This window comes from Odocoileus virginianus, chromosome 19 (genome assembly GCF_023699985.2).
Source record: "Odocoileus virginianus isolate 20LAN1187 ecotype Illinois chromosome 19, Ovbor_1.2, whole genome shotgun sequence".
Taxonomy (NCBI): Eukaryota; Metazoa; Chordata; class Mammalia; order Artiodactyla; family Cervidae; genus Odocoileus; species Odocoileus virginianus.
Window position 1 is genome coordinate 40774574 of NC_069692.1, and position 288358 is coordinate 41062931.

Consider the following 288358-nt stretch of genomic DNA (forward strand, 5'->3'; position numbering starts at 1 on the left):
TTGTAGAGAAGCAAATTGACTTCATAGATTTAACTTTATTTAATATAGTGCTTTAACATGGTTTAACAGTGCTTTAAATATAATTATTTAACTCACTATATAATTTTAATGGTAATTATAGACCTACAACATGTAACTAGAACCTTCATATTTATTTCTCTGATCTCCCATGAGACTAGGAGTCTATTGCTTTTTTAGGGGTTGCAGGTTCTGATGCCACTTGTCCCCAGTCAACCACAAAGAAAGCCTTATTATCTGCCTGTTGGGGAAACTTGTGCATCAGACCCCTGACTCTGATGACATTTTCTTCTCTTCATACTGTGTGAAAAGCTGGGATATAGCTACTGTTGGCCGGTTTGCTTCCCTCCCATTCATACAAGATTTACCCTCAGGAGTGGCTGCCTTCATTTCTGGTTTCTTCTCATCTCCCAGATTCAGTGGCTTTAAGCCACCTTTTGGACTAACCTTCTGACCAGGGCACTTGGTGATATTCCAGTCTGTAATCTCCTCTCCATTGGGAGGTCTCTTTTCTGAGAAGCCGGGGAGAAGGAAAGTTTGGCTGTCTTTGGAGCTAAAGTATAATACCAGATTGGATATGTGAGGTATTAAATGCATAGAAATAATAAGCTACAAGTGTTCAAAGGCTACAATTTTAAAAACAGAAGTTAATGGAAGGTAACCAAAATGAATCTTGCCAAGAATGGTGTAAAAGTCACAGAGCTTAAATTAGATATAGATTTTCCATGAAGAAGATGGAATTGTAATAGAAAAGATAGTGAAGTGAAGTGAAGTCGCTCAGTCCTGTCCGACTCTTTGCAACCCCGTGGACTGTAGCCTACCAGGCTCCTCCGTCCATGGGATTCTCTAGGCAAGAATACTGGAGTGGGTTACCATTTCCTTCTCCAGGGGATCTTCCCAACCCAGGGATCAAACCCGGGTCTCCCACATTGCAAGCAGACACTTTAACCTCTGAGCCACCAGGGAAGTCCTAATAGAAAGGAGATGAAGAAATATACATCAACTGGTATTTTTAGCCTTTTATTAGGCCTTTGGAATGGAATTCTTGAGGCAATAATACTGGACTGGGTTTCCATTCCTTCTACAGGGAATCTTCCCAACCCAGGGATTGAACCTGAGTCTCCTGCATTGTGAGCAGATTCTTTACTGTCTGAGCTATCAGGGAAGCCCATAATATATGCAAGTACTATTAACTATTAGTAATTTTATTATTATTATTATTACTGTTATAATCACTGTTAACTTTGCTTCTCAAATATGCATCTAAAATGATTAGAAACTTATTGCTGTTTGAAAAATAATAGAGAATTTTGAAAACATCTCACAGATGATGATGTTCTTTTAAGAATCTGAAAAGTCGTGATGGCTCAATGAGTTTTAGAACTCATTTGGGGCAGGCCCAATATGTCTTACCTTGTATTTTCATATATAGTATTCTCCTAATTACATATATTGTTATGGAAAAAAAAGCAACCCATGTTTCTTTAGTGTCATTTAATAAAATTAAACCAATCAATCAATAAATCTCATCTTCAGTTGGATATTGCTATGCCAGTCTGTAGACTGCCATTGTGAAGTGCATCCTGGGACTGGAATGAGTACATGGTTCCCTTAGCTTACATCATCCCACATCTTAAGCTGTTTAATCCATAAAGCCCAGAACATGGTGAAATACTTTTATTAACCATACTTTTGGTAGGGGAAAGAGAATTACAGCTTGTCCTTTGTGGGTATGATGAGCTTTTTTTGAATTAGTATCTTATGAACACTGATAATGCAGTGGCTCATAAGCTTATGTTATTTGGTCCCTTGTTTAGGTTGCAACTCTGAGCTCTTTAGTTGCTATGGTGACGGTAATGATAAAGGCTGATTGGAAGAAGACAACATCTTATCTGGGATTTTTGTTGTTGTTGAGAGGGGAGACCACACTCCATGTTGCCCTATTAGACAAGATACTGGGTTACATCTATGTTGATTAGCAAGGTTCACTTTTTTTAGTACAGATTGTTTTGGTGTGGTACTTTATGACTAAACCCTCTAAGAACTGATCTGGGATTTAGCAAGTTTAACATAACCTAATATCCCTCCAATGAGCTTTCTCTCAGAGTAGTTGATCAGTATATGAATTATTATAAGAGAAGAAATACTACATTTAATACCAAAAAGCCAATTTCAGAAGATCAACCAATGTACAAAATAGTTTTTGCATTGATACAATTATTCAATAAGACTCCATTAAAGAGTCAGGAAACTATAGGAACTCCAGCAATAAGTAAATTATGAGGGCTTATTTCCTTTTAATTCTCTGATCCCAGCTGGAACAAGGTGTGATTGGAGAATGGTTTAATTGTTCATGGACATCTGTCTTTGGAGTCAATTGAAAAATAATACCTTGGGCATAATATGGCCTCCAGAATTTTTGACATTTTTATATCATTCACAATCAAGCCTTTGTCAAAAAGTCAGGTAGTGAAACTCCTAAGAACTTATGGATACATTTAGGGTAGAGGGGAATAAAAACCTGGTAATATATCAATATGCACAGCTGGAAAGCAGATGTTCAATTGAATGATCTCAGTACTTAGAGAAAGCCATTAAACCTGTTACTTACTTAAATGAGAAATCCTCATAATTTATTGTCCTCATATTTGACTGACTTCTTTTGACTCCTTTAAATTAACTCTGGAATGATTATTTCTATTATTATTGTTGTTGTGGAAACCAATTACCATGGAAGTTTGACTCTATGCAATACTGTAACATGAGTGCTAAGAAATGCCCAAGGCTGCTGTCAATCAAAGTAACCAGTGAGTTAGGAGTTGTTTACTGCACTGGGAAATGAAGTGATAAATGTGTGCCAACCAGTAACATGTGGCACTGAGTATTAGAAACACCACGTTTAAGTAGATTTTATTCATCTCTCATGCCAAAATGTAGTTTTAACTGAGTCTTCATTATCAAAAGAGACATGTAACGTTCAGCTTTGTGAAATACTGATTGTGTGGTTCGAATTTTTTAAGGGCTGTGCATCAGGAGGGTGCTGACATATTTCAATCTAGGTTCAATTTCATCCTTTTTCTGTATTACTGGCCAATCACATAAGCTTCCATCAGCTCTTTTGATTCAACCAAATTTTGGCGATGAATCAGTGTGGGCTCACAATATGACTAGTTTTCCAAGGATAGCATCAGAGCAAGTCTACAGGCTTACTACCTACAAGTTTTCCAATTGCTGTCTTCACTGACTGTCCAAAGTGAAATGATGATTCACCCACCTTTGGACTGAGGAGGGGCTTTTTGGTTGTCTTTTTTCTTTTTTTTGAGTCGCTAAGTTGTGCCCAACTCTTTTGCGACCCCGTGGGCTGTCTATGGGGTTTTGCAGGCAAGAATACTGGAGTGGGTTGCCATTTCTTTCTCCAGGGGAACTTCCTGACCCAGAAATTGAACCCGTGCCTCCTGCCTTGTCTCATACATTGCAGGAGTGTTCTTTACTGCTGAGTTACCAGGAAAGCTATGACTAGTTTAGTGAACCTTAAAAAGAGACTTCACAGGGATTTGTATCATCCTTAAAAAAATTAAAGACCACATCTTGCTAGCATTATTTGATGTTCCATAGTTACTTTAAGTTCACATTGCATGGCCTCTTCTCCTGAGATGTACTAACAGGATCCCTTTAGGGGTTCTATCAGAGGCCAAAACTGCCCTGCAGCACTAGATACACTTAATGAGATGCCCAGAGGAGCGGGCAAGAAAGATTCCAACTCTGAGAGCACCACTTAACCATGAATACTGCGTGCCCACTCCAGAGGGAGAAAGATCCCTTTTCTCATAGTCTCTTATTAAAAACAAAATTAAATGCTTGTGAATTGGTGCTCTATGAGTCTAACTCTGCCATCTCCCTGAACACATAATTAGATAATTACATTTTAGACAAAAGAGTACTATAGTAATTCACAGCACAAATTCCAGCTAGGGAATAGAAATTGATACATGAAATATGTATCAATACAAATATAAATACATGCATATGTGTTCTTTGCAGGCTTCAGCTATTAAGGGCCATTAAAAACACTGGAGCAAATAGCTCCTGGGGATTAAGCTCTAAGAGCCCTCTTTATAATCAGAAGGCAGCTAATCCCTGCTTACCTATTTGAATGCTTAGCTTCCCCAATACAACATTAAACTATTATTTTTTATTCGTGATGTCGCATGAGCAAGCAAATACTGCCCAAAAATATCATCCCCAAAAGATTTTGGGATGCTTCCAGGTTGAATAAACCTAGATGTAAAAAAAAAAAAAAAATACAGCTTGGATCACAGAATTTTTAAAAAGGTTAAGTCCAGGTAAAATTCATTAACTCATTCATTTCAGCAATCTTGACATTTCCCATGACTATCTCCCACTTAACTCCTTCCTCAAGCTTCTTTTCCCCTGTCAAGTTGCATTTCTAGGTTCAGAGAGTAGGTCTTCAATTTTTCCTGACACCTATCTATAAATTTCCCGTAAGTTCTTAGGCAGATTTTGCATCTGCTTTATCTGCTAAAATGTTATGACCTTGTAACCATGAGGACATCACCTTCTGTTTTGACTGGTACCATTGATGGTAGTCAGAGATTGTCATAGTTCTGTTCAGAAGGGAGCTGAGACATTCTTGAGGCTTCCTTCTTCAAGTATTTCCTGTATATGTACATATACTGTTGGTTTAAAAGCATATGGGATAAATACCATAAGCACTAAATACCAAAACTTCTGTGTTCCTATTACTTCAACAGAAGATTTCAACAGAAATGCTTCTGGGCATCTTCCTTATGTTTCCGATCATAGTTATCTCTTGTGTAACAAAAACTGAGAGCAAAATACTTACGTGTGATCATTCCCTTCAGTTATGTCTGGCTTTTGTGACCCTATGTGACTCTAGCCCACCAGGCTCCTCTGTCCATGGGATTCTCCAGGCAAGAATACTGTAGTGGGTTGCCATTCACTTCTTCAGGGGATCATCCCGACCCAGGGATCTAACCCAGGTCACTTGCATTGCAGGCAGAATCTTTGCCCACTGAGCCACCTGGGGAGTGCTGCAAAATACTTTTATACAAGTCTGCTTAAGAAGAAGGTAAATGATAAATAAAATGAATAAACAAGAACCTACTGCATAGTACAGTGAACTGTATGTTCAATATTCTGTGATAAACCAAAATGGAAAAGAATATAGCAAGTAATGTATATATATATATCGGAAAAGGTAATGGCGCCCCACTCCAGTACTCTTGCCTGGAAAATCCCATGGACAGAGGAGCCTGGTAGGCTGCAGTCCATGGGGTCGCTAAGAGTTGGACACGACTGAGCAACTTCACTTTCACTTTTCATTTTCACTTACTGGAGGAGACAATGGCAACCCACTCCAGTGTTCTAGCCTGGAGAATCCCAGGGACGGGATTGCAGAGTCGGACACGACTGAAGTGACTCAGCAGCAGTAGCAGTGCATATATAAAAATATATATATATATGTATATATATATGTATAAACGATTGCCTTGCAATACTGCAGAAATTAATACATTATAAATCAACATATTTCAATAAAATAATTTTAAAAATTAAAAGAAGATAAATAATATTAATTTAGTGGAATTGCTTGTATTGCCTTTAAACTTACAGTTTAAATGCTCACAGTTTAAATACTATATCTTTTATATTAATATGCAAATGCAATGAGAAATATTTTCTGCCCTTACTCCCATATCCTTATTTTTATCAATTCTTCGTAAGGAAGATGGTCAATGACTTCTGATCTTCCAGGTAGTATTCCCTCTCTGTCTTAAAACAGTATTTATTTAAAAAGAAACACATTTTGATAGTAAGTATAACTAGACTTCATATATATACATATATATGTTCATATGTGTGCATGTGTGTGTGTGCATACACTCGCGTGCTTCCTCACTCAGTTGTGCCCAAATCTTTTTGACCTCATGGACTATATGCTACCAGGCTCCTCTGTCCACGGGATTCTCCAGGCAAGAAGATTGGAGTGGGTTGCCATTTGCTTCTCCAGGGATCTTCCTGAACCAGGGATCGAAGCCTGTTCTCCTACATTGCAGGCAGACTCTTAACCATCTGAGCCACCAGGGACGCCCATATTCATGTATCGGTTCCATTCAGTTCAGTCGCTCAGTCGTGTCGGACTCTGCAACCCCATGAATCGCAGCACGCCAGGCCTCCCCGTCCATCACCAACGCCCGGAGTTTACTCAAACCTATGTCCATCGAGTCGGTGATGCCATCCAGCCATCTCATCCTCTGTCATCCCCTTCCCCTCCTGCCCTCAATCTTTCCCAGCATCAGGGTCTTTTCTGAAGAGTCAGCTCTTCTCATCCTTTGGCCTAAGTATTGCAGTTTCAGCTTCAGCATCAGTCCTTCCAGTGAACACCCAGGACTGATCTTCTTTAGGACAGACTGGTTGGATCTCCTTGCCTTCCAAGGGACTCTCAAGAGTCTTCTCCAATACCACAGTTCAAAATCATCAATTCTTCAGTGCTCAGCTTTCTTCACAGTCCAACTCTCACATCCATACATGACCCCTGGAAAAACCATAGCCTTGACTAGACGGACCTTTGTTGGCAAAGTAATGCCTCTGCTTTTTAATATGCTGTCTAGGTTAGTAATAACTTTCCTTCCAAGGAGTAAGCGTCTTTTAATTTCATGGCTGCAGTCACCATCTGCAGTGATTTTGGAGCCCCCCCCAAAAATAAAGTCAGCCACTGTTTCCCCATCTATTTGCCATGAGGTGATGGGACCGGATGCCATGATCTTAGTTTTCTGAATGTTGAGCTTTACGCCAACTTTTTCACTCTCCTCTTTCACGTTCAAAAGACTCTTTAGTTCTTCACTTTCAGCCATAAGGGTGGTGTCATCTGCATATCTGATGTTATTGATATTTCTCCTGGCAATCTTGATTTCAGCTTGTGCTTCATTCAGCCCAGTGTTTCTCATGATGTACCCTGCATATATGTGTATAGATATGTATTCATATATATCCATATATACAGCTGTGACACTGGTTCTGTACACTGTTTGCAAATGGCTTTCTAAGCCATTTCAACTGTCACAGGATTATTAATTAATACAAGACCCAAGCATGCGAATCCCTTGCCACCCTGTGTTTTGAGGGACTTTCAAGGCTCATAAGCCCAGAGTGAATAAATGTATTGAACACTATAGATGCTCCTCTCACTTAGGGTCAAGCAGTCAGCACAAGCACATAGCACAACCTGGGACCCAGACTATATATTCTGTGTGGTGACTAACCTCCTTCAGACTCCAAGGTTACACTGATTTACTATATTTTCCCTGTTTCTTCCAAACAAAAGGTAACCACATTTGGATATAGTGGTTTATATCCCTGCTCAATTTAGAGATCGGCAGTATTTCAGAGGGCAGGAGAATTGAGCTATGGATGTGCTTAGGTAAGAAAAATTCAAATTAATGAACTTGTCAAATCCTTCTCTCAGAGAGTAAGAATGCAGGAGATTCTTGCATGACAAAGGGTTGTTTCCCAGGAGTGCTGAGTATCCATTTTCTTGCTTCTGTTCATATTCCAATTTATGGTTCCAGAACACTAAAAAATTAGCACATCAAGTACAAGGCAGCTATGAAACATTTTGGCATTAAAACAATTCTTATTATCCCTGCATTTGCATGTATGTTGCTGTGCATTTAAACACACATGAAGTATGAGACCAATTTCTAACAATGCCAGGTACAGAGACACTAGACATTGAAAAGGACTCTATTTGTAAAAGCATATTACATAAAAGTTCATTAATTTTGCAAAAATTAAAGTTTTTATTTTTGTATATTTTTTGATTCAGTAATTATAAATTATGCTTTGTATAGATAAACATTTGAATACTTAAGAGAAACTCTACTTAGGAAAACATAAAAATAATTTTTGATTTTTAACGTTTAATTTACTTTCCTTGCATATTTATATTTGCTTTCATTTACATTCTGTTAAATGATTAAAAAAGAGAATACAATTCTATTCAAAATGCACACCTTAAGATCAGTAGTATAAGCATTTAATAAATCCCTTATTATAATGAGATTATTGTGCTGAAATCAAGACAAAGAAAATACACTTTATGGAATACTATGCTATAATTCATGGAATTATTATTATTTTAGTTCTTATTTAGATGCCAACAACCCACTTAATGATAGCTAGTCATGAAAAAAAATAATTCAGTTGTCTTTATATTCGTTGGCATCCTGTTATATAAGTATTATGGCTAAACCAGTTTTTTGATATTGTCAAAATCAATATCATTTTGAAGATGTATTTGTCATGATAGAAGGATAAAACACTTTACTTTGATTCATAATTTTAAAATATTTAGACATGCAATATGTTTTCTTCATTTGTTTTGTCCAAAGTAATATTCGATGTACAGTACAATATTTTAAAATGTTTTTAGAGCTGGTTTGGAAACAAGTGCTCAACTTTATATGGAAATTTTGATTTATTACGGGCCATAAAGCCTCTCACCATACTTCTGGAAGGCTGCCATTTAGAGAGCTATGAAATAGTTCTGTGGTATCTGCTGCTTTCTGAATTAATCGACCCCAATCTACTAAGCCTTCAGAATCTTCCAGAACATATACTCAGATAAAACTATAGCAGATTTGAAGAAACCCTTGATTGTAGAAATCATCAAAACCTGGGAAATTTTAGAGTCTCGGGAAAACTGAAGATGGCGTCCGGTGGAGGGTGGAGCGCTGGCGGGACGGGAACACGGGCCGAGAAGAAAAGAAGGCGCGCAGTGACAGCAGGTGTCCTTCACGCCACGCTCCTCGGTCTATTTTCACAACAGTTTGCTAGGAGCAAATTCATAGTTCACAGATGTACATCTGTGGTTTCTTTGGTTTTTCCCTTTCGACTGCTTACTGGTGGTCTCTCTGCTGCCATGACGCTGGCAGGTCAGCACAGTGTGGACAGATTAGGAGCTGGCGGTTTAACTTGTTCCCACGGAGTAGAGAAAAGACTATTGTAGGCTTTTGCCTACATGTGAGACAGAGCCCCTAAAAATTATTATTTTATTCCCATTTTATTCATTGCTGGAGAGATAATGCTAGGTGTTTTAAACAACCTATTTCAATTCAGTTTATGATCATTTTACACTGAGACAGAGATTTTGCCATATATCCCATATTTAGTACACTTCAACACTAAATCATTTTAGGTTAAAACATCTAATGAAAATCTACTAATAGGAATGGTCAAATACACCATGTTACTTACTGATTTTCTGGGATAACTTGGAGTCCTAAATTTTTTTCAGATGTTCATGTTCTTCTTGAATGTGGACAGTCCTATTTGAACAAAATAATGTATGTGAGAAACCAGCTACACTTCCTTATTACCTATGAGCTTTGTTTGGCTTTGTTTTCAGATGGTTTATTTAGTCTTCAGATTAGGGTAACATTCTACAAAATCCTAAACATTTCTAGTACATAAATAAGAGCAAATAAATTTGTATACCGTTTTCTCACAGAAAAATCTTAAAACCTAAATCACATGGGCTTTGTCGTACTGTATATAGTAAATTAGACAAAAATTCAAGGGCTATCAATAGTTACCAATACTTTGACTTCTTTCCTATTCTTGTCTCTTTCTCCAAATGACCTTATTCTGCTGCAAGAGCAAATATTATGGTGCTTTTCAAGGTTATTCTCAGAACAGTTTTCATTTAATATGATGTAAATGTATCCTTAAATTTATTTCTTCAAAAAAATTGGAATATCATTATCTTCAAGGTTGAGGAACTTAATTAGTAGGATGGGTGTGGCAGAGTGAACAGAGGAAAAAACAACAGAGAAGCAGGACTTTCTTCCCTGTTAAGTAGAATTGTGAATTCTATGACTTAATGGTACTTAGTTTATATAATACAAAGTATTCACATAAAGTTTGATCACTAATGTGCCTACATAAAAATATTGTTAGAAATGAGATTAGGTAAGATGTCCAGAAACAAGTTTCTGACTTTTCCCTCACAAATGGATCTCAGCAATTTGCCAAAAAATGAGTTTTTCTTCTGTAATGAATATTATTTTTTTTTTTTTACTGTGGACCAAAATTTATACTTTCTTTCAGGCTGACATATAAGCTTTTCTATTTCAAACATTTAAATGTCTTTATTTCTTGCAAAGGAAAATAAGTACTAAAATAGGTTGAAATTTCTGCCCCAAGATATCAACAAAAATTATATACATAGTATTTAAATTATAATGCTGTTGATTCTATCAAATACCATTTCTCACTAGGTTACATAGTATTTTAGGTTAGGATTATATATTTGGTCTTATTAGAGTTCATTGTGAATTGCTGTTTCTGAAATGAATGTTTTGTTCTTCTGCAGATACTTTCCCACTCTTTGCAAAATCATAAACTGAAAGAATAAAGAAGGGACAGAGAAAGGAGAAGGGAGGAAGGAAGACATACAGGAAGGAAGGGAAGGAAACTTTAAAATGCTCTTAACTAAGTAAATGAATGTGAACCAGGAAATAAATGAATGCAAAGTGGCAGTTTGCAGTCAAGATTCTGATACTCAAGAGTAGCAGATTTAAGAAGTAATATTGCTAACAAACACATGAAAAGATGCTCAACATCACTCATTATCAGAGAAATGTAGATCAAGACCTCAATGAGGTACCATTACATGCCAGTCAGGATGGCTGCCATCCAAAAGTCTACAAGCAATAAATGCTGGAGAGGGTGTGGAGAAAAGGGAACCCTCTTACACTGTTGGTGGGAATGCAAACTAGTACAGCCGCTATGGAGAACAGTGTGGAGATTTCTTAAAAAGCTGGAAATAGAACTGCCATATGACCTAGCAGTCCCACTTCTGTGCATACACACCGAGGAGACCAGATCTGAAAGAGACACGTGCACCCCAATGTTCATCGCAGCACTGTTTATAATAGCCAGGACATGGAAGCAACCTAGATGCCCATCAGCAGACGAATGGATGAGGAAGCTGTGGTACATATACACCATGGAATATTACTCAGCCATTAAAAAGAATTCATTTGAATCAGTTCTAATGAGATGGATGAAACTGGAGCCCATTATACAGAGCGAAGTAAGCCAGAAAGATAAAGACCATTACAGTATACTAACGCATATATATGGAATTTAGAAAGATGGTAATGATAACCCTGTATGCAAAACAGAAAAAGAGACACAGATGTACAGAATAGAATTTTGGACTCTGTGGGAGAAGGTGAGGGTTGGATGTTTCGAGAGAATAGCATCAAAACATGAATATTATCTAGGGTGAAACATATCACCAGCCCAGGCTGGATGCATGAGACAAGTGCTCAGGCCTGGTGCACTGGGAAGACCCAGAGGGATCAGGCGGAGAGGGAGGTGGGAGGGGGGATCGGGATGGGGAATACATGTAAATCCATGGCTGATTCATGTCAACGTATGACAAAAACCACTACAATATTGTAAAGTAATTAGCCTCCAACTAATAAAAATAAATGGAAAAAAAAGAAAAATAAATAAAATAGAAATTAAAGCCAAGCCAAGATAATTAATTTGAATAATTAATCTGCCAAGTCTTATTGCTGGTGGTGAGCATATATATATACATATATATAAAAACATATAGAAGTAGGCAATATTTGGAGAATCAAGGGGACATTAAAATAAAAGACCAATCACAGAATAATCAATCACAGAAAATGCAACCAAATAGTATACACTGTTTTCTTTAGCACATTTGAAAAAGGAAGCTGGGTGTCAGTTCAGAGTGCTGGTTGCAGAGATTAACCTTGTTCTCGAGGTGGAAAAGCCTGGATGAGTCCCCCTTGTTTCTGTACAGATGGTGACAGATCCAGGGGAAGGGACACCTGAAAATCATCTGTCTTTTGATAAATCAGTTGTATTGCTAGGTGTCAGAAAGTTGGGTAAAGTATTCAACAAGTCCTTTGAAGACATATGTGCCTTTTAAATGCAGATAGTGTACTGTAATTTTAGATTTTATGGAGATATCACACTCCTTTATTAGGGGTTAAAATGTCTTGGCAGAAATATAGATCAGTAGAGCAAAATAGAAAGCCCAGAGAAAAATCCATGCACCTATGGACACCTTGTCTTTGACAAAGGAGGCAAAAATATACAACGAAGAAAAGACAATCTCTTTAACAAGTGGTGCTGGGAAAACTGGTCAACCACCTGTAAAAAAATGAAACTAGAACACTTTGTAACACCATACACAAAAATAAACTCAAAATGGGTTAAAGATCTAAATGTAAGACCAGAAACTATAAAACTCCTAGAGGAAAACATAGGTAGAACACTCTCTGACATAAATCTTTGAGAGCAAGATCCTCTGACCCACCTCCCAGAGTAATGGAAATAAAAGCAAAAATAAACAAATGGAACCTAATTAAACTTAAAAGCTTTTGCACAATGAAGGAAACTATAAGCAAGGTGAAAAGACAGCCTTCAGAATGGGAGAAAATAATAGGAAATGGAGCAACTGACAAAGAATTAATCTCAAAAATATACAAGCAGTTCATGCAGCTCAATACCAGAAAAATAAATGACCCAATCAAAAAAATGTGCCAAAGAACTAAACAGACATTTCTTCAAAGAAGACATACAGATGGCTAACAAACACATGAAAAGATGCTCAACATCACTCATTATCAGAGAAATGCAAATCAAAACCACAATGAAGTATCATCTCACATCGGTCAGAATGGCTGTTATCCAAAAGTCTACAAACAATAAATGCTGGAGAGGGTGTGGAGAAAAGGGAACCCTCTTACACTGTTGGTGGGAATGCAAACTAGTACAGCCACTATGGAAAACAGTGTGGAGATTCCTTAAAAAATGGAATAGAACTGCCATATGACCCAGCAATCCCACTTCTGGGCATACACACCGAGGAAACCAGATCTGAAAGAGACACGTGCACCCCAATGTTCATCGCAGCACTGTTTATAATAGCCAGGACATGGAAGCAACCTAGACGCCCATCAGCCGACGAATGGATAAGGAAGCTGTGGTACATATACACCATGGAATATTACTCAGCCATTAAAAAGAATTCATTTGAATCAGTTCTAATGAGGTGGATGAAACTGGAACTTATTATACGGAGTGAAGTAAGTCATAAAGAGAAACACCAATATAGTATATTAACACATATATATGGAATTTATAAAGATGGTCATGATGACCCTGTATGCAAGACAGCAAGAGACACAGATATAAAGAACAGACTTTTGGACTCTGTGGGAGAAGGTGAGGGTGGGATGACTTGAGAGAATAGCATTGACACATGTCTATTGCCATATGTGAAATAGATGACCAGTGCACGTTCAACGCATGAAGCAGGGCGCTCAAAGCCAGTGCTCTGGGACAGCCCCGAGGGCGGGGTGGGGCGGGGGTGGGAGGGGGGTTCAGGACAGGCGGACACATGCATACCCGTGGCTGATTCATGTCAGTGTACGGCGAAAACCACCACGATACTGTAAAGTAATTAGCCTCCAATTAAATTAGTTAATTTAGAAAAAAAGGAGTAATATTACTTCTTATACACAGTACACTGACTGAAACAAATCTATTTTGCTTCCACATCATATATAAATACACCTGTTTGGCTACTTGATACCAGTCTATCTAGGTGGTGTATTTTTTTAATTATTATCATTTGAGTTGATTTACAATGTGTTAGTTTCAGATGTACAACAAAGTGAATCATTATATATATATATATATATATACACACACACACACACACACACACACATATATATATATATATATATATATATATCTCCACTCTTTTTTAGATCCTTTTCCCATATAGGTCATTACGGTGTGTTTAGTAGAGTTCCCTGTGCTATACAGTAGATCCTTAATTACCCTATTTTAATTATAGTGGTGTGTATGTCAATCCCAATCTCCCAGTTTATCCCTCCCCTCCCTATCGCTGGTAATCATAAATTTATTTTCTGCATCTGTAGCTCTATTTCTGTGTTGTAGATGAGTTCATTTGTGGTGGTATCTTGATCAGCTTCAAGTCAGCTATAGTCCTCATATTAGAACTGTCAGCACATCAGCTGACAATCCTTACTTAGAAACTAGGAAACAAAAATATCTGTTTAAAACTTTTTTATTTTTGTTTCAGTTCAGTTCAGTTCAGTTCAGTTGCTCGGTCATGTCTGACTCTTTGCGACTCCATGAACCACAGCACGCCAGGCCCCCCTGTCCATCGCCAGCTCTCAGGGTCTACCCAAACTCAAGTCCATTGAATCGGTGATGCCATCCAACCACCTCATCCTCTATCATCCCCTTCTCCTCCTGCCCTCAATCTTTGCCAGCATCAGGGTCTTTTCAAGTGAGTCAGCTCTCTGCATCAGGTGGCCAAAGTATTGGAGTTTCAGCTTCAGCATCAGTCCTTCCAATGAACACCCAGGACTGATCTTTAGGATGGACCGGTTGGATCTCCTTGCAGTTCAAGGGACTCTCAAGAGTCTTCTCCAACACCACAGTTCAAAAGCATCACTTCTTCAGTGCTCAGCTTTCTTTGTAGTCTAACTCTCACATCCATACATGACTACTGGAAAAACCATAGCCTTGACTAGACAGACCTTTATTGGCAAAGTAATGTCTCTGCTTTTTAATATGCTGTCTAGGTTGCTCATAACTTTCCTTCCAAGGAGCAAGCGTCTTTTAATTTTATGGCTACAACCACCATCTGCAGTGATTTTGGAGCCCAGAAAAATAAAGTCAGACACTGTTTCCACTGTTTCCCCATCTATTTCCCATGAAGTGATGGGACCAGATGCCATGACCTTAGTTTTCTGAATGTTGACTTTTAAGCCAACTTTTTCACTCTCCTCTTTCACTTTCATCAAGAGGCTCTTTAGTTCTTCTCCTTCTGCCATAAGGGTGATGTCATCTGCATATTTGATGTTTAAATGTCCTTTGTTTGTTTTCTTTTTTTTTTGTTTGTTTAAATGTCCTTTTTTTTTTTGTTACCCCAAAGAGTAATGTAAGTTAAGTTAAGTAAAGTGAAAGTTGCTCAGTCGTGTCCGGCTCTTTGCAACTCCATGGGCTTTATCCATGGAATTCTCTAAGCCAGAACACTGGAGTGGGTAGACTTTCCCTTCTCCATGGGATCTTCCCAACCCAGAAATCGAATCCAGGTCACCTGCAATGCAGGCGGATTCTTTACCTATTGAGCCACAAAGGAAGCCCCAGATGATCAAATAGAACTTTAGTGTTTGAAAAACAATCCTTTCTAACCTTTGGAGCATCATGTAAGATTTTTAAATAAATATGTCATATATCCTAAAATTTATACAAAACAGATTAAATGAGAATTCATGTATCAGAGTTTCTAGTTACTAGGGTTCTTTTAAACCAAATGTATTTTAATGATTTTTGGTACTTCTTTTATGAATCCCAAGAATACTCAAGTGGTACAAGTTGGTATTACTGGAAGTTCCATTGCATATAGAAATAATAAAGAGTAGCCTGCTTGACATGACAACAGTCAGTCTGTCAAAACTGGCATTAGAAATAGAGGGAAATATGTTACTATAACTATAACAATAGAAGAATTCACACAATTATTCTAATCATAACTTTGGATCAAACATAACAATATAATTCCAGCCTTGTCAATCTTTTCTATAAGTGTAGACAGATGGAGAATACTGCGTTTATTGAAAACTTAGGATCAAAAAAGAGTGGGATTGTTTCTAACAATATATATAGATGTAATTTATATTGCTAAACCACCATGTTGCTGAAACGGAAATCCACTTATGATAATAGTATTTTTCACATATCTGACAATATAAATAATATCTGAAATTCCATAATAATGTGCACTAACATGCTATTATTTTCATCTTTGCACAGTACTCTAAAATATTTCTAATAGTAACTTCTGAATATGTAGAAATAATAGTTTGTAACTGTCACTTAAAAGCACATCTATTAAAAAAAAAAAAGCACATCTATGTGCTTTAGGATATCTTCATAAAATGTTTCAGCGTTGTTTGCAAATCATGAGCCAGTTCTAGAGGCAGATCTTCACTGCATCAAATTTAACAACCACTTCAATTGTCATTCAAATCACAGAGGAAGCCTACTGTAATGCTATTTCTTAACATTTTATATGGTTTACAAGCCAGTGTTAAGAAATATCTTTATGAAATATTTAATGAAGGAGTTGAAATAAGACCTTTCAAAATAAAAATATATATTTTATAAAGCAAAAGATTAATAAAGTGAACTTCTATTTGATATTTGCCACCTACAAATAATCAGAACATATTGAGTCAATTTATCTGATATCTAAAGTATTTTATAAAGCTGAAATTTTTTCCTATAATTCTGTCTTACAGAAATGTGTTTAGTGGAACGATGTTACCGTATATTATTAAAGTAGCATGTTCCAAAAATGCAGGTGCTACTGCATTATATTTGATATAATAATGAGAATTGAAGCCCTGCAAAAGTACCATAGTATTAAGCATATTCCAAACATTTTGAATTTGAAATCCTTTTTTTCCATAAAAGACATTTACAAATATTTTTCCCACCAAATATTTTCAAGAGAACATTTAGAAAGTCAATCTCAATGAATAATTATTACTTGATTATTTATACTCTCCAATGAGTAATTTTATTATTAGCAGTAGTCATAGTATGTATTAAAGTCATGGATTTTCCATCTAGATTTTGCAGCATCATTGGGTAGCTTTACTTTTTATAATAGAATATTTTTAAAATATTCAACTTTCAAAGCAAAACTATTTTAATAAAACTAAAATTTAATAAAATATGTTAAATAATAAGTATTTATACTATAAATAAGTAATAAGTATTCTTATATAAGTAATAAGTAATAAAAATCACTTATTATAATTATATATAATTGTATATAAATTATATATAAATAATTTAATAAATTAATTATATTATTTATATATCATATATTAAATTAAATATATTAAATTATAAATGTTAAATATATAATTATATATTTATATTAAATAAAATATATAAATTATACATAAGTAATTATATTTTATATAATAATAATTATTACTTATAAGTAATAAAATAAGTAATAAGTGATAAAATTTAATAAAATACTTTAAATAATAAGTATTTATACTATAAATAATAAGTAATAAGTATTCTTATATAAGAAGTAATACAAGAAATCATGATGTAGTATAAGACTATGCACTTTGCCCAAATTAATCTGATTAATTTCCTGTGTTATTTAAATTCTATAAAATAAATTTATGCTTTTTATGACAGATTGACCCATAATAAATAAACCTGACATATTCTTAAATGTGAGAATATTTAACATAAAATAGCTAATTAATATGCATATATCATACCATTATTAATGTGTGTAGTTTAATATTTAAATAACTTCTACTCATTGAAAAGTAATCACCTGGCAATAAGTTAAGGACCTTATAATGAATTTGGTGGACCTATTACATGATTTCACAGCTTTTTTGTATCTAGTAGTATAGGCAAGCAATTAATACTTTCTAAATGAGAATAATGTGGAGTTAGAAAAACTGTACTTAGATCAACGTCTATGTAAATTCTCATACCTTTTTTTGAATATACCAAGCAAACCAACTAGCACTCATAATAAAGTTATTTATTTTTTTAAACAGTAAGATTCAATTATCTAATGGTTTGAACTAGTATGCACTTTTTAATAATTTTTTTCTACTCTGCTAATGATACTATTAATATTTCCATCTAAGGTGAGAGAAAATGCTTCAGGATCAAGTGTAAGGGATGCTGTTGGAGAATGTTTTCTTAAAAGGCAATGAAAATTTTGGTGAGCATAGAGTAAAGGCAGGTGAAATAGTGTTCAACTATTGTCAACAATAATGATTTCACTTATGAGTTTTTTAATGGAAATTTAAGTGCACAATAAGGTGAGAATACTTTGCAAACTAACACTATGAAAGCAGCAGGTATTTTTATTTTTAGGATTTTAACATATAAACATCTTATTTGCAGAAATAAAAATGATGAAAAGAACATGGTAACCCACCATATATTCAGTAATTTACAAAATATTCACATAAAGAAGTCTCTATAAAAATTTAATTTTTTTTAATTTAAAAAAAGAAATAAAACCTTAAAAAAAGTCCTCTAAATTCTCCCACTTTCTCAGGTATGTGGTGGTTGGAGAATGACACAATTATTTGCAATATCTCCAATCAAGAGGTAGAATCTATCCACTCCTTCTATCTAAATTGGACTTGGGCATTGTGTTAGTGGAAACGATAGGCAAACTCTGTATCTGTCATGAAGAAGCTGTGGATTTTGTTGTATTTTAGAACACGATAACCCTCCATGTGTACAAGGCTAAGCGAGGCTGCTGGCAGCCGGGAGAGCCTCTGGAAGAGGACCACGGCCTCCAGGCCAGCTGTCAGCCAGACCTGGACACGGACCAAGAGCATCAGGACCACGCAGAGGAGGGAGAGCTGTGAGCAGTGAAAGCGTGGACTGAGTAAGTGACCCTAAAGAAACTGTAAATAAAAGAAACCTACTCTGACACTTTTTCCCCCTACTATTTGGCTATGTTTGGTAAATGAGTATACAAATGGCCTGCTTGTTGTCATTGTTTAGTGGCTAAGCCATGTCCGAATCTTTGCAACCCTATGGACTGTAGCCTACCAGGCTCGTCTGTCCATGGGATTCCCCAGGCAAGAATACTGGAGTGGGTTGCTATTTCCTTCTCTGGGGAATCATCCTACAGGATGAACACAGTCTCTGTACACAGAGACTGAACCCATGTCTCCTGCTTTGGCAGGCAGATTCTTTACCGCTGAGTTACCAGGGAAGCCCAAAAATGGCCTTTGACATCATTAAAATACCTTGTTAGACTTGATTATTCAAATTTGTCACCAAATATCACACAATCTTTTCTTAAAATTCCCAGTGTTTATAAAAGGGAACAAAAAGACATAGATCACAAATGTAATTGGCAAGGTTAATTAAACTATTATTTTCACCACTCCAGAAGTGAAGCTTCAGACCCAGGAAAGTCCACTGATTTATAGCTAAACATATTATCCTGTCTGTACTGAAGCATCAGAAAATTGCATGGAAATAACTGGATCAAGTAATGAGTATTTGTGGTCACAAAGGTTATAACAGCTATAACAACAAGGAATGTTTTGAAAAGTAGCTGCCATGACATAGGATAAAATATATACAGCAAGACTCCTTAGACTCCTTATTAAAACGGAAGAAATACATTCCTCTCTTGCCAAATCTTCTACAAAAGTTAGAAAAAAAAAAAAAAAAGAAAAACACCCTAAAAAGCTATGTGTGGACAAAAGTGGGAAGGGAAAATTTCCACCCGTATTTTCTTACTTTGTACTTTGTATAATGTTCTCCCTCAGAGACGACAAATATAACTGATGAAAAACTAATGCAAAGTCTGAATGATGAGGCTAGGAAGTCAAAAGAACCATTGTCTCTGAATAAGATGCTTTCATCCTCAAATTACATCTCCCAGGCACATCAAGAATATTTGCTATCAGCATCACAATTTTTTATTTTTTGGTAAACTGACTTTGTCCATATGGATTTTGCCCATAATCACTAATGCCCATAATACATTTTCTATAAAAGAAAACAAACACCCATCAAATGATAAGATAATTCAAAAGGCAAAGTCCTATTATTTAAACAGAATGTTGAATAGCTACAGGTAAAAATGTGTGAGGATTTCTTTATTGTATTTGTGCAATTATTTTCTATAGAAGTGTCTGCATTACTCAGATGATGGAGGAATCTTGCAGGAAGGATCCCACAACCCTCTTGGTCTTAGCTTTCTCATACAGAAATTTAGACTTCTATTTTTCTCTTGTTTAAAGCTAATTTCCCTCAGAATCTAAATCATATATATTTTCCCAACTAAAATACCAACTCACTTTTCCATTTTTTCCATATAATTTATATTTCAGCAGATCGAACAATTGCTGTGGTTACTGTTCAATGAAACCCTCCTGCTGGGCTTGAGTTTCCTGCTGTGATGGCTGAGCCGCGCACCAACCACTTGCTTCACCTGGGACACCTTGTTAGTAAATTATAACCTCAAATCAATAGAAAACTATGAAAACTCCTAGTGTTTTCTCCAAAATAAGAAAATTAATCTCAGGAATACAACAGAGCTATTTTAAAAGATAAAGTTACTATGCTAACATGTTAGAGGATAAACATACAGGTAACATTTTTAAGCTACTTTAAAAATAGCTTATGCACGTAAAAGTTCAACTTCTCTTTCCACACACACACACACACACATAAAATTTTGTGATGATGAGTTATGAGATGGAAAGCATTATGATTATTTTTTTACAAACAAAGGTAATAACAAAAATTAGATACTGGAAACTTTTCAATATTTCTACGAAATAATTTTTTTAAACTATGTTTTAACAATAGGAAAAGGTGAAAATAAGAACTTAACCAAACATTCAAAATTAGCATAACTCATAGTGGGACAACTTGAAATTATACAGCTTGTAAAGTTATGCAATATAATGTATACACAATGATGTTTAATCTGAGTCTGATTAAACTTTAGACAGCTTCTGGTTAACAAGACACACAGGAGATGAAGAAACAAACATCTCATTGAGGACATAATCAGATGAAACTCAAACATGGGAAATTCTATAAAACCATAGGCTTAAATGCTTCAAAAGACAATTTTATGAAAAAAAAAAAAAAGATAATTGGGGAGGAAAATTTTAGAGATGTAAGAGGCATAGTAATCATTTACAATATGTGAACATATCCAAGCTTAGCAAAAAAACTATTAAAAAATATGTTGGCCAAATGTAAATGTTGTATATGATTTGGATATCACAATATATGATAATGAGGAATCATTGTTAATTATTATAAATATGATAATAGCATTTTGGTTATGAAGAAAATGTCCTTCTTTTTAGGAGAAGCATGCTGAAATATATGAATATTATAATTCTGTGGCAAAAGAATGTACAGCATGTGTGTGTGATTATGTACACATATTTTCTATAATGTTAACTATTGCTGAACCTAGATGGAAAGACCACAGGTATTTGTTGTGCCATATTTTCAATTTTCCTTCGTGTTTAAAGATTTTTATACTACATGGTTAGAAACTATTATCATACATTTACATATATCAATGCATATAAAGAAAATAATTTTTTAATCAGTAAATTAAATAAGAAATATTCTTTAATTTGGAAAAATAATTATTTCTAATTGTGCAGCAATGTGTGAGACTTTGACCTTGAAGTTATAGCAATGTTATGCTCCCCAATTCTACTGCCTCTTTCTCACTCTCTTACTCTGAAGTCAGTGTTGTTCTCAAGGCCAAGAAGATGAGCCAATTACTTTTGCTTCTGATGACTTGAGGTTGGGATAGTTAATCAATACTTCCTATAGTGCAAGGCAATAAATCTTCTCTCAGAATCATTTGATTCCTTCAGGTCAATTCCGTCACTCAGTCTTGTCCAACTCTGTGGGCCCATGAACTGCAGCATGCCAGGCTTTCCCGTCCATCAGCAACTCCCAGAGTTTGCTCAAACTCATGCCCATCAAGTCAGTGATGCCATCCAACCATCGCATCCTCTGTTGTCCCCTTCTCCTCCTCTCTTCAATCTTTCCCAGCATCAGGGTCTTTTCTAATGAGTCAGTTCTTTGCATTAGGTGACCAAAATATTGGAGCTTCAGCCTCAGCATTAGTCCTTCCAATGAGTATTCAAGACTGATTTCCTTTAGGACTGACTAGGACTAGACAGTCCTTTAGCATTGACTAGACAGACCTTTGTTGGCAAAGTAATGTCTCTGTTTTTTAATATGTTGTCTAGGTTGGTCATAGCTTTTCTTCCAAGGAAAATCTTTTCTTCTTTTAGTTTCATGGCTGCAGTCACCATCTGCAGTGATTTTGGAGCCCAAGAAAATAAAGGCTATCACTGTTTCCATTATTTTCTCATTTATTTGCCATGAAGTAATGAGATTGGATGCCATGGTCTTAGTTTTCTGAATGTTGAGTTTTAAGCCAGCTTTTTCACTCTCCTCTTTCACTTTCATCAAGAGGCTCTTCAGTTCCTCTTCACTTTCTGCCATAAGGGTGGTGTCATCTGCATATCTGAGGTTATTGATATTTCTCCTGGTGCTCTTGATTTCAGCTGGAATCAAGCACAAGTATTTGATTCTATACTTATCTCAAAGCCTTGTAATTCCTAGGCTTTCTTCTTAAGGGAACTGATGGCAATTTATGAGCACAGTTGTCCAAATTATTCAGGAGTATCACCCCTATTTAATATCAGTCAATTTAGTTATGAGTACTTATGAATTTAAGCCCATCTAGTCAAGGCTATGGCTTTTCCAGTGGTCATGTATGGATGTGAGAGTTGGACTGTGAAGAAAGCTGAGCACTGAAGAATTGATGCTTTTGAACTGTGGTGTTGGAGAAGACTCTTCAGAGTCCCTTGGACTGCAAGGAGATCCAACCAGTCCATCCTAAAGCATATCAGTCCTGGGTGTTCATTGGAAGGACTGATGCTGAAGCTGAAACTCCAATAATTTGGCCACCTCATGCGAAGAGTTGACTCATTGGAAAAGACCCTGATGCTGGGAGGGATTTGAGGGCAGGAGGAGAAGGGGACGACAGACAATGAGATGGCTGGATGGCATCACTGACTTGATGGGCATGAGTTTGAGTAAACTCCAGGAGTTGGTGATGGACAGGGAGGCCTGGCGTGCTGCGATTCATGGGGTCACAAAGAGTCAGACATGACTGAGTGACTGAACTGAACTGAGTTCTTAAAAGTGAGTCAAATCTGGATTACTTAATTTAATTTTAAAATGATGAGAACCTGCTTTAGAATTATTTCTCTTCTACCATGAGCAGTTCATGAGCTTTCACTAAGTCCCAGGCCTAGTAGTAGGAGCTGGAGATAGCATCAAAATATTGAGTTATTTATTGATTATTTTCTCACCCTTCTCTTCCTTCTGTGCTTCACTCACCAGACTATACCTAGACTCATTATAAACCTCGTTCTTCCTTCACCACTGTACAGAAATGAAATACTTTAAGAAAGAGAACAATCCTTTTGCTATATGTAACAATACAATTATTATAAGGAAAAAGGAAACTTGCTCACATCCAGAACAACAGCCTGCACTTTCCTCCCCAGGGTCTGAGAGAGGACTGATGGGGAGGGATGGGGAGAATGACTGCCAGGGAAAGATTACTACCTAATATGGTTGTCAGAGGGCAACCACGCGAGCAAGCACTGGCATGAATGGACCATGCCTATGCCATCAGGAGGTAAGGAAGCAGATATAACAAATATGGCCAACTTACCCAACAGGCATGACTCCCCTTCCTTCTAGATAAAAGAAGTCCCCGAATATGAAACTCCAAGTTGTGAACTTTCAAAGTTGCAAGCATGCATCTAGTTCTAGCAAGGAGCCAGAACCTGCGCCATCAGCGGCAGGGTTGAGTGAAATTGTAGCTTGCCTGCCATCTCTCATTGTTGACGGTCCTTCAGCTCTACCATCTCCCACTTCCTCTCCCTCCTCCAGCCAGTAATTCTTTCCTGCTCACTTGATGTCAGCCCCTGTGTGCCAGTTGTTGTACTGTACTATTGTATTTTCCAGGAACTGTGATGTTAAATATTTTATTTATTTTTGTATTTTTATGTATTATCTGTATGAAGAGTATTATAAAGCTACTATAGTACAGTACTATATAGCTGATTGTGTTAACTGTGTATCTAGACTAACTAGACTAACTTTGTTGGACGTATGAACGAATTGGCTTTATGAACAGGCTCTTGGAATGGAACTCATTCATATGCAGGGGAGTTACTGTAACATAAATTTTGTCATTGAGCCTCCTAGTGCTTTGCAGGAGGCTCGAGTTCTCCCTAGACCTGCTAGTAGAATTATAATTGATCACAGGCAATCACTAAACCATTCTCTTTACCAACAACTGATTTAAGCATGGACATAAGAAGAAGTACTAACCAGTGAGTTCCTAGAAAATACCTTTTGAGAACTTCTGGGGACGGATTTCCTCCTGGATGAAAATATATGCAGTGGCACTAACCTTCCTATCTTTCTGCCTTTGATGTCACTTACACCTGAAATGGAGATAGCCAACTTGTAACCAACCCCACAAGCACCACTCCACATGCCACAGAAAGGCGCAAAGTATGTGGTTTCTCGATGACAGCATTGAACTGCTAAATTCAACAAACTGAGAAATATCCTACCTCATATGATATGAAGTAACGCATGTAAGTAATACATGTAAGTAATGTTCTTTATTTAAGCTGAGTCACAGTTTATTGCTTGCTGATGAAAGCATACTAACTGATGCAACTATATAAGTGGAGGGGAGTGATAAAAGTTGTACAGATCCAAACATGTGTTTTAAGATGTGGACATGGTGGAATAATCTTCCAAGCAACTAGAGAAAAATGGAAGCATCTGGGACTAAAAACAAGACCCACACATTTGGTAAAAAGGACTTAGTGAACTGGTTTGTTAGTAAGTCTGTCCTGCGATGTAGCGCTAGGCTGTTAGTCAAGAGAGAACATCTCTTGATGTTTTCAAGGACAGCTTGAAGCCTGCAAACTTCAGCCCATGATTAGCACCAAGGATGTCAGGGTGAGATAATGAGGTACAAAGAGGTCAGAAGATGATACAAATATGCTCTTGTGCAGGTAACAGTAGCAAAGGAAGAGTAAGCAGAAGCTCACCATCCAAGACCTCGGTTCCCAAGAAGCAGGGCCTCAGGAAGTCCTGTGGTCCACTGTAGGGGACTCTGGTATTGGACGGAGTAACCTGCTGAAATTCTGAGTTGGAACTGAGGTTTATGTGCTCAGTTAATGTGGAAATAGGGAGGGGTACAAGCTATGATTTGGGTGAAAGAAAAAAGCACATCAAGCATCTTAAGAAAGGAATAGAAGAGATGAATAAAAATTTAAGAATATAATATATGAAAGACAAGCTATGCCAAACCAACTATTCCTCACATTTTAAGGAAAGACAGATTAGGATAAATACAAAAGATGAGAGAGGAGATGCCAGTGACCCATGCAGTGACCATAGAACAAGGGTTCTATGCTGTGCTGAGGCTAAGATAGAGTTTCCAGAAAGTAAGGCTAGAAGAATAGTGGGGCTTAGTTTGGGTGTGTCTGAATACATTGAAGGAAGCTATCCTCGTGTAGGGTGTGAAGAGACTGGATGAAAGACACCAGTACTGAACTCTTGAGTCCAGCTCTTAGCAGCAGAGACAGCTGCTTCGGTTGTTCCAAAATGGCAATATCTGATTACTGCAAGCCTTGTAGACCCATCTAAGTACTGGGGTCCAGAAACTCACACAGATCGCAGTTACTGGGACCTCTGAAGCATTCTAAGCTTCCATATTACTTACTGGTAACTGTAGGTATCATGTCTAGTTGACAATAAAGTGGATACAAGGGAACAAGGCAGGAGCCCCATGAGCATCAATGAGGCACACAGTGATGCAGTATTTATACTCAGAGGCTGTGGGAAACTTGGTGCTGATGGTTCACGGAGGTCGTTGACTGTCCTTATTTATGTAAATAAATAAATAATAAATGTCCTTATTTATGTAAATAAGGACTGTCCTTATTTATGTAAACTCAGAGCTTGGGCAAGAGGAAGAGTTGGGATAGGAGAAACCTATGCAGAGGAGAGGTCAGTGGAAGTGGCAGTGAGCAGCTACGATAAATAGATAAAGGCTGGGAGAAAACTGAGCTGGAGCTCTGCCCTTTGCACTTTTCATTGTGAATTCCAGCAGATTGCCTGACACACAGCAGGTGCTCAATAAATAATTGTTGGATGAATGATTTAATTAATCGAGGATGTGTGGTAGCCCATTATGATCTAAGTGTTATCCTTCACAGTGAGAAGTGTGTGTGTATTGCTTCATCCCACAAGCTGACCTCAAGTTTCTTGGCCACTGCATCACCCACATTTTAAACTGGCCGTGTTTCTTATTTTATGAAATGAAATAAATGCTAATGTTCTAGCAGAGGAATGTAAACAAGTGTGCTTCGACAAATTCAATGCGACTAAAAAGAAACGGTAGCAGGTGGATGAAAGTGGGTCCAATTAAGATATATTTGCTTTTGTGCCACAGATTCTATGCTTTTCCAAATACAACTGTTAGATGATAAGGGGATGGGGACTATTTTTGACTCTTTTTTTTTTTATCTTGGAGAAATATATTTTCTCATCGATAGTTTATGCAGTTCTCTTTTCATACTTTGCTTTTGTGATGCTTCCTTTAAAGACTTTCTGTGCTGTTTTATTTTGTGCCATTGTTTATGCTGCATTTGTTGTTATTTTTGCATTTACATTCCACAGAGAAATAATACTTAACAGCATAAAAATCCCAGAACCACATCAGGATAAAAGAGGTGATTTATAAACACATAATAGTCATTTTTGGTCCTTTTCATCATTAGTCAAGCTGAGAGAACAAATTGGAATCTGTGCTTCTGGTGGGCTTTCCGAAGGGATCCTCAGATAAATGTAGCCAAAGATGAAAGATAATTCCAATTAAAAGATAATGGATATTATACACAATTACGGCTGTGGCCAAGTCAAACACTTTGAAATTAGATGTCTTTGTGTGAGAAACCACAGTGTTAAATAAAATAATCAACAGGAATTTATTTCTGTCTTTGCTCTGATCTACTCACATCTCCTATTTTGGGTAGCAAGTGACAATTCTATTTAAATACAAAGACACCAAAATTTTTCAACCTGGAGTAAAGGCTAGCATTTAAACTAGTATAGTATTAAGGTTTTTTAAAATTTTCAGAATTTAGCATCTGACTGTATTTATGTTCCTTTCATTTTGCTAATTTGGAGCCCCAAACTGGAAAGCTTCTGCATGACAAATAATTTTTGATCTTAGCAATGACATCTCTGTAAATGTTCCAGGTGCTAAATTTATCATCTATAAGAAAATATGGCAAAATAGATAATAGAAGAAATGGTAGGATTCTTACTTTAAAAGCTATGCTACCACATGCCAGTTCATAGGAGTATACCTGAGACCCACAGAATAGTAGCAAAGAGAAAACAGTAAAATTAGTGCAACCAAATGAGTGAAATGAATATATCATTAATACCAGCAAAACCACTAAATCTAATGACTCACTGACATGACTGTGTCATGTGCAGATTTTAAAAAGAATTTTTAAATGATAGTCTTTTTTCCTTGATCGCATGTTGATTATCTTATATTACCAATGATAAAGTGAGATTCCTCAAAGGTCATGGAAGATGTGTTATTTTAGTGTATAGTTTCATCAAAAAGAGAAAGAAAAGAAAGCAAAGACAGACATATGTAGATGAAATATAGAGTGGGAGGATTATTATCACTTCATGCTTGATTCAATTTAAAATCCCACAGCCTTCTCAATCTCCAAGGCAGCTTAATCTTTTGCCCCATGGATTATCTCTAGGTACCATGTAAACATTTGACCCTGAAGCTCTGTGACTGCTAGCTGCAGTTTATCAAAAGTTGTCACCCTTAAAAAATAAATCAGATCACCGGGCTTTCCTCACTGTGTTCTATTAGGGCCCTGATGAGCCTTGTAAATAATATAAGAGATGTTGTATCTTTCCAGAAACTGGTTATGTGGAGATATGCCTATTAACTTAATGTCTGTGTGTTTGTCCAGTTTGTCAATTGCAAAACCCATGGAATGGGAGGGAGGACATGAAATTAGAACTGGCTATAAAAACACTCCCCAAATTGGACTTGGGGGACATTCTGGGAAAGGGTACAATAAGACCCCTAATGTTTATTGCTCCCACTGCAAAGAATACAATTAAGGTCCGTTAATGTTTATTGCTCCAGCCTGAAAGAACACCATTAAGTCTGAAGCATCACCTGATGGCATCCTCATCCAGCCACACTCCTTGAGCACAGATGGGACATTATGTACCACAAAGAGAGCTGGGTTGCTCACCTGGCTGCATTCGAAGAACCCTGTCAAGAACCTTTCTTTAAACAAATCCAGTAGCAAGATAATATGGCAGACCACCTCCCCCATCTGTCAACATCCTATAAGCTCTGTGGCAACATGAACAGAACTGAATCAATATTCATGATTCCTGTTTTTTGGAGAAAAAAATGAAAGAAAGAATTAAAAAAAATAAAACCACTATATGTTCTGCTGTATTAGTATGTCTAATGAGAATAATTTAAAACCCAGCTGAGACATGGCCCTGAACCTTTTGCTTCCTCTTAAGTGTCAATTTCACTTTCCTTAGCACTGTGATCAGCTACATTCGAAGTGCAGGTTGACACTGGCTCAACGTTTTGTGAATACAGGTGAAGTGGGAGGGGAACTGCCTGAAACTCAATGCTGATGGCACCTGGTTCTGCCCCATTACCCCTCATCTTGGTCTTCAGGTTGTTGTAGCTCTAATTTCATTTCTTTAATAGCCTGGCTTTTGATAAGAATCTTCCCCTCTTGGCCCCTCCCATGGCCAAGTTCCCTTCATGGGGTCATTGCTAACTTCTCACAATGTGACTTCATTTCTCTAAGAAATTCCCAGCAGCGGTCTTTAATGGCAGGTTAATGGGCTGTTAAATCTCATATTTTCCTGACGATTTTGTTACTAGAAGTAGTCTTCCTCCTATTTCCAGTGTGGTCAATAGAGGCCTGTATTAGAGGCCCTGAATGCTTGACGCACCAAGGATATTGTGCTCCAAATCAGAACAAACAAGAGACACTTTTTACTCCTTGATGATATCAACACCGTTTTAGGAGAATGTCTGCCATGGGTCCTATTTGTTATGCCTACATAAATCAATAAAGGCTATGAAAAATACAGGAAGCTTTGCCAGCTATGTGCTTACAAATATTAGATGCGAGGGTTCCCAGACAGCAGATCATCCATAAGCTGGTTCTCAAGCCTGTGTTGTCATATGCTTCATGACTTGTTTCATTATCTGCCACTGCTACTTTATGTTGGCCATTTCTTTCTGAACCCCTCATAAACAAAATACTTAATGATACATAGTCTGAGTGAATTCATTTACCAAAAAAATAGAGCACAAGTTTATATATAAACCAGAAACCTAGGTGCCTTGCTACAGAATTTCTATAAATTATAATAGCCTGTTGGAGTTTATTGTAATTTCCAATTGGATCAGTGCTATAGACAATTAGAAACCCAGCCAATGCCAAAATGAAATTCTTCCTAATGATTTTTAAGAATGGTAGGTAGCTATTAAAATCATGATAATTAGGACAGATGACAAAGCATAAATGACAAAATAAAGCACTTTTCAGTAGATAGTTTTGGATCTGATACCCTTCATAGATTCTACCTTAAGCTAAAATAATTCATTGCACATTTTTTATTGAACATTTAAGGTGAAGGTTGTGCCAGTTCTTAACATGTAGTCTTAAGGGATTTGCATATAATTTTGTAGAACATAATAGTCTTTCTTTATAATTGAATAGTATAGACATATTATCATTTGTTAGAAATGAAACGGATACAGTCCAAGGAGTTTATCTTTTTTCTTTACTAAGAAAATTAAAATCTAGTAGGAGAAAAATTTACAAGTACACAAATGACTAAAGTTCAAGATGAAAATTTAAAAAGCTTTTGAGACACCCTATTTTCTTTCAATATGTTATTAAATGAGATGTTACTTAAAGTCTTGCTAATAGAGAATGGGTAGAAAGGGTATAATGAGACAAACATAAAAGAAGATAATTTATCATACACATAAAAGTTCAAAGCAGATGAATATCTTGCCTGTAGAGACTTGGGAATATAGTATCTTTCTACCTAATGGATCTACCATCCCTTAAGACCTCACTGTCAATTGCATCTGTCTTCAGAAGGGGAAAGGGAAGTGTAGCCTGCATACCCATGTAGGGGAAGAAAAATAACTTTTCATCTGCCTTTAGAAGGGGAAAGGGAAGTGTAGCCTGCATACCCATGTAGGGGAAGGAAAATAACTTTTCATCTGCCTTTGTAGGTTCTTGCTTGGTCTGATAATTAAACTGATATAAGGTAGACTAAAAGGACAAACATGTGCTTCCCTGGCAGCTCAATAGTAAAGAATCCTTCTGTCAATGCAGGAGATGCAGCTTTGATCCCTGGGTCAGGAAGATCTCTTTGAGAAGGAAATGGCAAACTACTCCAGTATTCTTGCCTGGGAAATCTCATGAATAGAGGAACCTGGTGGGCTACAGTCTATGAGGTCCCAAGAGTCAGACATGACTTAGAGACTAACCACAACAACAACAGGCGCAATACACATTTAATTTTGTATGGCTGTCCTGCAAATATATGAGACTCAAAGAGAATCAGGCAATTGAAGTTTAAATACCATCTTGAGCTAAGAAGAAAAGGATCTGGGGCATCCAAGGAAAAGAAGATGATTCACAAGATGAGAAAAGAAAATATTTAGTAAATAAATGCTTGCTTGCCATGCATCTAAGTCTTTCAGATGAAAATGTTATCTGCACTATTACCACTTTACCTGGTACAGGCCCCTTTTCTAAATTATTTTAGGCAGTTAAGGGGAGGTAGGAAGACTTTGCTGAATCTGCTGGGTCTTGATTGCCTTCAGTTCAATATGCCAAAATGGCATGCTTTGGGGTGCCTCACCTGGTTTTTAAAAACCCTTTGGGCAGAAAAAGCATCTATTGCTTCCATTCATATTCCACTGGTTAGAATTCAATGACAAGGTGACACCAACTGTAAAAGAAGGTAGAAAATGGATCCTACTTGTGGCTTGAAAAAAAGACACTGAATTTTAGTGAAATGCCAGCGAGTGCTTCCTTTTATGGTATTGAGAAATGGAAAAATCCTATGAGTAAACTTTCATCACTCTCTGAAGAGGAATCTTTAAAGCAAGAACCTAAGAGTTATTTAAAAGTGGGAAGACAAGAGAAACTCCATAAAGAGCAGAACTGAAGTTGAAATCAGAAAGTCACGAGCATAAACAAAGTATCGTGTGTAATTGTATTAGACATACTCGGGAGGTGAGTACCCGGGAACAAAGGAAAGCAGACAGGAGAGAACAGCAAACGTTGGGTTATCTGGTCGTGAACGGCAGAAGAGGGAAACAGCCAGCCAGTCCTTATAGGTTATAAGTTAATAACTAATATGATTCAGGAGGTGGTAGGGGGATAGTGAAAAAACGAAAGTCAAAGACCTTCCAGGACAAAAGTTCAGAGGTAAATAGCTAAGGAATATAAGTCCACAGAAAAAGGTTTTCAAGGCCATAAATTGGCAAGTAAATTATTTTTATTGATTCAGTTGTGGAATGGGGTTTTGCCAGTGGGTAAATGGACTGGAGATAGAGATCACTGGATGGGATGACGCGAAGAACTTCAGAGAGCAGGGTGTTAAAGAGGCATCAACATAAATCTGGGAGATTCTGATGACAGAAAAAAAGGACCCACCAGGAGAAACTGGTAGCCACAAGCACGGCAGTGGGGAACAAGGAAAAATTTCCCCCTACCCGAGATTTTTTGAGTTGAAAAGAAGTATTCCTTAGTGAAGATGGTTGTATAAAATGACGCTGTGTTAGGGCCAAAGTTTTGCCACCCCCTCCAGGATTCTTGGGCTTCCCTGGTGTCTCAGCTGGTAAGGAATCTGCCTGCAGTGTGGGAGACCTGGGTTTGATCCCTGGGTTGGGAAGATCCTCTGGAGAAGGGGAAAGCTACCCACTCCAGTATTCTGGCCTGGAGAATTCCATGGACTGTGTAGTCCATGGGGTTGCAAAGAGTCGTCCACAACTGAGCAACTTTCACTTTGCCACGGTACTGAAAATAGAATTGAGAAATGAAATGGTGGACTATTTAACAATGGATTTTAGGATTCATGCTGTATTTCTCTTCACCAATATAGTAAACACTTTTTTTTTTTTTAATAAATACATTTTTTAAAACTTCAGGACAAATACTTTACATCAGATGTGAGATGTGTGCCTGCAAGCACTCTCAGTCACTTTAGTCATTTCTGACTCTTTGTGACCCTATGGATTGTAGGCTCCCCTGTCCAGGGACTTTCCTGCAAGAATACTGGAGTTGGTTGCCACTGCCTCCTCCAGGGGATCTTCCAGACCCAGGGATTGAACCAGCATCTTCTGCATTACAGGCATATTCTTTACCACTGAACCACTCAGGAGGCCCTGGTGTAAGGTATCATGTTTTAAGCCCTACTCTGAGAGCCCTCAAACTGGAATCTTACTAGTTACTAGTTGGAATGATATTACATTTGGAAACAAGGGTAACAAGGAAGAACAAAATGTAAATACATAAACAGTGTTTATGTCTTTAATTCTACTCCTAAATCAAATTGTAACCTTAATATTCTTTGCTAAGTAAAAAAAAAAAAAGTTGATTGAATGTAATTATTACTGCCAAATTGTGATGGGCAAAATTTAAGCTTATTTTTATTTACTAAAGGCATGATAAAAAACAGCTGTTAGTTATTTTCAGCTGCCTTTAAGATTAGAAACGTGTGGAGCAGTATAATAGATTAGTTGGCTAATTAATCTTTGTTTTCATAAACTCTAAATGTATAATTATAGTCTTTAGTAGTAGCACATGGAAGGCTCAGAGGAGCTTTCCTGGATTAAGATGCATTTTGATAGGCATAGAATCATGGCTGGCAGGGCATAGAGAGTCTAGATCAACTATATTCTATAAGTAGTATCTGTATTATGAGTGTATTTCAATCATAACTATCTACATATTCATAAAATTAAAAATTATAGCTCAAATTTATATAACATAAGGAGAAAAGGGAAACAGTCTCATAAATGTTTTCTGGTATCTGCATGCAAGAAGGTTCATTAGAGATGACAAGGCAAGAATAAGAGAGAAGGAAGAAGAGAAGAAAGAAAATACTTCATTTTTAAGAAACACAAAGTTAGTCTCATTTCAGAAAACACAACACACACAATTATAAGCAAAAGCTTCACTGAGCTGGGTGGAGAGTGATTTGATTTTCTAAGAAAAGTTAAATTTTAGAGTGTACAATTGCTGTTTGACTGTTTCTCGTAGTCTATAATAAATGTTTACTATAAATAATTTACAAGTCCACCACACATCACTCTGCTGAATAGACATTCAATAAATATTTATTGAATGAATGAAAGATAGGTACAATGGATCCTATTTCAAAGAGGATAAGTAAAATGGGAAGAAGACTGCGAAATCTATTTTACACATTATTAATAGTCACTTTCTTTCTTATCCTTCAGAAAACATTTCATGACTCCTTTTATGCAGAGAAGAAATTAGATTTATTATTTTTTAGTATTTTTACAGTAAGAGTTACTGTCAGAAAAAAAAAAAAAAGATATGGATTCCAAGTCATATAATGTTGGTTACTTAATAATAAAAAAGAAACCATCATATTCAGCTGAAGTATGAAAAGACAGACTCAAGAAAATGAAAGCTGCCTGTGGAATTCCACAGAGAGCCATAGAAAAGTTGAATGTACTTTCTCTGTCACGGTGAAGTTAGAAAAGGACTGACTTCAACACTCAGTGATTAACAAAACCGTGGAGTTGTGTAGGAAGAAGAAAGCAATGTCACAAGCAGACAGGCAGTCCCAGGGCAAAGCTTTGGTGAAAGGAGGTCAATAGAAGCTGAGCTGGACAATGGCACTTCAATGACATTTTCATGATGATTCTTGGGAGACTGTACAGGAATTCATTTTCTGTTTCGTGAAAGAGTATAATTTGATATGGTTTTATCCTGTTTTTTGTCTCTGCTTCCTTCTGTACTGCTATATCTAAGTTCATTTCTTGCTCCCTTTTCTACATATTAAATGCAAATCACTGGAAATGCCATGACAGTCCCATTTTCTCACAGCTGCAATGCCACATGCAGGACTGTCTAGCTCATCACGTATTCATTTCTAAGGTCCTTGGGAGGCAGAGTAAGCACACTTTCAGATATCAGTTTGAGAATTCTGCTGCATTCAAAGATTTACTAATGTCACATTTGGAAATGTGTATTTGTTAGCTACTGGTAGTCAGCGGTCTTATTACAAGTGTCATTAAAGCATCATAATATTTGGAAGAATTGCTCTGCTTCGAGATATTCAGGTTCATTAATGAACATTATCCATCTGACACATTTGGTAAACACCAGAGCTTCAGAGAACGGCTCATCAGGGATAAACTCGGCCCTCTAGGCTCACTTGGAGAAGCTCATGAACTCACTACTGTTCACCCTCATTAGGCTTGAGATGCAGAGATGAAAAAAACAACACTGAAAACTGCCAATATTTGTACTTTCAAGTTTAGAAAGTCTAATGTCTTCTTTCATTGTTGTTATGGAGATTGGTGAGCAAGAAAAAAAAGAAATGCCCTATGCAAGTTCTGTTTGCTTTTCTTTGGAAAATGTCATTGTTACCTTTGAATTAAGTTCTGGAAAAAATAAAAACAAGGTTGGAATTTAAATTAAAAAAAATATTTTCTATCTAGTACCTCAGTTTAGGGGGAAAAAATCAGGAGTATCTTTCAGGGCACAAATATTGTTGAAAAATGGCATAGAAGAATGTAAACATTATTTTTCTCAAAAATGACATTTCCTCTAAAATGGTGATCTATAGAGCAGAAGGCATGGGCCACATTCAGCTATGACCCATATACTATAATCTATGGAAATATTCAATGAAACGGAATTAAGTCCAACTTTCCAAAGCAAACAGGATCCCAGGTATATACTTCTTTGGACACTTCAACTAAAATAGCTTCTGCCAAAAGCATAAGACATGCTTTCTCATCACTATGTAAACTATAGACTAAAAATACTTGAGTATCTATAATTTTTTGTACCTGAAAGATATGTAACCATATCTTACAACATTAATATTTACCTGGGAAACAAAGGATTTTAAAGATCATCATCAAAAACCATCTTTAACAGGCTAAGTCTTATATTTTATTATTTAAAAAAAATTATGTTGAGTCTAGCACTTGATAAGATTCTCACTAATGTCGCTTTGAAATCATAAATAGTTCCCTGCTAAAATTGTGAACTAAGAGCTCCCTTGTTCATTTTAAAGTCATGGGGAGATTCAACCTTCTGAATCCTCTGAAATCTTCGTATTTCAATTGTGTCCACTGAGGCCCATTCAGATATTTAGTCCCACTGTAAAAATAAAAATACATTTGTATTTCAAAAGATTTTCTAACTATAATGAAAATGAAATATATATACATATATATATATATATATATTTACTGACAAATAACAGTTGAAATCAATTGGATACTCAGAATTACATCCAAGAGAAATTCAATTCTTAGTAGGATCAAAAATCTTCATCCATCAAATATTTATATCCCTTGAAAGTGAAAGTGAAAGTGAAGTCGCTCAGTCATGTCTGACTCTTTGCCACCCTATGGACTGTAGCCCACCAGGCTCCTCTGTCCATGGGATTCTCCAGGCAAGAATACTGGAGTGGGTTGCCATTTCCTTCTCCAGGGAATCTTCCTGACCCAGGGATGGAACCCAGGTCTCCCACAGTGCAGGCAGGCGCTTTAACCTCTGAGCCATTATCTTCTCTTAATTTTAATTTGACATTTATAATAAAAGCAAAGTAATTATAAATGTGTGGGTAAAATAGTTCATTGTATTAACAAAACTATGTTCACTAGGGTAATTTGATAGTTTTCCAAAATCTTACAGGGAGGTGCAACTGATCCTCATTTTCCATGGATTCCACACTTGCAAAAACTTGTCATCCCCAAATCAGTATTCATAGGGTATTCCTGGTCATTTGTATTCATGCATAGAGCAGTGAAAAACTTGCCCAGTGCACACGTTCTCAGCTGAGATTGTACAAGGCAATGTTCTATTTTGACTCTTATTCTGTCAAGTATCCTTTCCGAGATCTATATAGTGCCAGTTTTTCACATTTTTGTGCTTTTTTGTTGGTGATTTTCCTGCATCAAACGGTCCCCAAGCACATCTCTAAAGTGCTAGCTAGTGTTTCTATGCCCAAGGAGGGTTTGATTTGCCTTTCAGAGAAAATGTGTATTTCAGGTAAGCTTGATTCAGGGATGAGTTATAGTGCTGTTGACTATGGATTCACTGGTAATGAATCAACAATACATACTAAATAAGGTGTCTTTAAACAGAAACATAATACACACATAAGACAAGTTTCTGTATTATTCAGTTGGTTAAAATGTTGTGACCAGAGGCTCACAGGAAACTAACTCTGTCTTTCCCCCAAGAGTAATAGTTCTTTATTCACTAATACAGAGTTCATGGCAATATATAGAACGTGACAACCACAAATAATAATAATTGAATGAATATATTATTTTGTAAGTCCTATCAGGTGAGACTGGAACTGTTGATATCACTCTTTGCTTAAGCAATATACAAATTCAATTTTCATCAACCCAAAGTCTTTGTATGTTATTCTCTCATTCCCATAAGAAGCAAATTCAATACTTTAAACATTGTCTCAGGTAACCAAACATTTTCTTTGGTTACCTGAGCATTTCAAAGAATGTGCATGCAAATTAATGAGGACCGTCATTTGGTAGGAGTAATTCTCCTGCAAATATTTTGGTTGGGTTTCGTTTTGATAAGTCATATTAAGATATTATCATAATATCATCTTGACTAGTTAAGAGTTTTTCCATATAGTCATGTTAAAAAGCATAACATACAATATTTTTTGTATATAACTATATTGAATCTGGCAATCTGCATGTTTATTTACAGAAATAAATAGCCATATATGAATACAAATTAATAGCATATATATGAAATGTATATACACCTATGTATATATACATATATATATAGCACTATTTTATATACTGTACAATTTTTTCAGATAAGCTTGAAGATAATTATACATTTATTTTAGAAGTACTCTAAAGAAAATACCTATTTCAATGCCATTAACATAACTAGCACACAGAATTAAGAATTGAATAGCTTAAAAAATTTATTGATGATATTTTATAATAATCAGAAGTTTACAGATACACCTGACTAAAATAACTAAAATAACTATAATAACTGACCCAAATTGTAAGACATGAAAATTTCAAAATCTAGCCATGAAGTAGATTGAGAATTACCATGCACTTGGACTTGATATTGACATCAGTAATCAGGAAGATAAATATAGCATCAAATGTTAAACTAATACTTACATAATAATAAAAATACATTTAGTTGGGATATATCTGGAAACAAAGGCCCTGTGAAGGGTATGATAGGAACAGCCACCAGTTAGAACACCACGTGGCAGAGGAAGAGGTCATTGAAAGACCTGAAGATCCTTTAGCTGAGGCTCGTATTGAGGGTTGGGGTGGAGTGGCAGCTTGTATCCGGGCAAAGACAAGGCGCTGAGTGTTGGTAGTGGTGGTGGTTTGAGCAGAGTTTTAATCTTGGCAAGCTGGAGATTTCATGCCTGTCTTATTTTCCTTTGAGAGGGCCCTTTTCTGATCTCGGACACTCCTGCCTGGGATTCTTACTGTAATTTGTCATCCACAGTTGGCCACTCAGCAAGCAACAGAGATTAAGAAGAAGCATTTGTTGTTCCAGAAAGGTTTCTGGGTAGTTATACCATCAGACTTGTCAGAAAAACCAAGAGCACTGATTTTAAATTCTTCAGTGTGTTACTTAATTACCTTTTTAATTAGGATAAAATGTCTTTTCACCCTCTCCTATTTGAATACCGTCATCCCTGCTTTCAGGGCCAAGTTATAAATACACTGCGATGAATAGCTCTTGCCCCCTCCCTTCCCTTTCCCCACTGAGCCAGCTGCTCCGCTGTGTTCAACTGTCAGGATCTCTGCTGCAGAGATGCTCCGAGTGCTCCCTAATAACTTGGGGAATCGGTGCCGCTCATCGCCAAGGCTGACAGCTGAACACAGCTCAGGGGAACTAAATGTGCAAGAGGAGCAGAAAGAAGAGGGGAGATTGATTCTTTGAGATGCAAGGATAAAGTGCCTACAAAAATAGCCATAATCCTGCGGGGTGGGTGATGAGGGTGAGGACCAGGAAATGTGTTAGTCGACGTGGGAAAAGGAAAATAAAACTCCAGTTGGAAAGTCCAAGAAAAGATAATCTACAAGGAACACTTGATTTATTTCCTCTTCTCATGGATAGAATTTTCAAACAATCTTCTTTGTCTGTTGGGACCCAGTACTGGGAGACATAGATGTCCAAAATTGGGGACCCTTTGTCCACTGGGCCAGATTTTCCTTTGGGAAGAGAATCTGCTAAGAAAGAAACAGCCTGCTAATAGCTCTCTGCATGGCCTTTATATGAGGGCTTCTAGAATTATAAAACATTCTAAAAAGAATAATTTTTGAGATACAAATTTTAAAATTATGTTTAGTTGTAGCAAAATACACATGACATGAACATTGCCATCTTAAACATGTTTAAGCATATGATTCAGTGGTATTGAGTACACTGACATTGTTGTCACCATTCATTTCCAGAATACTTTTTTGCACAACTAAATCTCTAAACCCACTAAACAATAAGTCTCCAGTCTCCTTTCCTCCTACTCCTGGTCATGACCATTCTACTTTCTGCCCCTGTGAATTTGACTGCTCTAGGTATCTTATGTCAGTAGAATCACACAGTGTTTGTCTTTTGATGACTGGCTTCTTCCACATAGCTTAATATACTCAAGATTCATCTATGTTATCACACATGTCAGAGTTTCATCTCTTTTCAAGGTTGAATTAATTATCTGTTCATTCATGCTTGTGAAAACTTGAGTTGCTTCCACCTTTTGGCTATTGTAAATAATACTTCTATGGGTATACAGGTAATGCTACTATGAACATGGCTATTTAATTCAGGTCAGTCACTCAATCATGTCCTACTCTTTGCAACCCCATGGACTGCAGCACTCCAGGCCTCCCTGTCCATCACCAACTCCTAGAATTTACCCAAACTCATGTCCGTTGAGTCGGTGATGCCATCCAACCATCTCATCCACGTCGTCCCCTTCTCCTCCTGTCTTCAATCTTTCCCAGCACCAGAGTCTTTTCCAGTGAGTCAGCTCTTCACATCAGGTGGCCAAAGTTTTGGAGCTTCAGCTTCAACCTCAGTCCCTCCAATGAACACCCAGGACTGATCCCCTTTAGGATGGACTGGCTGAATCTCCTTGCAGTCCAAGGGACTCTCAAGAGTCTTCTCCAACACCACAGTTCAAAAGGATCAATTCTTTGGCACTCAGCTTTCTTTATGGTCCAACTCTCACATCTATACATGATGACTGAAAAAATCATAGCTTTGACTTGACAGACCTTTGTTGGCAAAGTAACATCTCTGCTTTTTAATATGCTGTGTAGGTTGTTCATAACTTTTCTTCCAAGGAGCAAGAAGCTTTTTTATGGCGTCAGTCACCATCTGCAGTGATTTTGGAGCCCCAAAAAGTAAAGTCTCTCATTTTGTCCCCATCTATTTGCCATGAAGTGATGGGACCAGATGCCATAATCTTAGGTTTCTGGATGTTGAGTTTTAATCCAACTTTTTCACTCTCCTCTTTCTCTTTCATCAAGAGGCTCTTTAGTACTTCTTTGCTTTCTGCCGTAAGGGTGGTGTCATCTGCATATCTGAGGTTACTGATATGTCTCCTGGCAATCTTGATTCCATCTTGTGCTCCCTCCAGCATGAGGTACTCTGCATAGAAGTTAAATAAGCACGGTGACAATATACAGCCTTGATGTTCTCCTTTCCTGATTGCAACCAATCTGTTCCATGCCATTTCTAACTGTTGCTTCTTGACCTGCACACAGGTTTCTCAGGAGGCAGGTCAGGCGGTCTCGCTCATAACCACCTCTAGAACAGACCTGTGAAGCCAATAGGGGGACAGTCCAAAAATAGAAATAGAGGCAAAAGAAGTATTAGGGTAATTTGGATAGTGTATCTCTTTCAATGTTGAATTTTTTCTTATAAGTTCATCTATAGATTTGTGTATTTGTTTATTTCTCTCTGTTGTGTTTTCTTATAATTTTTGGAAAGAAGTAATTAGATAAAGAGTTAAGATATAAGCAGTAAACATCAGAAAAATTTTAAAGCACTTATGTCATAATAGCCTCCATTGTATGTAGAGACTTCTGAAGAGTACCACTGGCCTCAGAACTTAGTAATGAATTCTTGAAATAGCTGTTCTTTGAAGGGAAATAATAGAGTTTTAAATTAATATGAAGTCATGAATCTGAAATATGACTCGAGCTGAGTTTGTAGGGTTGTTTGAAATAATATGATCTTATGTCAGTTTAAAATGCTTATGTGAATCCCTATATATTCTCAAAATTAGCCCTAAAGCTGATATTTTAAATACAAAAAGCTTATGCCCAGATAGGTAATGAACTATGATTCTCTCTTTTAGAGATAATCAGTCATTAAAGCTTAATTTTAAGTCAACCATAGGAATAAATAGAATTCTGTAAGTATTCAACAATTCATGATTAAAATTTTTTTCCCAATACCGTTATCTCTCCTTGTTCAAAGAAATCACCGAATTCTACCATGTCTGCATTTTTCAAATGTCTGGTTCCATACTCTCTGCTTTATCTGCCCTATCACTGCTGCAGCCATGCAGAAGACTCATGAAAGATATATTATATAAATCTGACTGTGGTATTTATTTATTCAAAGTCCTTCAGCTTCTAATTGTTCAGGATGAAGAGAAAGATAAAAGTAAAATAAAGAAATCTTTAGCATCCCATAGAGAATAAGACCTACTATGACCTAGCTCCTATCTGTCTCTCTCTGGTCTTGTCTTTCATTATGTCAAAAATAAATGGCAAAATAATAGAGAACTGTCAGAGTGGTGGTGGTGGGGGGGCGGAATGCCTTTGAAGAAACAGTCTTGTGGAATGAGTGACATTTAAGACAAAATACTTTTTAAGAAGTACCAGCTGTTTGAAGCACAAAGGCAAGATCATTTCACTAAGGAGAAAACAGGAAGATTCAAGGACCTAAGAGGAAGAAAGAGGTAACTTGAGCAGGATGAACAAGGTGCCCCATATGGGAGATGTTCTTAGAGACAAAGGTAGTTGACCCATCACATAAAGACTTATAGACCATGATGAAAAGCTGGTATTTTTATACTAAGTGGGTATGGATTTAAGGAAGGAAGTTTCATGAACCAACTTTTCCAAATATCACTGTGAAAAAATAAAAGCGTTTGTAGCTCAATCATGTCCAACTCTTTGTGACCCTATGTACTGTAGCCCACCAGGTTCCTCTGTCCATGGATTCTCCAGGCAAGAATCTGGAGAGGGATAGTCATTCCCTTCTCTAGGGAATCTTCCCAACCCAAGGATCGAACCCAGATCTCTCACATTGGAGGTATATTCTTTACTGTCTGAGCTACTAGAGAAGCCCAAAAAATACTGGAGTGGGTTGCCATTTCCTTCTCCAGGGGTTTTCCTGACCTAGGGATCGAACCCGGGTCTCCCCCATCATGGGCAGATTCTTTCCCATCTGAGCCACCAGGGAAGCCCCATAAAGCAGATAGCTTTCCCCATTTTAGAAAAAATAAAACTTGAGAGGCTGAGATGTTGCATCTTAAGTGGCAGAGGCAACATTCAAACCTCCATTTTGCCTGACTTTTTAGGCTTCTTTCTTTTCATTACACGTGTCAAAGAGAAAAGTTTTGTTGGGATCTGTGTCATTGTTGCATTAGAAGAGAAAATAATCGAGTACTTCTTGTCTCACTCATTAATTTATATAGCACTTTAAAAGCAAAATCTCATCCATAATATTAAAAGCAAAAATAAAGAAGAGGTAAATACAGTTATGGGGAAAGTACAGTAAAAAGGTAATAAGAAATTGGAAAAGAAAAAATAATCTTCTTTAGTATTAGAAAAAGTAGGAGGAAGAGGAGATCAAACAGTGGTTTGACTAATTTGAATCTCCCCTGGGTGGGCAGCACTGGTCAGTTCAAAAATGCCTCTTAAAGTAGTTAAGAGGCTTCACTCCTGAAGTTGGTAAAGCCACATCAGTGCAGCTACAGGGAAGGGTCAAATGGAGAACAAAGAACAGATCCCTTACTGTGTGAAGCCAGAGGCCAGTTTACGCTCTCACATGGCTCCAGAGCTGGTCGTGGCCCTTCCGGTCCTGAGAGCAGTCCTGACAATGTGAGGCTGAAGGCTGTGTGTCCTGATGAGAGATGCTGACAGCTTCCACCACCCCAAGTCCATTCAACACCTACACCATGTGCAACCTATCTGGAGAACTGGAGAAGGCAGCCTTTAGGCAGCCCCACAAATAGTCCACTGACCTTTGATATCTCTACAGATCTGTGCCTATTTCTCAGCTTTTGAACATCATTATGGAAGAACCAGAGCAAAAGAGTCAAATATCAATAGATATTACTTTTGCTAAGTGTTGTCTTGGGAGAGAAAAACAACAACAACAACAGCAGCAGGAGTGACATTAGCATACAGAAGCAATTGGTAACATGGTTTAGCTATTTATTTATTTGGCAAGGGATATTTTAAATCAACGCAATGGGCATGGACTCTGGAGTCAGACACAAGTAGACTATAATGTGAAGTTCCCAGCCATCCTAAGAACTTAGGCAGGTTAACTGAATTACACTGAATCGTAATGTCAACATTGACAAAATGAGAAATAATAAGCAGTTTAAAATGTATTTGAAAATTGCCTAATACATAAATGTTGCTCAATAAATATTTGTTTTTTTGCTCCTTATTTGAATATTTTCTTGCAGCCAAAGGGGGTTGAGCCATGAAAGACTGCTTATTTATCCAAGCAACTAAGAAAAAAAAAAAATCACTAAGGTATTGTGTCCTTCACCAGTTTGTTTAATATCTCTGAGTTTTAGTTTCAAAATCTTTCAGAGAAAACTATATCCCCAGAAAGCAATTATGAAACAAAAGATAAAAATAATTATGATTCTCATAATCTCTACTCAGAGATCTTTACTCAGAGTTTGAGAAAAATATGTTGAAAAAACCAGGTACTTAGACTGTTATAATTATTCATGTTTTTATTGAGACTAATTAATGCCAAAAATAAGCACCAAAGAGATACTTGAAAAGCATTGCTATTTCTTTGGAAGTCGCTCCTTTCCAAAATGTATGATTTTAATGTTCCCTTAGATTGCTTTGTGTTAGAACTATTTTTACATAGATACGTACCTATCCAATCCTTAGCCATTAGTACTAAAATGTGTTTTCTCTCTGAGATATAAATGATGTTCAAAGGCCAATCACTCTGTACAAATGTCACACTCCTCAAGATCGATTTAGCATTTCTCCAACCTTCAACTGATTCTTGAATCAGTAATACTCAGAGACACAAAACACATCAAATATACTAGTGTAATGCTTACAAAATCAATAAATGGTGGTCTTGTGAGTCTTGTTATGTCTACTTTATTGATGGACTTTTTATTATATCTGTAATTACAGTTCAAAAATATAGTTTGATGTTCTTAAAAAAAGTATTAACTCTTAAATTCTCTAAACCATAGGGCTTTGACTTTTTCCTTTTTTCTTTTTAACTGTTCTATGGTGTAACCTATTCTACCTCCAAACAAATAAAAAAAGCCAAAAATGAATCTTTGAGGTTCAGGGGTTGGAATGGAGGCTCTTATTATGATAGTCAGATAGATCCACCCATCTACACAGAGAAGTACTGAGAAGGGCTCCTTTAACTTGGGACTTAATGGGGATAATCAGAGAATGGGTTGAGACTGATTCATCCCATTATCTCTAAAGAGAATAGTACTTGCATGCCATAAACTCTAGATACTGGGTGTGATTTCTGGTGGTCTTCTGTTTCTTCTCACCAACAAGCTATAGTTAGCAGTACACAGCTAGGCAAACGGCTGAGGTTCAATTTTATTCTTCTTTTGGTTTTTTACTTCCTAGATCTCCTACAAGAAATAGACTATCAAGAACATCTTTTCTGCACTCCAATGCCTTTATTATTATTTCATAGGAGTACTAGAATTTACTTAAAAATAAATCGGCACAGGTTACATATGTGTCAGCTATGTGGATATGGTCAGTTCTCTTAATCATAAATTCACTCCAAGGAGTAGTCAGTATCTAAACAGGTGCTGTTTTTGTTGATCAAACATACTTGAATATCATCCATTTCCTGTTCAAATTAATATAATGACCAGCATTTCTTAACTTTAAGCAACATAGAGGATTAACTGTTTAGCTTAATCCATTTTCAAAGAGGAATTTTCATTGGTGAAATGAGTGACTTTGGCATGCATGTTCATGGATTTTGGAAATCATTTTTCCCTAGTAAAATTAATGATATTCAGATGTGTGGATTGGCTTTATTTCAGAGATAAACTATTCTCTCATGAACAGAGTATAACAGTCTAACAAGCCCTTTAAGGTACAGCCACAAGGATGATGCCTGAGGCTTGATCCTTTAATGGTCCTGTATCCAGCCATTTGGTCTCCAGAATATTTCTCATATCTGCTTCAACTGACTGTCCAAAGAAAACTAAGATAGTAGAACCTACAAATAGAGGAGACCAAGGTTTCGTTCCTGTTATAGAGTAAGTTGCTTAAAATGTTTTACACCTATTTGCCAACACATGATTGTTTAATATGTGTCTCTGTGGGTGGTTGAATTTGCTCTGACACTTGCTTACAATATTGCTCAGTTAGGAAGTATAGGAAGTGGCAGCTACATGATCGCCTAAAATATCCTAATAGTTGCACATAACTAAGTTTTCTTAGGTCACTTGGTGACACAATATCTTAATCTTCTAAATGTGTCCCTGATCAAAGTACAATCTTTGTGAAGTAATTACTCATCTGTCTCTGTGGCAGACTTCCCTTCCTCCAGAAGGCTGCCCTGCACTGAGTGTCTCTGGGATGCCATGGTTCATTGATTGTAGACCAAGTGCTCTGTGTTAAAGTCATGTGGTTTGTGTCAGTTCTCACTGGGATCAGCATGCTCTCTGAGAGGATTTAAAGCCTTTTCAGCTGGAAGAGTCACTTCTTGCTTAGGGCTAGGACTCCAGACACTGCCTTATCAATTTGAACAGTGATGGGGTTATGGTACTCAATGTTGATATTACTATACTCCCTGCCCAGAAGTGTGGGGCGTTATTGCTTTATGGTCTTGCAGGAAAGGCTTTATGTATGTCCATGCTTTAAACCCTACTTTACAACTTATGTGAAAGTGAGGCACAGCTTACTATAATTTATAATGTAACATATTATCACATATGAATTTTGGAACACAAATGCCAGAGTTTAGGGTTCCCTGAAAAACAGATTTTGAAATACTGATTCGTATCAACTGATCATTGAGTGTGAGCTGCTCTCTAAAAAGGGTGTAATGTTAGTCAAAACTGCTGCTTTTTGCCAAGGAAAGTGGAGAGGGACCTGGCCATTAATTGTCAGCAGCCAACACTCTCTGGAACTTGAAGAATAAAGACCACAGTCTTGAAGGCTGGTCAGATTGGCACATCACAACATCTCTTCTAGTTAGTCTGAGATCTGGACTATTCTCAATGAGATCCTTTTCTTTCCTGAGAGTATCCGCCTGGTCTGGTTTTGACTCAATCTCAACTTTGCCCTTGATTTCTCCGGTGCTGCCATAATTATATGGGCTCCCCCACCTCTCCTCATAAATGTCATGAACCTCCAGGACACAATATTTGTCAAGATTATAGGAGAGGCTCCCTTTCCTGTTCAACATCAACTCAAACTGTGTCCTAAATAACTAACTAATAAGGGAAAATGTAGAGGAAAACCATTGTTGAAAAGAGCTATGATAATTTTAAAATATTTATTTACTAATTTATTTGCTATATAGTAACCTCTACCTCCTCCAATGCAAAGATGGAAACAAGAGAAAACACAGAGGCTTCCAGCTTGGAGCCAAGTGCCCCTGAGAAGTAGGAGAGCCTAAAAAAAGTGATTAGAGTAAATCAATATACTATATAACCTAGTAAGTTAAAAATGACTTAATGACTGAGAAGTGGTCAAAGGCAAATTAACACCAGAAGATTAGAGTTGTACCCCAGTGAATAAAGGAAATGATAGTGGGAACAAGAGCTCAAGAAAACATGAAATTATTTTGACATGATATTCCTAGGAAAACAGGAAAAGCAAGAAAAAAGGAGCTGGAGTGATCAAAAGGCAGGTGAAGTGATTTCTGCTACTCTTAGACTAACAAGTGTTCTCCGATAGTTTTCATCCTCAATTTCCTCAGGTTTACAAAACTCCACATTAATGCAACTCCTCTCAGAGACAGCAAGAGGGGGATTAGGTACAACATTAAGGCCTTCAGGAAAAATGTAATACTTTAAAACAGCATGCTTCCTCCAAAGTTTCCAGATAACAGTTTCTAATTTTGGCCTTTTACTTAAATCCCATGTGGGCCTATCCTGCCAATGTTCGCCTCACCAATTCTACTTTCACTCAAAGTGTTTTTGAAGTGCAACATCCACCATGAAGGTTTCCCTCATAAGAATGGTTTCTGCAGGTCTAGCCAACCTGAGCATGCAAATATATTGACATTCTTACTTATCCCGTCCTTACTTCATATACTCGGGATCCTTGCTTGTTTAGAAATCTATTCCCCAGTTTTATTCATCCAGTTTACCAATCCCAGAGCCTTACAGGTAGCTATGATGTCAATAAACTCCTGCAAAATAAAACAGTCCATGGGGTCCCAGAGTCAGACATGACTGAGCATGCACAAAATGATGACAGTTTATCACTCAAAATGATTTCTAATGTGTCAGTATGGTCACGTCCCATCCAAGAGTACACAGTACAAAAAACCAAGAAACCCCCGTGAGGGGCCACTGGTCATCCCTCAGACTTAATTTATTTACGTCTATATCTGTCGCTACCAATATGAATATCTATAGCAAACTCTAGCTCTCTAATGCGTCACCTACAATCACAGGTATAGAAATAAAGATATAAAGGGAACAGAAGAGACCCATCATCTTTAAATAAAAGGGAGCAATGATCTTCACAGATTGTCTCCATGCAGAAGAAAGTCCCTGTAGAGACTTTCTATAAACAGAATAGCTGTGCACTCACTATATTTTGTTCAGATACCAGTGTTTATTTTTAAACAAAAAGGAAGGCTCTCAAGACCCATTAGTTTTTTTCTTAACCACAGACAAACTTCACCCACCCGCTTTGGAACCGGTGATTATTTTCATAGTACTCTGGATCATTTTAAAATATAAGGAAGGGCTGCTCTTATAAACACAAATTTTATATAATCCTTTGGACTGGCAGCTTTGGAAATTCTTCTCTCAAGGGAAGTAAATTTAAGTGGAGTTACACTTGAGTTCAGTTTGTATTCCCCTCGCAATTACCATCAATGCAGCTGAATCAGGAGCTACACCAAAATTCCTGAGATAGCTTTTTAAAAATCTAAAATAAAAGAAGAAAGTGTTACTGCAGACTGAGGTGAAAGAAATTTTGATTCAAGAGGGACAAACTCCCTGGAGGGAGGAGCTGAGGGCAAGAAATAATGAAACAAAAGCTTGCAATACCCAGAGCAGAATGCGCACACTCTGATCTCTGTTCTTTCTTTTAATGGTTTAGGCCTGCAAATATTTGATATGAAGTTGCTTGACTTAAGAGGCAAGGGAATTTTTTTAACAGATATAAAATGAGCAACCCAGGTGATTATCACAATGTGGGAAAGGAACAACAAGTTAGAGTAATATATTTGGAAGTTGCTGTGATTATAAAATTCCCCAACAATGGACCCCAGGCAGCAGGCAGTGGGAGAATCCAATCATGCCTTATTGCTTAGGCATGCTGTAGGCCACTACTATATCAACACTTATTAGCTCAAAACAATAAATTATGTTTGTAAGACAGAACGTTACTCAGTAATGCTCCTCCACTGCCAATAGCTAGATCTTTGCTTGGGCTCTGACTTTTCAATAAGCAAGAGACATTTTGACTAATTAAAATGTGCAAAATACATAACTTTCAGAGCTGGTTGTTGGATTTGGGCAAATGCAGAAAAACAACTCTTTTGAAAATAGTACAATCTGATAGTTATGAAATGCAATTCAAACTTAATACTCAAAATAGAGTAATTTTGGAGCTACTTATTTCTTTCTTACCTTCCTTTCAACTCATGCCTACGATTCCAGCCATACAAAATATTTAACTCTTTTCTGAAAGCTTCAAGTGCTATCAGAGAGGGTTTTAGCATAGCACTAAGAATACCTATAGGAACATCATTAACGTTGCCCAGAATGTGCATCTTGGTGCATTACTTCTTTCTTTTTTTTTTTTTTTATTTATTTAATTTTTTTTAAATTTTTTTTTCCATTTATTTTTATTAGTTGGAGGCTAATTACTTTACATCATTGCAGTGGTTTTTGTCATACATTGAAATGAATTAGCCATGGATTTACATGTATTCCCCATCCCGGTCCCCCCTCCCACCTTCTAATCTGACAGCTCTGCTCTATGAAGCACACTCTGGTTCATGTATGCATGTCAGTAGCATTGTAGCCTTCCCTCTGCTGACCCAAGGTACCACTGAGCAGATTTAAACGGTATCTACACAGCGAGAAGCTGAGCCTGTTAGATATTAGAACCGAGTTTTCTTATTCCAGAAAGATTTATCAGGGTACTTCCACAGGAATTTTTGAGAAAAGCAGAAAAAGCAACAAAGTATTTGGTCCACATTTTATAAATTGACTAAACATATCAGTATCAGATTTGTGATGGTAAATTTAAAGCTTGCATTTGGATTCTCATCTATTATAATAAAGATCTTCCCTTGTGGCTCAGCTGGTAAAGAATCTGCCTGCAATGCAGGAGACCTGGGTTCAATCCCTGGGTTGGGAAGATCCCCTGAAGAAGGGAAAGGCTACCCACTCCAGTATTCTGGCTTGGAGAATTCCATGGACTGTATAGTCCATGTGATCACAAAGAGTCGGAAACGACTGAGCGACTTTCACTCACTTTGCTCACAATAAGGAAAAGGAGATCAGTCCTGGGTGTTCACTGGAAGGACTGATGCTGAAGCTGAAACTCCAGTACTTTGGCCATCTCATGCGAAGAGTTGACTCATTGGAAAAGACCCTGATGCTGGCAGGGATTGGGGTCAGGAGGAGAAGGGGACGACAGAGGATGAGATGGCTGGATGGCATCACAGACTCGATGGACATGAGTTTGAGTAAACTCCGGGAGTTGGTGATGGTCAGGGAGGCCTGGCGTGCTGCGATTCATGGGGTCGCAAAGAGTCGGACACGACTGAGCGACTGAACTGAACTGAACTGAACTGAATTTTAAGGGATCATGGTGGGCACTGTGCCAAATACTGTGGATATAGAGGTAGAGCAGACCTGAGTTCCAAGAATTATATTAACATATACAGACGCACAAAATATGTAAAGTTAGGAATTGAAGGAAGTTAAGATTTTAGTAGATTCAAGACTTTGCTGTGAACAAGATCTGAGATTAAGACCTAATGCTGCAGGGAAATGGTTCTGTGATCTTACACAGTCTCTTTCATCACCATAAACCTCAATCACTTGTTCTGTAAAATGGACTTAATACCAAAAGCTGCCTCCTTGGGTGATTTTGTGATATAAGTGAAGTAATTCTGTAACTCGTTTACTATAGGACCTTGCTGATAATAAATGCTCAATTAATGGTAGCTAGATGGCATTTTAACCAGTGATTTAAAAAGCAACAAACAGACTTAGGGTTTGAAGTTCTAAATATATAACAATCATAAAGGTCCTAGTGAGAGAGAGGGGAGAGGGTTAATGTCTGTTCCCCTACTAACTGGCGGCTTTAAGTCCCACTTCATAGGGGCTGTTCAAGAACATAATAACGGGCCACAAACACAACGGCCCTTCAAGTAACATGAAGGCGAGCTGCACGCGGAAGGTGGGCACACGGACCACAAAGGCGCAGTGAAGCGCAATGGAAGAAACATAAAATAGCTGTTGATCACTGGGAAGTAGCGGCAGCAAGAGCTGGCGGGGCCGCGCAGAGAAGAGGGGCTCAGAGGACGGGAGACGAGCGAGCTTCCCATGAGACTAACGCGCTGAGCTCCAAACAGCAAGCGACTGGGCGAGTCTACCAAAGCACTGCCCCTTGTACTCTGGCCTGGGGTGCTGTCCAGGTCAGCGGGCCTCTCTCTCTCCACAGGTGGAGCACAGATCCAGACGACGTCTCCTACAGACAGCCCAGGAGAGTGAAAAGAGCGGAGGCTGGTGTTTGCTCACAACTCCACCAGCTCGGTGAACGTGGGCAAATCACTTGACCTCTGTGGGCCTCAATAACACCGTCTATAAAGCATGACAACATCGTCAACCCAGAAAGCAATCAATAAAGGCTGGTGTCCTCAGATTTCCTTCTCAGCCCTAAGTCATCTAAGAGCTTATTTAAATGTGTATGTTTCTATGTGAACACTACACCCAGCCCTTAAAGCACCTGGGGGTTACTAAAGCGAATCTGTGGATTCTTTGCCATGGGGACAAGCAGATTTCTCTTCTCTGTCACAACAGGAAATCATCACCACCCATCATTCCTCTGCAATCAGCTGTTTTCGACTGTCAGCTGCAGTCGAAACAGGTCCCATTCTTTATCTCAGGATTACTGTTACTGCGGGAAACTCTCTAGAGCTTCAAAATTCTTGGTGCATTTAGCGAATTTTGCTTTCAATCCAGATTCCAGATATAGACTTTTAAAACTATTATTTTTTTTTCCCCCACATTGTGGCAACCAAACCTCAAATCTTTTCAAACCTCAAAGAAAGCCTTCTGTCATTGGTTTTGCCCTTATCCACATCGGCATGTACTTCCTTACCACAAATTAGGTCACAGATAAGTTTGGAGCTGCCAATCAGCCTCGGATTCATCAAGCATTTTAAACTGCTGGTGCCGCAGTCCAGACGCGCCAGTGTGTGGCACCGATAACGCTATCATTTGCATAGTTACAATCAGTTAGTGATAGAATGCCTGAGAGGCAAAGGGGATGCATGGTAAATGCAAAGTCACTTTCAGATTTGCATTCATTTTGGTTTTAAATGGGGAACAGAGAACCTGACTGCAAGGGGCGTCACCTCCCATGCAGCTGGATTCTGCGGCGCCTCTGCCTAGAGAGCGTTCCCACCCTTTGAAAGTGCTTTGTGATCTTCCTATGAACTATTCTTCTCAACAATGTCTGACATCCCTAGTAGGCATTATTATCCATAATTTAGTGAAAGGGAAGTGAATCAAAAACAGGTTGAATGACTTGTTCAACCCCGCAGGAAGTCACAGCGCAGGCGGAGGAAGAACCCACAGCTTTGTACCGGCTCCCCATCTGTTGCTAAGCCCCATTAGCTGCGCTTCCTACCTGGACCTAGTAATTAGCCAAACTAAGCGCTGCCAAATAAGGACGATGCATTGATTTTTTTTTTTTTAAATCACGTTCCCTTTGCTGAACTTACTTATTTGACTTGCAAAACAGTGTAAAAATCCCCCCACCCCCCACAAAAAAAAAAAAAAAACACACACACACACAAAAACCCAGGAATAATAAAAAAAGAAAAAGAGTAAGATGGAGTTCATTTATTCTGAGGGTTGAGAGCCCAAGGAGTTAATGGTTCTAAATACTGTGGCCGGTGCTGGGAGAGAGGCTGGTAAACCTTGAGAGAATTGTGCTCTACTTAAATGACAAGTACCAGGATCTGATTGATATTCTCTGTAAAGTTTTCCCTGGTTACATCGTTTTTCCTTGGCACATATGATTTATGGAATATACCCATATTAATTAGGCATATGCTAGTATTTGGGAACAAGAGGCAATAAGACAATCCTCTTGCATTTCATTGCATAATATATACAATTTATTGAAAAGACACTAGTTTGGAGACTTGGAGAAAAGGTTAAGTGCTTGTTTCAGGTACCATAAAGGAAAATGCTGTCAAAAGTAGATCACCACCCCCTAAATATAAAGAAACCAAAAAATAAGTTCTTACATAGGGAAAAAAAAGTTAAAACCAACGGCAATCCCTGACTCAGCAAACAAAAGCAGTTGATAAATGTACCTGCTCCCCTGTCTACAGCTGATCTTGCCTTTTCAGGGTGGCCTTATCAACTTAAGATCTTGTTGGAGAGTAATGAACAGGAGGAAAGGCGCTGGTCCTCGATTGCTCATCATTAGAGCTACTTACATAGCTTGAAGGGGAGCAGGGACTGGGATAAATCAGTGCTTTGAACCTCCTGATAATTGGTGTTCAAATCTCAGAACCTGGGTGTTATTCTTGGCTAAAGTATTTAATTTCTACCACCTGGCTGGATTGTTCCCTATATTCACATGGGGAAGACATAGTAGGCAAGAGTTATCCTTGCAAAAGGAGCTGGCAGAACCGAACGACATCCAAGCCTGACCTAGTGTGCACCCCGAGACCTCTCTTTTCCCCCAGTTTCTCCCAGATGGATTAAGAATGACAGTCACTTCTGGAGAGGGCAAGGGAGTGCACACAAGAGGAGAGTTTATTTTTAATTAGAGTGCCCCCTAAATGCAAAAGCAAACCTGTATCACAGAAATTTAGCAGCATGAATGAACCATTTGTTGAATACCGACTTGGATATAACATTTTACAAAGGATATTTCTAAGCATCACAAGAACCCTGCAGATCAGGTAGCTCAGAATGACCTACGCAGGCAGCTGAAAAGCTGAGAGTGGCGAGCTCTCTAACTCTGGGGTCAGAGGGCAGTGCTCCTGAAGTCCTCTTCAAATTCACTGGGCAATTCAGAGGAAGTCCCAAGGCGAGTTCTTTCTTATGTTATCTGTGATATTTAGACTTGCTCAGTCCTCAACTTTTATAAATATAATTACCTCCAGGGATGTCTTCATGTTCACATTTTCCTTATTATGCTATTTTCTTGCCAGTGTGCATCCTCAGGCATCCAGCCATCTGACCATGACCACAGGTTGACAGACACCATCCTGTAAGTGGGAGCATTTTTATTCCTTTCTCCACTCCACCCCCACTCCATTAGCTCCAGATGCCTTCTCTTATTCCCACATGGTCCTCAGGATGGAAAACTTCTGCTCATATCAGATAGGTCCCACAAATCACTTAAACATTTGTGGCAATCACATAACTGCAGCATCCTTGGTTTTCTTTTTAATTTTTTAAATTTATTTATTTGGCTGAGCCAGATCTTAGTAATGGCATGTGGGATGTAGTTCCCCAAGGGACAGAACTTGGGTCCCCAGCGTTGGGAGCATGGACCTTAGCCACTGAACCACTGAACCACCAGGGAAGCCCCACAGAATCAGGTTTTTCTAGAGTCTTTAAGATTGTAAAAACAGCAGTGGCAATGATTACTCAACATAGCTTAGGAAGGAGTCTGCTGATGAGGGACAATCCAGGGGGTGCTCAAATCATGGCTAAGGCTGTGAGCGGCCCACGGATGGTTACACCGCAATGGCCACTTTGACCATCATAGATCTATCTTTATCTGATTTGCTTAAGAGGAACTCTTCAAATTCATTTGTCCCTGTTTTATACATATTCAGCCAATACAGGAGAGATAATGATACTCTGCACAATGGACAAGTCCTTTTTTACTAAACCTGTCCAAGACATGCACATATATAAAATACTTTACATTTCCCAAAATAGCAAGTCTGTTTGCATTCTTAAGGTGATTAATAATGTATGTCCTGGAGTCGGTTACTAAGATCCTTAGCTGTGTGTTTTGGGGAAATTTGTTTCATTTCTTTAAGTCCTTGGCTTCCTTCTGTGAAAACAAAATAAAAAGAGAACTTACATTATAGGGTTGTTTTGAGGATTAAATGCGATGATGTAGATAAAGCCCACAGCACAGCATCCAACCATATTAAACACCTGATGATTGTTTTTGCGAGTACCTCTGTCCACATGCACGCAAAGTGCACACACACGGCAAGGAAGGAAGGGCGTCGGTAGGATGGACACTTCCTATGAGTTTACTCCATGAGAGGAGATATTGCTATTCTCATCTTATCCATGAGGGAAAAGCAGAGACAGATTGAAATGGCTTCCACCAGCTCACACAGCTGGTTATTGATCAAGTCGGAATCAATTCAGGATTCGGATCCCAGCTTGTCTTCATACAAAAGCTCTTCAAATAGCTACCCTCTGCTTCTAACAGCACAGTGCTCTCTGCTCTAAGTATAATCAGCCTGAACAAAAAGCACAGGCATAATAAAAAAGCTTCATGGAAACTGCTTTCAACTTTACTCCATGATCTTTTTCCACAATCCTTTCTAACTGTTCACCTTCTGGTTATCTTAGAGGATAGATACACAAGGCTGGCGCTTCCCAGGTGGCGCAAGTGGTAAAATGTCTGTCTGCCAAAGAAGCAGATGCCTGAGACAGGAGTTTGATCCCTGGGTCAGGAAGATCCTGTGGAGGAGGGCATGGCAACCCACTCCAGTATTCTTGCCTGGAGAATCGCACGGACAGAGGAGGCTGGTGGGCTGCAGTCCATAGGATTGCATAGAGTTGGAAGTGACTTAGCACCCACACATGCACCCCACAAAGCTCGTTCCAAGTCCATCTGGATCTAATCACCCACAACCTGGGTAAAGCATAGGAGTAAGGATGTTGCTACCAGAGGCTGGGGGAAAAACCAGTAATACATCTTTTAAAGCTGAAATGAATAAGATTGAAACATGTTCTTAACCTTGAAGGTTTTTTAAGGTTCCATTTATATCTAGTTATTTTGATCGGCTATTTTCATGTTAATCTTGTTTATACATATTCTAAGTTTCAATAAAATGTGCAGTGGCCCTTGTTTTCCCATTTTATGTAGATCTGTATCATCCTTATTGACTTTACGTAATGAAAAAGTGGCTTCCCAGTGTCATTAGTATTGATCTTGATGAGGGCGAAAGTGACTGTTAACTCTCAAAATCATCTGTAAATATTTAATCATCCCCATTAATACTATGAAAAATAGATCAAGTGCTCATTTTTTTTCCTACAGTCATAGTATTTGACTCTATAAATGGAAGAAATATGCATCCTCATGGTTAAAAAACAAAACAAAAGCAATAAACAAAGCCTTAGAAATCTATGAGACTTTTCAGAGTTCAATGAGAAAAAGGATGCAAGAATCTAGAAATAAATCTTTTTCTTAAGGTATTATTTTACCTCATTTCTAACAATAGCCAATCTGAAAACATTTGAAAGAAGGCGCTGCCAACATCACAGCTGACCGCCAATATTCCCAGGACTCCTTTCCTCCTGGGTACCAGCAGGACTGACCAACAGAGCTTAATGCTCAGTCATGTCCAGCTCTTTGTGACCCCATGGACTGCAGCCCACCAGGCTCCTATGATCATGAGATTCTCTAGGCAAGACTAATGGAGTTAGTTGCTATTTCCTAGTCCAGAGAATCTTCCGGATCCAGGGATCAAACTTGAGTCTCCTGTGTCTCCTGAAATGGCAGGTGGATTCTTTAACACTGTGCCACCTTGGAAGCCCTGCAGGCCCCATTGTAATAAGATGTGGTCATAGGACTGTCTTTGGTTACTTGAGTGTTAGCAAAGGTTAAATATTTCAGTCTGAAACAGTTACTTACCAATGCCTTACCTCTATCTCTTTCTGCCCTTTGAGGTTGGTTGTGGAAGATTTCTTGTGGAAGATTAAGATGTTGAGAGAGCCCAAGTCATCTATTGACAGAGCTCCCTTTTACTCACAGATGGCATTGAGTGACTGAAAAGTACACTCTATTTTGTTAAACTACTGAAAACTGAGGGATTGTTTAACCAAACCTATCTTGATTTATTGGCCCAGCTATAGAATAGTGATGTCCATTTTCTCTTTTACTAAAAGCAAAGATTAAAAAAAAAATGCCCAAGATCTTAGTAACAACATGTGGCAAACTTTTGTCCATATATAAAATTAGAAGCAAGGAATAATAAGAATTAATATTGTATGTTGATGCATATATGTGGAATCTGAGAACAATTGGCATAGATGACCTTATTTACAAAGCAGAAATACAGACACAGATGTAAAGAACAAACACATGGATACCAAGGGAGTAACTGGAGAGTAGGATGAATTGGTAGGTTGGGATTGACATATATGCAGTACTGATACTAGGTATAAAATAGACGATCAGTGAGAACATACTGTACAGTGCACGGGACCCTACTCAGGGCCCTGTGGTGACCTGAACGGGCAGGGAAAGGAAAGGGGGCATAGATGTGTATGTATGGACCTTCCAGGTAGGAATCCACCTCCCAATGCAGGAGAAGGCAAGAGACACGCATTCTCTCCGTGGGTCGTGAAGATCCCCTGGAGAAGGGAAGAGCTACCCACTCCTGTGTTCTTGCCTGGAGAACCCCATGGACAGAGGAGCCTATCGGGATAGAATGCATGAGGTTGCAAAGAATCAGAAATGACTGAGCAACTTCACACACACACACACACACACACATATTAGAGATTATGGGCTGAGACGTAATGGGTTTAACAGTAATTGTCTATTTTACTGGCTCTGGATCTTAAAAAAAAAGATAATTTAGAGAGGATGTAAAATTAATGGCTCAATTATTTTATGTCATTAATTATTTTTTTTAATTTTTATTAAAGTACAGTTGCTTTACAATGGTGTGTTAGCTTCTACTGTACAACAAAAGGAATCAGCCACACAGATACATACATTTTGTGTGTATGCTCAATCATGTCCTACTCTTTGCAGCCCCGTGCTACTGCAGCCCGACAGTCTCCCCTGTCCATGGGATTCTCCAGGCAAGAATACTGGAATGAGTGGCCATTTCCTACTCTAGGGCATCCTCCTGACCTTGGGATCAAACCTGCGTCTCCTGCATTGGTAGTTGGATTCTTTGCCACTGTGCCACCTGGGAAGCCCATAATCTCTAATAGTTTCTAGTAAGCAAAAGAAAATGACTGCAAAGAAACTCTATAATATATTTTTTCAATATTGTTTTAATAAAATTAAATCATTAGACTATTTTTAAAGGATATATAGGGAAAAGAGGACTGCAGTCAAAAAGAAGTTCTATTGGATTGTAAGAATTCTATTATTTTTGCCATATTCCAGGTTAAGTATAATTTGGTCACATTGTATTTTTTCTTTTTATTTACTTTCCCTCAGTTTAAAACAACATTTTTTGGCTCATAGTTTCTGTGGGTCAGGAGTTTGAGCCCAGCTTAACTAGATTCTCTGCTTCATAGTCTCACACAAAAGTTCAATTGCAAACTTAGTCTGGAATACATTTCCATCCGAAGCTTTACTGCAAGTATATGCTCCTATGGTTATTGGCAGCATTTAGTTTCTCATAGACTGTTGGACACAGGGCCTCAGCTTCTTGTTGGCTGTTGGTCAAAGACCATCCTCAGCTCCTAAAACCTGCTTCAATCATTCCTTGGATTTGTCTCATTAGTCTCAAGAGATCCATTCTCCAGGAGTCTGATGTCTTTGGAGTGCATCAGCTGAGCTCCTCTGCCTTCCATCTTCCAGCTGTGTTTGACCAGTAGAGGCACCCAGCAGAAAATGTAGACAGTGAGGAGGTTGAGTTTGTGTTCCTGCTTCCCTCATTTCCTTTACTCCCTCCCAGGCATTGAGTTAGCTAATTTTTTCTAAGCAAAAATCAAAGCATTTTTAATCAGGGGCCGTCAGGTCCAGCTGTTGTCTCTGGATCCTCATAGCTAATTCCCCACTTGCCACTTAGACAAAGAGTAGTAATGACTTCCCAGTTGGCTGGTCTTGGGAGGTTTTATTGTTCCCCTTGGTTTCCCTTAATTTGTTCATACCTTTGAAGACATTCCTTTATTTAAACTCTCCCTCTTTACCTTATTTGACTGTGCACATGTTTGTCCAGGACTCTACTATAACCTACTTTCTAAGAAACAGCCTAATTTTAAATGACTCCTTAGTAGCATCAGTGACTTTCTTCTCTTTATGAATTATTTTACCCCAGGTTTTTACATAACATGAAATTTATTATCTTAACCATTTAAACTGCATGATTCAGTGGCATTAACTACATTCATATTATTTTGTGCAACCATCTCCAGAATTCTTTTCATCTCACAAAACTGAAATTGTACCATTAAACTATAATTCCTCTTTCTTCCCTACTCCCAGTCCCTGGCAACCACCATTCTGCTTTTGGTCCCTATGGTTTTGACTACTGTAAATATCTCACATAAGTAGAATCATAAAGTTTTTCTTTTTACTTATTTTACTAAGCTTAGCATTCTCAAGCTCCATTTATGCCATATGTGTTTCCTTTTAAAGGCTGAATAATATTCTACTATATACATATCTTACCCACTTTGTCCATTGATTGACAATTTGGGATGGTTCCACCTTTTAGTTATTATGAATAATGCTATTATGAACATGGATATTCAAATATCTCTTTGAGACACTGTGTTCAATTTTGTTGGATACATACCCAGAAGTGGAATTGCTGGATTATATGGTATCTTTATTTTTAATATTTTTGAGGTACCACCACACTGTTTTCCACAGCAGATATATCATTCTACAGCCCTATCTATAGTGTACAGGATTCCAGTTTTCCACATCCTCACCAACACTTGTTGCTTTCTGGGTTTTGGAGATTTTTTTGATAGAAGTCATCCCAACAGGTATGAAATGGTAGTTCATTGCACATCTTCTTTGAATTTCCCTAATGATTAGTGATTCCCTAATGATTAGCTCTACACTGTTTTCTGTGGATATCAGCTCAGTCTGGGCCTGAAGAGGCCATATTATCAAGTGGAAGGGATTGAAAACACTGCTTGGCAGCCATGACTTTGCAGGTTTTACTCAATGGTGCTGATTTTTGCCTCTGAGCTCTTCCTTGTCTCTTTATATCTCCAATCCTACTTCTGCGGATCCTCATTCCCCATCACGGGTAAGAATGATGGTTGTGGAGATAAAATCCTACTGAAATAAGAGGTCTGAGTTGGGTAGAGTAGAATGCTATAGAGGGGTGATGGACTACAAAACAGTCAGAAATTGGGTCTCTGCCACTCTATCAAATAAACTGCTATTGACTTATTCCTGGCCTGTCTCTATAGGATTTACCGTCAGTCCTAGTCAGAACTCTGCTTCTCTTCAGGGTTTCCCAGGTAGTGCTCATGGTAAAGAACCCACCTGCCAAGGCAGGAGATGCAGGTTCAATTCCTGAGCCAGGAAGATCCCCTGGAGGAGGGCATGGCAACCCACTCCAGTATTCTTGCCTGGAGAATCCCATGGACAGAGCAGCCTGGTGGGCTATAGTCCATGGGTCAGAAAGAGTCAGACAAGATTATAGAAGTTCAGGACAAAGGAATGATTAGCAATGTGTGTCTTTTCATGTATTAGATGTTTGAATATCTTACTTGGAAAAAAAAAAAAGAACATCTATGTAAATTCTTTGTTCACTTTTGAATTGGGTTATTTGTTTCTTTGTTGTTTAGATTTAGGAATTCTTTCTATATTCTGGATAATAATTCCTTACAAGATATATGATTTGCAGATTTTTCTCCCATTCTGTGCATTGCCTTTTTGTTTTGTAGATAGTGTCTTTTGATGTGCTAAAGCTTTCATTTTCATGAAGCCCAATGTGTCCACAATTGTTTTGATGCCTGTGCCTCTGGTGCCATATCTAAGAAATCATTGCCAAGTCCAACACTGTAAAGATTTTGCCCTATATTTTCTCTTAGATTATAGTTTTAGGTTTTGCATTTAGGTCATGGATCAATTTTGAGTTAATACTTGTGTATGGTGTTCAGTTAGGATCTAATCTTCATTGTTTCACATACGGATGTCAGTTTTACTAACACTGTTTGCTGATAAGTCTGTCTTCTCCAGGATGAGTGATCTTGATACACTCATCAAAATTAATTTGACCTTATATGAAGATTTTTTTTATGGACTCTATTATATTCCTGGGCTTTCCTGATAACTCAGTTGATAAAGAATCTGCCTGCAATGCAGGAGACCCTGGGTTGATTCCTGGATTGGGAAGATCTGCTGGAGATGTGATAGACTACGTACTCCAGTGTTCTTAGGCTTTCCTTGTAGCTCAGCTGGTAAAGAATCTGCCTGCAATGCGGGAGACCTGGGTTTGATCCCTAGGTTGGGAAAATCCCCTGCAGAAGGGAAAGGCTACCCACTCCAGTATTCTGTCCTAGAGAGTTCCAAGGGGTCACAAAGAGTCGGACACACCTGAACAATTTTCACTATTCTATTCCATTAGTTTATATGTCTGTTTTTATCTTAGTATCACACTTTCCATTGCTGTAGCTTTATATTAAGTATTGAAATAGAAAGTATGAATCCTTACACTTTATTTTTTTTTTCAGGGTTGTTTTGGGTATTCTAGGGGCCCTTGAGTTTTCATATAATTTGAGGATGGATTTTTTAATTTCAGCAAAAAAAAAAAGATTGGGATTTTTATAGGGATCACATTAAATCAGTATGTAGATCACTTTGGTAGTACTGATGTCTTAACAATATCAAATATTTTAATCCTTCAACACAGAATGTCTTTCAAATTATGTATATCTTCTTTAGTTTCTGTCAGCAATGTTTCAAATTTTTCATTGTACAAATCTTTCAAATGTTAGGTAAATTCCTAACGTTCTTTTTCATGCTGTTATAAATGGAATTGTTCTTGTGATTTTCTTTATGGATTGTTCATTGTAGCTACATGGAAGCACAACTGATTTTTATGTGTTGACTTTGTATCCTGCCACTTTACTGAATTCATTTATTACTTCATTCGTAAGATACTGTTTATAAGCAGAGATCATTTTACTTCTTTCTTTCCAATTTGGATGTATTTCACTTATTTTCCTTGCCTAATTTGCTCTGCTAAATTTTCCAGTACTATGTTGAATAGAAATGATGAAAGCAGGCATCCTTTTCTTGTTCATGATCTTAGAGAAAAATATTTCGATCTTTCAACATTGAGTTTGACTTTCCCTGAGGGTTTCATTCTCTATGGTTTTTATTATGTTGAGGTACCTTCCTTCTGTTCCTAGTTTTATGAGTATTTTCATCCTGAAAAGATGTTGGAATATGTCAAATCCTTTTTCCACATCAATTGAGATAATCACATGGATTCATTTTTTTCCTGCATCTGTTCATGTAATGTGTTAACTGCATGATTTTTGTATATGGAATCATCCTTTGATTCCAGGAATAAATCCCATTTTGTCAGGTATATAACATCTTTAATATGCTACTGAATTCATTTTTCTAATATTTTGTTGAGGATTTTGCATCAGTGTTTATAAGAAATGTTAATCTGTAGTTTTACTGCAGTGCCTTTGTCTGGCTTTGGCCTCATGATAAGGCTAACCTCACAGAATGAATTTTCTTCTCTTCAACTTTTTGGAAAAACTTGAGAATAATTGATGTTAGTTCTTTTTTAAGGTTTACTAGGATTCACCAATAAATCAACTAAGCCTGTGGCTTTTCTTTGATGTGAGGTTTTGATTACTGATTCTATTTCCTTATTCTTATAGGTATATTCAGATTTTCTATTTCTTCATTGTTCAGTCTGATAGGTTTTATATATCTAGAAATTTGTTTGTTCCATCTAGGTTTTGCAACCTGTTGGTGTACATTTATAGTACTGCTTTTCAAATAATTTTACTTCTATATATCATATCATATATGATATCACACTTAATTGAGTCTTTCTCCTGCTTGCTCAAATCTAAATTCGAATTCCTCTAACAAAATTTTTATTTTAATTATTTCACTTTTCAGTTACAGAATTTCTTTCTATTTTCCTTTTACATTTTCTTTTAACTGATATTTAAATTTTGTTCATACATCGTTTTCTTGACCTTCTTCAGTTCAGTTGAGTTCAGATGCTCAGTCGTGTCCGACTCTTTGCGACACCATGAACCACAGCACGCCAGGCCTCCCTGACCATCACCAACTCCTGGAGTCCATCCAAACCAATGTCCATTGTGTCGGTGATGCCATCCAACCATCTCATCCTCCGTTGACCCCTTCTCCTCCTTCCCTCAATCTAGCCTTGACCTTTTTAACATCTTTTAACTCTTTGAGCATCTTTAGGACAGCTTTAATGTCTTTGTCTTGTAGATCCACTATCAGGACAGTTTTTCAGAGATGGTTTTTGCTTTATTTATTTTTTCTTGTTTAAATGGTCCATACTTTCTTTGTATGGCCTTGTTTTTTAAGTGAAAACTGGACATTTGAATATAATAATGTGGTAACTCTGGAAATACAATTCTTCATCTTCCCTAACAGCCATTAGGTGCTAATTTAGGTAGTAGACATTTACTAAATGAATCTCTCTATTTTTTCTCTGCATAGACTGCATTTCTCAGCTTCTATCTTCTATGAACAGAAATAAGGAAACAACCCTTTCCCCAGTGTTGTATTTGGGTTCTGATTCCAAGCACTTGCTAGGTTCTGATTGATTTCTCCTCTAGCTCAAGGTCACTGATTCTCCATTCTTGCTCCCAATCCAGCACTGCTTGATGTTAGAGGAAAGTGGATCCAAAACTGGACTGAGCCTGGTCCCTGGATATGACTGTATGGAGTCATGGATAGATGGTGCATGAATAAGACATAAGCCATGGTTTTGCTCAGCTATTGAGAATCATGCATTTATGAGACCCAGCAGCTAGTCACCTGATTAATGTACAGAGAACAAAGCAAGCGCATATGTTTTGTACATGTGTACTTTTTAAAATTTTGTTTTGTTGTCATTAAGCTTAAAATCTGATGATAAAAGCAGTGCTTATCATCATGAGTGGTTGGTTCTCTCTCTAATATGGGCAAAACCACTACCCCATAGGTTCATCTTCACCCACAATGTAGGAACATCCCAACCTGAGACACAGAAAACTTGAGCAACTATGCATCAGTACTCATGGACTCAGAATCAGACATAATATTCACTTCTTAAATCTTGGATCTTATTCTTTCCTCCTCTCAACGTATTACCGAGTCCTTGATTACTTTCTCTCAGCTTCTTCTAGAGGTGAAGTATTTGTTATTCACAGTATAAGCTTCTTGCCTTGCTAGCAAAGTCTCTTCATCATGAACATTTCCAAGACTCCAGACCTGTGACCAGATTTGCTGAAGATGCTGGAGCTAGCCTGCTGTCCACCAAGGTCTGTGGGATCCAGATAGAGCCTTTTAACATGATTTGATTGTCCACATATTCCAGAATCCTCTTATTTCTTATTTTTTGGAGAAATACTCCTTACTCCAGGCCTTTGATTCTATTCACCTGCTGAGCACTCAAATACCTAACATCCCAAAAGATACATTAAGTATCCATGTCCATAAGCATGAGCCAATGGATTAAGTTGCTTTTTTGATGACCTGACAAGCAGAGAAACCTACCTTCTGGTCCTGAGCTCCATGATTACCTAGGCACCTAGTGTCTCCAATTGCTATGTCTGGGAAACTATATCATTCTATGCTCCAGATTTTTCAGGAACTAAAGTTATGCCTGACCTTCAGTCTTAGGGGCTGGATTTATGTATTTATTTATTTATTATTTCCCTGATCATAAGTTCTCCCTTGTTGTTTTTTATTTTTTTATAACAATTATTGTATCTCTTTATTTTTCAATCCTTATACCTTTTTTCTTTTTTTAATATAAATTTATTTATTTTAATTGGAGGTTAATTACAATATTGTATTGGTTTTGCCATACATTGACATGAATCCACCATGGATGTACATGTGTTCCCCATCCTGAACCCCCCTCCCACCTCCCTCCCCATCCTGACCCTCTGGGTCATCCCAGTGCACCAGAGTTGAGCACCCTGTCTCATGCATCAAACCTGGACTGGCGATTCATTTCACATATGATAATATACATATCTCAATGCCATTCTCCCAAATCATCCTGCCTTCACCCTCTCCCACAGAGTCCAACAGACTGTTCTATACACATGTGTCTCTTTTGCTGTCTCTTACACAGGGCTCTCATTACCATCTTTCTAAATTCCATATATATGCATTAGTATACTGTATTGGTGTTTTTCTTTCTGGCTTACTTCACTCTGTATAATAGGCTCCAGTTTCATCCACCTCAGTAGAACTGATTCAAATGCATTCTTTTTAATGGCTGAGTAATATTCCATTGTGTATATGAACCACAGCTTTCTTACCCATTCGTCTGCTGATGGACATCTAGGTTGCTTCCATGTCCTGGCTATTATAAACAGTGCTGCGATGAACATTGTGGTACATGTGTCTCTTTCAATTCTGGTTTCCTTGGTGTGCATGCCCAGCAGTGGGATTGCTGGGTCATATGGCAGTTCTATTTACAGCTTTTTAAGGAATCTCCACACTGTTCTCCATAGTGGCTGTACTAGTTTGCATTCCCACCAACAGTGTAAGAGGGTTCCCTTTTCTCCACACCCTCTCCAGCATTTATTGCTTGTAGACTTTTGGATAGCAGCCATTCTAACTGGCATGAAATGGTACCTCATTGTGATTTTGATTTGCATTTCTGTGATAATGAGTGATGTTGAGCATCTATTCATGTGTTTGTTAGCCATCTGTATGTCTTCTTTGGAGAAATGTCTGTTTAGTTCTTTGGCCCATTTTTTGATTGGGTCATTTATTTTTCTGGAATTGAGCTGCAGGAGTTGCTTGTATATTTTTGAGATTAATTCTTTGTCAGTTGCTTCATTTGCTATTATTTTCTCCCAATCTGAGGGCTGTCTTTTCACCTTGCTTATAGTTTCCTTTGTTGTGCAGAAGTTTTTAATTTTAATTAGGTCCCATTTGTTTATTTTTGCTTTTATTTCCAATATTCTGGGAGCTGGGTCATAGAGGATCCTGCTATGGTTTATGTTGGAGAGTGTTTTGCCTATGTTTTCCTTTAGAAGTTTTATAGTTTCTGGTCTTACATTTAGATCTTTAATCCATTTTTAGTTTATTTTTGTGTATGGTGTTAGAAAGTGTTCGTTTCATTCTTTTACAAGTGGTTGACCAGTTTTCCCAGCACCACTTGTTAAAGAGATTGTCTTTTCTCCATTGTATATTCTTCCCTCCTTTGTTGAAGATAAGTTGTCCGTAGGTATGTGGATTTATCTCTGGGCTTTCTATTTTCTTCCATTGATCTATATTTCTGTCTTTGTGCCAGTACCATACTCTCTTGATGACTGTGGCTTTGTAGTAGAGATTGAAGTCAGGCAGGTTGATTCCTCCAATTCCATTCCTCTTTCTCAAGATTGCTTTGGCTATTTGAGGTTTTTTGTATTTCCATACAAATTATGAAATTATTTGTTCTAGTTCTGTGAATAATATTGTTGGTAGCTTGATAGGGATTGCATTGAATCTATAGATTGCTTTGGGTAGTATATTCATTTTTACTATATTGATGCTTCCAATCAATGAACACAGTATATTTTTCCATCTGTTTGTGTCCTCTTTGATTTCTTTCACCAGTGTTTTATAGTTTTCTATATATAGGTCTTTTGTTTCTTTAGGTAGATAGATTCCTAAGTATTTTATTCTTTTTGTTGCAATGGTGAATGGAATTGTTTCCTTAATTTCTCTTTCTGTTTTCTCATTGTTAGTGTATAGGAATGCAAGGGATTTCTGTGTGTTGATTTTATATCCTGCAACTTTACTATATTCATTGATTAGCTCTAGTTATTTTCTGGTGGAGTCTTTAGGGTTTTCTATGTAGAGGATCATGTCATCTGCAAACATAGTTTTGGAAGTTTTGGCCACAGCAATCAGAGCACAAAAAGAAATAAAACGAATCCAGATTGGAAAAGAAGAAGTAAAACTCTCAATGTTTGCAGAAGACATGATCCTCTACATAGAAAACCCTAAATTCTCCCTTTTGCCTGCCTTGATTATGCTTTGAGAACTGGTAATAACTTTGTAGACCTCCCTGGATTCTATGAGATTAGAAAAAAGGAAATTCTGATACTCTCCTCCTGAAATACATACTCTAGTTTAGGGGGAACAGGTTGTGTGGGTGTTGGTTGCTTAGTCATGTCCAACTCTTTGCTACTCCATGGACTGTAGCCAGCCAGGCTCCTCTGTCTACGGGATTCTCCAGGCAAGAATACTGGAGTGGGTTGCCATTTCTTTCTCCAGGGGGAACAGTTTAAAAATGCACAAACCAACTAGTGATGCATAGTGATAGGAAGGTAATATAAAAATGTTTGCTGGAGAGAGTTGCCATTTCCTTCTCCAGGGTATATTCCCCACCCAGGGATCAAACCTGCATCTCTTGCATCTCCTGCTTTGGCATGCAAATATTTTACCACTAGTGCCACCTGGGAAGCCAAGCAATCTGTAGTCACTGCAAATAAGTTCCCGAGGAGCCAGGGAACATATAAGATAATTTTAGTTGAATGAAACTGAACTTGAATAATTTGCTTTAAAATTCAACTTATTTTTAGTAAATTGCATGCATTATATAACATAAATATTGAAGATGATCTAAATGATCTGATGAGGATATTTCCCTGCTGATTAGCACTGTTCCTTTCCACTGCTTGTAGGTGCTCACTTGAGACTGAGATTCTGGGAGGTGGGAAGTGGGACTTCTTTACAAACTTCAAGGCCCTAGGACATATATATTTATACCCCAGTTTTCACTTTATCTGTGCTCCCAGTGTCACTCCATCTGTGTGAGCAGCACAATATTATAAACAGCTTTAAAATGTACACAAATGAAAGACCATAAACACATCTCAGGATGCAGATTCTGCCAGATCAAGTAAACCACACTTTCATCTGCACATACCTGTATAGAACTGAATTATATCAGCACACTGGAGTCTCTGTCCTTATCGTCTCCATAAGCCTGTCTTCATTCAGTGGGTACTTCACTACCTCTGACCCTTAGAATAATAGTACATGCTCAATGATCCATCTCATGTCACAGCCTGGGAATCAAGAGTCAAAAGAAACCCCAGACTTCAGCTTACACCGTTTTTAACCTCTGTCACTCAAACCATCCTTGGGACACCCTCTGTGCTCTGTCCCTAAACATTTCAAAAGGCTTCTCTCTTCCTGATGGAAGATCCCAGTTTTTCTCCTTTAAAGACCTTTTAACTCACCTGAAATTTGTTCTGTCTTTCTCACTCTGTCCCCCACCAAAATCACTTAACATCAGGGATCAAATCCTTGGGCCATTCTCCAGCCACATAAAATTCAAATTTTCATGGGGCTTTTGTTTCTTTGGAGGTAAGTCCTAGCATAGTCAACCTTTGCTCAACAATTTAATTAGAGATTAAGACTTATTCCCTGATGTAAATGATTTTAGGAAGGCTTTTTTTGGGGGGTGGGGGTCATAGTCATTCTATTTACTAAGTGTTGAAATCCCCAGAACCACACCTCCACACCCTCAAATATTAAAGTTAAATATCACTGTAGTTAGATTTACAAGTTATAGATGTCATCTTTCTGCTTAATACTATGCAAATCTACCTCAGATAAGTTAGAAATGTCCTCAGAATACAGAAGATATAACAAGAATTGAGGAGAACTCTGTAACCTTAACTTTAGTGGTGGGGAAAAGTACTTAAATGTTCAGATGTGTAAAACCGCCCCCAAAATAACCTTTATGTTCTCACTCTCTGCAGAAATATTTCCTAAAGCTTAGTAGAGCTAGGTAGAAATGGGCTCAGGATTAATTTTGACCTTCTGTGGCAATGCATTTTCAAGCCCAAGAATTTATGTGTGCAGAATATTAAATGTCAAATGCAAATATGGAAATGGAGCTACACAGTTGCAGATCGTCCCTAATTGATATTGAACAGACTATTCCCTTTAAATGTTAATGAAACTGTTGTAATTACTAAATGACCAAAACAGCTCAGAAGCCAGGGTTCACAGCTGTAAACCATTACTTGTAAATTACTGGCACAGGACCACATTAGCAGATGGCTCAGTCCATGGAAGAAAACTTCCTCAAGATGCTTTTCTTCCAGGCCTGGGCTCAGGAGCAAATTAGATGAGCATATTAGAGAGGTCCAGAGTGCCTGTTTGGACATGTCACTGGAGATAAGCACCTTCTTTGATCTTCTTTTTTTTTTTTTTTTCATTATTATTACATTCTTTGCAGAAAGTGCTGAATATCACAGAACACAAAGAAAGGAGAAGGAGAAACTGACAAGAGCTTATAAATGTTGCAGAGGGTCAGATATGCACATTTCTGCTGGCTTTTTAAGGAGCAGAGGGTTTCCTAAATTCTGAGGCAGATGGACTGAATACTGAAGTGGGGGAAGGGAGATAGAGAGAAAAAATAGGGTGAAAGAAAGAGAGGGAGAGAGAGAGAGTGAACACCTGAGACCTGCTAACAAGCCAGTGGCAGAAAAGCAATTAGAAGAAAAATAGGGCATTTGAATGGGTTTAGTACCCTCAAGACAGAGAACATCTATAAAGCTGTGTAAGCAAAAACTATGCAGTAGAAACAAGCGATGTCTTTATTAGAGAAGGCCTGTGGCTCTTCACAGCTTTGTTCTGTAAATTCCATACCAGCTTTGCAAACTCTCTGAGGTTATTAACTTTAGTGAAGCTTTTTTTTTTTAAAGAGTTGGGTGAGTCCTGCAGTTGATCCTTTCATTAATAAGAAAGAAAGATTAATTAAGACATCTGCCAAGAACAGGGGGAAGGAGGAGTTTGTCTTACAGTGTACACGGCAATCTCTCCTAAAAATGAAAGGATGGATTTTTCCACGCCATGAACTACTCTGTAGAGAAAATGTTTAAAGAATGAGGTGTTGACAGTCAAACCGAGAGTGTGGGTAATTCCCATCTTCTGAGCTGTTTGAATTCAAAAGTGGTATAGAAAAGAGTTGTTAGGATTTCAAAAGGCATCTTCACAGATAAAGAACATTGTAACTGCTTCTGAGTTTGGAAGAAGTATCACATTAATCTGAACAACCTGACCTTATGTGGCAGAAGCAACAAAACATGGGTGGATGGGTATGAACCAGACCGTGGATCAGAGTTGCTGTGAAATAACCAGGCACAAAAAATTGAGACATAATTTGAGAAATTTGCCAAGTGAATGCATAATACTGAATTTTCCAAGATATTTATGTTTTATTTGTAAAATCTATAAGACCAGAAGCTGGTCTTATAAACCAGATGCACGTTTGATTCCTGGGTTGGGAAGATCCTCTGGTATAGGACATGGCAACCCATTTCAGTATTTCTATCTGGAGAATCCCATGCACAGAGGAGCCTGGTGGGCTATAGTCCACAGGGTCACAAAGAGTCACACATGGCTGAAGTGACTTAGCAGTAGCACCATAAAATCAAAGACCAGTGATCAATGTGCTGATGCAGTCTCGTGTCTGGATTCTTGGATTAAAACTAACATATGACATATGAAGGGGACAAAAATGATAGATCATATTGGAAAAATGAATAGGACCTTGGAAGCCTTTTTAAGAAATCTTAACTTTATTGGATAACATTAGAGGATCTTTGAACGGTCCTAACTAGAATTAGGTTGGCGCTGTAGAAAGCTGACTCCCAGGGCCGTGGAGTGAGGGAAAGCAGTAGTAAGTCCATTGCTGCAACACGAGGAAGTGATGAGACCGTCCTGGACTCTTGGCAATGACATAAATAGAAGGGGTTGGATTTATAAGAGTTTTGTAAGAAGTAGAAAAATATGAAATTTTATGTATTTGGATATGAAGGGAATGAGGGAGAAAAGATGAAAATGCATCTAGGATTTTTGTTTAAAGCCACTGAGTACCACTGATTCAAATAGACACCAGAGGATAAGAAAAGTTTGAGTAATAAAAGGTTAAGTTTTGTGACTATTGGATTTCAGTTTCTGTGGACTCTCCAAGTAGCCAGTAGGGCAGGTCTGGGCTGAGGAATGAGATCCTTGAATCAGTAGAATTTGGAAATAATTGAAGCCACAGCAGTTGATGGGATCATACAGAAAGAATGGCAGAACCTTAGAGAATTACAGTAAAAGCTAACATACCATTACAGAAGAACCCTGTAATATGCTTGGAGAAAAAAGGGATAGTTTTCTCTCCAATGACAGTCCCAAGGTGAAGAAATCAAGCTGGTAGAATAGCTGGTAGAATAGCTCAACTCTACACAGGCCCTTTGGGACACTTCTATCTGGATGATATGCAATCCTATAGACTTTACCATAAGCATGGTTGAAGGTGGAGCACTGTCTTCTCTGGGTTCCAGCCATTTGACCAATTGTCGTTATAATGGAGAGAAAAGACAGTAGATCTACAGATGCAAGTTAGTTTCCAGGTTTGATGAAGGAAGTTAAGGAAACTTCTCTGTGAAGGAGAAATAAAAAGCATCTATTGAGAATAAAGAGGGGAATGCCAAAATTATAAATCAGATTGGAAAGAAGCTTAGATTATCTTCATGGAGAACTAGAACAAAGATTTTTGGAGAAAGTGAATGGTCCAGATTGCTGGTCATTCTGGAACATCTGCTTAAGTTTTGGTACCATCACCTCATAACTGTTTTACCTAACTATTCAACTACAAAATGATCAAAAAGTAACGTGAAAGAAACCTTTAGAAATATTTATGTTTTCAGTGCTCACATGTATTTATAAACATAAGTAGAGGCTGTTTACTGAATAAACCATCCAAAATTTAAGATCCAAATTTTACAAATATGACAAATCTATTTTTCTTCAAAGGAAATATCAGCAAAAATATGATCATTATTCAGCTTAAAAATATGGAATTCTCATAGCTTTGACTTGCAAATATGCATGTTATCTTGGACATCTAATTTTGATATTTTTGCTTATGTGTTTAGGCAACTTTTCATGCTAATAAACTTCTTTTAAAGACATGTGAGTGGAATCAGTGTTTCCACATAAGATTTGCCAGGTGAGTGTACATTGTCAAATATAACTGAATTCTCTGGAATTTCTTGATTTGAAATCCTGCCAAGTCATTTGTCCCAAAGTCATATAGGTCAAAATATGCCACAGTGATGCTTTTTGTGTCAGCAAGAAAAGGATCACAAATCCAGATTTCAATATTTAAATAGTTTGAGCAGACGTGACCTTGTGAAGAACTCCACAGTTTTTCCACGGATCTGTAGATATCTTCACACAGAGAGTTTGGCAAGGCTCTATTACTCTCAATGCAGACTAAAATCATGCCTTCTATAGTATTTATAACTTTTAGATACTTTCCTTATTCTTGTGTTTGGTTAAGAACTGGCAACTTGGATACAACAGTTTGTCATTTGTTGTGGTGGTGGTTTAAGGGAGGGATAGGATGGTGTGCAGAGAAGGCAATGGCACCCCACCAGTACTCTTGCCTGGAAAATCCCATGGATGGAGGAGCTTGGTGGGCTGCAGTCCATGGGGTCACTAAGAGTTGGACACGACTGAGCGACTTCACTTTCACTTTTCACTTTCATGCATTGGAGAAGGAAATGGCAACCCACTCCAGTGTTCTTGCCTGGAGAATCCCAGGGACGGCGGAGCCTGGTGGGCTGCCGTCTATGGGGTCGCACAGAGTCGGACACGACTGAAGCGACTTACCAGCAGCAGCAGCAGGAGAATGGTGTGCTTGTTTTGTATCTAGCAGCATCTAATTCAAGGCTTTGCTTTGAATAAATTACCTCAATTGTATTGTCAAAAGTAGCCTTCCCTTAGTCAACATATGGATCAACTCCTCCTTGTCCAGTATTTCCAAGTGAATTACCCTTTATATCATTTATCTTCCACCTGTTCCCCTCCAAAAAATAATTAACAAAGGAAGAAAGAAGAGAGAAAGGAGGGAAACGATAAAGGTAAAACTTTCCCAAAATGCAATCAAGCACTTCAAGTTTTACTTTTGGAACATGCAGTAGAGAAGTTAATATTCCTCTCTCACCCTTTGACAAACCATGCCAAAATGAACAATTTAAACCTTTGGCTCTGGTAAAGTTGATCTTTCCATGGCAGTGGAGGAAGACTTTTGTAGAATTGCTGGCAGAGTCTCATGTCATTGCTTGCCGATACAGAAGGCAGTGAGTCATTATGACATGTGGAGTGGCTTTCTTCAAGAAAGCAGCCAACCCAGATGTGTTGCCAAACATTGCAGGTGCTCCACCTGTGCACAGAACACCAAGATTTGTCTTCCAGTGGAAGCTTTCCCTGGCAAAGAAGTTTCTCACCATTTTGAAGACATTGACATCCTTTCCAGGTTCCAAAATGGGCTCATAAAATGCAAATTTTTCTCTGATGGCGACAATGTGCACGCAATAAATGAAAGCTAGGAGCTGGTTTCACTGAAAATGAAAGCGAAACTCCCTCAGCCATGTCTGACTCTTTGCAACCCCATGGTCTATAGCCCTCTAGGCTCTCTGTCTATGGGATTTCCCAGACAAGCATACTGAAGTGGGTAGCCGTTGCCCTCTCCAGGGGATCTTCCTGACCAGGGATCAAACCTGAGTCTCCTGTGTTATGGGTAGATTCTTTACCATCTGAACCATGAGGAAAGAAGGCCCAGCTTCACTGGGGCACACATATTTTTGTCCAGCTGTGTGCAGAATGAAAATTAGATAGCTACTAATTTCTCCAAGAGTTGCTTTAAAATAGTGGAAAGTATATCAGTATTTCTGGGATGTATAACATTTATTGGCAAAGATAATTTTTCTTGAGAGCTCAAAGACATAAAATGGCTGAACATGATGGCACAAAAGTCTCTTCAATATGGCAACTTATTTTGGCTGGGAATGAAAAAGAAACCACCTGTCAATGCAGGAGACATAAGAGGTATGGATTTGATCCCTGTGTTGGGAAGATCCCCTGGAGGAGGGCATGGCAACCCACTCCAGTATTCTTGTCTGGAGAATCCCATGGACATAGGAGCCTGGCTGGCTACAGTCCATAGGGTTTCATAGAGTTGGGCGTGACTGAATCAACTTTTGCACAGCATCCATTAAATAAGCAAACTTGTGATGCTTTAATATCTGACTACTTGGTTGGGAAATCTAAGTTGTTATAAATGCCTAACACTGAAAATTCAGTCTTTTTATTTTAGAATAGATTCGTATCACCTGATGTCTTTGCTTGATGGCCAGTTATAGGAGTCTCCTTCCATTTGGTTAAATTTAACTCTGATTTTTTTGTTCCGTGATTTTCAAAAATGTGATTTGATAATAAGATCAAAAGACATTGGTTCCTTTACTTTTTTTTTTCATTTGTATTTGCTATCTTGAGCTGGACTTGACGTCCATAATCATAATAGCAGAATAAATCTTGATATATATATCAATAGAAAATATTTTAAAATTATTACATGACAAAGATTCTCTAATTGGCTTACAAAAAGTATGACACATCTACTCTGAGTCAAGTATTGCTATGGGAATTGAGCACAAAGCAATGAACAGAAAAGATCCAAATCGCTTCCATTGTAAAGTTTACATAGTAATGTATCACAAGTGTATGCTTCCTAAATGTATATAGCAACATGCTGTGTCACTCAATAATTCCTTTGAACAAAATAAAATATTAATAACATGATTTACAAAAATTTGTGGTATAATTATTTTTTACAATTTTCAAAATAACAACAAAGAGCTTCAAAGGAAAGAATTTTTTGGTTTCTTTATTAATTTATTTGATCACTCCTTAAAACCTTCACCTGAATCTCTAGGGTTTTGCAGACCTAGTTCACAAAGTTTAGGCCACCAAAAATAAGTAAGTAATTAAGTAATTGATTTAAAGTAATCTTTCTGCAATGCAGGAGACCTGGGTTTGATTCCTGGGTTAGGAAGATCCCCTGCAATAGGAAATAGCAACTCACTCCAGTATTCTTGCCCAGAGAACCCCACAGACAAAGGAACCTGGCAGGCTACAGGTTCCTATCAGGTCGCAAGAGTCGAACATGACTTAGTGACCAAACTACCACCAAGCAGTTACTATATATTCAAAATAGAAAAAGAAAACACCCTATTTGAAAAGACTGAAAGATAGTATTTTCTGAGCTTCAACTGAGGAGCAATATACTTATTTGTATTATTATACTTTTTATATTACATTGTATTGCAGAGTTTAATATTTTTTAAGTTTTTGAGCACATGAAAGACTCTTGTTAATAAAATCTTCATGTCACTTTCACTGATATCAGTTTAGTTATTATCTGTTTCCATAATCTTGGGTCATTAGCACAAAATGCCATAAAGTAGGTGGCTTATCAACAACAAGAATTTACTTTCTTGTAGCTCTGGGAGCTAGAAATGTACCATTATGGTGCTAGTATGGTGGACATCTGGTGAGACCCCTCCTTTGGGTCTCAGATTGTTGACTTTCTCTCTTGACGTAACATGCAAGGAACAAACTAGCTCTCTGGCCTCTTCTTAGAAGGATGCTAATCCGATCCATGCAGGCTCCACTCTCCCAAAGCCTCCACCTCCAAATACCCATCATCCTGGGGATCAGATTTCCATTTATACATTTTGAGGGGTTACAAACATTCAGTCCATACTATCATCACAAAGTTACTTATCTTTGGAAAGGTTTTTAACCTTCTTAAGTTGCTTCACAGAACAGTTTTCCTTTGGAACTAACCTGAATTTTCCTCTCAGTGTAACTTTGAAATATTTATGAATGAAACTACTCTGTTCAGTTCAGTTCAATTCAGTCGCTCAGTCGTGTCGGACTCTTTGCGACCCCATGAATCGCAGCACGCCAGGCCTCCCTGTCCATCACCAACTCCCTGTTAGCTGCCTTAAAATTGTGAAAACCATTTTACTGTGCTAGAAAATAAAAGGGGGGGGAGGATAAGTACAATTACATTTCTCGGACAATGGTCTCCAATTGGAAAGTAGGAGGCCAAAGCAAATAGTTGTTAGCAAACATCTGTTGTTTTGTTGGCCCAGTATAGTAATTCACTGCACGTGCACCACACTCCCACCGATCTATTCTAGCAGTTCCCTTGCCTGGTTACTGATGATTTCAAGGGAAGCTGCCATCGTTTTTACAGATTCTGACACCTTGTTCAGATACTGCTAATGGAGTCAGTACCTGACTCAAGTAGGACCAATAAGAATCTTTCCTTGGGATTTATGGAACTAGGACAATATGGAAGAACTCTTACTCCGTTTGGGTTTTGTATGTTAGGAGCTTAAGTGTAGAGACTTCCAGTAATAGTGTGTCTAACAGTTACTGGAGAAGTCACAGAAAGAAAGAAAAAAACAAAGTAAAGAGGATAATACTTATCTCTGAGCCCTTATGACAAGTCTCATTATTTTGGTTATGTTAGCCAATACATTACTCTTGTTTGCTAAAAGTAGTTCAAGTTACATTTATGAAACTTGAAGCAGCGTTGTCCTGATTATCTATCATTGATTTTTAGTTTGTAAAAATGATTAGTTATCTCATTACTTATAGATCAATTTTATCAATAAAACAAGGGTCCTGGATGGACCTAGGATCTGTCATACAGAGTGAAGTAAGTCAGAAAGAAAAACAAATACCGTATATTAATGTATATATATTGAATCTAGAAAAATGGTACTGATGAACCTATTTGGAGGACAGGAATAGATATGCAAATGTAGAGAGCCAACATGTGGACACAGAGGTGGAAGGGGAGGAAGGGGTGAATTGGGAGATTAGGATTGACATATATGCACCACCATGTGTAAAACGGATCGCTGCCGTGTAGACGGGGAGCTCAGCTTGGTGCTTTGTGATGACCTGGAGCAGTGGGATCACTGGAGAAGGAAATGGCAACCCACTCCAGAAATATTGCCTGGAAAATCCCACGGACAGAGGCGCCGGGCGGGCTATAGTCCATAGGGTTGCGCAGAGTCAGACATGACTGAGCATCACACTCACTCAGAGGGATGGGGTGGGAGGGAGGCTTGTAAAGGAGGGAATATATGTGTGCATGTGTCTGATTCACTTCATTGTATGGTAGAAGCTAACACAACATTGTAAATAAATTATATTTCAATTTTTTTAATTATTTAAAAATAGAATAATAATAAAAATAAAATAAAAGTCATGAAAATGTTTGTCAAGCCTCCTTAGTACCTTCATTCCATTGACCCCAGCATTAATGGAGTGGATCTGCAAGAATAAGGAAGTGAAAAAGGTGAGTGTAGAGAGATTTTTAAGTTGTTTTGTCACACTGTGAGTGAGAGAATTGGCATCATATGTAGAAAGGAATAGAAAAGTCACTGGAGGTTTTTTAGTTTTCATTTTTTCTTTTGCATTACAGCTTTTCTTTTTTTTTTTTAATGTACACAAACAGCGATAAATGTGTAACGCACATACTGGTACCAATTACCTAGTTTTGTTGTTTATCAACATTCTGACAAATTTGTTAAAAGACAGGTTCTTAGTGGCAGAAAAGCAATATTTTTATATGCTACTGAGAAAGATTGAAAAGTAAACTGGGATGATGCAGCAAAGATAGGGACAATGACTAGGGAGATTTGAATACATGAGAAAGGATTGGGTTTAATGCCCTCGAGGAGGAGTTAGCCTTCCTGTGGAGAATGAACAGCAAAGTCATTCTTTTATAGACATGGTGCAGATGGGAGTGAGATGTAGAAGTTTTAATCTGGGTTCTTGTATTTCCTAAGTGAACTAAAATCAGAAGGTCAGCAGCTATGCATGAGAGTGAGTAAAGGTGATGTAAATTTGGGGAGAATTCATGTACAATCCTCTGGGAAAGTGAATGGTGTGTAGATTCGGGGAATGTAGTGTGATTGCTCAGGAACCTTAATTATACAGAAAACTTAACCATCTCAAGCAAGTTGAGGCATCATGAGTTAGGCTATTTATTGCTCAAGATACAGTCATAGTCCCCTTCCTATAGGGTACCTAACCATCTAAATGACACAATGAAGTCATACCGAATTGAAGTAAAGTTTTAGAATGTGGCCAGTGGTTTCTGTCTTACTTAACCACTTATCATGCCTTTGATCATTCCCTCTCTCTTGAAATTCTTTCCCTCTTTTGACATTGTTGACATTCTCTCCCTAGGTCTTCTCATACTTTTCTGGCCATTTATATTCAACTCCTTGTTCATGCTTTTAAAAATGTGCCCATGAAATACTGAAGTTCCCCTGAGTTATTTTCAATATACTTGATTGTTCTTGGGATTTCACTTGCTTCCATGATTAAAACTACCAATGTTTTATGTTCAGGACTCATAACTGTATTAATAGATTTAAAACCTAGTTATCTACTTTTATCCTTGCCTGTCTCACAGACAAACTTGCTCATCAAATTCTTTTTCATTCCCTTATGAAGCATCTGGGTAGGCTAAAATCCTCGATCTCCTAAAGAACCAGGTATGACCATGCTACTGACTTCTGATCAGCAAAATGTGTTTTGATGCGATACAGGCCTCTTTTAGGTCTGCCCCCTAAAACAATCTTGCCTGAATCCTCGCTTTCTTTCTTTGTCCATGTGCTCCACAGAGAAGATTCCAAGAATTTAGAGGAGGGCATATGAGAGGTTAGAAGGAACCCTGATGCGTGAACGGCTCATTAAGCACAGACCCTCCCAAACACCCTTCACTCGGCTCTGATATTGATGAAATTGAAACTTTTATTTGTTAAGATGATGAAATGATTTTTTATTACAGTAGTCAGCCTACTTTAACCATACAGATTCTAACCCAAAACGTCTGATGTTGAATTTATAGCCTGTCTCTTCTTTCTTTTCTCTTTTTCAGATTTCTAAACATAGCATAGAAACATATTGTCCCTACCTGATGTTCATCTTCATGGTTCATTATTCTCTTCTATCTCTCCCTTCCATCATTCCACTATTTTTCCAGAGTTACTCAGAGAGCTCTGTGATCTCCCAGACCTGCATCCTACTAACAAGATGACTCTCACGCCTGTAATACCTCCAAGGGTATGCCCCCTCCACCACTATGAACTTGGCTGACTCCTACTCCACATCAACATTTGGCTTATATTTCATCACCTATGAGAAATTGATCAGTTGACTGATATATCCCTCTTTTGTGATTCTTTATCATTCTGTACTTCTTTCTATCATAGTACTGCAATTATTGTTTTATATATGTTTCTGTCTTTGCCTAGGCTACTTTTTAAATCTAAAAATATTCATCTTTTTATCCATAGCAAAAAGCAAAGGACCTAGCCTGTAGCATACATTCAGTAAGTATATGCTTAAAAAATGCATAATGTGATGAAAGTTGCAGCATAGATGTGTCAATTTGGTTTCATAAACATACACTGGCCATATACACAGGTATCCAGTGGTTAAGATGCTGTGCTTCCATTGCAGGGGGCTTGGGTTTGATTCCTGGTCCAGGAACTAAGATCCCACACACTGTGCAATGGGGCAAAAAAAACAGAAGAAAAAAAAAAAAGTACTAGGTGTTTTGAATACGAAACTTGGATAACATGTGCCTTGACCTATAGTTTACACATAATAGCCTGATATAGAAAAATACTTTTATAAAACTAAATTTTAACTACAGTTCTGTTTAAAGTTTAGAAGTTATACTTGAATAATTACATACTTTAAATAGCACTTGCTCTGGTGCTTAACAAGAGCAATGCATTTCTCTAATGGTTAAAGGTTAAATCAATTTGGCACCAGTCTTACTGAATCTTACTTCAATATGTCTCTTAATTCCATTCCATGTTCACCATTCCCCAAGATACTGTCTTTGTTCATAGTGTCCTTACTTGTTATTGGCATTGTTTTCTTATTTTCTAATATTTCTACCCTAGACTTTCTGCTATAATATCATCAAACTGATAGATTATCAGAATACCTGCACCTGAGATTTCTCTTTGATCACAAATTTAATGTGGCTTTGAACTTATCATTTTCCCTGCCTCATCCTCTTCCCTCTTCTCTTCCTCTCTTGCATTCCCAAATTTTGGTCAATATCATCAATAACTGCTATCTTCCCTACCAGAAATGTGGAAGACTTTGTCCACTAAATGGTTCTCCAATATGTTTCCTGTTCCCTAGTGTCTCTTTTATCATTTGGTTTATTTCTTGCATAGACTAATAGGATAGTTCTATCATAAGTGTCTGCAGAGTTCACTTCCCCTGCGCCAATATACCATTTACATTCTCTAGAGTCATCTTTGTAATATTCAAACCTGACTGTCTTCCTTAGGCATAAATGCCCCCCACAGGATAAAGCTTCACTTCCTTAGCTCTGCGTCCTCTAGATCTTTATCATCTCATCAAGCCATCTTCTCTCTCTCCTGTGTATTCTGACTGTATTTGTGGATTGCAGCTAACTGAATATGTAATACATTCTTGTGCTTGTACACTGCCTTCTGATTATAATACTCTGCCCCTTCTTTCTTCTAACTTTAACTTGTCCTTCTAGAAGTTATAAATATAAGCAGTCCAAACTGGAACAGAATGTGACACAAAATAATACGTTCCCTTTCATTTCAAGTATTTTAGTATCTGCTGAAAGATCAAACTACCTCAAATATTAACCCCTTAATATACTGTAACAGTCATAATAGGAATAATTAATAACTTAATATTTACACAGAAACTTTTTTCTGAACTAGAATTCACTTTTTAAACATTTAGCTGAGATTAACTGCAATTAGTAATTCAGTGGTTGGTATGTGAGGGCAATGTAAACTGATAACAAAAATGATGACTAAAACATGTGGGTATCTGTATGTGACCTTAACCTCCATCATCCTAGACAAGTAGAATTAAAACAAATTTTTTCCCAGCATATTCAGTAAATATCAATTGTGTTCAAAGCCCCAGAAATAGATTTCTTCTGAGTCAAAAATGAGGTAAGCTGAAAGAAAAAAATACCTTAGCAAGGTAAATACTAATAGAACAAAGTAATCAGGCTCCTTCAGTTATCCCAAGAGTATGTGTATATTTATGCATACATAATCAGTTCAACCCAACAAATGTGTACTGGCTGCTAGACAAAATTTATAGACTACCCAGAGACAGAGCTTTGTAAATGTGAGAGGTGGATGTCATTGGTCTCCTGCCTTAGTGTCTGCGGGGAGTTGGAAGGAGGCCTATATACTTCCTAAATATGAATGTGTAGTCAGTCCACTTGCCTATGCAAAGAATGGAGTCTAACACATATTGAATAGATCACATTACATTTTAAATAAAGCATGTTTATACTGCTTATATTTTCATTCTTAATATTCATGTATCAGGGTTTTCAATATTTATGTTAGTGCATTTATTTATTTTTCTTAACAATTTATAATAGTATAACTTAATGTATCCAATGACAATATTCCCAAGAAAGGAGTGTATGAAATCAAACCACATTTTTCACTTAGATTTCCATCCTGATCAACGCTTCATCACTAATGAAGCATTAGTGATGCTTCATCTTTTTCTTTTTTTGGCCCCACCATGGAGCATGTGGGATCTCAGTTCCCTGACTAGGGTTAAAACCCATGCCTCTACAGTGGAAGTTCAGTGATGCTTAATCTTAATTTTTAACAGATTTTGGAATTTTGGAAGTGGCTCCTCACACGTCACTTCTGGTCCCCGTCACCTTGCTTATAGTCATGGCTTTTATTATTGTTTCACAATGAATTGTTTACACCCCTCATTATTTTTTATTACAAGTAATCAGTGAATCACCATCAACAGTTCAAACCATACCATAGAAATATAGAGGAGAATCTACATTTTCACAATATTTTACAAATTTCAATAAAGACATCTTTAGATTATTGTTTTATCTGTGAAATCCAATTGAAGACATATTATTGTTCAAACGCAACCTCAGGTTGCCCTCTCTGTTCAAATTGTTGTGTCCTAAGATCTCCGTGACCCAGATAACCATGATGGTGGGATCACACCTACAGCCAGACATCCTGGAATGCAAAGTCAAGTAGGCCTTAGGAAGCATCACTATGAACAGTGGAGGTGATAGAATTCCAGTTGAGCTATTTCAAATACTAAAAGATGATGCTATGAAAGTGTTGCACTCAATATGCCAGAGAATTTTGAAAACTCAGCAGTGGCCACAGGACTGGTAAAGGTCAGTTTCCATTCCAATCCCAAACAAAGTCAATGCTAAAGCATGCTCAAACTACCACACAATTGCACTCATCTCACACACTAACAAAGTAATGCTCAAATTTCTCCAAGCCAGGCTTCAACAGTACGTGAACTGTGAACTGGCAGATGTTCAAGATGGATTTAGAAAAGGTAGAGGAACCAGAGATCAAATTGCCAACATTTGTTGGACCATAGAAAAAGCAAGAGAATTCCAGAAAAACATATACTTCTGCTTTATTGATTACACTAAAGCCTTTGACTGTGTAGATCACAACAAACTGGAAAATTCTTCAAGAGATGGGAATAGCAGATCACCTTACCTGCCTCCTGAGATATCTGTATGCAGATTAAGAAGCAACAGTTAGAACCGCACATGGAAAAAAAGACTGGTTTCAAATCGGGAGATGAGTATGTCAAGGCTTTATAGTGCCACCCTGCTTATTTAACTTATATACAGAGTACATCATGAGAAACACTGGGCTGGATGAAGCACAAGCTGGAATCAAGCTTGCCACGAGAAATATCAATAACCTCAGATACACAGATGACACCACCCTTATGGCAGAAAGTGAAGAGGAACTGAAGAGCCTCTTGATGAAAGTGAAAGAAGAGAAGGAAAAAGCTGGCTTAAAACTCAACATTCAGAAAACTAAGATCACGGCATCTGGTCCCACCACTTCATGGGAAATAGATGGGGAGACAGTGGCTGACTTTATTTTGTGGGCTCCAAAATCACTGCAGATGGTGACTGCAGCCATGAAATTAAAAGATGCCTGCTCCTTGGAAGAAAATCTATGACCAACCTAGACAGCATGTTAAAAAGTAGAGACGTTACTTTGCCAACAAAAGTCCATCTAGTCAAGGCTGTGGTTTTTCCAGTGGTCATGTATAGATGTGAGAGTTGGACTATAAAGAAAGCTGACTGCCGAAAAATTGATGCTCTTGAACTGTGGCATTGGAGAAGACTCTTGAGAGTCTAAGGGACTGCAAGGAGATCCAACCAGTCCATTCTAAAGGAAATCAGTCCTGAATATTCATTGGAAGGACTGATGCTGAAGCTGAAACTCCAATACTCAGGCCACCTGATACAAAGAACTGACTCATTTGAAAAGACTCTGATGCTTTGAAAGATTGAAGGCAAGAGGAGAAGGGGACAACAGAGGAAGAGATGGCTAGATGGTGACTCGATGGACATGGGTTTGAGCAAGCTCCAGGAGATGTGATAGACAGGGAACCCTGGCGTGCTGCGGTCCGTGGGGTCACAAAGAGCTGGGCACAACTGAGCGACTGAACGGAAGACTGTTTAATCAGAAATTTTAGCAATATCAGAGACATTCAAACTATCAGGACATCATAAACTTGTTTGAAACCCCATCCTGTTTTCACGCTCAGTTTTCCTAAGCAGTGTCGGACATCCCCTTATGAATTCTCCTCTGCTCTAAGGCTGTGTAGTTGCCTCCTACCTGGAAGCAGGCTGATGCTTTTCCTATTCTCATTCAATGTCTCTCTTCTCTGCTGCTAAATCCCTTGGAAATGACAGTGTCCAACTGTCAGATAAACAAAGATTTTCACTCTTCTCTCTCCTTTGGCACCAGGGGTAACTCCTGGGACAACTCTGTCAAGGAAGCCACAGTGTCCTAAGAACTGAAATGTTTCTTTTTCTTTCTCAGCAGAGTCCAAGTTTTGAGCCATCCAAAGGCTCCTAGCCAGCTGAGACATCATCTTCAGTCAGGACTCTCTCCGCAGACTGCCCTTTCTCCTTGTCAGGGACCAGCGTTCCCACATGTCTACCATACCTGAGGCACCCTGGACCGTATCAGCTGCTACAGGCTTCTAAGACCTCTCTACTCAGCGTGGTCTGCCGCCTTTCCTTCCTTCTTTTTAATTTGTAGGAAGATGTAGGAAGCTACAGAAAAACTATTCTTTTTCTGCCTTCAAGAGAGTGTGGTAAGCGGGCCTGTATGGCCCACTTATCTCTGAGATTTTTCTCAAGGATTTTACCAGCTGAGAAGACAGTTGGCTTAGAGAGGAGGAATTCTCAACAATTTTGCTTATTTCCCTTTTTTTTTTTTTCCTTCTCACAGCAGAAGGAATGGCATTGGCTTCATTTTCTTCTTGTCAATGATTCAATAATATTTTTTGTATGATGACTATATGTGTGGAAAAAATACAGTCTGGGAATTTACATGTTCTAGAAATATACTGGTGAATAAAAGACACCAAGGCTCTGCACTCATAAATCTTATAGTTCTCAAAACTAGTAGAAGAACAAATCAGGCCAATCATCTCTCCCGACCACTGAATACTGACCTTGCCTTCCCGCATCCTAAGTTACTTCTGTCCAGGCTCCTCTGTTCACAGGGATTCTTCAGGCAAGAATCCTGGAGTGGGTTGCCCCGCTCTCCTCCAGGGGATCTTCCCAACAGCAGGAATCAAACCCACATCTCTTACATCTGCTGCATTGACAGCCTAGTTCTTTGCCACTAGCACCACCTGGGAAGCCCAAATAGTGACCTTACCCCTCCTAGATTTTCACTTCTGTCAAAGAGGCCGGGGGACACAGATATTCCTTTATGTAATGATGGTGTTTTGGTCTGTAGGTACTTCTTATATAATGGAATTTGTCCAGACACCTCTAAAATAATTCTCAGCCACTTCTATTTTCTGTAATTATATGCAAATCTTACTGAAAATATCAGGGAACGATCTGACTTCCCTACTCCAATTCACTCCTGTAGGTGAGGAGATTTATAAAATGCATGAAAATATATAGAGTGACACAAAAATACAAAGCTAAATATCTGCAGTAAAGAAATGCAAATTAACTTAACCACCATATTATTTTCCTAGCAGGAGATTCTAGCTAATATGAAATTTTATGAGGCATCACAGCACCCATAAAGTATGGAGCATAAATAAATGAATTCCTGAACAATGTGGTATAAATTTAAAGTTACCTTTAAATATGAAAAAGAAGTCTGTGATATATATCTCCATTAGGATCTTGAATTTGTCTAACTGGTTATCACTAATGCCCTATTGAAATGCAATTGAAAATTAATATATCTGGCAGTAAAAAATATGACTATTAAGGAAAGTTCATGCATGATATTTTTATAGAGTTGCCAAGTCTCTTGAATTCAGAATGTGGGACAGATGGTCACATGGTGAATTGTTCTCACTCACTAATGCTTTCTGCTGCTTCACTGATTTTTGATCTTCAGATGACTTGTCTCATTCAGGATGTGTGGCAAATGAAAGTTTCCAATTGTCTTCATCAAATGTGAAAAATCGTAATATGTTCATGACAGAAAATCATATAAATTTTATAGATCTAAGTCAGATAAAAGCCTTCCTAAATTTCTAGGTCTTTTATGGGGAAATTTAAGTTTATAACTAAGGTGAAACTTATTTTTCTGAGAGTGTAAGATACTCAAATCCTAATTTTTCCTATGTTTTCATTTGTTTAGTTATTCATTAAGTTCCTATTCAATAAAGATGTTCATTCAATTATTTTTTCACTTATGTCAGTTCAGTTCAGTTCAGTGGTTCAGTTGTGTCTGACTCTTTGCGACCCCATGGACTGCAGCACACCAGGCCTCCCTGTCCATCAACAACTCCTGGAGTTTACTCAAACTCATGTCCATCGAGTCAGTGATGCCATCCAACCATCTCATTCTCCGCTGTCCCCTTCTCCTCCTGCCTTCAATCTTTCCCAGCATCAGGGTCTTTTCAAATGGGTCAGCTCTTCGCATCAGGTGGCCAAAGTATTGGAGTTTCAGCTTCAACTTCAGTCCTTACAATGAACACCCAGGACTGATCTCCTTTGGGATGGACTGGTTGGATCTCCTTGCAGTCCAAGGGACTCTCAAGAATCTTCTCCAGCACCACAGTTCGAAAGCATCAGTTCTTCGGCGCTCAGCTTTCTTTATGTATTTAGCTATAAATAGATGTATTTGCCTGTTCAGGCTATCATAATAAAATACCATTAACCGGGTGGCTTAAACATGAGATATTTATTTAGCACATCCTGAAGAGTGGAAACCACAGATCAAGGCTCTGGCAGATTTGGTTTCTGGTGAGCTCTCTGTGGCTTGCAGGTGGCCTCCATCTTGCTGAAGGCACGTGCCCCTTCCTCTGTGGTTTGTGGAAATAAAGAAATCCTGGTGTCTCTTCTTCTTCTTATGGGAACATCAGTTCTACCAAAGTAAGGTCCCATCCTCCTGACCTCATTTAACCTTTATATTGGAGAAGGAAATGGCAACCCACTCTGGTATTCTTGCCTGGAGAATCCCATGGACAGTGGAGACTGGTGGGCTACAGTTCATGGGGTCACAAGAGTGGGACGTGAGTTAGCAACTAAGCCACCACCACCAACCTTTATGTGCTTCTATAGCCTCTGCTCCTAATACAGCCACATTGGAGATTAGGGCTTTCTGGGGAATTTTAGAGTGACATCATTTGATCCATAGCACTAGTATGCCCATTTTTAATCATTATAAAATAAAATTGTTTCTTTTGAGATTTCACAGTAGGACATACACTTTTCTATTCTTCTCATTGCAAGTGATTATTAAAAGGTATATATTACACCTGCTGAGTGGCACAATAATCATTAACCCTGAATGGGCATAATTTTGAATCCTTGGGAAACAGGTTGTAAATACGACATATACAAGGTTTAAACCCAAGCAGTTGATAGTGTGGTTATGAAGAAAAAGTACGTTTTCTTTTAGAAAAATCAAACCACTCTTAATTATCAGTCTTAAAATGAGATGCTATTTATATTGGATCCTTCATTCATGATACCAACAAATCAGGTATTTCATGACAGGCATATGTTTTATTATACAGATGGTGACATTGAAAACAATTACTTATTAAGCTTACATTGGTTAAACACCAGTGATTCATTGCTCTTGGTTACAGCTGATAGGATGAAGGTTGTGATTTGATCTAAACAGTCAAATGAGGGTTAGTTGGATTAGTCAGAAGCCCACAAAGAGGCTGTTAATAAACCTTTACACCCACATGGATTATGGGGATAAACTGGACCCATTCTTTCTCTTAGAAATTTGAGCAGAAGTTTCTGATCAAGTGCACCAGTTGATAGGGGCACCAAAGGGGAAAGCCACGGGGAGAAGCAGTGAGCGGGTGGGTGGGCGATGGGTGGGCGATGGGTGGGAGGAGGAAGAGCGGAGCTGTCAGCACAGAGCCCTCAAACAGGCTCTTCGGAATGCCTTCTGCAGAGGTGTGCAATAAAGAAACGAACCTTTCCAAAGGGAGGTCAGGAGTTCGCGTCTATCCCTTGAAAGTCATCTCTAAGCCCTGGGATGCCTGGCTTCCAAAAAGTGAGTCTGTTTACCTGGAGGCCTTAGACCATCATCCTGCATCATCTAACACCATAGATTACGCTGATTTACCTGTGTCAGAAGGCATCCGCTGGACTCTCAGAGCGGCTGGAGGCTGAGATGAGCCAGGTGCTCAGTCAGACTCGTCCCCGAGATGGGACCCGACGAGGGCTCAGCGCTCAGGTTTCAGGTGAGCGCCCTCGGTTGAGACATACACACAAGCCCTCCATGTATATCGTCTCACTTTGCTTCTGAAAGAATAAATGCTCTTTATGACTTCAAGAGACAGGAACTTTGGAAGGGTCATGTCTGGAACGTTCCTAGTTCCAGACCTTCTTGGCATACCTGCCAGGCGACTTGAACAAAGTCTACTAGTAGGCGGCGTTCGTTCTTATGGATCTAGGTTGCACAGCCTTTGCCAGGTGGGGCCCAAGTACATGAATGCCTCCCGTTTGTGTTTCCACAGATGTCCCGATAGTGACCTCGGCCACTTTACCACCACTAAGGGAGTATTTGCGAGCATAGCAAAGCCGGCACTGTAGTCCAATGCCGCTGCTGCTGCTGCTAAGTCACTTCAGTCGTGTCCGACTCTCTGCGACCCCATAGACGGCAGCCCACCAGGCTCCCCCGTCCCTGGGATTCTCCAGGCAAGAACACTGGAGTGGGTGCCATTTCCTTCTCCAATGCAAGAAAGTGAGAAGGGAAAGTGAAGTCGCTCAGTCGTGTCTGACTCTTAGCGACCCCATGGACTGCAGCCTACCAGGCTCCTCCGTCCATGGGATTTTCTAGGCAAGAGGACCGGAGTGGGGTGCCATTGCCATCCAATAAGTAGTATCTATTTTAGATCTCTTTAATTTCCACTTGCAAGATGCCACTATTTGTCATGGTCTGTGACTATCCCTAAGGAAATGTAAGATGAAAGCAAGAAAACTAATAGAAATAGTTGTAGAACAGCAATAAAAAATTGCTGTAGAAACTGGGTTCTTTGAATTTAGAGGAAGCATATTCAAAGGTAGCTGGTAAGCTTTGTAAGAGGAGAAATGATTTCAGCCACTGTGATGCCTGCCAAAGCTTTAGGCAGTTCTTTCACATGGATGTGTACGCATGTGCATGTGAGCTCAGTCGCTCAGCCGTGTCCCACTGTTTGGGACCCCGTGGACTGCAGCCCGCCAGGCTCCTCTCCATGGCGTTTACCAGGCAAGAATGCTGGAGTGTGCTGCCATTTCCTCCTCTAAGGGAATCATTCTGACCCAGGGATTAAACCCACGTTGCCTTCAAATCCCTCATTTGCAGGCAGATTCTTTACCACTGAGCCACCTAGGAATCCGGTTTACATGGATTATCTCATGGAAAAATGTCTGCCCTGTGACTCATTTCCTTGAGATCTGATTCCTTTCTTTCCAAGGAAGTATGTTGATAATATGATAAATTTATCCTTGTTGGGTTATGCGGTATTGTTGGCTTAATAACCACTTGGTAATAACTTTTACAATTTGGGGAAGATCTTTTGTACTATGTATCTACAGATCAAAGAAACATCTCTAAAAAGGCAAATCTTTAGGTAGACCAAGAGTGGGAATCTTTGGCTACTGTGTTTTTAGAAAGGCACTTTTAGGAGACCTGTGTTCTGTCCTGCCACTAATGAACTGTGAGACTACAAACAAAGGATTTGATCATCATCTGTATCCTCAACTGTAAAATGAGAGTAGTCCAGTCTTAGACACAGGGCCACTTTGCCAAAGACTAACAACATTTTCTCTACGGAGGGTGACCATAGGTCAAGGTTTGCCAGGGACAGCAACAATTTATGTGTATTGCCCCAGCAGGTTAATTAATAATTAAGTATATCCCCTTCACACTCAAAAGCAGCCTAATTGGCTTAGTATTGCATCTAAGCCAATTTTGTGCCTAATGCCTAGTTTACAGGAAACTTTATCATTATTGTTCTGATAACCTCGGAGAGATGAGCTTCGGTAAGACTTACCTGCTCAGGGATCTGCAGCTAAGCCTCACCCCAGATTATGAGTCAAACTCTCCACTGCCTAACATAGGAGTCAGTTACAGTTATACTGTAAAAATTTCTGAAAGTTGTTACAATATAACTGAGCCATTTTACCCAAAATGTCTTCATATAAAAGTTCTATGTCAAAAATAATTAGATTGGTTTTAGGAAGCCAATATATTTTTCTTTCATTCTTTACTCTCTCTGCCCCCTATCCTTCAACCCTGCCAATACTGTAAATAAAAAGGGAGCAAAAGTTATCTAACTATAATTATCTTGGTTTACATTTTCCTCAATTCATTGAAATCTTTCCTTTCTGAAAAATCCCCTCCATCCAGGAGACTCCAGTGAGCATATTCATGTTTCAAACAAATCTGCCTCTGTTAATTATCAAAAGGTATTTTCTTTAGTAAGTGAAGCTCGGCAGGCCCTGCAGCTGTTTTGTTTATTTTATAGCCAGCACAAAGACAGTTTATTTTTTTAAATACTATAATTAGATTAGTGTTCTCTTTACTGAAGCATCTGTAGGAAAATGAGAGTGTGTTTCTTTGAATGAATGAGCAGTCGCATTTATTTTTATTAAATCTGAACTTGTCCTCCGAGATAGCAGAATTTAATTTTATGTTCTAATACTACATGTAATATTCCGACTTTTTTTCAGATAAAGCTCTGGTCGCCCCAAAAAGGAGGTTGGACTAAATTGAATCTTCTGATTCCAATTTTATGAACTGCATTAAAATCTCTCTAGGGTGCTGGATTACGTCTGTGTTGAAGAATGACTACGTTAAGGTATGTATTTGCATACATAAACAAATATATCTGATGGTTATCTATGACCTGTCACTGACACAGGAAGTGTCATGGAATATAATAGAATTATACCTTTGTTATGACTTTGCATGTCTTTACTAAAAAGTTTTAGAAGTGCTGCTTATGAATCAGATTAAGATCCAAAATAGAAACATTTGAAAAAGTTTTGGAGACTGGTTTATCAACATTGCATCTATAAAACTGCTACTTAGAACTATCTAGACAGCAGTTAAATTGCCCAGGGAATAAGGCATCACCTCTTGACCAGACACCTTTTCTTTCTACTTTGGCATTGCCAAAAAGGAAAGTATATTCCTTTCTCTATGCTCCTTTTGTCTTCATTGATCAAAACAATTTCCGTGATATTATACCTTTAACAATAAAAAAACTCTTCTAGTTTTCTGTTGTTGGGTAACAAATCGTCAACTAAGCAGCTTGGAACAGTTTGTGATTACCTTTCCTGGTCTGTGGGCTCACTGGGTTCTGCCGGGTGGCCTTGCTTGGTGCTTCCCAAGCAGTGCAGTGATGGCGTGGCTCAGGCCCAAGTTAACTGAAGGCTCAACAGGGCTAGACATCCAGGTGGGCTTTGTATCCCACTAACTCACTTTTCAGCTGAAATGGTTTGAACCAGAGCAGGAAACTGACCAGTTAATCTTTCTCCACCCTACTTCTGGAGTGCCTTTTCTGTGTGACCCTTCAAATGACTATTTTGGGCTTCCTCACACCATGTCCATCTCAAAGTGAATGAGCTTCTTACATAGGAAGTAGTTTCACCCAGCCCAAGTGTTCTAAAAGCTCAAGGCAAATGCTGTGTGCCTTTAAGCTAACTTTGAACATCATGGAGCATTGATTCCACTGCCTTCTATTTTCTGAACAAGGACCATTATAGGCTCAATGCGGGAGGGAACTTCTTAAGTAAGTTAAGATTCATTGAAATGTGGGGAGGAAAGGGCAGAATTTTTGTAGACAAACTAGCACAAAGCAAAAATTTATTTTTATTAAAATTTTTTAAAAATTAAAATAAATTTAGTTACAATAAATAATAAATGTCATCCATGCCTCAAGTGGATAATTTTTCTAAAGAGTTTTTTTTAGAATGTTAATGTCTTTTAATGCTTTTACCTCCTTAAATAACAATAGATACTTTTTCTATTTAATTTTATTTATTTTCCCTTTTAAGTATACTTTTGTACTTATTTTCTATTACTTTAAAAAGCAATTTTCTTTAAATAACGTGTTAAATGCCTCTATGGGATGTGCTAAACATAGAGGCTATCATAGCCAGTGACAGAATTCTTAGTCAATTTGGGGACATAATTTATTTGTGTCTTAATGAATTCACATAGGCAAACATCCAAGCAATAATACAACTTGCTGCAAATAATAATAGAAAGTTTTGAGAAAATATCTTTATGATTGCGTTAAGATCTAACAAAGGAATATATTACTTTCTCAGTATCAGCAGTAGGTTCCAGAATTTTATGCTAATTTTGAGCTATAATTGTTAATATCTGTAAATGGAAAGTAGAGGTTGGATATGAGGGCCATCTTTCACTAATCGCCAGGGTTGATTGGGCTGATTTCGCTGGCTAGGCGGGTGTCTCCTTCCTCACCACTCCAGGTGTGTTCCTTTCAAAGCTACTTGTCCAGTGGAAGAGGATAACCGTCTCCCATAGAGGAGAACCGTTCTTTGGTCAATGGGGTATGAGTAGCTATACTACCCTGCTAGAAACTCCAAACACATTCTCAAGGTCGACTGGTAGGAGAACATAGGATCATCAAATTTCCAAGATTCCAGACACATCCAAATGAGGTGCTACATGTGGCAGTCTGCCTTTCTTAAAAAATAGAGAGAAAGAATAAAAGAAAAGGAAATAGAGGTTAATTCATTTCAAACCATGTTTGGGGCATTAGAATAATTTCTATTCAGTAATTTCTTATTCAATTTCTACATCTCTTCATATTTAAAAGCATTAGAGACCTAAGAAAATATATTATTCTAATTATAATTTCTAAGAAATATAGAAAAATTTTCTTACCTAGATGAAAATAATATAAATTCTATGGAGTGGAAAGTTATTAACTTAAAACAAATAATATGGAATCTTTAAAAACTACACAAATTATTCAGTAATATCTTTCAAAAGTAGCTTTGTTTTTCTGAAATATGGTCTTACTATTTGAATCACTAAATGTAAAGTGAATGCAATCATCATTTCATTGTAACTTCCTCCCAAAACCATGTGAGCTGTAAACACAGATTACCTTTTAAAACAAAAGCTTAAAGAAAGTTCTAAAAACAATAGTAAGAGCAATACAAAATATTGGAATCTATATTTTTCCACAAATAAACTGATCACAAAATTGTTCTGGTTGAGATTCACTTTTTTAACACTGATGTTATACCCAAGAGAAGGTTCACATAAGATATTCACTGGAATTTAGGAATAGAAAATTTATTATATATGTTTTATATATGTATCATAAATCCAAAAATAAGCTATATAGTGAAATAGCAGACAGAAGGAGAGATTAAAAAGTAATAAGTGGAAAAAACTCCTTGAAATATATTTAAAAAAAAGCCAAACTAACAATCAACAGAAATAAGTAGAGGTGGCCATTGGGATATATGTTTAATGAACTGAGTAAGTTAGAAAAAATATTGATAGAGAAATTCTTTTTTAGAAGTTCTGATAAGAGGGGAACTTTTACAGGCAAGTTTAACATATAGAATGTAAAATGTTGCCCCCCCAAAAAATCATAATCTGTAAGCCAATTTTAACCTTGAAGTAAATCTGCTGCTGCTAAGTCGCGTCAATAGTGTCCAACTCTGTGCAACCCCATAGACGGCAGCCCACCAGACTCCGCCGTCCCTGGGATTATCCAGGCAAGAACACTGGAGTGGGTTGCCATTTCCTTCTCCAATGCATGAAAGTGAAAAGTGAAATTGAAGTCGCTCAGTCGTGTCCGACTCCTTGCAACCCCATGGACTGCAGCCTGCCAGGCTCCTCCGTCCATGGGATTTCCCGGGCAAGAGGACTGGAGTGGGTTGCCATTGCCTTCTCCATGAAGTAAATCACAGGGTTCTAAATTAGATCCATCAAGTGAGGGTGAATATTATACCTTTATTTTATATTCTATTCTTCTGAAACTATAGTCCAATATCTCCTTTACCTGTTTTGAGAGCTGATTTTCATTGACTGATGGCCTCAATGATTTTTTCTCTAAAATAATAACCAAAAACAGTCTATTTGTAAATAGATATATGAAATGACAATTTCATTCAGTTTAATATTTTATCTCTGTGTGTTCTATTCCTAGATAAATTTGTACCAACTTGTCCTGAACACTCCACACAATGAATAGCATTATCTTCTATCTTTTGGCATAGTTTTAAATTCTTACAGAGTGATTAAATTTAACAGGCTTTTTTGTTTTGCAGCTCAGATTTACATGGCAAGATGCTACAGTAAAATTTTAATATGCCTCAGTTATCTTTTAGTAAGGTATTTTCATGATTAAAACACATATTTGAGAAATGCTCATGAGTGTTCTGTATTCTGGGCCCAGTGGAAAAGCTTCTGTGAAAAGATGTATTTTTAATATGTGTGCATGCGTGCTAAGTCGCTTCAGTCCTGTCCCACTCTTTGTCACCCTGTGGACTCTAGGCTGCCAGGCTCCTCTGTCCATGGGATTCTCCAGGCAAGAATACTGGAGTGGGTTGCCATGCTTACCTGCAGATACTTAAAAGTGTGTCTTATTTCAGCCCACAATTGCTTGTGTTGAGCCTGACGTAATTTGGGACTCAGTCCATTCTCGGACTGGGGACTTAATGGCTCAAGCTCTACCTTGGGGCATCCTTGAAATGTGACTTTCTCCAGTTGTTCCACAATAACTCAGAACGTGAAAGCTGCCTAGAAGTCCTCATCTTTTCCTTTCCCATCATAGTCCCTCCCTACGGGACGTTTCATCATCATGAGCATTGATTCAAGTTGGTAATTTGTCATTCTCAATTGTGTTGGCTGTGATCTTGTATTGCTCATTGGTAATTTCAAATAAACTACTCAGGAAATCCATTTTGTCCATTCTGATATCCTCCTATTCTTTCCAACATGGTTGAGACTCTCTGAGGGAAGCATGCAATAATTATTTCTTGGCAAAAAATATTTATTTTTCCTTTTAAATATCTTCTGAATTGGGGATCAACCAAGGATTGTCTCTATCCAATTAATTCTGCTTCAATAAAATATAAATAATAATCTACTTCATTAGCCTATAGAATAATTTTCTAATTAATGTAGCTCCTGGATAATATAATACCTTGCAAATAATAAGTACTAAATAAATGTTGAATAATTATTTTTTCATTTTAAATAGTTGCCTTAAACAAACTTATTTTTACTGCTTTTTTTTGAAGCCCTTAAAGATATATGTTCAATTGACCATTACAGAGATATTTTTATCACCATTAATTTCTCATTTATATTTCTATCAAATCCTCATTGTTATTGGTTACTATTGCTTTTATTCAAGTTATTTTATCATAAAAATAATTGCATGTGCATTGGACAAAATGTTTAGTACAGAAGCTCCTTGGAATCTGCAGAAGGATTGATTCCAGGACCCCTGTGGATAGAAAAATCTGCAGATGCTTGAGTGCCTTGTATAAAATGGCACAGTTATTTGCATATAACCTACTCACATCCTCCCATATATTTTAAATCATCTTTAGATTAGTTTTACTACATAATACAATGTAAATGCTATGTAAATAGTTGTAAATACAATGTAAATGCTATGTAAATAGTTGCCAGCATGAGGCAAATTACAGTTTTGCTTTTTGGAACTTTCTGAAAATTTTTTTTTCTTTAATATTTTTGATCTGCAGTTGGTTGAATACAGAGATACCAAACCTGCAGATACGGAGAGTCAACTGTATTAAATTATATAGCAGGAAGCATTTTTAAATCACTCATAGTTCCAAACTTAACACCCAGATATGACTACCTTGAATATCCTAATCTTGTTTTAGAGCTATGTTTGTGTATGTGTGTGCTTGTGGATATGTGTTGATACTAAAGTACTAAAGTCCAATTGCAAGCCCCTCTTTTTTTTTTCTATTAGAATTTTAGAGATTTAAAAAATCCATTGGTAATAGTTTTTATATTTTACATTTTCCCTGCTGTTTCACAAAGCACATTTTCCACACTACTAAATATTCTTCAAAAGTATGTTTTTTTTTCTTGAGTGACTAATATTCTACCCTACATATTACTTCAATTCATTTAACTATTCACTGGTTATTGACCATTGCTACTTTCAACATCTTGTTCTCATAAATAATGTTGTGGTGCAAGTCCATGAAAACAAATCTTTTAGTGCCATTCTGATTATTTCTTTTGGAAAGACTCCTAAAAATGGAAATAGAGGAAGAGCCCTTCTTCAGACTTTTATCACATGTTATCAAAGTGTTTTCCAGAGAAGTTGTCTTCAGATGCACTTCCACCAATGGCAACATACAAGAATGCCTGTCTCACTGCATCTCAGCATCCTCGCATGCTTAGTTGCTTAGTTGTGTCTGATTCTTTGCAACCCCATGGAGAGCAGGCCCCAGGTTCCTTTCTCCTTGTGGACTCTGCAAGCAAGAATATTGGAGTGGGTTGCCATTTCTTCCCTCAGGGACCCAGAGATCAAACCCAGGTCTGCTGCTTTTCCTGCACTGGCAGGCAGATTCTTTACCCACTGAGCCAGCGGGAAAGCTAAGCATCCTGACACCCATAGATACTGATCTCCACTAACGACAGGGCTATGTCTGGTTTTTTTCTCTCACGTGTCTAAGAACCAGCTCCGTTTGAACCCATAATGACTCAATAATTATTTGAGGAGAAAATTAATAAGTATTTAAATCTTTATAAATTAAAGGCAGAATGTTCATGTTTTTGAAAAATACCTATTGGTATCTGATATGTAATAAACACAAACCTGAAATTATGATTTCTGTTCTTGGGAGGCTTGCAATATGATGTTGAGACCATTAGATTTTTCATCTGAATTATTGGATTACTAGTAAGGTTTTCCCTCTGTATTGACTTTTTCTACACTATTTCGTTTGTGTATTATATCTTCACCGATTTTACTCATGTTTCCATTGGTATTTTTGAAGCCTTTCCTAAATATTCAGTGAGAGCTCTTTATATTTTACGAGCTGTCTGCCATATTTATTGCATCAGCAGTTGTACTATATTTTTAATACTGCAGTTGATATACCAGATAGCTATATCATCTTAGGAAAGTTAATTACTCTAAATTTCAATTGATATTGAAATAAAATCTACTTCAGAAGATCCTTTGATGAAAAAATTGGATAATTCATATAAAACTCTAAGTATAAGGTCTTAAATAGTAAGCACTCAATACATGAATATTAGTTTTACTATTAATGTCATTATTGTTATTTCTGTTCCTCAAGGAAGACTTGCTCATATAAAAATCAACAACAAAAAAATAATAATGCACACTTTTTTTTTTTTTGTCCATAACCTAGACAATCTCTCACAGGTTTCAGCTTTCTCAGTATCTAAGTGATTTTTTTCAGGGTAGTTCTACATCAAAAAATACCACTAAGTAAATAGATCAAATAATTTTATATATTTATATGTATTTATATATATTTATATATTATATATATACATATTTATATATATATATATAAAGTATTTATATCCTACTGGCAACTTAGCTGTTTGAAAAACTTCACTCAAATTAAAACCATCTCAAAATTTTATTCTTATACAACCACAAGTACTAATGGGATGTGAGTGGCTATTGAGTACTGCTCAGTTCAGTCGCTCAGTCATGTCCAACTCTGTGACCCCATGGACTGCAGCACACCAGGCTTCCCTGTCCATCACCAACTCCCGGAGCTTGCTCAACTCATGTCCATCGATTTGGTGATGCCATCCAATCATCTCATTCTCTGTCATCCCCTTCACCTCCTGCCTTCAATCGTTCCCAGCATCAGGGTCTTATCCAATGAATTATTTTTTCGTATCAGGTGGCCAAGGTATTGGAGCTTCAGTTTCAGCATCAGTCTTTCCAATGAATATTCAGGACTGATTTCCTTAAAGATTGACTGGTTTGATATCCTTGCTGTCCAAGGGACTCTCAAGAGTCTTCTCCAACATCACAGATCAAAAGCATCAATTCTTCGGTGCTCAGCTCTCTTTAAATAGTCCAACTATCACATCCATGAATGACTACTGGAAAAAACATAGCTTTGACTAGACAGACCTTTGTTGGCAAAGTAATGTCTCTGCTTTTTAATATGCTTTCTAGGTCAGTCATAGCTTTTCTTCCAAGGAGCAAGTGTCTTTTAATTTCATGACTGCAGTCACCATCTGCAGTAATTTTGGAGCCCAAGAAAACAAAGTCTGTCATTGTTTCCACCATTTCCCCATCTATTTGCCAGGAAGTGATGGGACTGGATGCCATGGTCTTAGCTTTCCGAATGCTGAGCTTTAAGCCAGCTTTTTCGCTCTCCTCTTTCACTGAGCACTGTACCACTTCTCAAACCACACACTGGAGATCACCACCCTCACTATTGATGCACTGCATTTGCTTCCATCACAGCATTCATTATGACAGAAAGATAAAATGCCAGTGAAACAAATGTAACTCAAACTAATGAGAGAACTCTTATCTGGAATTAGTAGCTTGTGCCCTGTCTAACAAATGTCAAATATTTCTATGTTTCCCTTGAAAGTTTAAAATACCCTGTGGTGCTCTGGATTGACCCTTTACACCTAGAGAGATTTCATGCAAAATTTTGGACCATGAGGTTGTATGTTTTACATTATCTTTTGTTTTCTTCTTTATGGTTAATTCTTTACTTGTAGTTTGCTTTCAATAATGTAAGGATATAATTTTTTGTAGCAACCCTGACCGACATCATTGAAAATGTTTCCTTTATTTAGGCCTCTTATTTACTTCATAACATACCAAAGTAATATATAGACCAGATGCATGACAGTTATGTTAGGTGCTTCCAAGTAATGCCAGGCATAGTCAGAATACTTTTGGATAGGATCCCAGAATCTAGATATTTTAACCAACATTGACAGATGACCTTTGGGGACCCAACAATTGAGAATAATTTTCCTGGGAACTGCTTCTGGGTTAGCTATTCTATTCCGCTAATCTTCAGTTGAGTTTAGGTTGATTTTAATTGCTCTAGATACATCACGTTTCCTTATCAGAAAGAAGAAGACTATACTCTTATATTATTATATATATATTATATATATATAATCTTATATTATAATCTTATATTTTATGGTTATTTGCATAAATCATTTGTTTCATGAGTATTTTCCATTTTATTAGCTTAGAATAGTATTTATATCTGCTAACTTTCATATTTGCTATTTTACAACTTAGATAAATTCAAGCTGACGTGCTGTCTAGTGTCTGGTTCAAAAAGGCTGTGATGTGTTTAATGGAAAAAATATGTGTTAAATAAGTTTTAACCAAGCATGAGTTATAGTGCTGTTGATCATAAGTTAAATGTTAATGAATCAATTATATGTTTTAAGTGGGTTTCACTAAACAAAATCATGCATAAAGCAAGGTTCTGTAGCAATCAGTTGATGAAAACATCACAACCAGAGACTCATAGGACACTGATCCTCTATTTCCCCTGAAACAGCAGTTCAGTATTCACTAATTTGAGGTTTGTAATGGCTTTATAAACATAAATACTATGAATAATGAGATTTGACTGTATAATATTTCCACCTACAGATGAGATAGACCTAAGTAACTACAACATCATAGAAATTACTAAAATACAGTAAATTTCTTAGGAGGTGATTCTCTTTTGAGTACTTAATATCTCCATTCTTAACATAGTTAATTATAAGTTTCTAGTATTTATTTTTTAGTACTGGGTGTGCTGGCTCATAAAATTTCTGAAAATCTAGCAATGGACACTTGTGAACTTGTATGAGCCAGCTCTTGGATTTTTAGATGTTTATCTTTCTATTTTCTTCTCTCAAGTTCTCTATATCACCTTAACCAACATATGATTTTTTTTTTACTTCTCTGATAGAGCTTTCCAAATTTATTCTCCATATTGCTAGCATAAATTTTGTTTTTAATTTATGCTCTTTAGTGATTCTAATAGAAAGTTATACTGACAACTAAACAATATGATGCCTTGCAAACCCTACTTCTCCATCTCATCACATTGGAATCTTATCTATGGCTGTTCCTTCAGCTTCTGTTCCTATTTCTTTAAGGCCCTGTTTTCTTTGAGCAGGCTAAGTTTGTCTCACAACTATCCAAGAATATATTCTGGCTTTTGGAGTAAATAATTTTTAGTTTTAGTCTTCCTATAAGTCTTCAAAGTAGAATTCTTTTCTTTCTTTTGAAATTTATTTTGGTGATCCTTCAACTTGTATTTTTTATTCATTCATTTTTCTGTTTACCATTCTCTGAGGAAAAAAAAAAACTAATTTTCTCAGGACATTTCACATTCTACAATATGTAGAATTACCTTACCTCTACTCCATAAATTCAATATTGCCTTTATCAAATGTTCAGTTGGGTGGTATGCTTATATCCATAATTTATAACCCAATTCCTAAAATCTAGTAGACTTCAATACATCATCATTCTATTGGCTTGATATGAGCATAACTATCTCTCTGACACTTGAAAGAAGATAGACGATTAAAAAGAAATCCTCCAAAACTTCCACTTGCCAGCCATTATTACTTTCTCCTTCTCTTTCCCACTATGTGAAAAGCAATGATACCCAACATTCTCTTCTTTATTCTCACTATGCATCCCAGTTTATGATGAATTATTATTAATTCCAATTTATTTCTTATCAGTTATTTTGGTTCAGCTAACGTCAGACAGGCCTGGCATGCTGTAGTTCATGGGGTTGCAAAGAGTTGGACATGACTGAGCGACTGAACTGAACTGAATGTCACTGTTCTGATAGGGTTTTTTTTTTGTTTGTTTGTTTGTTTTGCACAAGACATGGGTACCGATTGAACTGGGAGTGAATGACACTCTAGCTTCAGCAAAAAGAAGTAACCATGGAGCAGCTAAATAGATGAAGTTTGTGCATTGTCTAGCCTGCATGGGACTTGTGTTTCTGAAGCAGCCAGCAAAGTACAGGATATGTTTTGAGTAGGGCAAAGAGTACCAGAAAGTGGTTTTTCTACCAGTTTTAAGGAGGGCAGCTATATAGACCCCCCCCCCTGCTTAATTTAGGGGCTTTCCCAGTGGCTCAGCAGTAAAGAATCTCCCAGCAACACAGGAGATGCAGGAAGCAGGTTCAATCCCTGGGTCAGGACGTTCCTTTGGAGTAGGGCATGGCAACCCACTCCAGTGTTCTTGCCCAGAAAATCCCATGGACAGAGGAGTCTGACAGGCTATAGTCCATGGGGTTGCAGAGTCCGACAGGACTGAGAATGCCAGCACCCTTAATTTGGACATGTAGAGAACATAGATTGGAACCTTCTTCAGCCTATTGATTTACAAAAGCAAGAGGTATCTTGGAGAAATCTGTACCAGCGAAGTTTGAGAGGACCACGGAATAGGGAACCTGAGAAGTAAAAGATGCGTGGACTTCCTTTTCAGTTCTTTATAGTCTTTAGACAACACAGGAGGGGACCAGTCCAGTGTCCCTTCCTCCAAATGAGGAGTCATGGAATTTACTTTAAGAACAAAGGGTTACTATACCAAGCAAAGCAACTTCACAACTAAACAGAGGATTTTTTTTTTCCCATGACTTCTGAAAGGGTCAACGAGTGCTTAAACTTTTAATACAGAATCTTTTCTGATGACAAGGAAGCTGAGGGGAAGTGAGCACTTCTTCAAGGAAATTGTATCATCTCCTCAGTGAAAATCACTAACATCGGACTAAACACTGTCAAACCAGAGTGTTGATTAGGGATATTTACTCCACCACACATGAGTGAGTGCTAAGTCACTTCAATCATGCCCGACTCTTTGCAGCTCCATGGACTGTAGTCCACCAGTCTCCTCTGTCCCGGGGATTCTCCAGGCAAGAATACTGGAGTGTGCTGTCATTTCCTCCTCCAGGGGATCTTCCCAACCCAGGGATCCAACCTCATCTCTTCTATTTCCTGCATTGGCAGATGGGTTCTTTACCATCTGGCTAAATGAGGTCTCTGCCTTGAATCTACTCTCTCTCTGCCCCCAGCTATGGAAGACTAAAGTCAGAAAGGGGAAAGGAACAAAGCCTGGATGAGAACGTTCCAGCATTCAAGGTACTAACATGGGAAGAGAAGAGAAAGAATAGATCTGATCACTTGCCCAAATCCAAACACACACAATCTGTGCTGGGAGGAAAATTCCTATCAGCTATGAGATAGAGTTTAATATGCACTCAACTAAGTTAAATGATAGAAAAAGATTTGAAAGCTTGAAATCTTACAAATATAAAGTAATATAAATGGAAAAAAATCTGTATATTAATAGCATAGTTAAATAAAATATTGGGGAAAAATTGAAACCAATTTATGTAAATAATCAATTTGAGACTCCTTGGTAACCAGTTATATATCCTTTTAGAAAGCTCATATGTTCTATGTTAACTAATAAAGCATGTTTTCTGAGTACATTCTTTATATACAACATATAATTATATTTTAGTCTTGCATATACACATATATATTTTTCAGCCTCGTTGTTGCAATAGGTATTTTAGAAAGTTCTCTATAGGTTCTTACTGATATGAACAAGTTTAACTTTTTCTAAAAGTAAGGGTTATTTCTTTCTCTTTTTTTTTTTCAAAATAGACAAAGCACCTGGCATGTGAACTTATATAAGCACATGAAAAGGAGGATACACCGTTATGAATACATGAGAAAAAGTCACTGACTGGGTGAAATATTTTTGAGAATTAGACATGGCACTGTAACATTTTCAAAGGCAGGTACAATAGATGGACCAAGAAAGCATTCAAACACAAAAGTAAAAAAATAATCAGAAGCACAATAAATCCTGGAGGGCATGCAACAGCCTACACAGGGAAAGGAACGGTATTTTTCCTTTATGAACCAACGTGCTCAGCCATTCAGTCGTGTCCGACTCTCTGTAACCGCCTGAACTGTAGCCCACTGGGCGCCTGTCCACAGCATTCTTCAGGCAAGAATACCGGTGTGGGCTGCCATTTTCCCCTCCAGGGGATCTTCCCAGCCTAGGGATTGAACCCACATCTCTTGTGTCTCCTGTGATATCACAGACACAATGATATCACAGCACATTCTTCTGGCCCCAGAATCCCCTTCCCAGGCTCTCCTTCCCTGTGGGGAGTGATTCAGCAGAGAAGGGCCAGGGCAAGGCTGCTCTGTGGGCTGAGAGAAATAGTGCCCTTGGAGCAGGTCCAAACAAGAGTCGTGTTTTCTTGCAAAAGAAGTGCCGGATGCTGGATTTTCAGAGCAAGAGCTATGGAATGGGCCAAAAAGGAGATATTAGGTAGACAGGTGCCATGATGAAAATGTCAAGTCCATAGTTCTTATCAACTTAGTCCTTTTGGGTTGTGAGAACAGAAATGGAGCAGCTGTCCAGAAAAAGTTTTCCTTCATCAACCAGCTCCGTGATGTCAGACTGCTCCACTGAACTCTGTGGTATTCAGTCTCTGAGTGACTGAGGAAAAGTGACACTGTCCTGCAATGATGACCTTCTGCAATTTTTGGAGGAGAGTAGAACACAATAGGTAGAGAAAGTGTAACATTTTCTTTTTCTAGGGCTTCCTAGGTGTTACCAGTGGTAAAGAATCCGCTCGATAATACAGGGGATGCAAGAGATGTGGGTTCGGTCCCTGGGTCTGGAGGTCCCCTTGAGTAGGCAACGGCAACCTACTCCAGTATTCTTGGCTGGAAGATTCTGTGGACAGGGGCCTGGTGGGCTACCACCCATGGGATCACAAAGAGTCCGGCATGACTGAGTGACTCAGCACATTTTGTAATGAAGGATTTTGAAGTCCAGTGTCTAGCAAAAGTTTCAGCACAGTTTTACACTTTAATAAGTTCAAAAGTTAAATACTACAAATTCATTTTGAAAACTGTATTCAGAAGTTTAATTAGGTATAATTATATTTTTTGGAACTTTGAATAAAATAGTTTTCCATTTAAAGCTTTTGTTTTAGTTAATGTTTGTCCTCTTCAGTTGAAGAGACCAAAACCAAACAGCAATATTAAAAATTTCATCAAAATATTTAAAAATCAATAAATGCTTATTAAATATAAATAATGGTGCTTTCGAATGAATTTTTATGTAAGATTTAGCATTTATACATCAGAACTTGACTAAAGCTATATCTGCACCAAAGCTTCTGGTACCCTTTGTTCATGATCTAGGTAGCTTTTTTATGTTCTTTTAATGAAGTCAAGCTTTGCAGCCTTTCTTAAAATACTTCTTAGTTTAATATATGTGCAACATATTTTGTGGCATTTGTGGCAAAAATTTCAGAATTTTCATAAATTTGGAAGGTGTAGTTTATGTTAATGGTTAAAACTAAGTCAGGCTGAAAGTATGAGTGAAATTGGTATGAGGCAGAGTGTTAGGAGAACATAACTGGGCGTGGGGGTGGGATGGGGCCAGATGAGCTTCCTGGGGGAGGTGAAGAGGGCGGGCCAGGCTGGTCTGCACTGGACAGCTGGCAGAGATCAATAGGCCAGATTACTAATAAACAAAGGACAAGAAGGAAAGACAGAGGAAACGGACAGCCCTCTGGGTTCTGGCCCATGTCAGAAGAAGGTGGTTTTGATTGATATACATTGTCCCTGTGACGTGACTTGTGTTTTAAAATAAATTTCTCTACACTAATTTTCTCAGGAGAAAGCACAAATTCTTATCTTTTCCCCATAGTGGTGTCACTTTAAGTATTAATTGAATTTTTGAAAACCAAGTAAGAAAGGAACCTCTGGTCCACTATGCAGATTAAACCTCCCCGAAATTATGCATATATATATATATATATATATATGTATTCATTTCTAGAAGTAAAATATCTTAGAATTTAATGTGTATATATGTAAGACTTAAGCCATATTATATATAATTATCTAAGGCAACTGTACAATTGAGACACAAAGTTAACAGGTCCTACACAATTATATAGTGTTATCAAGAATCTCATGTTAAAATTAACAGCTGGATGCCAAGAAAATTATTTTCCCCATCTGAAATATTTTACCAAAGGCTCCCTGATGTATTTCCTAAACATTTATGATATTTTTTCATTTGACACATATTCAAGTATTCTTTCTTTATAAAGAAATCTACATTCTTTAAGGTATTAACATGTTTAAAAGGAATTTTAGAGAATGTGTTGGCTTCGGAAGATGGGATTACTTTGAATTTTCCCATAGAATAAGAAATACCTGATGCACAGACAGTTCAAACTTTGATAAATGACCATGCTGAATCCAGTTTGACTGTCACTTCCATGTCCTATTCTCTAGCGAGTACACATCTGATGTTGACATTTCCAGGGCAAATTCTCTTACTCAATATTCTGAGTTTTATTCATTTTTAAGGGGGAAAATGACATATCTCTTATATGATTTTGATCGGTGCCTTTTAAACTCAGGAACCTCAACATTCCTACCACAACGGGCACCTATACCAATTAGTAAAGTGATGAACCAAAGTAAATTATTAAGAAGTAGTTTGTCAATCTCACTTTTGAAATAAATCAGTCAAAATGTATTTATGAAGAGTTGTTTCATGTCTGGAAATCTGCTAGATACTATAGGGTAAGATGTTTCAGAACACAGGCTTCTACTGACAAGGAACTTGGGATCTGTCCAAGGAGAAGATTGTCCTACTTATTTTCAACCAGATAACCCTGCTATAGTTTCTATGATTTGAAACTATTTGAATTGAGATATTGTCAGATTCCATTTGAAACCAGAAATGACAGCCTTAGCAAAAACTTACAAAATTAGCTTCTGAGTAAGATTGCATGTGAACAATATGATGCATCTAGTGTTTTATCATTAAATCTTAATATAATTCTCAAAGGAAACTATCTCCACACATCCAGTGTTTCACAAATAAGATAGTCTGGCATTTTTCCTTCTCTTTTGTTATATACATATATAATAAAAGGACATATGTATACATATATCCTTCCCTTGTGGCTCAAAGAGCAAGGAAACTCTGTGCAATGTAGAAGACCTGGGTTCAATCCCTGAGTTGCAAAGATCTCCTGGAGAAGGGAATGGCAACACACTCCAGTATTCTTACCTGGAGAATTCCATGGACAGAGGAGCCTGGCTGGCCATAGTCCATGGGGGTTGCAAAGAGTCAGACAAGACTGAGTGACTAATACTTTCATATACTTTATATTGAGTTGATTTACAATTTTGTATTAGTCTCAGGTGTACAACAAAGTGAATCAGTTATACACATACATATGTCCACTCTTTTTTAGATTCTTTTCCCATATAGGCCATTACAAGGTATTGAGAAGATTTCCTTGTGCTATACAATTATTAGTGATTTATTTTATATATAGTAGTGTGCATATGTCCCTTCCCATCTCCCAACTTATCCCTCCCCCTTTTAAATTATACAAATAATATGCATGCATGCTAAAATAAAAATAGAGGCTACTAAGAAAAAAATATCTGAAGACTACTACTTTTGAAAGTTGACTGATAGGTACATGTACTAATTTCTTCTGGCTGCCATAGCAAAGTACCACAGCTTAAAGAACAGAAATTTATTTTCTCACAATTTTGTAAGCTCAAAAAATCCAAAATGAACATGTTGATGGGCTTAGCTTCTTCTGAGGTCTCTGTCCTTTGCATTGCATAAAGCCCTCTTCCCTCTGCTTTTACAAGGCATTCCCTCAGCACTTGTATGTGTCCTTATCTCTCATAATTAAAAGCTCCATCTCCAAATATAGTTGCATTCTGAGGAACTGGGGGCTAGGATTTCAACATAAAATTTGGGGGGATTCGCTTCATCTCATAAAATCATCTAGATAAATAAATAATTGATAGGTAAAGCTAAACACACATGTATGTCCACCTCTCATGTAATATATAATTTTATATAACTTTTATAAAGTCTATTAAATATTTTCTTAGGGACTGTAGTCTACCAGTCTCCTCTGTCCATGGGATTCTCCAGGCAAGGATACTGGAATAGGTTGCCATTCCCTTCTCCCTGGGATCTTCCCTGCCCAGAGGTTGAACCCTGGTCTCCTACATTGCAAGTGAATTCTTTATTGTCTAAGCCACCAGGGAAACCCAAACATTATATAGCTATATGATACAACACAATGTATTGAAGCAGTTACCTGCTATTAGTCATTCGAATTGTTTCTAGTATTTTTTTTTTCTATTTAAATACTATTCTATGGACCTTCTTATATATATACTTTAACACAACTTCCTGTTAATTTTCTCTTGATAAATGTCTAGTAGTTAATTCTCTTTTTCAGAGCGTGCTTTCTTTTCCCCTCAGGGATTTTTATACTTCCTGCAAACTTCGTATCCATTTTCACTCCGACAAGCATGAAATACAAATACCTCTTTACTAATGCCAGGCCAGCATGTTGTTTCTATCGTTCCTATTTTGTCTGATAAACACATAACTTGCTCTATTTACATTTATACTTATTAGAATTAACTTGACCCTGGAAGGCTGTGGACTTTTTTTTCATGCTTTATTCCCGTCTATATTCTTCCTCTGGTGAATGTAGGCCTCATCTGAAACCTCCCACCTTCTATCATTGCTAAATATAATTAACGCTTATTATTCTCTTCACTGAATCACTGAACAGCATATGTCATTTGAGTCACCACCAGAAAAGCTCTGTAAAGTTAAATAACTTATTACTTTCCTTGCATCGTCTGCCCTCCTAGTGATACCTGCAAATTCTCTCACCTGGATGGTTGTTTGGTCCCTAAGTCATGTCCAACTCTTTGTGACCCTACAGACTATAGTCCACCAGACTCCTCTGGCCATGGGATTCTCCAGGCAAGAATCCTGGAGTGGGTTCCGATTTGCTCCTTCAGGCGATCATCCTGACCCAGAGATTAAACTCGTGTCTCTTGCATTGCAGGCTAATGCCTTTTCCCTGAGCCACCGGGGAAACCCAAGTCAACACAGCGCAGCATCAGAAACCCCACCAGAGCTGTGGTTCACCGAGTGTTGCGCTCTCCCATGTTTTCCAAATGTTGTAGCCTTTCCTGCATCTAGACATCTGAGATATTTCAACTATAATACTTTCATGCCCCCCCAGGTTGCGCACTGAGAGGCAATGTTTGACATTACATAGTTTCAGGTTAATGTGGCCAGTAAAGCGCAGTTTTAAATATTTAACTGTCTGTTCCTTTTTCCTGCCCTACTCATTTCCTTGCAAGCTCTCATTTATATTTTAAATTGAGATTTTTTTTTTCCTCTGAGACTTGGAAAAATGGCCTAAAAATGATACCATTAGATACTCGGTATGTCTCTCCGTGGTGGTTTCTCAGAAATGAGAGAAAAATAATCGATTTCCTCAGAGATACTGACACTTCAGTTCACAGGCTGTTCTTGGTTTGTTTCTATTCCATATTGAATTCATCTAGGTGTTCTGTATGATCAATCTAAGTGTTCCAGACTGCTGACACCATATGCCTTATGAGAGCCTTTTTTTTCCAAACTATTTTTCATAGATATAGAATGAGATGCATTATACAGCACATTAAACAAAGTGCAAGATTGAAAAAAGAAAGAAAGACAGAAAAGAGAGTGTGAACGCAAGATGATTCCTTTGCTTTAGAAAATGTAACTTTACTTACCAAATCATATGATCACCTTTACAAGAACACCGATGCCCTCATCACCATCTTTGTTACACTCTATGTTTATCACGGCTCACTGCTGCAGGGTGACTCAAATCCTTTATGTGTTTCTGGCCAAGGTCTTAATAGCAGCCAAGTCTCCCTTACAAACAAACAAACAAAACAGAGTTTTGAGAAAATACATAAACATTTTCTAGGGAAGTCACTTAATCTGTCTTTCTCTTATTATTATGATTATTTGTTCTATCTCATTCTACTCCTAGATACACACCAATTTGAATTCACATTTTTACTTTTGGATCTATACAAAGTAGATAACAACTTGTAGGATATAGAGTCTTCCTCTGACTGTAATGGCAACACAGGTGCTTATGTCTGCTCAAGATAAAAAATATATTCTTCAAATACTTGCTGAATATGTCTTTCATTCAGCAGAGCTAATTAGTTTCAGTTGCTTAAGCTGAGCAACTATTTGCTTCAAGGAAGATATTATATTTGCTTAATAGCATTTAAGTGCTAAACACTGTAAAGGATAATGTTTTCTGAGAATGGAATGTTGTCCTAACTAGTTAGAGGATAGTTTATGAAACAAGGGTCAGGAGAACTTCACAACTAGTTTGAGTGACAGTATTTTTCCTGGTTGTTGATATGGACTACTTAACCTCAGACATCAAATATTGCATATCTATTTAATCAAATTTGATCTTTAATCATATGGACTTCATAATCAAATGCGGATTAATCGTTCAATCCAAAGTGTGTCTTAATAAACCAAATGACAACAGTATCAGAGAAAAAACAACCACACAAAACTACTCTTTCTGTGTATTTGGATAGAGTCATTCTATCCTCACTCTAGTGTTTGGGTTGTAATTAAGACATAGATCCAGCAAATCTTTCTTAGCAAGACTGGTACTGTTTCATTAGACCAAAATGAATTACCAAGTAATAAATAAATAAAACAAAAAGGAAATAAAACAAAGCAAATCACTTTTGTTTTGATTTTCAGCTGAACAAAAAAATAAGCCAACAATGGACGCAACCGATGCCTAGAACTTGATAGTATCAATCCATCACCCTCTAAAAACTGCTTCCCTTTGGTATAGGAAGCTTTATCTCTGACTCCAAATGAAGTGACGGCAAGATACCAAGTTTAAAATTCTCTAACTGTCAACGGCTGTTTTACTAATTATCCAGATTCCAAGGCAATCATACAACCGTAATCATTCACCTCACGCCTGGAAACATAAGTCTTGTTCTTTTGATGAATATTTATAAGACAGTGTAAAGCAGTCTACTTTCTTTTCCCTTCAGGCAAGACAATTTGGAGTTCATCAATATGTATTACCAAGGACTTTTATAAAAGGCACTTCAAAGAAAATTCATCAGGCATTCCTTTTGTCTTGATTTCTGTTAGACTGATACTTCCTTTTGACAAGTATCAATAAATTATCCTCTGATGGCTGGAAACTTGATGTCTTATTCAGAAACTTCCTCACACAGCAAAATCTGGGCTTTGAGTTTCAAGTAAAATTATTAAGATCCCGCATCTAATTTAAGGACAGACAGAAGATATGCAAATTAAAAACAATAAAACAAACATGTATATAGTCACCCTACAGCACACAGGATGGAGTTTTACCCTAGTTGAGGATTTTCTTGCTGTACACAACTTGAAACTATTCTGTTTGCCATGCAAACATATTTAGAATTCCCTCACAAGTTTAAAAAAAATGCAAGCCTCAGTTCCTGGGTAAATGGAAGAACCACACCAAATTAAAACCAAATTAATGTAGATATGGAAGTGAAGAATGACAAGCTGTCTCTTTCCATAAGGCTGATTAGTTTTCTTTTTTGAATATTATTGTTAGCTTCACATTTATGTAAGAGGAGGATGAATAAATACAATTGTCTAAAATAAGAATGAAAAAACATCACTGTTTTATTTAATGAGCTTTGAAAAGGATATAAAAATCCTTTTATTTGCATCCTATTTTAAAAAAAGCTTGGTTATTTTGTTTTGTTATTCTGATGAAAAATATTTGGAATATGGGACCACAATTGATATCTATTTCTATAAATAAACACAAAATTGCATGTTGACTAAAGCTAAAGAGTTCATCTTATTTCATGGCTTAATTCACTCTTTACAAAGTTACTGTGTTTGTTATAAAAAATATTTCCACATTCTACAAAACTGTTTTGTCATTGCCTGAATAAAATATAAATATAATTCAAGCTTAATTCAAAAAGGGAGCAAAGGGGTAGCATTTGAGCTTGACTACATACTTTGCAAACCAACTATAACACTGATCAAACAGTCATTCTATATGACTTTATATATGTCATGTTTGTGAAAATATAATCCACAATGAAAAAGTCACTTAGAATGTAGAGTTTATAAAAGTAAAGGGAAGAAAGAAAGAAAATATTACATGCGGAACATTTGTGGCAAACAAACTGCTATAGTATCTGAGTCCCTAAGACCTGGGATATGTTCAATGGCTTAATAAAAATCATTGACTACAAGAATGCTGTTTTCAAATAGTTTATTTTTAATATTATCTTGTAAGAATGATGATGATGTCATATATATATTTTCTAGCTCTGTACTCCAAATACAGCCTGGAAATGTGGCTCTGTTCTTGCCATAATGGCTATTAATTCCTGTGTGTAAAAGAAAAATAAAGGAAACAAGATCAATTATTTCTGACAGTACTCCTTATGCCCTCCACACACTCATTTTAAAATAAAATCTGCCCAAAGTGCTATATGAATTGTCTCTTTTTATGTACAAATTACTACAGAATGTAATGGCCTAAAACAATAAACATTTATTTTCTCATTATGCCCATGATTTAAAAACAGGAGCAGTTTAGCTGGATGGGTCTGCTTCAGGCTCTCTCGTGACATTGCAGTGACGGTGCTGGCTGGACTTGCAGTCATTTCAATGTTACTGAAAATCTGCTTCCAAGCTCCTTCACAAGGACTTGTCAGGGGATCTCTGTTCCTTACACAAGGGGGAGATCTCAGTTTCCTACACCCGGTCCTCTCTGCAGATCTCTTTGAGTGTCTTCATGGCAACTGGCTTCTTCCAAAGTGAGTGATCCAAGAGAGAGAAGGAAAAAGCCACAATGCCTTTTCCATTCTATCCTTACAAGTCACCCATTGTTACTTTCACCAGATTCTATTCATGAGAACTGAACCACCCAAAGTCCAATGTACCTGTGAAAGGAGGTGAATTAGGCTCCAATTTTGGAACAGATTATTACCGAAGATTTATGAACTCATTAGAAAAGCCCCTGATGCTGGGAAAGACTGCAGGAGGAGAAGGGGACGACAGAGGACAAAATGGTTGGGTGGCACCACTGATTCAATGGATATGAGTTTAAGCAAACTCCAGAAAATGATGAAGGACAAGGAAGCCTGGTGTGCTGCAGTCCATGGGGGTCACAAAGAGTCGGACATGACTGAGTGACTGAACAGCAACGAACATTACCAAAGATTTATGAACACAATTTAAAACGTCCACAAGTGTACTCACGGTATGTAAATCTCACAACTGTGGGTTATGATAGTGCTCACATATCATGGAAATACGTAAAAAATTCAAATTTCACCCACTAGAGATATCTGGACTGATTCCCTCAAATTAGTCAGAACAGCAATTAAAGAATGTAAAAGGACAATGAAATACAATGTGCAGCTTATATGTGATGTCTATACTATATGAGACACTTTATTTGCTCATTCATTTATTCATATCTTAATTTTTAAAAATATATGTATAAGGAAAATTATGGAAGTGTTCCTATGTTTTGTCTTTTTTTTGGTCTGGAGAGAAAAATAAATGTTAAATGCCCTTTACAGGACCCATGCAAATTTGGGAAAAGGGAGTGGCATGATATACTGTTTAAGAAAATCTTGGCTGGTGTCATACATACAAAATACTGAAGAAAAACTAAAGATGGAAGACCAATTAAGAGTCAGTGAAATAATCTGGACAATAGACAAGAATTAAAATTTATGGTGGTGGTCATGAGAAAGATAAAAAGGAAATGGATTTAAGAAATATGTTGAAGAAAGAGCAATTAAACTTAAGGAAGATTTGCACTATATTTTTCTCCCCATTGGTCCTTGAGAAGAATTTATATATCCGTTTCAAAACAAAAGCACACTCTTTTGCAGTAATGAAGGGAAAGCAGCCTTAATTCCAGATCCACACTTGAGTATTCAGTTGATTCATAGCTTCTGGTGGAAAATGCACAACCATACCAATGCTCACACAAGCAGAGGGAGCATGAAAGAATAAGAGAAAGTGAAAGACCACTATAATTAGAACATTCTTATTCTTCTTCATGTTACATGGTTAAATTAAATGCAATCTGACAGTTAGTGTTTCTGAAGAGATAAAGCATTAGTCAAAGTTTGGTTGGTGGTGTTTTTATAGAAGTAACTACATGTTATATATTTTCCAAAAAATCCCTGATGCATTTTGGAATAAATTGAATCATAAAATGGAAATATGTATATAAAATAATATTGAGGAGAAGGGAGAATCTTGACACACAGATTCCTATTTTGATTTCATTAGTACCTAGATTTGTGATCTTGGGCATGTTCCTTAAAGTTTCTAAAACTTATTTCTTTAATTATCATAATTGAAATTTATTCAAAGGCTAAGTAAGAGGATTCAATAAAATAATTTATGTAAATACAAAGGCCAGCACCTGACGCTTAGGAAACTCTAATAAATACCTTTGACTAACCTTAACTTATAGATAATATTATTAGGACTGCTTTGATAATATGAAACCAGCTGAATTGAACTGGAGGAGGGAGTTGACAGTCGTGGTTAGGTGGCAGCAAGAATCCTCTTTGAGTTGTCTTTGGGATTCACATCATTCATTCACTGAGATTGGAGTGGAGCCGTGTTAGCAAAAGTCCACTGGTATCCTGGAGTCTTCACAAAGTGTTAAGAGAAAAAATGCTAACGACTTCAATACAGCCCTCCTGAGGGCAGAAGAGGCAGGGGACAGAGACAGATAATCTTGCCAACAGATCTGAACCCCTTGAGGGTCTTGATGATTTCCACAGAGAAGATTTCAGGAGGCCTTAAACCCAGTGAGGATTTTGGACACTGTCTCATGGATACTGAAATCTCCATTGATATGGTTTAAGCCGGGAGTCATAAGGGCAACAGTGGCCTGATGCTATGTTGACTAATGCATTGGCTGTGACTAATGCAATGCAACTTGCAATGAGGAAAACTGCAAGTTCAGTGAGGTGCCATTAACAGGAGACAAAGAATGAACAAAAAGGAGCAGGCATCTGTACTTTGAGACTGCATTTCTGGAAGAAAGTTAATATAATTAACAGAAATAGATAAGTTCAGATAAGTTGCTATGGAAACTTAAAGAGTTTGATTATTGAAACATTGATTTTTTTTTTTTTTTTAGGAAAAATGGTAGATAATCAACCTTCAAAGTAGCCCTGAATTTATCAGAAATTATCTTAGTAATTCATTTCAAAGTAAAACTTTTACTAAGAAATTGTTCTTCATGTAGATCCATTTTCTTCGTAAAATGTGTCACATATATTTCCTATTAAATGATAACAGATCACATTCTAAAATTTTCAAAAATTATCATTCTTTCTTCCTTTTATAGCCAAAGATGCTTTTAGTTTTGAGACATCTAAATTACATTTAATTTTTTAAATATCGTGTTGACAGCTTATTCTCAAGCACATAATGCATTAGGTCAGAATGTCAAACATGATTTTGAAAGCAGTTAAACAATATTCCTTCTTGACATGTCAGTAAATTAAAATGATAAATGATTTTTTTATAGTGTCAGAAAAATAAAACTGAGAAAACACTCACAGAATGTATAAAACTCATTTTATGTTTTTAATGAAAAGCATTTCCAATTTTTATCAGTTTTTGCTTATTAAAAAATAATTCTGTTGGCACTTTCAGATATAGTTCAAGAAATCCGTATGCTATAATAATTTAATTATTTTAGATTTTTAAGTTTCAAACTATTCTATTTTTTATATTCCTGATGAATACTAAATTATTGTAATAGAACTTGATACTCCATTAAAATATTATTTTGAACATGACTACCACCAGATCGCTATTAAAGAACTCTTCTCACTGAGCAAATTGGACTTCAAACCCACTCATTTAACATGTTTTTCAGAAACTTTAAGCCATTCCAAAGACATCCAAGTTGCTCTCCTCAAATGCAAATGTGAAATTCATAATTTTATAACTAACTTGCTTCAAATGTCAAAAAATTCACTATTAGTGTAAAATACCATTAAAATTTGCTTTTTAACTTGCTGTCTAGGTTGGTCATAGCTTCTTTCCCAAGGAGCAAGTGTCTTTTAATTTCATGGCTGCAGTCACCATCCGGAGAAGGCAATGGCACCCCGCTCCAGTCCTCTTGCCTGGAGAATCCCATGGATGGAGGAGCCTGGTGGGCTGCAGTCCATGGGGTCTCGAAGAGTCGGACATGACTGAGCGACTTCACTTTCACTTTTCACTTTCATGCATTGGAGAAGGAAATGTCAACCCACTCTAGTATTTTTGCCTGGAGAGTCCCAGGGACGGGGGAGCCTGGTGGACTGATGTCTATGGGGTCGCACAGAGGTGGACACGACTGGAGTGACTTAGCAGCAGCAGCAGCAGTCACCATCTGCAGTGATTTTTGAGCCCCCAAAATAAAGTCTGTCACTGTTTTGATTATTTCCCCATCTATTTGCCATGAAGTGATGGCACCAGATGCCATGACCTTAGATTTCTGAATGTTGGGTTTTAAGGCAACTTCTTCACTCTCCTCTTTCACTTTCATCAAGAAACTCCTTAGTTCCTCTTCACTTTCTGCCATAAGGGTGGTGTCATCAGCATATCTGAGGGTTCTCCTGGCAATCTTGATTTCATCTTGTGCTTCATCCAGCCCAGCATTTCACATGATATACTCTGAATATAAATTAAATAAGCTGGGTGACAATATACAGCCTTGACGTAATCCTTTCCTGATATGGAACCAGCCTATTGTTCCATGTCCAGTTCTAACTGTTGCTTCTTGACCTGCATACAGATTTCTCAGGAGGCAGGTAAGGTGGTCTGCTATTCCCATTTCTTTAAGAATTTTCCACAGTTGGTTGTGATCCACATAGTCAATGGCTTTGATGTAGTCAATAAAGCAGAAGTAAAAGTTTTTTTCTGGAACTCTCTTGCTTTGTTGATGATCCAGCAGATGTTTGCAATTTGATCTCTGGTTTCTCTGCGTTTTCTCAATCCAGCTTGAACATCTGGATGTTCATGGTTCACGTACTGTTGAAGCCTGGCTTACAGAATTTTGAACATTATTTAAAAGATGCTTGCTCCTTGGAAGAAAAGCTATGACCAAACTAGATAGCAAATAAAAAAGCAAAGACATTACTTTGCCAACAAAAGTCTGTCTAGTCAAAGCTACGGTTTTTCCAGTAGTCATATACGGATGTGTTAGTTGGACTATAAAGAAAGCTAAGCACCGAAGAATTGATGCTTTTGAACTGTGGTGTTGGAGAAGACTCTTGAGAGTCCCTTGGTCTGCAGGGACCAGTGCATCCTGAAGGAAATCAGTCCTGAGTGTTCATTGTAAGGATTGATGTTGAAGCTGAAACTCCAATACTTTGGCCTCCTGATGAGAAGACCTGACTCATTTGAAAAGACCCTGATGCTGGAAAAGATTGAAGGCAGGGGAGAAGGGGACGACAGAGGATGAGATGGTTGGATGTCATCAGCAACTCTATAGACATGAGTTTAAGCAGGCTCCAGAGTTGGTGATGGACAGGGAAGTCTCATATTCTGCAGTTCATGGGGTCGCAAAAAGTAAAACACAACTAAGTGAATGAACTGAAATGAACCATTAAAATATGATATAAAATTTACAAAAATTTTCTATTAGTGAAAATAGATGTAAATTTAGCATTTGGTAATAAGTCATCTGCCATTTAGAAAAATTTAACTAGTTTCCCATCAGTATCTGGAGAGAGACTGGTTTCAGGACTCTTACGGATACCAAATTCATGAATGCTCAGGTCCTTTATATAAAATGGTGTAGTATTTGCATATAACTTCCTGTATACTTTAAATCATGTCTAGATTACCTAAATACCTACAACAATGTAAATGCTATGTAAATAGTTGCAAATGCTATGGAAATTGTTGCTGGTGCACAAAGAAAATTCAAATTTTGTTTTTTGGAACTCCCTGGGATTTTTTTCCAAATGGTTTTCATCCACAATTAGTTTGATCTGTGGATTTGGAATCCTTGGATATGGAGTGCCAGCTATCGTATAGTAGTTCTGTTACTACAGTTTGGAAAATAAGGTCATCTGTGACCCTCCTGGAGAAGGCAATGGCAACCCACTCCAGTACTCTTGCCTGGAAAATCCCATGGATGGAGAAGCATGGTAGGCTACAGTCCATGGGGTCGCTAAGAGCTGGACACGACTGAGCGACTTCACTTTCACTTTCATGACCCTCCACGAAGCTTCCTTCCTGGCTCAGTGGTAAAGAATCCATCTGTCAAGCAAGAGTTGTGGATTTGATCCCTGTATTGGGAAGATCCCATGATGAAGGAAAAGGCAACCCACTCCAATATTGTTACCTGGGAAATTCCATGGACCTAGTAAGTGGGTGGGCTATAGTCTTTGGGGCCACAAAGAATCAGGCACAGTTTAGCAACTGATCAGCAACACAAACAATGACCCTCCACAGAATGCTGTAGCTCTGAAAATATTAGCACTGCACATAAAAAGGATAATCAGTATATACACTTTAGGCTTTCATCACAACCCCAGAAATGAGCATACTCTTTATACAGAAATTTCCTCAAGGCCCTTTGTAGTCTCTCACTCTTGCCCATTAATGTGTTTTATCTTATCCCCACGTATACACTGGTGTAACTTCTGGCACTACAGATTATATTTCATTTTCTAGAATTATATATAATTGGAATCACACAGTATTATGGTCTATCTACTATAATTCAGTATGATGATGTGATTGTGTATATTGATTTCACCTTCAATTTTACTGTTGAGTATTCTTCTAGATGTATATAACAGTTGTTTTATATATGAGCATTATATTTATGTTTATGAGTATTTTTTTTCCAGTTTTGGGTTATTACAAATATAGCTGCTACATACAGTTTTGTAGGAGTTTTTATACGAATAAATGTTTTTTCTTTTTCTTGGGTATTAATATCTAGGAGTGAAATATCTGAATTACGTAGTAAGTATATGTTTAACATTGAAAAAGACAGTCTATAGCAAGTGATATCTCATTTTGATTGTAAATTGGTCATTCCAATGATGTTGTTTTTCTCAATAAGAATTTGTATAGATTTTTTATTATTCCTTCCTTCCATGTTTGGTTGTTGTTCAGTTGCTCAGTTGTGTCTGACTCATTGCAACCCCATAAACTGCCACCACACCAGGCTCTCATCTCCTTCATTGTATCCCAGAGTTTGCTCAAACTCACGTCCATTGAGTGGATGATGCCATCCAAACATTTCATCCTCTGATGCCCCTTTCTCTTCCTGCCCTCAATCCTTCTCAGCATCAGGGTCTTTTGCAATTAGTCAACACTTTGCATCAAGTGGCCAAAGTATTGGAGCTTCAACTTCAGCATCAGTCTTTCCAATGAGCATTCAGGGTTGACTTCCTTTAGGATTGACAGGTTTGATCTCACTTCAGTCCAAGGAACTCTCGAGTCTTCTTCAGTACCACAATCTGAAAGCATCAGTTTTTTGGCCCTTAACATTCTTTATGGTCCAAATCTCACATCCATACATGACTTCTGGAAAAACCATAGCTTTGACTAGATGGCCCTTTGTCGGCAAAGTGATGTCTCTTTGCTTTTCATATGTTGTCTAGGTTTGTCATAACTTTCCTTCCAAGAGCAAGCATCGTAATTTTATAGCGGCAGTTAGTATCCACAGTAATTTTGGAACCCAAGAAAATAAAATCTGTCACTGTTTCACCTTTCCCCCTTCTATTTGCCATGAAGTGATGGAACTAGATGTCATGATCTTAGCTTTTGAATGTTGTGCTTTTGGTAGAATACACCAATACAGCCATATAAGCCTCAAGTTGTCCCTGTGGAAGGCTTTTAACCTTAAGTTCAATGTCTTTAAAGGATGAAAGGTCTATTCAGATTATGTTGTTGTTGAGAAAGTTTTGTTACTCTTATCTTTCAAGAAATTTGTCCATTTCACTTAAATTGTTTGAATTATTGGCAAAGCCTTGCTTGTAAAGTTTCTTTATTATCCCTTTAAAACCTGTTGATTCTATCATGATAGCATTTCTCTTGTTTCTTTGGCAGTCTGCTTCTTCATTTTTTTCCCCAATCAGTCTGAATAGATGTTATCAATTTTATCAACTTCCTCAAAGATGTACATTTTAGGTTTATTGATTTTTACCTTTTTTCTGTTTTCTACTTTCTCATTCTCACTATGATCTTTATTATTTCATTTCATTTATGTTGGATTCAATTTGCTCTTTTTTAAGTCACCTAACCTCTTGGAGTGGAAGTGCATGTTACAGATTTGAAACTTTCGTATTGTCTAGTATAGTCATTTAGTACTACAAACTCTCCCTTGGCGATGCTTCTGTGGCCCCCAGCAAGTTTTGTCATGCTGTGGCTTCACTTTCATTCAGTTTTGGACTTTAGTTTTAATTTATTTTTTGACCTTCAGGCTATTTAGAAGTATTTTATCTTCCAAATATTTGGAATTTTCAGATTTGGAGTTTCCAGATCTGTGCTAACATCTAGTTTAGTTCCATTATATTATGAGGGTATACTCTGTATTATTTAAATCCTATGGATTTACGGTGGAGAAGGAAATGCAACCCACTCTAGCATTCTTACCTGGAAAACCCTATGGACAGAGAAGCCTGTCTGGCTACAGTCCGCAGAGGTGCAAAGGGTGAGACATGGCTGAGCGGCTGAGGGCACACGCATAGATTTATTGAGACTATTTACAGCTGATCTTGGTAAATGTTTCCTGCACAATTGAACACAATATCCGGTCTGTTGCTTTTGGACAGATTGTTCTAAACTTGTCAGTCAGGTCGATTTCATTGATAGCATCATTCAGGTCTTTTATAATCTCCCTGATTTTGTTTTACTTAAGTTACCTGTTATTGACAGGAGACTATTGAAATCTCTCACTTTAATAATGGAACTACTTTGTTTTCCTTGCAGTTTATCAACTTTCCTTTCACATTTTTTGAAAATTTCTTATTAGATGCATAAACACTTAGGATTATTATGCCTTCTCGACAAACTGACCCTTTAATAATTACGGAATGGCATTCTATATCTCAAGTAATATTTTCTCTGTAATCCACATTGGCTGACATTCACATAGCCTCTTCAAGCTTTCTTTGGGTTAAAATTAGCATAGTACAAAATTTTCATTCTTTTTAAGTTATTTACATGTTTATATTTAAAGTGAATTTCTCATAAGCAACATACAGTTGGATGTTTCTTTCAAATCCAACCAAAAAAATCTTCCTTGAACTGGAATATTTAGACCATTTCATGTGATTGTTGATACTGTGAGGAGATTTATTGTGAGAAACTGGTTCCCATGATTATGGAAGTTGAGAAGCTGCACAATCTGCTGTCTGTGAACTGAATTATAGTCGTATAATTCAGCCCAAGTCCAAAAGCCTGAGAACCAGATGAGCCAATGGTGCAAATATCAGCGTGAGGATAAGAGAAGATGACACGAGCTATCTCTCAGCTCAAACAGTGAGGCAAGTAAAAAGAGCGAAAATGCTTTTTTCTCCAACTTTTGTTCAATTAAAGCATTAATTGAGTTGATGTCCACTCACAGTAGGGAGGACAATCTCTTTTTACTGAATCACTGATTGAAATGTTAATCTCACCCATAAACACCTTCTCAGACATGCCAAGAAATAATGTTTAATTTGGGCACTCCATGATCAGTGATTTTGTTTGTTTTTTAGTTGGTAAGTCGTGTCCAACTCTTTTGTGACCCCATGGACTATAGCCCACCAGGCTCCTCTGTGCATGGGATTTCCCAGGCAAGAGTACTAGAGCGGGTTGCCATTTCTCTGGGGGATCCAGGGGATCTTCCCAACCCAGGGATCGACCCCACCTCTCCTGCATTGACAGCATTGACACTGAGGCAGCAGGGCTGCTCTTATGGTCAGTGAAGTGACGCGTCAAACATCTCATAGAGAGTCTTCTCTTTTTAAAGAAATGTCAGGCAAAAACTCTCCGACATAAATCACAGCAGGATCCTCTATGACCCACATCCCAGAATTTTAGAAATAAAAGCAAAAATAAATAAATGGGACCTAATGAAACTTAAAAGCTTTTGCACAACAAAGGAAACTATAAGCAAGGTGAAAAGACAGCCCTCAGATTGGGAGAAAATAATAGCAAACGAAGCAACAGACAAAGGATTAATCTCAAAAATATACAAGCAACTCCTCCAGCTCAACTCCAGAAAAATCAATGACCCAATCAAAAAATGGGCCAAAGAACTCAACAGACATTTCTCCAAGGAAGACATACAGATGGCTAACAAACACATGAAAAGATGCTCAACATCACTCATTATCAGAGAAATGCAAATCAAAACCACAATGAGGTACCATTATACGCCAGTCAGGATGGCTGCTATCCAAAAGTCTACAAGCAATAAATGCTGGAGAGGATGTGGAGAAAAGGGGACCCTCTTACACTGTTGGTGGGAATGCAAATTAGTACAGCCACTATGGAAAACAGTATGGAGATTTCTTAAAAAGCTGGAAATAGAACTGCCATATGACCCAGCAATCCCACTTCTGGGCATACACACCGAGGAAACCAGATCTGAAAGAGACATGTGCACCCCAATGTTCATCGCAGCACTGTTTATAATAACCAGGACATGGAAGCAACCCAGATGCCCATCAGCAGACGAATGGATGAGGAAGCTGTGGTACATATACACCATGGAATATTACTCAGCCATTAAAAAGAGTTCATTTGAATCAGTTCTAATGAGATGGATGAAACTGGAGCCCATTATACAGAGCGAAGTAAGCCAGAAAGATAAAGACCATTACATATACTAACACATATATATGGACTTTAGAAAGATGGTAACGATAACCCTATATGCAAAACAGAAAAAGAGACTCAGATGTATAGAACAGACTTGTGGACTCTGGGAGAAGGCGAGGGTGGGATGTTTCAAGAGAACAGCATTGAAACATGTATATTATCTAGGGCGAAACAGATCACCAGCCCAGGTTGGGTGCATGAGACAAGTGCTTGGGCCTGGTGCACTGGGAAGACCCAGAGGGATCGGGTGGAGAGGGAGGTGGGAGGGGGGACTGGGATGGGGAATACATGTAAATCCATGGCTAATTCATTTCAATGTATGACAAAAACTGCTGTAATGATGTAAAGTAATTAGCCTCCAACTAATAAAAATAAATGGAAAAAAAAAAAAAAGAAATGTCAACTATGCATACAGAGTAATCAGCCAAAAGCATATAATGCATACACATACACCCAACACACAAACACACAGCACGCAGGCACACAAATGCACTCACACACAATTAGCTCTTTTTTTATGGAAAACTGTAGCAAAGTGTTAGTTTTAAAGATGGCCTCAAATTATTTGACTCTTCTCACACTAAGACATTAAGTGAGGTCAGATTCCCTGAACACTGAATAGAGCCTGGCCTTAGAACATTCCTTGTATACCGTAGAAAGAAGGATGCATGTTCTCCCAAGGCTATGTCAGGAGAAGCCATGCAAACTCTGCCTCATTTGTTGGAATGCTCTCTCTTGGAGCCCTGAGACCCCATGTAAGATACATGACTATGCTGAGACTGCCAGGCTTTGAGAAGCATAGAGACACATGGCAGTTCATGTAGACAGTGGAATAGTGGAATACAGCCAGTATTCCAGCCGAGCTCATTCTTTGAGTCATATGAAGCCAGACATTGCAGATGAGAACAAGTCTCCAGATCTTTCTAGCTGCTAGACTTTTCAGTTTCCATAATTATTTAGGTCTTCCCAGGCAGAGTCTTAGATATGGAGCAGGAACAAGCAAGCTCTACTATGCTTACACCCAAATTCACGACTCAAGAAATCAATAAACATAATAAGGCAATCATTGTTTTATGCCACTAAGTTTGAGAGGTTTTTAAATAAAATGTAAGCGACAGAACAACTCAAATATATTTCAAATAATGCACTGAAACACACCCATTCTTCATAAAATTTTATATTATAGTGTCTATTGATACAGGCTGATATCATAATGCCTAAATAATATATATCAAGGATTAAATTGTCATGGCCTATATATTCACTTTTTTGATAGTCTGGCTCACCTAGCATTTCCAAGATTCTTCCAATCATAAGAGTCACCATGGGTATAGTAAACTATATAGTTTTACAGGCTCTTCTTTTGAAGTTTCCAGTATAGTAGGTCTGAGGTAAAAATCCAGGGAGCTGAATTTTAAGCAAGTATTTGAGGCTTATTTGGGAACACTAACTGAATACAAGGTTAAATTTAACTATCAGAAGCAGAAATTATAAATCAATAAACCATTAAAAGTTCCTGATACCTACGTATGTAATCAAAATTTTGTATAAATACTATATTTTTTCTTAAGAAATTGTATATTTATTAGATTCCAAAGGCATTTCTGAGCCCCAGATGAACAACAAAAAGAAATCAATCTGAAGGAAACTTCAGAAGTCCACACATTAACATTTTTTCTCATATAAACTTTAAAAATTGATCAATGATTACCTCAAAGCTAATATTCCTGACAAGTAACTTGCATCCTATTATTTTTCCTTGCTGGTAGACTGGTAAAGTACAAAGTAATTCTCTTTAATATTTAAATAATCAAGATGGTAAACTAGACTTACATTTTAAAAATAAATCTCAGTTGTCCCACGGAAGATAAATAAACAGAAATTTATTCCACCTCCTAATAACGATGAACCCAAGGTGCCTTATCCAGTGAACTAAGATTTTTCTCTGAAGAGATGAATTTTTTCAACTCTAACTCATAGAGGAAGGAATGATCACAGGTCCCTAATTCTGCATCATAGATCATAACCACATACTCATTTCAGGCTGTAAAAAATTTCGAGCTATAGTAACAAAACGTCTTCCTTGGCCATTGTTTCAGATTTATAGAATCATAAAACACTTACTCTTCCTGACATGAGAACCCTCTCCATCTAGTTACCTGAGACAGAATTTTTCACAGATCCTAGTAAGTGATAGTTATCTATGGAATTTAAAATTTGACTTCTCATGTACTGTTCAATCACATTTGCATAGTTATCTGTCATTAAATACAAAATACTTTGAAATGCAGTGGCTGAAAATAATAATAAGCACATATTATGTAACATGTTACTGGGTCAGGAATCCTACAGTAGCTTAACTTTGTGGTTCTGGCTCAGTGTCTCTGACAAGGCTACAGTCAAGATGTTGGCCAGAATTGTAACCATCTGAAGGTCTGGCTACGGCTGAGAAAAGCAGTCTTATTCATGAAGTCTTTTTGACCCCTACTCAGCTGTGTAAAGCCTAGGCCTTGGTCATGGAGCACTTCTTTCCCAGCTCACACAGCTGTAACAAGCTTATCACTTTATGTGGGAATCTCTTTCCTTGCTGAACACTCAATGAGTTCTCTTTTGTTTCTGCTTAAAGCATGTGCCTCATGTGGCATCTGGCCAACTCCACAGTTACATCTCTCTTCCTCATGGAGGGGACAGGGTTCTTCCCCTGTGGCACAAAGCTAATCTTGTTCTGTCTTTTCTATATATAAGTAAAACTCTGTTCTATCCACTACTTGATTGAGTCGTGTTTCCATTGGTGATTCCAATACCAAAATGCAATGGGCAGAAATGTTTATGGTCCTCTCATAGGATTGGTAACTGGTACATGGTACTCTACTTGACAGCTAGTGTTGAAGAATCCAATCCGATGGATTCTTGGTTGGAAATCCAGTCCTTGTTTTGGTGAAAGTGTTAGTCACTCAGTCACGTCCAACTCTGTGACCCACATGAAATGTAGCCTGCCAGGCTCCTCTGTCCACGGGATTTTCCAGGAAAGAATACTGAAGTGGGTATCCATTCCCTTCTCCAGGGGATCTCCCCAATCCAGGGATTGAACCTGGGTCTCTTGCATTGCAGGCAGATTCTTTACCAGCTGAGTCACCGGTTTAGAAACACAGTTCATTGTCAAATTAAAAGATTCAGAGGGCCACCTGAATAATTTCATAGCATGGCAGCTTCTTTCAGAGCAGGTGATCTGGGCCAAGTGTTTATTGCCTCACATCAGGCATCAAATTCCTAGAATCCTTTGAACATCAAGCTCTCCTCACTTTGGTCCTCTTTACTGTCAGTCTCCTTCAATGATTTGTAATAATTTGCATCATTTCACAATACTGTACTGGTTACAAGATCTACTCTATTAAATGTGGGAGGGGATCATGCAAAGGAACACCTAATGAATCCTATAAATGAGAATCACTGGGGCCATCTTTGAGGCTGCTTACATGCAGTCAAAGCATATATGTGGTTGAACACACAGAAGAAGTTATGTAAAAGGTAATCGCAACGTCGGTGTGAATAATCCTTTCAACAAAGTCCATCAGTCAGCTCCTTTATCTGCTTTTCCTAATGACCTTCCCTCCATTTCAGTTACCTATTGCTAGGGTCACATTCTGGATCTTATCATTATTAGAAATGCTTTAACTGTGACTCTTTAAGTTTCAAGTATCCCATTTCCTGAAACTCCTATTCTGGTTGCTAATTACCTTATTATTTTCTACAAATGCGTGTCATTCAAAAATTTCCTGATAATCTTTACATTTTCATCATCAGTTCATTTTCACATTCTCCAAAACAAATATTTCAAATCTTCTGGGATAGTTTAAAATTTTGGAGACCACCTGGTTCCTTCCACTGTCAGCAGTTCATCTTGCTTACTACTCAGCAAAGAAAGCAGACATACTACATGGGGTGTTCTTAACATCCTTAAAGAACTAACGAACTTAAAGAACTGGGCCCTTTATGTTTTCTTTCTTTTCATTTTCCTTCTTTTATAATAGAGAGAAATGTTTCCCCCCTTCCTGGCCCCTGTATCCATCTGGACTCTCTGCCTTTAAATGTATTTTACTATATCGAATTTTCTCTTTTTATCATATATTGTCAGATTTTTCCTCTTATCTGTTCTTTTCCTATATAAATGTGGTTCAGTACTTCCATAATTTAAAAAAAAAAAAAAAACAGGGAGGGATGATTTGAACTCTGTTAAAGTATTAGAAAAAAATAGCCATAGAGTAAAAATGATGTAGTTATAAATAGAAGGACTCTGGTGGTTTAATTACATGAAACTCAAACTTGCCTCATTTACCCCTAAACTTCATAGTTCTCTTTACTGACAGGCCTCTTGAAAGACTTGTGTATACTCTCAGGCTCCACTTTTTCTCATTATATCCCCTCTAACATATTTAATCTGGCATACAGATCCTGATCACTACTTTAATATGAATCCTGGAAAAACTTTACACATAGAAAATCAGCAAAAGAGCTGGTGGGAAAGAAGTGTGTGGAATTATTATTATGGCCCTTTAGAAAATATAAACTTGTTGTAACATACTGTTCTGATTTCTTTTAAGAAAAAATGGACATCAACTCAGACACACTTAGTTGTACCTACTTCTCTGTGCTCCAGAAGCTTTTAAAGAGGACAAAGCTTTCCAAGAATGAAGAAAGAAATCTTCCAAGAGGAAACCTGGATAGGAAATGGTATAACTCTTTTCCCTTGGATTCCAAAATCTGGAGGCAGGGAACTCTGGGTTCCCCCATATAGCTTTGAGCATGGACAAATTAAAAGATTCAAGCAAACACTAATTTCTCAGTAGAAGGTAACCTTAAAAATATAGCCAAATATTTGGAGGACCATAGATGGAAAAAATGTAAAAAGTCCTGTTGGCTGACAGGGGGTTAGGTATTCATTCTTCATATGTGAACTTTTTAGCGAGCATGTACTACACTGCAGGCCCCATGTTCATTCTAGTACGAGTTGAAAATTGGAGACATCTCCTTGTGAGCAGTTGTTTTTGGTTGTGTCCTGTCGTTGAAAAGCTCTTCATCAGAGAGATAAGAACTCTTTTGCTTGCCCTTCAAGGAGGGTCTGAATACTCATATACCTTAATATAGCTACTGGGATCAAACTATATGATATTGGTAAATTCCTTTCCATCAAGTTTGTATCCATAAAAAAAAGCTTATAAATACCTTACCACATACTCAAACCCTAGAAAGTGAGAATTACATACCTAAAAACTTTATCCTCTGCCTTTCCAAGACATTGTTTAAGGTATGCAGATGTGTCTTGGAAAACTCAGCAGCAATCAGCTTGCGTTGTATCAGGACTGAGATACTGCCATTTTCCTTCTATTCTCCCTCAGTCTTAAATTTAACTTTTTCTCCCATTGAACTGAATGCCACATCTTCAAAAGAAAAGTATTTGAAGAGTCAAATTGTTGTGGCAGAAGTCTACAGAATCTGCATGAACAATTGCTAAAGCTATAATTTCCTAGGAGAGTTAATCAAGAAGGCATTGTGTAGTGAACAAAGGTGTACTTACGATAAAGCACATCCAGACTTTTCACAATTAGAAGGCTGAACCACAGTGGACTCTCTACTATTGTTTCCTTTTCCTTATTGAAAAGCTATAACTAAATAGGGATCCAAACAACTTTTGATTACCCATTTTCAAAAGAGACAAAGTTAGCCCGGATAAATTGTACCCACAAGTAAATCTAGAGTACAGTATTCTCTGGGAGTCCTCTCTTCCAACAAATATTTCTCTAGAAATTTCTCTTGAAAGTAAAATGATTTGATATTTACAGTCTCTTACTTTTTTTATGCTAATACTCTACTGGAGAGGATGACTCAAAAAAAGAGGGGGGGAAGCATAGAAATATGGAGAAATATGAAGAAAGAGCAAAGAGCATGTTAATTGTCAAAAGTACTGACTAGGATCTTAATGTTAACTATATGATAGTATTTTATTCATTTATTTATTTACTGAACTCGTGACCCTTTTATTTTTTAATTATTATTATTTATTTGGCCATGCAGTGTAGTATGTGGGATCTTAGTTTTTTCTGTGAAAATGAAGGTGTGTCTGCTCGATCATGCCCAACTCTGTGAAAAACCACAGACTGTAGCCTGCCAGGCCACTCTGCCCATGGAATTCTCCAGGCAAGAATACTGGAGTGGAGTGCCATACCCTTCTCCAGGGGATCTTCCCAACCCAGGGATCGAACCTGGATTTCCCACATTGCAGGCAGATTCTTTACTGGCTAAGACACCTTAATTCCCTGATCAGGGATCAAACGTTCACCCCCTGCATTGAGAGTGCGAATTATTAACCACTGCACCTCCAGAGAAGTCTCTATGATAGTCTTTTAATTTATTCTAATTTAGTCATATTGCTAACTCTGGTTTTGGCTTCTTATCCAAGCACATCTCCAACAATAATTTTGGCCAGTTAGTTATTGATAACTAACAATTGAAAACCAAATTAATTTCCATCCAAGCAAATTCCTTACTCTAAATTAGCAACCTGACTCTTTCTTCCCTGACAAAAACAGAAACAACTGGAAAATAATTTAATTGCCTTTTCATTAACAAATCCAGTCAATAGTCTATCTCATTTTATTTGTTGTTTTCTGTTCTCCACAAATGGGTGAATGATCCAACAACTAAATCAAACCTTCCACTGTGGTTAAGGTCACCTTTCTATTCCCCTCAAACACTTTGAACTGTGTCATCAAGTTCTCCTTCTCCAGAAGAAAATATCCATTATCTTGTGAGCATGCTGTACTATCTCTTGTACTTAAAAAAGATACTCCTTTGACCTCACTACCTTTTCAAACTACATCTCCTGCTTTTATGCTCTCATGTATAGAAACAAAAATATCAAGATTTCTGCATCTGCTACCTTAAATTCCTTAATTCCTATTCTTTTATAATCTTCTCCATCCAACATTTTATCCCCAGCAACCCACCAAAGTTCTCTCACTGAATTCTTCTGCTTGGATTATTCTTTTTTCACACTTTCTTTTTTTTTGAACTCTAGGCAGCGTTTAAAAAAGAAGATGCTCCCTACAACATGAGTTACTGTCTTGACTTGGCCACTAAGTAAATACAGTCTCCAGGTTTTCCTCCTACTACAAAGATGACTTTTTTCCCAAGTCTCTTTTTGAGATCTTTCTTGTCTTTCAAAGCTCTAAATATGGCTTCTGCAGACCTCAATCTGTGCATCTCTTTTCTAACCACATGAATACATTCAGGTCCCCTTATCTCTCTAGCCCCAACTCTTCCCTTACCTCTACATATAAAATTAGCACTATCTTCTCAATAGTAGGTGAATATTTGAATGTTTATAAGATATAGACAGACAATCTGGGCCTAAGCAAATATGTCAATTCTCCCTCTTACAACTAACTCTTAATTCAGTGTTTCACATTTAGATTAGCATCTGCAAGTCATCTTGACTTGTCCCATTCTCCCTATATCAGAAAGTGTTTTAAATTTGACTACCTTCAGAATAGATTCTGAATGCAAATGCTGCTCACTTCTTTATCACAAACACCCTAACCAATCCCACCATCCACCAGACCTGGACTCCCACATGTGTGCATGCTAAGTCGTTTCAGTAAGGGCCAACTATTTGCGACCCTATGGAGTGTAGCCCACCAGGCTCCTCTGTCCATGAGATTCTCCAGGAAGGAATACTGGAGTGGGTTTCCATGCCCAGGGTCTCCAAGGGATCTTCCTGACCCAGGGAATGAACCTGTGTCTCCTAGGCTCCTATAACTGACCTTCATCTTTCCTATTTCTCTCCCTGTAGACATTCTCCCAGATAAGCATAAGGAAATCCTTTTGAAAATATAAATTAGGTGATGGTACTTTTATGCTCAAAACCTTTCCACAACTTCCCAGAAACACTAGAATAAACTCTACTTATCTAAATTTTATAGACTGTAAATCCTCCCTTGCCCTGATCTGTGCCTACATTTCTAGAAGTTTCTCCAGCCATGCTCCAGACATACTGGCCTTCTTAAAATTTTTCTCTCAGTTCAAGCTTATCTCTGTTGTTTCATGTCAGGTTCTAACTGTTGCTTCTCAATCTGCATACAGATTTCTCAGGAGGCAGGTAAGCTGCTATTCCCATCTCTTTAAGAATTTTCCAGTTTGTTGTGATCTACACGGTCAAAGGCTTTATCAAAGTCAATCAAGCAAGAGTAGATGTTTTTCTGGAACTCTCCTGCTTTGTCGATGATCCAACAAATGTTGGCAATTTGATCTCTGGTTCCTCTGCCTTCTCTAAATCCAGCTTGAACATCTGGAAGTTCTCAGTTCACATACTCTTGAAGCCTCACGTGGAGAATTTTGAGCATTACTTTGCTAGCATGTGAGATGAGTGCAATTGTGCGGTAGTCTGAGCATTCTTTGGTATTGCCTTTCATTGGGGTTGGAATGAAAACTGACCTTTTCCAGTCCTGTGGCCACTGCTGAGTTTTCCAAATTTGCTGGCATACTGAGTGCAGCACTTTCACAGCATCAGCTTTTAGGATTTGAAATAGCTCAACTGGAATTCCATCACCTCCACTTTGTTCATAGTGATGCTTCCTAAGACCCACTTGACTCTGGACTCCAGGATGTCTGGCCTTAGGTGAGTGATCACACCATCGTGGTTATCTGGGTCATGAAGATCTTTTATGTACAGTTCTTCTGTGTATTCTTGCCACCTCTTCTTAATATCTTCTGCTTCTGTTAGGTCCATACCATTTTTGTCCTTTATTGTGCCCATCTTTGCATGAAATGTTTAACATTTTCAGTTTTGTGTATTTGGCATTTTCTCTTTTATTCAACCAATATAGCTGTTATTCCCTTTCATTACCTTCATTTAAATTACCGTTTATCTCTACTCTTATCTATGTCTTTGTCCTCAGTCAAGATCTGTGTATAGAAATCCACAACCATCTATTAGATTACTTATGAATCAGGTCAGTTTGGACTTGCACAAGCACCTTAAACTCCATATATTCCAAACAACTCATAATCTTACCCTTTTACCCTTTTTTGATAAATTTAATCACCATTCATTTTCCCCTAATTTTTAAAATGTCACTACCATGTTTTCATATCCAAACCACAAATCTTTGAGGCCTCCTTCATTCTCTCCATTCCCACACTGTCAAAGTCAATCAGTTGACACTTTTAAAGCTTTCCACTGTTTCCTATTTCTGCTTCCAGAATGTAAATTCAAGTTTTTGTCGTTTCTTATCTGGACAGTGATAAGATTATTTTTCTTTATGCTCCTTTGCTAGTTGCCTACCCAGCAGTAATTCATCTCCCCCTTTTCATTTTTTTTATTACATTCATAATTTTTTTGTGAATTATGTGTAGTTAGCAGTGGCCACAGGACTGGGAAAGGTCAGTTTTCATTCTAATCCCAAAGAAAGGCAATGCCAAAGAATGCTCAAACTACCGCACAATTGCACTCATCTCATACACTAGTAAAGTAATGCTCAAAATTCTCTAAGCCAGGCTTCAGCAATACGTGAACTATGAACTTCCAGATGTTCAAGCTGGTTTTAGAAAAGGCAGAGGAACCAGAGATCAAGAGGCCAACATCTGCTGGATCATTGAAAAAGCAAGAGAGTTTCAGAAAAGCATCTATTTCTGCTTTACTGACTTTGCCAAAGCCTTTGACTGTGTGGATCATGATAAACTGTGGAAAATTCTGAAGGAGATGGGAATACCAGACCACCTGACCTGCCTCTTGAGAAACCTGTATTCAGGTCAGGAAGCAACAGTTAGAACTGGACATGAACAACAGACTGGTTCCAAATAGGAACAGGAGTATGTCAAGGCCGTATATTGTCACCCTGCTTATTTAACTTATATGCAGAGCACATCATGAGAAACACTGGGTTGGAAAAAGAACAAGCTGGAATCAAGATTGCCAGGAGAAACATCAATAACCTCAGATATGCAGATGACATCACCCTTATGGAAGAAAGTGAAGAGGAACTAAAGAACCTCTTGATGAAAGTGAAAGAGGAAAGTAAAAAACTTGGCTTAAAGCTCAACATTCAGAAAACTAAGATCATGGCATGCAGTCCCATCACTTCATGGCAAATAGATGGGGAAACAGTGGAAACAGTAGCTGACTTTATTTTTCTGGGCTCCAAAGTCACTGCAGATGGTGATTGCAGCCTTGAAATTAAAAAGACACTTACTCCTTGGAAGGAAAGTTATGACCAACCTAGACAGCATATTAAAAAGCAGAGATATTACTTTGCCAACAAAGGTCCATCTAGTCAAGGCTATGGTTTTTCCAGTGATCATATATGGATGTGAGAGTTGGACTACAAAGAAAGCTGAGCGCCAAAGAATTGATGCTGTTGAACTGTGGTGTTGGAGAAGACTCTTGAGAGTCCCTTGGACAGCAAGGAGATCCAACCAGTCCATCCTAAAGAGATCAGTCCTGGGTGTACTTTGGAAGGACTGATGTTGAAGCTGAAGCTCCAATACTTTGGCCGCCTGCTGTGAAGAGCTAAGTGATTAGAAAAGACCCTGATGCTGGGAGGGATTGGGGGCAGGAGGAGAAGGGGATGACAGAGGATGAGATGGCTGGATGGCATCACTGACTCAATGGACATGGGTTTGGGTATTCCAGGAGTTGGTGATGGACAGGGAGGCCTGGTGTTCTGTGGTTCATGGGGTTACAGATCGGACACGACTGAGCGAGTGAACTGAACTGAACTGAACTGACCGCCAATATAGTTAGGATCAACAGGACGACCAGCTGTCGATATTGCCTCTGATTGACACAAACCAGTCGGCACAATCTCATCTCTCACACTGCAATATTTCACCGGGGTAATAAAACCAACACTCAGAATCACAGATTAATCACTGTGGGGAAAACACACTCTTTCTCCTCAGTTGTGAAAGAGTATATAATACCAGTTAGTGATGTCGGCCATTTTTGTACCTTGAGAGGAGGCAGTTTGAGGAAATGTCAAGTCATGGAGGAAGCCAGTGAGGACTGAGAGAGATGGAGTCTAAGCCTTGACTGAACCCATACTTCATACTGGCTGGGAACCAGCTAATCATCTTTAAGTTACACATGACCTTAGGTTGGATTTTCTGTTCCTTGTAACCAGGTGCTCCCAAATTCAGTCTGATTGTACTCATGTATTTCATAATTACCATAGGACCACAGGAGTGATTATGTCTTCTTACTGGGGGAAAAAAAAAACAAAACTGGTTTTATTGATTTGTCACAGCTAAAATTATTCAGTGAATTCAGGTTAAAGTGCAAACTTTCTAGAGTTGCTCATCCTACACTCTGGACATACTGAATTCTGTCAGTTCTCTAAATGTGCCATAGTTAGCATGATGTAATCCTTTCATCAATGCTGTTTATTTATTTATTTAAAGAGCTTTTCTGCCTCGGATGGCTATCTTTAAGCCTCATCCTACTGTAACTGCCTGTATGAAATCTTGTTTACCTCTGAGCAGAGTCACCAACTCTCTGCTCTGTATTTCCTATTCATATTTCTGATATGACTAAATTATGTCTTATATTGTCTGTATCTCTCCTGGTGTGGTCATTATTGACTTTCTTATCTTTTTCCTTAACTAGACCACAAGAGGTCCATCTTATTTATCTTTATGCTCCAAACGCATTTTACATGTTCCATTATTGTTTCTTGAATGAATCAAACAGACAAGGACCTTACCCTCAGTAAAATTTACATTCTGGAAGTAATATGCATACACGTCTACAAAATCAAGGTTAACGTCCTGAGGCCCATGGGAATGGTACAAATGACCTGACTCACAATGAGGGTTCTAACTCTTTTCATTTGAGATGATTTAACAAGAGACCTTTAAGATAAAATAGAGTGAAACCCAAAATGGGCTCTTCTACCCTTATCCTCTGTATAACACTTTCTTTATCTGTGATAATTTTGAAGTTAAGGACCACTTCACTTAAGTGAATTTAAGTGCTAAAATAGATCAAATGCACTCCTAATGATGTGACTTCCTTGGACATAGTGGCAACAAGTTCCCTGGTAAGAAAGTTATCAGTTCACCCAATTTAATTATATGCCAAGAAAATGATCTCTATTGTCTACCTTAGTTTACCAGAATGTAAACTAGTGAAGGAAAACATTGAATGACTAATATCCTAGTTTTAATAACCAATATATTAGTGTTTTACTTTTTTAACATGCTCTTGTTACAAATACCTTCTGTTTTTCCAGGTAATCTTTATTTGTCTTCCTGACTATAATTCTACATGCTTAAGTTTGTTTAGCATAGATGTAATACAATAGTTTTAATATCAGTTCTACACCATTATATTTTCTACCCCAAATGGAATCTGCAAGTAAAGAAAATAAATTGTGTAGGAAAATGAATAACCCTTATTCATACATTTGTATTACCCTCCAATAATCTGTAACATACAGTCATTAAAGCTGTTTCCATATTTACATTATTTATGTATGCTTTGTACGGTGATAGGGCTTCCCTGGTAGCTCAGGCAGTAAAGAATCCTCCTACAATGCTGGAGACCCAGGCTTAATCTCTGGGTGGGGAAGATCCCCTGGAGAAAGGAATGGCTGCCCACTCCAGCATTCTTACCTAGAGAATCCCATGGACAGAGGAGCCTGGCCTGCCACAGTCCATGGAGTCACAAAGAGTTGTATACGACGGAGCAACTAAGCATTTTATGGTGATACACATACACACCCACATATGTGTGTACACATATAAACACACGTATACACAAACACAAACCCTGTGAGCCTGAGAATTAAGAGTTCACTCAGATACTGCTTTCTGAATACGGGGCACTTGCTCTGCAGGCTTTTGGTAATTGTGAAGCACTCGGTAAGCCCTGTTTGCAGGGTGCTCAGGGTCAGACTCCCCACATGGTGTGGGGAGCAGCCTGGGTGTGAAACATGAGGAGCAACCGCCCTTCAAGGTACTTTTCCATCATCACCACTCCCTGCCCCGCGACTACCCTCCTCATCACTCAATGCTCCACAATCCATCTTAGAAGGTAAGCATGTTCACATTTTCAATTTTCTTCTTTGAAGTACCCACCAAAAAGCATACATTTCATTTCGAAAGTGTTTGTTTTATACCTATGGCCGCATTTTAAAAAGTGTGTTTTAAAGTGTAGGAAATGTCTATATTTAATTAAACATATATTTGCCTCTTGATTTCACACTCTCTCCAACAATTCAGGAAGAATAGATATTTGATTCCAAGGGCTCTCCATAAAGACCTCTTTCACAAAACACTTAAAATTTTCCATTTCTCCACCATTCCCATTACTTAATGCATTGACATAACCAATTTTTTAGAGAAGGAAATGACACCCCACTCCAGTATTCTTGCTTGGAAAATCCCTTGGACAAAGAAGCCTGGCAGCCTACCGTTTATGGAGTCATAAAAGAGTCGGACACAACTTGGCAACTACACAACAATAAGAAACCAATATTTGTATACCCAAAGTAGAGTTTTTCTAAGTACTCTCACTTATTTCACCTCCTTCTTTAGACATTTGATGAGGCTGAGGCAGAGAGCTAGGACCATCTGTGTCTGATACAATTACACAGTGTGTGATCAGAGACATGTCTATTTGGTTCCCAGCTCAATCACACACAGTCTCTGTGAGCAATAGGGCCAATCACATTATTCCTCTGATCAACAATTTCTCAAAAGAAAACGTTGAAGCAATTGTGCATTTTTTTTAAAGTCTGGTAGGCAGAAAACACTTTAAAATGTATATAAAATGTCTACTCCTTACGTGCAGTAGGTAATCTATACATATTGGCTTACTTTTCTCATATTTCTTCTCATTTATACATATTTTGAGCCACTTAGACTCTGAACAAGCTCCTTGCAAAATGCTTATCACAATACAGAAAATTATTTCTGAAAACTTAGCAAGTTCTTTGTCACAAATCTTCTCTATATTCAAACCCCACAGTAACACTATATATATTTCATTTAAGAGCATGATGAGGTAAGAATTATAAATAGAAAAAGTCAAATTTATTTTTTATTTCTCTTTCTTGATTTCTTATTGGATTCTGCTTCACCAAATGAGCTGGAAAAAAAAAAAAAAGCTATGATTTCCTTTTGCTGTATGTTCTTTCTTCAATCAGAAGTCTAAATATCTCTCCTGAGAAGTACTACAAAGTGCCTAGATATTGGCTTCTTTTCTTTTGTTTAGATCTTTTAGAAGCAATCTCTAACTAAAACATTCTTCTGCTTAAGAATGAGATAATAGAAGAAAAAATCATTTTACTAAAGGACTTAGAGACTAGGACATTATTTAAAAATTGTAATGAGCTTTCTCTTGTGGATCATTAAGAAAAGAATCTATGTAAAAGTCAAATGAGCAAAGATAATTTGGATTTTATATAGATTTAGGTGAAGGCACTGCATGGAAATTTCTAACAGCCTTTTCCATTTCTACGGCAGTCACTCTTGGTTGTCAACTTAATAGCCATCTGCCCAACAGGATGATGAGTTTGTTACATAAAAAAATCTTGCTTTTCAGTGAAGGTTGCATTCCTGCACAGATGATAGCAGGTTAGTAAATCTTAATTAGTGTGAGCAAATCTACATATATTGTCCATGATCTGTGTACAAATGGGTGTGACCCAATCATCAGAAATGAGAGAGATTCCACTGGGGTTGGGGTTGTATGTCCATACTACTCAAAATCATCTGTAGATTCAATGTAATCTTTGTTAAGATTCCAGTGGTATTTTTAAAGAAATAAAAAAATTCCAAAAATTTTTGGAACCAGAAAAGACTCCAAGGAGCCAAAGTATCTTAAAAGAGAAGAGCAAAGCTGGAGTCACCACAAATGATCCAATCAAATATGGGCAAAGGACCTGAATAGATTTTTTTTTTTTTTCCGAAGAAGGTATTCAAATGGCAAACAGATAATGCAAAAATGTTCACATTACAAATGATCAGAAAATGCAAATCAAAATTACAGTGTGTTGTAACTTCACATTACGATGGTTAACATAACAAATAGAAGAGATACCAAGTGCTGTGGAGGATGTGGATTAAAGGGAAATTTTTTACATGCCTGGTGGGATTGTAAATTGGTAAAACCACTATGGAAAACAGTATGAAGTTTTCTCAAAAACTTGAAAATAGATTTACTATATGATTCAACAATTCTACTTCTGGGTATTTATTTGAAAGAAATAAAGTTACTATCCAGAAGAGATATCTGCACTCCATATTTATTGTAACATTCTCTACAATAACCAAGACATGGATACACACACATACACATATATAGACAATGGAATATTATTTAGCCATAAAAAGAAGAAAATCCTGTGGCTTGTGAGAATGTGGATGGAACTTGAGAACTTTGTGCTAAGTGAAATAAAACAGTCAGAGAAAGACAAATAGTGAACAATCTTACTCATACATGAAATCATAAAAGGAGGGGAGCTCATAGAAACAGAGAGTAAATTGGTGTTTTCCAAGGGAAGCAGGAGGCAAATGTATGCAGAAAGTCAAAGGGTACAAACTTCTAGCTGTAAGATAAATAAATCCTGGGGATGTAATGAACATGATGACTACAGTTAACAATAACATATTGTATACTTGAAAGTTTCTGAGAGAGTAAATCTTAAGAGCTCTTGCCATATCAAATACAAAAATAGAAACTGTCAATCTATGTGGATTGATGAGTGTGTTAACTAAGTTTCTCATGGTAATCATTTCACAATATATACATACATCAGAATATTACATTGTACACCTTAAATTTACACAGTGTTACAAATCATTTATATCTCAAATCTGAGAAAGAATTTTAAAATAAATAGGTAATTATTATAGCATGATATGTGGGTTCCTTATGTCTAGGAGGGGACAAGTATCAGAACAAAGGTCAAGAGTCTGAGGATGATGGGTCAAAAATGGAAAAATCTGGCCCCTTGACATTGTTCAACTGTAGAATTAACTAACCTTGGAAACTCATTTGAGGACTTACTATTTGAGAGAAATAGCACACTTAATAAGCAGCTTCTCATCACTCCTGGTAAGAAAGAGATTATCAACAATACCCTGCTCCTCTGATACCTGACATTGAAATTATCCAAACTGATACAAACACTAAGACTTATTCAGATATGCGTGGACAACTTTAAAAAAAAAAACAGGGATTGAGAAAGAGTATATACTCTATTGCCTGCATCTATAGAGGACTGACAAAGAACTTTAGGGACTTCTGAATTACCTATCAGTAAATGGTGAAGTCTTATGTAATAGCCAATTACTGAGTGAAATCCCAGGCTATTAATTATATGCCAGAAAGGATATACATTTACTGATTGATGATACTCCAGGCTGGAAAATGTTCTCACCTTTTTCCTTTTGGGACTCTGTCACCATATTATTATTACTGCACCTGCATCTTTGTTGTCACTTGCACAAATATTCCATGATACCATCATCATTTTTAATCATTCTGTGATTATGGGAACATGCTGGATAATTTCCAAGGCCAGAGAAGATTGTGTTGTTTCCATTAGGCACTTCTTGCTTCATGTTAAAGGAAAATAGTTAACTCTGGACTATCCTACATGATTGCTATCAGGCACTATTTCCAAGATCTGCAAAATTCATTTATTAGGCACAGACTAAACCATTAACAAGCAACTGGTCAATATGAGATTACTGGGTGAGAAAATTAAAATGCAGAGGGCAGTAAGTCAAGATCTCCCACAATTTATATTTACTGACAGAATATGGGGGATCGGGGAAGTAAAACACAGTGCTAGTAATGGCTCTCCTTGTAACAAACTCTCTGCAACTGACAGGTATCCAGAAAATAAAGGTAGCAGTGCATTTTTCATTAGAAGTCGATAGACTGCGAAGCTGTCAAATGTTAACTAGCTTACCTTCTGCTCTTTGCAAAAAGGTTAATGGATACAGCACATTTTCCAATGTGACTCTGAAAAACAAAGAATTACAAATAGTATGTGGTGGTATTTGTTTTTCTTCTTTTTTAGCCTACCCTATGTAAAATCTAGAGGTTGAATGCCACATTAGAGCTTTCAGCTATCAAAAAAATTGTTAGTGATCATATGTGTAGGTGAGAGGTGGGGGTGGGTCAGAGCTTTAGTGGAGGGGTTGTAAGTGAATTTATAGTAGTTAGTTTGCCATATTAAGTATGAACCTGTTTTCATATAAGAATAAAACCTTTAACCTTCACCCTCCATAGGAACATGCTCTTTATTTATCATTTGTCTATTGTTCAAAAACATTTTAGAACTATGTGTTATGAAGTGTTGTCATTTATGTCAAAGAGGATGGCTAACCTGTATGTGTAGATGAAAATAGCACACTTAATGAGCATCTTTTCATCACTCCTGATGAGTAAGTAAACATTATCAACGATATCCTCCTCTGCCCAGGAAGTGAAAAATGAACTAAATTTAGAACTGACCATTCCTTTGATTTTCCTCAGAGTTTTACCACATGTATTCTTTTTTTTTTTTTTTTTTACCACATGTATTCTTAAACGTGACTAGGTTTAAGTCTTGTGTGTTTGAGTATTTTAGTCAAGGAAACATACTGTATATACTCTCGTGTGCTTATTCACTTAGCATTTGGCTTTGGAGATTTATTCTAATAGATGGTTCATTTAGTTATCCTGACTCTAGGAATCTGTTGCTAAATACACTGCTGTTTTTAAATATTCTTGTGCACATTTCCTAGTGCACTTGGGAGTTTCACTAAGATGTCTGTTTAGGAATGAAATTACCAGATTGCAATGGTTATGTGAATTCTTATTCAAAACGATGAAGAATAAAAGCTTATGAGCTGTTATTTTCACCTTTAAAAGTTTTGCCGATCTGGAGGATGTAAAGTGACCCTTATGGTAATTTTTATTTGTATTAAATGCTAACTAATAGATTTAGCACATTACTTACACATTTATTTGCCATATTTGCTCCCTTTGTTGGGATTGTTTTCCTGTTGGAATTTCTTTTGTCTTTTTATTAGTTTTGCGTGATTTTTCACATATTTTGGACAATAACACACTGTTGGTAATTGCAGGAAATAACCCTTCTATGGTCATGGATTGTGCTTTCACAATTTTTATGAAGTGCATTGGTAAACAGATATTCTTAGCTTTAATGCACTCAGACATAGCAACCTTTTTCCTTTATACTTTATGTACTTTGTATTTTTTAATGAAATAATTTCTTACTTTAGTTCCATATTTTCCAATATTTTCTACTTAGTTTATTTTTGATATTGATTGTATAACTGATCACTTGTGTATATTTCTGAGTAAACTTTTTTTGCATTTAAATGTATAAACCGAACTTTATTTATACATGGCCTTCGGAACTCATAGACCACTGGTTCCTATCAGTATTAGATAAGCAAACTACTCTAAGAAAGAGTCCTGAATACAGTGGTTTAAATCAGATGAAAGAGTTTTCACTCCCTCGCATCTGATTCCAAAGTTAGGTGAGCAGTTAGGACAGGTGGAGGCCCCACTCTGCAAAGTCATCCGGGAACCCAGGGCAGTGAGCAGTTCCGCCAGCCTCTGTGAGTGAAGTCCTTCTCGGGGTCAGAAGCAGCTTCTGCATTCCCCGCCATCAGGAAAGGAGAGTGTGTCCATAGCAAGCACCCTTTTTATTCTTTAATATGCTTTCTTTTCTATTCTTAATTGGAGGGAAATTGCTTTACAATGTTGTGTTGCTTTCTGCTGTATAAAAATGCAAATCAGCCATAAGAATGATAATTAATAATAATAATGCCCTCCCTCCTGAGCCTCACCCCCCACCCTCCCCCTCTAGGTCATCACAGAACGCCAGGCTGGGCTCCTGTGGTCCCCAGCAACTTCCCACCAGCCAGTTATCGTGGCCACATGATAGTATATTTATGCCCATGCTCCTTCCTTCATTCATCCCACTCTCTCCTTCCCCAACTGTATCTCAAGTCTGTTCTCTACATCCGCCTCTTCACTCCTTCCCTGCAAATAGGTTCAACAAAACCATTTTTTCTAGATTCCCTACTTATGTATTAATATACAATATTTGTTTTTCTCTTTTTGACTAACTTCACTTTGTATAACAGGCTTTAGGCTCATCCACATCACTAGAACTGACTCAAATTCACTCTTTTTAATGGGTGGGTAGTACTCCTTTGTATATACGTACCACTTGATAAATTCTTAATGTCACGTTTATTGTAGTTCATGTTAGCGTATTTATATGTGCCTGAGTTACTTTTTCTGTTCTATTCATCTGTTCTCCTATCACTGCCTCAATAGTATTCTGATTAAAATACTGCTACTTTAGGATGTTATCTGACAGAAAAACACCTCCCAATCTTTTTCTTCTTCAGAAGAGTGTTAAATTTTCTTAATCCTTTCCTTTTTTTTTAATAGAGTATATGTAATCATATATAGATTATAATCCATATATAACATGTGTAGAATATAATCTGTATATAGATTTTCATTTACAAAGATATATGCATTTATATATGTCAAACATAATATTTATAAATATATATATTAAATATATATATATTTCCCAGGGAACCTCCCTAGGAAAGATTCCTTACCCAGTCCATTCCCCAGTGTCTGCTATGCTTGATTATAGAAAAGCTTGTCCTACTAGGCCTTCCCTGAATTCCAAATATTAAATGTAATCAGAGAAGTGAAAATACAGAAACAAAGGAAAACAATCAAGAAAGACAAAGTAATATTAGTTTAGCCATAAAACCAAGTAGAAACTTCAGTTCCTCCTCAGTGCTATATAGGTAAGATACTGAGCCATGTCCTTCAGTTGTTTTGCAGATACTAAAACCCCCCAGAAGCTGGAGGGAGTTAACTGCATGCTGACCATCAGCATGTCGACCTGAGACGGGCTGAAACCAGAAGGTTGACTGGGATTCCCCGAGTGCCCCCTGGCCACCTCCACATAAACCCATCAGAGAGCCGAACACCACTTGGTCAGGCACCTGACCCTGCCTTCCTTTTATTTTTTTTTTTTTTTAATTTATTTTTTTTTTAAATTTTTATTAGTTGGAGGCTAATTACTTTACATCATTACAGTAGTTTTTGTTATACATTGATATGAATTAGCCATGGATTTACATGTACTCCCCATCCCAATCCCCCCTCCCACCTCCCTCTCCACCCGATCCCTCTGGGTCTTCCCAGTGCACCAGGCCCGAGCACTTGTCTCATGTACCCAACCTGAGCTGGTTATCCGTTTCACCCTAGATAATATACATGTTTCAATGCTGTTCTCCTGAAACATCCCACCCTCGCCTTCTCCCAGAGTCCACAAGTCTGTTCCATACATCTGAGTCTCTTTTTCTGTTTTGCATATAGGGTTATCGTTACCATCTTTCTAAAGTCCATATATATGTGTTAGTATACTGTAATGGTCTTTATCTTTCTGGCTTACTTCGCTCTGTATAATGGGCTCCAGTTTCATCCATCTCATTAGAACTGATTCAAATGAATTCTTTTTAATGGCTGAGTAATATTCCATGGTGTATATGTACCACAGCTTCCTCATCCATTCGTCTGCTGATGGGCATCTGGGTTGCTTCCATGTCCTGGCTATTATAAACAGTGCTGCGATGAACATTGGGGTGCATGTGTCTCTTTCAGATCTGGTTTCCTTGGTGTGTATGCCCAGAAGTGGGATTGCTGGGTCATACGGCAGTTCTCTTTCCAGCTTTTTAAGAAATCTCCACACTGTTTTCCATAGTGGCTGTACTAATTTGCATTCCCACCAACAGTGTAAGAGGGTTCCCTTTTCTCCACACCCTCTCCAGCATTTATTGCTTGTAGACTTTTGGATAGCAGCCATCCTGACTGGCGTATAATGGTACCTCACTGTGGTTTTGATTTGCATTTCTCTGATAATGAGTGATGTTGAGCATCTTTTCATGTGTTTGTTAGCCATCTGTATGTCTTCCTTGGAGAAATGTCTGTTGAGTTCTTTGGCCCATTTTTTGATTGGGTCATTTATTTTTCTGGAGTTGAGCTGGAGGAGTTGCTTGTATATTTTTGAGATTAATCCTTTGTCTGTTGCAGAAGAAGGTAGACTTCCAAACTCATTCTATGAGGCCACCATCACCCTAATTCCAAAACCAGACAAAGACGCCACAAAAAAAGAAAACTACAGGCCAATATCACTGATGAACATAGATGCAAAAATCCTTAACAAAATTCTAGCAAACAGAATCCAACAACATATTAAAAAAAATCATTCATCATGACCAAGTGGGCTTTATCCCAGGAATGCAAGGATTCTTTAATATCCACAAATCAATCAATGTAATACACCACATTAACAAATTGAAAGATAAAAACCATATGATTATCTCAATAGATGCAGAAAAAGCCTTTGACAAAATTCAACATCCATTTATGATTAAAACTCTCCAGAAAGCAGGAATAGAAGGAACATACCTCAACATAATAAAAGCTATATATGACAAACCCACAGCAAGCATCACCCTCAATGGTGAAAAATTGAAAGCATTTCCCCTGAAATCAGGAACAAGACAAGGGTGCCCACTCTCACCACTATTATTCAACATAGTTTTGGAAGTGTTGGCCACAGCAATCAGGGCAGAAAAAGAAGTAAAAGGAATCCAGATAGGAAAAGAAGAAGTGAAACTCTCGCTGTTTGCAGATGACATGATCCTCTACATAAAAAACCCTAAAGACTCTACCAGAAAATTACTAGAGCTAATCAACGAATACAGTCAAGTTGCAGGATATAAAATTAACACACAGAAATCTCTTGCATTCCTATACACTAACAATGAGAAAACAGAAAGAGAAATTAAGGAAACAATACCATTCACCACTGCAACAAAAAGAATAAAATACTTAGGAGTATATCTACCTAAAGAAACAAAAGACCTATACATAGAAAACTATAAAACACTGATGAAAGAAATCAAAGAGGAGACAAACAGATGGAGAAATATACCGTGTTCATGGATTGGAAGAATCAATATTGTCAAAATGGCAATACTACCCAAAGTAATCTATAGATTCAATGCAATCCCTATCAAACTACCAACAGTATTTTTCACAGAACTAGAACAAATAATTTCACAATTTGTATGGAAATACAAAAAACCTTGAATAGCCAAAGTAATCCTGAGAAAGAAGAATGGAACTGGAGGAATCAATCTGCCTGACTTCAGACTCTACTACAAAGCCACAGTCATCAAGACAGTATGGTACTGGCACAAAGACAGAAATATAGATCAATGGAACAGAATAGAAAGCCCAGAGATAAGTCCACGAACCTATGGTCACCTTATCTTCGACAAAGGAGGCAAGGATATACAATGGAAAAAAGATAACCTCTTTAACAAGTGGTGCTGGGAAAACTGGTCAACCACCTGTAAAAGAATGAAACTAGAACACTTTCTAACACCATACACAAAAATAAACTCAAAATGGATTAAAGATCTAAATGTAAGACCAGAAACTATAAAACTCCTAGAGGAGAACATAGGCAAAACACTCTCCGACATAAATCACAGCAAGATCCTCTATGACCCACATCCCAGAATTTCAGAAATAAAAGCAAAAATAAACAAATGGGACCTGCCTTCCCTTTAAAAACGCTCACCCATCTGGGAGTCTGGGTCTTCTGAGCATGCGGTGCCTCTTCTCGGTGCTTGGCCCCACAATGGGCGGCTTGCGATAAACACTGTGCTTTCCTTCATCACAATCTTGCTCTGCTCTGCATCAGGCGAGCAGACCCAAGTTTGGTTTGGTAACAGTCTTTCCAATGTCAGGTATTTCTACCTATGAGTGTGGTGTCTCTCTCCATTTATTTACTCCTCCTTAAATTCTTTCATTATTTTTCAATCATATTCTTCAAAATGAGATTTCTGCAATTCTATTACTTCATATTTATAAAACAAACATATATATATAATGTTTAAATTCTTATTGCAAATATAATGTAATTTTATTGATATTTTTGATAGTTGATAAACTTCTTTATTAAATTTAATCATTTTAGACTATAAACCAGGAGTTGGCAATTTTTTTTTTTCTGCAAAGGACCAGATAGAAAACATTTTAGACTGTAAAAGCTATATGATCTCTAGCAGTTACTCAATTTTGCCACTGAGGTGTGAAAGCAGTCATAGACAATGCCTAAATATTTCTAACAGTTCACTGATGTATGATATTTGCTGTAGGTCTACATAGATTATTTGGACTATGGACATTTTCCTCCATTCCTACTTTGCGAGAAGTTTTATCATTATTTTCCCTCCATATCTATTGAGGAGGTTAACTGTGTTTTATTCTTCAACCTGTTAACGTTATGAGTAAACAATAGATTTTGTAAAGTTGAGCCAGTACTATATCCCTTGTACAGTGGTACACAATGGTATTTTCTTGTAAAAGTATTATTTAGTTTGTTTCAGAATGTTGGCTTCTGCTTTTTATGAGTGAAACTGACCTGTTTGCTTAGTTTTTACTTTCCCTCTCTTACTGGCATTTCCTGGTTTGGAAGTAGGCTGAGAGAGTTACATTAATAGAGTGATGGAGTATTCTCTCCGTTTTTTGTTCACTGCATGAGTTTGCCTTCCATCAAATTAGGTCTGCCTTGGATTTTCAGTTGACTTCTGTAAAACTATCTGTACCTATTATAATGTCTGTGGAAAGATTCTTAATCACTGATTCAATTCCTTAACAATTAGAGAAGAATTCAGTTTTTTGTATTATTTCTTGATTCCATTTTGTCAATTTATATTTTTCTAGAAATATGTTTTGACTAAGCTTTCAAATATTTTGGATGAATTTATTTTAAAAAATGTTAAATTCTCATTTTAAATTTCTCCAACAATTGTAGTTATATACCTGCTTTTATTCAAATATCATTTGAATCTTTTCTATATATTACTTGGATAAATCTTGCCAAAGTACTGTCAAGTATATTGATCTTCTCAAAGAGCAATGGGGTACCTTCATTAATCCTCTATTTTTTTAATTAATTGTTCTTATTTTTATTCCTGTTTTCTTCATTAGTGTTCACTGTTTTTCTTTTTCTGATTTCATAAGTTGAACACTTAGCTTACAAATATGTATCTTCTCTTCTTTACAAATAGAAGCATTTAGAGTTACAAGTTTTTCTGCTTTTTTAACCATATCTGATAATTTATATCTTATTTAATTATTGTGTATAGCTATCTTTTAATTTATGTTATGATTTATTCTTTGACAAATGAGTCCGTTGGAAATGTGTTTTTTACTATATTTCTAGATATATAGTATTCTAATGTAAACTTTCAATATTGACTTCCAACTTTAGAGCATTATAAATCAGACTGTTTTATATTATTCCAGTTCTTTGACTTTTTTCTTTACATAGTACCCAGTCAATTTTTGGAAGATTTGTCAGCCTTTCTATCTACAATGTTAGAGGTACACAATACACAATGGTTACATCTCCCTGTTTAGTTAAAACTTGTATTCATTTTTCTGGAAATGCTTTTTAAAAGAAGTATACATTTTTTAAAATAATTCCAAACTTCCTACAAGCTAATGTAGCATCCTTATGTTTTACTAAGTGTGCTTGAAAATAATAGTATATTTTCCCTTTCTTTTGTGAGGGATTCTACCAGTGTACATGAAATCAAACTTTTTAATTGTGCTGTGCAAAAATTTTATACCTTTACTATTTTCATTTTCTTAATATATATCAACTAATAGAATAGAAGAAGTGCATTACAGTCTTTCTTCAATGTTCTCAAAATACTGATGAAGGCATATCTATATATCTACATTTGTCAACCTCTCTATCCACAATATTAAATGCACACTTTGCACGATGGTTACATCTCCCTGTTGAGTTGAAACTTGTATCCGTTTTTCCAGAAATGCTTTTTAAAAGAAGTATACATTTTTTAAAAATAATTGCAAACTTTCTACAAGCTAATTCTCCATCCTTACTTTTTTTAAACACTATGAGACTAAAATTTTAAAGTCAATTCTGAATGTATTTAAGAGTCTAGTACATATATACATACTAAAATACTGACATCTTTTGGGGTGTGTGTGTGTGTGTTTATATATATATATATATATATAAATATATATATATATTTCTATGATTTTCTCTAATATTGTGATTGATCCCCTTCAATTTTTCCTCTTCTGCTTACCTTAAGCAAACACCTATTTCTAATCATGTAATGATCACAATGAGAGTCCCTTGGACAGCAAGGAGATCAAACCAGTCAATCCTAAAGGTAATTAATCATGAATATTCATTGGAAGGACTGATGCTGAAGCTGAAGCTTCAATACTTTGGCCACCTGATGTGAAGAATTGACTCTCTGAAAAAGACCCTGATGCTGGGAAAAAGTGAAGGCGGGAGGAGGAGACAAAAGAGGATAAGATTATTGGATGGCATCACCGACTCGATGGACATGAGTTTGAGCAAATTCTGGGAATCGGTGATGGACAGGGAAGCCTGGCATGCTGCAGTCCATGGGGTTGCAAAGAATCGGACATGACTGAGCAACTAAACTGAACTGAACTAAATGGTCATCTTTGAAATTTAGTGTACCATATAGTGCCACAAGGGCTTCTGTGCTGGCTCTGTGGTAAAGAATCTGCTTGCAATGCAGCAGGCCTGGGTTCGATCCCTGGGTTGGGAAGATCCCCTGGGCAAAGGCATGGCAATCCACTCCAGAATTCTTGCCTGGAGAATCCCATGGACAGGGGAGCCTGATTGTTTTCGGTCCATAGGGTAACAAAGAGTCGGACACGCCTGAGTGACTGAGTACACACATAGTGTAACATAGTCTTTACTATGACTTTATCCGCTTTACCAATCTGCTGAAAAATACATTTTATTGTGTTCATTCCCAGATTGTACCTTTTCCAGTGTTTTATTTCTATCTTGCTTTAGCACTAGGTTATGATGTTATGATTTTATAAAGTCAATATTTTTTCTAGCTTTATATGTTTCTTCTTTTGTCTTACACTGTCGTGGAAAATCTTTTCTTTTATGAGTTTTTGGAAAGTCCTTAAACAAGAACATCTTGATTGTAAATTCTCTCAATACTTATAAGACAAAAGAAAAATCTCTATTTCAACCTTTTTCTTGGTAGCTTTGCCGGGTACATGATTCGAGTTATTTATTCCTCAGAATTGGAGATAATATTCCATTCCTTTCTGACTCCTATTGTTGCTGACAAAAATCAGCTCTCAGTCTAATTTTCACTCCCTCATCAGGAATTTGTATTTTCTTCTTGATGTTCATATTGTTTCTTTTTCTTACGTGTCCTTCACTTTTACCACAGTATTCGTAAGTAAAGATTTCAAGCTATTTACTTTGTTTAGAATCTGTTGGGCTTTTGAAGACTGGGAATTCATACCTCTCTTCAGTTCTGGAAAATTCTGTTTGTTGTTACACTTTCAAAGAGTGCCTACTACTCTATCTCATAACCCTCTCTGCTAAGTCTCTCTTTCAGAGGTCTTACTAGATGAATACTTGCCTTACTGTAATCACCTTGATTCTGACCCTCTCCTTATTATTTTACCTCTCATTGTTTTTTTCTCTGTGAGACACAATCTTTGTCAATTCTTTAATTCTATCTCCCAAGTCACAGGCATGTTCAACATCTTAATATTTGACTTGGTTTTATTCAAGCCACACAGCGAGTATGCATATTGGCCACAAACCCATAAGAGGGTCAGCTCAGGAAATAAATTATTAGGGGAGACCTTATTTCCTCAAGAAAGATTATCTGAATGTATCAAATATGATGATATATGTGAATAAATAAACAATGCATTTTCAAGGTGTCTTCCTTAAATACCACTTTAAGGAAGTGGCCCATTTCCTTCTAATCTGTATTCAGTTTATCTTCACCTTTTCAACTCTACAGTTAGCCTTTTAACTTTTTCATATTTATGTGCTAATCTGACAGAACGGCCAACACAAATTTTTACTGTATCATTTCTAAATTCATAAAATGTTTTTCAATTATCTTTATTTCCCTTAGCAGTTTTATTGACCCTGAAATTATCTTAACTGGGTAAGTCTTCTTTAGCTACTGCATTTCCTCTTGGTTATCTGACTTATCTCATATTCTAAAGAGTGTTCCATGTACATTTCCTCTTAGATTCCTGGATAATATTATTTTCTTGTTATCTTTTATATCATTTTAGTGCATTGATACAGTTAATTACACTGGAAACACTAAAATCTGTAACCAGCCTTAAGTTTTATTACTAATGTCTTATATGGCATTGAGAAAAATCTCCCCCTTATTCCATCAAGATCCCCAGCTATAAATATCCATTACAGATAATGTTTGGGGTTGAAAGTCCTTGATGAAGCCCAAGGATAAAAAGATATTAAGTGATCCAATTCATTAACGTTGTTTGATGTGTATGACTCTTTCTGCAGTAGCTTCAGTGAATTAGTACCCTGCTACCTGCAAAATATCAACTTACCCCTTATGGAATGTGTAGGACTAGAGAGAATTCCAAATTTTATATTATGTTCAACTTTACACAATGCCTAAAAAGTTCAATGCAGAAACACATTTAAAACCCTGCCCTGATCTTTTTCAGTGAAAATGCATTTGTATGCAAATTATACCGTACAGTGTACACCTGAAAGTGTATTGCTTTGCATTTTTCCTGAGCCCTAGCAAAATAGTTAAAGGACGTCTGAAGGATGTTTGATTTGAAAATGCTTTTGAATAAGAATGTAAAATAAATTTAAAAACAATTTCTGCATGCCTGCCACAAGATTGGTGTCTGGTATAAAACTGGCTCAATATTCAAAGGCATTGTTTTCACTGACCTTATTATTGTATATGATGGCCCATGGCAGAATTTGTTCTGTGTGCACAAGGCAATGGGGAGTGTATATATTGTTAACAACCTTTGGCACAAAGTGGCTTTTTCTTATCTGGTCAGAAATGGAGAGATCAGAGGCAAAAGTGAGTGTGGAAGCCAGGAGCAATCACTTGCCTTAGAAACTAAGTACGTGATATAAATCTTTTTTTCAGCCATTGCCTAAGTGTATAATTTGGAGTAAGCTTTAATCATCTCTAGAATTTGATTTCCTTACTCATATATGTATAAAGTATTCAGAATTATTATTGATATGTTAAATAACACAATCTAAACTTTTAACGTGATCTTTTCAATCAAATATTTATTTCAATCAAATTCAAGGGTAAGTTCCCCATCTCTAGACTAAATCTGATAAAGATGTGGCTAAAATTACTTGCATTATTCAGTGTAATCTCTAGGAAATAACAAGAAGAGAGAAATGCTGATATACTTTAAATTCTCCTGTCTCTTTAAAAGAAAAGGAACACACCTGTAAAATGTGAAGGCCAAACCATAAGCTGAGCAGCTACTAATCTCTATCTGGATTATGTACTGATACTATGTTTTAAAAAATCGATATTTTTTAACATATTTCCCCGTTTTCTTATGTGGATTTTTAAATAATTTTTACATAATTGATCAAAGAAATTGGCAGTCATGGGTATTTCTGTTGATCTTGGTATCTGTGGCCTGTCAAATTTTATTTTTGATAAAAACAAACAAAGAAAATGAAAATTTTATTAATATATTATTATTATTATATCAAATTCAAACTGGGGAAAATAGGCTTTTTTAGATACATATTGAAAGCATAAAACAAGTATACCTGTTTGGCCTTCAATCTCCAGGTTTTCTCATATTCATAAAGATCTCACATGAGATTAATGATGATTTTTATATTTAAAAAATTATTTAAACAATAATTTTTAAATTCCATTGATAGCCTGAAAAGCATCACTTTAGAGAGTGGCCATAAATTTTCATCTGTGACCTTTTATGCATTCGTATACATTTCTTTGAAAAGCCAATCCAAGTGTATTATGTTACACAAAACATTAGGCAAATACATCAAAAGAAAGAATGACCATAATATACAATAGTTCTCCTTTTTAATTGAAAGTATATATTTTATCTCCAATTGATTCTTGTTCTTATTGCATGCTTTTAAACATCTTCCTCCAAATTATGGTGTAAAGGCGGTTCATAAAACAACTGCTTAGAATTGTTATATATCATATTATCTGGATACAAAAAGTAGTCATTATAGTCAAGATGAAAATTGATCTGGAGTATTTCCTAGTAACTTCCAAGGTGGCACAATATATAGAATTTGCCGACAATGCAAGAGACATGGGTGATGGATTTTAATCCCTGGGTTGGGAAGATCCCCCAGAGGAGGAAATGACAACCCCCTCCAGTATGCTTGCGTGGACAATCACATGGACAGAAGAGATTGTCAGGCTACAGTCCACAGGATAATAGTCGGACAAAATTGAGTAGCTGAGCATGTGCTAGTAAAGAATATAGTCCTTCTAAATTCAGTTCAGTTCAGTTCAGTCACTCAGTCATGTCCAACTCTTTGCAACCCCATGGACTGCAGCATGCCAGGCCTCCCTGTCCATTACCAACTTCTGGAGTTTACTCAAACTCAAGTTCCTTCAGTTGGTGATGCCATCCAACTATCTCATCCTCTGTCGTCCCCTTTTCCTCCAGCCTTCAATCTTTCCCAGCATCAAGGTCTTTTCAAATGAGTCAGTTCTTCACATCAGGTGGCCAGTATTGGAGTTTCAGCTTCAGCATCAGTCCTTCCAATAAATATTCAGGACTTATTTCCTTTAGGATGGACTGGTTGGATCTCCTTGCAGTCCAAGGGACTCTCAAGAACTTCTCCAACATCACAGTTCAGAAGCACCAATTCTTCAGTGCTCAGCTTTCTCTATAGTTCAAATCTCACATCCATAGATGACTACCAGAAAAACCATAGCTTTGACTAGATAGACCTTTCTTGGCAAAGTAATGTCTCTGCTTTTTAACGTGCTGTCTAGGTTGGTCATAACTTTTCTTCCAAGGATCTCCTTGGAATTTCATGGCTGCGGTCACCATCTGCAGTGATTTTGGAGCTGCTCAAAATAAAGTCTGCCACTGTTTACATCTATTTGGCATGAAGTATGGGACTGCATGCCATGATCTTAGTTTTCTGAATGTTGAGCTTTAAGCCAACTTTTTCACTCTTCTCTTTCACTTTCATCAAGAGGCTCTTTAGTTCTTCTTTGCTGTCTGCCATAAGTGTGGTGTCATCTGTGTATCTGAGGTTATTGATATTTTTCCTGGCAATCTTAATTCCAGCTTGTACTTCATCCAGTCCAGTATTTCTCATGATGTATTCTGCATATAAGTTAAATAAGCAGGGTGACAATATACAGCCTTGACTTACTCCTTTCCCAACTTGGAACCATTCTGTTCTTCCATGTCCAGTTCTAACTATTGCTTCTTCACCTGCATACAGATTTCTCAGGAGGCAGGTCAGGTGGTCTGATATTTCCATCTCTTTAAGAATTTTCCACAGTTTATTGTGATCCACACAGTCAAAGGCTTTGGCATAGTCAATAAAGCAGAAATAGATGTTTTTTTGGAACTTTCTTGCTTTTTCAATGATCCAATGGATGTTGGCAATTTGACCTCCAGTTCCTCTGCCTTTTCTAAACCCAACTTGAACATCTGGAAGATCACAGTTCATGTACTGTTGAAGACTGGCTTGGAGAATTTTGAACATTACTTTGCTACCGTGTGAGATGAGGGCGATTTGTGGTAGTTTGAGCATTCTTCTTTGCCTTTCTTTCATTGAAATGAAAACTGACCTTTTCCAGTCCTGTAGCCACCTCCGAATTTTCCTAATTTGCTGGCATATTTAGTGCAACACTTTCACAGCATCATTTTTTAGAATTTGAAAGACCTCAACTGGAATTCCATCACCTCCACTAGCTTTGATGGTAGTGATGCTTCCTAAGGCCCACTTGACCATGCATTCCAGGATGTCTGGCTCTAGGTGAGTGATCACACCATTGTGATTATCTGGGTCATGAAGATCTTTTTTGTATAGTTCTTCTGTGTATTCTTGCCACCTCTTCTTAGTATCTTCTGCTTCTGTTAGGTCCATATAATTTCTGTCCTTTACTGTGCCCATCTTTGCATGAAATGTTCCCTTGGTATCTCTAATTTTCTTTAAGAGATCTCTAGCCTTCTATTGTTTTCCTCTATATCTTTGCATTGATCACTGATGAAGGCTTTCTTATCTCTCACTATTCTTTGGAATTCTGCATTCAAATGGGTATAGCTTTCCTTTTCTCCTTTGCCTTTCACTTCTCTTCTTTTAATAGCTATTTGTAAGGCCTCCTCAGACAACCATTTTGCCTTTTTAAATTTCTTTTTCTTGGGGATGGTCTTGATTACTGCCTCCCATACAATGTCACGAACCTCTGTCCATAGTTCTTCAGGCACTCTGTCTATCAAATCTAATCTCTTGAAACTACTTGTCACTTTCACTGTATAATCATAAAGGATTTGACTTAGGTCATACCTGAATGGTCTAGTGGTTTCCCCTACTTTCTTCTACTTAAGTCTGAATTTGGCAATAAGGAGCTCATGATCTGAGCCACAGTCAGCCCCGGTCTTGTTTTTGCGGACTGTATAGAGCTTCTCCATTTTTGGCTCAAAGAGTATAATCAATCTGACTTTGGCATTGACCATCTGGTAATGTCCATGTGTAGAGTCTTCTCTTGTGTTGTTGGAAGAGGGTGTTTACTATGACCAGTGCGTTCTCTTGGCAAAACTCTGTTAGCCTTTGCCCTGCTTCATTCTGTACTCCAAGGCCAAATTTACCTGTTATTCCAGCTATTTCTTGAATTCCTACTTTTGCCTTCTGGTCCCCTATAATGAAAAGGACATCTTTTTCAGGTGTTAGTTCTAGAAGGTCTTGTAGGGCTTCATAGAACCATTCATCTTCAGCTTCTTCAGTGTTACTGGTCAGGGCGTAGACTTGGATTACTGTGTTATTGAATGGTTTGCCTTGGAAACAAGCAGAGATCATTCTGTTTTTGAGATCGCATCCAGTTACTGCATTTCAGACTCTTCTGTGGAATATGATGGCTACTCCATTTTTTCTATGGGATTCTTGCTGACAATAGTAGATATAATGGTCATCTGAGTTAAATTCACCCATGCCAGTCCATTTTAGCTCTCTGATTCCTAAAATGTCAATGTTCACTCCTGCCGTCTCCTGTTTGATCACTTCCAATTTGCCTTGATTCATGGACCTAACCATGTGCAAAATTATATAGCCAGTGGAAATTTGCCGTGACACAGGGGGCTCAAAACTGGTTCTCTGCAACAACCTAGAGGGGTGGGATGGGGTGGGAATTCAGAGGGAGGTTCTAGAAGGAGCAGACATATGTATACCTATGGGTGATTCATGTTGATATATGGCAGAAACCAACACAACATTGTAAAGCTATTATCCTCCAATTAAAAAAAATTAAACAAATAACAGGAACAAAAAACAATACCACAAATGGAATACAGTGTTTAATTTACAAGGTCTCAAAAATCTTAGTTAATATGAATGTCATTCCTATAAATATAGCTTCCTGATGTTATTATACTTGTGGCATGAAAGAAAAATATATACTATTTTCTTTTCAAGCTTAATTTAAATAAAAAGAATTGGGGGGAGTGGAGGTTTTCTTTTTTTTTACTTAAAGAATCTGAATTTGATCTTCACCTAGGTATCGTCTATTTCCGACTGAAATGCATGAAGTACGATGAGATAATGTAAAACTGATAGACTGTACATGTAATTCAGTTTATAAATACTCATCAAAAACACAAAATGAAAGATATATAACATTACCCACAATATCCATGGTCATACATACCACATTTGATTTCAATACCTGCCCAACTATCCACATATTTTTCCTATGCACATTCCATAGTCGTAGTTAATTTATCTGCGTTTCCCATTAGAATGCATGTTTCTTGCCATCAAGAGTCTTTTTCCATTCCTTCGTGTTTGTAGCTTCTAGGTCTCTACTTCAAATAAATTAGCTGTCTTATAAGAGGTTTTGATAATGAATAAATGAGGGAGGGAGAAGAAGGAAAAGGGACACGGAGAAGAAAGTATAAGCTCCTAAACCATGACAGAGGCACCTCCCCAAGGAGGTGTGCATAAGACACTCCAATCTAAATGTTCTTTGTACATTAACATTTCCACACTTGCTTCTGTCAAATAGTGCAAAACACGTGGGCTGCAATGACTAAAGAATTTTAAATCCAGTGGATCTGAAAAAAATAAACACAAAGTTTATTCAACACAAGTATTTATTGGGTTTTGAAAAATAGATACTTAATTGCTATTAAAGACCTTCTTCTGGGTTGTTCTACTTTTTAACTATAGAAACCCCAGGCAAATAACATAACTTCTGTGACTCAGGGTCCCTAAATGCAAAATGAAGATGAAAATATCAGTCTTCCCTGTTTTAGAAAGTCATGAAAACCAAAGAAGTTAATGTGATATAAGGTGATGGTCAGGTTCCAGTAAAAATATTTGACATGTTAGTGCCTAACCATCTGACTGTTTATACTTTTAAGATTTCTTTTGTATATCTAAACTCAAATAATATACTTTTGATTGTGAGATAATATTTGATAAACCTTGTTAAACAATTTATCTTCACTAAATTATTTTGTATTTTAATTTAGTAATTTATTATGCTGTTAAATCCATGACAGGTGTTTCATCAGACATAGTTATAGAACAAAGAGCAAACACTCAGCTTGCTCACAAAATCACACCTGAGAGGGCTTCTTCTGACATCAGATGAAATAATTTCAAATCACAGAAGATTTTATACAATTCAATAGAGAAATCAAAGGCTCAAAGAGAGACATCAGAAGATAAAATGAGGTGAAAATATAATTATGAAAGGCAAGTTAGCAGATAATTCGTGTAGCATACCTGTGTGCCTGCTGCAGTTTGCATATGCAGAGCTGTCATATGATATTCAAGAAGTAGGATTTGTACCGAGGAATTTTTAACATAAACACAGGTAAATCGTACAGAGTATATGTATATTGGAAGGATTTTTAATGAGCTGAGCTACACAGAAATATTAAAAAAGGAAATATCACACATAGAATCTAAAGAAATAATATAAGTAAATCTATTTACAAAACAGATGCAGTCACAGACATAGAAAACCAACTATGGCTACCAGAGGGGAAAGGGAGGGCAAAGAGGGATAAATTAGGAGTATGGGATTAACCAATACACACTACTATATAAACAGTTAAAAAGCAACAGGATTCACTGTATAGCACAGGGAACAATGTTCAGTATCCATGGTAACCTGTAATGGAAAATAACCAGAAAAAGCTATATGTATATAGATAGATAGATAGATAGATGAACCACTTTGTACACCTGTAACTAACACAGTATTATCTATCATCTCTTAAAAAGTAAAAGCCATTTATTAGTCAAAAAAAGAAAACACAAACTAAAGTGAGCTTTCCAAAAGAATCACAGCCACACACATAAACTTATACATATACATACATACACATGCTAGCCTTAATGTTTTGCAAACAGATTTGTCAAGGAAACCTGTTTGTATTCTTAAATCTCTCATTGCATATGTGCATACCCATATAGACAAAGTACATGTTTTTAATATGCTGTCAGCATCTGGCTGCATTTACTTAATCATTTACTTACTAGTACATGAATACACAATAAAACATTGCAAAGTCATACTTTGCATGTGTGAAGAGAAGAGAGAAGCCTGGCCCAGTGTTTAGGGTCTGAGGCCTCTTAAAATAAGTTGTGAATTGCCCTTTTTAATCAGGACACCGAGGAAGAGAAGGATTTCTTTTAAGTGCAGGCACTTCAGAATTCCTGGTGTCAAGTGGAAGCCCACAGGCCTCAGAAGCCAGGCTCTTCTCCCTTGAAGAAGTTTCAGTGCATGCACATTAGATGCTTACATGCTCTTGAATGCAGCCTATTATAAGGACCACAAAGAAGAGATCAGTGAAAAGAATTTCTTACAGAAATAGGCACCACCCCAGGAGCCAGTTTTAGGCTGGGAGTAATAGAAAGATAAAATAGAAAGGTGGTGACCTTCATTCTTCATCTCCCTACAACTTGATGGCTTATTTTTGATATAAATCCTTTTAGCTAAAATATAGACTTTAAAAAAAGCATTAAAAACATCAGACTTTAGTGAGGTGTGGGGAAGAGGGGGTGCCTGTGGAGCAGAACTCTGATTACACAGAGGGGGTCAGCTCTTTTTACAGAACAAAATTTATTTTGTATGATTTACTCTCAGAGCTCATTCTTTATATCAACTCACCCTATGAGCTCATCAATTAATTCCAAATATTTTAGAATAGAGGTGGATGGTACTCTTTAAATAAAATCTAAAATGTTTGCTCATATGTCTTCCTATATGCTGCTACCTTCAGCTGTTTTCATCTGGCTCTTATGAAAATTTTGAAGTAACTTACTAAATGCACCAAACAAAACTAACATTCTAATCTCAGGAGCCTCCCAGTTATTACATAAAAAATAATTTATGTAACTCCTACTTTGCTCATTATCTTTCTTTACTTTGCATGTGTATTACTTTAGCTACTAATTACCCTGGTGTATGCATGCTACTTAACTCATTTTCATTCCAACCTGTCCCTAACTCAATTCTCAGTGACTTCAACTCATTCAAAGTGAAAAGAGAAAGTGTTAGCCACTCAGTCGTGCCTGTCCCATTGCAACCCTTTGGACTGTAGTCCACCAGGCTCCTCTGTCCATGGGATTCTCCAGGCAAGAACACTGGAGTGGCTTGCCATTTCCTTCTCCAGGGGACCTTCCTGACCCAGGGGTTGAACCCGGTTCTCCTGCATTGCAGGCAGTCTCTTCACTGCCAGGGAAACCCCACTGATGGTAATTAACACAAACCAAAAAAAAAAAAAAAAGAGAGAGAGAGAGAATAAGAATCATGCTCTCCAATTTTAGCCCAATTCATGGAATGACAGCATTTACTTCATGATAGATCATACGCATAACAGAGTTAACTGTAATAAAGCTTCACAAGCCAAGAATCTGCAGGACTCCCATGAACACAAAAAGTACATTTTCCCTAAATGAAGTGAGAGTTCTCATGGGTTCTGAATCATTCACTCTAACTGCACATGTATAGTAGGTATTTTTCAAGATCTAGTAATAATCTGTACATATTTCCCAATTATCTGTATATCTAACCTAAGTTTTCTAAACCTATATCTTCTTGGACTTTCTCCAGGTAATTAAAATGTGATTTTTAAAAATAATAATCTAGTAATCATTTTGCTAATTTCCACATGTCCCTATGTGAGAAGGAAGCGATGCTAGGACGTTGTGAGAGATGATATTGTCCCCCCACCGCCAACAACTGATGAAATTAGAGACACCAGAGCAGAAACCTCAGCACTGAAGTTTCCAAGCTTGTAAATGGCAAAGCCGGGTGACTCAGGAATCCCAACTCCTTTCCTTCTAGGGTGGGTATTCTACTGCTTGGAAAGGAAGTCCTCTGTGGAGGCTGCCATGAAAGTTATGAAGGCTGATGCTTACGGGACTAGCAGGGAAGAATTCTGGAGTTTGGAGAGAATGTATTAGATGGGGAACCTGAAAGAACAATGGAAACTAGAAAAGAAGCCGCAGCTGGGTGTAGTACTAAGGCAACAAACATTAAAATGAGGACCTTGAGCCAATCACTTAATATCTCCGGGTACCACGCATTTACTTGAGTTTGAACAGGCCAGTAAGTAGAGGACCTGTGTGGGTCATTTGTTCTCTCAAGTGCCCTTTTTCTTGTTTTTACAGATGAATAAACAAACACAATCTAAGGTCTCAAAAATTATAGAGTCAATTGTGGAACTAGAAAGCAAAGAATTTTGCAAAATTATGGTGTAATCTCTACTTTGTCTAAGCCTTAGGGTTGTTTGGTATGGACAGAGGTCAAGGATGTTTTGAGTTGAAAAAAAATGCAACTTGTACCTCAAACTGAAGAGTATCTATGATTCAGGCCAAAGAACTTTGTGTCCTCAGGGCCAAAACCTGAGAATAATAGTTTTGGAACAGCTGAGAAAGTGCCAACAGGAAAGAGTGATAGATTCAGGGGTAGATAGAGTAAAAAAAAAAATACAGTGGATGGACAACTGTAAAAAGAAGGTTCTGGCAAAAAAATGGCATCAAGCCAAGCCAGGATGAATTTATCTCAAAACGGGCATACATGGTGTAACTTCCTTTTGCATTTCAACTTAATTCTGTCATTGTTTTGGTTACTTTTAGACACTTCTACAGTAGTAAAAAGAATGAAGAGAAGACATAGCAAAAGAAACTCAAAGGCAAAATGTTCAAATTTTTATGGTTCATAATTTTCTGAAAAGCAAAACTGAGAATTCAAACATAGCAAAACAGGATGTGTTTGCTTTGAATGTGCATTTAATCTCATGAAAATTAGGTATTCTTTTACTGTGATTTCTGAGGGCTTCTCTGGTGCCTCAAACAGTAAAGAATCTGCCTATAGTGCAGGAAACTCGAGTTTCATCCCTTGGTCAGGAAGATCCCCTGGGGAAGGGAATGGCAACCCACTCCAATATTTTTGCCTGGAGAATTCCATGGACAGAGGAGCCTGGCTATAGTCCAGGAGTTACAAAGAATCAGACAAGACTGAGTGACTAACATTTTACTGTGATTTATGTAGGAGTAGATACATTTCCAGTATGGCTCCACAGAAGTGAAGTCTAGCCCCAAGCCCACTACTAGAAATGGTAATGGCATTTGAATCCATCAGATTTCCTCTGTGAGTTTCATTTGCTTCCTCTGTATAAAAGGGCCCTTGAACCAGAACACCTCCAAATCCCTTTGAAATTCAAAAATGTTGTAATTGGGGAATCACAAAATTCAGATTCTGGTCATTTGATTCTTCTTTTACATTTTTATCTCCTGCTGTAAAAGTGGTGTTCTTGGCCACTCAGTGAAATTGGGAGGCAAGTGACAGGGGTAACTGATATTTCTATAGACTGTGAGATATCTAACTAGACAGATCTTTTTGAGTCCTACCTCCAAGACTTACTGGCCAGAGAACTGCAGCTGGTTGCAAAGTCTAAGATCACCCATTTGAAAATGCTGTTGGCTCTAACTCAGAGTGTGACTGTGACGATTGAATAAGACAGTGTCTCAGTGTCTGGTACATGGTCTGCAGCCCATAATTTTTTCTTGCCTGCTTTCCTTTTGGATTAAACTGACATAATACATAGTTTGTAGCTAAAAGAGTAAGACATAATAAATGACCTGAAAAACAGTAAATTTCTGCTCTCCGTCATAATGAGTATTTACCACCAGCCCCAATACATGGACCATCCATTCGTGATCATCTTGACCTGCCTTCACAACCCCCAGGCTCATCTCTTTTAATAACATTTTTAAATAAAGTGAAATAAATAATGCAGATATGAAATCTACAGCACCACTAAATTTCCGTTTTGAATTTCTATAAATACTTATTCCTAATGATTCCCCTGAAAGTTCAATAATTAGTACAAGTGGTTTAAACCAAAGCATTTTTGGCTTCATGACAATAGATAGAGCTACTATGGTTATTTATTGTATGAACTGCTGTACACCTTTCTTTCTCCCCGGAGTGATGCTAATGTGTTCTGGTAGCAGCAGAAGAAAACAGTTGTCCTAGCTATATCACTCCCAGCGTTGGCAAAGAGTCACTTTAATTCCTCTTTGAACTGACATGGAATGAATCAGAAGATTCTGTTCTTGAGTGGTTCAGTTTATTCAATATCTGTATTTATGCAACCTTAATATACATATGCATCTTCAAAATAATCATACAACACACATATTCATGCATATACTTACTCAAAGGTAATTCTTAAAAAATAAATTACTTCATCTATAGGTGCTGATTTTCTTCAAAGCACACTGGCACTGCTAACACCTAGTACACGGTCCTAATTTGAGGACTCATTCTTTAAAGGGGCTGAACAAATTCCAATTTGCCATATCAAGTAGGCTCATAAGGAAAGGGTTATCATTTTTTTTAATGAGTGGGGCTCTGACCCCTTCATTCAAGGTCAGACTGTGAAAATATTAAAATGACACATGAGGCATGAATATTCATTTGACACCTAGATATAAACAAAGCATTATTGTTTTCATAAAAGTTACTGGTGTGGTAGAGATTTCTCATTAAAAGACAAATTTTCGGTTGCAAGCTGTTACTAGCTTACCAAAACACTGTCTGCTTTTACAATATGTATGGCATTCCATCCAGAATGCCACATGGGCAGCCACTCTCTCAACAGGTTTTGGCATCCTGAAATACACACCCGGGATCGGTCCCTCCCGAAATCAGATTACTAACTTGTAACCAGTTTTATCTGTGTCCAAGAGGGCTTCAGGCAGAGCTGATGATTCATGGGCTGAAAATGGTCATTCCCCTCCATTCCCTCTTCCTGCACCATCAGATGGCTTCACATTCTGCCTCTTCTTGCCTGAACTGCTCCAAGAGTGTTCTGATTGGTCTGCCAAATTCCAGTCTTACTTCTTTCAAATCTGTTTTTCATATTGCAGTCAAATCTGATCTGGCCTCTCTTTTAAACAGTCAACACTGTGAACATGACTGAGCGGCCCCTGGTGCTTCGTCTTGTTGCTTCTCTGCCTTGTGAGCTGTGTCCCAGCCATCCTGAGACACTTGCAGGGCTCAGAACTGGATGCGGATATTCTTGCCTCTGGGCCTTCCCAGTGGATCAGGGGTAAGGAGACTGCCTGCATTGCCATAGACATGGGTTCAATCTCTGGGTTGGGAAGATCCCCTGGAGGATGCCCTGGAGGAGGGCATGGCTACCCCTGCAGGATTCTTGCCTGGAGAATCCCATGGACAGAGGAGCCTGGTGGGCTGCAGTCCATGTGGTCATAGAGCCGGACACGCTGAAGTGACTGCGCACACAGGCACTCTTGCCTCTAGATCTCTGCACATTCTGTGCCCTCTGCCCAGACTGGAGGCTCTCCTCCTCACAACCTTCCAATCAACTGCTAGAGCTTCACTAGGAGAACTCCTGGCTTCTCTCCTTTAGGTATTCATGCAGCTGTGGCTCCCCCTAAGAATGCTTTCCTGACACTCCTCCAGCCTCTTCTTAGGAGCTCATGCTTCGTCCCCACATGACACTGGGACTGACCATTCTGTACCGTAGCTTCTGGGCTCCCCTTGTAGCTCAGTCTGTAAAGAATCTGCCTGCAATGCAGCAGACCTGGGTTCAATTCCTGGGCTGGGAATAGCCCCTGGAGAAAGAAATGGCAACCCACTTCAGTATTCTTGACCCGGAAATCCCATGGACAGAGGGGCCTGGCGAGCTACAGTCCCTAGGATCACAAAGAGACAGACATGAGCTAGCAACTAAACCACAACCACCATAATTTCTGGTTTGCTTTTTTGTCTCTCCCATAAAATATTCTTATAAACTCCTTCAGTGCAAAAATTATATATTATCAACTGTGATTTTATACCACAAGCAGAATAACCAGCACTTAATAGATGCTTAATAAATACTAGTAATGAATAAATAAAAATAATTAAAATTAGTTATAAAGCTTCATGTGTTTAAGAGATGTCTTTATTAATTTACTTCCAAACAAAAATTCCATTCCAATCTAAGAAATACGCTCTACTTAATAAATGAGTAATGAAAAAAATCTTAAATTGTTCTATGCTTAATTATAAAAATATGTATCCTTTAAATAAATATTATTAAATTTATTTTCATTTGAAACCCTGTTACTCAATTTCACCAAATAGAAAAACACAAGAAAAATAAACTGCAATTTTAAAACATTCCTTTCTTCCTTCTATTTCAAGGAAAGCAAATATGGAGAAAGTAGCCTTAATCCTAGCCCTTGCTGATCATTTCCCACATAATTCGTTTAACTACCCTACTTCTATGACTTCAGTTAACTGTTCTGGTTACCAACTGCTGCACAACAAATCACCCCAAATTTAATTGCATAAAAATGAGGATCGTTTATTATCATCTCTCAAGATTCTGGGTGCTGACCTGGTTCAGCTAATTGGTTGTTGCTCAGTGCCTCTCATATGGTTTTGGTCAGGTGGTGAACTTGAGTTATTTTGATCATTCCCTCAATCATATGTCTCATGATGGATGCTGGCCGTCAGCTGCAGCTTCAGTGGGAGCTGTTAGCCAAAACACCTACAGGTAGGCTCTCTCCGTGGACTGGGCTTCCACAAAGCATGGAGGCTAGGTGCCGAGAACAGTTCCTAGTCTTTCTAACCTAGTCTCAAAACTCATGCAGTCTCGTTTCCCTCCAGTTTGTTCTTTGGAAAGAAGTTCATAAGGCCAGCCTATATTTTAAAGAGAAGAGACTTGGACACTACCTCTTGATGAGAGGGCATGTTTTAAAGCCATCAAATTTACCTAACCACTAGTCTCCATTCTTGAGGTTTTTTTTTTGTGGGGGGGGTTGCACAAGTCACGTGCGATCCTAGCCTGCTGACAGAGAATTGAATCCGTGGCCCCTCCACTTGAAGTGGTGGTAGTGGTTTGGTCATTAAGTCATGTCCAACTTTTTTTTTTTTTGGACAGCAAATCAAGTGTTTATTAAATACTCCTTTTTAGAATAAAAATTCTAGAAAATAACTAGAATTCAAAGTCTCTGTTCCATGTTAGTTTTTTAAATTTCTTTTTTGTTGTTGTTGTTGGAGGCTAATTACTTTACAACATTGCAGTGGTTTTTGTCATACATTGAAATGAATTAGCCATGGATTTACATGTATTCCCCATCCCCGATCCCCCCTCCCACCTCCCTCTCCACCTGATCCCTCTGGGTCTTCCCAGTGCACCAGGCCCGAGCACCTGTCTCATGCACCCAACCTGGGCTGGTGATCTGTTTCACCCTAGATAATATACATGTTTCAATGCTGTTCTCTTGAAACATCCCACCCTCGCCTTCTCCCAGAGTCCACAAGTCTGTTCTATGCATCTCATGTCCAACTTTTATAATTCCATGGCTGCACCCCACCAGGCTCTTCGGTCTATGGGACTTCCCAGGCAAGGATACTGGAGTGGGTTGCTGTTTTCTTCTCCAGGGGATCTTCCTGACCCAGGGATTGAACAGGTCTCCTACATTGCAGGCAGACTCTCTACTGACTGAGCTACCATGGAAGCCCCCTTTGAAGGGCAGGGTCCTAACTACTAGACTGCTAGGTAAATCCCTAAATGTTCTTCTTTCTAATGGACCTACTACTTCACCTACCCTCTCACTGCAGGCTTGCTCTGCCAGCATTTGATTGTCTATTCCTTCATGTTTGCGTTTTCTTTCTGTAAGGTGAGCTCAGCCAGTTGAGAGACCACACGGGCGCCAGCGTTTATAATCCTGCATCCATGTGGCCATGAGAATGTTTGTGCTGGATCTGAGAGAACGGGCACCTGTGTGTTCACATGTGTGGAAGGATGCCGCTGCTCCAAGAAGTGCTCCATTGTTGCTGTAAACTCCCCTCTAATTTTGTCTATTAAATCGACTGATGTACATAAGACTATTGGGAACTGTAGTTTTCTTAGGTTACAGTTGACTTTCTCTGAATCAGAAGTGGCTGATTCTCTTTTAAAATATTCTGTTTAGGGTGATAAAAAACAATTTGAAAATAGATCATAGTGAGAGTTGTACATTGTTGATGTAATTAATGCCACTGAATTGTATGCTTAAGTGGTATTAATTGGCAAGTGCTATACATATGTATATTTACATACATATATGTATGTGATGTATACATATACACATATGTATATAGAAAGAATTGTAGTTTAAAAAAATCAGTAATGGTGTATACTAAAAACCATTGAATTGTGCAGTTTAAATGGGTGAACTTGTCTGAGATATGAATTACATCTCAATCAAATTGTTAAAAATGTTCAAGGGAGAGATATGGATACAGCTTTTCACTACCCACAATTCTAAAGAAAGGTGCTCCTTTATTCATGGGATTCTCTTGGCAAGAATACTGAAGTAAGTTGTCATTTTCTTCTCCAAGGGATCTTCCCCACCCAGGGATTGAACCTAAGCCTCCTGCATTGCAGGTGGATTCTTTACTGACTGAGCCACTGTCTATTCTATTCAATAATAGAAGAAAGAAAATAACATCTTATGCAATCATTATGTATATAAACAGTAATATAGGGCTTACTGGTTACTGTTACAGTACATCCTATTACTTGTGTACATTTTGCCAGCTGTAAGTTTTCAGAGATTTATTTTAGGTCTTTTGTCCTTTTGTCTGTTTTATGGACAATTATCAGAGGCTCTTTATGCTCCCAAACTGGAGGCACTTTATCTATGCTGACACTAGGTGAGCATCACATATACATCCAAAGACACTAGCACTAGCCTAGGTAAGAAATCTAAGTCAGACTGTGAAGAGTTATGGATGGCCCTATGCATAAATGCTTTTCATTTTGGTATAAAACCTTTTCCTGTGTTGTACTGCTAATGATTTCCATCATTGAAATTTTTGGCTTTCAAGTGAAAATGTAGGCATGGAATCAGCATATGGAAATATATATGTGGAACAGAGTAAAAATAAGACAACATGTGGGTGTTGAATTTTGTGTTTTGATTTGTTTTCATTTCAGGCTGGACCCAAAGAACAACAAAAAAAAAGTTATCCAATCCAACCTCTTACTTTTAGTGAGGCTCAGTAAAAACATTTCAGCAGCCTGACTTTCCAAATGAGCCCTGGCTATGGATCACTCATATTTCTGAATATCTGGTTTCAATTCTACTCTAGTCCATCCCATCCCATCCAATCCTAACAGGGACTACCACCCTCAGTCCATCCTTCTGTTAGAGCGCACTTGTCAGTAAACAGAAAAAGTTACAGTGGTCTGATTAATCTAGCCTCTTTCTGCTCCGTTACATGGATGTTGAGAACATACAGAAAATGTGTCAGATACCCAAGATCTAGAGAATCAAAGAATATCAGGGAGAGATAAAAAGACTTTCTTCAATGAACAATGCAAAGAAATAGAGGAAAATCATAGAGAGGGAAAGACTAGAGATTTCTTCAAGAAAGCTGGAAATATCAAAGGGACATTTCATGTTAGGAGGGGCATGATAAAGGACAGAAACAGTAAAGACTTAACAGAGGCAGAAGAGATTAAGTAAATGTGGCAAAAATATACAGAAGAACTACACAAAAAAGATCTTGATGAGCTAGATAATGACTATGGAGTGGTCACTCACCTGGAGTCAGATATCTTGCAGTATGAAGTCAACTGGACCTTAAGAAGCATTACTATGAACAAAGCTAGTGGAGGTGATGGAAGTCCAGCTGAGCTATTTAAAATACTAAAAGATGATGCTGTTAAAGGGCTGCACTCAATTGTCAGCAAATTTGGAAAACCCAGCAGGGACCACAGGACTGGAAAAGGTAAGTTTTCATTCAAATTCCAAATTAGGGTAGTCCTAAAGAATGTTCAAACTGCTAGAAAGTTGTGCTTACACATGGGAAGTAAGAAAGAAAGCAAGGGAATTCCAGAAGAACCTCTACTTCCGTTTCTCTGACTACTAGGAAGCCTTTGACTGCGTGAATCACAACAAACTGTGGAAAGTTCTTAAAGAGATGGGAATACCAAACCATCTTACCTGTCTCCTGAGAAACATGTTTGTGGGTCAAGAAGCAACAGTTAGAACCAAACATGGAAAAAGAGACAAGTTCAAAATTGGGAAAGGAGTATGAGGAGGCTGGATACTGTCCCCCTGCTTATTTAATTTATATGCACAGCACATCATGCAAAATGCCAGGCTGGATTAGTTACAAGCTGGAATCAAGATTGCCAGGAGAAATATCAGCAGTCTCAGATATGCAGATAATACTATTTTAGTGACAGAATGCAGAGAGAACTAAAGAGTCTCTTGATGAGAGTAAAGGAGGAGAGTGAAAAAAACTGGCTTAAAATTCAACATTAAAAAATCTAAGATCGTGGCATTCAGTCCCACTACTTCATGGCAAATAGAAGGGGAAATTGTGGAAGGAATGACAGATTTTCTCTTCTTGAGCTCGAAAATCACTGTGGATGGTGACTGCAGCCATGAAATTAGAAGACGCTTGCTTCTTGAAAGGAAGGCTATGACAAATCTAGAGAGCATATTAGAAAGTAAAGACATCACTTTGCTGACAAAGGGCCATGTAGTAAAAGCTATGGTCTTTCGAGTAGCCACATATGGATATGAGAGTTGGACCATACAGAAGGCTGAGCATTGAAGAATTGATTCTTTTGAATTGTGGTGCTGGAGAAGAGACTCTTGAGGGTCCCTTGGACTGCAAGGAGATCCAACCAGTCAATCCTAAGGGAAATCGACCTTGAATACTCACTGGAAGGACTGATGCTGAAGCTGAAGCTCCAATACTTTGGGTACTTGGTGAGAAGAACTGACTCGCTGGGAAAGACCCTGAAGCTGGGAAAAACTGAAGCAAAAGGAGAAGAGGGTGGCAGAAAATGAGATGGTTGGATAACATCACTGATTCAATGGACATGAACTTGGGTGAACTCCAGGAGATAATGAGGGGCATGGAGTCCTGGCATGCTGCAGTCCATGGGGTCTCAAAGTCATGCGGGCACAACTTAGAGACTGAATAAGAACAACTCAAGATCTAGACCCTAGACTACTCTATTATAAAGATCACACACCTCACACTTGAGTGTCTAGAAAATAACTAAACCAATGAAACCTCTGAAAAAACATCTTTTCTGGAGGATGTAAGCTAGCACAAACTACTTAAAAAACAAAACTTTAAGGAAATGACTATTAAGTACATTATCTAACCAATTGTCTTACCACCATGCTCCACTTTACTATTTGCAGGACACCCTGATTACACTATTTAGTCATATCTCTTTTAATGATAAACTTAATGACTTCAATTAAGTCATATTCTCTACATCTGTGAAATCTGTTCCTTTGGGCTGTTATAACAGAAAACCATGAAATGGGTGGTTTAGCAACAACAGAAATTTATGTCTCAAGGTTCTAGAGACTCCAATCCATGATAAAAGTGCCAACAGATTCAGTGCCCAGGGAAAACCTGTTTTGTGGCTCATAGAAGGTCATCTGGTAGAAGGGGTAAGGGAGCTCTCTGGAGTCTCTCCTACAAGGGCATTAATCCTGGCTCCCAAAGAATGTTTCCTAATATTACAGAACCTGAGAGAAGATTCTCAACCTTATCACACCTACCTCCCCTTTTATTAAAAGTATTTGACATTCTCTCCACTATACAGAAATGAAGTTCATAGATAATATAATCTACAGTACATACAACTTCAAAGAATCAATATAATGGCATGACATGTAAAAAGAAAATAAGAGGAAAGTAATTTATCATAAGGTACTGTGTAGTTTACATGTAAATGTTTGAAAACTGCACTAGAAAACAAAATAAAGTGATTACACATTTGCATCAGTTAGCAATAACTTAAATGAAAGAGCTACAAAGCTTACTGATTTAGGTGTGTTTTATTTGCTATATAAATTCCACTACAATAAGAGTGTTGGTAATTTGATTTTGTTATGTAAGAAAAAAATAATTTTACAGTTCTGAACAAAATAAAGTGCAGCCTTCCCTAGATTTATGCATTTGTATTCCAGGTAACTCAGCATACACTATGATCATGAAAAAAAAAATCACTTTGTGTTTATGTGTATAAAAGAATTATGTTCCAGTCCCAGAAAATTAAAATCTGTTTCTGACTCACAAAAATATCTGGTGGAATACTCCAAAATCCTATAAAAATTAAGACAAATTTTCAACATGCTGGCTAGCTAGCAACGCAGGTCACTCCTCCTAAAAGGCTCTCATTCCTCTAAACTTGAGACAACTAAAAATGCCTTCATAAATGCCCCAAAAGTCCCTTAGAAAGAAGTTCCACCCACCATGAGAACTATGTTCTAGGTTTGCCAGCATGAGTTACTCTTTCTAGGCTGTGTCCTGGACAGCCCCGGTCCCTTGGTAGACAGGTTTCCTCACACTGCTGACCGCCAATGGTCTTACTTTGGGGATTAGGTTCTCTAGAGCATTAGATTGTACATCTGGTGTCTTTTTACATAGCTCACATATTTCAAGAAGGCATCCTCTCCCCTTTATGATTCTACCTAAATGTCAACAGGAAAATCCATGGGAATCTCCCCCTGATTCCTATTCTTCCTGTAGCTCTAAAGGTCCACCCAGGGGCTCTCATACCTTGTCTTGAGGCTCAGCCTCACACACTGGATCAGGATGCACCAGATAAGCTGTCCCTTCTATTTCTGAGAGAGACTTCATTCCAACTCTGCTGTCCTTCCTGTCCCTTAATAAGGTTGTGTTTATTTTGCAAAGGGACAAATCCACCCCTAGTCAGGATTATCGAGGTGAGACGGTGGACACTCAGTGACCTTTCAGTCCTCTCAGCAAATAAACACTAGACTGAATATTGAATCTGGGATTCTGGTGAACTGTACTAGACAGAACTTTGCACCCCAGGAATATGTCCTCAGCCTTTCTTCATTTTTCTGAAGTCAGCAAGGGTGTGGGTTTTGTAAGTGTGAAACAAAATGTCTCAACTTCTCATACTTGATCTGCTCCAAGCTTTCTATTCTCTTCCCTCCCGAAGCATGGACTTCCCTGCTAGCTCAGACCGTAAAACGTCTGCCTATAACGTGGGAGACCTGGGTTCAATACCTGGGTCAGGGAGATGCCCTGGAGAAGGCAATGGCACCCCACTCCAGTACTCTTGCCAGGAAAATCCCATGGACGGAGGAGCCTGGTAGGCTACAGTCCATGGGGTCGCAAAGAGTTGGACAGGACTGAGTGACGTCACTTTCTTTCTTTCTCCTGAAGCAACATCTGAAAATAATCAGTCGATGTAAACTGGGAAAATGCCACACTTTTCTTCTCTGGGCTAGTCCAGCCCTCCTCTGCCTAAGCCTAGGACAGCATTTTCCTTGGAAGAAAAATCTGATCATGATGATATAAGGAGAGGAAAGGAACAATTAACCATCTACAACTGCATTTAAGGTTGTCATGAGGCATATTCACAGCAATTAATATGATTTAACAGATTAACTCTGGAATAGTCGTTTAGTTATAAAACTTCTGCAATGTGGTTTAAGTGGAAATATTTTTTAAACTGTGACAGACCACGCCCCCCCCCCCCCCAAAAAAAAAGCACAACACACACACAACTATTCTCCAAACCGTCATTTTCCCCTCTATTCCTTTCTGTTCTTTTCCTGCTTTCTCTGGGGAGAAACCCCCAGCCCGCATCTATACACACACACACACACCCTTGTGAGCAGAGATAAATAAAGACGAGTCACTTCTTCCGCTCCCTTTCTTCTGTGATTCGCATCTGTGAACAGTTGTCCGTTTGTAGTCGCTGCCTGCTGGCAAGAGCAAGTCTACTTCTTAATCTATTTCATACGATGAGGGCCCAAAGAGAGATCACTCCGTTTTCCCTTAATTTTGCTAAAGAGCCTGTGCTTCTCAGGGTGGAGCTTAGAAAGAAAACCAGCAGGAAAGTCAAGTGCACTTGATGGAAAAACAGCCCACAGCTCCGAGTTTCACAGGTCGGTGGAGCCCCCGCAGCTCTGCCCGGGAGCAAGCCTGAGGTATCACGCCTCTCCTCCAACGTTGCAGGCACACAGCTCACAACACATTAAGAAATGAGACTTTCTCATTACGAGGCAGTCTACTCAACTGAGTTATCAGAGGATCGAAATAAAATGATTTCAGGCATCCTTTCTTAAAAGGAAAACACAGGACATCCATTAGGAAATGAATCAAAATTCTAAAACTGGTTTTTGGTTTTTTTTCCCCCTAGTAGTATGGGAATAGTGATAAAAGCGGTAATTGTAATTATTATTTATAAAACGCCTAATACGTACCACACACAATACTTAATATTTTATCTGCTTTAATATTATTTCTGACCTTCACTCTGTAAGAATGAAGGTAATATTCATTCTTAATTCAGGTAGAAGTAAGAATATTTGGGGGAGACACAGTACTCATTGTCATTAAATTATATCTTACTTTTAAAAAATTAGAATATTAGTATGACTGAATGCTAATCTTAGCCTGATAACATCTATTGCACAACACTCTATTTTAAATTTTGTGTATGAGTTTTTGAGCCAGTTTCATTTATGCTCAATGTTTTAAATAAACTGAATGTAAATACTGATGCAACATTTTCAACTTTCTGTTTTAGATGATTAAATATTCGTTAGGGTAAAATTGTTAGACTATATCCATTAACATGCTCTAAACAGAAGTCCAAGAAATATAGTAATTGTTTCATTTCTTTTTTAAAAATATCCACTTGTAAAGAATAATGTGGTGGTTCAGACTAAGAATTTCACTTGCAAATATTTTCTTTTGAAACGAGTTCCCTTCAATATGATATTTGAAGTGTTCTTACTCTATGCTCTTTGGGTGCTTTTATCCATTTAAAATTATCATGATTATAAACATAAAATGCATCTTACTTAGGAAAAAGTACTTAAAACTAAAATCTTAGATTTAAAACCAAAGACAGTAATAATATGGAAACCACGATGGGGAATTACAAATAAAAATAAACTAAATTTAAAATGCATTTTCTAGTTTCTTAACACCCATTCACCTTTCAGATAGACAGTTGTAAAGTACTGTATAATTTTGATGTGTCACATTAAATCCTTTAGAGTTTTCATTTATGCTTTCTGCAGGTGACATGTGCACATTGTGTACTATTTATATTCCTGAAAATTTTTGGAAAACTTTAAAATAAGCCTGAAATTATGACAGAAATAATACTTTTTGAATAGTCCTTTGAATCACACTTCCCAGACTTCAGAATAAGAAACACTCTGCCCTCTGGGGCATTTTCAGATAGTCATGGCCGAGGGCTTTTGCCCATTAGTTCTTGCTCCCAGTTCGTATAGACAGAATTGGAGAAATGAAAAGAAGAAATCACCCATCAAAGACTCCATCTCAGAGCTATCATTTGATATAGTAACTCCTGGAATTTATTAGTGCCCAAGAAATTGAGATTCTACACATAGCCTTCAAGGTTGAAAATATTTTACCAATCTGGAAGCAAATCTGTCTTCTTCAGGGACCCCCCAAGAAAAGAGAGTTAAATGTCTCCTGTGCAGGTAACACCAGGCAGTGGGACAGAGAAAGTAAAGAGGAACTGAAGCAGAAGGAGAAAAATCAAGGGGGCTTCCCTGGTAGCTCAGCTGGTAAAGAATCCACCTGCAATGCAGGAGACTCCGGTTTGATTCTTGGGTCCAGAAGATCCCCTGGAGAAAGGATAGGCTACCAACTCCAGTATTCATGGGTTTCTCTGGTGGCTCAGAAGGTAAAAAATCTGCTTGCAATGTTCAGTCCCTGGGTTGGGAGGATCTCCTGGAAGAGGGCATGGCAACCTATTCCAGTATTCTTTCCTGGAGAATCCTATGGACAGAGGAGCCTGGCAGGCTACATTCCATGGGGTCGCAAAGAGTTGGACATGATTTAGTGACTAGATCACCAAACCACCACCAACACTATATATTGGAATGCAGTTTTAAGGTTAACTTAATATACGTCCTACAATACACATAGATTGTAACTTTTTTCCTCCTGTGCTATATATACTATAGGTTCTCATTAGTTAACTATTTCATACATAGTAGTGTGTATATGTCAATCCCAATCTTTCAATTTATCACCCCTTACCCACTTGGCATCCATGCATTTGTTCTCTATATCTGCATATCTATTTCTGCTTTGTAAAAAGATTCATCTTACTATGTTTTCTAGATTCCCCATATGCTGTGCTGTGCGGTGCCTAGTCGCTCAGTCTTGTCCAACTCTTTGTGACCCCCTGGACTGCGGCCTGGCAGGCTCCTCTGTCCATGGGGAGTCTCCAGGCAAGAATACTGGCTTGGGTTGCCATGCCCTCCTCCAGGAGATCTTCCCAACCCAAGGATTGAACCCAGGTCTTCCACATTGCAGGTAGATCTTTACCTTCTGAGCAAGCAGGCAAGCTCATGAATCCTGGAGTGGAGAGCCTGTCCCTTCTCCAGACCATCTTCCCAACTCAGGAACTGAAATGGGGTTTCTTGCTTTGCAGATGGATTCTTTCCCACCTCAGCTACCAGGGAAGCCCCAGATTTCACACGAATGGGTTAGTATATAGCAGCTGATTTTCACTTTCTGACTTTCCTTCACTCTGTATGGCAGCCTCTAAGTCCAAACACATGTCTGCAAATGGCACAGTTTCATTCCTTTTTATGACTATATGGCTTAAATAATATGCTTTACATTATGTGACTTTTATTGTAATTTTTTTAAAAAGCATTAAAGAAAAGAATGCATAACTTCACTGGCCACTGCCACAGGCCACTAGTGCTTACCCTCACCTGGACCTTCTGGGGAATGTTAAGAAAGGCATCTCTAAACTACCACACAGGAGACCTAAATAGGTAGTATTACCAAGAGGCTCCTGTCTCCCACTGGCCAAGATGCCCTCATGGACATCAGTACCCTCATACTTCCAAATGGTGTGTGTGCATGCGTGTGTGCCTGCTCAGTCTTGTCTGATTCTTTGTGATCCCATGGTCTGGAACCTGCCAGGTTCCTCTGTCCATGGAATTTCCCAGGCAAGAAAACTGGAATGGGTTGCCATTTCCTACTCCACAGGATCTTCCCAACCCAGGGATTGAACCTGCATCTCTTGCACCTCCTGCATTGGCAGACGAATTCTGTACCGCTTAACCATCTGGGAAGCCCTAAGTGGGATATGAGTGGATGCCAATCGTTTTCTTCAGTAAGTCTTATGAGGCAGCAGTGAAAAGCCCTAGGTCAGGAAGCAAGAGGTATAACTGCCCAAGTCCACTGTCAAATGCTCACAAGTTACATCTGTTAGAACCTGGCTGAAGCCTGGACGTAACTATTGTAATCAGCCCTGCAGTGGCTGAAGTTGAGGCTAAGAGATTTGAAGAGGTGCAGAGGAGTCCAAACCCCTGCTAATGACTCAATTCCTTTCTGACCTTTAATCAGGAGCCTGCTTAAATCAAAGATATCAATTACAAAAAAGATGGCAGTTTGTTAATATTGATGTCATGATAGTGACATCATTTATGTGTAAAGATGTGGCAAATAATCAACACTAATTGAGTCTAAAGGTATATCATTAGTATATAAGACTCACGTAATAATATAATTTGATATGTTATGAAGGAGACGCTTGTGCATTAAAGCTTGAGTACTAAGACACGTTATGAAAGTGAAAGTGTTAGTCTGTCAGCCTTGTGTGACTCTTTGACCTATGGACTATAGCCCTCCAGTCTCCTCTGCTCATGGAATTCTCCAGGCAAGAATACTGGAAAGTGAAAGTCCTTCAGTTGTGTCCCACTCTTTGCGACCCTGTGGGCTATACAGACCACGGAATTCTCCAGGCCAGAACACTGGAGTGGGTAGCCTTTCCCTTCTCCAGGGGATCTTCCAAACCCAGGGTTTGAACCCATGTCTCCTGCATTGCAGGCAGATTCTTTACCAGCTGAGCCACAGTGGATGTCCAAGAATACCAGAGTGGGTTGCTTCTCCCTTCTCCAGCGGATCTTCCCGACCCAGGAATGGAACCGGGGCCTCCTGCTCTGAAGGCAGCTTCTTTGCCAGCTGAGCCAGCAGGGAAGCCTTAAGAATGCTGAAGTGGTTAGCTACTTCTTTCTCCAGGGGATCTTCCCAACCCAGGAATGGAACCCGGGTCTCCCATCTGAGCTACCAGGGAACCATTCTGAGACACAGTGCGAAGCCCTCATCAAAGTAATAACCCTTCTACATATTTCTTGTTTGACAGACATTATTTAGCTTATAATTTGCTTAAAATAAAAGATCAACTTAAACCCACTTTTATTCCCATCCAATTTGTCTTTCTCCTATACTTTACAAGGGTACTTTTTTAAGAATGAGAGAACGGAGGTAAAGGAAAAAATAATGGAGAGAGAGAAATAAAAATTGCAAATTCTCGCTTGGGATTTTTTTCCTTGGAAAAAGTGTTAAATGTGAAATAGCACCATGAAACACTTCAAAGTCCATTCACTTTCTTTTGGAAAATAATAGCTGGATTGAAATGAATACTTTAGAAGATATTTCATTTCTTGGCATTTAAAATCAATAGTTTTCTCACCCTCATGAATATTTGGGAGAGGAGCTGGGGCCGCTAGTCTTGTTCATTGTAATCGTGGCTCCACTGTGGGTGAAGACGGAACACCTTTCTCTCATTATTAAGAGCTTAGCAGCCCTGAGCTAAAGGCTGTGATTCTTCATGTCAACACTGTGGTGGCAAATAAGAATTCTCATTTAGTTTCTAGTAACCTCATTTGTCAAAAAGACTGTATTTCAAGTGTATATAGATTTAAGCAAACAGAAATGAGACCGCTAAATGCCTCTTTGTTCATAAATTGCATTCATCAATTAGAGAAAAGTTAAACTAAGGAAAGATTAACTGTACAGACTACTAACCTATTTCAAATTTTATTTTTAAAATATGTATGAAGTTAATTTAATTTTCAAATTGATTTTCCATTAGTGATAGTGTCAACGTGCCGCTGGTGTAGAAGAGCACTTATATGAACCGCATTCCAAGCGAGGGAAATTTTAAATTCCCGAAACTTTACTGTGAATGTGAGAGTGAAAATAACATTAGCAGAATGTTCTGTGTGGCAGTTTAAAAAGATATTTTTAAGTAAAAGTTTTGAAATTGTTCTTGTCTTCCTTTATGCTTTCAGTTTTAGCCTGATTTGATCAAGAATAAAAAAAGGGGGGGTGTCATATTTTGAGAAACTTTAACACTGTCTCAATCTTGAGATGATGAGCCTTTCAAGCCAAATGACTAAACCCTCTGAGAAGGAGAAGCACCTCTGTCACTCGGCGCCTCAAATAAACTCCAGGCTCCTGACTAATACAATCATGTGACAAAGACTTGTGTGGCTTTATAAACCCTTTCTGAGTTCAGATCATGTCCCATCATTTCCCATTAGCTGGCCTATCACCCCAAAATGCTGAACTATAGCTTCACGTTTAGAATCTGATGCAATTAAAAATCCAACAAGACCAAGAACTTGCCAGTGGCAAAACAAACCCAGTGACACATTATTGGGACAGCTCTCACCAAACCCCCACTGTGCTGGCTTCTCTTCTATCTGAATCACTGAAACAGTAAACACTACCCTTTGGAAGATCACAGAAATTCATAGACAAGTTGTCAACAGCATCATTTCTTTATGTCATTTCAGCACACAGAGGTTCCTTATTTTCTCAGAATCTACCAGACTGAGCTTGTATTACCTAACCTTCCATCAAGATCCAATTGATTTTTCCAAGTTCCTGATCAATATTTTTTCATTTTTTCAACCAATTGATCTAAGTTATGCTTCAAACATGTGTACATTTGCATGACAGTATGCAACAGGCAAAGCTGTGAAAAAAATAACAATCTTATCATTTCTCTAGTATGCATTTCACTAGCTGTTTTAGACATTGTGTTTTATTGTCCAGATATCTGAGAAAATCTGCAAATATTTTTCTCTAATACCATTATTGAACACATAAAAATTTATACAGCAAGTAAAATATCATTTATCCAACTTTTCATATTACTTTACATAGAATAAAAAGTCTAATCCAATCAGATTAGAATTTATAGCTTTAAATCTATTATATCTTGCTAAAGATGCTGAATCTAGTTATGAATGAGCATTAGCAGATCATTAGCTATCATGGAAAGAATTTCTATGATTCAATCTCAAACTGCAGCATATATATAAAACTTCAGGTTATATGTAAAAGTACCCGTATCTTGCTTCTGGAGTGAGGCCCAAGAACCACCATTTTTATTAGCCACCTCTGGGTTATGGGGGTTAGACAACCCTTGGAAGAAGTATCACTTTGATTAGATTTATACTGCATTCTACCTTCTTTGAACTTTTTTCCAGCTTCATTGATTAGTAATTGTCGAATATAATTGTATACAGTTATAAAGTGTACAGTTTGGTGATTTGATAAATATATATATCATGAAATGATTACAAAGATCAAATTAATTAACACATTTACCACTTCATACAGTTGACTCTGTATGCATGTGTGGTAAAAATGCTTAAGATACACTGTCAGTAAATTTCAAGTATACAATATCATATTAACTATGATGATCATGCAGTATAGTAGATCTTCAGAACTTATTCATCTTATGACTGAAAGTTTGTACCCACTGACCTACATCTCCTCATTTTCCATTCTCTCTAGTCCCGGGTAATCATTATTCTACTGTATTTTTAGAAAATTGGCGCATTTTTTAGGTTGCTTATTATGAATAATGCTGCAATGAACACAGAAGTGTATATATTTCTTTGATATACTAATTATATTATCTATTTGATTCATAAGTAATAAAAATGAACCACAGGAAAACTCTTTAATTAGCTTGAGTCTGGTATTTGATGTGGTTCTATAAACTAGAACCTCATTCTCAGAGCACTTTTTTTTTTTCCTGAGATGGGGAGTAGAGTATTCCTACAATTCTAATATTTTAACTGAAACCATCATTTATTGTATTTCAACACAAGTCTTCTGAAAAATCTAATGTGAATCTAAAATACTTTGATAAAAGTTCAGTGCCCGCAGTAAGGGAGATGATAATTCCTTTCTCAAAATATCAGACTTTGCCTGGTATATTGCCTTTTGTTCTAGACACCGAGCTTTAAGAACAGTGGCAATTTTCTAAACAATCAGAGGAAAGAACCAGTGAAGTTTAAGAAACATCAGTAGGGACATGATTAGTCATTTGAGCTTCTAGATAAGCAGCCCTAATTGTGCCCTCAAAGTGACACTGCCATTAACAATGTGTCTCAAAAATGTACATTAAGAACAATTCTTGACAGACTGGGAGTTTGGTGTTTTAATGAATTTTAACTATATCTTATACAGTTTCTAAACTCTTACAATTATTTTGAATTTGGTTCTCCAAATTTTGGTGATCTGGGGTAAAAATCTATTCATGTTTAAAAAAGGACTGTTTGATGGAATTTGGGATTTTTTTTTCCTGGAAAAGAATAGGGATTCATTTATTCAACTTTGTGTATTAGAACTCTGAGTTACATACAACAAAAGGTCAGATTAAAAAGAGTAGAGTCAATAAAAGGACATTAGGAATCTCAGAGAATCAGACAGCTGGGATGGGCATTGTTGTTATCAGATCCCTAAGTTGTATCTGACTCTCTGCGACCCCATGGACTGCAGCACTCCAGGCTTCCCTGTCCTTCTCTATATCCTGGGGTTTGCTCAAACTCATGTCCATTGTGTCAATGGGGTCATCCCCTTCTCCTCCTGCCCTCAATCTTTCCCAGCATCAGGATATTTTCCAGTGAGTCAGCTCTTCACATCAGGTGGCCAAAGTATTGGAGTTTCAATTTCAGGATCAGTCCTGCCAAAGAATATCCAGGGTTGATTTCCCTTAGGATTGACTGGTTTTATCTCCTTGCTGTCCAAGGGGCTCTCAAAAGTCTTCTCCAGCACCACAATTTGAAATCAACCCTGTATATTCATTGGAAGGACTGATGCTGAAACTGAAGCTCCAATACTTTAGCAACCTGATACGAGGAGCCAACTCATTGGGAAAGACCCCGATGCTGGGAAATATTGAAGGCAGGGGAAGAAGGGGGTGGAAGAGGATGAGATAGTTAGATAACATTATTGACTCAGTGAATTTGAGCAAACTCCAGGAGATGGTGAAGGACAGGGAAGTCTGGTGTGCTGCAGTCCATGAGGTCAGAAAGAGTGGGACATGACTGAGCGGCTGAACAAACAGCAGCAGGTAACTATAAAATTATGTGTATTGAATAGTATGGGCAGGCTTTTTCCTGATCATGAAGAGAAGTACTTTTATATAAAGCAATACTTAGAAATAAGACTAAAGTTAAAAAGTTACAAGAAATCAATCTCACTGCAATACCAGTGAATTAATTTTTAAAGTTGCTTGTATTAAAAGAATCTTCACATTATTGAAATCTCATGAAAATTTGTTTTAATTGAAAACCAAATCAGGATAGGAACTAGAAAACTTTAGACTAAAATTTATTTTTAGTTTCAGTAGACACAAAAACTTCAATAATCAAGATGTTTAGCAATGAGTGAATTTTATTATTTCTAGCTAAATATAATAATTAATCAAAATAGTAAAAGAAAAAGTTCCTAAATGTTTCTAAGCAAATACAGAACCACCCATAAACTCAAACTGAGACTCAATGAGCTTCTGATCATCAGTATAAATTGCAGTACAGTTTATAAGCCTTTCTGTTAAAAAGGAATACAAGGCAGCCTAAGCAGACAGTCACTCAGTAAAAGCAGATGTTGATTCCTATTCTACTCACACAAAACACGTTTTTCCTGGACACAAAAACTCCATCACAATTGCAGTTATATATATCCAACAGTTGCAAAGAGTCAGACACTACTGAGGCGACTTAGCCCGCGTGCACATATATCCAACAGTAAGTGTCACATGCAAATCATAGTCCCTCAACAGCTCATCAAACAATATAAGGAGCAATTATATCTCAAGATTAAGAAATAATAATACCTAATAACTGTTTAGCACTTACTACGTGATAGTGAGTTTGAGCAAACTCATTTAGTTCTTGTAAAAAAAACCTCCACATATATTATCCTCATTTTTTTGGATGAGGACAAAAAGATAGAGATGGGTGAAATCATTGCCCATAAACTCTAGCAATTGACAGAGTTAAGATTGGAGCAAAAGAAGGTGATCTCCCATATCTGGTTTTGTTTTCATCACAGTGCTCTCGTGTCTTGAACTAAGTAAGTAACTAGCTTATTAACTATTAACTGATTCGACCTTCCCCAAAGGTGTGCCATAACACTTTAATATGTAATGAATGAATATATCAAGTCAGCCTGAGACTAATCTCCCCCAGGCCTTAGCAGCCGTGCACTGTCAGAGGACAGGAGAGGGAGAGCCCTACTGATGAACAAAGTAGGATTGAACAAGAGAGCCACTGAATCCTATGGTTTCCAAGCTAAAATTGTCAAGTCATCTCTGAATTATCTTTAGATTGAAAAACAAGTTCATGTGTATGCTGTTGATTGAAAAAAATAGTCACAATCTAGAAATTAAGCATGCATGCATACTTAGTCACTTCAGTCAGTCCTAATTCTGCAATCCTATGGACTGTAGACCACCAAGGTCCTCTGTCCATTGGATGCTCCAGGCAAGAAGACTGGAGTGGGTTGCTGTGTCCTCCTCCAGGGGGTCTTCCTGACCCAGGGATCAGACGTACGTCTCTTAAGTCTCCTGCATTGCAGGTGGATTTTTTGCCACTAGCACTATCTGGAAAGCCCAGTGGTGGTGGTGGTTTAGTTGTTAAGTCATGTCCAACTTAAGAGTTATGTTTAATTTGGTGGGAATTTTTAGGACTTCAAGCCTGGAAGATAGCATCTCAAGTGACCCTGAGAGAATTGCTCAGAGGAGGGGCAAGGAGGAGCCAGGTTTTCTAGAAATTTGCAACACAGGGCAGGTAGTCTGAGCATCAAAAGATTATTGCTGATTAAGGAAAACCAGATCTTAAGGAATTTAGTCCTTTTCTATGTATTGGGGAGATGGAAGAGTCTGGGCCTACTGAAATCATTCCTTTCATAGGCATCTCAGCTATCTGGGGCCTGCATCCTGCAATTTGATTTTTCACATCTTTAGCATCACTGACTCAATGGACATGAGTTTGAACAACCTCTGGGAGATGGTGAAGAAGAGACAAGCCTGGTGTGCTGCAGTCCGTGGGGTCTCAGAGTTGGATGTGACTGAGTAATTCAGCAACAACAAATTTCCCTGTAAGGAGTGGCATCAGCCTGATTGCTACCAGATCTGGGGCATTTTTCCTATTATTTTTCCTGGGCACCCTCCATGCTCAGATTTTCACATTTGGAGGGCCGGAATAGTTGATGACTATGGCATCCTTGTTTATTGATATGACAGGAAACACCCCATTTCACAACTCTTACAAATGCTTTAAGTTGTCTCAAAGTAAAGTCCCTCTATTTCTCCAAAGGTTTAATAAACCCTGATGGTAAACACACAGAGAGGCATGTGTGAATTCTGCATGGACATCAAGGAAAGGGTTGAACTGCAATACATGGAGTGGAAATAACCCCTGAAAAGAAAACTTTAGAAATTAACACAATGCAAGAAAGACAGTTTCCAGACAGAGAGAAAGTTGGAAAACTATCAACTGATTCCTGCACCCTGCACCCCCTACCCCACAACCTGCTCCAAATCCCGAGAGAGTTTGGAAGTGATGCAAGATCTGCTCTTGTTCAAAAAGAGTTCTCAAAGGACATAGTAACTTAATTGACTTCTAAGTTACACTTTTAATTAAATGGATTCTAAAATGAAATGAATGGTCTCAAGAGATACAATGCTTCCTTTATTTGAAAGACAGTTCAACAGATTCTCCAGTGAAAAACTTCATCCAACCAATCTCTAAGATTCTAAACTTCTATAAATAGTTGGGGAAGAATTTGGGTGCCTTTGTGTCTTTCAAAACAAACACAAAAATTGCTTTTCTTTTCTTTTTTTTTTAACCAATGAGGAAGATGCAAATTCCAGGAAGAACTAATAATTATTATTTTATTTGGGAAAATGTCATGTATTCTAAAACTATATGTCTGATAGCTATCAGAGGCTTCAAAATCAGTTCAGTTCAGTTCAGTCCTTCAGTCATGTCCAACTCTTTGCAACCCGATGGACTGCAGCATGCCAGGCCTCCCTGTCTATCACCAACTCCTGGAGTTTATCCAAACTCATGTCCATTGAGTCAGTGATGCCATTCAACCATCTCATCCTCTGTTGTCTCCTTCTCCTCCCACCTTCAATCTTTCCCAGCATCAGGGTGTTTTCCAATGAGTCAGCTCTTAGCACCAGGTGGCCAATATATTGGAGTTTCAGCTCCAGCATCAGTCCTTCCAATGAATATTCAAGACCGATTTCCCTTAGAATTGACTCGATTGACCTCCATGCATTCGAAGGGACTATCAAGAGTCTTCTCCAACACCACAGTTCAAAAGCATCAGTTCTTTGGCACTCAGCTTTTTTTATAGTCCAACTCTCACATCTGTACATGACTACTGGAAAAACCACAGTTTTGACTAGATGGACCTTTGTTGGCAAAGTAATGTCTCTGCTTTTTAATATGCGGTCTAGGTTGGTCATTACTTTCATGCCAAGGAGTAAGCATCTTCTAATTTCATGGCTGCAGTCACCATCTGCAATGATTTTGGAACCCAAAAAATAAAGTCTGTCACTGTTTCCCCATCTATTTGCCATGAAGGGATGGGACCAGATACCATGACCTTAGTTTTCTGAATGTTGAGCTTTAAGCCAACTTTTTCACTCTCCTCTTTCACTTTCATCAAGAGGCTCTTTAGTTCTTCTTCCCTTTCTGCCATAAGGGTGGTGTCATCTGCATATCTGAGGTTATTGATATTTCTCTTGGCAATCTTGGTTCCAGCTTGTGCTTCATCCAGCCCAGGGTTTCTCATGATGTACTCTGCATATAAGTTAAATAAACAAGGTGATAATATACAGCCTTGACGTTCTCCTTTTCCTATTTGGAAACAGTCTGTAGCTCCATGCCCAGTTCTAACCATTGCTTCCTGACCTGCATACAGATTTCTTAAGAGGCAGGTCAGGTGGTCTGTTATTCCCATCTCTTACAGAATTTTCCACAGTTTATTGTGATCCACACAGTCAAAGGCTTTGGCATAGTCAGTAAAGCAGAAATAGTCAATAAATCTTCAAAATAGATCTCCATTAATATTCATCATTAATTTAAACCCCAGTAATGGCATACTTAAGTGGTATAAACATAACCCAAACATAAGTTTGAATTCCCTCTTTTTATTAAAAAGAAGCAAACTATAATTATCTCAACCTCAGTTTAAAATATAAACAATAAATATTTCTCAAAGAAAAAAGACCCTTTGAATGACAGAAACAGATTGTTTATATTCAGAAACAGAACTATGCCTATGAGAGAGAATCATTTTTTTCTAAAAACATATGCCCTTGAATACTACATCCCAACAGAAATAATTAAAGAAGGAAAGTAAGAAATGATAAAATAATTTTTAAATATTGTCTAATCAAAATGGATTTTTCAAAAGGGTCATGACACTGATCTTAAGGAACAAGTGTCCTGTAATTACCTAATCTAAAGAAATGCTAGTAGGAACTATCAGGGGGGAATTAATTTTGGATATAAAAGTGGTCAAACACAAAAGTCCAGACAAACACAAACATATACTCACATAATATCTGTAAATGTATTTATTACACCCATATGCCCCAAATCAGAGGTCATTTTAAATGATTTTAAATATATATATAATATCCAGGACCTTTTTATTGAGAAAAAACTGAAAACATAAATTGAATGTGAAATTTCCAGTTAGCATTCAAAACACATACCATTCTTCTGATTCTACTAATGTGGTGGACTATATATATATATTTTTAAATTTCCTAATATAAAAAACCTAGAAATGAAAAAAGAACATAAAATATGATATTTCAGCTATTTACCTGAGATTAAGCAAAGTGTGAGAAATCACTAGGATCCAAGTGAAGAAAAAAATGAAAACCAGAGTAAGATTATGTTGATGCTTAGCATTGATGAAGCAACTCAATAAGGAAAAAAAAAATCCAATTACACAGGCAAAAACCTGAATGGACATTTTTCCAAAGAAAATACACAGATGGCCAGTAGGTACATGAAAAGCTGCTCAACATCACTAATCATCAGAGGAATGCAAATCAAAACCAAAATGAGTTATCTCATCACACCTGTCAGAAGGTTTATCATCAAAAAGTCTACAAATAACAAATGCTGGTGAGGAGGAGGAGAAAAGGGAACTATCCTACACTGTTGCTGAGAATGTAAATTAGTGCAGTCACTATGGAAGACAGTATGGAGGGGTCTCAAGAAACTAAAAACAGAACCACCATATGATCCAGCAATTCTATATCTAGATACGTATCTGAAGAAAACAAAAATGCTAATTTGAAAAGATACAAGCAACCCCATGTTCATAGCAGCATCATTTACAACACTTGAGATATGGAAGCAACCTGAGTGTCCATTAAAAGATGAGTAGATAAATAAGTTCAGTCACTCAGACGTGTCTGACTCTTTGTGACTCCATGGACTGCAGCATGCCAGGCTTCGTGGATAAATAAAATAGAGAAGTGTGTGTGTGTGTGTGTGTGTGTGTGTGTGTGTGTGTGTGTGACAGAATACTACTTAAACGTAAGAAACAATGAAATTTTGCCATTTGTAACAACATAAATGGACCTGGAGGATGCTATGCTTAGTGAAGTAAGTCAAAACAAAAAGAGACAAATATTGGATTTTATCACTTATATGTGGAATCTAAAAAATAAAGCAAATAAATATATATAACAAAGCAGAAACTGACTTACAGAGACAGAGAAAAGTGGCTACCAGTGGGGAAATAGAAGGAGTGAGGGGTAAGATAAGGGTAGGAGAGTAAGAGGTCCAAACTACTGCATATGCAATAAATAAGCTACAAGGAGAGATTACACAGCGCAGGGGATATAGTCAATGTTTCATAATAACTTTAAATGGAATATAAGCTATAAAAAGAGAGAATCACTCTGTTGTACATCTGAAACACCTAAAACTAATATAATATTGTAAATCAACTGCTCTTTAATTAGAGAAATACAGAAGTTCACTAGAAGCTGAAAAAGCAAGTCTCTTAACCTTCAGAGCATTTAAAGGAATAAAATATTAATTATAAATACCAATCCAAAATACCAAATAGCTGTGTAGAAAAGTCAAGACAAATGAAAAATACAAAGCATTATACTTAAAGCAATTCAAATATACCAGTAATAACATGAAATGTGACTGGACTATACTTGCCAGTTAAATATTGGAAAATTTCTGCCATATAGTCCAAAGAGACAGACCTGAAGTATAAAACCTAAAGTTTGAAACAAAATAAAACCTGACAAGGTTTGTACAAAGCAAAATTAAAAAATCATAGGCCAGTGTTTCATGGGCAGACATGCAAAATCAATTCCAAACGGATTGTAGACATAGATATAATTGTGAGAGATAAAAATATCTCTTTATATCTAAGATTTTAACATAGAAAAGGTAGTCATGATCTTAAGTTAGGAAAGTATTTCTTAAAGAAGACTCAAGGAAGCACTAACAATAAAAGAAATGACATAAATCGGATTTTACTAAATTCAAGAACCTCTGTTTATCAAGAGATGTTATCCAAAGAGTGAAAAGATAAGCTAAAATTAGAAGATATTTGCAATTCATGTATCCATCAAAAGATTTTCCTAAACATCAAAGAAAAACAAAAAGACAGTCTAGTTAAAAATGGCTAGACACTTGGAAAAGCACGTCCTAAAGAGAATGCCCACGCGTCAATCAATATCATTGTTCATTAAGAAAACGGCTGCTTAAATCACAGTACTATCCCTACCAACACCCACTACAATGGCTCCAGGTTTTTAATTGAAAGGATTTATGACAATGTGGAGCAAATGGGCTATCATATACTACTGATGAGAAAATAAATTGGTAAAACCATTTAGGAAAATGTTCAGTATCCACTGAACATAACCATACACTATTATTAAAACCCAACAATTCAGTTATTGAGCATACACTCAAGAACAGTACATTCATTATGTATACCAAAATCATGAATTGAAAAGAAATAGTATTCTTAATACCATAAAGCTACAAACAACTGTAATTCTATCAGAAATAGAATTGACAAGTAAAATATGGTATTTTCCGTAAAGTGGAACACTATACAATACTAAAAAAGAATAGTTGCAACTACGCATAGAAACATCAGTCTCACAAATATTATATTAAGTGAAATATTAAAAATAGTCTGTATCATTCCAACAATATAATGCTAGAAACAATTGAAGCTAACCTACAGTTTTTCAGTGGAATTATGGTTAGGAGGAAACGTGGAGCACTCTTCTATATTTTGATCTGGATTGAGGTTATCAAGGTGTGTTTATTTCGCAAAGATCTATCAAATTGCAAGTGTATGATTTTTATATTTAAAAATATGCTTTTAAAGATACTTACTGTCTTTTGCCTTGCACCCTTTGATTTACTGCTGGTGCCTCCCACCGGCTGAACCCATGTAGAAGCTGAGAGAGCAAATCATTGCAGTGGGTAGAATATCAGGGTGCTAGAGCCCTGAGCAAGGCCAGAAATACATCTAAAGTGGACAAAGGAGAATAACTAGCTCAGGGGCAGTTCCAGATGCACATTGGAGCTTAGATTATAACAATGGAAAAATGGAAATAGATTGAATGTCTATGATCAAGTGAATGAATAAATTACATCTAAAATAGCATACAATGGTATATCTTAGATCATCGCTAATTAGAGGTGGATGAGTCAGGAATAATGCACAAACTAAAGCACAAAATGGAACTTTAAAAAGAAAATACAGGGTGACATCAATTTTCTGTATTTTTAAAACATATATGGCTGTATGTGTGTGTTAGTCTCTCAGCTGTATCCAACTCTTTAGCATTAGAAGTAAAATGCTTAAGAAAATTAATATCAAATTCAGAACAGCTATTTTTTTCCAAGAGAAGAGTGAAATATGGGCATAGTTTTTACTTGTATTTGTAATATTTTGTGTCCTAAGCTATGGGACAGTTATCTGCGTGTTGATTGAATCACTCCTTGCACCTTGGTGAATATCTAAAGTATTTCACAATGAAACACACTAAAAACTTCTGGACTCATAGAATATCCATTTTACAGGGCATTACTTGAATTGGGAATTTAAAAAAAATCATTCCCATTGGGTTAATTTTGACCCATCAATGTAGGGTGAGTGGACCCCCTCAACGCAGCACATTCTTCGTGTTTACTCCTAGACTAAGGGCAGTCTGGATGCCCTGTTTGTGAGCAATTGTGTGCAGTTGTGGGCTTCCCAGGTGGTACTAGTGGTAAAAAACCTGTCTGCCAGGCTCCAAACGTGAAAGTACGGTTTGAGCCCTGGGTCAGGAACATCCTCTGAAGGAGGGCAAAGCACCCCACTCCAGTGTTCTTGCCTGGAGAATCCCATGGACAGAGGAGCCCGGCGGGCTACGGTCCATAAGGTCACAGAGAGTCGGGCACCACTGAAGTGGCTTAGCATGCCACGCACACATACACAGACACACACACACACACACACACACACACACACAATCACACACACACACACACAATCACACACACACAGACACACACACACACAGACACACACAAACACATACAGACACACACACACACACACACACACATACAGACACACACACAGAGACACACACACACAAACACACACACACACCACACACAAACACACATACACATACACACACACAATCACACACACACACAATCACACACACACACCACACACAAACACACATACACATACACACACACACACACACACACACAATCACACACACACACAAACACACACACACAATCTCACACACACACAATCACACACACAATCACACACACACACACAATCACACACACACACACAATCACACACACACACACAACTGAAGCACCTTAAGCCGCAGCAGCATGTGCAGTTGTGGAAGTTATTTGGGGATGATAGAGCCATCTGTGGCTTTTGAACACAGCAGGGATAACTGGTCCACAAAGAGATTTAATCCTCAGCTTTGACTCATCAGCCTAATACTCTCTAAAACTCAATTCACTTTAGTAAATGTATATATGCTTCCTGATGTTTTCTACTGTGATGTTTATATCTATTTATATGACTGTTAAAGATATCTACTATCAAATGACCATTCTGATTTGTATTCCTTGAAAGTTATTTAATATCTTTTTTTTTCTTTTTGAGGAATACCTTTAGGTATTCTTGTTTTCTACTTATTTAAAGGTTTAAAATTTACTTCCTTAGATCATATCTTTATCCTTGTAATAATGCCTAATAGAGCTGTCCTTATTTTGCAAGCATAACAAAGACTATATGTTGTGTAATCCTGGAGGCTTTCTGATGAGTACTGCATAAGTTGAGGTCCATTTAACAAATATGATCTCATGCACTGTCAGCATATGTGTACTCACTATAATTAAAATGCAATAACAAGAAATGCATGGCAAATGAGTTTTAAACCTCTACCGACATACGAAATAACTTCTCCCTCCCAGGGTCAATTGAACCACATTTCTCACTGATTTTATCCTATGTCTCCACATAGATCTATAATAGTAAGGGGGAAAAAATTCCCTTTCTCATTACAGAGAAACACTGCAATAATTTAATTTCATTGCTCAAGCTAAGGACTTTTAAATATCACAATTTCTATGGCAATCCCCTTTCCATTTACTGTACTGGAGAATATCTTTTTATTCAAACTGCATCCATAAAATAATATCACATGCAAGCAAATTGCAGCTAAACCAATCACAGCATGGTAACTCTTGAATTCACATTCTTAAACAATGAGCGTAATTTCAGAAATGCTTCCATGTTTCTCTCAACATGGAAGGAATCAAGTCAGTGTGTCTTGTGATCACTAAACCTAAAGATTTAAAGTGGAAAATTTCAGGATCCCAACACTTGGCCTCAAAATTTATTAACAAAGCATCTGGACTTTGGATATTTTTCTTTGATTAAGGTTGGCATTTGTTCAGCTAAGCATTAGGCTATAAGGAGAGCTTCTTCCCTCAGACTGCTGTTTGCATGGAGTGTGCAAATAGTTTCTCCTCCACAAACCCCTACAGCAGCTAATGCATTCCACTGTCTAGAATAATCTGAAGATTGAATTTATTTAGATAACGGTGTACTTTGTAACTGTGGAAAGCACGTTCACTTACATAGATAGAATTTTCTATAAATAGTTAGATTCAAATATTTTTTTAATTTCATTTTCATTTTCATTCAAATATTTGATATCATATAGACACGTCTTTTATTTGAATGGACAGAAGAAATCATGTGTTTCCTTTGAGAAATAACAAGACAGTTAAAAAATTTTGTTGGTGTTATTGGATATTACATGTTATTTAGTTACCTTAACAAGAAACTTCTTGTGTTTTTTTTTTCCTTCTTCTTTCTTTCTTAAAAATGTGGCCTTGGCATGAAACCCTCAATGCCCCCAGCATCTTTTCCATCCTCTGGAAGTCAGAGCCAGAGTGGGAACCCAACCAAGATTGGCACCAAAAGTGAAGTCCTCACCTTCAGCACCATCCCTGAGAAACCTGTTCCATTATGCTCTTCTAACATTCAGTTTTGTGAACGTTAAATGTCTACTACACACAGCAATTTTTTTTTAAGTATGAAGGAAAAACATCAATGAATACATTGAAATTTATTAAGTTAAATGTCACTAATAAACAATTTTATAAGAATGATTTTAAGGAACAGAATGGAGAATGACTATGATATTTGTTTATTCTTTACCCATGCCAATTAGCTATTTGTCAGCAGCTACTAGTATTTATATTATACATTAATAATTTTAAAGAACCTAGTTTTTACATTTAGTAAAAATACAATATAAGTAGTTGATAAATTAAAAGGTAATGAAGCACTAAGTTTTAAAATGTATTACAGAAGAAAGGATTAGTGACCAGGAAATAGATTCAACAACCTGGTAAACTTATTTTGTATGTAATTCTTTCTTTTTGCTTTGTAATTGCAGGCTTTGGGAAATAAAGTTTTTTCAGTTGGAAAAACTTGAAGACAGCTTAGTTAAATTGAGCATTACTGACAATGTTTAATATTACGTTGCAATCAGCTGTGCACTCCTGTTCAGTTGTGACTCGTTTCTCTTGTTATGTGTTTTCCGATAAGACTCACGTAGGTGATTTTAAGATGATAAAGAGTGCACATAGGTGTTTTATTTATCTGTGTAAGCACTAAACTGGCAAGTACTACATCCTGAATATAGTAGTATCTTATTTAAAATGATTCACATTTTTTTCCTGTGTTCAAAGCACCATGCTAAAGAGTGAAAATATTCAGAAAAATTAGACACGGTGCAGCTTGTCTATCCTGGATTTATAATACACCAGGACAAACAAGTTTCTAATGAACTGATGTAAATTCTCATAATATTGTGAGCTATGTTCAGTGGAATCACCAAGGATGTTAATTAATTAAGGTAGCTTAAAGAACACTTTCAGAAAAGGGCGTATGTGAGCTGGATCTTGAGAAACAAGTGGGAAGGAGGAATGGGCTGCAAATGATGAAGTTTCGCAAAGTTCAGTCATTGTGGATCACATCTAAGACCTACGTCAACACCTCTGTAAATAGCTATGTCATATCTTCCTCCATATGATTTGTTTTATCAAATTTTAAGTAAAAATAAAATGTAGTAGGACTTCCCATATGAAGGAAAAAAAAAACCTATCACCTGCCACAAAGAGAAGTTGGAGTTAAAAAAAAATATGTTGAAACAAAGAAAACTATATTTGATGTAGCTTTTGTTGTACCAAAGACACTAAATAGTCAGGTGTAGTCTAGGTCTGCATTCCTTCTTAAAAAAGGAAATCAACACAAGCTACTGAAAGTAAATAAAGATTCATTTAAAAAGATAACGAAAGGATTCTGCAATGATCTCACTTGTGTGCGCCCAAATTCATATGATAAAACCTTCACCCTCAGTGTACTGGTATTTGGAGACAGGCTCTTCTAAAAAGAGACACAAGAAAGCATGCTTTCCCTCTCTGCCTGTGGGGACACAGCAAGAAGGCAGTCATCTCAAGACCTTCAGATTCTTTCCTTTTTAGTAAAATAGTCTTCCTAGTCAGACCACAGACAGAGACAAATTGACTATCAGAAATTAAGCAATGGCAGTATCTCACAAATGTGAACAGAAATTTATTAAATCGTGACATTTATCTGTTCACTACTTTGATAACATAGATCTATTCTATTTTTAATCCTGAATAATTTAAATAATTACTCTACATTAAATATTTAACCTATTCAAAATGATCCTGTCCCAAATATATCAATTAAATGCATACATTATATGCAAGATCACTTTTATTAAACCAAATTAAATATTGAACTAAATTTAATAATTAAACTGGATTTCATATTAGATCAATTTAACACACAGTGTAAAAAGTTCAGTTTGTGCAAGAATGAAAGGGTAACAGAAATAAATACTGGATAGGTTAAAAAAAAGAGACAACTATAAATTTAGTTGATAAAATTTCAAACACGTAAACTTTAAGGTGCTAATACATGTGGCACACACATGTGTGAGTGTGTATCACGGTACTAATGCATGTAAAGATAAAATATATATTATAAAAGTAGACCTTTATTCTGGAGAGCTATAACAAGTTATTCATGACTTCCTAGAATTATCAGTTACCACTGTGGCATATATATTTCCCTATTAAAATGCAGGCAAGTTGAATTAAAAACCCTAAATTACCTTCTCAACCCCTAATGAGAGCTACCATGTTCCTAATAAAAGATGAGTTTAGATCGTGTCTGAGCAGTTAACCAGCCTCACTCTTCAAGCTTATTTATTAATTGAAAATAAAAATGTTTATTCAGCACTTAGTTATGGATACTGTTTTAGGTCCTGAGGATATATAAATGAATAAATTGGAAAAAATTCTGCTCCTATGAAGTTTCATTCAAGTTGGGGAGTGAGGGGGTGACAGAGAACCAAACACAAAATGTGCAAACAGCATGAAATGGAGAAGAAGGAGGAGGACAGAGAATGGCAGGAATGGAAAGGATATTTTATTTGGGGAACTAAGACAAGGCCTTTCCAGAAAGGTGATATTTGGGCATTAAGAGATGAGGGGGTATTTCTGACCTGAAAAAGAGTGGTTAAACCTCAAGACTGAAGGAAAGTAAGCAACTCTCTCATACTTCCAGAGAACTCCAGGTTTATTTACAGACTGTCTCAAATAGAAATATTAAATGTGAATATTCATGAAGTTTAAAGATCATAGACATCAAAGGAAGCTCTCAAAATCCTAAAATTTTGTGCAACTGTCAATTTATATGTTAGTTCTGACGCATATACAAACTCCAGTGAAATTCAAAATATAATTATTGGTACTTTCCCGGCAGTCCAGTGGTTAAGTCTCCATGTTTCCACTGCAGAGGGCATGAGTTTAATCACTGCTTGTGGGACTAATATCCCACATGCCATGGATGGCCAGAAAAATAAATAAAGTTCTTGCCTCACTGAACTTGTTTTTAAGAAAGCAAAAAAACATAATACAATTGTTTATATCCAAAATTTAAATCAACTCTAGACTCTGGTCACTGATATACAAGATGAATGCTATCTTCTGTTTAATTCAAGGCAAACCAACCGTGCTCTCCACTACCTTTCTCAGATGCCACAGTCCCTTTTCTGCCTTTATGAGGACACATAGAGCATGACTGAAATTTCCTTGTTGATTGAAAAGCTTGCAGGGCCTTGGAGTCCTCATTCCGACCATTCATCCCCACTTGTCTTTACCTGTCTGCAGAAGTAAAAGGTGTAGAAACATTACACTGAATTTACACTAAAAGCAAGATGTAAGCTGAAAGTTTGGGGCTAAAACTCTAAAATAAAACTTAAAAAAAAAATCAATTTCAGTAAATTTTCTGAATTGTGTTATTGGGATCTATGATTACTTGACTTCTAATGAGTCAATTTAATTATATAACAATGATTTGATGTTTTAAGTTCCATTTCTTTTCATTTCAAACTTTAGCAATTATGAAAAGAATCAAGCCAATGTAATTTAGCTGGAAAAGTAGAAAATTGGGACGGCTCGATATTTTACACATATTCGATTTTCCACTTCATTGTCTCAGCTCTGCCAACACAGACTGACGTTTTGTCTCATGGCATAAGTAGAACAGTGAAAGTTAAAATTCTCTCAGTCCAGAGCCATCATCTGTGAAACTTCCTTCCTCAGGAGATGCTTCTTTTCCACTGCCTTGAGATTTTATCAGGCAAAGAATCTCTAAAATGTCTATTTGGTAGCTTTGTGTATTCCTAACTAAGATAGTGAGAAATCAAATTTATTCTAGACAAAATCACTTACTTACCTTATAAACATACTTCTATCCCTATAAGTTTCTTAAGGTATCAGGACAAATTATCCTTTTCTGGATCCTCATACTCTGAATAAACATCTGACATGCTATAGGTACACCCCAGATTGAATTCAATTAAACCACAGTGAAATACCCAGAAGCACTTAGTTCCTCTACCTCTTAAATCTCCATTGTTTGCCCCTGACATGATTTGGGCCAAACTTTATTCAGTAACATTTGTCTTACTGCATGTAAACTAGCCTTCACTATTTTATCTCAGTTAAAAAATTAACGAAAATAGCAAAACATGTCCTGAATCTAAATATACGTTGGCTATTGCTCCACGGACTGTCCTCACTTTTGTTGAATTTCCCTTGAAAGAAATTAAATATACCTGTTTATAACTTACATTCGTGCTCTTCACTAAGTTCTCTTGATAAAATTCATGAAAATAAGATAGTTTGAATTGCATTTAGGTGATTTTCCAGAGTAACAATTCTTGATATCAAATTATTCTCAAATGAAATACATATATATATATATATATATATATACACTTTATTTAGAATTTAATTGCAATGTTCCTGATCATTGCAGTTATGTATTTTTAAAGTATATGCATTTTTCTTCTACTGTATTCTTATAATATGCAAGACAATATTATACATACCAGTACTAAAACACCAGAAAGATTTATTCATGAAACTTTGAAACTGAAACAATTAATTCTTTATTGGGACTTTTAGAAGAACTATTAATTCCTCTATTTGATAATATATTCACAATACTTTAGCACTATTTAGCAGGGACCACTATTGTTTCTGATGCAAAATCCTTGTTTTAGAGAGATTTAAACTAGCTATGTTCTGGTCCTAATATGTTATTGATTGGAAGGGAAGTGAAACAAGTTAAGAGATATGCAGACTAAGGCTGGCTGTTTGGTTTTTTTGGTTATTGTTCCAATTTTTACTCCTTGATATAAAAGGAGAGTTGGATCAGAGTCATGGTTTCCTGTGGACATGAGAAAATGACTTTGAGGACATAAAGTGGATATGATTAGACATTCTTAAAACCATTTACTAAACTGACTTTTTAAAAAGCGACCTTATAATTTAATTTTCTAATACCTGTGTCCACACACTGCTATTTATCTGAAGCTTCAACATCTTTTTGCATTATCCCAACTATCCGGCCTGTCCCAAAGCTATGTCCAATGAAGACTTCATTGTGGTGCAAAATCCCAGCGAGTATTTTTTCAGGAGCAAAATCTCAGTTATGCTACTGCCACAAAAGTGATGGGAAGGAAGAACATCAGATGTTTCAAACCTCAGTAGCAGAATTCTTCTTCCCTTTGTGTCATACAGATTCATCTCTGTGAATTTTCCAGGACTGCCCTTAAACAGGTCTATACATTCACAGCATTTTTCAGGACTTCATAGCACTCCAACGAGAGGGAGAGGGCGTTGCTCTGCCCGGCTGATGTTGGAATTGATGGCACGTACTTGGTCCATGGAATGCGGAAGAAGTGAGACTGTGTTAGTTCCAGCCAAAGGCCACAGAAGACATCAAGTATTTCTGCTTATCTTTATTTGCAACAGTAATTCATGGTGCTAAGAATTAAATCCTGGGTAGCTGATGATCCATGATATATAAGAAGGTACAAGTTGCTGATCTATCCCTACTTCAGCCTGGAGACACTGTGAGCAGCAACCCCAACCCCCACACACACCAGGGCTAAACATGGCACTCTCAGGACTAGCACTAAGCGAAATTAATGGTTATTGCTATAAAACACAGACTTTGGGTACTTTTATTATGCAGCAGTATTGCAGAAATAACTGACTAATACAGATAGTGTTACTAATACATTAACAGAATAAAAGGAGCAGAATGTTTCTCAGAAACAGTAGCTAAGTTAGTGACATATAAATATAAGAGTAGTTATTCATTCTAATCATGAAAACAAGGGGATTTTTCTTTAGGTTCCAATGAATGATCTCTGTGAATAAACCCAAATGAAAGGGACTAGACAGGTTTGGCTGAAATAAATATCTTTCTGAATATAAAATAAAGGCTTGAGCTATAGATTTATTTATGAACAAGCATGTGAAATTGAGTTTCATTTTCCCATTTCTGTAATTATAATTTATAAAGTCCTCAAAAAATATAGCTTAAATACATGTGTTTGATTGGAAGAATCTTTGAAAACTTTGCCTCATAACACAGTCAATATCTCAGAATCGACCAATGGTCTATCCCAACCTGGCTAAAAATTTTTGTTTTCTCAAAACCTGTATAATTTCCAAAATCATCCATTTTCACACTTCTTTCTACCCTTTGATGCTCTCGTCTATGCAAAATCTTGACATGACATAGGGACTAAATAAATAGAGGGACGATCATGAGGAGAATTTGAAACTTCAAAGCTTCTTAGAGGAAATTCCTGACTGGTCCCTTCTAACTTTATCTGTGACTTCCTGAGAGAGAGACAGACAGTGGGAGAGATTTGTTTTTGTTTGCTTGCTTGTTTGTTTTGTTTTTAGAAAATTTGTTCTATTTCTCTTGAAAACAAACACAATCATATATACATACACATTTTGGGCTTCTATTAAAAAACATTAAATTCTTAAAATAAATTTCCCCTTTCACTTGCAAAATACTGTCAATATTTTGAACTGTATTCCTGCTGCTTGAAAATAAATCAGTCCACTTCAGTTCAGTTGCTCAGTCATTCCAGACTCTTTGCAAGCCCATGGACTGCAGCACACCAGGCTTCCCTGTCCATCACCAACTCCCAGAACTTGCTCAGACTCATGTCCATCGAGTTGCTGATGCCATCCAACTATCTCATCCTCTGGCATCCCCTTCTCCTGCCTTCAATCTTTACCAACATCAGGGTCTTTTCCAATAAGTCAGTTCTTTGCATCAGGTGGCCAAAGTATTAGAGCTTCAGTCTCAGCATCAGTCTTTCCAATGAACATTCAGGACTGATTTCCAGTGGATTTAATGGTTTGATCTCCTTGCAGTCTAATGGGTTCTCAAGAGTCTTCTCCAACATTACAGTTTAAAAGCATCAATTCTTTGGTTCTCAGCTGTCTTTACAGTCCAACTCTTACATGCATACATGACTACCGGAAAAACTTCAGTATTCTTGCCTTGAGAACCCCATTAACGGTATGAAAAGGCAAAAGGATATGACACTGAAAGATTAACTCCACAGGTCAGTAGGTACCGAATATGTTACTGGAAATCAGTGGAGAAATAACTCCAGAAAGGATGAAGAGATGGAGCCAAAGTGAAAACAATGCCCAGTTGTGGATGTGACTGGTGAGGGAAGTAAAGTCTGATGCTGTAAAGAACAATACTGCATAGGAACCTGGAATGTTAGGTCCATGAATCAAGGCAAATTGGAAGTGGTCAAACAGGAGATGGCAAGAGTGAACATCGACATTTTAGGAATCAGTGAGCTGAAATGGACTGGAATGGGTGAATTTAACTCAGATGACCATTATATCTACTACTGTGGGCAGGAATCCCTTAGAAGAAATGGAGTAGCCCTCAGAGTCAACAGAAGAGTCCAAAATGCAGTATTGGATGTGATCTTAAAAACAACAGAATGATCTCTGTTCGTTTCCAAGGCAAACCATTCAATATCATCATAATCCAAGTCTATGCCCCAACCAGTAATGCTGAAGTAGCTGAAGTTGAATGGTTCTATGAAGATATACAAGGCCTTCTAGACCTAACACCCAAAAAAGATGTCCTTTTCATTATAGGGGACTGAAATGCCAAAACAGGAAGCCAAGAGATACATGGAATAACAAGCAAATTTGGCCTTGGAGTACAAAATGAAGCAGGGCAAAGGCTAAGAGATTTGCCAAGAGAACACACTGGTCATAGCAAACACCCTCTTCCAACAACACAAGAGAAGACTCTACACATGGACATCACCAGATGGTTGACACCAAAATCAGATTGATTATATTCTTTGTGGCCAAAGATGGAGAAGCTCTATACAGTCAGCAAAACAAGACCAGGAGCTGACTGTGGCTCAGATCATGAACTCCTTATTGCAAAATTCCAGCTTAAACTGAAGAAAGTAGGGAAAACCACTAGACCATTCAGCTATGAAAATAAATAACAGAGAAATTAGTTCCAGCAGTGGGCATTACAATTCACCAGTTCTAAAATATGAACCTGGGGGAGGTAAAATTAGGTAGAAAACAACTAGAACTGAGCTCAACCATCTTTATGAGAAAGACCCTTTTATTCAAACTCTCCTCTTCAGTTTCTCAGGAATTAATCCACATACTCTAGAAGATGTAGTAAAAAAAAAAAAAAATGGCATGGTAGTTGAGTAAATTTGCATTTTTATATAAACAATATTAATGATAGTTCTCATAAAAACTGAAAGGGAATAATAGAAGAACTATATAGGTTTCCCCCAAGAAAGCTTTTTCTGCCCTGAATTGTGAAATCTGCCCAATTTTGTCTGACTCTTTGCAACCCCATAGACTGTAGACCTCCTGGAGCCTCTGTCCACAGAATTTTCTGGGCAAGAATACTGGAGTAGATTGCCATTTCCTTATCGACGGGATCTTCCTGACCCAGGGATCAAACCCACATCTTCATCTCCTGCATTTGCATGTGGTTATTTACCCTCTGAGCCACTTAGGAAGCATGTCTGCCCTAGTCATATCCTAGTCAAACACTGAAGAACTGACAAAGTTTAAATGATATTTAAATAACAAAAAGCCTCACTGAAGCCAGCAATCTCTGACTCCGTTGCATTCTAAAGCCAGAGAACCAACTGGGAGGTTGTGCGGAGACAGATTACTTAAAACATGCCCCCAAAGTGACAAAGTTACAATAGGAAGGGCATGGCTCAAAGGTAGATTAGAAAAAAGTGCCGCGCTCTGTCTACACCAGCCTATGTTTTCCCATCGATGCTCTGAGGCAAGAACCAATACTGAGAGGGCAAATTTGATGGGTGAATTCATAGACCTGGTTCTAAAAATTAAAAATCATATAGATGACACTCAGTTTTGACCATGGGTTAGAAAACAGTTGAGGGTCAGTCAATTATAGCTTGGAGATAAGCCTCATGCTCACTGAATAAAGTGGTGATCAATTAAAAACATGGCTATGTTCACAATCATTGGCCATTCATAATCATTCCCACCAACACTAAATGGACTACATGGACAGCCTGAACAATCCTAACACAGAACCATCTCAGGACTGACCTTCAAAAAAAAGAAAATCCTTCCAGCAGACAGAATTGAAGCAGCTAGCTTGACTGACCCAGCGGCCACCAAACTTCGTGCTTGATAGCAGACAGAACAGCCTCCCCAATGTGGCACAGTGGTAAAGAATCTGCCTGCCAATGCAGGAGATGCAGGAGACGCAGGTTCAATCCTCGGGTCATGAAGATCCCCTGGAGTAGGAAACAGCAACCCACTCCAGTATTCTTGCCTGGCAAATTCCATGGACAGAGAAGCCTGGTAATCTACAGTCCACAGGGTCACAAAGAGTTGAACATGAATGAGCACATACTCACAGCAGACAAAAATCTCTTAGGCTCTGCAGCACATTCACATAATCAGGAAGCCAGTTGAAGGAATGAACAGCATGATAGATAGCGCCAAGGGTTAAGGGATGTAGAATAATAATTTCCTTATTCAGGAAACTCACAGTTTTCGGGAAGAGTGTCCCATTCTAAAAACTATAGTGTTTTCCCAAAACTGCAAATGCTAAACTTTCAGCAAATTCAAAATGTTTCAAGTGATATATTCATATAAAGTTGAGGGGTCATACTATATGTGATACAAACCAGATCTAACTTTTTTTCTGAATAACATTAAATGTCAATGTTTTCACATTATTAGTCATCACTTAGCACAGCTTTCTTCATTGATCCACCCCACTTCTCTGTGTCTCATTTATAATACTTGAATTACCTCAATGAATATCACTTGGGTTTTTGTATTTTATACATGTTTGACACATCTGCTAGTTATTTCAAATTTTATTTAGTCTTTTGCTTCCATAAGAGAAAAGGAATCATCAGCAATCTTTAACCTGTAAGTCTGAAGTATTCAAAGTCAAGCAAAATTTGTCTGTGGGAGACATTGCTTAGCCTAGTCTCTTTTCAATATACTTTTCTTTTTCATCAGAAACCTCTTCCATCACTAGTTTATATTTTGGCCAAACTGGGAAACTGAGATGTCATTAAAATTCATTTTAAATATCTTGGCAGATTCTTTACCAGCTAAGCCACCAGGGAAGCCCTTAGCATCTCTGCCATGCTCCTGACATGGGAAAGGACTTGACTGAGAAATTACCCGTAAGATCCAGATCAGCTGCCATTCTATGCAGGTCTTAAATCTTATATAAGAGATGCGGTTATGTACTCATGGGGGATGGGGGGGGGGGAAGGGTGGAGTTTGAGGAATTCTCCCCATCTGACTGTGATCATGCTGAGTTCCAATATAGCCACCCAGACTAACAGGTATGGAACACAAGGAGTAACTGAGGGTGATACTGATGAACTTGGATGAGACATCTGATCTTCTGTCTTTCTGAGGATGAATGTCTAATACAGAAATACGTGTTTTCTTTAGCCTCAGAGGACAGATGACTGTCCTATCAAACACTGAAGGCTCCTTTTTCAATGTTTAGGCTACATCTTCGGAGAAGGCAATGGCACCCCACTCCAGGCCTCTTGCCTGGAGAATCCCATGGATGGAGGAGCCTGGTGGGCTGCAGTCCATGGGGTTGCGAAGAGTCAGACGCGACTGAGCGACTTCACTTTCACTTTTCACTTTCATGCATTGGAGAAGGAAATGGCAACCCACTCCAGTGTTCTTGCCTGGAGAATCCCAGGGACGGGGGAGCCTGGTAGGCTGCCGTCTGTGGGGTCACACAGAGTCAGACACGACTGAAGCGACTCAGCAGCAGCAGCAGCAGCAGCATGCTACATCTTAAAACATTTCTGTTTTCACAGTGATTAATGAGAGTAGACGTCATGTATAAAATGGTGAAAAATTGGTCCTGGATCAGGCTTGCACCCAGAAAATGGATAAAGCCTACAGTTTAAAGCTTGCAAAGGAAGAGTATCTGCAGTCTGTACCTTAAAGAGGTGCATCACCACACACTGCCTGGATACACTGGCAGTGAACCCGAGGTCCATGATGCTGAGAAAGATGCAGCTCTGGTTATCCTGGAAAGGAAGTGAGCTTCTTGATGGCAGATTACATCTCATTAAATTGTGGAAGGACATTCCAGGGAAAAAGTCAATAAAAAAGCAAGAAATACAGAGCTTTATAAAGATCAACAACAGGTGACATAGAATTGAAATGTTCTACTAAAGATAAATTTATAAAAGAAATATAACCAAAAGATAAAGTATCTAAAGGGGACTGTGTAATACAGGGAAGAGCAGAGAGTTTGTAATATAGCATACGGATTTTCATTAGAAAAGTTCTTCAGAGGGCAGCCAAAAGGAGAAATGGCAGGAGGAGAACAGGATGAGATTAATTACACAGCAGAACAAAAGTGTGATCCTCTCACGGGGAGGCAAGCAAGGTTGCTCTCTTTTTATAGATAATTATGCCTAGTACAGCCTAAGATCCAAGTTTTTCCAAACAGGCACTTATTCTAGAAGTGAAATACTAAAAATTTTACTGAGCCAAATCTTTCACGGCGTCTTCCTCTATTTCCTTTTTCAGGTGTACACAGTTTGAAAGGAATAAATGCACCCTCAGCCAGGGGAGATAGAGGGGGGAAAAAGCTGTACCTGATGGCAGAAAAGCTTGCTGATGGCAGAACAAGTGAGCCAATTCTGTGTGTCACAGAATTGCAGCGATTCTGGTAGGAGATTTTCACGACTTCATAAGAACTTAATAGTAATCAAAGAGCTTTTCCTCCTTCTGTTAAAAAAGAAGAAGTAGGGGGCTGAGAGGACAGGGGAAATCTTTCACCTGAGAGTTAGAAGGGACCAGTTTCCCATTCACAGGCTAGTCCTGCAGGACCACGTCATTAGCCATGGACGCTTTGTTCTTTTGCAGAATGTTTTGCAGCCCTGATGAGTTTGGCTTTGAGTGTCTCCCTGGAGGCGGGCAGACTTAGTGTTGGAAACACAGCAGGCTAAGTCTGTGTTCTAAGGAAAGTGTACAGTTGCTAATAAAGTGTTTGGATTTTGCTTTTCTTCTTTTCAGGTGCAGAAAGCTCTGGTGACCCTGATGTGCTGCCTGAATATTTTGATCTCTGTCTAAATCTATGCAGGTTCTGTGCATCTAAAAATAAGTCTTTAAGAGAATGTATTAATATGTATTCAGAGTAAGTAAGAGGAAAAGGAGGGCATTTTATCAAAAAAGTTAAAAGTAAGTGAATCTGCAATGACCTTATGCCCAAAAGATACAGAATCATAAGATCTAAAAGCATTGAAAAAGACCTCAAGAGTCTACCCTCGCATCGCATTCAAATCATCATCTCAGAAGCTAACCTCTTCTTGAACATATTGAATGATAAAGGAGGGCCCACCTCCCAAGACAGCCCCTTTATTTTTGGCCATTCCTAATTATTCCATCATCTAAACACTGGTCTCAATTCTGCCACCAAATAGCTTGTTGGCACGAATCTAATTTCTCAGCCATATTTGTTTATTGAATTTTGTAAAACATGTCTTTGTCAACTTTTGTTTGGACTAAATGATGCTAATTTTTTTCTTCACTTCTTATATGGTTTCAAGACTTAAAATCTTTGTGCTTAGGGTCTTCCCTGGTGGTCTAGTGGTTAAGATTCTGCACTTCCACTGCATGGATCATGGGTTTGATCTCTGGTTGGGGAATAACATCCTGAGTGCTGTGCAGTGGAGCCAAAAACAACAACAACAACAACAAACCTTTATGCTTGCACTTTATCTAGGATTAGTTAGCATGTTAGCACCTTAGTTTCAAATGACTAAAATTCCATGGAAACTAGTTAGGTGAGGAAGGAAATATATTATACAACCCCTGGGATTTTTCACAAAATCCAATAAATTTGAATCAGTTATCTTCTGGACATTCTTTTGAGTGTAAATTTCCTTTCAAAATGTGGTAAAAATAACCTCAATAATTTCTGACCGCTTCAAATTAGAGTCTATTCATTATGTCTTTTTTTCTAACCCATATCTGCTTGCTAACACAGCCATGTTCAGCCCAGCCCAGTCGTTGCAGAAGGTGCTTCCTGTAAAGAGTCAGGCGTCTTCTGGCTCTGTGCTTGTACTACTGACGTTACTGGGTAGGGACTATGAATGCTACCTTTCTTGCTAAACGTAACTCTTCTGTAAGATGACAAACAATCCTGCCCAAAATGCTAACAGCAGGACCACAGAGAAACACTGTTAATGGAGTCAAAGGTTTTGGATGCCACATCATTATTTCACATGAGATTTCACTAAAGTCACATCTCTTTATCTCATAAATGTTGCATTTAGATTTTTAAGTCAAAGTGTAGGCTTCATATTTGTTTTAATTTCATTCACTTGTGTTATTGCTCATCATGTGATCCAAGCTATTATTTATTACCTTTTAAAATTTCTAATTTTGAGTAAGTCCTAGGAGAGGCTCTGGAAATTATTGGCTACATCATGGGTTAGATCCAATAGACATAGGTTTAAGCACTGACTCTTCCACTTTAAGATGAATGATTGAAGACAGATTAATCTCTCAAATCTTGCCTCTGCCAGATGAGGAGCTAATGGTTAACTCATCATTTGGTTGTGAAAATAAAATGAGAGAGCCTAGGAGAAAATTGTCCAATGCATGGTGGTAGTTACACTGGTACTCATTATTTTGAATATTCACAAATTGCATAAAAATGCCTTACACTCATCACAGTATTGATACAAATGCTAACATACCTGTACTCTGTCCCCCTTTTAGGAGGCTTCCACTTAGAATGAAATTTTTCCATTGATCACCATCCCCAGAATACTTGCTTAACATAAAAGGCAGCTGTTATGTTGTTGATTATTTTTATCAGCTTAGGTCATAGGCTGTTCGTGTGTACATTTCTTGAGCTTCAGTTCCACCCAAATCATGCCTGGCATTCAAGTCACAAAATAATTCTCTAAGTAGAGATGGAGCAAAATCTGTTTCAAGTAATCCAGAATTCACTATTTTTTCCAATGGAAACTAATTAGGAGAGTAAAGTTGCAAGTTAAAAAAAAAAAATCATTCTGTTCCAGCAGATATTTTTAAAGTATTCACAGAAATCCTAAAATTTAGGCATAATTATCAACTCTTCAAATGCAGTCTTCAAATGCAATCATTTACATTCCCACATCAAAGTTTATTGACTAGGCAATTATCTGTGGATCCAAATAAATGATTAAATTCACCAAGCCCTGAGGCAACACAGAGCATAGCTAGAGCACATGGCTCCCCTTTAACTTAGGATCTAAATGAAAGGGACATATGTTAAATATGTGGGGTATTTTTTTAGGGGGGGGGCGGAGAAGAGACCTGTAAATGATGCTCAAATTTATGGAAAAATTAAATAAAGAAAGTGTTTAGGATCCAAGTGTATCTCTCCATTCTCCTAGAACCAAACTGAGACCTTAATTTGGAAAAGCCATATAAACATAGGCTAGTAACAAGTTACTTAATCCTCCAGTGGATAGAAATGCTGGGTGTGCAGCAATTAACATATCTTTTAGGAATGACCCATTGGTGCCATATAGGAAAACCCACTCTTTCCTATGTCCTGAGAATATGGTATTAGAGCTGTGTTCCATGTAGATATCACTGTTCAGCCTAGTTGAGGGTGTGGTCTGGAACCGAGCTGAAGGCTGTGGGAGCAGGCTGTCTGCTCATTTACATATGGGTAGACACATGCCTACATCCTCATGAGGGCCACTGACAACAGCCCGAACCCTGCATCTGTCTAGGAAAACCCATGCCCAAGAGCTAAGAGTGTCCTCCAGTAATTCCGTCATCTGCTCTTTTCCAAGACAGTGTTACCCTCATCATTTACATTTTGCAAGGAGCCATCAGGCAGTATACATTGAAACTTTTTGATGGGCTGGGATCCTGGGTTACGAAAACAGAGAGTCACTGCGGCCCATGGCTTCCTGGAAAATTAAAACATTTTAAGGTTTTCTGTAATAAATAGTATATGCTTTACCTCTAAGCCACATCAATTTATTCTTTCTGATATGCATATTATTTTCTGCATGTCGAAAATGTGTGGAGAGTGACATGGGATTAGAATTGAAAGGGATGTTTTAAAGTTAACTTAGCCATAGTTCACTTTTGTCAGATCCATATTTGACTAATAATTATTGAGTCTATTGAGAGTCTGAGCTGCAGACTCTTGCTGCATTTGATTCTCTCCACAAATCTATGTTACAGATTGTTTTAACCTTTATTTAGTGGACAAAATAGAAAAAAGAAAAAAAGCAGAATGGTTCAGGTCAGCAAAGGAATGAGCTTTGCCCAAGATCACAAAGTAAGATTTCTAGAGAAGCTATTTTAATAGTCACAAGCTAAATAATATTAAATATGTGTATATACACATATATTTTTGTATTTACATATACAAATAAAAGTAATTTCATTACATACAAAAAAAAGCTTTAAAATGTTATATATGTATGTATATACATGCATGCATGCCAAGTCGCTTCAGTCATGTCCAACTGTTTGTGACTCTATGAACCATAGCCCACCAGGCTCTTCTGTCCATGGGATTCTCCAGGCAAGAATACTAGAGTGGGTGCCATGCCCTCCTCCAGAGGATCTTCCCGACCCAGGGATCGAAGTCTCATCTCTTAAGTCTCCTGAATTTGCAGGAGGCTTCTTTACCACTAATACCACCTGGCAAGCCTGCATATATACATATATATAGTAAAATTCTATATGTGCATATGAGTGTACATATTAACAGTATTTGAAATAGCAATTATAGTAACAGCGGCACATAGTGTTTTAAAGTTTTAAGATTATTTACACATATATTGTGTCAATAAAAGTAATACTATTATTAATAATGACTTTATTGTCAAAAATTGTGCTAATATTTGGGCATATGTAATTTAATCAAAGCAAATTTTATTTTCATATTTTACAGATGAAGAAGTAAGAAAAATATCTAAAATAATTTACCCAATGATAAGGGGGAAAGGAGCAGAACTGCCATGGTTTAAACCCAAATTTTCTGGTTTCAAAGCATGTGTTCACTGGAATATATGTGTGAGCTTAAATTTGACATGTTATGGACTTTATGTATTTGATCATCTTTCTCCATGACCAGGAACTGTATCAGAAATTATCATAAACCTGAAAAACAGCTTGTATCACTGAAAAATTATAGAAAATGTATAATGCTTAATAATGGCACAGGCCCTAGAAATTTCAGTTTCTGCTGCACAGACTTTAGTCACAAAAAGTTCAGGATTGGAAACCAAAGTCAGGTTAACTGTCTACATGTGAAGCCAACCCAGAGCCATGCTATCTCCCCCATGCCATCTCCACAAAAGTTTAGGAATATGTTTTTTTACGTTGCTTCTTTTATGACTTTAAATCACAAATTACTGTGCAAACAAGCAACCAAAAGCATAATGTGTTATTAGTTTAGCTTTAGAACACTTTTCTATGTCTGTGAGTCTGTTTCTGTACAGCAGAAATTAATACAACATTGTAAATAAACTATACCTCAATTATATTTTTTTAAGAAATTAAAAGTAGAAGACTTCAATATGTGAAGGTCAGAATATAAGCACTATCTAAGGAAACTTGGTTGTATTGATCTTTTATTGGCTAACAAAAATGTGAGGTACTTACTCCAATATTAGAAACCACTATTTGGGCTCCATAGTTAGTTTAGTAGAATTGGGTAAGTCCCTGACAAAGTCAAGTAACTGGTTGGATTATGGCATAATCATGACAAATGTAAAATGCTAATTAATAAAACATCTATCATATGAGAAGTCACATACAGCTCATTCACAATCTTCATTGAGATGTTCTCACAATTTATTTGAACAAAGGTTTTAGTGGGGCATTCTAATATCAGTGAAAGTCACTCAGTCCTGTTCAATTCTTTGCGACCCCATGGACCATACAGTCCATGGAATTCTCAGGCCAGAATACTGGAGTAAGTAGCCTTTCCTTCTTCAGGGGATCTTCCCAACCCAGGAATCAAGCCCAGGTCTCATGCATTGCAGGTGGATTCTTTACCAGCTGAGCCACAAGTGAAAAGAAAGTGAAGTCGCTCAGTCGTGTCTGACTCTTTGCGACCCCATGGACGGTAGCCCACCAGGCTCCTCCATCCATGGAATTCTCCAGGCCAGAATACTAGAGTGGCTAGCCTTTCCTTTCTCCAGGGGATCTTCCCAACCCAGGGACCGAACCCAGTTCTCCCGCATTGCGGTAAAGACAGATTCTTTACCAGCTGAGCCACAAGGGAAGCCCAAGAATACTGGAGTGGAACATCAAGGAAGGAAAAAAAAAGAGAGAGAGAAATAACATTTAAATAAATACCTGACCTATCCCAGCATGCAAATTATATAGAAATGGAGTAGTTTCACAGACTGTAGCATCGCTGTGGTCTAGCTGGAACTGCATCTGTATTTTGATGGTAAATTCAGAGGGAGAAAAGACAGAGTGACTGTAAGTTTGGCTTTTCTTTCCTAATAACATTTGCTCTGTGCTAGGATGCCTGGCTTCGATGGTGGTGGTAGGGTTTTATATTTTACAAAGTGAGATCATTTAAAAAATACTGTTATGTAGGCAATTAAGATTAAAGGCAAATTCCCCTTCACACTCCCTAGTAATATGCTTCTGTATCCAAAAGATAAGAACTTGAGAAATGGCTCACTGGGACAGGCCAATGGGCCTGGAGTCCAGGACTCCGCTTCTGACGGAGATGGCAGAGGGTTTTATAGAGGAATGCATGGCTACCCTCCATGACATTAGCCTGAGGAAGCAGGAGATGGATATTAAGAACACGTGATGACCTTTCCTCATCTGTTATGAGTCTGACATCTAAGGATTTATCACAATCGTTTGTGAATGTCTACATTTTTTTGGTCTTCTGATGCCTTTGTTGTGTTAGGCAGCCTTGGACTGGGAGTCAAAACATCCTTTGTTTCTGTCCAAATTCTTTCACCTACTAATTGAACAAACTTGGCAAATCTTTTTCCTTCTCACAGTATCATTTTTTTTTAACTTTTAACTTTAATTTTTTAACAGCATCATTTCTAAATACCTTACAGAATCCAGAGGTGCTTATCCTCAGAGCCAAGGTGTTGACTCCTTGGAGATTATCAGTATCAAAATTTGGAGTTCTCATTAGGCCAGCCCTCCCTCAGATCATCGAGAATGCAAAATAAAATCAGCACAGTAGTTATTCTTAAAATATTCTTAATAAATAGTGTTATTCTTAATTTATCTCACCCAGGGAAGTATCCTTTCAACCTTGCCTTTAGTTTTCAAAATCAAAAATAATTTGTCCAAATACAATGATTAAATACTCACTATGTCCACAGGCTGCTCTTCTGATGACTAGTAATTTTTCCATGGTTTTATAAACCTGTGCACACTACTGTTTTTAAAAAGTAGAACTCATTTTTTTAAAATATTTACAAACTGTGTCTTCCTTCATATGTTTATTTACCTCTCAAAAAACTCAAGTTACTAAATAAACAATAACAGGTCCTTCCAGAAACCTTGTTGTTTTTCTACAAAGAGAAGATATGAACATTACTGTAAAAAGAAATCTGAGGAACAGATAAATCAGTTTGTGAGAAGGAAGGAAGAAGCAGAAGTTTCCCCTCAAAGAGGGGGTTCGCCATGAAACGAATTTTCAGAAATTCAAATATATTGAACCAGTCAACATGCATTTTTGCCTTCCCCAAAGAAGTTCCCAATTTGTAATTTTCTATCAGTTACCTGCACTTTACGTTTCTGACATGTACTGGCCTTTCCATATTAATGTGTTCTTTACTAGATCTCCAGTTTTGCTAAAACAGCTGTCGAAAGAGTGTTGTTGTCAAATGTGAGGATGGGAGTGGTCAGCAGTTTCAGTAACATCCTTTTTAGTAAGATCAGGAATTTAGGAAGATGGTCCAGAACTGTGGCTAACTCTCCCAGATAATATAAACTGGGAGATGAGTGGAATATTACAAATAATGTATTTCAAAGAGCTCAAAGAGAAGATTTCTTTAAAAAGAAGTAAATTAATGAATTCCTAGGAAGATGAAGACTTTTCTCTTTCAAAAACATCACTTATTTTGAAAGAATAACTCCAGAAATTCCCTTTGTTCATATTTACCTTTACCAAGACTGCTACTCTTATTCAAATCAAGTGCAGTTTTTTCCCCCAGTGATTTATTCTGTAATTCCACTTTGCTAATGATCATTCCTCTTCATTTTCATTGAAACATTTATGAAGTAAACTCAGGAAGAGAACAGGGGAATTCCTTTGAAACCGACACAGCTCCTGCCACGTTTGAACTTCCATTTCATCAAGCCATCCTGTGTGATGGTGGACACAATATCTGAGACAATTAGATTTCAAACCTGCTAACCACTTTTTCTCATTTGTAATCATTCTCTAAGTAGCATTTGGCATCATTATCTTGGTTTCTTCATTCACTTTAAGACCGAGTCCCCAGAACAACCTTATTTGTTTGTAATTGTTCTGCCCAGTCTCTAAAATATCTGTAATTGTTTTGCATTTGAATCAAATTTATTAACAGACATATGGTTATAACAGAGAAAGCACTCCAGCTGGTGAAGCCCTAAGCAAAGCCACAATAATTTGATCATTTGCAAATCATTGTCACTTGAATGTTTTCTTAGTGCAGCTTAATTATGACTCAACCAGTCCAGAATACAATGCACTTCCTGGGAAGAGAAGAAATTGTGAGTTCTCAGTACAAAGCGGGCAAGCTTTGTTATGCATGTACACCTCGCCTGTACAACTGAACATCTGCTAATAAATGTGTTTCTAGTCTCAACGATAGCTTTTGCCTTCATCATTCAAACCTGGCATGAAATTTACATCAACTGAGAATTCATGTTATTTACTCATTGCTAACTATTACAACCCCGTTAAAATTTTAGCCTATAATACCCTCTGGAAAATTAGAAATGTTTATAAAAATAAATGCACAAATAAGATAGAGCCATTTTTTCCCAGAAGTTCCTTGACAGGTGGTCACCTTGAAATTATGCTACAATAATACAGCTGATTTTTTTTTAAAAAATGATCTCAATACAGAAGGTAATCAAGAGCTCTTGGGAGCCACCTCTGCGTTTTTCCAAGCAATCTTTTCTGCAGTTTAAATGTGTTCATACAAATCCTAAATGACATAGAAAGCAATTTTTCCCTTCAAACGATGGAGATCAGTCATAGCATTATAATTAAATGTCACAGAATGGCAAATAATTATCTTACTTAAATGGTTAATGTAGGAAAAACCCATTAACTATCAGTCCTGAATATGCAAAAATGATGCTTGTGACTCTATTGATATAAATAAACTTAAAAGTAGGTTTTGCTTGTGTGGCCTCACCTGCTACTGACATATCAAGTTTGAGAGTGGGTATTAACTAGAAGACACCAAGTCCAGTGATTTTAACTGTATTCTAGCCCACCCTTATTTAGATTAAGTATGCAAATCTAAAAATCCTCACAGTCTTTATTTACCAAAAAGAGTATCAGGATCAACTTTTTCCATGTGAGGGGCTCAGTAAATGTGTAATTAGTAGCAACTTCTTTGCCATGGCCTGTCTTTCTTTTCCAACTATTTCCTACTGCTTTGGCAGATTCTTGAAATTTGCTCTAATGCAGGACTTTTCACTTCTTCCAAGGGATAAGGACTAAACTGAGCTCCTAGCTTACTCCTGGCAGCCAAAACACTACACAGATCCTATCATTCAGAATGTTCCTTAATTCTGCAAACCTGCTGAAAAATCTAGTAGTTGTGATGCAATGTGGTACCACACTGTCAAATCTCTCTCTCAGCATCCTTTCCCCCTTTCTTATATTGGAGACCATTATCATCCAACTTTCTTGCTCAGGGTGGTTGCTTTACTCCCCAAGAGCCTGCACTTCTAGAAAGAAATGAGTTTGTTGTGAGCAAATCCCTAAAGTCTGGCTCATAACCATTTCTCCTCTGAGAGGGCTCAGGGTGCTTCAGCAAATCCAATGCTCACATCATGCCAGGAGCATCCCACATAAACACAGGGCAGATACATCAACTTGGCAACAGGACCTCATGAAGGAATATGATAAAATGCCCATACAAGTCCATCCCTCTGACCTTGATGCTTCTGTATTTGTCAAGACAAAAGATCAGCAAATAAAAACCAGAAGAACAGAAATAGAAATATTACTAGAACAACAAAAAAGACCATATTTTTTCCCTTAGTCAATATTGTTGAAGTTTGTATCAATCCACAGGGGAGGGAAGATTGGAAGTTAAAACCTGAACCACACTCTTACAAACAGGTACAATGTATCTGTTACAGATACATTAAACAAGCAAGACTCCTGGGTATAGGAGTAAAACAATGTGTTCTCTCTCTCTCTCTCTCTCATTCTCTCTCTCTCTCTCTCTCTCTCTGTCTCTCTCTCAACAACTCTCTAAAACATATTTAGTTGGAAAATTTTCTTACCTGCTCCTGGATGAAAGCTCCCAGGGTACATAACTTTCTTGATCCATCTTAGGCAACTAAAAGTCCTATGGTTGAATCACAAATCAATTTCAAATCTATTTCAGCACAGTTATTGAAATACCTGGTTTTAAAATCAGTAGAAATTCTGGACTTGGCTTGAAGTTAAATCTTCTCTGAAGTACTCTACCTGGACTTACATAAAGCAGAAAGTCAACTAAAAGAGTTATTGTGATCCCTCTATCTTTTCCTGCCTTATGCTTCAACCCTCCCCTCATCTCCCACAACAGGGGTCTGATTACATTTCATGAGGACAACTGGGAAAGGAGAAAAGGTAAAAGAAGAAATATTCCACTCCTAAGACCTGGCTTGTATACACAATCAACTGTGCATTCGTTATGTTTTTTTGAGATCTCTTAATTAATGTCCCTTTGTACAGTAAAGGCAAGCTCATTTTGGCTTATAAGAAATTGACATAGTTTTTTTCCTAAGGTTTCTTTCTTCCCATGGGTAATATTCCTGGACAGGACTCAGAACATCCTCTGTTGCCTTTCTCTTTCTTTCCCTCTCTGTCTTTACCTTTGTCACTCTATGGGTGTGTATGGGTTGGCATGGCCCATATTGTACACAGGAGGCACACACATACCATTACTATAAGCAGACTTGGGGCAGGCAAGTCAATCTGTACACAGTAGCAAACTTTATCAGCATTCCTACCTTCTGGGCAATGAACTAGGTCATGTCTCCCAAGCAGGAGACCAACACTGATCCCCTGGGTTGGCCACATTTTAGGAGATGCATATTAAGTTCTCCAAGAAATCAGTTAAGACTTCTCTCTATATGTGAAGTGAGTAAAACTTACAACACAACTCTTGCCAAACGATCCTCCTCCCGTATTTGTCCTTACCTCTCATATCAAATCCTTTTATAACTTTATCATAGATAGCTGGTCCTTTGTCAGAGTCTACAAAACCATCTTCAGTCTCTCTGGGACCCTCTAAGGATCACTGGAAAATGGACATCAGAATTGTTCCACTAAAGGACAGGGACACTGGGATATCCTAAGCCTTGTCAGTTAAGGGTTTTTCCTTTAGGAATTATCTCCTCTGGTCACCTTATGTAGAAGGAAAGTGGGCTACAAATTTAAAGTTGGGGAAGGAAAGCATTTGAAGGACAATTCAAAAGTAGTGTGATGGGATGAAATTGCTCTAAGGAGTTGGAAACCAGATATAGTCATGAGAGAGTGGGATGCTTGAAATTAAGATTATGGAAATGTTGCACTGCTAGTAATGAAAAGGACTAGTGTAGCCATCTCTTGGAATTGGATCACTGAAGTGGGGTGGGAGACAAGATCACTGAAAGAAAGTGAAGTCGCTCAGTCGTGTCCGACTCTTTGCCACCCCATGGACTGTAGCCCACCAGGCTCCTCCGTCCATGGGATTTTCCAGGCAAGAATACTGGAGTGGATTGCCATTGCCTTCTCCAGGGGATCTTCCCAACCCAGGGATTGAACCCTGGTCTCCCGCATTGTAGGCAGACGCTTTACCATCTGAGCCACCAGGGAAGTCTCTAAGACCGCTGAAGTAGAGATCAAATTGGGAAGGTATTGAAAGATTCCCCACTTGAGTGATGAAATCTCAAAAAAAAAATAAACACAAGAGTTCATGTTGGAGAGACTGACAGTGAGCTAGAAGCTGAAATCTTCAAGTTAATGAAAGAAGCAGATTAGGAATTGGTAGATGCCTACAGCAGGAAAGAATAGTGTGCAATGACACACCCAAGGCTTGACTATTATTTAGAATTGCAGGAGCATGGTGGTAATAAAAGACATACTGGATTTTTGTTTGTTCGTTTTATTATAGCTTTTTTTTTTTTTAATTCTCTGCAGACCGTGAATACCTTAATTACCTGGAACTGGAGAAGACTACACCACCACTCATTTTGATGCATCTTAGAAAGTGTGCAGTATATATTGAGTGTATGAGATTTCTTAACTTTTAGTGATATTAAGGGTAGACAGAATGCTCTAAAAGCATCAGTAGAGACTGAAAAATGTTTCTATACCACTTCTAGGCACAACAGTGTGAGGAATAAAGATCATTTAAGAGAGCTATACAAGAGGGAGTATTCCAGGGACCAGTCAGGAAAAATAAGTTGAAGTAACAGTTAGTAATGGTGACTTCCAGAGAGAGCAGTGGATTATTTTAGGGTTTGAGGTTGTGGAGAAGTTATTAGAAGAACTTGAGAGGGTTGAAGAGAGACCAGCCAGGTATTAGGTAGAGCAAGAATGGGAAGGAATGTTCAGAGAATTAACTGAAGATTTAGGAGATTTTGCTAAATACTGACTGACTTCCAGAAGGTACACATAAGTTGCTCAGTCATGTCTGACTCTTTGTGACCCTTGGACTGTAGCCCGTCAGGTTCCTCTGTCCATGGGATTCTCCAGGCAAGAATACTGGAGGAGGTTGACATTTCCTCCTCCAGGAAGAGGGTAGAGTGAGGTTAGGTACAACCCTCCTCCAGAAGGTACAGGAAGGTTGTTTCAGGAGCTGAAGATGAAAGTGGTATTAGTAAAGTAACTGTCAAGAGTCATGCTGGAATTAAGGGCTTGGAGATGTGGAATCACCTAAATCCATTAATCATTACAGAGATCTAAGATTCTTAAAGAAATAGAATCAGTAACTTAAAATCAGTAAATTTCCGAGTATAGAAAAACTTGATGTCCCCTTTCATGTTACTGATTATTGCTATTGTAAATGGAATATTCATTACAATTCGATTTTTAATTTACTGTTTCTGAGTATAGAAAAACTATTGATTTTTGTGAACTAATTTATTTCCAGTGAAATGTTTTAACATAATTAACTCAAAGGATTATCTGTAGATTTTCTTAGATTTTCTGTTTAAACAATCATAACATCTAAATATAAGGAGGGTTTTGTTTCTTCCTATCCAGTCCATTTAGTTGTTATTTATTCTTATTTTTTATTTTATTTTGAAAGTGAAAGTCAGTCAGTTGTGTGCAACTCTTTGTGACCCCACGGACTGAAGAGTCCATGGAATTCTCCAGGCCAGAATACTGGAGTGGGTAGCCGTTCCCTTCTCCAGGGGATCTTCCCAACTCAAGGATCGAACCCAGGTCTCCCACATTGCAGACAGACCCTTTACCGGCTAAGCCACCAGGGAAGCCAAAGAATATTGAAGTGGGCAGTCTATCCCTTCTCCAGCAGATCTTCACAACCTGGGAATCAAACCGGGATGTCCTGAATTGCAGGCGGATTCTTTACCAACTGAACTATCGGGGAAGCCCCATAAATCAGATCCAGAAGGTTATAGGTGAATTCTGTCAGTCTTTAAGGGAATAAAGCATCCATCTCTGCTTCATAAGCACCGTTCCAGAGAGCTGAAAAACAAGAAAGTCCTCCCCGATGCCTATGTGAATTCTATACTAGAAGGAAAAGTGTAGGCAAATCTCACTTCACAAGCTAGCTGAAAAAATCCTATAGTAAAACTAATAAACTGCATCTATCAGTTATTTTAAGAATTATAAGAAGGCAGAACTTATCAAGGGGGCGCAAGAAGTTTAATGACACGAAATTTATTCACCATGCTAAGGAGAAAAATAAAAAGTTTATAATCATCTCTGTAGAAGTCCAACATTATGATAAATTTGAACATCCTTTTATGAATAAAAAATAGCAAACTCAGAATAGAATGGGATTTTTTAATCTGAAAAAAGTTATCAAAAGTCCACAGTAACTTTTATTCTTAATGGTATATTATCACATGCATAATAAGTACAAGGATAAGCACAGGTCTTTGAAGGCTTCACCAAATCATTTGATTTTTTTTACAATCATCTCTTGGCCCTTTATTCTTTCATGCAAGCATTAGAGTCTGTTTTTTGTGTTTAGATTTTTTTTTTTTAAAAATCACATTTAGCATTTTTAACAAAATTACATTGAATATATAGATTCATTTGAGAATTGTTATCTTTAAAATATTTACTCTGCCTACATATGAACAAACAAGAACACACTCCTCTTTTTCTAGATCTTTTGTTTAGTTCTATAATAGCATTATATTTTAAAGTTTTAAACAGCATTTATTAGATTTATTATTTTGTACTTAATTGTTTTTATTGATATTGTAAATGGCATATTTATTAAAATTCCATTTTTAATTTACTGTTTCTGAGTATAGAAAAACTATCAATATTTGTATACCAATTTGTTTCCAGTAAAGCTTCTGAACATCATTAACTCAAAGAATTATCTATAGATTTTCTTAGATTTTCTATCTAAACAATCATAACATCTATATATAAGAAGGGTTAGTTTCTTCTTATCCAGTCCATTTAGTTGTCATTTATTTTTATTTATCTTATGAATTCAAGAATATCTACTACTGCTTTATTGATTATGCTGTGTAGATCACAACAAACTGTGGGAAATTATTCAAGAGATGGGAATACCAGACCACCTGACCTACCTTTTGAGAAATCTGTATGCAGGTCAAGAAGCAACAGTTAAAACCAGACATGGAACAACAAACTGATTCTAAAGCAGGAAAAGAGTACATCAAAGCTGTATATTGTCACCAAGTTTATTTAACTTATATGCAGAGTACATCATGAGAAATGCCAGGCTGGATGAAGCACAAGCTAGAATCAAAATTGTAAGAAGAAATATCAATAACCTCAGATATACAGATGACACCCCCCTTAGGCAGAAACTGAAGAAGAACTAAAGAGACTGTTGATGAAAGTGAAAGAGGAGAGTGAAAAAGTTGGTTGACTTAAAACTCAACATTCTAAAACTAAGATCATGACATCTGGTCCCATCAATTCATGGCAAATAGTTGAGGAAACAATGGAAACAGTGACAGACTTTATTTTCTTTGGGCTCCAAATTCATTGCAGATCGTGACTGAGACATGAAATTAAAAGCCCCTTGTTCCTTGGAAGAAAAGCTATAACCAAACTAAACAGCATATTAAAAAGCAGAGACATTACTTTGCCAACAAAGGTCCTTCTTGTCAAAGTTTTGGTTTTTCCAGTAGTCATGTATGGATGTGAGAGTTGGGCCATAAAGAAAGCTGAGTGCTGAAGAATTGATGCTTTTGAACTGTGGTGTTGGAGAAGACTCTTGAGAGTCCCTTGGACTGCAAGGAGATCCAACCAGTCCATCCTAAAGGAAGTCAGTCCTGAATGTTCATTGGAAGGACTGATGCTGAAACTCCAATACTTTGGCCACCTGATGCGAAGAACTGACTCATTGGAAAAGACCATGATGCTGGGAAAGATTGAAGGTGGGAGGAGAAGGGGATGACAGAGGATGAGATGGTTGGATGGCATCACTGACTCAATGGACATGAGTTTGAGCAAGCTCTGGGCATTGCTGATGGACAGGGAGGCCTGGCATGCTGCAGTCCATGGAACTGCAAAGAGTCAGACAAAAATGAGCCAAAGAACTAAACTGATTACTATTTTTAATGTTTTATCTTATATTGAAGTATATTTGAATTACATTATTCTGACAGTTTCAGGTGTACAGTAAAGTGATTTGGTTCATACATGTTCATACATGTATTCATACATGGTTCATACATGTTCATATGTCTATTATTTTTCAGATTATTTTCCCATATAGGTTATTACAGAGTACTGAGTATAGGTCCCTGTGCTACATAATACAGGGTATTGTGTTAGCTCTACCCTGATTATCTGTTTTATGTATAATAAGCACATATGTTAATCCCAGCCTTGTAATTTATCCCTTCCTGAAGTCTTTACTCTTTGGTAATCATAAGTTTGTTTTCAAAGTTTTGAATCTTCTGTTTTGTAAATAAGTCCATTTGTATTATTTTTTCTACTCCACATATAAATGCTATCATATTTGTCTTTCTCTGTCTGATTTACTTCACTTAGCATGATAATGTCTAGGTCCATCTATGTTGCTGCAAGTGGCATTGTCCCTTTCTGCTTTATAGCTAAGTAATATTACATCTTCTTTACCCATTCATCTGTCTAGTGTCTTTTAGGTTGCTTTCATATCTTGGTTATTATAAATAGTGCTACAATAAGGTGCATGTATCTTTTCAAATTATGGTTTTATTCCTGATCTTACTGTATTAATCTGGTAACTTTGAGTAGAAGCAAGTGGTCTCTGACTCCCACTAAGATTTCTAGTAAGAAAAAATACTAGCTAAATGACAAATATCCATGACAAACAGAAGCAAGAAAGAGTATATATGTAGTTGTAGTTTTGATGTCTTTGTGGCTGAAGGTGATCTCAGGGTCTTCATACTTTGCCATCTTGATCTGACCTTTCAAATTATGTTTCTTTTCTATGTTGCTACAAAATGCAAAGATAACTCCATTTTTTTTTTCTTTCTCAACCAAAATGTAGCTGCTAAGAAACTAAAAATGCAAGGAAGTTTTTTTGATAGTTTTATGGAACTGGAGAAACCAATATTTGAATACAAGACCCATCAAAAAGTAAAGGCCATAGTAAATATTTCAAGCTTGCTGTTGAAACTTCTGAAATGGGCAGGTTCAGTTGATAGGCTCATATTTTGTTGGCTTTTCAGGAGACTGTCCCTGAAAGGAGATGGAATCATCCATAACCTCTACAATGTTTCCTGCTCACTGTCCAGCATTCATTACAAAGTGTCCGTGTATGCAAGGAAATAGGACAACATTACTAAAACCCAGGAGAAAAGACAGACTTTAAAACATATCCATCATAGAGGAAGTTTAGAATAATTATGAACAAGGTAATAGAGAAATATACAGAGAATTTTGCCCAGAATTAGGATACATGGAAGGATAAAATTTTTAAAAATGAGAAATAATCAACTGAAACTAATACTTAAGTGGATGGATTTGATAGCATATTGCACAAATAGGAATGGAAGGTTTGGGAACCAAAAGGAAGATGATGAGTAAATATTGAAGAAACATCAGCTTTAGCATTTTTTAACATTAGTCCATAACATAAATTTTTAATATGTGCTTACTTCACATTTGAATGATAGATGTTTTTAGCTTTTCAAAAATTTTATTTGTACAGTATTTGGAAGTTCTACTGAGATGCCCAAATGGCTTACCTCATGAGGCAAGCCTCCCAGTTTGGATGGTGTTAGCTGAGAGTAAGGGGAATGTAAATGGATGTGAATAAAAGGACATGATGTCTATTAGTTGTGGCCTTGGGACCAAATGCAGCAAAGGATGTCATTGCTTATCCTATTAACATCACTCTTTTAAGGACTGTTAGAAATTGTAACCAATAAGAAACTAGGAGAAGCTGCAAAAGGATAGAGTAGATTTAACGTAAGAAGTGAGTGCATATAAGTAACTCAAGGTGTAGAGTATAGAAATTACTATTGATGATTTGCCCATACACACTTGAATTCCTTTTACCAGGTTGATGTGCCTGTTATCCTGTTGCTAAGAGTGCTGCTGCTCACACCTGCAAACTTCTCTGAGGATTACCACCTCACCAGAAGTGCCTGCAATTTATACCTATCTTCTCTCAAGGGAAGTCATAGCCAACATCTGATTGCTGTAAGAAGGTACAAAAGTCTTGCAAAAGTTCCAGTCTCTTGCTTCAGGCTATGTGCAAGGGAATTGATATATTCTGCTTTTTCATTCATGCTCCAGAGATTTCCAAATAATTATACTCAGGCTGGATTTCACCTAAAGACCATCCTCACTTCACTTCTTCCATTCCCTGTCCTCTTTCTTCTTTCTCTAAAGGGTTCACCCAATAAATCACTTGCACAAGGAGGCAACGTAAGTCATTTTATTACACTTCACTTTATTACACTTCACTTTATCACACTTCACAAATACTGCACTTTTTTACAAATTGAAGATTTGTGGCATTGAGAAATTCTATCAGCACCGTTTTTCCAACAGCATTTGTTCACCTGACCTCTCTCTGTCCCATGTTAGTACGTCTCACAATATTTCAAATGTTTTACTATTATTTTATTTGCTACAGTGATCCATGATCAGGGATCTTTGATGTATCTATTGCAAAAAGATGATTCAGATGGCAGAATATCACTTTGTACATGTTTGGCCTAATGTTTACCCATAGGCTCAAGAAGATGTTCCTCCTCTGAACACCTGCCTTCACGTAGCACACTTACCCCATGAATTTCACCCTCCTCAGCACCATCACTGCTATGTGTTTGAGCTTGGCTTCTCTGTCCCACAGTTTGAAAGTGCTCCTCAGAGCTGTTTCTCACTTACAAGGATCAGAGTTCTGAGCTATCTGTTGTCTAGTATTTGGAGGCTAGCACTTCTCATATGGCTGGAGTGGTGGCTGCATGTCAATAGAGCGACTTTGAGGAGATACCCTATGTCCAAGGGCAGAGAAGTCACAGCAAGACGGTAGGTGGGGCAAAATCACGTTTAGAATCAACCCCATACCCACCAGAGATGCTCAGACAGCTCAAAGAAACCTTGGGTGCACCAGGACCCAGAGACCTCACAGAGACTGAGACAGAGCTGTGTTTGAGTGTCTCCTGCGGAGGGACGGGTCAGCAGTGGCCTGCTGCAGGGACAGGGGCTCTGGGTGCATCAGACCTGGGTATGGCATAAGCCCTCCTGGGGAGGTCACCAGTAACCCACCATGGAGCCGCCAGAACCTACACAGGACTGGGAAACAGACTCTTGGAGGCACCAGCAGAATCTTGTGCACCAGGACCCAGGAGAAAGGAGCAGTGACTCCGAAAGAGATGGACCCAGACTTGCCCGAGAGTGTCCAGGCATCTCCAACAGAGGCATGAGTCGGTGGTGGCCTGCTGCAGGGTTGGGGCACGGCATGCAACAATGCATGCACAGGACCTGTTGAAGGTCCTCCTTCATTACCTCCACCATAGTTTGGCCTCAGGTCAAATAACAGAAAATTAGATGAAAGATTTACTGAGCATAGCCCCACCCATCAGAACAAGACCCAGTTTCCCCCTCAGTCAGTATTTCCCATCAGGAAGCTTCCATAAGCCTCTTATCCTTCTCCATCAGAGGGAAGAAATAATGAAAACCACAATCACAGAAAAATAACCAAGCTGATCACATGGACCACAGCCTTGTCTAACTCAATGTAAGGATGAGCTATGCCATATAGGGTCACCCAAGACAGACAGGTCATGCTGGAGAGTTCTGACAAAATGTGGTCCACTGGAGAAGGGAATTGCAAACTACATCAGTATTCTTGCTTTGAGAACCCCTTGAAAAGTTTGAAAAGGCAAAAAGATAGGACACTGAAAGATGAACTCCCCAGGTTGGTAGGTGCCAAAAATGCTACTGGAGATAAGTGGAAAAATAACTTCCGAAAGAATGAAGAGATGGAGCCAAAGCAAAAACTACACACAGTTGTGGATGTGACTGGTGATGGAAGAAAAGTTTGATGCTGTAAAAAGCAATATTGCATAGGAGCCTAGAATGTTAGATCCATGAATCAAGACAAATTGGAAGTGGTCAAACAGGAGATGGCAAGAGTGAACATAAACATTTTAGGAATCAGCGAACCTAAAATGGACTGGAATGGGTGAGGTTAACTCAATGACCATTATATCTATTACTGTGGGTGAGAATCACTTATAAGAAATGGAGTAGCCATCATAGTCAAAAAAGAGTTCAAAATGCAGTACTTGGATGCAATCTCAAAAATGACAGAATGATCTCTGTTCATTTCCAAGGCAAACCATTCAATATCATGGTAATCCAAGTCTATGCCGCAACTTCTTCTAATGCTGAAAAAGTTGAATGGTTCTATGAATATCTACAAGAACTTCTAGAACTAACACCCAAAAAAGGTGTCCTTTTCATTATAGGGACTGGACTGCAAAAGTAGGAAGTCAAGAAACACCTGGAGTAACAGGCAAATTTGGCCTTGGAGTACGGAATGAAATAGGGCAAAGGCTAATAGAGTTTGGTCACAGCAAACACCCTCTTCCAACAATACAAGAGAAGACTCTACACATGGACATCACCAGATGGTTAATACCAAAATCAGATCGATTATATTCTTTGCAGCCAAAGATGGAGAAACTCTATGCAGTCAGCAAAAACAAGACCAGGAGGGGACTGTGGCTCAGATTATGAACTCCTTATTGCCAAATTCAGGCTTAAATTTAAGAAAGTAGGGGAAACCATTAGACCATGCAGGTATGACCTAAATAAAATCCCTTAAGATTATACAGTGGAAGTGAAAAATAGAGTCAAGGGATTAGATCTGATAGAGTGCCTAATGAACTATGGATGTACTTGACATTGTACAGAAGGCAGTGATCAAGACCATCCACAAGAAAAAGAAATGCAAAAAGGCAAAATGGTTGTCTGAGGAGGCCTTACAAATACTTGTAAAGAAAAGTAAAAGGCAAAGGAGAAAAGGAAAGATATACCCATTTGAATGCAGATTTCCAAAGAATAGCAAGGAGAGATAAGTGAGTCTTCCTCAATAATCAGTGTAAAGAAATAGAGGAAAACAATGGAATGGGAAAGACTAGAGATATCTCCTAGAAAGTTAGAGATACCACGGGAACATTTCATGCAAGATGGGCTCATTAAAGGAAAGAAATGGTATGGACCTAACAGAAGCAGAAGATATTAAGAAGAGGTGGCAAGAATACACAGAAGAACTATACAAAAAAAGATCTTCATGACCCAGATAATGATGACGGTGTGATCAGTGACCTAGAGCCAGACATCCTGGAATGCCAAGTCAAATGGGCCTGAGGAAGCATCATTATGAACAAAGCTAGTGGAGGTGATATAATTCCAGTTGAATTTCTTTCAAATCCTAAAAGATGATGTTATGAAAGTGCTGCACTCAATATGCCAGAGAATTTGGAAAACTTGGCAGTGAACACAGGACTGGAAAAGTTCAGTTTTCATTCCAATCCCAAAGAAAGGCAATGCTGAAGAATGCTCAAACTACCACACAATTAGCCTCATCTCACATGCTAGCAAAGTAATGCTCAAAATTCTCCAAGTCAGGCTTCAATAGTACATGAACCACGAACTTCCAGATGTTCAAGCTGGATTTAAGAAGGCAGAGGAACCAGAGGTCAAATTGCCAGCATCTGTTGGATCATTGAAAAAGCTAGAGAGATCCAGAAAAAGCTAGAGAGATCCAGAAAAATAAAGCTCTGCTCTATTGGTTATGCCAGGTTATGACAAAGTCTTTAACTGTGTGGATCACAATAAACTGTGGGAAATTCTGAAAGAGATGGGAATACCAGACCATCTGACCTGCCTCTTGAGAAACCTATATGCAGGTCCAGAAGCAATAGTTCGAACTGGACATGGAACAACAGACTGGTTCCAAATAGGAAAAGGATTATTTCAAGGCTGTATATTGTCACCCAGCTTATTTAACTTATATGCAGAATACATCATGAGAAATGGTGGACTGGATGAAGCACAAGCTGGAATCAAGATTGCTGGGAGAAATACCCATAAATTCAGATATGCAGATGATACCACACTTATGGCAGAAAGCGAAGAAGAACTAAAAAGCCTCTTGATGAAAGTGAAAGACGAGAGTGAAAAAATTGGCTTAAAACTCAACATTCAGAAAACTAAGATCATGGCATCTGGTCCCATCACATCATGGCAAATAGATGGGGAAACAGTGGAAATAGTGACAGACTTCATTTTGAGGGCTCCAATATCACTGCAGAAGATGACTTCAACAATGAAATTAAAAGACCCTTTCTCCTTGGAAGAAAAGCTATAACCAAACTAGACAGCATATTAAAAAGCAGAGACATGACTTTGCCAACAGGTGTCCATCTAGTCAAAGCTTTGGTTTTCCCAGTAGTCATGTATGGGTGTGAGAGTTGGACTATAAACACAGCTGAGCACAGAAGAATGGATGCTTTTGAATTGTGGTGTTGGAGAAGACTCTTGAGAGTTCCTTGAACTGCAAGGAGATCCAACCAGTCCATCCTAAAGGAGATCAGTCCTGGGTGTTCATTGGAAGGACTGCTGTTGAAGCTGAAACTCCAATATCTTGGCCACCTGATGTGAGGAAATGACTCGTTGGGAAAGACCCTGGTCCTGGGAATAATTGAAGGCAGGAGGAGAAGGGAATGACAGAGGATGATATGTTTGGATGGCATCACGCCTCAATGGACGTGAGTTTGGGCAAGCTCCGGGAGTTGGTGATGGACAGGGAGGCCTGGCGTGCTGTAATCCACAGAGTCGCAAGGAGTCGGACATGACTGAGTGATTGAACTGAACTGAATGGAACTGAGCTTCTTGTATGCTGTTCAGCTTTATGGTTTATTAGCACCAAAGTCCAATACTTTATATTTCATCATGACTAAAACCAGAAATCTCCAATTTTTCATATGGGAAAAAATTTAATCCTGACACCTACTTCATGACAGTCATAAAAATCAATTACTTATGGATTCTAGATTTAAATATGAAAACAAAGATGGTAAAACTTCTAAAAGAAACCTGGGAGTGAACAAAGGTAAACATGAGTTAGAACTTCAGCATTATCAGTAATGCTTTATAAAAGATTCCAATTATTGATAATGTTTCCAAACTGTTAGCATCTCAAATTTTGATGAACAGTAAATTAACTGTCTTAGTCACCCAAAGGTGATGAAAAATCACCAGATATATTTCAAAATATACTTATATTTTTTTCAAGAAAATGGATATATTCCATTTATTTAAAGTTGAGAAACAGGCAAAAGTATGTATGCAATGTAAGAAACAAGTATGGTGGTTGAGGTATTTGGGATTTGGAAAGAAATAAAAACCAGAAGACAGCATGGGGCAGGCTCTGGAGTGCTGGTAATATAACGATCTGGACAATGACAACACAAATACAGTAGCTTTCAAAAAGTCACCAGTGTCTCAAAAACAGTTTATGCACTCTGTACTATGGACCTCACGCTTCCATAGTTACAAACATAATATGTAAACTAGACAAAGAATCATTCTTGGTTAGATATCTTCTTACAGCTCCTGGCCATCTTATTCACTAGCATCTGAGCTACCACTTGGATTTTGACACTTAGATATATCCCTTCATTTCTTATTAGATAATCTACAAATGATACATGCTATATATTATCCAGGAATAATGGTTGGTAGTTAATCTTATTTGTTAATATTTAATAACAAGTACTTAATAAAATATTATTAATATTTATTTACTTTATTGTCTGCTAGTCCATTAGTTTGGAACACAAACTACTTGTGGGAATATAAACTGGTTTAATATGTCTCAAATATAGATTACCAGTTGCATCAAAATCCCAACAATGGTTCAACTCATGTATTTTTACATCTCCTTTCACAATCCCACTTATAGAAATTTTGCCTTGAGGAATTATTTGACTATGTTTCTAGGTATGCACATTACCAAAACAATACAGCTAGCGACAGCCACATTATCAAGACAAAAACAAATCCTGAGAATGGCCAAAGTGTCCAGTAGAATATTAGTTACATAAATTATGATATATACTTAAAGTCAATGACTAGACTGACATTAAAGTGATGATGTTGAGCCAGTGACATGGCTTTCATGTTATATTGTTGTTAAGAAACAGAGCATGAGGCATTATGTAGTGTATTAATTCTACATAAAAAGATAGATATAAATATTAATGAAAGATATGCACAAAAATGCTGACAGTGGTACTTCTGGGTGGCATGCATTTGAGAAAATACTTTTTTTTTTATTTTGCATGTTTATGCTTTGTAAGTTTTTTTTTTTTACATTAAATTAAACAAAGACAATTTTATAACCAAGAGCTAAGTACTAATGTGTTGATTTATTCTTTAAGGGAAAATATTTTTAAATGCATATATTAAGAATAAGAAAGTGTGATTTTTGTAGCCTCAAATTCTAAAGAGCCATAAGTAATATCTTAACGTCATGCCCATCAGATTCAGTAGATTTGGCTTCTGCTCTCTCAAGACAAATAACATTAATGAATACAAGCTGTTTCATACTGCACTCAATTATGCTAATATGAGTAAAAGTTGGTCTCATGATTCTTCTTATTGTTTCTAATGTATACACTGCAACTTACTATGATTTCATGCTATGTGTGTCTAAATTTTACTGTTCTGGAAACCTGTACATTAAGAATAGACTAACAGTTTAGAAGTTTTGTGCAGTCAGTCTCTGTGTACTAGTATGTACTGTTTTCTGACAAGTTTTATGTAGATTAGGGAGTAGCAAAACAAATCAAAATAAGTTCAGTTCATCAAAGCCATGTGGTGATCAAGAGTAATTAATTAAGAGAAGTAAAAACTAAGAAATACACAAAACAGAGATTTTTTTCATCAGACTTTTAGTTAGGAGATTAAATTATCTAAGTGGAAGTGTTATAAGGTCATGGTGGGAGAATGGGTAATCCTCTATACTATATGTATAGACACAAATTCTATTTATTTAGGCACAATTAGAGCTGCAAGGAGATCCAACCTGTTCACCCTAAAGGAAATCAGTCCTGAATATTCATTGGAAGGACTGATGTTGAAGCTTAAACTCCAATACTTTGGAGTTCCACCTGATGCGAAGGACTGACTCATTTGAAAAGACCCTGATGCTGGGAAAGATTGAAGGCGGGAAGAGAAGGGGATGACAGAGGATGAGATGGTTGGATGGCATCAAAGACTCAATGGACATGAGTTTGAGTAATCTCCGGGAGTTAGTGATGGACAGGGAGGCCTGGCATGCTGCGATCCATGGGGTCACAAAGAGTCGGACACGACTGAGGGACTGAACTGAACTGAGAGCTCCATGTGGCATTTTTTAGTGAATACAAATGCAAATTAAGAATTCTTACAATTTCTAAATTATCTCCATTTTCATGAACTATAAGTAAAAGTGTGTGCTTTAAGTCCAGTATAAGTAGCCACCTGTTCACTGCAGCTAACTTTGCTGAGATATGTCTTTGCACCCTTTCAGGACTATATATAAAGTCTCGTCTAGAGACCACTCTATATAACAATAATTAAAATATCTTCCAACCCTGAGATTCTTCAGTCTTTGCAAAAGCAGAAGACATATTTCCTTAATGCATGGACATCCCTTTTGGCCCAGAGTGCCAGTGTGGCATCACATCCCTCTTCCTCTCTTCACTGGTCCTGTGTTGCTCTGCATCTGAGCTCTCCAGTGCATCACTGGCTGAGGACCACCCCAGGCAGAGAGCTCACTAACAGCACGCTGATCTGGATTCCTTATGGAAATCTTAGGCTGGGAATAGATTTCCTGAACTACAAGATTCAACAGTCTGTACCATGAGCTCACAGATGGCTCCAGAACCATAAAGGCATCTATTTTTAAATTTATTAATTTTATTATGTATACTCTAAAGTCACCATCTATAGACAACAGCTTCCATTTGCTTAAATTTCAATAATGCTTAAAATCTTTGAAGTCAATATTGTCGACTTATCCAAATATACATTGTTTCCAATATCCAAGTCCTCTGATAACTTCATAACTATAACTATGGAGAAAGAAATGAAATAAGATTGGACTGACAACATATCCAATAACCTCTCACTATTATCTGCAGCACTGTGAAGGCTATTCAAATAAAATTAGAAGGTCTGGCAGCCCCTGGAAATATTAACATAAGGATAATATCAGACTAAATTTTCTGTGAACCTAAAATAGTGCTCTCCTTCATCAATAATTGGAATACAGACATCCTTTGAAAAGTTACCAAATTTTTGAGAAAAATTTAAAATAGAATTTTGGTCAAGAAATCTAGAAAATAGTATTTTCCTTGTACCAAACCTAGCTCAAAAATATTCTTATCTTGAGAAGACAATTATGGTTATCTATGTGATCAGATATTTCTCAACCTCCATCCAAAATTCTGACTTAGCATACAAATAAATGGAGAAGGAACTGGCAACCCACTCCAGTATTCTTGCCTGGAGAATCCCGAGGACAGAGGAGCCTGGAGGACTAGAGTCCATGGGGTCGCACAGAGTCAGACATGAATGAGTGGCTAGGACACACACACACAAATAAATGACAACCCATTTCAGTATTATTGCCTGGGAAGTCCCGAGGACAGAGGAGCCTGGCGGACTACAGTCCACAGGGTCACAGAAGAGTCGGACTGACTTAGCCACTAAACAACAACGCAGATAAAGCTAAGAAAATAATAAATACATTTCACTTTATTTTTCTTTAGAAAGCGAGGAGATGGAGAAATTTGCCATTTAGGTGTTTTCCTAACTACTTAAGCTGCATTTGAGTTTAGTTTTGCAAAACATGTTTTAAAAGTTTATAGATTTCTTAATAGCTTTTCTTTGGGGAGACATTCTTTCATTTAATAACAGTTACTATCATAAACTTGTAGTGGAGATTAAAGTCAGATTTATATCAGGGGTCTATGTTCATGTTACATTTAATCAAATTTCACTAATATTTTAAAAACTCGGGTCTAATTTGAATCCACCCCAATCATGTCTTCTCTATCTTGTGGGATCATGGAAAGCAGTTAGACTACGTGGACTTTTTAGCCCCGAGTACAGAGTTGAGTGATACAACATGCTCACCCCAAATACAAAACAGCTAGAGTTAGTGAACAGGGATTCACTTCATTGTGATTCATACAACACACACACTGCCATGAAAAAATTAGGAAGTATTCACAGATGACTTCCTAGGAGCAGATGGAGCACTTATATAATTCTTTTACGCACCATGCAGCATCGCAGACATTGACTCATAAATCTGATCAACTCCTCTGTATTCCATGGTCTCTGTGCTCCTAACAAACCGTACTTGACCTGGAGAAACTAGAGGAATCCTTTTTACCGTTCACATTGTTTTAATGGTGTAACAGTACAAAATCTTCACAAGCAGAAGCTCACAGATTTGTGTGATTTATAAGCTCTTCTTCATATGACAAGATTACTTAAAGAAAAATTGCTTAACAAAAAGGTAAGGGTTTATTCCCACATAGCTCAGGAAAAGAAAATAAGTCTGGTGTTTGAAATTAAAACGTTTTATGCTCTCCCTTATCTATAACCAACACTATTTTTTGTAAAAGACACTCTATTCCCCAGTGTGGGAAAATAAAAAAGCAAAGAATACAATTTTTAGTTTTTCTCTCTCTGCCTACTTTTTTTTCCTTCTCTATTTTCTCCTCAGTGTGAAAACATTTTTATGCAGGGGCCATGGTTTTAGACATAGAACAATGGCTGGGAATTTAGAGGACATAAAAGTCTAGACTCACTCTTGTCACTGAGAGATTTCCCTTCGGTTACTTAGCATCTCCATGATTCAGTGTCTACCTTTAAACGTGGAATCACGATGTACAGTCTTACTTATTCGACCAAAATATGGTGAGGACTAAATAGGGTTAAAGAGTTTGGGAATAACAGTTGCTGCATAAATCAAGATATGGTATTTTGGAATAATTATTATAGCCCATCAGCTTCTCATTGACAGCTAATAAATCACTTAGCATATTAGTAACAAAAACTACTAATTATGCTAAGTGAATGGTACCCTGATATAATTCTGCGCTTTATTCTGGGTAATTTATTTAACATGGATAGTCTCCTTCTGACCACTTAGTGCTTTGCCAGCATTTTCTTTAATCTTATCAGATCTCTTTGATTTAATTGAGAAGTCACTCTAGAAGACTGTCATTTTTCTTGCATCTCTTCAACAAAGTAATATAATTAAGATTATGCAAAACAGAGAAGATTCCCTGAGTACCAAGCAAGAATGAAGGCCTGTGAAATCCCAAAATTAGGATTTGCTGTAGTCAACATAAATAACTGACATTTAGATGACCTAATTAAAATAAATTACATCTCTGTAGGGGAAATTCAAACACAGGATATTCTTGAAAAATCGTAGACAAAATAGCAAAGATGGCTCTGTTTCATGGTTCCTATAAAAATCATGCAACACTGGGCTTTATTCTTGACAAAATAATATTCAGTGCAGCAGAATTGTGGAAATTTGAAAATATATTAGAAAGGGTATATTCATAACTACCATCAAGGAAAAGTAGGATAGCAGTTGAGTGGGACAACTGTTCAGACAGCAGACTGTTAGATCATATCTACGCAAATTCCTTAGTCTCTGTGCCTCAGTTTCCTTGTCTATAAAATGGGTCCTTCCCGGGGCTTTTGGATGATTAAATCATATACTGCAGGTAAAATGAAGTAAGATTTGGAAAAATCTAAGTTGCTTCAGCCCTATCCAACTCTTTGTGACTGGCACTGGCAGCCCTCCAGGCTCCACTGTTCATGGGATTCTCCAGTCAAGAATACTGGAGTACGTTGCTGTGCCCAATTGTCAATATTTTACATGCCCACTCAGGTACTCTGATGACAAAAGAAAAGTTGGAAGCCTTGTAAAAATAAATTGGGCAATTGACCTTAATATTTTTCCAATTAATTTACTTTCAGAATTGCTTAAGAAAGAGATATAATTTTTCCCATGAAAATTACTCTCTTATTCCAGGAGGACTTTATTACCTTTTCTCATGAAACCATTTTTATACAAATTCCCTCAGTCATTCAGAAAGGTGCTCTCACTTTGGAAATGTATCAGTTATGCTCTAATGCTCTAACAGCTTTGAATTTTGCTCATTGTGTCAAATCATCTTTAATAAAGAAATAGAATTATAGGTGTTGACCCCATAGGGAAAAAATCACCTTCAAATTCTTTTTATAAGGAATTTGGTCCACTCACTCACGTTAATGAAACAATATCTACCACATCTCCTGATGAGTGGATTTTTTTTTTTAAAGCAAGGAACCTGCTGATAAAACTTAGTTAATATTTTATCAAAATCCTATTTCAAATGTCCATACCAAAAGCACTTGTGTGTGCTATAGTATCGACAAAAGTGGTGAATTAAAATGATTATCTGTTGAAACCTTATCAGTGGGGTGTTTTAAAATATTGCTTTCTCTTGCCAAAAGTAGAAGGTGGTTTTTGGCGAAAATGTACCAAATCCCATTTACTTTTGGAATATAGTAATTGCTCGGTATTGTACCGCTCGACCTCAAAACCCAGTGCCAATTATCAGGTGCGTGGTCTTACGAGAGTTAGGAGAGCTCGCGGTGCTTCAGGTTTCTGTCTGTAAAACGAGGAACACAACTGTACTCAGTCAACAGCACTGTGGGAATTAAGGAGATGATACATGTGAAACATTTGAATCATTCATGGCACCTGAGAAGTACTCAAAAAGCTTTGCCTCTATCATCATGGGTATGTGTATTTTCTGATCAATAACTGGTATAAGTATTTTAAATGTTATTATGGAAATTAATCCAGAAAGGCAGCTCACTAATTTTAGGAATACTGTCATTGGATAGCACGACCCTTGGCGGTACATTTGGAAACATTTGTATAAAAAAATGTTTTCTTAAAAGCCCACATCCATGGGTTTTCCCTGGTGGTCTGGTGGTTAAGACTGTGGTGCTTCCAATGCAGGGGACACAGGTTCCATCCCTGGTCAGGGAACTAAGATCCCCCATGCACCAAGGTGCAACCAAAAAGAGAGAGAGAGATCTATATTAAACAGTGATTAATATAAGATTATAGAAAGTGACTAAGCATACAGAACAAATAAATAACAAATATGGTATATACATATGCTCAGTTGCTTCAGTCATGTTTGACCCTATAAACTGTAACCTGCCAGGCTCCTCTATCCATGGAATTCTCTAGGCAAGAATATTGGATTGGGTTGCCACTCCCTTCTCCAGGAAATATGGTATCCTCGGGTTATATTAGAAGCTAAAGTTTTTCAAACTTCCTTTCTTAACGGAGTGTTTATTGTTTTAAAATTCTCTGGGCCAAGAGAAGGAGAAATGGGTGGGGACCTGAACATAAGGAGTTTAGATTTCCTGAATGCCAAGGCCAATATCCAATCAGAACAGACTGGCTTACTATTAATTCCTTGACCATTATTTAGTTATTTTTTAGGGAGAGTAACTAAATAATGGTCAAGGAATTAACAGTAAACCTGCTCTCCCTAAAAGAATAGGGCTTCCCTGGTGGTTAAGATGGTAAAGAATCTGCCTGCAATGCAGGAGACCCAGGTTCGACTCCAGAGTTGGGAAGATCCCCTGGAGAAGGGAAGGACAACCCACTGCAATATTCTTGCCTGGAGAATTCCATGGACAGAGGAGCCTGGTGAGCCCCAGTCCATGTGAATGCAAAGAATCAGACACAGACTAACACACACCTAAAAGAATGTTGATCTACTTTTAAAAATAGTAATAGCTACCATTTAGTTGAGTGCATGCTAAGTTGCTTCAGTCGTGTCTGACTCTTTACTATGCTATGGACCATAGCCTGCCAGGCTCCTCTGTCCATGGGATTCTCCAGGCAAAAATACTGGAGTGGGTTGCCATGCCCCCTTCCAGGGAATCTTCTCAACCCAGGGATCATATCTATATCTCTTGCATCCCCTCCATTGGCAGCTGGGTTCTTTACCACTAGTGCCACCAGGGAAGCCCAATAGGTTAGCAATTATTTAATGTTAAATACTATCCTAAGTGCTGTAAGCATTATTTCAAATTCTCTCAACAATCCTCTGTAATGATTTTTAAAAATCATAAGATAAATACCATATGATATCACTTAAATGTGAAATCTAAAAGGATAATTCAAATGAACATATTTACAAAATAGAAAGAGACTCATGGACTTCAAAAACAAACTTTTGGTTACCAAAGGGGAAAGGTTGGGGGAGGGATAAATTGGGAGTTTGGGGTTAACATATACACATGACTATATATATATATATATATATATATATATACATATATAAATAGATAATTAATAAGACCTACTGTATAGCACGAGTCTCTACTAGATATTCTGTAATCATATGGGAAAAGAATCTGAAAAAAAATGGACATATATGTATATATATATATACACACACACACATATATAATTGAACCACTTTTCTGTAACCCTGAAACTAACACAACATTGTAAATCAATTACACTCACAATATAAACAAAAGATTTTTTTTAAATGTCAGAAGTAAAGAGAAAATATAATTCATTTTTCATAATTAATTGGAGGGCTTCCATCCCCTGGTTAGCATGAAACACTAAATGCCCAATTTAAATGTAATCCAATCTGATTATATAAACAGCTGCTGTAGGGCCTGATCTGTGGCTGGGGTAAAGTGTTCTCTCCTCCTGGCCTGTCTCTAAGATGAGGTAACAGAGGGGGGTGTGGATGACATGACCTTGTGATTTTGGAGGGTGGCAGAATGCACTGACCTTGAGCTGTCATTTGCTGGATTCCATGGCGATACTTCCTGTCACCTGTTGACTATTAAGGCTTCTGCCTTTGTCTGATGCATTCATGGCCCTTCATTTGGAACCTGGCAACACTCTGGAGGGAGCTTGAACTCCCTTCAGCTCTGCCAATTGTGGGCCCAGGGGCCCCCACCGACCCCAGTGTCCGGAGGCACACCCGGCGTCTAACGCATGATGAATGAAAACATCTGATAAGCTCACTGGCTTCCAATCAGCGTGCACCCCACACGTGAGCCAAGAGACTGAAGGCCAACCAGATCGTCCCCCTGCCTGATGACAGGCCACACTCTTAACTAGATTGGGTTGCCTGAGATGTTACAGTTTCCTTCTAGAATTCCAAAAAGAGAACGGGGAGAGGGATTTTTCTATGCTAGATACATCCTGGAGCTTATCTAACACAGGTCCTCTTCAAAGAAAGGAGATTAAAACGACACTGACTTGTTTAACCCTCTCACATTCTCTCCCCCATCCTTTCCATAACCCTTCAGGACTGAGAGCTTCTGTCTTACCTTTCCTGTATCATACACTCTATACCATAGAATAGCAAACACTATGGCTTTTTATCACAAGCAGAAAAGCTTTTATTCTACATTTTGGCAGAATATCTGCACCTAGGTCTCCTGCAGGTTTGGTTATTGAAATAAAAATATGACTACCATATGACCTAGCAGTCCAACTCTGGGACATATAACCTGAGAAAACCATAATCTAAAAAGACACACATCCTTCAGTGTTCATTGCAGCACTGATTACAATAGCCAGGGCATGAAAGCAATCTTCAATGTCCATCGACAGAGGAATGCATAAAGAAAATATGGTACATATGTACAATGGAATATTGCTCACCTATACAAAGGAACAGAATTGTGTCACTTGCAGAAGTATGGATGGACTTACAGACTGTCATACTGAGTATGTATTGTATGTTGTATGTATTAATATTGCATATTAATGCATATATGCAGAATTTAGAAAAATTATACAGGTGAACCTATTTGCAAAGCTGAAATAGAGACACAGACATAGAGAGCAAATATATGGACACCAAGGCAGGAAAGGGGGTAAGTGGGACAAATAGTAAGAGTGAGATTGACATGTATACACTGCTATACATGGAATAGACAACTAGTGCAAGTCTACTGCATAGCGCCAGGAACTCCACTTGATATTCTGTGGTGACCTAGATGTGAGGGAAATCCAGAAGGGAGGGGTTGAGTTCAGTTCAGTTCAGTCACTCAGTCATGTCCAACTCTTTGCAATCCCATGAAACGCAGCACGCCAGGCCTCCCTGTCCATCACCAACTCCCGGAGTCCACCCAAACCCATGTTCATTGAGTCAGTGATGCCATCCAGCCATCTCATCCTCTCTGGTCCCCTTCTCCTCCTGCCCCCAATCCCTCCCAGCATCAGGGTCTTTTCAAATGAGTCAGCTCTTCGCATGAGGTGGTCAAAGTATTGGAGTTTCAGCTTCAGCATCAGTCCTTCCAATGAACACCCAGGACTGATCTCCTTCAGGATGGACCAGAAGGGAGGGGTTATGTGGATACAAATGGCTGATTCACTCTGCTGGGCAGCAGAAACTGGCACAACTTGTGAAGCAACTATGCCTTAATAAATAAATGTTAAAAAGAGAATGAGGGAGAGGGATGGGTTAGTAAAGAAACACAGCAACATCTTCTGTCTCCACAAAGCCTGGGTCTCAAGCGTATTCATTTGTTCAGGGCTCAACCACCAGTCTCTCCCAGAGAATGTTGAGAATTGAAATAAAATATGGTCTAAAAAGTAAAATTAATTTCTGACAAAACTCTCTCCACTTTTACACTTGTAACATATGTTATTAATACCAGGAAACCAAGACTGAAAGGAACTAAATAACTTACACAGGTCGAATTTCTACTTTTCTCAACTGCATAGATGCCTCATTTGCCTTAATTAATAAGATGCTGATACCTTAGCTGAGCATGTAGTTCTCTCTCCTTTGCAGAAACACCAGGTAGTCTTTGCACAACACATTTGCCTAAAGAACTTGACCAATATCCCTCTTAATAATCTAATGAACTTTATTTCAGAACTTTCTATAAATATGATGTAAAATGTAAACATAAAACATCATGAAATATATTATACTTCCATTGTCTCCCAGTTAGTTTGAAGGTAGAATTAGATGCTGAGTCAAATTAAAATTGTATCTAATGCTATAATGTTTAAGGATGAACACTTATTATAAGGAAGATAGAAAATAACTTTTTAAAATCACTCTTGTAGTCCAATTCATTCAGTCAATCAACAAATATTTACTGAATTCCCATTTTGTCCCAGGTATATTTTAGGACTGGAATTACTGCTCTGAATATAACAAATTTCTAATGGAGAGAGGTCTACATAAATTTTGAAAGGATTCCAACCCATGGGAGGAAGGAGATGAATAACAAGCAGATTAATACAAAAATATATAATATTTCACATGCTGATAAGTGTTATGAAGGAAAATAAACAGGTAAGATAGAAGTGATGGGATGTCTGTTTTACAGATGGTGTTGGTGAAACTCTTCCTATAATTACATATGAGCAAAGTCATGAAGGAAGCCAGACGCACAGAATGCTTATTTCTAGGGAAAGTCTGTTTTAGGTACGGAGAACCACAAAGGCACCTAACTTACTGGAGAATAAACCAAATTTGAGGAAAAACACAGGCACCAGGGGAAGGATTATGGCCGATGAAGAGCACAGGCATGCAAAGCCAATTATGCAAGATCTTTAAAGACATCTCATCCTCTGTCATCCCCTTCTCCCAACTTCAATCTTGCTCAGCATCACAGTCTTTTCAAATAAGTCACTTCTTCCCATGAGGTGGCCAAAGTACTGGAGTTTCAGCTTCAGCATCAGTCCTTCCAATCAACACCCAGGACTGATCTCCTTTAGGATGGACTAGTTGGATCTCCTTGCAGTCCAAGGGACTCTCAAGAGTGGTGTCTGCAACACCACAGTTCAAAAGCATCAGTTCTTCAACACTCAGCTTTCTTTATGCTCCAACTCTCACATCCATACTTGACTACTGGAAAAACTATAGCCTTGACTAGATGGACCTTTGTTGGCAAAGTAATGTCTCTGCTTTTTAATATGTTGTCTAGGTTGTTCATAACTTTCCTTCCAAGGAGTAAGTGTCTTAATTTCATGGCTGCAGTCACCATCTGCAGTGAGTTTAGAGCCCAAAAAGAAAGTCTGCCTCTGTTTCCACTGTTTCCCCATCTATTTGCCATGAAGTGATGGGACCAGATGCCATGATCTTAGTTTTCTGAATGTTGAGCTTTAAGCCAACTTTCTCACTCTCCTCTTTCACTTTCATCAAGAGGCTCTTTAGTTCTTCCCTTTCTGCCATAAGGGTGGTGTCATCTGCATATCTGAGGTGATTGATATTTCTCCTGGCAATCTTGACTCCAGCTTGTGTTTCTTCCAGCACAGGGTTTCTCATGATGTACTCTGCATATAAGTTAAATAAGCAGGGTGACAATGCACAGCCTTGACATACTCCTTTCCCTATTTGGAAATAGTCTGTTGTTCCATATCCAGTTCTAACTGTTGCTTCCTGACCTGCATACAGATTTCTCAAGAGGCAGGTCAGGTGTCCTGGTATTCCCATCTCTTTAAGAATTTTCCACAGTTTCTTGTGACCCACATAGTCAAAAGCTTTGGCATAGTCAATAAAGCAGAAATAGATGTTTTTCTGGAACTCCTTTGCTTTTTTGATGATCTAACAGATGTTGGCAATTTGATCTCTGGTCCTCTGCCTTTTCTAAATCCAGCTTGAACATCTGAAAGTTCACGGTTCACATAGTGTTGCACCCTGGCTTGGAGAATTTTGAGCATTACTAGCGTTGAGATGAGTGCAATTGTGTGGTAGCTTGAGCATTCTTTGGCATTGCCTTTCTTTGGGATTGGAATGAAAACTGACCTTTTCCAGTCCTGTGGCCACTGCTGAGTTTTCCAATTGCTGGCATATCGAATGATGAGATGAGATGGTTGGATATCATCACCAACTCAATGGACATGAGGTTGAGTAAACTCTGGGAGTTGGTGATGGACAGGGAGGCCTGGAGTGCTGCAGTCTTGGGGTCGCAAAGAGTCGCACATGACTGAGCAACTGAACTGAACTGAACTTAGAGACATCTCCTTTCATTTTATGAATGCCACTGAAAGGTTTTGAGAAGAGTGTCATCAATAGACTTTGTTCTTAGTTCCTCAGCTGTGTCCAACTCTGAGACACTGTGGACTGTAGCCCACAAGGCTTCTCTGTCCATGGGGATTCTCCAGACAAGAATACTGGACTGGGCAGCCTTGCCCTCCTTCAGGGGGTCTTCCCAACCCAGGGGTCGAACCCAGGTCTCCCGCATTGCAGACAGACTCTTTACTGCCTGAGCCACCAGTGAAGCTCATTTAATTCTGAGTAATTTTTTCACCAAACACTTTATGGATATGCATTTTTCAAATATCATGTTTAATTTTTTTATCCCTTAGAAAATAACATTTATTCAATACATCATGGAGATTAAGACCTCAAGCTCTCAATACTGTCAAAGGTTTAAGTCATTCCTAGATCACTTTCTAGCTAGCTAACCTTGGACAAGGTATTCTGTTCTCTCTGAACCTCTGTTTCCTTACCTGCAAACTGGCAATAGTAATGAATAGAGTTTGCAAAGTGTTAAATGTGCATGTAAGGTTATATAGAAATGCTTGATGAATTTTACCTCTTACTACACCCCTTATTTTTGGAACTTTGGAAAATATGATAGTGCCCACTGAAAAAAATGCATAACCTAAAAGTTGAGAATTATGTTTTATTCTGAAGCCATGCTGAGGGCTTAAGTCTAGGCAATACACTCTCAGGTCACTCTGAGGGACTGCTCTAAGAGGTAAGGGAGGAGTCAGGATATATTAGAGTTTCTGAAAAAAACAAAACAAAACAAAACAGGTTGTTGAAACATCAAAAGATTACTGTTAATTAAAGAAAAACCAGAGATGAATTAAACTAATGAATTTAGCACTTTTCTATGTACGGGGAAATGCAAGAGTCTGGGTTTAATGAAATCATTCCTTTGATATGCATCATAACTACCCAGGGCCAGTATCCTGTCTTTTTCCATCCTGTTGCCCTCAGGGTGCACAGTCAGGGCACCTGTAGTGGCTGGTGGCCACAACATGCTTTGTTAACTGATGCTTCAGGTGACTTTGGTTTGTTCACAGCAATATAAAGAAAGCAAAAAGACCAAGGAGGATACTATCCATGTCTTGCATGTGAGGGTTCTGAGTCACTTCAGTCATGTCCAACTCTTTGCCACTCTATGGGCTCTAGCCCGCCAGACTCTCCTGTCCGTGGATTCTCCAGGAAAGAACACTGGAGTGGGTTGCCATTGCCTTCTCCATGCCTTAAGACTCTATTGTTACAGTAGCTTGAGCTGAATGTGACCAAGGTTACTATATTTTATTTTCTTTACAGGTTTCAGTGTCTTGGGTAATAGAGCACTTTTTTTGCCATCAATTTCTTCATTTGTATTAATTAATTATTACATACACACACATGCACACACAATGTATATATAAAGTCAGTAGCAAACTAAGGTATAGATTTTGCCACAGCCAGAGAGGCTTTGCCTTGTTCCAAAAGGGTAGTAAAAAATGGATTTAAAGTAAATGGAGATTAAATGTAAACACAGCCTAGGCTAAATAAAATACAGAAATGAATTCTTCTCAAGGTGCTATTCATTCAAATAGAGGATTTGAAATTCGATCAAATGCCAATGCAAAGGCATATAATGCTTGAATGACATTAATTAGTTGAATGGTGAGCCCCAGAGCAAGTGAGGCTCATCCACTGAATATGTACATAAGATTTTCCTATCAAGGAGAACCACAGAAAAATATCTGGAGCGGCTTCCACCTCTTATTTACATTCTATTTCCTATTAACATTTTCCTGAGAAAGAATTTCATGCAAATACAAGCCTTCCAACTTAATAGCAAACTGATAATAAAGCCAGCACTTTCTTTTGTGAGAAAATGCCTTTTAAAAGCATCTGAACCATGAAAGTATTTAAGAGACTATGATTTTAACCAGACTGTGTTTTAAGACATCAGCGTTTGAAAAGGAGGATTTCAAATATCCCCTTATATTCTCTTCTTAATTCCAGAGAACTTTATAGTTTCTAGCTCAACACCACTATTTGACAAATACTAAATCCACATTGCTTAAGCTTCCATCAGTTCTTTTATTAGCTTTGTCTGTTTTTGACATTTTTTTCTTTTTTGTTTATGTAAGGTGAGATAATGAAATTTTACTCAGATTTGCATTTTTTCCCCCAAAATGTATACTATGACTCTGACCAGGTAACCAATCTAACAGCTTTCATATCACAAGCATCCTTGATCTTTTTAAACAAGTTCATCTTCACCATCCAAATTTAAGAATGCATAAGCAATTTCAATATATTTGGATATAAAAATGTTTTCTGTACTAAACATGTATTAATATTTACTTTGAAAATTCACAATAAAATATGCTATTATGCTACTTTCTTACATATGTTGTATTTCATCACTTTAAAAAAGTTCATCCTTTTTGAGCTTCAGAAATCCTTCACAGACAAAACAGCAAAAGGCCAGAAAAGAATCAGTATAGCAGGAAATAAACTGGAAATTTAAAGATCATGACCTCTGATACCTTTTTGACTATTAACTTATCATCTGACCTTTTGCTAGTCACTCACCCTTGCAATAGCCTCCTCTCTGCAGTTTGTAAAAATGAGAATGACAACATTTTGGTTCCCACCTAAAGAGATTGGGTAGGAAAACCTGGTTCAGGGCTGGAAAACACTTTACAGGCCATAAAATGCTACGTAAATGCTTGATAATAAAACAGTTACAGAGTCCCTTGGTTTAATATAAAGCTAATTTTTCAGCTAAACTAAATTCCGGTAGAAACAACTGAGATCAAGTAGGAAAATTTGCAGAGTTCCTAGTCATAGTAAAAGTGTTTATTTGTTCGAATTGATTTTATGGACTGATTGGTAAGTGTCTGCACAGACTGTTATCAAATGTATAGAATAATCCAGTCATCGCATGGTACTCTTAAAAAGTCAGTTCCATCAAGCAGGCTGAAATCAGAAGCTAGAAGGCATATCATTACACAGTCCCATGGGTATGTTCCACTTTCAGTGAGTTTGTCTGTGTGTGTTCTGTCTAATAGCACTGTTTTATGGTAAACAACCAGAAGTAGAGGAAATAGTTTTGACACATTTTTTACCCGCCCTAGTTGAATAGGTTCATTATGCCATTTTTCTTTTGAAATTCTAATTTTATTTACTTAAAACTAACTTTATTTATTTCAAAGAATCTTCCCCCAAATTATGATTTTACTCTGAAATATCTCACAACTAGATGCTGCCTGACATAATTTATATAATATCCAGAAATATCTTAATCATTTTCCAGTTTTGCCTTTTTCTTCCTTGGAATAGAAATGAGAACAGAGGATAGAACTTGTCACCTCTCACAGAAAGCTTTGGTCTTGGTCCCAGAATCACTTGTTAACTTGATATTTAATACTTTTTAAAAAGTCTAAGCCACCTGAAGAATAATAAGTCCTTAAGCAGAAGAGAGAAGACACGTTAACTCATATAAAGAAACTTTAATATGTGTTGTTTGCATGCAGTAAGTATTTTTACTAGAATTTATACTCCTCAGCCATCACTAGTTGAGGATACAAAGAAACGCACTACAACTCTATCTTTTTATTTATTAACTAGATGCCCCTGGTAGCAGAGTGGTTAAAAAAAAAAATCCACCTGCCAATGTAGGAGACTCAGCAGATGCAGGAGACAGGGTTCCATCCCTGAGTCTGGGTTGAGAAGATCCCCTGGAGGAGGAAATGGCAACCCACTCCAGTATTGTTGCCTGGCGAATCCCATGAACAGGGGAGGCTGGCAGGCTACAGTCCATGGAGTCGCGGTCAGACACGGCTGAGAACACACACAGTATGTGTGGTGTGCGGTATATATGGTATATGCATGGTATATCCCTGAACAATCACTAAACTTAAAAAAAAATCAGCAAAGTATACTTTGCAATGCTGCATTAGTTTTGCAGTACAGCAAAGCAAGTCAGCTATACAGATACATATAGCTCTTCTTTTTTTTGTATTTCCTTCCAATTTAGGTCACCACAGAGCATTGGCTAGCGTTCCCTGTGCCTTAAAGCAAGTCCTCATCAGTTATCCACTTTACACACAGTTGTGTATACATGGCGATCCCAGTCTCCCAGTTCATCTCACTCCTCCTCTGCCCGCTTGGTGTCCACACGCTTGCTGTCTATGTCTGCGTCTCTACTGAGGTGAAGTGAAAGTAGCTCAGTTGTGTGTGACTGCTTGTCACCCATGGACTATGGTCCCTGGAATTCTCCAGGCCAGAATACTGGGTTCATAGCTTTTCCCTTCTCCAGGGGATCTACCCAAACCAGGAATCGAACCATGGTCACCTGCATTGCAGGCAAATTCTTTACAAACTGTGCCATCAGGGGGGTCTCTATTTTTGCTTTGTAAATAAGTTCATTTATACCAAGTTTTTCAGATCCACATATATATATATATCAATATATGATTCACTAAACTTTTAAATTCACGTTTTCTTCATTCAGCAAAGATTTGTTGAGTCCAGCTATATGCTATGCACTCTTCTAGGCACTAGAGATTCACTGAACAACAGAAATAAAAGTCCTCAGCCCTGGTGCAGCTTGTATTCAAGTACACATTGGAAATGATACCTACCTTGCCTACAACTAACGATGACTTATGGGAAGATGTTTAGTAAATTATTATGTTCCAGAGGAATATGTTATTCCCATGATTATGGTAATTATGTTATTGCTAGTATTATTAAGGGTTATATACAAAGCCAGATTTTTAAAGATATATAATAGATTTCTGGCATGAGTGGATTTAAAGGAAGAAAACAAAGCATCTAGAAATGGAACAAGAACAGATCTTGCAACTTTGTCAGATTTTCCAAGAGCAGCTAGTGGTCTTCTGCTTTTCCAGTCTGTATAATGTAAGAAATGTGAGTTTGTAAGAAGTTAATTTGAGAGCCTGATATTGGCAAGATGGCAGATTAGGAAGGACTAGCCCACGTGCCCCTACAGAAACACCAATTTAAAAACCACCCATGGAAGAGAGAATATCTGAATGGCTGCTGGCAGAGGTAATGAGAGAAGGTCTCAACTCCTTTCTAAGTTGTATAGTTAAAAAAAAAAAATAAGTTGTATAGGTGATCATGTTTTTTCCTTTCTCTCTCCTCCTTCTTCCCCAGTCTGAAGTTGCAGAAAACAGTCATGAATTTATACATACCAATTACTTTGTGTTGGGCAGCCTTTGAATCTGAATGGGAGTGGAAGAATTAGAAAAATGAAGGAGAAAAATACAAATGAAAATGTACAAATACCATCTGTACATACTATTTTGAAGGGAGAGCAGTATTAATCATGTATTTATTATTCATCCTCTCATTCATTAAACAGATGTGTACTGAGAACCTATCTTATGCTAAGTGCTCAGAACAATGGAGAATATAAAAAGAAATAAAACCTGATCTTGGCCCTTGAGGAATTTACAGTTTAGAAGAGAGGAGTTCATATTAGATTTTCTTCCATACTTCAAATCTGAAAGATAAGAGAATCTGAGAACTTTAATAATAGAAAGCCCAGAAGAGTAAGTTATGCTTTCAAATAATTTTGTCTATATTTATTCTAATCACAAAATATAAAATACATCATGATAATTTATTCAATGTGCATGAAAGAATTTCTGTTTAAACAGCACCAGTGTCAAACTTTGGTTGGTTGGTTGGATGAGGTGACCTTCAAACCTCTTGTTAGTTCCAATCAAATAAACTCTTCATAGAATCCCCTATGACAAGATACTCAGTCCATTTCCAAAAAGCTAAATCTCTCCTTCATGTTGAATGAAATGATACATTTTTTTTCTCATGTCATTATTTTAAATCAAATAATCCATAACAAATGACTGTTGCTGATTTATATATTTATATATATATGCATATGTACATGTATATATTCCAATCCCAAGCTATAGTTCTCATAAGTGCTCCTTCTAGCATCCTGGATTAGATATTTCAAATGCCACCTTTCAAGAAAGGCATCTATTTCCTTTCTGCCCTCTAGCATCTTTTAAAAAGAAATCAATTTAAAGGCTCATGATATTTAATTTCTCATTAATTTTCAATATCTTACTATAAGTATAGGCATGATATTCAAATCCACAGCATTCAACTGAGCTTTTAATAAACTGAGCTTTTTTTATTAGTAATATTTAAAAAATAATTGCAAGCTTTAGAAATGTCTGCATAGTCATTTATATAACATTTAATCATTGTTTTTAATTTTCTGGGATTTTCCACCCTTTTCATCCTTATGTCCTTCTCCTTTCAACTATTCATGAAGTTTTATCACCTTGAAATAAAGTCATTAAGTTTGTTTTTTTCCAGTTTGCTCTTTTCTGTATTCACGTTTGCCAGATTCTAAAAATCCATAATAATGCAACAAACAGTCAAGCTGAGCATACTTTTATGATTCAGCAAAACTAAACATTTGCCAATTTCAAGATAGTTCAACTAACCCATTTTTTTCCATATGATTAGGGAAGAGTAGGCTCAAGTGAAATATTTTATTGAAAGGAAACAGGAAGACATGCCAAGGTGTGATAATTCCATGCATAATTCTACATTAGACATGTGCATTTCAGAGACCAAATATACCCTTTCTCTGGCCAGACCATCATTAAAGAAAATATAGAACATACAGAACACCGTACCCTGTACTTGCAATGATATGGGCACAAACAAGAAAGCAAAATTTAAAAATGAGCATAATTTTCAACTGCCATTGTTAAGACTGTCCATTTGAGCTCTGGAGCCTGAAAGATCAACACCAATACTAAAAGAATACTGTAAACAAAGGTTAAATGTCAACCCTTAAACCATTTCCTTTTCATGTCTTTTTGTTGTAACTATAAATTCTGTCACTTTGAAAGCAGATGATTCATTGCAATTGTGAGGCCATTTTCCACTGAACAATCAACAATAATGATGTGTTGTGAATAATACAGTTGAAAATTTGGTGTGAGTTCTTAGCAAGATATTTTTGCCATGTCCCAAGCTTCAAACGGATTGAGCTGTAGTGCAGCTTATCTTGCTTTTCTGTAAACTGTCTCCAAGGGCGGAGATTATTTGAATACCACCATACTTGCACATTATAAACCAGCCTCAAGCATAATTCCCTCCCTCTTTCATGGAAAATAGAGTATTAACTCATTGTATTATATCAGATGAAATTGGTTCCTTACAGTAGGGCATATAAGCTGTATATAGATCCACACATGAAGCACGAGTCAGATTTAGGTCTGAAGTTTTTGTGTAAGAACGCCTCTCAAAGAACAATTTTCAAACAGTATAAAGACACTGTACTAAGTGTCAGGAAATCTGATTTTAGTCTCAGCTTTACTGATGTCTAGTTTTGTGACCTTTGACATCCCAAATCCTTTGTGGATTTCTTTTTTTATCTGATTAAAAGGGACTAGCCCAGTGGTTCTCAAATTGGCTGCACATTAAAATTAGTTGGAAAGCTTTTTTTTTTAAATGTAGATGCCCCCAACCTTCCCCAGACAAGTTGAATCAGAATTTCCAAAGTTGGGGCTGAAGCATTAGTATTTTCTTAAGCTCCCTGTGTGATTGTAATATGCACCCAACAATCACTTTCGACTCTAAAATGCTCTGACATTTTATAAACCTTGCCGTTTGAGAACCTCACATGTGTTTCAAATGAGTTCCGAGGAGACAATTTCCAGTGTTAGGTGTTGGTGTTTGTTCTATCAGTTGCATTCATAATGTAGGCTGACAAGGAAAAAAAAAAAAAAACTAAGAAAAAAAAAATTAACAGGGAAGGTAGACAGGCCATGCAAACGAGAGCTCAATTACAGAAGAGCTGTCTCCAGGAGACCAAAGTCATGCTCTTTAACATTCTAAGTGATTGGTTTGTGCAGTGAACCAAATCTGAGCAGTTCCAATGTTTGAAAATGTAATGACTTAAATAGAAATACTAATATACCCTTCAAGGTCATGAAACAGTTCCTTGGCCTTAGGAAACGTGTAACTTCTGGGAGCTCATGTAGGTCAATTTGACGGACCTCTTATAACCTTAAGATTCATCTTGCTCTTTTCTCTGCATTAAAATATGTTAATACCAGTTTTGGAATCAAATTGATTCATTTTTTTTTAAATCTGCCTTTCTTTAACTTCCTTTTCATTTGCAGAATTACCAAGGAGTTGTTCAAAATTACCATACTTTCTAACTCTGAATGAAATTAGCAAAGGATCAAAGAAGGAAAAGGCCATCAAAACAAGAGACTATACAAGAAATCTGAGAATAGCTTTACATTGCTAATGATAGCTTAAAACTTAATTTAAGGTGAATCCTGAAAATGTGTAACGGTTAAGGATTGAGTTTCAATCCTCAGATGCTTACAGGGTTTTCTGTATTGGCTATCACAAACCAAATTAGTGGGACTGGGAGAGCATGGGTAACAACTCTCTAAGAATTTACTCACCTCTGCTTCTTTTATCTTTTCATTTAGGAGAGCAAATTGTTAAATATATATAGATACATATAATGTGGTACATAAAATGTGATTAATACTGAACCTAATACACAAAGTCTGCCATGGACTATAGATCTACTATGGTTCTATGTATCTATGTATGGATCTATGGATTGTAGATCTATGTATCAGAATTAGCAGAGTTAACATTAATCCAGCTCCTAGCAACTGGTGCACTATTGTGGCCATACCCACAATTCCAAACCCACTGCCCTCTCTTTAAAACAAATATTTTTGTAGACCACCTTACCTCCCAAGTAATACACTCTATCTTCAACTCTAATTTTAAAACAAATGTAAATAAATTTAGAAGAATGAAATAGATGTGAGTATGCTTTCATAACTACCTGATATTCCTATGTATACACTCTGCTTAATTATAATGAGTAAGTTATGATCAACTTAATGAGTAAAATTATGACAAAACTAAACAGCTTATTAAAAAGCAGAGACATTCCTTTGCCAAGAAAGGTCCATCTAGTCAAGGCTATGGTTTTTCCAGTGGTCATGTATGGATGTGAGAGTTGGGCTATAAAGAAAGCTGAGCACAAAGAATTGATGCTTTTGAACTGTGGTGTTGGAGAAGACTCTTGAGAGTCCCATGGACTGCAAGGAGATCCAACCAGTCCATTCTAAAGGAAGTCAGTCCTGAAAATTTGTTGAAAGGACTGATGCTGAAGCTGAAACTCCAATACTTCGGCCACCTGATGGGAAGAACTGATTCATTTGAAAAGACTGTGATGCTGGACAAGATTGAAGGTGGGAGGAGAAGGGGATGACAGAGGATGAGATGGTTGGATGGCATCACTGACTCAATGGACATGAGTTTGAGTAAACTCCGGAAGTTGTTGATGGACAGGTACACCTGGCATGCTGCCGTCCACGGAGTTGCAGAGAGTTAAGACACGACTGAGCAACTGAACTGAACTGAAGTTAGGATCAAGGAGAACAATATGAGAAGTCATCTCACATGAGAAGTTCAGCGAAAATGGAAAAGCAAAGGTATAGATGGACTCTAAGGTAGTAAAAGATCAGTCTCATCTGTATAAGATCACAGGGAAATGTGGGAAATGGGGGAAAAAAATAAATTTAAGTATAGAAATGTGCCAACATAAATTACAGCCTATCAATGTTAACCAAAAGTGAGAATGTGATATTCTTGTGAATAAACTATTTGCAAATGTACTTTCAAAACATTTCACCATGTTATGGAATGAGACGGGGGGCAATGAAGTGCCTCTGGAAACATGCTTCTTATCTTAGAGCCAACCACATTACCAAAAATGCATTTAGTCTGTGTCACTCAAGAATTCTCTGAGATAGTATCCTTCCCAAGGCAAAAGGGTAATTGAAGATGGACAAGAAACCTAAACAAGTAATGAAAGAGGCTATACAGAAATTATGCAGATTTTCTCTAGGGACAATTTCAGAATAAGACTGAAAAACATAAGTAATCTAAATAAATTCAATATATACTTTTAGTGTCATAGATTTCTTTAAAGTGTGCTAAGAACATTTTTAAACATAAGTGGTCTTTTTTTTTTAATAAGTGGTCTTAAAATAACTTTCAGTAGTGTGATCCAATTAATTTCATAGTAGTTAGTTGTATGTTTTAAAAAGAATTTTACTACACCTCTTACATTTTTCCAAATAGTTCTGCTTTTGCTGAAACTGTGCTACTAAGCTGGAATCTCTTCAAATTTGTATGTAGTTAAGTAGAAGAAAAAACTAACAGTAATTTAACTTATTTTTAAAGATGTGGATATGAAAGTCTTAAATGGATCCAAATCCTTTCATATTAGACTAATTAAATTGTGCTTTGGTCTAAAAATTGTTTTAGCCCAATTAACTGTTTTTCTGTATCTTGGCTAACATGTTCCACAATCATTTCAAATGGATTAAACACCCAATTTGGCATTATATAATTCATTCAGATTTTTAAATCTAAACATCATATCTTATTTATTAGCAAAAATGAGAGTAATCTATTCCCGATTAATATCTCTAAATTGTTGAAAACACACACTTTGAAAATTCTCAGTAGCAGAGTCAGGTTTTTTTAATTCTGTTTTATTTTTAATTGGAGGATAATTTTTTAAAAATATTGTGTTGGTCTCTGCCATCCATCAGCATGAATCAGCCAGAGGTACACACAGGTTTCTTCACTCGTGAACCTCCCTCCCACCTCCCACTCCATCCCATCCCTCAAAGGCAGTCACAGAGCGCAGGATTTGGGTTCCCCCTAATTCCCACTGGCTCTCTGTTTTACACATGGTAATATATATGTTTCAATGCTACATGATGAATCCCCTGATTATTCATTTTACAGAAATTGATCTAGTTCTGGTACAACTTATGGTGACCAAGTATATGTTAAAAATATGTCCTGTCCATTCACATATCCATTCAACATATCAATCACAAACTTTATTTTTATGGTGGTTGAGTTTTAAAACTGAAACAGAATTTAACAGTAAACAGGATCTGTTTTCAAGTCTACTCCTCGAGAACTATCTTACTTTTGTGTCTTGGATAAGATGTTCAAACATCTTAGAGTACATTCTGTGTGGAGTAATCAATAACTCAATGATTTATTATTAATTGTGTTATTAATTTTGTTAAAAACATTTATTGATTTGTAGAGTCTTTCATAAAAATTCTCTGGGACTACATGTGGTTCATGAATAATGCAGTGAATTGCTAAAACACCTGGTGCAATTTTTTAGGTTAGTCATAAACCGATATTGCCAACAACCCATAGCTGGCAGCACCATCTGTAGCACAGACAATGACCCCAAAACCAGAATTATCTTTTTTGTAAAATGATTTTTAGAGATTTCAAATATGGACAAGGCCTTCGTATTTATTATCAGTAATTTTTAAAATAATGTTTCCACTATGAGTTTTTCATTCCACATGAACCTTTTAAATGCAGGCAGTAAAGCCTCATTATCCAAAGGACTTGTTTCACCCACTTGTAATAAAAATTCATTTTGACTACTGTTCTACTCACAGCTAATTTTTGACATATTTCACCATCTCATCAATTATTCGTCAAACTATTCCACCTTACTCAGTGGAAGAGAAAAATTATTTCACTTGGATTTCTTTGGCCAGCATACCAAAAACATTTTGCATAGCTAGTAAAATTATTTTTTCCTCACTACTGTGAGCGTACCATCTGTAATCATGTATTCACATGTATGAAGCAAGCAGAAAATTATACTTTTATTAAAAGGATTTTAAAATCATTCCAGAGACAATGTTAATTTTTTCAAACTTTTTCTTTAAATCTTGGAAATATGATGTATGCCTGCTAACTCTGTCAACATTTTAAAAAATTCTGTTTTTATTTTAACAGGCTGATTGCTTCATTGGAAAATAATGATGTGTAAACAGTGTACATAGGTTCATTAATATCTAATTTCAAACTGATATTTAGTACCTTTAAATGAGTTAAATGAATATAGTAAAAGAGTTAGAATTACTGTGAATGCAACAGCCACTAGCCAATGAATGTAGATGTAATGGATTGTTCTTAGCAATGAAGCATCTAGCTTTCTAGTGAAAGTATTAGTCTCTCAGTTGTGTCTGACTCTTTGTGACCCATGGACCCCACCAGGTTCCTCTGTTCATGGAATCCTCTAGGTAGCTTTTTAGTGCTGCCTCTAAATTCCTGCCACACCTCCAATCATTGTGGCAATAAGAATTGCCCACAAATTTTCAAAAAAATCTTTAGGGTATAGTATTATTCCTATTGAAAACCAACGCCCTAGACCTTGTTTATCAAAAATATCACTTTCTAGAGGCATCTTGGTTTCAAGCACAATACTCTCCAAATACTACCTCGTGTGTGTCCAGGTTACTCCTCTGATATTCTAATTTTGGAAAAAAAGAATCATCAATTCAGGATCTCAAATCTTGTAGCTCTATCATCTTTACTCCTTTTATCATATCTCTCATGTCCTTTCTGCTTCTGGGTCTAATCACGTTACATTCTGTGACCCACTAAATACTCTCAATTCTGTTGCGACACTCCTTTGTTAAGTCACAATCCTGGGTAAAGCCAGCTCTCCATACAACCCAGCAGAATGGTTTCAGCTTTGATGTTTGCTTGTGAATCTTAAGGAAGAACCTCAAGCTCTTTGGTAGTTCAACTAAATTTTCCTAATCTGCTCACTTTTATTCTTCTAGACCATTTACCTTCTTTTCTTCCAATATCTAATTCTGCCCCTAGTCGTCAAACTTCTGGTTTCCCTGGAGCAAGAGAAGAGATCAGAAGAGAAATTCCATATTCCTCCAGCAGTGTCTCCCACCTTCTTAGAGGTGAGCTCCCTCTCCGCCTCTTGCCTCCTGCATCCCTGAGAATTGGCAGCACTCTGGCCTCCATCTAATCTCTCTAGTCAAGAGCTGTGTCCCCTATATTCTCTTCCCATTTGTTTACCATCAATTTTTTACCTCTAGATCATTTTTATCAGCATTTTAACCAACTGTAAAAATTCGTATCATTTTCTAAATAAACAAAATAAAAGTCTCTTAATCCCACCTCCCTTCTAGTTTGGGTCTCATTTCTCTGTTCCAATTTATAGCAGATTTTCTTTCCTTCTGTCTTTCTTTTTCTTTCTTACCAAGCTTCTTTTTTCCTGTATTTACTTATTTTGCTTTTTAAATATGTCACTTAAGATGTATTTTCTCTTTCTAGAGTATATTTAAGGGCTTCCCTCATGACAGGTGATAAAGAATCCACCTGCCAATGCAGAAGATGTGGGTTCAATCCCTGACCGGGAAGATCCCACATGCCACAGGACAATTAAACCTGTGCACCCCAACTATTGAGCCTGTGCTCTAGAAGCTGGGAACTGCAACTGCTGAAGGCTGCACACCCCAGAGTCTCTGCTCTGCAACCAGAGAAGCCACTTCAGTGAAAAGCCCATGCACCGCAGCTAGAGAGTACCCCGCATTTGCTAAAGCTAGATAAAGGCCCATACAGCAATGAAGATGGAGCAAGGCCAAAAATAAAAGAAAATAAATAAATATTTTAAAGGAATATATTTAAAAACAACTTCATTAACCCAGTTAAATATAGTGCAAAATATATTGCCTTTGGTGTGACTTATTAGCTATAAGGCAAAACTTAAATCGATAACCTTTGAAATTAGTTAATTCCATGACAGCCATTCTGGGTCTACTTTTACACACCCTATCCTGTCATCCTCCATGATTCCTTCTTTTTCCTCCTGAGATCACTTCAACTAGGCTTTTTTTTTTTTCACCATTCCACTGGAGGTGGGCTTATCAAACTCAATGAATATCTCTCAGATTGCTCAATGCAATGCTCACTTCTCATTTGTCAGCTTTCTTGACCCCTAAGCAGCTATTGATACAGTTGATTAGTCTCTCCTGATACTGGGTTCACTTTGCTTCTCCTTGCTGTCTCTGAATCTCTAACTGAACCCACATTGTCAATTTCCTATGCAAGATGTCCTTCATCTTCCCAAACTCCAAGCAGTAGGCAACCAGCGCTCAATCTTTGGTTTGCTCCCCTTCAGTCCCTGTAAGCAATCTCGTCGACTCCTATGACTTTAAATGCCACTTAAATAATGGTACGACTATTCTGACATTTAAGACTCCTGCCCAGCTTCCCCTTCTAAACTCTTTAACCAATTGCCTATTTAACATCTCAGCTTGGGGGGCTAACAAACATCTCTAGTTTACTATGTGTAAAACTGGGCTCATAACTCTCCTTCCCTAAAGAGCTATTCCTCTCAGTTCTCCCGTCTGAGCAATGACAGCACCATTCTTTTAGTTGCTATGGCCAAGACATTAGAGGCATTCCTGTCTTCTCTATTTCTTTTGCACCTCACATTCATTCCATTAGAAAATGCTTTTGGCTCTAATCTCAAATGTATATTCAAACTGAGTCACTTTTTATCACCTCTAAACATATAGTTCATTTCATAGTACTAAAAACTCTGCATCTCCATTAGTGCTGTTTACTTACATTAGAGAGCACTTTAAAACTTAGTGGCTTAAAATAACAGCCATTTATTGCAACTTTAAAAATCTGCAGCCAACTGAAGTGAGTTCTGACCTGTGCATAGTTCAGCTCATCTCAACCAGGCTCCAACAGCTCTGGAGCTTTGGGAAGAATGAGTAGACAGACTCCTTCTCCACATGATTTCTCATCCTTTAGGCAAGTTAGTCTGGGCTTGAGATGGCAGCTGGCAAGGTTCCAGGACAGCAGAACCATGTTAGGCCTACTCGGTTCAGTTCAGTTCTGTCACACAGTGTGTCTGACTCTGCAACGCCATGGACTGCAGCGCACTAGGCTTCCCTGTCCTTCACCAATTCCTGGAGTTTACTCAAACTCATGTCCATTAAATCAGTGATGCCATCCAACCATCTCAACCTCTGAGGTCTCCTTCTCCTCCCACCTTCAATCTTGCCAAGCATCAGGGTCTTTTCAAATAAGTCAGTTCTTTCCATCAGGTGGCCAAAGTATTAGAGTTTCAGCTTCAGCATCAGTCCTTCCAACGAATTTTCAGGACTGATCTCCTTAGGATGGACTGGTTGGATCTCTTTGCTGTCCAAGGGACTCTCAAGAGTCTTCTCCAACACCACAGTTCAAAAGCATCAATTCTTTGGTTCTCAGCTTTCTTTGTAGTCCAGCTCTCATATCCATACATGACTACTGGAAAAACTATAGCTTTGACTAGATGGACCTTTGTTGGCAAAGTCATATCTTTGCTTTTTAATATCCTCTCTAAGTTGGTCATAACTTATCTTCCAAGGAGCAAGCGTCTTTTAATTTCATGGCTGCAGTCACCATTTGCAGTGATTTTGGAGCTCAAAAAATAAAGTCTGCCCCTGTTTCCATTGTTTCCCTGTCTATTTTCCGTGGCGTTGGGACCAGATACCATGATCTTAGTTTTCTGAATGTTGAGTTTTAAGTCAACTTTTTTATTCTGCTCTTTCACTTTCATCAAGAGGGTCTTTAGTTCTTCTTCACTTTCTGCCACAAGGGTGGTGTCATCTGCATATCTGAGGTTATTTATATTTCTCCTGTCAATCTTGACTCCAGCTTGTGCTTCGTCCAGCATTTCTATCACCTAAGTAATGAAATCAGGAATCATACAATGTAACTTTGCTGTATTCTATTCATTAAAGTAAAAATTCCATTTAGATTCATTATGATGAAGAGTTACAAAGTAACACTACATAGACATGTGGATATATGGAAAGGAATGATTACTACAGTTTTGCATTCAATCTATTACACCATTTCAGGCTTCCCACATGGTTCAATGGTAAAGAATCTGCCTGCCAATGCAAGGGACATAAGAGATGCGAGTACAGTCCTTAGGTCAGGCAGAATCCCTGCAGCAGAAAATGGCGACTCACTTCAGTACTCTTACCTGGAATATTTCATGGACAGAGGAACCTGATGGGCTACGTTCCAGGGGATCACAAAGAGCCAGACATGACTGAACATCTGACCACATCCTACATCATTTCATTCAGTTTAAGGTCCCCAAATCCTATCCCTGGACTACAAAAGATTCTGTTGCTCTTCTTCTTCTACTTGTTTTTGCTTTTTTTTTTTTAATTTTTACTTTTTGGCCAAGTCTTACAATATTCAGGATCTTAGTTCCCTGACCAGGGATCAAACCTGTGCCCCCTGCATTGGGAGCACAGTTTTAACCACAGGACTAACAGGGAAGTCCTGCAAAGGGTTTTGTAATCTGGCTACTGTTACTTTTCCAAACTTAGCTCTTAACCTCCTTTCATCCTCACTGCATTCAAGCTACACTGAACATCCTCCCATTTTGGTGTTTCTTCATTTTTCGGTCTTCCTCTCAACTTGAAGTGTTCTTTTCTCAAATCTGGTGGACTCTCTCCCTCTGGGTGTTTATGTCTCTGCTCGAATCAGAGAGACGTACCCTGAATCAACTATTCAAAATGTCACACAAACCGCTCCACACTCTGAAGGTGCTTTATCATTTTTTGATAGCACCTATTATTTCTTTGGTTTTAGGCTACTGTGTGTCTTCACTAGAGGAAAGTCTGCATCTGAAGACCAGGGGCTTTGTACTATGGACACCCCATCAACCAGTAAGTAGATCAGCACTACCCAGTAAAAATAGTATGCAAGACACACAAGTCATTTAAATTTTCTTGTAAGCACATGAAAAAAGGTAAAAAGAAGTAGGGGAAATTGATTTTAATAATATCTATTATTTTGCCCAATATGTCCAAAATATTATTTCAATATGAAATCAGTTTTAACAAGGATTAAGATATTTTATTTTACATCCCCTTTTTTTTAACTGCTTTTGAAATCTGGTGTAAATTTTACCTTTTTATACACATCTAAACTCAGATAATAAGTCTCAATAGTTTCATGTGATTAGTGGCTCTAATTTTGGACAGTCCAAACCCAACTTATTTTTAGTGCTCCATAAGTGTTTAGACATGATGGCTTTATTTTATTTTTTCAAGCTTTTTAGTTTACATTGAAGAACAGCTGAATAACAGACAATGTGGTGGCCATTTCAGGTGAACAGTGAAGGGACCCAGCCATACATACACATGTATCCATTCTCCTCCCAGCTCCCCTTCCATCCAGGCCACAACGCAACGTTGATCAGAGTTCCATGTGCTATATGGTAGGTCCTTGTTGGGTATCCATTTTAAACATAGCAGTCTGTACATGCCCCTCCCAAACCCCCTAATCTGTGAGTCTCTTTTTGTTCCGTACATAAATTCATTTGTATCATTTCTTTTTAAATTCCACAAATAAGGGATGTCGTATGATACGCTGCCTTCTCTGTCTTACTTCACTCAGTATGACAATTTCTAGGTCCATCCACACTGCTGCAAGTGGCATTAGTTCATTTTTTTCAATGGCTGAGTAATATTCCATTGTATATATGCACCACACTTTATCCAGTCTCTGTCGGTGGATGTTTAGGCTGCTTCCATGTCTTGACTATTGTAAACTGTGTTGCAATGAACGTGGAAGTGTGTGTGTCCCTTCAGATCATGGTTTTCTCCAGGTACATGCTCAGGAGTGAGACTGCAGGGCATCCGGTAGCTCTGTCTTTAGTTTTCTAAGGAAACACCATACTGTTCTCCGCAGTGGCTGTCCCTGTGTACATTCCCACCAACAGTTTAGGAGGGCCCCTTCTATCCACAGTTTACTAGCCAGGATGGTTTTACCTCAAGTAATCCAAGCTCAGGTAGGCCAAATGCAATTGAAGGGAAACCCTGTGGCAAAACTGAAGCTACTAGTTTTCATAGCTTTATTAGTCTCAGGCAGATTTTACTGCTTTCTCTACTTCTTTGTCAATTGTCCTTGAAGATTTTAAAGCTAATTCCCCCAACTTGATCTCAATGTTCTTGAATGTTTTACTATTTCTCTATTTTTCTTGATCTCATTGCTCTTAACTCTTTTAAGTGAAGAGTTACATGTTCAAAACCACTGAGGAAAAGGTAGGAGGTTCACAAGAAAGAAAGAGCACAACCCAAAATATGTCAAGTCAATTCATATCCTTGTTTCTCTGTTCACAGAAGCAATATTTTTTTTTTTCTCAGCATTCCAGTTGTTTTGGCCAGACGTCTTTAAAATCAATACCTTGTCTTCTTTCTCATCTATTTTCATTGTTAGAGTCTTGTGGTCAAAAACCCTGTTGTGGGCGGAGATTCCTCTGAGCCATATCCACACCAGCAAATAGCAAACACGAGTCTTCCCATCTCCAGGCAATCACACTTGCAATTCATTTTGCCTGGATAACGTGCCTCCCCTCTCTCCATCCAGCTTCACCCTTCAGATGTCAGATTAAATAACTCCTCCCCAGAGAGATCTAAATTAGACCACCCTCCCTATTATACATGCTCATAGAACTCACTTTCCTTCATAGCACTCACCATGATGGTAAATACATAATCATTCAACTAATTATACTTGAAGCACAGAATCATGCTGTGTCCCTGGTGTATGGTATAGTTATTGACACAGGGCAGATGCTGGTAAATCCTGAGTAACAAATGTAACAGGTGGATGTAATAAATGTATAAATGCAATAAATGTAATAAATGCAATAAATGAATGTGGTGGTGGAATACAACAGAATGGGAAAATTTAAAAATAGAAAATTGTTAACATCAATGAATGATAAGCTCCTTCAAGACAACAATTCTAATGGTGACATGGGAAAATTCTTTAAGCAAAGGAAGGAGTGAATGGATGAATGACTGAACAGAGTATGGGTCTATGTCTATACATACATACCCACAGGTGAATGTATTTATTAATAACTTATTGGGCTGCTTATTTGTACTTGAAAAGTTTACTAACTTTTGAGTAAGTGTAGTGTAAGTGGGGAAGATGCCAGAGGGCAAGGTGCAGAGCACGGTAAGAAAAGCTGAGCAGATGGCAGGGGATATGGCTATGCTTCATTATGAAGCAATTGTGTGACCTTCAGTCACTCTGGACCTTAAGTTCATTCTGTATAAAATGACTTAACTGACTTTAATCTCCAGGAGCTCTATTTTATCAATTCTAAAATGTACTTACCCACACACAAACACATTTTAACCTCTCTGAAATCAAGATGCATCTTACAATCAATGGCATTTTACATCCCTGTCAAGTGTGGTTGTGAGTGACATGAACAAAATAAAGATCTTCCCTTGATACCTTCTGGGAAGATCAAGAAAGCATGAATACCAAAGAATTTTAGCTTCACTGAAATATAGAGACTTAGAAGCATACAATTCTATAATTCTGAGCTATTTCTTTCATTACCCATTTCCTAAAATTTTAAATTAAAAAAAAACTTGTATAGAATAGCATTTCTTACTTGGATCACTGACTAGATCCCTGTTAATTATTTTGTAGGTAAAAATGCCTAGGATGTTTAGGCTTCTAACAGAGATAGAAATCTTTACAGTGTGTTTTCATATGTGGCTAACCAAAATGCTACTCAAATATGTATATTCATCTGAAGGCATACTTTTCCAGTTGAAGAAATAGTCCTCAACCAGAATCCTCCAAATAAGAAGCCTTATTCCCCTACTCAGTGTGATCAGCATACACACTGTGAAAACTTAGAATTAAATGGCTTGCCACTTTTTATATCCTTTTACACTATGGTGGATTTTTATTTTTTATGGATCTAGCAGCATATATGTATTCTAACCATCATCGTATATCTTGATGAATAAACACCATGTTTACTGGTCCCTCCCCCCACCTGAGAAGCATTTGGGAGGCCTTTCACTGCTCATCATTTCTTTATTTTTTTTTAATTATTTTGTGTTTCAACATTCTGGTCACCATTGATTTCAGTTAATTACCCTAGGAAACAATCTAGGGGGAAAAAGAAAAGCGAGAGAGAGAAATGTACACGTTCTCCCAGACACAGAATTTTATACCCAGAGTCAGCATCTGAATGCATCTGTCCAGACCACCCCACCTCTACAAGGACTTTCTTCATTGGGCTTTTTTATTGCTTTGTCTTAATAGTTAATGCTTTTCTATAAACCATATCGAATTCCCCCTCTTTGGTTAAAAATAGCACAATTTTTAATCTCCTCTTTATTCCTAGCATCAGTTTGCTTTAAAACATATTGATTTCATGTCAAATCTCCACTTAAAACTGGCTTTTTGCTGATTTTTGTTAGGCAGTGGCTATTATTGAAAGAGGTGTTTGCACTTAGAGCCAACGTGAAGGCGGCGGAGATTGTGCATCAGGGAGAACAACTGATGGATTACAAATCTCTGCTTTGCACCAACAGATATGAATTTGAATCCATCAATTTTATTCCCTTCTGCCAAATTGAGGAAGTTCCGTTTATGCAGATCTGTCAAAATATTACATTAAACACCTAGATGAATGAGTTAAATTAATTTAATTTTGCAGCTTGCCTTGATTGGGTTAGGCTAGTTCTCTGCACAAAGCAAAAATTCCCAGGGAAATTGAGCCCCATCAGAGAAGCGTTCATGGCAGCGGCAGCTTTGCTCAGCTGAATGGTCAGACAAAGTGTTAGAAATCAGTGACCAGGGAGGGAGGTGCCTGGACTTTCCCTGTGACACCGACGCCTGTCTTTTACTTAACACCTATCTGATGTCCCCAAAAGAAAGTAACCACAGCAGTGAATAAAATTAAGATGAAAAAAGGCCACTGAGCTTGCAATGCAGAGCAGATCAGTAAGGGCGACCAAAATGAAAGAGAAAAGGGAACAATAATCCTGCTGTGTGGTTATATAGCACCTTTCATGGAAACAATGTGAGAATTCTCTATTTTTGCAGGCCAGCTCCCCAGAGGGCTTTGAAAGCAATTCAGGAGGGAAATAAAAGGATTGCAGAACAGATTTCAGGCTTGAATGATAAAATGGACATTCTGCAAGACAGATTTTACTGAATTGATAACTGGATGATTGAGGCTGTCACACATAAATAAATTGAAAAGGAGTAAAATCCAAAAGAAAGCAGAAAATTTTGAAAGGATATAAAAGTACAAAGAAAACCCGGTGACCTTGAAAGAAGGTCAGAGAACCAGCCTCTATATTCAGAGACAGTCAAGAGGATTCAATCCTGGAAACCTAGAAGGCCACTGGCAGGTATAATCAGGACTAAAATATGAAATCCATACGTTCTCAACACACTGCAGCGCTAATACTGCACTGCAGGTGAGGGTGAAGCAGTTGTCAAATCATGGAATAATTACACTGATCTAAGCAGTAGTCACTCCGTAGTCTAGTCTTCCTTTTTTATCTCTTCTTTTCTGGAAGGAACAGACCACTGTGGAGGGACCATCATGCAGGATCTGGGCTTCTGCTGGAGATTTTCCCAGGTGTCTCTTCTAGGAAACCCTGGGCCCTCCAGGATATGTATCCCATGGGCTGTATCTCATTTCCTCAGGAATAATAGAAAGATACCACCTTGCCTGGCTCTGTGGCTCACAACTTAGACCCTGGGGGAGAAATCAATGGATGATTGATTACGACAAGAGAGTCTGGGAAGGGAAGGGGGTCCATTGGAAGGCCTCCTCCCCCTGCTGTTAGAAAATGTCCAGCCAACTTACTCTCCAATCACTGGACATGCCAAGTCATGGTTGGGGCATTCTTGTCTCATAAACAATGAGGAAGAGAAGTTGGAGGATGCTGGCTGAGATTCCAAACCAGCAGTTTATCATGAGCAAGGAGACATGCCGTCTCATGTGTCTCCTCTCCATATGACCCGAAGTCTTGGGGTCACTTTCTTCCTGGAAGAAGTGGCCTCATTCATTTCTGTGGAGAGGCTGTCTTGCCATGTGGCTAGCGGTCCCAGGAGGCAATCCCATATACCCTTTCTCAGCAGTTGAAGACGCCCATGAGAAGGAAACACAGCAGTGTCCCAAAATAAATACAAAATAGACTTTCAGTCCCCTCACATCATCTGCTTCTCTCCTACAAATTCAAAGATCGATGGATCAAAGTGCCTCGTTATGTTTGCAGGCATTAATAGCAAAGATTACTCTGTTTCACCTTGAGGCTGAGCCTGGTTGTCACATTGATGTAAGAATGACGAGCAAATTTTTAGGACAGCTTTCTGGATAGAACTATCTGGTAAAAAGTAATGATTTCTTAGTGCTGGTGATGCCTTGCACTTTCCTTATAAACGTGGTTTATGGGCATCCTCTGAAAATGAATTTCGTCCTGTGATGGGAAGGGAGTATGTACCTGTGTGTGGGTGTCCATGGAGGTGTTCACGGACACGCTGGCTGTCATTCTGGAGTTGAAATATACTGCTACTTAAGAATAATGAAACGATGACATTGCAGGGAACTGTCTCTGGCAAAACTTTAGGACTGATTACAGTGAAGTGTATGTAGCCTAAATTAACAAAATATGATATTTAGGGGGAAAAAAAATGCTCAAAAGCAGATGCAGTCCAAATCTTAACCCTACCAGTGAGCTGGGCTAAATTGAATTCTCTGTCTTCATCTCTGAAAGGAAGATATTAAAACCCACCTATCTAGGTTAATGGCAAGATTAAAAATTATGTAAATATAGTGGCTTTCACACAGCAGGCATTCAATAAATTGTAGTTACTATTATGACTAAGAAACTGCACAGTGTAGAACAAAGAGTAGGGGATTTCAAAAGAAAGAAACTGATTTGAAGTCCAGTTTGATATGTATTAGCTGAGTAACTTTGGGATAAATTCTTAACAACTATGACACTGTTGCCTCACATGTCAAATGGGCATAATAATAATTTCACAGGATTGCTGTAGGTAATAAAACAAGATGAGATAAGGAAAATGTCGACCTGGGATATAGTAACTGCTCAAAGAATGTGAATTCCCTTGGTCCCCTGCCATGTGACCAAATAGACCTACTTTTGAATAGGTTTGTTCTTCCATGATAAAAAAAAATGAAAAGCATTTCTAACCAGATACCCAGAGAGCCTTCCGATAATTACTCCTAAAATAGCCATGGTATGCCATCAGAATATTTAATTACACAGAGAGTCATTTTGCGAATTAGAGCTTCCAGACTCCTCAGGAAATTTCTGTCACTTATGAATCTTTTTTTTTTTCTCTCTCTTTCTGCCTGCTTGTTTGTTCACCTCCTTCCAACTTTGATAAAGTATCTGCTCTGTTTAAGGTGTGACGTGAAAGCTGGAGACCAAGAGAAGGGAAAACCTTTATCCAATTAATGTACACTTCCCTTAAGGTAAGACGCTTCCCTTCCCTGCCTTGTAAAGCCTATATTGTGCTATTCTCTGCCAATAACACCCTATTACTCTTCTTTCATCCATTTATTGCATTTCCATTGTCCTGTCCTGATACTGTGTTAAACCAAGCACTGATGCCAAAAGGGAGAGTGATTATAGTGAAGGATTCATGCCCAAAGATCCTTGCAGCCCCTCTCTTGACAGTCTGGCCAGGGTAAAACACAGTTTCACCAGCAGCTGCAGCAGGAGTTCACGGCCCTGTGAGAATGTGACAACTCACTCTCTCATTCAGAATGCTTCTCTGCTCTCAGCTTCTCTTAGATTTTCGTTTGCCTGCCTCTGGGACTCAGATGCTTTCATAAAATTGATGCAAACCCCTGGGAAATTTATTTGTCCTCTGATATCTTCCACGCTAATGCTCCCCTCCATTAGCTCAGATAATCAAGAGTTGACTATACATAGAACTGTGGGGGATTACAAAAGCACTTAAAATCTAATGAGAGTGGAAAAATACTGAAGGAATTTAAAAAAAAAAAAAGAAAGAAAGAAAGAGAGGGGGAGCAGAAAGCAAGCCACAAATATCTCCATAAATCAACTTATAATGTCCCAGCCAAACACAAGAATTAAAGAGGATATGTGATAGAATTACTGGTATAAATGCCACTAAGATTGGGTCAGGGTCTCAGTGCCACCAGAGAATAGCCAGTCAGAATTTTATGAAAGTGGGTCAGGGTTGAAGAAAGAGGTTCTGTGGCATTCTGGGGGAGGAAAGCCAGATGATTGTCATTCTAGTTCATTCTGATCCTTCTGAAGTTAGTTTTTGACTCAAAAACATGGTAAGTGGAACTCGAGTCCATATGAAAATCAAGGTACAAGGCAGGGCCAGTTGTCAATATTAATAGTAACCTAGCCTTGTGTATCATGGGCAGTTCCACCTAGGAAATGAAGTTGCAGCACCGGTTCACAGTATACACACACAGACCCATACTGTCTTGATAGTGTGGGTCCCTGGAAATGTCAGAATTGCCCCCACTGCTCCTGGCGGTGCAGTCCTAGCAAAGTATCTACTAGCAATGAAAGAAACCACAGGTCCACCGATATCATGAAAGAGAAGGGGTTTGGTGAATTCCAATTTCCCTTTTAATACCTGCTATTTTTTATATAACAGGATAGGGCATTGGAGTGGTTCACTGCAAATTAAAATAATGGTGCCCATGACAGCAGTGGTTAGATGACCACAGAATTAGCATGTTGTTCAGATTCCAGGTGAATTTTTGTGATAAGCGACTTCATAAATACTATTTTCTCCTTCCCTAGTCATGGATACCAGCCAGTCCACATTCACTGGAAGGGTTGTAAAGCACACCCTCATAACCCCTTTGGATCATGCCAAAAAAGGATATATATGCTTATTTTTGTAAAGTCATTCACCTAAGATTTAGTGGAAGCAAACTTAATGCCTGATAAGCAGGTCCATCATTTCAGCAATGACCTGTTTACTGGAATCACCAGGAGGTGATGAAGGCCTATATATGGAAGAGAACCATTTGCAACAAAATTCTCAGGCATTAGTGTTTCAGTGGTAGAATTTTTGCCTGTCGTTTTCAACAAAATCAAAGTGCCACTAACAACTGCCAACATCTGGTGATTCACTGCACAGAATGAAAATATTCAGAAAAGATGAAAAAAGAAAAAGAAGCTAATCTTAGATGCACATCACTTGTAAAGAGGAGGCACTAAAATTTTAGATTCTCTGGATATAAGAAAATATAAATCTGAAAGATCTATCAGAGTCCTCATATGAAATTTAAAAAAATGAATTTCTATAGGAAGCTTATTATATTGTCATATCTCCTCCAAGAAGGTTTAGGTAAATTCTTTCATTATCCAACCTCATGAGGCAAGATATGGCATCAAGTAAGAAAAGTAGGGTGATCTATCTGAATTATCAGAGGGTGTTCATCGTATTTTTATGGACACAAGATGATGTTTTCCTTAAATAAAGGAGCATAGAGTATTCCTTCTGTTCTCTCATCCCTAGAAAACTCATCAAGTGGTGGGAAGACCCAGAGGTTCCCATCCAGAGGAAATTATGTTTAAGTAGCATAGTCTACTTGGCCTGAGACTAAGATCATGGGGCAGGTAGAGATAATTATGGAGGATTTGGCAAGTATGCAATGAGTGCAAAGAGAGCAAAAAGATAATGCACTGTGTACTTGTAAACTTGCTGCAGAGGGGGTATAATCCCTTAGCAAACATCACACTGGAAGTCCACTGCTGTGCAAAGTGGCAAGTTTGTATTAGTCACACTGATCCTCCTGGCAATGATCGCCCCAGAGTAGTCTTCTTGCATAGTATCAACAGGACACAGAATGACCTCCATAGCTAGCTGGCCATGTATGAGTATGCCCACTGGAGAAAGACTGAGAACACTTAAGCAACTGCTTTGGTGGGAAGAGGGTAAATAACTCCGATGTTGTGATCTAAGGAGTGTAAAATGCATTAGCACATGCACTTCAGCAGCTTCAAGAGCCAAAGATAAACCCATGCTGGGTCTGGAAGCAAAACACTGGATCTTCTCAGAGCACAAGATGTTGTTCTCCTGGGATTTTTTTTTTCCCCACTAAATATGAGTTCCTTTTTATTTTTTTAGAAGATAGTGGTATAGAGTTGCATGGTAATGAATAGCACTTTTTGTGTTCTTATTACTTGAAATGCTTCTGAATTTTTAAAATTAAATTTTGATTTTGAGATAATTGTTGAGTCATGTGCAGCTGTAAGAAATGATGCAGAGATCCCTGCGCTGTTGCTTGGTTCTCTTCAATGGTGACATCTTGCAAAAGGGTAGTAAAGTATCAAACACAATATACTGATATTGGTACAGTCAAGATACAGAGTATTTTCCATTATCAAAAGGATCTTTTTCTTTTCTTTGTTTTTCGGTCATATTGTGCAGCATGTGGGATCTTAGCTTCCTGACCAGGAATTGAACCCATGCCCCAGCATTGGAAACAGAGTCTTAACCTTGGACCATCTTATCCCTTTATAACTTTATCCTTCACACTCCTCCTCCTCCTATCCTTGGCCCAGGCAACCATTATTCTGTTCTACATTTCTGCATTGTCAACCTTTTAAGAATATTATAAAAATAGAATTATAGAGCATGTAATCTTTGAGGACTGGCTATTTATTTTCACTCATTCAAGATAATTCTCTGAAAATTCATCTGTGTTGGTGCATGGATCGACACTTGTTCCATTTTATTTTTGAGAAGTGTTCCATGGTTCTTAATGGTCTAACCACTAGACCTTTGAAAGACATCTGAATCATTCCCTTTTCTGACTATCATTAATAATGCTTCTATGAACACCTGTTTATAGGGCTTTGTGTGAACATACATTTTTCTTTCTTTTAGAGTAAATGTTCCCAGGAATGAAATTTCTGAGCAATATAACAATCGCACATTAAGTTTTGTAAGAAGCTGCCGAACTGTTTTACAGACTGGCCATTCCATTTGACACTGCCAGCAACAATGTATTAGGGATACTGCTTTTCTGTATCCTCATCAGTAGTTTTTATTTTAGCCATTCTTATAGGTGTATAGTAATGTGTTTATGGCTTTAATTTTCTTTCTCTAATGATTAAGGACTTCAATCTCATCTCATATGTTATTTGCCATCTGTATGTCCTCTTTGGTGAAATGTCTATTCAGGATTTTTGCCCATTTTCTAATGGCATTGTTCTTTTCTGCTACGATTCGAAAATTCTTTATGTATTCTGGTATCTGTAAATGGACTTCCCTGGTGATTTAGACGGTAAAGAATCCGCCTGCAATGAGGATGACCTGGGTTCGATCCCTGGGTTGGGACTAAGTTTTTATCTAACAAACACTTTGCAAATATTTTCTTCTGGTCTTTAGCTTCTCTCTCCATCCTTTTAAAAGAGTATTTCATGGATCAAATGTTTTTAAATTTAGTGACATCCAGTTTATCAATTTTTCATATAATGAATCATGCTTATTGTACCAAGTCTAAGAATTCCTTATCTTCCCCTAGACGCTACAGATTTTTTTCATCCTTTTACTTTCAATTTACCTATGCTATGGCACTTGAAGAGGATGTTTTGTGATAACATTTAGCTGAATTTTCCCCCATTCTGCCAACCTCAGCTTCTAATAATGTATTCAGATCATTTACATTTAAATGTTGACATGTTATAGCTTAAGTCTGGCAATTTGTTATCTGTTTTATGAATACTACCTCCGCTTCTCATGCATCTGTTTTTATTCTTACTTTCTCATTAGTTATTTTGACGTTTCTTTAGCATTCCATTTTGACTTTATAATACTACCCTTGAGTATTTCTAATTTTCTTAATAGTTGGTTTAGGTATTATAATATACATACATAAAATCATAGTCTACAATTGATAATTTACCAAAATTTATTGTATCTAATCATCTTGATAGAAATTAATCTGTCAGTCAATATATAATTAGTAACATATCAAACATTACATATCTAAGAATAGATATATGCCCTTCAAATAGTCAATATTCCAAATATATTCATCAAAAGCCAGCAGAACTGGAATGAGAAATAGACAAATCTACAGTTATAGTTGGAGATTTCAACACCTCTCTCTGTCTGAGGAATTGGTAGAATTAAGAATAAATCAAAAAAGATATGAAAGACCTAACTTTTTTTTTTTTTAAAGACCTAACACTTTAAATAAACTTGACCTTATTGGCAGAATACAGCAGAAACCACATTTTTCTCAAGTACCTGTGAAACATCAACATAGACTGTTGTCTGGCCGTAAGCAAAATCTTAACAAATTATAAAAACTATAAATAATGTAAAGTAAAAGTTCATAAAGGCATTAGATTAGGAATCAAAGCAAAACTATCCTAGAAAATCTTTGAATATTCAGAAATGAAATAATATACACTAAAATAATTCTAGGTCAAAAAGAAATGTTCAAGGGAAATTAAAAAGTATTTTCAACTGAATTAAAATGAAAATATAAGCTATCCGAGTTTCTGGTATACAGTTAAAACCATGCTTAGAGGAAAATGTGTACCATTAAATGCTTATTTTGGAAAATAAGTAAAGTTGACTGTAATTAGCCTTAGCTTCAAAAACTAGAAAGAGAAGAAAAAATAAAACCCAAAGCTGAAAGAAGAAATCAAATGATAATCTTAAGAGCAAACATGAATACAATTTTTTAAAATAAAAATAGAGAAAAGCAATGAAAACCAAACAGGTTTTATAATAATGTAAATAGAATTGATATGTATGTCCAGAGATTCAGCAACTTAAATGAATCAACCTCCACCTTAAAAGATATAAACTACCACAATTCACTCAAGAAAGAAGAAACAGAATATCTTGACATCTATAAAAAAATTTAAATTAATAATTAAAAATATTTCACCTAAGAAAACCTCCAACCCAAATGCCATCACACATGACCTCTATCAAGCACTTGGGAAATAAATACAACCACATCTACATGAATATTTATAGAAAATGAAGAGAAGGGATTACTTTCTAAAAGTTCAACATTACTGTAATAACAAAACCAGAGAAAGACACTACAAGAAAACTACACACCAATATCCTTTATAAAGATGGATGCAAAAATCCTCAATAAAATTTTAGCAAATCAAATCCAGCAATATATAAAAAGATTAATAGATTACAAACAAGTAGAGTTCATTTGAAGAATGCAAGTCTGGTCCAGCATTAGAAAATCAATCAAAATAATTCACTAGATTAACAGACTAATGAAAAGTCACATAATCCTCCCATAATTGCAGAAAAAAGTTTTTGAAAAAACCCAATGTTGATTAATGATTAAAAAAGAATCTCAGGAAACTAAAAAAACTCTGAATGCTTCCTTGACATGATAGATGGATTTTATGTAAAATTGAAAGTTGTCATTATAGTATTAAAGATGAAAGACAATACATTCCCCCATTAGACTGGAAATAATACAAGGATATCTTGTCTCACAATTTCTATTCAATGTTATATTGAAAGCCCTAGATAGTGGAATAAGAGATAGAAAGAAGAAAAGACACACAGACTAGAAAGAGAGAAAGAAATATATCTGTACACACAAGTGACATGTCTATGCATAAAATCCTAAAATGTCTTTAAAAATCTTCTAAATCCCATGAGTCAGTTTAAAAGGTTTACAAGATACCAAGTCAGCATAAAAGAATCAATTCTATTTTATATATTATTGATGAATAATTGGAAATTAAAATATTAGTATACAGTAAAACTTACAACAGCACAGACAAATGATATACTTAGGTATAAATCTAACAAAATATGTTTAGGATAAGTATGCTGAAAACTATAAAACATTGATGAAAGAAATGAAAGAATATTCAATAAATAGAGAGATATACAGTGTTCACGAATTTACAGAGAATATACAGTGTTCCCGAGTACTATTCAAATATAAAATTATCTCCAAATTAAACTACACATTCAATTCAATCCAAATTAAATACCAGGAAGCTTGCTTTGCAGATTGATAATCTGAATCTAAAATGAGTACAGAACAATGAAAAAACCCTAAGATTCCAATTAATTTTAAAAATGAAGAACAGAAAAAGGAAGACTACCACTGCCTAATTCAAGATTTAATAGAAAGTTCCAGTAATCAAGATAGTGGTGATATGTCACATAAGTCAATGAAACAGTGTCCAGACATACACCCACAACATCATAATTAACTGATTTTTGAGAAAAGTGTAAATCAATTCAGTGAAGAAAACAGTGTTTTAACAATGGAGCTAGAAAAATTGTACATCTGTGTGTCCAAGGTAAATAATGAACCCACATGCTATTAACTCAAAATGTGTCATAGATCAAAATGTAAAACTACAAAATCATAAAACTTCTGGCAGAAAATACAGGAGAAAAATTTTTGCAATCACAGGCTAGACAAAGTTTTTATATACTTTTTTGAGTGTTTAGATAAAAGCTATTCTAGCTGAATGAGAAGGGAAGGCAAATGGAATACAAATGGCAACAGATGAACTCAGCTGTATTACAAAGGAATAAAATATCCACACTGAGGTGAGTAGGAAAGACAAGGACTAACCTAATCTAAGTTCCTTTTTGGGAATCAATACTTTGACTGGAGACTGTAAGTCAATAAAAAAGGAACTATAAGAACATATTTTTACTATATTTATTAGATTGTTTCTCCTAGGAGTATTTTGGGTCAGCAATTCTGAAACTAATAAAAAAATAAGTAAGAATATTGTAGATAATGAGAGTAAAGTTTTACATCTATCTATCTAACTATCTATATATCAGACAAAAAGGTTACAATTAAAGACTAGAGGAAGGACAGAGTAAACTAGTGGTATTGGACTAGAATCAGGGCTTTATTATGAACTCCAGTTTTATACAGTACATGCTGACAGATACAGAAATAATTAAAAGTGTGGTTGTGTCTCAGTGGCCCAGTAGTAAAAAATCCGCCTGCTAATGCAAGAGAGGGCAGAGACACAGCTCTGGTCCTTAGGTCAGGAAGATCCCCTAGAGGAGGAAATGGCAACCCACTCCAGTATTCTTGCCTGGGAAATCTCATGGATAGAAGAGACTGGCGGGCTACAGTCCACGGGTCATGAAGAGGCGGACCAACCGAGCAATTGAGCACATGCACGTAGGCACCTGTGTGCGTAGCTGGGTTACTACTTACACACGCATTTCCATGTTTTATCCACTGACGGGGTCCAGATGCAATGACATTTTAGTAGCAATGGCTGCTCCTTCTATCCAGATCTTGATTTCTCAGTTCAGTTCAGTTCAGTTGCTCAGTCGTGTCTGACTCTTTGTGGCCCCATGAATCACAGCACGCCAGGCCTCCCTGTCCATCACCAACTCCCAGAGTTTACTCAAACTCATGCCCATTGAGTCGGTGATGCCATCCAACCATCTCATCCTCTGTCGTCCCCTTCTCCTCCTGCCCCCAATCCCTCCCAGCATCAGGGTCTTTTCCAATGAGTCAACTCTTTGCATGAGGTGGCCAAAGTACTGGAGTTCCAGCTTCAGCATCAGTCCTTCCAATGAACACCCAGGACTGATCTCCTTTAGGATGGAGTGGTTGGATCTCCTTGCAGTCCAGGGGACTCTCAAGAGTCTTCTCCAACACCACAGTTCAAAAGCATCAATTCTTTGGTGCTCAGCTTTCTTCACAGTCCAACTCTCACATCCATACATGACCACTGGAAAAACCATAGCTTTGACCAGAGGGACCTTTGTTGGCAAAGTAATGTCTCTGCTTTTTAACACGCTATCTAGATTGGTCATAATTTTCCTTCCAATTTCCTTTAATTTCATGGCTGCAGTCACCATCTGCAGTGATTTGGGAGCCCCCCCCAAAAAATTGGCCACTGTTTCCACTGTCTCACCATCTATTTGCCATGAAGTGATGAAACCAGATGCCATGATCTTAGTTTTCTGAATGTTGAGCTTTAAGCCAACTTTTTCACTCTCCTCTTTCACTTTCATCAAGAGGCTTTTTAGTTCCTCTTCACTCTCTGCCATAAGGGTGGTGTCATCTGCATATCTGAGGTTATTGATATTTCTCCTGGCAGTCTTGATTCCAGCTTGTGCTTCTTCCAGCCCAGCATTTCTCATGATGTACTCTGCATATAAGTTAAATAAGCAGGGTGACAATATACAGCCTTGACATAATCCTTTTCCTATTTGGAACCAGTCTGTTGTACCATGTCCAGTTCTAACTGTTGCTTCCTGACCTGCTTACAGGTTTCTCAAGAGGCAGGTCAGGTGATCGGTATTCCCATCTCTTTCAGAATTTTCCACAGTTTATTGTGATCCACACAGTCGAAGGCTTTGGCATAGTCAATAAAGCAGAAATAGATGTTTTTCTGGAACTCTCTTGCTTTTTCAATGATCCAGTGGATATTGGCAATTTGATTTCTAAATACCATCATTTCATTAAAGGAATTCGAGATCTTTGGCAAAATGTTTGATTCCAGGGCTGGAGCAAGAAAATATAGACTGGAGCATCCTGTGTTGGCATGAAGTAAAGTAGTCAACTTTAAAGTTCTTTCAACCTGAAAGAGGTCATTGACCAAAGCTGGACATTTTTGAGAAATATAATGAACAAAGATAGCTTTAGAGTATAACCTGTCTGCTAAGTCACTTTGGTTAGGTCCAACAACCTGTGACCCTATGGACTGCAGCATCCTGGGCTCCTCTGTCCGTGGGATTCTCCTGGCAAGAATACTGGGGTGGGTTGCCATGACTTCCAGCGGATCTTCCTGACCCAGGGACTGACTGAACCTGAATCTCTTATTTCTCCTGCATTGACAGGTGGGTTTTTATTTATTTATTTTTTTTTTTACCATTAGCTCCACTTGGAATGCAGGGTAAAATAAATACTAAGTATGCTATACCTGTATAAATGAATATTGGAACACATGAATAAGTAACAGGGGAACTAGCAGCTCTTCCTTACAGAATATTTTGGGGTTAATAAATATGGAAAGAGTAAAGGAAATGGAAAATCACCAATATAAAATCAGAGTAAAAATTGCTGCAGGCAAGATTGAAAGATGAATGCTAGAAGTAGTGGGCAAATATTGGACAAAAGGGTATTTTTCAGTCTTCAATTATCTTCCCCAAGATATTTATTGATTCAAAAGGAGAAAATAGTATGGTGAAGAAGCACAGGAGACACCACCTTAGCTAGGTGATAAAGGTGAGATGGGGAATATCAACTTTGTATACCCTTCATGTACACTCTGTAAGTGTATGAAGGACACACTTAGGAGAACACACCATTTCTGTGGCATTCTTGCCACAACTGCATACCCTTAATCTAATTATGAGAAAAGATTGCACAAATAAAAACTATAAGGCATTCTGCAAAATAATTAACCCGTACCGTTCAAAAGCATCACAATCATGAAGGGCAGGGAAGACCACAGAGCTTTCACAGATTGGAAAAGACAAAGAAATCTGAAAGTAAATGCAATGTGGTATCTCAACTTGCATCCTGAAATAGAAGTAAACTATGAAATGAAAATAAAATCCATAACTTAGTTGGGTATTGTATTAAAGTTAATTTCTTACTTTTGAAAATTATACTAATAGTACACAAGATGTTGGGAAGCTGGGTGAAATATATATCACAACTTTCTGAATTAATTTTGCAGTTCTGCTCTAAGCCTAAAATTATTTCAAAATAAAAATTTTAAAGTTATATATGAAATTCTTCTTATAATGTCAGCATCAGACTGTTATTTCACATAACACTAGTTCTCAGACTCCTTTCTTGATCCCTAGGACAGTACAGTATTTTTCTTTCCCTTGGGATACTACAAGAAAAGTCCTATGAAAGTGATTGTCACAGGTAGAGTGATGATGATATTTCTATGTGAAAGAATTAATCAGTCCATTTCTTCAAGCTTAAAGTGGCATTTGTGTGAGTACCTTTACAGTAAACATAAGAAAATAATTTGTCTCTCTCTGACTTCCCCATCTTTCTCATAAAATGGATTCTATGTAAAAGACCATGCCACCTGTGGGAGGAAAATCTGATTTATCCTGTATTCTATAAGATCACATGTGGCACAACTTAGAATGAAAGTTAGACTTCAGGTCCAGGGTCACAGAACTGGTGACTGAGCACCCCTGGTCCAAGGCTCTTTCCTGCATCTTTCATGGCGTCCCATTTTGTACATTTTATACAGCATGTTAAGGGTTTCAGCTGGATTGCTTTAATGAAAGAAATAACATTTGTAATTAATTTTAAATCTAGTAATTGAAGAACAAGGGGAATTTGCATGATGTCTCAGATGGTTTTGTCATCACCGGTTTCACGGAGAACATCGCCCTGTTGGAAACTGCGATCTGCATAGATGAAGCACCTTTCAACCTGAGTAATTACCTCCCAGGGCTGTAAACCTCTGTGCCCAACACATAACCAAGCCTTGTCATTAAAATATAAATCACCCTTCCCTTTTTGATCTACTTTAAAAGAGAAGTGCAGGCCTGACAGCTGACTAGGAGGCAGGGGGCAGGAGAAATCAGAGTAGAGAAGAATGCTGGCCTGGAAAGAAGCTTCACCTCCCCTGAAAATGAGCTCTGCTTTGAGGCTTGGCTTAGGAAAATTTGGGGGATTAGAGCAATAGATGGGGCTGGAACGAGGAAATCAAGAAACAATTAAAATAACAGCTGCTTCCCATCCCTTCCACTCTTTGGCTTTTTCTTATCCGCTCTCGATGATGAGTTTTGTAGCCCTAGTCGGCTACAGAGTAGAACAAACTAAAAGAGTCCCTATGGATTTTTTTCCTTCCAAAACATTTTTCAGTACAAATAACTTCAGGACCCACACATCTCAAACATTAAATCAACAATCTTTTCTCCTTTGCTGCCACCAAGATCCCCCAGTTGTATAGAAATGAGGATTGGAAAATATTGTCTAGTGGACCTCTTGGGCAACCTGAACTTCTAAAAAACAATAGCTACAACAGATGTTTCTTTCATATGATCTGTGTTTGATCTCCCAAATAATACTCACTACCATTGGCAAAGGGTCAGGAAATGTGTATAATTCAAGGGGAAAACAGAAAACAAAGGGAATATCCCACGATATCCTGCAACAGTTGCTAGAAATTCCGCTGATCAAAATACGGTTTATGTTACAGCAAATAATCTTTATTTTAAATGTCTAATATCCAAAGATACTTAAATTTTCAGACAAAGGCAGGCAGCAGCCATTTTCAATAAAACCACACCAATTCATTTTGCAGACAGTAGTAAAGTCCTAAGACATATATGGATGTCTAAAGTCAGGTTCTCCCTAATACTGTCCACTGACTTTTTTTTCTGAATCAGTATTTGGAAATCTATTCTATGACTTCTCCCATCAGACCTTCAGAAGTTTATTTAAATGTCTAATTTAACTTCCTTCTTCTTTATTCCAGGTATCCCTTTTGAGATAAGAATCAATCAATCGATTACTCATAATGATGCTACATAGACTTGAAGGGCACCACTTGGGTATTTTGTGTTAAAAAATCTCCCCTTCACGCACACACACACACACACAATTATATTGCCAGGTGGTACCAGTGGGAACACCTGCCAATGCAGGAGATACAGGAGATGTGGATTTGATTCCTGGGTCAGGAAGATCCCCTGTAGAAGGAAATGGCAACCCACTCCAGTATTCTTGCCTGGAAAATCCCATGGACAGAGGAGTCTGGTGGGCTACAGCCCATGGAATTACAAGAGATGGACACGACTGAAGCAACTTAGCATTTATGTGACTAACTTTTAAACAATTATTTAAGAATCATTTTCTCTTTCCTGTGATCACTGTGAATATTAAAACCCACACTCTCACTCTTAAAAATATCCTGAAATAAAATTTTCTTTTTCTTGAATATTTGTCTATAACCAACTCCTAATAAACCCGCTTGTATTCTTCTTCCATTTTAAGTACCGTTAGCTGAATACTTCTCGTCCTGAAATGTCAGTTCAATTTTACCTTCTTTTGGTGTCACTCAGAAAAGTTATAACCATTAAAATATCAGCTCTCAGGGATCAGATTTCTGGAAAAAAATGTGTGTGCCCGCGGTTTGAATTGACATACAGTGATGCCACACTTATCTTAGGAAAGAAATATACATGGAATCAATATGGTCTGTCATGCAAAGTATCTAAACATATACAATATGAAATTCAAGGTCACAACTAGGAAGAATGCCCAGTCTGTGAAATAGTGTCTTACCCATCTTTGTATGACCCATTCACAATCATAGAATAAGCACATGCAGTATAAATCAAAAAGTGAAACAATTTATTTAAGATAACCAGAGAGATACAAAGTTATTTCAGTTTAGAGTGAAGCTAATATACCCCATACTCAAAAGTCCCATGTTAAATGTAAAATTGTGCTGATATTCTAGAGGCAGAAATAGTTTTCCCTGTTTCTTTCATAGGACTAATCTCTCAATTTCATTATTACATATTTGCTTTTTTAATTCAAACTCCTCAAAAGAACCTATGCTTCCCTTAGGTGTCACGCCAAAGCACAATCTATTGCACTTCTAAACCATGGAACATAGTAATCTTTAGCCATATGGCTTTTAGCATCTGAAATGAGATCCCAGGAGTGAAATTCCTTGTAATCAAGATCAGTTTCCTTCTCAAACTTTAGGTATAATAAGATTTGAATTTCAACTGATGGAAATAAATGCAATTGTGAGAAAATGATTTTTTTTTGAATAGTGAGAAATTCCCTATCAAATAAAATCCCATAGGAATCCCTAAACTCAAAATAAGAATTATTGGTTTTAAAAGAATTCACCCGTCCATCTATACCCAAGTGAAAAATGGCACTGTGTGAAAAGATGCAAATGCTTGTTAGTTAAATTTGTCATCATATGTCACTGTTTTGTATGCACCATCTGTTTTTTGTTGTTTTTTTTTCTGTTTTGAATTGAGGGGAATATATTTTGAATGTGGCTCAATTTGAACAGCATGCCTCCACTTAAGCTATCTTTGTTTCTTAGTGTGATTTTCTATTTAATAGTGAAATAAACAGATAGCCTTACTTTTATTTAAATGACTATTTTTAAAAAAGGAGAAAAGAATTTATTCACCTTCAATGTTTGATCTAAAAGAAAAACTTTTACATGGTAGATAAAGATTACTACATTTAATAAGTTTTCCCTTAGGTGTCAATTATTTTAAATCCAGATTTCACTTATTTCTATAAGAATGTGGTGGTTATTTAGACCATGAATACCTTTAAAGAGATCAAAGGCCTTTAGAAAACTAATGTATGAAGTAGAAATAAACTTTTCTTTTTCAGTGGTTATGAGAAGGTCCCTTTCAATTCAAAGGCCACAGAGCCCACTACTGGTCTAGTTGTTGAAACTTTTCTCTGGTCAAATAATTGGGTGCTGCTTGGGACTAAACATTTACAGGATAGAAGCAAAGTTTAAGAATATCAATAACACAGATTTCAATTAGCTTTCAAAACCTAGTGATTTACTGCAATGCAGTGTGGTGGTCTGTTTAAAGATCAAACTGAGGATGCTACCATCAAATATAGAATTGAGAAGATACACTTTTGGGAATTTCTATTTCTTCTGGACAGTGAAGGACTGAGATATAAGTTGCTGGAATAGAGCGTGTGGGGAAATTTTAAATGAAGGTTTAGGAGCTTTGTGACCCTCTTCTAGCTCCATGGTCTATGTTTTACAAGTGTAATAGTCAACCTGGATTTCATCAGCCAATATTTAGATTTTGCTATCATGCCACAAAGAAAAGTGGCAGAGGAATTTGCCTGAGCTTCGGCTTCTCATGCAGCATATCTTGGCTTCTTGTAGTGCTGTAAAAATGACCACAAACTAAGTAGTCTGAAGCCATATACATTTATTCTCTTGCAGTTCTGGAAGTATGAAATCAATAGCACTGGGTCAAAAATCTAGGTGTCAGCAGGCTGGTGCTCTGGGGAAGAACCCATTCTTTCCCCCTTTCAGCTTCTGGTGGTGCTAGCATCCCCCAGCTGGCTGGATGCATCCCTGCTATCCACTCCTCTGTAGCCACACGGGCTGCTCCTTCATTCAAAACCCCCTCTGCCTCTGAAATATGAGGATGCATGAAACTGCATTCAGGACCTCGGCTCAAGGTCCTTACCTTAATCACATCTACAAAGACCCTTTTCTCCAATAACATAACATTCACAGGTTCGAGATTCAAGTGTATCTTTGTGGGACCATTTTCAGACTATCATAGAAAACTATAATTTATCTGCTAGAACTATAATTTATCTGCTAAAACGTCATAGTTTCGAGCTGTTCTTCGTCTTATTTGTGGATCTGAAAAATACCCAAGCCAATACTTATCTTAGAATGATCTGCTTTTACTTCTACTTCCTCCTGCTGCCTTTCCCATCCCGTGTCAATAAGCCTCTCTGATTCTTAAAGACTGTACCTTAATAAACAATAGAAGTTAGGTTTAAAAAAATTGACACAAGGTAGCACATTTAGAGCTTGATGTAAATAAATTCAAATCCTTTTTAAGGGAATACATCCTTATACAGCAGAGAAAAACACCTAAATGAAAATAAGGTCTCAGGAAAGAAAAAAAAAACTGTACAAGGAAGCAACATAATAAACAAAAATATTTAGGAAAAGCAAACATCAAAATCAGATCCACAGAAACTTCAATATAGTAAAATACATCAAAAATGTTTCCACAGTTCACACTTTAAAATACTGATTACTAAATCCTAGGATCCCAAAACACAGCAGGCTAGTTACAATGGCTCAACCTAATCATTTTATTAATTTGTAGTAACACAAAGCCAATTTTTCATGATAGGTTTTTGAGCACAACTCATAGTTTTATGGGCTTCATCCTACTAGAATTTCTAGACCCAGAACAAAATAAATATGTTGAGTATGACTAGAGAAATAAAAATGGGAATCAAAGTCATGAGGAGAAAAAAAATAACTATCAAGAATAATAGAGAATTTTTTAAAGTTCATGGAAATTTTGAAATAAAAATATAAAAGTACTTGAAATTTAAAAGTAACTGGATAGATTAGAGAGCAGATTAATAGAGAATAACAATAGGTAACTCTTAATGAGGTTTACTATATGCCAGGTACTCTTTTGAGCATTTACATTAATTGAAAATTTTATTATAGCAATCCATGAAGTATTATTATTTACTTCATTTTACAGATAAAAAGGGCTTCCCAGGTGGTGCTAGTGGTAAAGAACCTGCCTCTCAATGCAGGAGACAGAAGAAACACGGGTTCAACCCCTGAGTCAGAAAGATGCCCTAGAGGAGGAAATGGTAACCCACTCCAATATTCCTACTTGGAAAATCCCATGGAGAGAGATGTATGAGGCGCTACAGTCCATGGAGTCGCAAAGAGTCAGACACAACTGAGCACAGATTAAAAAATAATAATAATAAGACAACAAATTAAGACATCTGTTCAGATTGTATAACTACTGGGTAGCAGAACTAAGGTTAAAACCTCAGCAGTCTGTCTGCAAAGGCCACTCTCCTCTAAATATTCTGCCAACTTGATTAGCCACAGCTGAAGACAGAATTCCAGAACTGGGACACAATCCAGAAAAAATTAACCAAGTTATAGAAATGAAGAGAAGGAAAATGTGAAAGAGAGATGAGAAACAGAAGATAGAGTAAGATGGCACAGCATATATCTAACTGAATTTCTAAAGGAGAGACTAGAGAAAATGCAGGGAAGATAATATTCAAGTAGATAATTTTCAGAAGTTTTTCAAATGAATAAAAGAGATGAAGCCATCTATTCAGGAGTCACAAGCAATTCCAAAGAGGACTGGAAAAAAAAAAAAAAAACTAAAAACTCACACATAGACGCTTGCTAATAAAATGCAGAGCACCAAAGAAAAGTATTATTGAAGAATAAAGGTGAAATAAAGGCATGTACGAGCAAAAAGAAACTTGAAGTGTGTAACAACAGAGAAATTCAGCGGAGGAAATTACAGAGGAGTTGAAAAATGATCCTAGAAATATTATAGTTCTGAAGATTGAGTGAGAAAGTCAAGTTTAAAAATGGAATTCATGTTAGGTAATCCATACAAGCATTGGTTATGTAAGTCAGTAATGAAAGTGAAAGCCACTCGGCTGTGCCCGACTCTTTTGCAACCCCATGGACTACACAGTCCATGGAATTCTCCAGGCCAGAATACTGAGGTAGGTAGCCTTTCCCTTCTCCCAGAAATCTTCCCAACCCAGGGATCAAACCTAGGTCTCTTGCATTGCAGGTAGATTCTTTACCAGCTGAGTCAATGATATCTAATTTGTGGTTTTAAACCCATCAACATAGAGCTGAGATACTAATCAACAATCTCTAACAACAACAAAAAAAATGAAATAAAACACAAGATTTTCTGGTAAGTGTGAACTGTGATTTTCAGACCAGTCCTCCTATTCAGAATATATGGTAATTCAAATGTTGAAAGAACACACAACAACATAAATCTGTTTAAATTAATTGGAAAGTGTCTAAGGAAGAAAGAAAATGGCAATCCACTCCAGTATTCTTGCCTGCAGAATCCCATGGACAGAGGAGCCTGGCAGTTTATAGTCCATAGGGTCACAAAGAATCAGACACAACTGAAGCAATTTAGCATGTAAAGAAGAAAAAATGTGCAGGTCCATAATCCAGGACAAAGAGCAGTCTAGAAAGATAAATTTGACTAGCTATGGCTTTCAGAGTGGGGTATCTCCTCACAGCCGCTCCAGCACCTACCATCTTTCTGGGGTTTCTCTGAACTTGGACATGGGGTATCCCCACACAGTCAGTCCAGCGAAGCACAGTCACCACTCCTGACCTTGGACGTGGGGTATCTCCTCACGGGCCTCTGCTCCTGACCTTGGACATGGGGTATCTCCTCATGGGCCTCAGCTCCTGACCTTGGACATGGGGTATCTCCTCATGGGCCTCAGCTCCTGACCTTGGACATGGGGTATCTCCTCATGGGCCTCTGCTCCTGACCTTGGACATGGGGTATCTCCTCACAGGCATCTGCTCCTGACCTTGGATGTGGGGTATCTCCTCATGGGCGTCAGCTCCTGACCTTGGACGTGGGGTATCTCCTCATGGGCCTCTGCTCCTGGCCTTGGACATGGGGTATCTCCTCACAGGCATCTGCTCCTGACCTTGGATGTGGGGCATCTCCTCACGGGCATCAGCTCCTGACCTTGGACCTGGGGTATCTCCTCACAGGCCTCTGTTCCTGACCTTGGATGTGAGTTATCTCCTCACAGGCGTCAACTCCTGACCTTGGACATGGGGTATCTCCTCATGGGCCTCTGTTCCTGACCTTGGACCTGGGGTATCTCCTCATGGGCCTCTGTTCCTGACCTTGGATGTGAGGTATCTCCTCACAGGTGTCAGCTCCTGACCTTGGACATGGGGTATCTCCTCACAGGCATCTGCTCCTGACCTTGGACATAGGGTATCTCCTCTTGGCCCCTGTTCCTGACCTTGGACATGAGGTATTTCCTCCCGGGAGTAAGCTCCTGACCTTGGACATGGGGTATCGCCTCATGGGCCTCAGCTCTTGACCTTGGACATGGGGTATCTCCTCATGGGCCTCTACTCCTGACCTTGGACATGGGGTATCTCTTCAAGGGCCTCTGCTCCTGACCTTGGATGTTGAGTATCTCCTCATGGGTCTCAGCTCCTAACCTTGGACATGGGGTATCTCCTCACGGATGCTCGTGGCTCCAGTGCCAAGCAGCCACTGCTGGCCGCTCCAGCACTGCACAAAGGAGAAAAGGAAAGATATTCCCATCTGAATGCAGAGTTCCAAAGAATAGCAAGGAGAGATAAGAAAGCCTTCCTTGGTGATCTGTGCAAAGAAATAGAGGAAAACAATAGAATGGGAAAGACTAGAAATCTCAAGAAAATTAGAGATATCAAGGGAACATTTCATACAAAGGTGGGCTCAATAAAGGACAGAAATGGTATGGACCTAACAGAAGCAGTAGATATTAAGAAGAGGTGGCAAGAATACACAGAAGAACTATACAAAAAAGATCTTCACGACCCATATAATCACGATAGGGAGATCACTCACCTAGAGCCAGACATCCTGGAATGTGAAGTCAAGTGGGCCTTAGAAAGCATCACTACAAAAAAAGCTAGTGAAGGTGATGGAATTCCAGTTGAGCTATTTCAAATCCTGAAAGATGATGCTGTGAAAGTGCTGCACTCAATAGGTCAGCAAATTTGGAAAACTCAGCAGTGGCCACAGGACTGGAAAAGGTCAGTTTTCATTCCAATCCCAAAGAAAGGCAATACCAAAGAATGCTCAAACTACCACACAATTGCACTCATCTCACACGCTAGTGAAGTAATGCTCAAAATTCTCCAGGCCAGGCATCAACAATATGTGAACCATGAAATTCCAGATGTTCAAACTGTATTTAGAAAAGGCAGAGGAACCAAAGATCAAATTGCCAACATCTGGTAGATCATAGAAAAAGCAAGAAAGTTCCAGAAAAACATCTATTTTGCTTTAGTGACTATGCCAAAGCCTTTGACTGCATGGATCACAAGAAGTTGTTGAAAATTCTGAAAGAGATGGGAATACCAGACCACCTGACATGCCTCTTGAGAAATCTGCATGCAGGTCAGGAAGCAATGGTTAGAACTGGACATGAAACAAAAGACTGGTTCCAAATAGAAAAAGGAGTACGTCAAGGCTGTATATTGTCACCCTGCTTATTTAACTTATACGCAGTGTACATCATGAGAAACGCTGGACTGAATGAAGCACAAGCAGGAATCAAGATTGCCGGGAGAAATATCAATAACCTCAGATATGCAGATGACACCACTGTTAATGGCAGGAAGTGAAGAAGAACTAAAGAGCCTCTTGATGAAAGTGAAAGAGGAGAGTGAAAAAGTTGGCTTAAAGCTCAACATTCAGAAAACTAAAATCATGGCATCCAGTCCCATCACTTCATGGCAAACAGATGGAGAAACAGTGGAAGCAGTGTCAGATTTTATTTTTGGGGGGCTCCAAAATCACTGCAGATGGTGACTGCAGCCATGAAATTAAAAGATGCTTGCTCCTTGGAAGAAAAGTTATGACCAACCTGGATAGCATATTAAAAAGCAAAGATATGACTTTGCCAACAAAGGTCCGTCTGGTCAAAGCTATGGTTTTTCCAGTAGTCATGTATGGATGTGAGAGTTGGACTATAAAGAAAGCTGAGTGCCGAAGAATTGATGCTTTTGAACTGTGGTGTTGGAGAAGACTCTTGAGAGTCCCTTGGACAGCAAGGAGATCCAACCAGTCCATCCTAAATGAAATCAGCCTTGAATATTCAGTGGAAGGACTGATGCCAAAGCTGAAGCTCTAATACTTTGGTCTCCTGATGTGAAGAGCTGACTCATTTGAAAAGACCTTGATTTTGGGAAAGATTGAAGGCGATAGGAGAAGGGGATGACAGAGGATGAGATGGTTCGATGGCATCACTGACCAATGGCCATGAGTTTAAGTAAGCTCTGGGAGTTGGTGATAGGCAGGCCTGGCGTGTGCAGTCCATGGGGTCGCAAAGAGTCAGACACGAGTGAGCAACTGAACTGAACTGAGTCTGTAGAATATATAAAGAACACTCAAAATTCAATATTAGTAGAACAAACAGTCCAAATGGAATTTGAATATATTCATTGAGGCTCTCCAAAGAAATATAACGTATAGGATTGATTGATCGATCATAGGAATTGGCTCACTCAATCATGGAAGCTAAGAATTATCTGCCTTCTGCACGTCTGAGAGCCAGGAAAGCCAGTGGTGTAATTCAGTTTGAGTTTGAAGGCCTGAAAATCAGGAGCTCTGGTACCAAAGAGTGGGAGAATATGAATTTCCAGCTCTAGCAGATCTCTCCTTTCTCCACGTTTTTGTTCTGTTCAGGCCCCCAAAAGACTGAGTGATGCTCATTCACAAGAGAACAATTTTCTTTTTCTTAGCAATTCACGTGAAGATATCTTTTGAAAGCAACTTCACAAACATAACAGAAATAATGTTTTTCCAGAGGGCATTCCTTAGCCCAGTTAAGTTGACACATAAACTGACCCATCATAAAGACCAAAAGACATGAATGGGCATTTCATGAAAGGGATATGTAGATGGCAAACAATCCGTGAAAAGATATTCAACATTAGTAGACACGAGAAATGCAAATTAAAACCATAATATATCACTGTATACCTATGAGAATATATAAAATTAAGAAAAAAAGCAAAGTGACAACAGCAAGCTGGCAAGGATGTAGAGAAATGGATCATTCATATAGTTAATGGGAATGCAAAATGGTATAGTCTAACAAACAGTTCAACAGTTTATTAGAAATCTAAGTATGCAGATACCATGCACTCTAGCAACTGAAATCTTCTGCGTTTATCCTGGTTAACTGAAAACATGCTTACACGAAAGTTTGCTCTTACTGATTTTATTTATCATAGCCAAAAATTGGCAATAAATTATAGGTCCTTCAACAGTTGAATGGTTAAACAGACCAAAGTAGATGTATACTCTGAAATATTGTTCAGCAACTAAAAGAAGCAAAGTACTGAAGCATGCAACAACTTAGGTAATTAAACTGGGTTAAGAAAGATAGCCCCCCAAAACTACATGCTGTGTCATTCTGCCTATATAAATTTTTTTTAATTATAAAATTATACAGATGGAGACTGTTACAGTGGCTGCAAAAGGTTAAGAAATGAGTAAGAGAGGGAGGAAATCATAGCTACAAAAAAGTACAGGAGGATTCCTTGCAGTGAAGGCACTCCTATATCTTCCTGTATCAATGTCAATATCCTGCTTGTGATATTGCACCGTGATTTTGAAAGGCATGACCATTGAAGGAAATGAGTAAATGATACATGGTAGTTCTCTTCATTATTTCACAAAGTTGTATATGAATCTACAGTTTCTCCCTAAAAAGTTTAACTAAAAAAAAAGAAAGAAAAGAAGAGAAAAGATACACCAGGCGGGGGGTGGGGTGGAACTTACACAGTAAGGTGAAAAGTAGCCCTGTCAAATATTAAACCATGCTAACAAAGCCTTTGTAATTAAAATAGTGTGACTCCAATACACAGGTAGATTCATGACTAATGAAACTTAAGGGAAATACCAGAAATAAATGTAAGTACAGGTGAAAATGCATCGTGTGACAAAGATTCAATTTGAAATCACTCAAGAAAGGAAAGACTCAGGGAAAAATCATGCTTGAGCTTGGAACTAATGCACACCACACATCAAATAACTTCCAACAGGAGTAAAAATCTAAATGTAAAAGCTGAAAAACAAAAACAAACAAGAAATCCAACAGTCACCAAATTGCTACAGAACTGTGGGGAACCATTGTAACTTGAGTGTTGGGAAGCCTTTCCAACGAAGCTTCTATGTACATCAGACTACAACTATTTTTTTTTAATTTCAAAATAAGATCCATAAACAAGGGAAAAGATAAGCCATGAATTATGATATCCGACTAACAGTACATATAGCCAAAAAAATACATAAGTAGAGTATGTACATAAAGACAATAAGAAAAAATAGAAAAATGGCCAAAAACCAAGAACACGTTTTACATAATAGATAGACATGAGAATGTGCAAACCTTATCAGTTTTCAGGAAAACACAAATTCAGATTACAATGAAGTAACATCCTGTGAGATAGGCAAAACAGGGAAGTCCAGTAATATCAAGTCTTGGTGGGGATATTCAGTTCAGTTTAGTTCAGTTGCTCAGTTGTGTCCAGTTTTTTGTGACCCCATGGACTGCAGCATGCCAGGCCTCCATGTCCATCACCAACTCCCAGAGCTTGCTCAAATTCATGTCCATCGAGTTAGTGATGCCATCCAACCATCTCATCCTCTGTCATCCCCTTCTCCTTCTGCCTTCAATCTTTCCCTGAATTAGGATCTTTCCCAATGAGTCAGTTCTTTCCATCAGATGACCAAAATATTGGAGATTCAGCTTCAGCATCAGTCCTTCCAATGAATATTCAGGAAGGCTTCCTTTAGAATTGACTGGTTTGAGATCTGAAAGAGACACGTGCACCCCAATGTTCATCGCAGCACTGTTTATCATAGCCAGGACATGGAAGCAACCTAGATGCCCATCAGCAGATGAATGGATGAGGAAGCTGTGGTACATATACACCATGGAATATTACTCAGCCATTAAAAAGAATTCATTTGAATCAGTTCTAATGAGATGGATGAAACTGGAGCCCATTATACAGAGTGAAGTAAGACAGAAAGATAAAGACCATTACAGTATACTAACACATATATATGGAATTTAAAAAGATGGTAATGATAACCCTATATGCAAAACAGAAAAAGAGACACAGATGTATAGAACAGACTTTTGGACTCTGTGGGAGAAGGCGAGGGTGGGATGTTTCAAGAGAACAGCACTGAAACATGTACATTATCTAGGGTGAAACAGATCACCAGCCCAGGTTGGATGCATGAGACAAGTGCTCGGGGCTGGTGCACTGGGAAGACCCAGAGGGATCGGGTGGAGAGGGAGGTGGGAGGGGGGACCGGGATGGGGAATACATGTATATCCATGGCTGATTCATGTCAATGTATGACAAAAACCACTACAATATTGTAAAGTAATTAGCCTCCAACTAAGAAAAAATAAAATAATAAATAAATAAAAGAAAGAAAGAAAAAAAAAATTGACTGGTTTGACCTCCTTGCAGTCCAAGAAACTCTCAAAAGTCTTCTCCAACACCACAGTTCAAAATCATCAATTCTTTGGCATTCAATTTTCTTTATAGTCCAACTCTCACATCCATACATGACTACTAGAAAAATCATACCTTTGACTAGACAGACCTTTGTCAGCAATGTCTCTGCTTTTTACTATGCTGTCTAGCTTGGTCATAGCTTTTCTTTCAAGGAGCAAGTGTCTTTTAATTTCATGGCTTCAGTCTCCATCTTCAGTGATTTTGGAGACCCCCCACAAAAGTCTGCCACTCTTTCCACTGTTTCTCCAACTATTTGCCATGAAGTGATGGTACAGGATACCATGATCTTAGTTTTCTGAATGTTGAGCTTTAAGCCAACTTTTTCACTCTCTTCTTTCACTTTCATCAAGAGGCCCTTTAGTTCTTCTCCACTTTCTGCCATAAGGGTGGTGTCATTGGCATATCTGAGGTTATTGATATTTCTGCTGGCTATCTTGATTCCAGCTTGTGCTTCATCCAGTCTGGCATTTCACATGATGTACTCTGCATATAAGTTAAATAAGCAAGGTAACAATACACAGCCTTGACATATTCCTTTCCTGATTTGGAACCAGTCTGTTGTTCCATGTCCAGTTCTAACTGCTACTTCTTGACCTGCATGCAGATTTCTCAGGAGGCAGGTAAGGTGGTCTGTATTCCCATCTCTTTCAGAATTTTTCACACTTTGTTGTGATCCACACAGTCAAAGGCTTTGGCGTAGTCCATAAAGCAGAATTAGATGTTTTTCTGGAACTCTTTTGCTTTTTCGATGATCCAGAGGATGTTGGTAATTTGATCTCTGGCTCCTCTGGCTTTTCTTAATCCAGCTTGAACATCTGGAAGTTCATGGTTCACGTATTGTTGAAACCTGTCTTGTAGATTTTTTTTTTCATTTATTTTTATTAGTTGGAGGCTAATTACTTTACAATATTGTAGTGGGTTTTGTTATACATTGACATGAATGTCTTGGAGAATTTTGAGCATTATTTTACTAGCGTGTGAGAGGAGTGCAATTGTGGAGTAGTTTGAACATTCTTTGGTGGGGATATAAAGCAATACAAGAATATATTAATTGCCTGTGGAAGTATCAGTTGATACAAACACTGTGAGATTAAGCACATATATATTTTGATCCCTAGTAGTTTCTCTTTTGTATATCTGGGAGAATCTTTTGCTTGTGTGTATCAGGAGATTTCTGTGAGGCTGATTGGAGGACAATTCACTTAGAAATTGTGAATGTGACTTTTAAGACTAGATCATCTGGTTTCCAACCCAATTTCCAGATCTAAACTATGGGCACATTACTAAAATGCTCCATACTTCAGTTTACTTATGTTTGCAGTAGGGCTAATACTGGTACACAGTATTTTCCTCGTGGGTTTGCTCTGAGTATTACATGAGGGAATACTTGCTAAGTAACTTTGAAGTAAATGATGATTATGATGGTTATGGTGGTGATAGTGATGATGTTAAAGAAAAAGATCATAGCTCTACTGACTGAGAAAAGAGGAACTGGAAATCAGTCAACTATTCAAGGACAGAAGAGTAAATACATGTGATACAGCAACACAATGAATGAGCTATGACTACAGGCATCAACCTGAACGAATTGCACCAAGAACTGAGTGAAAAAAGTCAAGTTATCAAAAATGAATAAATAAATAAAGGAATACTATCATGTGTACATAATTTTAAATATGCAAAATTAAAGTATATTGCTTAGGGATCACGTATTATCAGTACAACTCTAAAGAAAACTGTTATAAAGGCAATTTCATGCTAAATGATGGGGGAGTAAATAGGGGAGAATAAGAATGGAAAATGACATATTTGGGGAAAACAGGAAAATTCAGCACTATTGAGAATATTCTCTTCATTAGCCTGTGTAGTGGGTATGCTAGCATGCTTTACTATTCTTTATACTTCTATAATTTATACTGTTTATATTTATATTATTCACTTTCTTTTCTAAGTGTGGAATATTTCATGATAAAATTATTATTTAATAAAAAGGAGTGAGTCCTTTTGTATTACCATCTTCCAGTATGTGCTTTTCTTTATTCCTCAGAAAATATATGATGAAAGACTCCCTAACTTAAATTCTTTCAAGTTTAGTTCTGATAACTGCTGTGACATGGAGATGGACCCACCAATATGTCGTTCAGGAATAAAAAGTAAAAATCGTGGATTGCCCGATGTTACCTACCTCCAAACCTTAAAATTTACTCTTAAATTGTAGTAAATTTACTCTTAAAATGTATACCTGTGAACATTGCTCTTCCTCGTGACCTTAGTTTCAATGGAACCCTGGAATTTATGGGTTTTATCCCACTGCTCAGATTCAGCTAATGTTTGTTAAGTGTCTGCTACTTGTCAAATCTGTACTAGCTTCCCAGAAGGGACTTCCTTGTACCAGACAGTTGTGGACACTGGCTTCATGGGATCTAGAATTCAGCCAGGAAGGGCAGAGATAAACAGGTATTTTCAAATTTGATGATTGTTCCTAAGCAATACATAGCATGAGATCACAGTGTTTCCTCTTGTCACAGTAAGTAGGATAGCATGGACCTAATGTAGGTGGTCTAGCCTTGTGATTAGGCACATAGGATCTTGAGTCGGAAGATCTGGTTTTATGTCTCTGTGACACCATTACAGACTTTTGTCTCTAAGTAATTTATCTAACGTTTATGATCTCTAGGTTCCTTGTAACAAAGCACCTAATGTGGTATAAACACTCAAATATTTGTTTAATTCATGAATGAATTAGTGATTGAATTAATAAATAAATGGATGGTATTTTATACCATATGTGTTAGAATGAATATTAATTGGTCACCAGTTATTAATGGAATAACCAAAAAAGTCTTATTGTATGGCACGGGAAACTATATTCAATATTTTGTAGTAATCTATAATGGAAGAGAATGTAAAAAATGATATATACTTATATATACATGTACAATTGGATCATTTTTCTGTATACCTGAAACTAACACAGCATTGTTAATCAACTATATTTTAATACAAATTTTAAAAATAAAAAATAATTTTTAAAATATTAATGAAATAATTATAATAAAGACATAATTTTGTCAAGGAACTTGGAATTATGTAATAATTGTTTTCCTGAAGAAGTTATGTACATAGGAAAATGTTAGTGAGATTTGAATATAATAGTAGCAAAAAAAATGTAATTGCTGAGACTACTCATATTTATCTTAGAGCTTTATTTCTTTTTCTCATTTATGCAGCAGAATGAACTTGCAATCATACAAATAGGAAATAATTTTATTTTTCTCCACATTCTAATTCAAATATGAAGTCATCCTTCCCCCTCCCTTGTCCATAAAAATGACAGACTCCAAAGTTTCTCCTCTCTGCAGTTGAGGTTTAACCACTGACTCAGGAAAGGATGGTCATCTGCTTCTCTTTCTTACATCTTCCCTTTCATCCTGTTAGGACCTTCAAGGTCAGGAGAAGGATAGTAAATTAAAGAAAAATAAGCACAAAGTCATTTATTAGTTACTGCTGTTCTTCTCTCTTGCCTGTTGATACCATGTCATGGAGCTTCCCTTGTAGCTCAGTCAGTAAAGAATCTGCCTGCAGGAGACCCTGGTTCGATCCCTGGGTTGAGAAGATTCCCTGGAGAAGGAAATGGCAACCCACTCCAGTATCCTTACCTGGAAAATCTCATGGACAGAGGAGACTGGTGGGGGCGCAAGGAGTCGGGCACAACTGAGCGACTAACACCATCTGTCACAGTGGACTTCTAAATGACAGCTTCTTATATTCCAGGATACTCCTTCTTGCCTGGACCCCACAGGCAGAGGAACTCCGGCATTGGACAGCTTCTGGAGTGGAGGGTGCTTTCTTAAGTTGACCACTTGGGGTGCGCCATTAGCTCCTGCTCTGAATTCTGCTTCTACCTTCCAGTAGGCACCCAAGCAGTTTCTGAAAGGCAGGGCTGAAATGGGGAGATTTTTTTTTTGGGGGGGGGGATCTTTTGAGAACCACGACACATACCAGAGTAGAGGAAAGAATGGAAGGGAAAAGAAGAAAAGAAAATATGAGACATCTAAAAGACTGAATGGGGGAGTCTGAACCAGGATGTTTCTAAATTATAGGGAACAGAGACAGTCATTTTTCTACAGATCAAGGAAGTTGCAATGGGAAAGTATACCAAGGGTCTGGAACAACTGCCTAGAGTCAACTTCAGTTGACAATGGGGTGTTTAATAATAGGACATAAAATGTCTCATTTAGGATGGATGTAAGCCACAAGTTTATCCGGGTGATTCAAGGAAGAAAAGAGTACAAGGGGAAAATAAAGATATAAATCACCTGTGTAGTTATAATCCCCCAAATGCACAAGGTCACAGAACATTCCACTAGTATTTCACTTCATTTTGGTCAGATTTTTAGTGTTAAAAAGACAAATGCTCTTTGGATAATATATGGCATATATATAATATATGGCTCTATTGAAATGGCATAGTTACCACAGAAACTCATAGGTTTTGTTAATATACATCATATTAAGAGAAGTGCAATTTAGGGAAAGCTAGCCTACTACCTTTCAGAGGTTAACAAAACATTCATGGAATGTCAAGTGCATGTCAGTGCCAACACAGTAATAGCTGTGCCTTGGTATTCAAATTTTTGATGCGTGACTTGGAAGCAATGGCCATATATGGCTATCCTATTAGGACACATGGTCACCTGTGTGGGGTGAGCAAAGTATAAACATGTGAAATAACAAGATAAGACCCAAACATGGCAACAACCCACAGCACATCAGCATCACTGAAATAGAGAATGCTGTGATTTCAGCACTGTTCCCCAAGGAAGCTGAAACTCTTGAATAGGGGTTTTTAAATCCCATAAGGAAATTCTACTAAGGGCAGCAATATGACTTTATCATTACTGAACTACTGGTAGGCCATTGGCCTTTCCACATAGGAATGCAGATAAAAGCTCACTCCGTGGAATGTAGAATTCGCAGACACTATCCTTAATATGTGTCTTTCAACTGTAGCATATGAGCCTAATGAACCATTTGGTGCTGTGTTATTATTGTATATTTTGGATATGTGAGGGAATTGAATAAATCACTTATACAATAACATATTCCATGTGCAACTAACCAAAAGCTGATTTCACAATGATCCCTATATTTCAACATAGCATTACAAGCTCATGAGGTTAGATAGAGCGAATATTACTCTGTTTTTACAGGGGTGGGAATCATGACTGGGAGGTTACCTGCCCCAAGTTAAACAGTCTGTAATCATTAGAGTTAAAATCTGTTCCAAGTCCTGCGACTCCAATCTAGTACTAATTTGGTTTATAAAATGTTACAGAGGTAGGAAAAGTATTTATGTTTCTGATAGAAAAATTAAGCCAATAAAATATTCTGTATATTTTGAGTATTTTCTCTATGACATTAAAATATGATTTATGGACAATTTACTTGCAAAATAGGCACAAATTGACACTAATTTTCCATTAAAATGACACTGTATGGGAAAATTATATTAATAAAATGAAGAAATCAGGTCTAATAGAGTTTCATAACAGATAGAAAGTAATGACTTCATTGTTTTAAAATCATCTTAGAAATGTATTCTTTTTCAGGAAGACTATTGCAGCTAAAGAACTTTCTCCTGAGGGCTCATCTTATCTGCACTCTTCTAAAGTAGCTTAAATTTTCCCTGAGAGTCCAGGGACCTCTGGACCAAAATATAGGCTAAGTGTCTTCTTTACAGTAAACTTCCAGAATTAAGAAAATTACAAGATATCCAGCATTAATGTGGGGCTTCCCTGGGTGCTCAGATGGTAAGGAATCTGCTTGCAATGCAGGAGACCCGGGTTGAATCTCTGGGTTGGGAAGACTCCCTGGAAAAGGAATGGCTGACTATGGTAGTATTCTTACCTGGAGAATTCTACAGGCAAGGGAGACTACTTACAGTCTACGGGGTCACAAAGACTTGGACATAACTGAGTCCAGGGACCTCTGGGACAGAGTGAAAGTGAAAGTCACTCAGTCGTGTCCTACTCTTTGCAGCCCCATGGACTATAAGTCCTTGGAATTCTCCAGGTCTGAATACTGGAGTGGGTGAGCCTTTCACTTTTCCAGGGGATCTTCCCAATCCAGGCATTGAGCCCAGGTCTCCGGCATTGCAAGTGGATTCTTTACCAGCTGAGCCATGAAGTAAGACAAACTAGAGGCTCTGACAAAATAGAGGCTAAGAATCCTCTTTCTTTGCGATTGGAATGAAAGCCGACCTTTTCCAGTCCTGTGGCCACTATGAGTATTCCCAATTTGCTGGCATATTGAGTGCAGCACTTCCACAGCATCATCTTTTAAGATTTGAAATAGCTCAACTGGAATTCCATCACCTTCACTAGCTCTGTTAGTGATGCTTTAATCCTAAAGAAAGATTTGCTAAAGACTATTCAAACTACCGCATAATTGCACTCATCTAACGCGTTAGTACTCTTGCCTGGAAAATCCCATGGACGGAGGAGCCTGGTGGGCTGCAGTCCATTGGGGTTGCAAAGAGTCGGACACGACGGAGTGACTTCACTTTCACTTTTCACTCTCATGCGTTGGAGAAGGAAATGGCAACCCACTCCAGTGTTCTTGCCTGGAGAATCCCAGGGACGGCAGAGCCTGGTGGGCTGCCATCTATGAGGTCGCAGAGTCGGACACAACTAAAGCGACTTAGCAGCAACAGCAACGCGTTAGCAAAGTAATGCTCAAAATTCTCCAAGTCAGGTTTCAACAGTACATGAACCGAGAACTCCCAGACGTTCAAGCTGGATTTAGAAAACCCAGAGGAACCAGAGATCAAATTGCCAACATCACCTGGATCATCAAAAAACCGAGAGATCCAGAAAAACATCTACTTTCGCTTTAGTGACTATGCCTGTCTTTGACTGTGTGGATCACAACAAACTGTGGAAAATTCTTAAAGAGATGGGAACACCAGACCACCTGACCTGCCTCCTGAGAAATCTGCATGC

At 37.6% G+C, this 288358-nt stretch overlaps 2 long non-coding RNA genes across 3 annotated transcripts; both read left to right on the forward strand.

The window, feature by feature from the left end:
- The first annotated feature begins 86821 nt into the window (after window positions 1-86821).
- Window positions 86822-199424, forward strand: LOC110146240 (uncharacterized). 2 transcript variants are annotated; one of them, XR_011492973.1, is made up of 3 exons: window positions 86822-86909; window positions 89151-89278; window positions 199288-199424. It is a non-coding gene; the product is annotated as an uncharacterized lncRNA (long non-coding RNA). The 2 variants fall into 2 exon arrangements; XR_011492974.1 differs by lacking the exon at window positions 199288-199424 and adding an exon at window positions 162691-162841.
- Window positions 199425-247326: 47902 nt separating this feature from the next.
- On the forward strand, window positions 247327-258031 carry LOC110149277 (uncharacterized). Its single transcript, XR_002317413.2, has 4 exons — window positions 247327-247414; window positions 247504-247592; window positions 251302-251378; window positions 257921-258031. It is a non-coding gene; the product is annotated as an uncharacterized lncRNA (long non-coding RNA).
- The last annotated feature ends 30327 nt before the right edge of the window (window positions 258032-288358 follow it).